This window comes from Eumetopias jubatus, unplaced genomic scaffold, assembly GCF_037043125.1.
Source record: "Eumetopias jubatus isolate StellerSeaLion01/CBP00866 unplaced genomic scaffold, mEumJub1_p1.0 scaffold_7, whole genome shotgun sequence".
NCBI classification, from domain to species: domain Eukaryota; kingdom Metazoa; phylum Chordata; class Mammalia; order Carnivora; family Otariidae; genus Eumetopias; species Eumetopias jubatus.
In genome coordinates, this window is record NW_028274813.1 from 3236087 (window position 1) to 3523239 (window position 287153).

Below are 287153 nucleotides of genomic sequence, written 5' to 3' on the forward strand. Positions count from 1 at the left end.
AGGTCTAGACCACAGGCAACCACCGTGACCAGCTGTGTAGGGAACTTGTTCCTTCGGCCCCCGGTGCCCCTCTTGCAAACCCACCGGAAGTTAGACGGGTACGAGCGCACGTGCCTTAGATGGTTTCCCCGTCCCTTCTCTCTCCCTCCCACCCCGTCTCCCCCTCTCCCTCTCCCTCTCTCTCACCCTCTGTACGGTCTTCTGCCAGACCACGTCCTTACGCACAGCCGACGGTGCATGTGGATGCAGTCCGGTCGTGGTCCATTTCCCCCAGGCCCCCCGCTCTGTGACAGTGGTTCCCGACCCTGTCAGGCAGCTCCTAGAGGCCGGGGTCACAAACAGGCCTGCGCCATATGTCTCCCCGCAACTTAGGATTTGTTCTTGGGGACAGGTCCCAGAGTGGACTTGGTGGGTCTGCAGGTTTTAAGGCTGCTCTCCTGGCTCTGTCGACGTCCCACCTGGGCGCCAGGCGTTTGCTGAGCGACACCCTCTCGTCGGTGTCCGTACGAGGGCCTTGGGTGTTCCTCCGACTGGTGTGTACACGTTTTTAAGGTATATATTCACCATCCGTGATGCCGCAATTCCCACCTTTTAAGTGCGGTTTTAAATTTATAGCATTTTAATATTTTGAGGAAATCAAATCTATATACTTAATTTCCTCTGTGGCTTTTCCCATCACTTTTGAGTCTAGAAAGCCCTTGCCTTGCCATCCAGAAATCAGATACTATTCCCCCTAGTTTTAAGATTTTTTTTTTAAGATTTTTATTTGAGAGAGAGAGAGAGCAGAGGGAGAGAGAGCATGAGAGGGGGGAGGGTCAGAGGGAGAAGCAGGCTCCCCGCTGAGCAGGGGGCCCGATGCGGGGCTCGATCCCAGGACCCCGGGATCATGACCTGAGCCGAAGGCAGTCGCTTCACCGACTGAGCCACCCAGGCGCCCCAAGGTTTTTTTTTTTAAGTAGGCTCCACGCCCAGCATGGAGCCCAACGTGGGGCTTGAACTCATGACCCTGAGATCAAGACCTGAGCTGAGATCAAGAGTCAGACGCTTAACTGACTGAGCCACCCAGGCGCCCCTGGTTTAAAGATTTTAACCCATTTGATATTTGGTCCACATAATGAAGGGGTGGGGGCACATCGCCCTGACCTCAGCCGCCTGTCCCCTCCCCTACGATGTGCCCTCGTGCCAGCTCCCCGCGGGTCCAGTCCGGCCGCCTGCCGTCCCTGGCCCGCCCTCCCACGCCGTACTTAACTCGCCTGCTGCTGTCAGCACTCTTGGTAATTCCCACCTGTTTCTTCCCAGGACAGTGGGGGGGCATCACACGGCGCTGGTCTGGGGTTCCCCAGAGCTGGGCTCCAATCCCAGTGGCCCCCGTGTGACCTCCAGCAAGTTACTGAACCCGAGTGTCACTGAGGCAACGGCGTCACTGAGCCCCCTCAGGGGCTCTAGGGGGACACGGAGCTGTGCAGGAGCCTCAGGCACACGTCTGGGAGTTGGGGGCACTTGTGGGCACAGACGTCATTCTGGGACTTCTTCCCTGCCTCCCCTGACAAGCCATCCCAGTGAGCGTTCTCTTCTTTCAAGATTTATTTGAGAGGGAGAGAGAGAAAGAGGGAATGAGCAAGCGAGAACACAAGAGTAGGGGGAGGGAGAGACTCCCCACTGAGCAGGGAGCCTGACGCGGGGCTCGATCCCAGGACCCCGGGATCATGACCTGAGCCGGAGGCGGACGCTTCACCGACTGAGCCACCCAGGCGCCCACCCAGTGAGGGTTCTGACAAACTGAGTCAAACCCTTTGGAAAGGACAGATGTCTACACAGTGTCCATCTTTCATCAGGGACATTGGACATGTCTTCTCGATTCAAGCTTTCTTCGATGTCTTTGGCAGAGTGTGACATTCCGACAGGAGTCGGACATTCCTCGTTCAGGTCTCCGTGGCACACAATGTGTCCTGCAGCTATGAACAGGATCCTTTCCCGTGTGTTGGCTTCCAGTAGGGTGCTGCTGACCTTCGGTTTTGTGTCTGGGATGGAGCCTCAGACCCAGGGGCTTGAACCTGTCTGAAGCCTGCCCACAGCCGCCCGGCCTCGGTGGGCCTCCACGCGGAGACAGCCCTGCACTCTGCCTGACGGTGTCCTTCCCAGTGGCTACCGGGGGCACGTCCACCTCTGGAGGGACCGTTCCCTCGGGACAACCGCCCTGGGGACGTTGGTGCACATTTAAACATCACGGCCACCACACTGTCCTGGGAATGGGGCTGGGTTGGCCAACGCCAGCGGCAGATTCTTCCAGCACAGGTGGGCACGGCACCCTCGTGAGTGCCTGCCGGGGGCCCCTGCTCACAGCCCAAACACCAGACTCAACCAGTTTGGAAAAAGTCTAGTTTATTGCACTGTCTCAAAGCACAACTAAAAATTAAAACCAGAAAGAAAAACCGTACAAAGCACTGAAGCTAAAAGTAGTTTAAAAGTATCAAACTAGACTTGGGTTTAATTGCACTGAAGTCCCGTGGGTTGAGGCGAGCTGTGCCGTGTGAGGGGGGCCGGGCAAGGCACAACATACAAAGGGGGGGCCGCAGCCGGCCTCGGCCGTCACCCAACTTCTAAAACAAGGATTCTACAGAAGTGGAGTGTGAAGTAGGATCTGGGATTTCAGCTTCTTGTCCTCATTTAGACCTGGAACGCCTCCATCTTCGCGGCTGGCTGGGTCCCGTCAGAGAACACATTTTATCGCTCTTCGCCTGTGGCCCGGGGGCTCCCGGACACATTCACTTAGTGGAAAACAGGCAGCGAGCAATGGGGCCCTGGGCCAAAGGCAGCCTAACGAAAGCAGCGAGGCTGGGGTCCCGCTAGGGAGCTGCCTCTGGGACAGAGGGGCACTGGGCTTGGGGCTGCCGAGCCTACGGCCCAGATGCCCAGTGAGGACCCCCAGGACTGACGTCTGGCGTGGGCACAGTTTGAACCTCCGGGGGTGTCCACCCAAGGCCCACCCACGGGGCCGGCTGCCGCTCGGAGCCAGCCGGCAGGTCCCACGATGGCCCCGCGGGGGGATGCCCACACGTGGCGAGGCTGCAGCTAAGGACAGTGCAGGTTCAGGGCAAACCACGCGAAGGAACGAAAAGCCTTCCACTGGTTTCTGAAAATACATTTCTCCTCTAAATTTTTAAGAGTTGATTTCAAATGAGGTATCTTATGCAGGTTTGTAATACAACAAACAAAAAAGGCAATAATTAGTAGACTCATCCTGTGAGGACGCTTCTGGCCGTTATGAGGTCCACCAGCAGCACTAGACATCACTCCGAAGACCGTGCTCAGTGAGCTCCCGTGGCTGAACACCCCCACATCCGACCACACCTCCCGGGGCCACGGCTGCCTGGGAAACACGTGCACCTTTTCTATTGCATGTCATCCACCAGCCTTTATTGTTTTGGCTAACGTGTGTCGAGCGTGCCGCGCCCTGAGTGGGCCCGGAGGGTGTGGGTGGTGTGCACGCCAGGGGGGGTGTGTGTGTGTGCGCGCGCGTGCGCTGCATCCTGGCACAGACCAGCTCCCCACCTCGCAGACACGGCCTTGGTTTCCCCGCCAGCGTGTCCAGCATGGAATGTGCCAGAACTTGGGTCCCTGTGGTGACTGCGAAGCTGGCGCGAACCCCCCTCATGGGTGGGAGCGCACTGACCTCCGGCTCCCCGGCTCGGCCCCCCTGCGGGCCTGGAGAGGCCGGGGCGGAGGCCGGCGCTGCCGCACTCGGAGGCGGTGCCGGCAAGAGCTCAGAGGCACTGCCGCTCCGGCAACGGCTCCGGACCGCTTGGCTGAGGCTGTGGGTTCTGGAACAAGACGGAAACAAACACGGATGAAAGCAAATGTGGGCTGTCCAAGCCGGCCCGACGTGTCTGGACAAGAGCTGATGAGGCGTGGCCGAGAGCGAGCGACTCCGAAACCACCGTGTCCGCCACCCGTCTCGGCCTCCTCCCTCCTGAGCGGCCCTGCCTGAGGCTCCTTCAGATGACCTCCCACTCGTCCTCCAGGTCCTCGGGGTGGGGGGTGGTGGCGTGGCTGCTCGGGGCACCATGCGAGTGGCTGAACGTCCTCGTCAGCCGCTGGAGGAGGTAGCCGGGGGGGCCCACTGCCCACAGCTCATCTGACGAGGTCACTGCAGGGACGAGAGGCAGCCGCACACTCGTGAGTCACCCAGCCTGGGTGGCGAGCGCAGGGGGAGTCGGGCCGGCTCCACGGCCTGACGTGACACCTTCTAGCTGTGGGCCCTGGACACGCCACCCACAATCTGGGCCTCAGTTTCCTCAGCTCCAAGTGGGTGGCCCCGCGCCCTGTCCTCCCAGGCCACTCTGGCCAGCAGGGTGCTGGGTGCCCTCCCTCAGGTGTGACCCTCGGCTCTTGGGAGGGCGAGCCCTGAAACCGAGGAGAGCGGCGCAGCCCCGAGCCCTGCGGAGCCCAGCACTTGCCTGTGAAACACGTCACATTGCCGGGAATTTTCTTCCAGTAGTCTCCCGCGGGGTTCTTGTCAGTGACGCCGTACCGTCGGGCCAGATCACCATTGGGGCAGCGGGCCCACACGGTCCTGGTGCTCAGTGCGAGCTGGCAGGCCTGCAGGCCTACGCGCCAACACGGCGTCCGTCTGTCCTGAGCCCCCGGCTCGGGTGGGACAGACCACCCTGCCCCACGAGGCTGCTCCCTCCCACCACTGGGTCTTGTCGACCAAGGGCGGCCCCGTGCTGACCGTGCCCTGCACTGCGGGGCTTGGAGCGGTGGCCCAGGGAAAGGGTGCCCCCCCGCCCGAGCTAGCGAAGCCGCGCGAGCCCAAGGCCACGGGACCCCAGGGTCCAGGCAGTCTGGAAGCAGTCCTCCCACGGGAACTCTGAGGGAAGGGGGCTGGCAGCAGTTCGGCAAAGCGGTCCCTCAGACAAGGAGTATTCAGTCAGGCCCTTGCTCTCGCCTGCCTCAGCAGGACAGCAGAAAGGAAACAAGGTCCCGAGAGCAAAGGCCGGGCCTGCCGTGTACACACAGGCTGCTGGACAGAGTGGGTGCCTGTGTCCGGGGGCAGCCACGACGCGCTGACGTCCTACCTGGCACGTGCTCCCAGGCGGTCCCCACCGGCATCTCTTCGGTGATGCCAGCCCGGACGTGCACGTTCCACCTGCTGTCGAGCGCCCACAGCATCTGGTCGTTGGGACTGGAGTGGACGCTGACCAACGTGACCCCTGCGGGCTGCAAGCCAGAAGAGACTTTCCTCAGGGAAGGAGGTGGTGGGGTACATTATTTTTGGAGAGCAAGGACGGAAGGCCTGAGCCTGACACAGGACAGGAGGCGCCGGGGGAGGCAGAGCAGACCTCACAGGGCGGGACGCCATCCCTGCCACGGCAGGCAGACCCCAGACGGGGGTGCTGCCCGGCACACGAGCACGCCCAGCTGGTCCGCAGCAGCATGTCCTGAGGGCCAGAGGGCAGGAGGATGCAGGAGGTGCACACGGGGGTCCCGGGCTGGGACAGGCAGGTGGCGGCAAAGGGCAGCAACAGAAGAGCATGGTGTGGCCACTGTCCACGTCTCTGCCTGACAACAGGTGAGGCCGGGAAAGGGAAGGCTGGCTCTGGGGAGACACGTGCTGCAGGACCCGGGCCTCTGAGGTCCCCACACAACCCCACGCTCACGGCTCATGCTCGGAGAGAGCAAACATGGCACAGCGTTACCAGTGGCTGAGTCTGGATGAAGGGCCTATGGGACTTTACTGAAATATACCTGCAGGGTTTCTGTTGGCCTGAAGTTTTCTCAAGATAAAGTTTAATTTAAAAAATCAGAGAGGGCGCCTGGGTGGCTCAGTCGGTTAAAGTGTCTGCCTTCCGCTCAGGTCATGATCCCGGGGTCCTGGGCTCGAGTCCCGGGCTCGAGTCCCGCATCGGGCTCCCTGCTTGGCAGGGAGTCTGCTTCTCCCTGTGATCCTCTCCCCTCTCATGTGCTCTCTCAGTCTCTCTCTCAAATAGATAAATAAAATCTTAAAAAAAAAAAGATTAAAGATTTAACAGAAATAGCCAGAGTAGGAACACAAGCAGGGGGAGTGGGAGAGGGAGAAGCAGGCCTCCCGCGGAGCAGGGAGCCCGATGCGGGGCTCGATCCCAGGACCCTGGGATCACGAGCTGAGCCGAACGCAGACGCTTAACGACTGAGCCACTCAGGCGCCCCTGATAAATAAAATCTTTAAGAAAAAAATTAAAAATCATAGAAATGGGGCGCCTGGGTGGTGCAGTTGCTTAAGCATCTGACTTGATTCTGGCTCAGGTCTTGATCTCAGTGTCGTGAGATTGAGCCTCGCGTCGAGCTCCGTGCTCGGTGCAGAGTCTGCTTAGGACTGTCTCTCCCTCTGCTCCCCCCACCCCCTGCGCGCTCCCTTTCTCTCTCTCTAAAATAAGTAAATGTTTTAAAAAACTACAGAAATAAAATCCACTGAGATCCACTATTGCTGTTGTGGGACTGTGACAGAGGTGCAGGGGGAGGAGGCGTGTGACGGCCCCCAGGAGTTCCATCAAGGGGGCGGGTGGCCTGGGGAGGGACGAGGTGGGTGTTGGGGTGGTGGGCCTCCCCACACACTTGAGCCTTCGCTTCTACTCCGCTTTTCATTCAGACAGGACAGGACAAGGGCAAGGCTGACCGTGACAGAGCCCTCGGTGTGCACGGCAGGAAGCAGGAACTGGTGGGCCAGAAGGCCAGTGACCCTGCCCACCAGGCACAGGCCTGGCCCTCGGTGACCTCATGACCAATGTCAGCTGAGAACAAGGGCATCATTTAACTCCTGCTGTCTCTTCTGTAAACCCCCGTGCTTGTGAACGGCCCATGTGGAGCCACCCACCTGGCCTGGCCCCAGCCAACCCCCGGGTCCTGACACCCAACAGGAGGACTCCTCTTGGCTCAAGCTGCCCTCCAGTATGTTCCCTTGGGCAGTGACGTCTCCTGCTGGGTTGGCTTCCTGTCCCCAAGTGGGCACAATGCCGGCTGCCCTGCCCTACTCCCCGGTCAGCCTGCGTCCATGTTCCACATCTCCTGGTCCCTTGTCCACTTTTCATAGGACAAGAGTAATCCCCTTCAGTGTCCTGTTTGCCACCCACTGACCTGCTCTGGTTCATCCAGGGCTGCCCACCCCTTAGCCGAACGCTTCTCTGCCCGGGAGGATAGAGCCATCTGTTCGGTCCCAGCCTCTGGTCACCGGCAGTGCTGGTGAGCAACGAACCTGGGGTCTGGCTGTCCTCCCCCTACTGACCGACGCTGCCCGTTTTCCCCGGGCCTCTTGGTGGTCCCTGTTACAGCCCCGGTCTTAGGCCCTGCCTTCCTGGGCTGCCTCAACAGAACCCAAAGCAGTCACCCAGTGGACACTCGGTGCTGACGTGCAGCTCTGAGCTCCCGGCTGTGGTGAGCGCGGTCACTCTACATGCCTCGTGCCCAAGACGCATCCGCACGGGGGGGCTCCCTGCTGTCATGCGGCCATCACACACCTGCCAGGCCAGCCACCAGACCCTCTCAGGGCACATGGGCAGAGGGGCTCACCGTGCTCCCTCCGCCCCGTCAAGGGATTGGGGGCTCAACCTCCACCCCTCTCACCACCCTGCCATCCTTCTCATCACCAGCAGCTCTGGGCAGGGGCTTCCCACCTGCTCGAGTCACGAAGGAATGAGCCAGCCTCGGGGCGGGGATGGGGGCACCGGGTGCCCAGCGGCTCAGCTCCTGGGTCAAACAGTGGCTCTCGGCTGCTGGGAGGCCAGGAGACACGGAGGACGGCAAAGAGGGAGGAGGGCAGCCACCGTCTTGAGTGTGGTTACTAGCGCTGCGTCCTAACCCACCACTGGGAGCATCGCCCTCAAAATAACGTCCAGTGCTTTCGGAGTTGGGCAGACCTGAAGCTGCTGCTGGCTTGCTTCCAGAGACTTGGAGCTTCCCGTCTCCCCTCCCACCCTGGGCCCGACTCTGGCCACTCCAAATTTCTCCCTTACAAGGAGCTCACATGCACACGAGCAGCCACACGCTCCCAGCCTTGCAGCAGGGGCCACCTGTCCATCTGTATCGTTTCGAGAGAAAACAGGCGTCTGTCCTAAGAGTCCTACCAGCAAATGGCTCCCTCCTCGGCCGCACATGAGGGAACCCTGGCTCAGCTCATCAGGCCTGCAGACACCAGGCCCGGGGAGTCTCGGGGGAGCGGGGCAGACTAGGCTGACTGTGCAGGGGACGGGATTGGCCAGGCAAGAATCGTAAGGCTTTCGAAGGCTACTTTCAGATGAGGACAGGTGCTGTCAAGAAATAAAAGGAGCACTGTGATGGGGGAGGCAGCCCTGGGACAGCGGGTGGCCAGAGAGGGGGCAGTCTGAGGGACGCACGGCAGCTGTGGGACTAGGCTCAGTGGGGAGCCAGTGTGCGGGGGGAGGGGCTGTGCAATTTATTCTACAAGCTTTTAGTGACCATGCTCCCAAACCAGTCCCTGCGGAAGACCAGGCTGCTAAGAAGTCGCTGAGGCTTGGCACACCCCCAGACAACAGTCACCAACATAAAATCAGAGTAGCATGTAAAACCCCGGGTCACTTCCCAGCACCAGGCCACAGAGCCCCAGCTGAGTTTCCCCTGTCCGCTGGGCAGCCAGGTGGGGGCCTGCAGGGCTGTGAGCCGGGGGCTGGATCCCCAGGGACCACACACAAAGCCACAGAGTGCCTGCCCCTGCTCTGAGGGGTGCAAGATGTACCAGAATCCGGTGCGTCTGGGCATTTCTGCTTACCGCCTCCCCTCTGGGCAGTACGGACACCTGTTTAGTCAGCCTAGTTTAATCCACCCGTTTGGCCACGGAACATGCTTTTTTACATATTACACCTATTCCACCCCACGACCTGGGGTTCCCTTTGGGATGTAGTGCTCTAGGGCCCCCCTGCCCCCCGCCCCATTCCGTGGAGGATGAAGGGGCTCCAGGGTGGGGAGGGAGAGGCAGGGGCCAAGCAGAGGGAACAGGACTGTGTCCTCATGGCATCTGGAGAGGCAGCCCCACCAACATCCCCCGCATTGTGGCCCCATTGTGCATTGGGACACGAGTCTGTCCCCTCCCCTGGAATCTGGTCTGTTGACTTTTTTGACCAACAAAACATGGCAGAAGCCACTCGATGGCAGGGCCGCACCTGGTCTCCGGGTTCCCATCAGAGCCCAGCAGCGAGAGATGTCGGCCGTGCAAAGGCCACGTGGAGGTGGAGGGAGGCACTCGTGGGCCTGTTCGGACCCAGGCCCCAGGCGCACAGAGGGGCCATCCACGCACACGCTGCCTGCATCCGAGGGGCATCCAAGGGGTAACGATAATAAGCTACTGTTTGAAGCCATTAGCTTTTGGGACAGTGTGCTGTGGACAAGCAGAACAGTGGGAAGACACAGAAGGTGGTGACGGGACAGGCAAGAAAGAAGGGGGGTGACATGACGGGGAGACAGCGAGAGAGGGCGGGTGGAGAAACCCCCGAGAAAGAGGCAGGCAGAGGGAGGCTGAGGATGAAGACAAGCCGCCGAAGGCCAGACTAGGCAACTTCTCTCTGCTCCATCCTCAGGCCCCCTCCCCCACTCCCCCTACTCCCCCGTCCTGGCTGCCAGCAGCTCTTCCTCCTGCAGCCACCCTGTCACAGCCTTCCCAGGGCCCTGGGCCCACAGAACGCAGTGGGACTTCCTCTCACGGCCCAGGCTCAGCCGAGTCCGTACCTCACCTCCTCTGTGTCTTGCCACCATTCCCTTCCCGCACGCTCTCCCCCTGCATGCCCTCCTTCACCTGACAAGCCCGGAGCCTCACACCACCCCACTCAAGTGCCTGCCCACAAAGCTCTGGCCTGGCCCGGTGAGGTACACCTGCCTGAGGGCGGAGGCCATGTCTCTTCCCTTCTGGGGCTGTTGAGGAGCGCCGGCAGGATGCACACGCTGCTCCCTGCTTCTTGCTGAAGCGTTGTGTGAGCTGGGCTCTTTGCTTGCTCTCATCCAATAAAAGGGCAACTTTTTACCGAAGGATCACATGCATCCAAAAAAGCACACAAATCCTAAGCGTATAGCTCGGTGGGTTTGCACAATCTGAGCACAGCCGTGTAACCGCACCCAGCTCCAGAAGCTGAACACGAGCCCGAGTGTGCACCCAGTTACCGCCCTCCCTGCTCTCCACACCCCACACGGGACGTGAACCTCACTCCAACGGAGCAGGCAGCACGGAGGCTGCCTCCGAAACAGGTAAAGGCCCTCCCCAGCAGCTGGAGGCCTGCCCACAGGACAGCCGAGGGGAGGCCATGGGGAGAGGGCAGGACATAGGCCAGGTCTCCAAGGACAGAGCAGCACAGGTAGCCCGAATAAAAGCACCCAGGGATGCCAGTAACTGTGCATTAGAAGAGGAAGAGCAGGACGTCCTTATGAAGTAGAGCATCTCGCAGCATTTCCCAGACTGGGTCCCGCGGAACACCATGCCACGCCCACAGGGGTGCTCATGCTGCCTGAGCTCTTGGACCAGCTGCCTTCTGAACACCTCCATCGGGGGTCACACAATCACTTGCTGGACAATGAGCACCTTCAGTGCACCAGTGCTAGGCACTGGGGAAACCTCAAATGCAAACCAACCACACACCTGCCTCCAGGAGCTTCCATTCTACTGGGAGGGCTGGGAGAGGCAGAACACACCGATGCAGTAATGGAGGAGTGCTAGGAGAGCCTTGGGGCAGGAGGAGAGGGGGCCAGGGGGGTTCCCTGACCTGGCCACCCCGGGAAGGCATGTTGGGCAGGCCCAGTGAGTGCAGAGCCCACAGACAAGTGCAGTTTTGGGAGCAGGAAGGAGGCGGGGTGGCTGGAGCCCAGTGACCTAAGACAGAGTGGGGAGAGGTCAGAGGGCGTGAAGGCTACAGGCTGAGGGAGGAAGTGGACTTCGTGCTGAGTGAGGTGAGAAGACACTAGATGGTTCTGAAAACAGGAGTAACATGACATGAGCCTGGCTGTTGGGAGGACAGGCCTCGGGGAGGCCTATTCCAGAATCCAGGCGAGACGAGAGATGGCCCAGCCCAGGGGTGGTGGTGGACAGCCTCAGGGCAGGCCTGCAAGGTGCCGGCCGTGTCATGCTGGGGCAGGGCTGCTGCTTATCTGGATTCTTCAGAGCAGTCGCCCGGCTGGCGTGAGCCCCTGGCACACTCGGGTTGATAAACATAAACGTGAGCACAGCGGCTGCCGAGTCAGAGCGTGAAGACTGGGAGAGTCCTCTAGTGAAATAAACTGACGTCCTTTCCAAAAGAAGAAAACAAATGGTTGCAAAGTTGGCTGCTGGGAGGCTGGGTAGTGGAGATGGCTGGTCTGCCTACAGGGCTCGGGTATGCCTCACGGTCACAAGCGAGCACCTGAGGGCCGGCCAGACCGGTGGGGCTGGATGCGTCCTAGGGTCAGAAATCACTGCAGCTAAAAGCAAATGACTTCCTCTTTCTCTGAGGCTAACAGGTGTCAGGGTCATTCCCGGTGGGAGACAGTGTGGGGTCCGGGGAGCAGGGACCCCTGGTGCTCGCGTACCATGAGCAGTAGCGTGTGGCTCACCCACGACAATGGTGCTTGTCACCCAATTCATTAGCCACTTCCCTGGACCTTTGCCGGATTTATTTTATAAACTCAGATTTTTTTTTTTTTTTGGTAATTGTCACCTTTGGATCTGTTCTTTTGTTCGTGGACTACTGTTTAATTTTTTTAATTGAAGTAGAATTACCATGCAGTGCTATACTAGTTTCAGGCGAACAACACAGTGACTCAACAATTCCATACATCCCCCAGGGCTCCCGCCGTAAGTGGCGTCACCACCTGTCACTAAACAACATGATGGCAATATTGTCGACCATCTCCGTGACTTATTTATTTCATAAATGGAAGTTTGTGCCTTTTAATCCCCTTCACCTACGTCACCCATCCCTAAGGCTATTTCTTTGAAGAGCACCTGCAGAAGCATAGGAGTGCATCCTCCTTGGGCCGTCCTGTGAGGGGACCCAAGAGCTTCTGACTGAGTGTGGGGCCCTCAGGTTTACGGGCTGTGCGCCCGTGAGAGGGACGCACAGCATCTTCCCGCCAGCACCGCAGAGTCTGGAGCTAAGTGAGCCTGAGCATGTCAAACCGAGCGCACCAGAGGCTTCTGGACAGGGTGGGCACGACTCAGGGTCCCAGCAGCCTGCTAGTGGACAAAACAAACTCCCAACCACTGGGCCCTACCCTTCCACAGGCTCGTTAAAGAAACACGAAAAACAAAATAAGAAATTGTAAAAAGTGATTTTGAGGACACTTACTGTTAATACTTTGATTTATTTTTAGCTTTTTTCCTATGTAAAGCTCTTTATTTAAAAAAAAAAAAATCTGGCTTATGTCATTTTGTGTTCTGCTTTTGGCTCAGTTCACAATATACAACGCCTTCCCCCCAGGCCACCACAGCTGTGATTCCAACGGTGGCTCTCCCCCTGGTCACCCAGGGGGCTCTGTAAGACAGACCTGGGCCTTGCATCAGGTGCTCTCAGGAGGGCCCAAGCCTTGGCATTTTTGATGCATTCATTCTGGGGCACAGGCATGAAAACATCTGTAACCGATGGGATAATAACAAAGAAGTGGCAAGCAGGAAGGGCTGGACACTGGTATCAAGTGTGACTCAGAGGTTGGGAGGAATACAAAATGAGGTCACTAGCAGTTCCTGGAGACCTGGGTGGACAGGGAGTGGCCTGGGGCCTTGGGACCAGATTGCAAAGGGTTAAGAGTGAGACAAGAACAAAGTGGGCTGGGGAGGCAGGGGAAGGGGTGGGGAGGCAGGGGAAAGGGTGGTGAAGCCTCCAGGAGGGGAGGGCTCAGGGCCTGCACCCAATCCTACCCTGGAGGGGAGGGCTTCTTAGAGAGGGGCCTTGTCTCAGGAAGGGAGGAGACAGTGCGGAAGAGCCCTCAAGCACCCTGCCCCACCAGCCCCACACGCTCCTACCAGTCTCTGGGACACTGGGGCCGTGGCCCTGACAACATACTGTGTCTTAGTGACCTTTGTTTCCCGAATAACAACCAAATAGTAGGCCCCAAAGAATGTTCGTTGAAGCGGAGACAAAGGAGGTTCCAGAAACTCACTGATTGGCGCTTGCCAGTCTCTCAGCCGGGCACTCAGCCACCTACCCATCCATCTACGTAACATCTGCCTATCATCACATACCTGCCTACCCCTCGTGCCTCCACCATGCACCTATCAACCACCAGCCCACCAACCCATCCAACAGAGCTTTACCGGAGCATCTGCCATGTGCCAGGCACGGTGCTAGGTGCTAAGGATCAATTCGCTTGACTCCTGATATTAAAGTCTGGTGAGAAATACTTACTAACCAAACAGTCCCACAAAGAAAGAGAAGACTGCAACAGGGAAGGCTAGAGAGTGAGGTGCTCTGAGAACGTACAGTGTGCGTCAGACCGAGGCCAGGAGAGCAGGAAGAGCATGTCAGGTGGAGTGAGGGCACGGGGAAGGAGCGAGCAAGGGACCTGGGGCCAGGTGGCTGGAGTGGGAAGGGCAGGGGCAGCACCGTCCAAGGCCCGCCTCCTCGTAAATTGCAGGAAGGTCTGCTGGGGCCCAGGGCTCTGAGGCTGAAGGTGATCAGAGAGGGAGAGGTTAGAAGAGGTACCCGAGGGCAGCAGGTAAGAAACAAGATGCAACGTACAAAAGGCTTCTTGGCTGACTTGAGGGATCAGTGGATGGCACACCACCCTGGCCTGTGTAAGGAAAGGGTTAAGCTGGAGGCCATATGGAAAAGACAGGTGCCCACCCGGGGTGACAAGGCAGCAAAGAGTCCATAAATGTCACTCGCCCTCTGCCACCACTCTGAGAGCTCCCAAACACGGCCCAAGACACACGGTTTCCCAAATGGTGACTGGAGAAGTCCCGACAAGCTTACTCCCGGTGGAAAAGCAGGGCCAAATGCCGAGATGGGAGATGGGGGTGAACAGGGAGCAGGCTGTGAAGATGACGCATCACACACAGGCCATTTTCAAACTAGGAAGCTTGTTTTGGCTGAACCCAAGTCCCTCCAGAAGGAAGGTGAGTGAGAGCAGGTCCAGTGGTTCTTAAAACTTACAGTCCCAGGATTTGTGTGGGGAACTTATTAAAATGGCACATTCCTCATTATTCAGCCATAAAAAAGAATTAAATCTTGTCATTTGTGGAAGGAGCTACAGGGCATTATGCTAAGTGAAATAAGGCAGTCAGAGAAAGACAAATACCATATGATTTCACTCATGTGTGGAATTTAAGAAACAAAACAAATGAGCACAAGGGAAAAAAAAAAAGAGAGAGAGAGAGACAAACCCAGAAACAGACTCTTAACTACAAAAGAACAAACGGATGGGGGGGAAGGGGGGTAGAAGGGGGGAACCGGAGACGGGGATTAAGGAGCGCACTTGTGATGAGCACCTGGTCATGTAGGGAATTGTTGAATCACTATATTGGACACCTGAAGCTAATATTACACTGTATGTTAACTAAATGGAACTTAAATAAAAACCTTATTAATAAATGAATGAATGAATGAACGAATGAACGAACAAACAAATGGCACATTCCTGGGCTTGGGTCAGCCTTTCTGCATCAGACTTTGGGGTTAGGGCCCAGAAATGACCTTTTAAACAAGCACCTCAGGCAATTCTGTTCAGGTGATCTGTGAGTTACCCCCCTCCTTTTTATAAAGATTTTATTTATTTGAGCGAGCGTGGGCAGAGGAGCAGAGGGAGAGGGATAAGCAGACTGCGCTGAGCGTGGAGCCCAATGTGGGGCTCCATCTCACGACCCTGAGATCATGACCTGAACCGAAATCAAGAGTCAGATGGTCAACCAAATGAGCTACCCAGGAGCCCCTCTGTGGATTACCTTTTGAGAAACAATGCTCTGCACTTCCGCCAAGAAGGAGGCAAGACAATACTACCCGAAGCAGTCTACAGATTTTAATGCAATCTCTATCAAAATTCCAGCTGTTAGGTCAGCAGAAATGGAAAGGCGAATCCTAAAATTCATATGGAATTGCAAGGGACCCCGAGCAGTCAAAACAATCTTGAAAAAGAAAAATTTGGAAGACTCACACTTCCTGATTTCAAAACTATTATGAAGCTACAGTGCTCAAACAGTGTGGTACTGGCCTAAGGACAGACATACAAATCAATGGAACAGGAGTGAGGGTTCAGAGAAGAAATCCACAGAGTCAAGGGAGTGCCAAAATCGATAAGATCGCCAAGATCATTCAGTGAGAAAAGAACAGTCTTTTCAACAAATGGTGTGGGCACAATTGGGTTGCACACATGCGAAAGAATGAGGTTGGATCTTTACCTCACACCATATACAAAATTATTTGGAAATGAATCAAAAATGAATGAGAGCACTAAATCTGGCAATGGTTTCTTAGATATGATACCAAAGGCACGAGCAGCAAAAAGAGGAAAGATAAACTGGACTTCACCAAAATTAAACACTTTTGTGCATCAAAGGACACCATAAAGAAAGTGAAAAGACAGCCCACACAATGGGAGAAAATATTTGCAAGCCAATATCTGATAAGGGTCTAGTGTCCAAAATACATAAAGAACTCCTAAAACCAGTAACAAAACCACAAACAAGCTAATTAAAAAATATGCAAAGGACTCGAACAGTCATTTCTCTAAAGAAGACATACAAATGGCCAACAAGAACATGAAAAGATGATCGACGTCATTAATCATTAGGGAAACGCGAATCAAAACCATGCAATACCATTCCATACCCAGTAGGATGACTAGAAAAAGGAAAAGTCCTTCCTACCTGCTGGAAGGAATGTAAAGTGCTGCAGTCATCATGAAAACAGGCAGTTTAACCTCAAAAGGTTAGACACAGAATGACCATATGACCCAGAAATCTCACTCCTAGATATATCCCAAAGAATTGCATCAGATGTTCAAACAACACCTACACGAATGTTCACAGCAACAGTCTTCACAACAGCCAGAAGGTGGAAGCAGCCCAAACGTCCGTCAGCTGTTGAGTGGATGGACAACACGTGGTCTGTCCACAGGGTGGGATATCATTCAGCGGAAGTACTGATAGGAAAACAACACGAACACACCTTGAAAACACGATGCTCTGTGAAAGAGGCCCATTGCAAAAGGCCACCTATCATATCAGTCCCTTTACACAAAATGTCCAGAAGAGGAAGATCCATACAGAGAAAAAGCAGATTCGTGGCTGCCAGGGGCCAGGGGAAAGGGGGCTGGGGATTGGCCGCTACGCGCACAGTGTTTCCTTGAAACCTAATGAACATGTTCTGGAACCAGACGGTGATGAAGGTTGCACGACATTATGAATGTGCTCAAAGCCACGGATGGTAACTTTTATGTTACATGGACTTTACCACAGTTTTTTTTTTTTTTTTTTAAAGGAAAACCTGACAAGCCTTGGTTTTCATGATGTACTACTATTTTGCAAAATGTTATCACTGGGGAGGCTGAGGAAATGGTACTCAGATCTCTATTATTTCTTACAAATGCATGTGAATCTGTAATTATCTCAATAAAAGTTAAAAAAAGTAAGCAGCCTCAAATTTTGGCTTATTCATATTCAAAACTGCATAAAAATGAAAAAAAAAGGAATGAAGGTTACAAATGTAAAATGGAGCAAATCAGGAATTTAAGATTTAAAAATCATTTGGAAATGCTGAAGAATTAATGTATAGCTTTGGTGTCCTTCCAAAGACTGTGTGTGTGCCCTGCTCCTGCTTATTTTTGTGTCTTTCAGAGATGAGATACAGGGCAGGTATTAGGAGAGAGCACACCCACTTTCTGGAAGTATCTGGTGATTTAATGGCAGCCATCAACAGGCTCTGATATTGACATGTCAAAGAGGCTGCTCATGGCAGAGTTTCCCTTGATCAAGACCTCACAGGGGGAAAACCAGGCTGCTATCCTGCGTTCTCAAACAATAAACACTCGTTACTAGTTATCAGCCATAAGACTGTATTTTATTTATTCCAAGCTGCCAGTATTACAGTATAAACCATTACTCTTTCCCATCAATCAGGAAATTCTACAGGCAGAACTTACTATGAGATCCTCACCAGACATACAGTTCGAGTGAAGGAGTGAAGTTTTCCTGTGATGCAGCACTCTGCCTGCCCAACTAGGGCCCCCGGGGCCTGTCCTCAGGTCAAGGGCTTCATCTTAGCTGTCAAGTGCAAAGACGTGCTTCTCAGCTTAGATAACGTGAGCTAGAAATGGGATGGGTTCTGTGTTTCCTGGAATGAAGTCAAGCTTGTTTTTGAGTTATATACAGGATTTGTTAGCTCTAACTCCCCCAAGAATTGGGGCTCCAGCCACTGGATTCCTTGCGGCAAGACTACGGTCCCAGGAGAAATGTTTCTGGCGACCATATTAAGACTGTAGCCGAGAGTCCCCGCTGCCTGCTGCGCACACCTCTGCCAGTGGAAGCCACCAGCAGGGGAAAGTGGGCAACCCAGAAGGCATCTACCTCTCGCCCAGCGACTCACTCCAGAGGCTGGTGGCTCTATCCGACTGAAAGCTTGAAAACCAGACACTGGTACAAACAGGCCTGTATTTAAAGCACCAGCAGACTCTCCGAGCGAGTGGGGGCCGAGGGTCCGAGGCGTAGACCCTGCTGTCTTTTCTTCCCACTGAGCATGTGACCCGGGGCGGGTCCCCGCCCCCTCGGGCTCTGTGTCCTTGTTCTGAGGGTGTCAGATGGCCTGCCAGGCCCCTGCCTCGGGGTTTTCGTGCTCTCACACCGTGCCGCACCCTCCGTCCTCGCGGCCCGGAGACCGGGAGGTCCTCTGTTGGAGGCCTGTGACGCCCTGGCTTGGCAAGCTGCCTCGGGGCTCCTGCGGACGGCATCCTGGGCAGTCTCATGGGGGCGGCTCTGCTGGGACTTGGTGAACACACCAGGCTGAAGTGTACGATTTTATCTGAAGAATGAGCTCCATTGCTAAAAATGTTTGACAGCTGCTGGCCCAGCCGTGAGGCTACCAGAGGCCGGTCCTGGGGTTCTGCCCCTGCTTCTCTCCTCTGGTCAGCCAACGGCAAAGCCCGACGCCCTCTCCCCCCTCACTCCCACGCTGGCTCTAGCGATTTCCTACACCTCCGCATCTGGTCTGAAGCAGGACCTGGAATCCAGCGAGTTGCAGCATCTGCTGACAGCAGGCAGATGCACTGAACAGAGCACTCAGAGGCCGCTTCCCGGGGCAGCTGTCACGTTCTTTCCCTCCTGAGTGGGGGCTGGCGAAGCCGACGGTGGCCACTCCTTCTGTCCACTGCTGGGGACCTTGTCACTGACACCAGCCCGACACCTAGGCCGTGGTCTGCGTTGGGGCCCCAGTGCTGCAGTGACCCCGGAAGCCCACAGAAACTGTCCAGCTGCACTGGCCCCTAGGTGTCTCGGACAGCTGACGTCATGGCAGCTGCTCAGACGCAGGCCCGCCACCACGGTCCCGGCACCGCGGTCCCGCCCGCTGGCTGCTGCACCGGCAGGCCCCGGGACTGGCCCTGAGGGAGTGATGCCCACAGGACGGGACCCTGTGGCTCTGCCCCTCTGGCTGGCATGCAGGCCCCTCCTGGTGCTCACAGCTGTCTGGGGCACACGCACATCAGGCTGGGACATGGGACAGGTCACACGCCATGCTGGAGATGGACGAGGGCACTGCTGCGGGCCCAGGCAGCCCACAGCACCTGGCGCTCCTTTACAGGGAATCGCAGCCTTCCAGAACGAGGGGAAAGGCGGAGACTCAGCTATCCCGGAGAAGGGTACTATTTCTTAGCAACAGGGTTTGAGGGGAGCGCTCAAACACAACTCTTGCTCAAATGAGCTACAGGAAAACAGGCAGCATGGGGAAAAAAAATAAAGGAAGTGGCAAAAAATTTAGTGTTCCTCAAACTGAGGTTTTTATGTCCAACAGCATCAGACACCATTTTTGGAGGTTTCCCACCTTTACTTGTAGGCTGCCCCGCTGAGTTCACCAAACCCGGGACGTGTAAAGGGAACCCCACCCACCCCTAACTACCACTCAGATTTCTGAGGGCCAAACGAGCATGGATGGGGGACGTGGGCATCCCCCGAGGGCTGGACCATGGAGTGTGGAGTTGAACTGGGTGCCTCCACCCAGATTCTCAGCACGAGGGTGTCAGAATCAGCTGTGGAGCTTTATTTTTTTATTTTTTTTAAAGATTTTATTTATTTATTTGACAGAGAGAGACACAGTGAGAGAGGGAACACAAGCAGGGAGAAGCGAGAAGCAGGCCTCCTGCTGAGCAGGGAGCCCGAGGCGGGGCTCGATCCCAGGGCCCCGGGATCATGACCTAAGGCACAGGTAGATGCTTAACGACTGAGCCAGCGAGGTGCCCCAGCTGTGAAGCTTTAAATCCCACGGCCTCCTGGGCCGGGAAAGCAGAACGAACGCACACAACCCCCATCTCACTCCCTTTGCCACACACAGTGAGAACAAGAGCTCAAACAGGCTCAAACCTCCTCTGCACTGGGAGAACAAGAGGGCCAGGCGGCCACCCGACTGGGGAAGTGGGAAGGCGTGGGGGAGCAGGAAAGGCCCTAGTGGGGCCAGAAGGCCGAGGGAGTCCAGAAAACAGCCCAGCCAGCCACCACACAGGGAGCCCCAGGCAAAGCTCCTCCCAGCAGTGTGCACCACTCTCAGAACCAAGACTGCTAACATCCGAGGCCAGCCTCTGCCACAGAGAAGATGAGACAGACGCAGAGAACAGGCAACTCCAGGGCATGGAGACCACATAGGAGAAGAAACTTCAGAAACATCCTCCGGGGGACAAAAGGAAGTCTGACAGCGGGAAACAGCAACAGGGACTTCCAGGAACTAAAAACAAACCCACAAAATCATCCAACGGGGGGGGGGGGGCGCACTGCAGGACAAAGCTGAGAGTGTCTTTTAGAAAGCAGGACAAAAGCATGAGAGAAGACAGGAGAGGGAAGAACAGCGGAGGCCGGTTTAGGAAGGCCCCAGTACAGAAGCGGGAATCCCCGAGACAGCAAATGGAGAGAACAGGCGGGTAGAGGCAGGAAACAGATCACCAACAGGGTGGGACACAGACTCCAGGCTCTGAGCCCTATCAGCACAGAGGCTAAAATAGGTCCTGCCCGAGGCGCGCCACTGTCTGTTCTGGGAACACTGGGAACAGAGAGATCTTACAAACTTCCAGAGAGAAAAGCAGGCTGGGTATCAAGGATCAAGAATCAGAATGGCTCAGACTTCTCAACAGCAATGCTGGACACCAGGAGATGATAGAGAAAACCCTTCGAAATTCTAAAGGAAAACAATTCCCAACCCAGACTGCTCTACCCAGCCAAGGCCAAGGGCGAATGCAGGCAAAAGACTTTCAAGTTACTTCTCATGAGCCGTTCTCAGGAAACAACAGAGGACAGAGCTCACCAAAACGAAGAGGAAGGCATAGGATCCGGGACAGAGGGGATTCAACAGGGGTGGGGGGGTGGAGGCAAAGGGCAATCCCAGGTAGACTGGATGACCAGGCCAGGCGAGGGCCAGCCAAAGCCTCCAGGAGAGATCCCTCCAAGAGGATGAACTGGATGGAACCAGATGTGCCCAAGTGTACGGAGAGGAAATGGAGACAACTGACATGGGGGTGAATATGTAAAACCACATAGAAAACGAGATGGAAGAACAAGACAATTATCCAATCGAGGAAAAGGAGAGTGGTACAGACAGGAAAATGTAGTGTAGGTTGTTACCCCCTGGCTCAGCTGTGAGGAGCATGTTCCCTGCCCTCGCACTGTGGACAAGAGTAAGGGGCGCTGTGGCAGGCAGGCAGGGCTACAGGATGATGAATTGCTCTGCATCCTTCTCTCCCAGCAGGGCGTCAACAGAAAGCACTTAGAGCTGGAAGGATTGAGAAATCGCTCCGTAAGCCATCATTCAGGGATATGAAGCTAAAGGGAAGTAGCTCCCCAGAGAGGGGAAAACAGATGGGGAGGCTTGTTTCTTGTAGCTTCTTCTAGCTGACGTTAACCTCTGTACTTATGTGTGTGACTTGGATTAAAACCAACCAACTGAGGCGTCGGAGCCCCACTCCAGACCTGTTGAGTTTATCTCCAGGACAGGGACCCACGCCAGGACCTCTGAAAACATGCCTCACGTGGGCCTCACATGGATCCGATTCTTCACTCTACTGGTTAGGAAATGAAGGGCCGGGGAGTTTGGGCAACTTTCTCAAGGTCACTTGGTCTCATGGAAAAATAGGAGTATTAGTTCAGGTTCTTTTGATGTCAAGTAATAGGCTCTTCCTCTGGTGGGGACAGTCCTGGTTGGTGGGGCCACAGCTGCTTCCTAGAGCACCGCACCCTATCCCCAAGAGCGGAGGCCCCTGTGGGCGGCCAAGGAGAAGGCCACATGCCCACTTCCCGCCGGGTCTGTCCACGGCACTTCTGTGCAGACCAGCTGGGAGGGATGCCTCCTGCAGCACTACGGACTCGAGCACTGCTGGCTCAGCAGGACCTGAGTGGGGCCATGCAGAGGGCCGGCAGGCACACGCAGGGGGCACTGGACCAGTCCCCGAGAGAAGTTTCCAGGGCTCACTTCAAAACTTCCTCATTCAGCTCCTGCCCGGATCTGGGCCAGAGGACATCTCGAGTCTTCTCTTCACACAATACGTTCTCTAAACCCTACGGTCCCAGTTCTCATTTGGGTGCTACTAGTATTTAGTGCTGAGAGGCACAAGAAACTAAGGTCTCCCGGTGCTCAGGACCCCAGCCACCAACTGTCCTGTCCAAAGCCCCAAGGGGCAGCACTTTTCCCTACTCAGAAACACCAGGCCAAAGACCACATGGTCGGAGCGCCTGGGTGGCTCAGTTGGTTAAGCGGCTGCCTTCGGCTCAGGTCATGATCCCAGGGTCCTGGGATCAAGCCCCACGTCCGGCTCCCTGCTCGGCAGAGAGCCTGCTTCTCCCTCTCCCTCTGCCTAACACTCTGCCTGCTTGTGCTATCTGTCGAATAAATAAATAAAATCTTTAAAAAACAAACAAACAAACAAACAAACAAAAAAAACAAAGACCACACGGTCCACAGAAGCCAGGGTTGGCCACCCGGGGCGATGGGTGTGTTTCATGGTTGAGATCATAACCCTACCACACCCTCTTCTTTGGGTCAATGATTGGAGACAGCTTCGTGCATTTCTGTTCCCTCTGCAACCCCCAACACAACCTATGTGGCCTATCCTCTGCCCAGACATTTCTTCACTGCTTGATACAGGTTTTCAACAGCTCACAGAGGTATAACTGACATACACAAAATGTACACATTTAATGTGTGCAACTTGATAAGTTCTGACATACATATGCACTCAAGAAACCATCCCCATGTTGCTCGTCTGTAAACCCTCCCAACCCACCCACCGATCCCCAAGCTACCACGGCTCTCTGTAATCACAGATCAGTCAGCATTCTCTACACTTTATATAACTTAATCATATAATACATATGCCTTTCTGTCCGGCTTCTTCACTCAACGTAATTATTTCATCAAATTTGGAAACCTTTTGGCCATATTTCTTCAAGTCACCCCCACTCCTCTTTCTCCTCAGGAAGCAACTGCATTTGAACTAGGCCCTGTGAGGCTGTCCCATGCTCACTGATGCTCTGAGTTTCTTCCAGTCTGTTTTTTTCTCTGTTCTAGTTCGGATGGCTTCACTGCTGCATCTTTGAGTACCCTGATCTTTTCTCCTGCAATGTCTACACACTCACCAATCTCATTCAGAGTATTTTCCATTTCAGACATTGTAATTTTTATCCCTGGCAGTGTGACACAGGTCTTTTTTATAGATCCCCATTTTCTACTTAATGTGTGCAATCTTTCCCCCAGTATCTAGAACGTAAAGGGTAAAGTTATAACAACTATTTTAATGCCCTATGAATTTTATCATCTGGATCATTTCTGGGTCAGCTTCTGTTGACGGATTTACCTCCCTTCATTGTAGGTGATATTTTCCTGTTTCTGTTTGCCTCGTGAGTGCTGATCAGATCTAAGACAATGTGAATTTTACCTTGTTGGTGCTGGATATTTTCATAATTTATAAATATTCTAGAGCTTTGTTCTGGGATGCCACTAAGTTACTTAGAAACAGTCTGATTCTTCCAGATCTTGCTTTTAAGCTCTGGTCACCAGTACTAAAGTTGCGTTCAGTATAGGGCTGACTGTGTCCCATCATGAGGCCAAACGCTCTCATATGACCCAATTACGGATGGACGGGACTTAGGAGGCTTCCTACTCTGGATGGTGAGATCAGGAACTACTCCTGGCTCTGCCTGAGCTCCCGGGCATGCTCTCTCTAATGCTTCCAGGTGGTTCTTTGGCCCTGGTCGGTTCCTCAGCTGAAGCCCTGTGGGGCTCTGTAGCTCTGCAGTCCCTGCCCCAAGGTCCTGCCTCCTGGGCCTCCCACACACCAGAGCCATGCCCTCAACTCAAGGGGCAGGCTGGACTCTGCTAGCCCCTACCTGGAGTGCCCCTCCCTGTGCAACAGGTTGGCAACCATGGGGTTCTCCTCATTGGTTTCCTATTTCTCAGGCGTCACTGTCCTTCGTTGTCTGACGTCCAAAGTCTTGAAAACCACTGTTTCACACAATTTGTCTGGCATTTTAGTTACTTCAGGCAGGAGGGTAAATCTGGCTCCTGTTACTCTGTATTGGCTGGAAGCAGTTTATTTAACTGGTCTAAAGCTTCAGATTTCATGTCCAAGTGATGATCCCTATTGTATATGGATTGTGCCTACTGTGTACATGGATTGTGCAAGGTATCTTTATCTATGTATCATGTATTTTAATTTAAGAGAGAGCTACTTACAAATGTCAGCTATCAGTCTCGCTAGAAGAAGAGCATTTAAAAGACAATATTCTAGAGCTTATCCAGTATTCACAGACGTCAGAGCACGTGGTAGGCAGCCCGTAACTCAGTGTGAGCACGTATGTGGAAGGACACTGAGAGAGGCTGGAACAAAATGGGGATTTCAGAGGGAAGCAACATTACTCATTATTGTGCCCAAATCAATCGGGTTTCCTGAGTCCCCACTCTTGGAGGTAAGTATTTCCTCCACACAGACAAACAGTATTTTTGAAGGAGTATTTTAGTTTTTTTTTTTACTCTCCTGACACTGCTGGAAAGTAAAGGAGGTGAATTAACAGTTACTATGCGTTTTCTTTGTGCTGGTTACTTTATACACATTATCGAATACCCGCCTGCCCCCGCCCAAGCTTTATTATGACAATTTTGAAACATACAAAAAACATGAAAGAATTCTACCGGAAACCCCATACAGTAACACTTTACTGTGCATGCCTATTCATGCATCCACCCGTCTGTCTATCCACCCAGCAGTCCATCTTGCTTCTGGAGGTGTCTCAAAGAGAGCTGCAGACATCATAGAGTCTCTCCTAATTCCTTCAACATGCAAATCATCAATTACAATCAGTATTAGTTCACAGTTCTCTCTTGAGATAAAGTTTACATAAAGTGTATGGACCATAGGCACACCATTCCAAGAGTGTTGACAACTGTCATCCCCGGGGAAGTAGCCTCAAGCCCCTGCCAGTCACCCCCGCCCCACCCCTGCCCCCGTGTCCCCCAGGCAACCATGGGTCTGATTTCTGCCATCAAGATCCGTTCAGTTTGACCTGTTCCAGAATCTCCCGTAACTGGAGCCACAGAGGAGCCATACAACCTGTAGCTGTCATGGGCCTGCTGCCGCCTCTGGTAAGCGGTCAAAGGCCAGCTCCGAAGCCACTAGGGCCATCCCTCCACTGGGAACAGCTGTCCTTATCAACACTCAGCAGGACATGATCTTTTTTTTGGTAAAGATTTATTTATTTACTATTTGAGAGAGAGAGGGAGAGAGAAAGCATGAGCAGGAGGGGCAGACGGAGAGGGAGAGAGAATCCCAAGCAGACTCGCCGCTGAGCAGGGAGCCTGATGCGGGGCTCGATCCCACGACCCTGAGGGCATGACCTGAGCCGAAACCAAGAGTCAGACGCTTAGCCCACTGCACCACCCAGGTGCCCCTCACCAGGACATGATTTTAAATGGCTTTTCAAAGTACATCCTTAATTATTTATAACAACTGCCACTGTCATAATTTGCTAAGTGGACTCTCCACCGCAAGGCAGGTGCCGCACCTGCTTCACTCACCACACACAGCCTCACTGCACCAGCACAAGAGTCAAGTTCACACCGCTACTGTGACAACAAATAGCTTTGGGAACGTATTTGATTATTTCCTAAGATTGAGTCTTATTGAGATTACTCAGAGTCATGAACTACTTATTCCATAAGTAGTATAAGTTCATTGCCATATTTTCAGAAAACAAAGGTAAACAAAAGGAAGAAAAAAATCAGCCACAACAGCACCACCCGGACATAACCATTATCATCCGCTGTGTATCTTTACAGTTTTCAGCGTATACATCATTTTGTTTAAACGAAAATAGTTATCATTGAACATGTTTTGTAACTGACATTTTTACTCCACAATGTGCTGTGAGCATTTCTCCACGGGAATAAAAACTCTTCTGTGGAGTAATGTGGCAGAGTTATGGTGGATTTCCCTGAATAAACACATCACAGTTTAACTCAGCTCCTTCACAGCAAATCCTAGTAACATCCCCCCTACAGAGCAGAGACCTCCTAGACACTAAACATGTAATAACTAGCAATGACTTTTCCTGTCTCTTATTAAAAACAGGGACTCTCAAATGGGATTCTGTCTGCTGCTCTGGCATGTAAAGCTCTGTGCCCCCGCCCCAGAGGACGATACCCCCCACTGCCCCGGGGGATGAGCTGTGTTGGGAAAGTCCAGTGAGGAACGAGGCCGACCTGCTGCACAGTGTTGTGCATTTGCACGAGGGAGGGATCTAGCCCATGGCCTCCCAAGTGAGGCGACAGGGATCTGGTTTCATTATCCCCAAGGCCTATTAGCACTTTTATTTCAGGAGAGAACATTAGTCATCAATCAGAACACCCCAAAATTCTTAGAAGTAGGTGCTCAGCTGTACCCACAGAGCTTGGCTTTGGGTTGTGGGTGCCCCCTCTTTCCACTGTCTGTCCCCTGTTGAGAGCGACCTGTGCTAGGTCGGTGGGTGCCACGAGAGGGTGCAACGAGGGAGAGTGTCATCAGGGCTGCTCAGCCGTGCCTTCAGGGAGGGGTAAGGAGAGTGAAATCTCCTCGGACTGCTCTCTGCTCTGCTGTCCTGAAATGACTTTCATCTTGATGAATCGATAGAAGGCTCAGTTCAGGCGGGGGTCTCTAATGCTAACCCTTCTCTAACGAAAGGTTTCCTGATGTTAAGTGAGAACTTTTCCAAAGATCTCCATGCGTAAAGTTACGGATCCCTACTGGCAGGTCTGGGGCATGGCATTCTTACAAGTATTATCTATTATCATGCTTATATACTTATTTTGTTTTGTTGTTCATATAGCTAAAAATACCTAAAGCAACTGAATTTAAATAATTTTTTAAATATTAGTTTGGCCCTTTGCCAGACACAACTATGAACCAGGCAGAGTAAATGAGTCCTAGAGAAGCCATGAGCAGTCCACACAGGAAGGGTGGGCTGCGGCCTCGCTCCATGTGAGGCACAGCACCAAGGGTCAGGAAAGAGCAGTCTGCTCAGGAGACAGAGAGGGGACAGGAGGTGGAGGGGAGTGAGCGGGCAGGTAAAGAAGGCCCGTCTGAAAGAAGAAGTGGGGCCAAACTGGGGTGGGCACAACGAGATACTTCTCTTCTTTTCCTGGGGCCCTTGGTGCCCACAGTCAGGTGAGAGGTCACATCATCGACTGAGCTCGCTTTCGCACTACCTCTAACATGGACAGAGCATTCTCTCACTAAAGCAAAAATGCCAAAAAAAAAAATCCTAAACACAACTATAAATATTTTCTCCAAACCCTTCCATATGTTAGTTAAGTCTGAAAACTGAGTCATTTGTTTTGAGTACTTTGTGAAAACTTCACCCCAAAACTACTACAAGGGGGAGGTTTTCACCAGGGATGAGAACAGGAAACAAACAGAGTCAGTGTTGCTTAACTGTGAAGGATTTCTGGTGCTTCGCTCCGTTGTGCCCATTAGCATCTATGACCCGCCTCCCTTTGTGTCCACTGCGAACACATCCTACATGCTGGCCAGGAAGCTCAAGTTGAAGAATGAATAAATACAGTGGTAAAAGGTCAGTCATGATCGCAACATGGAAACCCCGTTTAAACTCTAATGCTCGGATCCAACCACACAGTCCTGATTTTCTAAACCCTTCTGGTGAAGCGTCATCTCCCCACTGCCACACTCATCTTGTCAGGCCCTCTGCAACTAAGTGGTGGGTCCCAGCTGCCTAGGAGGGGCAGGCCCCGCCGACTATCAGAGTGCAGTGGGCCTGGGGCCCGGTCTCGGCTTGCTCACTCACTAGGGCTGTGGTTCTGCCTGGTCACTCGCCTGTCCCAAGTCACATGCTTCCCGTGCCAAGTGGGGAGAGCCACTCCTGACTCCTACGTCCCGTAGTAAATTCAGGACTACGGCAGCTCAGGCTGGTATAAAAGCCTGGGCAAATGTAAAGTCTGACCTTTTTCCCCACAGGAACCAATTTGAAAAGCATTTTGTATCTTCAAATTCCACAGAAAGTGAATGTCTTCCCCAGCGCACTAAAAGCTAACTGAGTCAGAAAACGTGGCTCCATTCAGTGGAACTCCTTGGAATAGTTAGTGTTTAACAGCCCATTTGGCAATCATTACTTTATTCAGAGCACAGCTGAGGCCCTTTCATGTGAATTTGCTCTATTTGGCCATTTTCCTGGGCAAAGCTGTTAATCGCTACCGTCAATAGAGCACTCCAAGTAAAGCTCTCTCTCCCCAATTTGAGCTCCACTTCCTAGAAGCTATTCTAGAATCTAAATAGAGAAAGCAAGAGTAATTTGCAGGTTCACAGAGTCTCTGATGTAACCCTACGGCTGAGCCATAACTCAGCCAGGTGCCCGAGTGGCCCATGGCCGCAGACAGGGGCCCAAGTGAGGCAAGGCTAGCTGGAGCCCACACTGGTAGCAGCCTGCTGTCTGGCACCTCCCCCCCGCCGCCCCTCCCGGGTCTCCCACATCCGGGCCTTCAGCTTGATGGGCAAAGGCTGAGGCACGCCCTGCAGACCTCACTCTCACACCCTCAGCAGCCCTCCACTGATGCTGGCATGGCCCTGTGCTGGGACTCTGCACACCTTTCCAGCCACTCTAGGTCTTCTACGGCACGTGATAATGTGACAAATACTGCTGGGAACTCTCAGAGGAATGTTACTAGCAAGCAGAACACTGTGCACAACAAGCTGTGGAAGAACAAGGATTACACTGAAAACGGATGCACTCAGGAACAGAAAAACAAGAGAGAAAAATCAACAAAACCAAAAGACATTTTTTGAAAAGATCAACAAAATTGACAACTTTTAGCTCTACTAAGGAAAAAAGAGGGAAAGCTCAAACTACTGAAATCATAAACAAAAGAGGGAACATAACTATCAACCTCATAGAAATAAAAGGGATTATAAGGGAATACTATGAAAAACTGGATGCCAATAAATTAGGTAATATCGATGAACAAATTGCTAGAAAGACAAACTACTCAAATTGAATCAAGAAGAAACAGAAAATTCTAAGTGGACCTGTAACAAGTGAAGAGACTGAATCAGTAATCAAAACACATCTCACAAAGAAAAGCCCAAGCTTACACTGAGGAATTGTAAAAATGCTTAAAGAATAATTAATACCAATCCTTCAGAAACTCTTCCAAAAAACAGGAGGAAGAAACACTTCTCGACTCATCCTACGAGGCCAGCATTATCCTGATAGCAAAACCAGACAAACACATGACAAGAAAAGAAAACCAAAGACCAATCTCTCTCATGGACACAGAAATCCATGACAAAATACTGGCCAACCAAATCTAGTACCATATAAATAAAAGATTATATAGCACGACCAAGTAGGATTTATCACAGAAACAAAAGGTGGTTCAGCATACAAAAGTCAATCAATACAATACTTCATATTAATAAAGGAAGAAAACGCACAGGATCATCTCAGTAGACGCAGAAAAAGCACTTGACATAATCCAACATTCTTTCATGGAAAAAAAAAACATTCAACAAACTAGGAATAGAAAGGAGCTTCTTCATTCTGAAAAGGGCATCTATAAAAAATGCACAGCTAATATCATTATTTAATGGTGAAAGAATGGATGTTTTCCCCCTAAGATCAGGAACAAAATGAGCATGTCTGCTCTTGCCACTTTTTAACATGGTAGAGGAGGCTCCCGCCAGGGTAATTAAATAAGAAAGAGAAGTAAAAGGCATCCAGATAGGAAAGGAATAAGTAAAATTATCTCTATTTGTAGATAACATGATTTTGTATATAAGAAATCCTAAGGAATCCACAAAAAAGTTATTAGAAGAAATAAATAAGTTTAGCAAGTTCTCCAGATCAATATACAGAAACTTATCCTAGCAATGAACAAACTGAAATGGAATTGAGAAGACAATTCCGTTCACAATAGCATCAAAAAGAATAAATTACTTAGAAGTACATTTAACAAAAGTAGTTAAAAAAAAAAAACAACACATACTCTGAAAACCACACAACTGCCGAAGGAAATTAAAGAAGATCTAAATAAGTGCAAAGATAGCTCATGTTCATGGACTGGAAGATTTACTTCTATGAAGATGGCAAGACTTCCCCCAAGTGATCTACAGATTCACACAATTCCTATAAAAATCCCAGTGGGCCTTTTTTTGCAGAAATTGACAAACTGATCCTAAAATTCATATGGATATGCAAAGGACCCAGAGTAGCCAAAACAATCTTAAAAAAGGAAAATCACTTCCTGATTTTGAAATTTATAACAAAGCTGAATAATCAGGACAATGGGGTACTGGCATAATGATAGACATACAGATCACGGAAATAGAACTAAAGTAAAAAATCCTTAATTTATGATGCATTGATTCTGACAGCCCTCCAAGTCAATGTAATGGGAAAAGAATAGTCTTTTTTTTTTTTTTTTGGACAGAGAGAGTGTGCACAAGCAGGGGGAGCGGCAGCCAGAGGGAGGAGAGGGAGAAGCAGACTCCTGCTTCTCCATTCGAGCAAGGAGCCCGATGCGGGGCTCGATCCCAGGACCCTGGGACCACGACCCGAGCCGAAGGCAGACAATTAACCGACTGAGCCACCCAGGTGCCCCCAAAAGAATAGTCTTTTTAATAAATGGTGCTGGTATAATTGGATATCCATGTGTAAAAGAATGAATTTGGACACCTACCTCACACCATATACAAAAATTAACTGAAAATAAATCAAACATCTAAATATAAGGGCTAGGGGGCACCTGGATGGCTCAGTCGATTAAGCGTCTGCCTTCAGCTCAGGCCATGATCCCAGGGTTCTGGGATTGAGTCCTATATTGGGCTCCCTGCTCAGTGGGGAGTCTGCTTCTCCCTCTACTTCTCTTCCTGCCCCCTGCTCGTGTGCTCTCTCTCTCAAATAAATAAAATCTTAAAAAAAATAAATATAAGGGCTGGAACTATAAGATTTCTAAAAAAAACACAGCTGCAAATCTTCATGACCTTGGATTAGGCAACAGTTGTGCACATGTCATCAAAGGCATATGTAAAGTGTATATCTGATAAGGGTCTAGTATCTAGAATACCTAAAGAACTCTTATAACTCAATAATTAAAAGACAAGAGGCGCTTGGGTGGCTCAGTTGTTAAGTGTCTGCCTTCAGCTCAGGTCATGATCCCAGGGTGCTGGGATCGAGCCCCACGTCAGGCTCCCTGCGCAGCAGGAAGCCTGCTTCTCTCTCTTCCACTCCCCCTGCTTGTGTTCCCTCTCTCGCTGTGTGTCTCTCTGTCAAAGAACTAAATAAAATCTTTAAAAAAAAAATAATTAAAAGACAAACAGCGCAGTTGAAAAATGTATACATAGTTCTCCAAAGAAGATATACAAATGACCAATAAGCACATGAAAAGATCTTCAACATCATTAGTCATTAGGGAAATGCAAGTCAAAACCATGAGATACCATTTTTACACCTATCAGGATGGCTAGAATAAAAACATCGGGCAAGAAAAATTTTTGGTGAGGATGTGGAGAAACTAGAACCCTCATACGTTACTGGTGAGATGTAAAATGATGCAGCCACTGTGGAAAACCATTCATTTGTTCGTTTGGTTTTATTTTTAAGTAATTTCTACACCCAATGTGGGCCTCAAACCCACAACCCTGAGATCCAGAGTCATGTGCCCCATAGCTGAGCCAGCCAGCTGCCTCAGGTCCTTAAACATTTAAAACATACATTCACCATCTGACCCTGCAATTCCCTTTAAAGGTATCTACCCAGTGGGACTGAAAATGTAACTCCACACAAATACTCATCCACAAATGTTCACAGCAGCCCACACATGGGTACAACCCGAATGTCCATCATCTGATGAATGGATAAGCAAAATGTCCATCCACACGACGGAATATTATTCAGTCATAAAAAGGAACGAAGTACTGATACATACTACAACATGCTACAGTGCTTATAACGGTGATGCTAAGGGAAAGACGGCAGACAAAGGCAGCCATGTACTGTACGATTCCATTTATGTAAAACAGGCAAATCCAGGAGCAGGCAAAGGCATAAACAGAGAAAGGAGATGAATGGCTGAGGGAACTGGAGGTTCCAGGAGAAAAGGGAGTAACTACTAATGAGTATGGGTTTTCTTTTTGGGGTGATGAGAAAGTTCTGGAAATGGACAGTAGTGATTGTTGCTCAACTTTGTGACTATACTAAAAACCCCTGAATTATACACTATGAAAAAGGTTAATTAAAACTCTTTTTTTGTTTGTTTGTTGTTGTTTTCCAGGCTTCCCGCTGAGCAAGGAGCTCGATGCGGGACTCGATCCCAGGACCCTGGGATCATGACCTGAGCTGAAGACAGACGCTTCACCCACTGAGCCCCCCAGGCAGCCCACTTTTTTTTTTTTTTAAGTAGGCTCTATGCCTAGGGTGGAGCCCAACACGGGACTTGAACTCACGACGCTGAGCTCAAGAGTCAGACGCTTCACTGACTGAGCTACCCAGGCACCCCTGAATTATAACTCTTAAAGGAATTAATATAAAGCTCTTAGAAAAAAAAAAGGAATGTGTTAGCAATGACGTATCAAAGGGCTCAGGTAATAAGAAGGTGGCTTGCATAAAAAGAATTTCAGAATGATAATGACACAAGCCACCCACTGGCCTGTCTCTCATCACCATGACCCAGCAGTGTGCAGCAATGCCAGTGACCATGGGCTCCCCTCTGCCGGGTGGCCTGCTCCTGCCGTGCTGTTCTTAGTGCAGCACTGTACGCAGAGAAGGGAGCGTGCATCCTAGTTCAGTACGTGTGACCTCGAGTTTGCACCGTGCTTTCTGATCCACGAGATGCCGTCCCTGACATTATTCTACTCACTCTTCCCTCAATCCCATGAGGGAGGAAGACCTACCAGTGAGGACACAGAGTCTCTCTGGGGCCATGACCGCTAACTGGCGGCCTGCAAGAACTCTGACCTGACCCCGGGTTCCACTGTAGGGCCTCCCAGCACACACCCCACGTCTGATGGGAGAACTGGCCCTGCGCCTTGCTCCTCGATTTCTGTTGCCCCATCCCTGGGGGTTCACGATGTCCAAAATGTGGATGATCATGAACACAGGCATTTACTCAAATGCTTGATTTCATGCCTGTCTCCATTCAAGCATTTGTTTGCCCTGCTGCCGCCTCTGCAGATGGCAACTTCGTTTTTTTTTTTTCCAGGATTTATTTATTTATTTTTAAATATTTTATTTATTTATTTCACAGAGAGAGAAACACAGCGAGAGAGGGAACACAAGCAGGGGGGAGTGGGAGAGGGAGAAGCAGGCTTCCCGTGGAGTAGGGAGCCCGATGCGGGGCTCTGTCCCAGGACCCTGGGACCATGACCTGAGCCGAAGGCAGATGCTTAACAACTGAGCCACCCAGGGCCCCGAGGTTTTATTTATTTGAGAGAGAGTGAGCCTGAGCATTAGCAGGGGGAGGGGCAGAGGGAGAGGGAGAAGCAGGCTTCCCGCCGAGCAGGGAGCCCGATGCGGGGCTTGATCCCAGGATCCTGGGATCATGACTTGAGCCAAAGGCAGACGCTTAACAACTGAGCCACCCAGGCACCCCGTGACTTTTAATTTCTTTGCTATACTTTTGGCTATGTTTGATTTTAATTTTATTTATTTATTTTTAAGTAAGCTCTATGCCCAGCATGGGGCTTGAACTCACGACCCTGAGATCAAGAGTTGCATGCTCCACCGACTGAGCCAGCCAGGTGACCGAATTTTTTTTTTTTTTTTTAAAAACAATGTTCGTTTTGTAAAAAGTTAAAAATTTTGAGAGGAAAAAAAAACCTCTCAAAAGTGCTGACTGAGATCATCTTTAACGATGTGTTCAGTTGAAATTCCACGACTGGGATGTCAATGAGTGAGCACACGCTGGGGGCATACCCTGTTCCCCGGACACACACCTCTGCCCCCACTTGCTGGGAGGCCTACACAAGCAGGTGCCGCCCTGTCGCCAGGAACCACACTCTGGCACTTATCCCATGGAGAAGCAGCTTGCTATCAGTTCGGTGTTGCTTACCTGGACAGGTGGCTCAATCATTATCCAGGCCGGAAGCATCAGACTGGGATTGAGAGGCTGGGTCCCCACTCGGAAGTAAACCCCACCCCTGGAATCACAGGCCCAGATGTGCTGATTGCCACAGGCCAAGCTTGTCAGTTTTACAGCTCCTGTAGACAAATAAAGGAAAAGTCCACACACTAATTACTTTTGTAAAATGACGAATCCTTCATTTAATCTATGGACTTTGGTTTTATCCTTCAAAGGAAGAGGGTGAGGCTGCACTTGCAGTCGCCCCTGTTGTCTGAGGGCAGCACAGCTTAGGGGGGTTGGCTAGGCCTCCGGCTGCCCTGCCACCTGCCAGGCGCCACGCGGAGGCTCGCCTGCCCCACAGGCGAAGCAGTCAGGACGCTGTCAGCACGGGGCCCCAAGCCAAGAAACGCAGGGTTAATATCTGTGTGTGCCTCATCGTTAGCTTCAGCACGTAAGCGCATACCACCAGCAAATTCTGCCTCTGGGGAGAGGAACTCCTCTTTATCGGGAATCCTGACCCTGAGAATTCATATGAAGTAGCTAAATCTCCTAGAATCTTCATGTTTCTGTTCACATTTCTCCTGGTTGATTAAACCAATTTTAAGAGAAAAGGAAACGGGAGGAGGCTTTAAGGAGAAATTACACTTGATTAATAGTCCACCTGGCAAAAAGAACAGCCAAGAGTAACCGAGCAGCTGCTGTGGGACAGGGAGCAGCTAAGTCTGACAGCCGCACTTCAAGCCCTGCGCCAGTGACGCAAGGTGACTACTAGCTCCGGTCACACTCGAGGTCGTCAGGACTCAGGCACGAAGACTTGCCCCAGGTCCCAGGGCGAGGATGTGGCTAAGCCAGGAGGCAAAGGTCTGAACCCAGGCCAGCCTGACTCCTCCACACCAGCCATCTGCCCTCTGGGACTCCAGTGAATGCACAGATCGGATGTTCAGTTCAGTCAGTTTTGACAGATGAATGACCCCAGGGAACCAACATCCTGTCAAGTTATAAAACATTTTCATCACCCCGGGAAGTTCCCTTGGGCCCCTTCATGTCAATCCCCTTGGTTCCGAGGCACCACTTTTCTGATTTCTATCACCATGGGTTACTTCAGTCTGGTCTAGAGGTCCATATAAATAATCATAGGCAGGCTCTCTCTGGGCTGTGGCTCTGTCACTCCGTGGAACGTGTGCAGGTTTCGTCCCCAGTGTCACTTCTTTATGTTGTGAGCATTACTCCACTGCATGCCAATACTGCAGTCTACCCAGCCACCTGGCAATGGACATCTGGGCCGTGTCCACTTCCTGCTATTAGGAGTGAAGCTGCTACAGTCACTCCTGTAGAAGACTTTTTGATGAGCATGTATTGTTTTTCTTGAATGGTACCCAGGGATGAAGTGCAGGGCCACAGGGTGGGTGTACACTTGCCATCCTGCACACCCACCAGCTGTGCAAGCCGCTGCCCACACCCTTACCAACACCTGGTCTTGCCACCTTTTTCACATCAGCCATTCTAGGAAGTGTGAAGAGGTATCTCGTCATGGCTTTAACTTGCATTTCCCTGGTAACTAATGATGCTGAGAATCTTTTAATGTGCTTATGGGGCATAACTTGCTTATGGGGTATATCTTCTTTTGTGAATGCCTATTCAAGCCTCTTGCCCATTTTTTAAATTGAATGGTCTGTCTTTTGATGACTGAGTTAGAGGCGTTTTTTTTTGTATATTCTGGATATGAGTCTTTTTGTCAGACATACACTTTATGCCTCTTTTCTCCCAGTCCGTGGCTTGCCTTTTAACTTTCTTGAGTGTTTTTTGTGGAGTTTGTAATTGCAGTGGGTCATTCTGACTTTAAAGCAGGGGGAGAAGGTGGCACAGCTACGTCCCATGGCCGTGCTCACAGTTGTCCCTGGGAGTGGATGGCAGCCCACAGATCTGTGCTGAAGCCCAGGCATGGACCCTGCTACGCGGAAATCCTGTCAGGTGCCTTCAGTTAGGACACCAGCTGGAAAGTATTCACTGACCACTACACAAACAGTTCTCGGTATTCCTTTGTGCATGCACTGAAGTTAACTGTAGTTTTTCCTTCCTTACTCTTTTATACAATATCTTACCAAGGAGTTTGAATGGACTTCCTAGAGCTCTAACATTACATAGTGAAAGACTGGTACCAATCAAAATACACTACCTTCAGCAGTAAAAAACAGAAATAGCTGAGAAACAAATGCTAATTTTAAAATGTTAAATGGAAATTAATTTTATGCTGGAGTCTTCAATCTGCCCTACTAGAAACTCTAGGCAATACTGGATGGTGAGAACAGTTACATGGGGCCAGCATCTCCAATAGCAGTGACTAACACCACTGCCACCAGAAAACACAGTTCATATTACAGGAATATTCTTTCAGGACAAAAGTAAAGGCAACTAGAATACACATGTCAGTATAGATAATAGCTTAATTCGGAACTGAAGAGACAGGTCAAAGAAGAAAACGTTTAACTGAAGGCTGCAGTTTCCCACCTCACAGAGGGCCCCCCAGGTTACCTGAATACAGACAGTTCATGAGACTGCTCTGCAGAGATGGTCAGGACAGGGGGAGAGACTCCTGAGCCCTCCCCAAACACTATACTGCCCTTCGGTCCCTGTGAGTTAGACGGGGCCCGTGGCTAGTCTGGACAATGGGCTGTGACAGGCAGAAGCGATCTGCCCCTTCTGCACTGAAGCATAAAAGAGCTGGCAAAGGGTCTTTCAGCTGTCCCCTGCTATGGTGACCAACACAGTGAAGCCACAGAGCTCAGCAGCAGGACCAGCAAACTGCCACCCAAGGGACACAATCCTAAGAGACTAGGAGCCAAAGGTTGAGAGCCAACTTTGTGGCAGCAGGGAAGCAACATTATATGAAGTCGCTGATATTCTGGGACCATTACTACGTTACCAGCCTGATGAACAGAGACACACTACAATTTTCTTGCCTTTCCCTGTTGTTTTTTCTATTTATTACTTTATTCAACAGAGGAGACACTTTCCCTTTAGGATTATTTTTCAACATATATTTTAGGACAACATAACATTTATTTGGTGTTTTATCATTTATAAAACACTTTTCTGCATAAATTACTGCCTAATATATTCCTCTTTGTTATCTAAGGGCAAAAACTGACACTAGATATTTCCTTATTAAATGCTGCGACCAGACAAATTAAATTACAAATTGCATTAGTTTGCTAAACATTCCAAGGTCTGACAGAATGCATATTTATGTTTTATGTATACTGGGAAATGAAATGTTATCAGCATCTTAAATATCTGCTAAATGATGCAAATTTTCTTCTAAAAACTAGGACTGTAAGAGATCACAAAACTCCATATTCAGTCTCTAAAGCTGGGTTCAGCAGACAGACATTTTATTTATTTTTTTGTTTTTGTTTTATTATTTTTTTAAAGATTTTATTTATTCATTCATGAGAGACAGAGAGTGAGAGAGAGAGAGGGAGACAGAGGGAGAAGCAGGCTCCCCCAAGGAGCAGGGAGCCCAATGCAGGACTCAATCCCAGGACCCTGGGATCATGACCTAAGCTGAAGGCAGACGCTTAACCATCTGAGCCACCCAGGCGCCCGTTTTTTTTTTTGAAAAGATTTTATTTATTTATTTGACAGAGGGAGACACAGTGAGAGAGGAAGCATAAGCAGGGGGAGTGGGAGAGGGAGCCTGATGTGGGGCTCCATCCCAGGACCCTGGGATCATGACCTGAGCTGAAGGCAGACGCCTAATGACTGAGCCACCCAGGAGCCCCGGTAGATAAACATTTTAGAATTCTCTTAATTTAATCTCTAAGCAGCAACTGACATGGTAATTTGAATAGGGGCAGAAAAGAGTGATGTTAGGTCTTAAGAAAGAAACAAAGGTAGAAATCACATTCATGACTTGATACTTTGCAAAAGTCATCCATGAAACTGAAATTTTTTTTTTAAGATTTTATTTATTTATTTGAGAGAGAGAGTGAGAATGAGTGGTGGGGAGGGGCAGAGGGAGAGGGAGAAGCAGGCTCCCCACTGAACAGGCAGCCTGGGAGGTCCTCCCTGCTCTGTCCTTCCCCTGGCTCTGGGATCCAGGACACCGGGATCACTACCTGAGCTGAAGAGAGAGCCACCCAGGTACCCCAAAACCGAAATTTCTGCTTGCAATGTAAAAGCTGGTGACATTCCAGACTTTACAAGAACCTGGCATGGCTGGCATGAGGTGGGCCGCTTTCCACGGTGAGCACCGGGAAGATAGGCTTTCATGTCTCATGTCTGTGATGTCAGGATACTTGTTAAGAAGAGGCCAGGACTGCAGAGAACAGCACAGATAAATCACATCCCTGAGCAAGATGGTGGCAACTTGTAGGTAGATTAACCAATTATCGTTCTCACACCTGCCTGTTAGGCAGTTTTATTACTGATTATCAGTATCAAGGCCAAAGACAGGATCAAAACTCGTAGCCTGGGGTGCCTGGATGGCTCAGTCAGTTGTCTGCCTTCAGCTCAGGTCGTGATCCTAGGGTTCTGGGATCGAGTCCCGCATTGGGCTCCTTGCTCAGCAGGGAGCCTTTGCTTCTTCTCCCTCTGCCTGCCCCTCCCCCTGCTGTGCTCTCTCTCTCTCTCTGACAAATAAATAAAATCCCTAAAACAAACAAAAACTAAAAAAAACCTCGTATCCCAGAATTACTTAGAAATGGGAGTTACCAGTAACAACCAGTTTCCCTGACGGTCTACTTTCCCACTGGGCAAGATGTGGCCAAGCAAGTGGACCGCCTCTGTCTGCAGACACCACACAGGGTCAGCCTGAAAGGGCAGCTGTGACAGAACAGGAGCAGGGCACTCAGGGCACGGGGGTGGGGGGGGGTGGTGGGGAGGGAAGAGGCAAGCCTCCCGAGGGAATGCGGACTGAAGGAAGCCGGGGGTGGGGCGGGGGACAGTCTCGGCGGAGGCCTAAAGGAAGAGCTGGGGGAAGGACAAAGCAGGGAGGACATTCTAGGCCGTGGCAAGACAAGGGCAAGGAAGGCCAGGCCAGGCTGCGATGGCCTTGGGGGCCACCCTGAAGGCGGCGCACTGTGGCGCTCTCTCATGCTGAGGGTTCTTCTCAGGAAGATAGCTCTGGCCACCGTGGGAAAGGTGGGCACACTACTGCGTGGGGGGAGGGGAGCAGGGAGAAGAGCCTCAGAGACCCCATGGGGTAGATGGAAGAGACAGTGCTAAGGCACTGGCCCCAAACAGCCACAGGGGATTCTGCCCTTTCCAGAAGAATTCAATGGGAGAAGAAGAGCGAAATCAGGAAAAGGAGTACATTTGGGAACGAGAAGTTTCATGTTGAACAAAATCCTCACATGCAGAGTCATAGTCCTGAAAGGCTGTGCACCCACCATGGCCAATGAAGCATCCCAGTTAATCCCAGATAAGTAATTCAAGGCAGCATGAACGCTACCTCGATCACCACCCTTTCTATTCACTACTGTTTGATGCCTGCTGCCTTATGACAACGGCCATGGCCGCTCCCACGTGGGGCCCTGGGTGCAAAGCACACAGCTGAACTTAAAATCTTCACCCCCTCATTTAGATACCAATTTATTTATTTATATTTTTAAAAGATTTTATTTATTTATTTGACAGAGAGAGACACAGTGAGAGAGGGAACACTAGCGGGGGCGCGGGAGAGGGAGAAGCAGACTTCCCGCTGAGCAGGGAGCCCGATGTGGGGCTCGATCCCAGGACCCTGGGATCATGACCTGAGCCGAAGGCAGATGCTTAACGACTGAGCCACCCAGGCGCCCCTAGATAATAATTTAAAAAGCCACCTGATTCACCTGTTTGCCCCACAGGCTACAAAGACCACCCTGGAGAGAGCCCAGCAACACAACACCTGGTGGTCCTTGACTGCCTGTTACCCTCCCCCTCCCAGCACAGTGGGAGGCCAGCACCTTTCCTACCTCACCCTGTCCACCTCCTCTGCCCAACACGAACCCTACCAACTCAGGACGTGCTGTGTTCTTCTACATTTAGAAAATGGGGAAAGGATTCTTTCTCCATCATTTCAGTGTCTGCTAGCAACCGAGATAAATAAACAAAATCTAGAGCTCAGACTAAGAAAGGCAGTGCTTCCCACAATCACCCCACCAGGCACATGGTTAGACAGCCCCCACCAGCCTGGGGAGCGATGCAGCTAGCGCTGGCTCGGAAGCGACCCCGCCTAGGACACCTGCCCCAGAAGCTCATGTTGATCCCGGATGCTTCCTTGCATCATCCCTCTGCGGTGGGGACTGCTGTTCCCATTAGGATTGAGGTTTAAATAAGGGAACCCAGCAGCTCACCCAGGATCCTGGAGCCTGCCCAGGATCAGGTCTCTTAAACTGAGCCTTCATCCCACCAAAGCGGAGTTTCTCCCCTGGAAAGAATGGCCACCCCACTGAAGCCCAAATGGGCACCTCAGAGATCTGCAGGAGTCTAGCCAGCTAGCCAGTGCTGGGAGGACTGATCTGGAAGGGAGACGTGAGCTGTGGGCCCAGTGCCTGTAGGCCTGGGCAGAGCTGGTTCCGACTCCATGCAGCCTGGCAGCACGCCATCTACTCGGCACCCACCGCAGCACATGGTGTCCTCTGAGACACACGGAGGGGGTGCTGCAGGGAAACAGCTCTGCCTCTCACCCAGACTGTTCAGAAGAGCAAGGCCTCCCACAGGCCTAGAGATTCAGTCGCGGGAGGGCACAAACCGTGCCCTGGCCTTCTGACCTCCAGAAGGAACTGGCAGCATCTCCCAAACTGGCCTGGTTGAGGCTGCTAGAGAAAGGCTCCAGCCAGATCTCTGGATGGTGGCAAGGCTTCCCAGGGCATGCAGGAGGGTCCCCCATCACCAGCACTCAGGGCCATGAGCAGCCACAGCTTTGTCCGTTTGGTCACTGTCAGTAACGGTGGCTGGTAAATACTCTCAAAAGCTGGAAGGGGATGGCCCCGGTGCTCGGATTAGGTACAAAAGACAGTGTACGAGGCCAAAAGCATAAGTCATCAAAATGACCCTGGAAAATTCCTATTTTTAGTATATGTGCTGCTGAACTAAGCACGACCCTGGACTATTCCCAGCTTTGGAACAGTTTGCTTCTTCAGTTGAGAGCCAACCTCCCCCTTATTTAAGCTGGATTATATCTGGCGGCTTGCTAGCCAAAAGAACAATGATCTTTCTATATAGCACCTTACAGGAGCCACATGAGCTGAAGAGCAGCTGAGGCCTGGCCTGCTTCATGGGATGGTGAGAGGCCCCTGGCAGCCAGAGATGCAGCCAGGGGCTGCTGGGGAGGCATGCATATATATATATAATTTTTTTTAAAATAGGAGCTTGTGCACCTCCTATTTATTTCAAATTTATTTGAAAGAGAGCATATGTGTGAGAGAGAGAGTGCACAAACAGGGGGAGGGGCAGAGGGAGAGGGAAAAGCAGACTCCCACTGAGCAGGGAGCCCAAAGCAGGGCTGATCCCAGGACCTGAGCTGAAGGCAGACACTTAGGGTGCCCCTATACATGTATATACTTAAAGTAAACTCTAAGCCCAATGTGGGGCTCAAATTTATGAGTCAGAGATTAAGAGTCACACGGTCTACTGAGCCAGCCAGGCGCCTCTCCCCTTTTTCTCTGAGTACATGTGGTTGAATTCTGAAATACTAAATGCTCGTACAATTCAACTTTACCACCTACAAACAAAAAACACTGGTTGTCCGTTTACCCAAATGGGAAACTGTATGGCAGGGGAGTGTTCCTAAGGCCTATGTGGACCTTCTGGAGACGCCTGGAGCAGCCTCTGCCTTCAGACAAGTCTCTGCTGTCAGACTAGCCCCCCATAAGCTGCCGGTTGTGCAAGAACTTGCCTGGAGAATAACCTAATGCTGTGGGCTCCCTCTAATATCTTGTTTTTTTTTTAATACAAATGAATTACTGATAATTGGCAGCATGTTCCTTGGCCAGCTCAGTACCCTTTGAGGGGAGACTCTGAGAAGAGCTGCCATCAGGAGACACACATCATCTCAGACTGCTCGAGTAAGAATGGACACTCGCTCGCTGGGCACTGTTCTAGCTGCAGAGGGACAGGCGAATGGGTGCTGAGGCTGACGCAGGACACACCTCTGCTTCCAGACTCAAAGGGCACAAAGCAATGCGCCATACTGAGTCAGACTGGCAGAGGCAGCTGCATCAAGCAGTTCTGGGGCAACTTCCTCTGAGTCTATACTCCTCCTGGGTTCTGCAAGCCCTCCAAGCTGTACACGGTCGGGGGGGAAGTAAAGCTCCTTACAAAATGAAGAGGTCCATTCAATCTACAAGAGTGGCCGCTCAATCCCCTGAAATCCAGCAACCTACACAAGGTCCTGTAAGAATTCACGCAAGGTGAGCACAGGGGCCATACCTAGCTGGGAAAGGTCCAGCCGCGTCCAGTGCATGCCTGTGGGGCAGCTCTTGGAGAGTGTCCTGATGAACACCTGGCCGAGGGTGTCCAGGGCCCACAGAGCGTCCTGGCAGGCGGCGTACGCCCTCATCTCTGCATCGGGAGGCAGCTGCACCGTGGAGGGGCGGGACTGAGCATTCTGGGCGCTGACGCTGCACAGATCCTTGCTGCTCTGGCACAGCCACAAGGAGCTTCCTGCGGAGAAGGTTCGTATTTGTCACTGACAAGATGCACGAGGCAGCCCTGGCCCTTGGGCAGCTGATGTGTGCCGCCACTCCCACCTCCCAGGACCACTGCTGAGCAGGAGTGCTCGACGGACCAGAAGTCAGAAGTCAGAGGCGGACCCCATGGCCAGCCAGTTAAGACATAAGCCTGAGATGTTCTAAAGGGAGGAAAGAAAGCTTCTGAGACCTGGTGAAGGCTACAGTGTTGGCTCAGCGACTCTGACCTTGGACGTTTCATAAGGGCTGGGAAGTCTTTGGCTGGGGAGACTGTGACTGGTGCGCTGGAGAGTGAGGTCAGCAATTCTTCAGAAGGATGGATCCACAGTTCCCCTGTTCTGGTCTGGCGGGGGGTGGTTTGTGTGTGGGTGGGCACATCGGGGGGAGGCTCCTGGGGAGACGTGGAAAGCTAGAACGCCGCCTCTCCCCATTCTCTCCTCAAAATCCACCCTCGCCTCCTCTCCACCATATTTATACAGTCTTTTAGACTTAACAGACTGAGTTTAAAATGCAGATAACCCCTGGGAAAGTTCAAGGTTCCATCATTATATATATTATCTAAAACTTGTGGCCAGATAGGTTTTAGAATTCACAACTTTTTTGGATTTTGAAAACCTGAGGTAATGGGTATGCCACATATTTAAGTAACAGCCTCAGGGAGCCAGGCAGCAATGAAATGCAGTAATGTTCCTGCCACAAAATGTGTGCATACTCATAATCGATGGATAAACAAGTAGCCTCACATCAGTTTGGGCCAGGTTTTGTTGCCAAATGCTTTTGTGCTAATCTCAGGATATAACCTACAGTTTTCAGAGCTTACAGATTTCAGAATTATGGTCAGAATGCTCAGGCGAGTAAACATTTTCCCATAATGACAAGTTAGCCAAGTTCTGGTGGGACTAATCGCTCAAACTAACCAGCTGCTTCCTCTGAACCATAGGCTTCATGGCATCTTCTCATCCGACCCTCAGGACAATCCTAGGAAGAGCCTTCAGCCACTTCCCAGAGGGGTCTCCTGGCTCACTGCTAGTGGCACTGCCTCTCCCGGCTCCAAACCCCATGCTCCAGGAGGGGAGGGGAGCTCTGACCGGAGTCAACGGGAGCTCTGCCCTGTAGGGAAGGCCTGTCCTAACAGAGCACAATCGTGGGACTTAGACTAGCCAGAAGCTGTAAACCAGATTGAAAGAGGTTGCTAGGAGGTGACAGAAGACTTCACAAGGGGAAATGAGAAGGTGCCCCATGAAGGCTGGTGCCTACCAACTGCAGTGCTATGGCCCTGTGACACATCATTGGAAGTCTCAGGCTGCCAGCCCCAGTAGGACACTGGATATTCCTCTCCTTCAGAATGACGCCCTGCCTTTAGACTCATTCAATGTCCCCACACCAGAGCCTTCTCTCCTGCTCAGGCCTATCCAGCTCCGGGGGCCTTGGCTCAGCCAACAAGGGCTGCTTGCCTGGGAAGCCACTGCATCGTCTCTGAGGCCCTGTCTCTGAGGTCCACACAGCTACGCCCCATCCCAACTAGGTCATGGTCAGAGCATGGTTTTCACTTTCAACTGCCAACCCATGCGCTTATATTTCTCAACCAACCTTCCTTTGTGGGAGCAGTGGAAGCCAGCACAAAGGCCCACTTTGTTGCAGAAGCTGTCCCACGGGGAACAACATTATTCCAGTAAGTGCCTAGAAGGAACCAAAAGGAAGTGTGTTAAAGAAAGAACAAGAGAACATACACACTCCAGAGCTTTAGTTCTAGACTACGTCAAAACCTCTTACAGCTAATTCCAGAATGCCCTTAAATTAGGAGGTCCACACCAGCCAGTGCTGTGAGGCCAGTCCCTTGTTTTTCCTTCTACACTGACAAGCAGAGCCACAGTCTTGCCCAGGGTTGGGGGGGGGGGGTAGTTGGAGAAAATTCACAAAGCAGGGCTTCACTCACACAAATGAAGCCCTCATGGGCACATGTGGATTTACACCACCAGTCACAGGTCTCACCAGAGGCTTGCGTTCTCCACAGAGCAGGAACTTTTCCTCTAGGAAATGGACTATTCCCTCTTACTATGCTCTTTACCTTTGGGTGGATCTTTTCATTTAAATGTGAAATTATGAACATAAAAATGAGCTCCATCTGCCCATCCTATATCATCACAGATTCCCACTAGAAACAGATCACACCATCCAAACACTGATACCCAAGTTGTAGGAACGACAGATTAAAAAAAAGGAAACCGATACAAAGCATAAAAATGCCTCTGTTACAAACACTTCACACACTGACACCAAATTATCTCCTGCAGTTGAGATCTTAAAGCTTTTCTTTCAGTGCTGGCTTTAAAGTGAAGCTGCTGATCGAGTCAATGTGAAAATAAAAGTGATTCACCCACCGATGAGATTTCCTTTAGCAACATGGAATTCATTCTTGCCCGAGGAGAGCCAGACGCCACTGTTGTTGACCCCTAGGAGGCTCGGCTGGCACTGTAGCTGCTGAGACCAAAACGCCATGCGTAGTTTATCTGCCACCCTTTCCACGGGCACTTGGGCCGCTGTGGCCACCGAGTGTGTGGCATGGATTATGGTCTGGAATAAGCTGCACTGGTCAAACACCACGTAGTCTGTGATGCTCACCTGGAGGTGGGGACGGAAAGACACCCTTCTCTTAGTGCAGCTTTGAGTGCCTTCTGTATGCGCGGCCCGAGAGCTGAGGTTTGGCCCATAACCGGCAAATACCCAGCATACATGTGGCACATGAGCACTTGCGTAAGCACTAAAGAAAGTCCGGCAGGACGCTGCCAAACCACTAACTGTAATTACTTCCGAGGGCCGGATTTAGACGGAGGGAAGAAAATGTTCATCTTCTGCTTTATACATTTTTATATAACAATGGCAGGATTATTTTTGTGATTACCTATGATCCCCCCCTCAGGCCCCTGAAGCCTTTTATTCTAGTCAGTGAGAAAGGGTCATTTTGCTTTTAAATTTAGGTATTTCCAGTGGACGACAGTGTACAATCCTTAGAATCATAATATGGGTTAAAAAAGGTATTATAAATAGGGTGATGGAAGTACTTTATGATCTAAACCAGGACCGTCGATAATTATACCAGTTCAACAGTGCAAACCGGGACCGTCCTGCATACGAAGGGCACAGCCTGGCTCAGGTGTGCAAGCCTCTTCTCTAACATTCCTGAAAGATACTTCTTCAGGGCAACTCTAGGAGAAGAACCTCTCTCTTCTTGGGCAGCTCTGGTTGTTAGAAAGCTCCTTCTAAGATGGTCAAAATCTGACTCCACGTGACTTCCACATATACTTCTGCCCCGTGGGGTTCGACTACAGAGAATGTTGCTCCCCGACTCCTAGGACAGCCTTGTGCAGGCCGCATTCCCAGGTCATGCACAATGAAATGCTGAGTGAAAGGGACACCATTTATTACAGGGAACTTAATTCTAATAAACAAAAACAAAAAGAAAATTATTGTAAAAATCAGTGCTTGATTAAGTGTACAAATCTGCCCTTATTCATCCATGAAAGGATTTGCACTAACTTGCACTAACTGCCCGAACTGAAGTTGAAGTGAATTATTGCTTTACCACGTCCGGACCCCGTGGCCCCCTTTCCCACTATCCACCAGCCTGGCTGCGTGGTCTCGTCATGGCCCACAGAACGCCGGGCCCAGAGCTCTGGGCCTCCCCAGGAGATTGCACACGCCAAGGCCACACAGAAAGTCTGTGACAGACTGTCTCGGCACCCAACACTTGCAGAGAAGCAGGATGCAAATTAAAAAAAAGAAAGGTTTAGCAGCCAGACATAAAGCTGGCTCTGGCCCTACAGAGAAATCAGTCTTAGAGTAATTAAAATAATTCTGCTTCCAAATACCTCAAAGATGATTCTGTCAAATTAAATTTCTCTCAAGATAATGTTCTGAATATGATGATAAAATGGTATCTAATTTTCTTTAGGCTACTTAAAAATGAAATGTGGTACATATATACATGTGTATTCATGTGTGTAAAACCACATAACATGCTTACCAGCATGGAGAAAGTATTTTAAAATCCCTTGTACAACTTTTCAAAGAGTATCAGACATATCAGAGACCTATGTACACATATACTTACTCATCAAAGAGCAAACACAACTTCTTTTTCCACATTCTCATCCGACAGACCCAAGGGCAGCTAATGAATGACCTGCCCTCAGCGCGGCAAGTCTGAGGCAACAATATGACCTGAGCCACTGGAGACAAACACTGAAGAGATGCTGCCAAGTTTCCAGCTGCTGAGGGTCAGAACCACCTCGCTGGCCACTGTGGGAGGCTGGGAGAGTGATAGCTACACTGAACGGTACCAAAAAGGGGCAGAAACAACTCCTTGAAAAACACATTCTAGGCCACCCTGGCTGGGACCAAGTCACGAAAAGTGAGCTTGCTTACATCCTCCTATTACGCAGAGTGTTTCCTTTTCTGGGAGCGTGTGGGAACATTCTCCTTTCTTTGTTGAAATGCCACTTGCTTAGAGGCCTTTGGAACAAGCGGGGAGAGATGAATTTTAATTGTAGGCTGGGTTTCCAAACCTGCTGTCTAGCTCTTCTTACCCCATGTGTTCAGAATTAAACATCATTATTACCTAGGTCTTCAAAAGGACATCACTGGGCTTAGTTAGCACGTAAGGATAAATTTCTAAGCAACACCGAAACAAAAAAAGAAATAATAAACAGAGCCTGTACATTTAAGCAAAGAGAGTTATACAAGTTACTTCCTACGATGAAAAGCCCTGGATGTTTCTAATGTGCTCAAATGCAGTGAAAAGTTTAACTCCTCGAAGAGTACAAGTGAATGTTCTTAATTTAATCCAACCTCTCCAATCTCTTTAAGGAGAAGGGCTCTGAACGGGGGAGACGCCCGGGGCCAGCAGCCCTGAGCTGAGCACCTACTTGCCACCAATGGTCGTCATCGCCCTGGGGCTTCTTGGAAGCGACGCCAGTTCTGAACCACAGGTTCCCTCGGATGTCCAGGGCCCACAGAGTCTGCTGGTCCCCGAGAGCTATACAGACGGCTTCCAAAGCTTGCCTTTCACTGGAAAGAGGGACGAGAACAGGGGAGTCAGCGCCCAGCCTGACTAGGGACGTGGGCTCCTGGGTGGGTTTAGACCGCACCCACAAGTTCCAAGGAAGGAAGCTCGAGGGTCAAGTTACGTCACTGTGCAGTAGATGTTGCTTCAACATGTGGCAGCTTCTGAAAGACACACTGAAAACCCAGCATGGTGGGGAAGGCCCCTGGGAGAAAAACACCCTATGTACGAGGGCACGTAGGGCGCCTCCACCTCACTGCTCCCTCCTGCACAATCGAGCCAGTGGAGGTGCCCTCCGTGTGCCCGGCTGTGTTGGGCAGCAGCTGGGCAGACGCTGCCTCTCCGCGGGCAGTGCCCGGCCCCGTCCTGTCCCTCTGGTAAAGCGCTCGCCAGCTTCGGGGCTCAGCTGGGCTGCGCTCTCCAATGTAGGACCATCTACGCTAACTGGCTCCGGGCAGTTACGTGGCTCCCGCTCTGGGGGAGGGCAGGGCTGGGGGCAGCCACCTTCGCACACCCAGCCCAGCCCCGCTGTGGCTCACAGGAGCTACTCGCTCACATTGACTGGGTTGCTAGATTCAAACTAAGAAGATCCTAGTTTAATTTTTCTAATCGGCAAAATGATTTGATGGTAATTCTATAATTAAAATTTTGAGTGGTATAAGTAACCAAATAAATTACCGTTCAGAGATCAATCACCATTGACTAGGATGACAATAAAGGAAAAATATTTGGCCCTAAACCACTGAGATGCTACACAGAAACCACCCGACAGCACTGGGCAGCACTAAACAGAAACTGTCGTGAGAGACTCGTGATCATGTGATGCTTGAGGTCACACAAGAGGGCGGCAGCATTTCAAAAAGCTAAGCTCTGACCCAGTGCCCAGTCTGCCGGTCAGAGCAGGCACAGGGCGTCTCCACGGTCAGGCTCCTGCCATCAGCTCTGACGATTCCAGAGAGCGCTATTACCACGGCGAGCCTCAGAGAAGCGGCTCTGCCCAGGAAAGGCTCCCACGGGTGCGTTGAGGGGACTCAGGCTGACAAAGAACCGAGGGTAGGACGAGCAAGACGCTGCAGACGTCCCCGCTCCTCCTCCCGGTACCTGGCGATGTCACACTTCCACTGCTCCCCTTCAGGGCAGAAGCTGCTCACGCCCTCCCGGTACAGGAGGGCTCTCTGCTCTGTCAGCGCCCACACCACGCTGTTTCGGGCTGCGACCTGGGACAGTGGGTATGGACAGTCGACCTTTACGGCTCTGGCACAGGGGCGATCCACACTGAGACCTGCCAGGGAGACAGACAGGAAGCCCCAAAGACACACAATCAGGACTTCACACCTCATTCACATTCTGCTGTTTGCGTCTTTTTTTTTTTTTTTGGTATTTTGCCATATTCTTTTGTAATGAGTATTTTGTCTTTTTAAGGTCTAGTCAACAAAAAAATGGTTAAGTTGTGCTTAAATATGGCATATATCTGAAGTGTTTTCAAATGCTCTCTGAAAACTGAAGGAATAACGATTCAGAATCTGCTGGTGTCCCAGAGTAGCTTAAGATGTTCTGGAAGAACAAGAAAGCCCAGGGCAGCAGAGCAGCCAGACCCTGAGCCAAGAGGACCCCCGCCAAGAGCAGCACATGCTTTACGGCTGTGCCCCTCAGAGCCTCAGAGCCCCCTCAGATCTGAGGCCTGCAGCCATCCTCTGCAGAGGAGCTCTGACAAAGCAGCTGCCCTCTCCAGCTCCTACCTGGTTGAGGAGGGGAGGTTCCCTAGATGAAAGGCGAGGTCCATCACACGGCCAGGCTATGGCAGGGCCAGAGCTCAGAGTCCCTGATGCCCCATCCAGGGCTCTTTCCCCCACCTCCTTGCAGCTTGTCTGCAGCCTGATAGCGTCCTGGGCAAGCTGGCAGAACAGCTGTTAACTCAAACCCCATACGCTGTGGTGTCAGCCCACAATCAGCCCTCAGTGCTCAAATGTGCTCCCTGACTGCTCACAGGAGCCCTATGGTACCACATCCTCGGTTGTTTCCCTCACGCTCAACCAGGGGGAGTCACCTGAGGGGCTTCTTACACCACACATCATCAGGCCAGCCCTGGAGACTAACATGGTAGGGCTGGTACTACTGGTTAACAGGGCACCCGTTCCTCAACCCCAGGCCAGAAGCACTTCATTTCCTCACCAGGAACAAAACTCAAGTGCTCGTGGAAACCGGATATGCATCTGCCTTTCAAGAGCTATTCCCACTTGAAAGGAGAGACCAGGGCCGGCACGTGGCCCAGGAGCTGGCGAGGCTGACCACCAGGGTGCAAGCAGCGGCTTCTAGGAGACGCTGGCCCTCCCACATGTGAGGAAGAGCCAGATGTGCAAAGACTTTCAATCTCAGAGAATCATCCCTGGCTGACAGTTCATAACAGAGATTAAAACAGTCTCCCCAAATCAGCAATATTAAATGGTTAGAAGATGGATCTTTACGTAAATCCAACATGGCCTCCTGACAACCAAAAAAGAGCGCCCGCCCCATATCCTTTCCAGATGCTGATAAATCACATTGCCTTTGGAAACTCATATCCCATTTTGCTGACGGTACAGAAACACTCCCTCTCGTTACAGTTTATGTTTAATAAACAAGTCCCACTGAGTCTCCTCCAGCAGCTGACGGTTCCCCTCAGGGCAGTTTATTAGGACAAGTTGAACTGCTACTTAGATCAAATGATTCCTCCTTGTTTCTTCCTGACCCACATCTAAGTAAGTATACAGAAGCAGGGCTTTGACCTGGCTGAAAAAAATCCAGCCATAACTTCAAGGAAAAAACGATTCTAATGTCATTTCCCTATTATTCTTTCCCCTTAAGATCTGACATGGCAGCATAAGTGACAGGCAACGGTGAACCTTAGGTTAACCTAAGGAGAATGAGAATCTGTTTCTGTATCTCACTAAATAACCCTATTAAGTCTTGCCCTAAATTTGTCTGGGGTTGAATGTGAGTCAGTAGCAGGAAACTGCTAATATATTCCAATGGCAAATACTCTTTTTCCAGGAGTATTTTGATTTAAATTGATTTGTAGCCCCTAAGGCATTGCGATGGCTCTAAGCGTGTCCCTAACAAGGCGAGGGGCAGTAAGAAGCAATCACCTCCCCACTGATGGGTGCTGGAGCACTGCCTCCAGTTACCTGTCTGCAGGTACAGATCTCCATTTGTCCTGATGATCCAGGCTGTGTCATCGCTCAGGGCCACAAACACTGCCTGGGGCAGGGCTTCATACCAGTGCCGCTTCCCCTTGATGGTCACTTTTCCACAAGCGAAAGCTCGGTTAGATTTCTGTTCAATCTTCCAAAGAAGGGCTCCTGTGGAAATAAACATTCTAATCACCATCCGATAAGTATGGAGAATCACTTACACCAAAAAGCTTCATTCTGGTCGCTGTGGGGGAGAGAGATTTCTAGAACCTCTCTCCCTCTTTTGCTTCTACCCGCAGCACCAAGGTTTGGGTCCTTGGCCACCACCCACCAGCTGTGTGGCTTCGGGTGTCAAGTCACCTACGGTCTCCATGCCTGACTTCCTTCTCTGTACCTTACAGGGCTGCTAGGGAAACTGGAGGTGAGAAGAGACCAGTGACACAGCACACTGAGCCGGACAGACCTCAGGCATCCTGATGCGGACAGTGGCAGTGCTGACGCGGTTAAGTCAGGAGGCACAACTCGTGCCCCACCACAGGTTGAAAAGTCCTAGAGGGATTCGGATGGGGTCACCTCTGGACCAACTGAGGGAGAAGATGCACGGAAAGGAGGCGTTTGAGCTGGGCTGTCCTTTTTTTACTCAGAAAGGGATTCTGACAAACAGAGATGAAGAAGGGGAGGGAAGGAGGAAGATGTAGATGGAGGGTGTGACACAGGCCAGGCAGCCACGTGTAAGAAACCACCAGAGAATCACCAAGAGCACAGCCAGGCTGGACTAGAGGGCCTACAGGGAGAACTGAGGTGAGAGGAGAAAAGCGAGACAGACGGCTAAGCCCGAAGCACACTGTGAACACCGTGGGCTCTGCACCCCTCTCAAGACGTGGGCACTGCAGGACAACTCAGTCAGCTACACTCCTCTGGTGGGGACAGAATTCTTACTAGATCAACGAGGGCCGGAACGTTTTGGAAGCACAAAGTAATCAATAGAATCAGGACAGAACCAAAGTTTCTAAATGGCTGGGGAGACAAAACCAGAAGTAAATGACAGAAACAATTAAAACGCACAATTATATAACGCCAGCTAATGAAGTAGACTATGATCTCAGCCATTCTCTAAGGAAAAATATCTTTCAAACAAGTGAAGAGATAAAACAACCTTGAGCAAACTGGTATTTTAAATAGTGACAAAGACCAGGAAGAGTTCAAGGAAATCCATCCGAAACACAGTAAAATTATGGGGGACGAGTCTAAGGTCAAAGAGTACGTTTTGTCTGACTTCTCCTCCAATGTCCTAACAATAAGAAGTTACTATGAAGCAAACACACATAAATACTTCTATTCTACCTATCTACCCCCTAAGAGGTGAAGTGGCCAACATTACGACAAAGCAGATGAGCAAATGATTCTGGACAGGGAAGGGAGGTACAGGCTGAAAGCCTAGTAGAACCTCATTCAGGAAATGTCTGCTCCAGTTCACTAAAAATGGTTAGCCTGACCATGGCTTGCAAGAATGAACGCATTTTTCTTTATACTCAGGGAGTAGATGATTCAGCCAAAGCATACACATCGCTCATTAAAGAATAATTTCTAGAAAGGAACCCAAATAATCTGAACATATCCCACATATTCAGTTGCTTTAAAGCAACACTAAGAAACAGGAACACAAGAGCGCCTGGGTGGCTCAGTCAGTTAAGCGTCCAACTCGATTTTGACTCAGGTCAAGGCCTCAGGGTCGTGAGATTGAGCCCCGTGTTGGGCTCCGTGCTGGGTGTGGAGCCTGCTTAAGCTTCCCTCTCTCCTTCTCCCTCTGCTCCTCCCCTCCCATAAAAAAAAGAAATAGGAACACGTTTTTATAAGGGGCTAATACGTTAATCTCTCTCAAAAAAATCCTTCAGCATTCAAGCAAATGGTTTGTGTAGCTTATAAAAACATGTTCATGTATTCCCATTACAATTAATTTAAAAAATTTTCAAACTAAACATCCATGTATTGGATATTTATTAATTGAAGTCAAATGAAGCAACCCCTGTTCTTTGGAGAAAACCCCCCAAACGTGAGGGCACTGGCCAGCGTGCTGCATGGGCCAGTTACACCGGCCGGACAGGGAGCCGGGGAGGCCAACCTGAGGGTGAGACCGCCACCTGCTGGACGGCGTCCTCAAACTTCTGCCAGCGGAGCCCAGCGCCCGGCAGTGCACTGCAGAACAGGCTGCCTTTGTAGTCCAGGCACCAGAGGTACTTCTCGGAGACCGCCAAGCTGAGTATGCCATAGCCGGGACCAGAGTATCCCATCCAGCTTTCTGCAAACTAACAAGGACAGAGCCTGGTGAGTTCTGTAGCAGAGCACGCAGCTGCACCGTCGTGCTGTCGTCAACAAGACAAGCGTGCAGGGTTATCACTCAAGTCACAGAGCTGAGGATTTCTGAGAAGCCATGCAGGGACTGCTATCTTTCGACCATACTCTGAGAGAAGCGTTCTGAAATGGGAGCTGTCGTCCCTCGCTAGGACCCCAGAGCATGCCTGGGTAAGGCTCTGTCATGTCAGAACACCCTTCCTAATGCAGTGTTTACATTAAAATGACCTAGCTTGGGGCGCCTGGGTGGCTCAGTCGTTAAGCATCTGCCTTCAGCTCAGGTCATGGTCCCAGGGTCCTGGGATCGAGCCCCGCATCGGGCTCCCTGCTCCGCGGGAAGCCTGCTTCTCCCTCTCCCACTCCCCCTGCTTGTGTTCCTGTTCTCGCTGTGTCTCTCTCTGTCAAATAAATAAATAAAATCTTTAAAAAAAAATGACCTAGCTTTATGCATAGGTGTACTGCACTTCACACAACGTGCAGATCCGTGTTTTGTGCATCGGATCCTCGCAGATGCACGAGGATGAGCAGCACTACCAACATCTCTGTGTCTTTACCCTCGAGTTTTAAGCGTGGTCCCAATCACTGGACACAGGACACATCATGTGGCTGATGGAAATCTGGCCAAGATACTCTGGCTGAATTTTATAGACTGATGTTTTCTTGCTACAATTCTTTAAAAAAAAAAATCAAAGCTAAATGAAGTCTTTGCAGTTTTAACAGTTTTCTGAAACTACAGGAGAAAATCAATGTGCTTGCATGGTCACCCAAATACGGAAGTTCACTTCAGAGAGAATGGTACCCGCCTCTTCTCAATTCAGCCCTACACCCCATGACGAGCCCCCACCCCAATGCCACAAAATCTCTTGGCTTTCTAGCTACCGAAGGGGAGGAGCGGGGGAACCACGAAGGGAGGGAGAAGTCCTCCAAGTGCCAGGTTCCCTCTCACTTAGGGGAGCGTTTTTCTAAAGTTCTGGCCTAGAATCCCAGTAGCCCGCCCCCATGACACATGGTCTGCCTGTCCAGTGCATCCCTGGGTGGGCGCCCTCTCACACTCCCCACAGCCCTGCACTTTGCTCGCCACCATCGGCCGAGAGTCTTGCTCAACTGAGATGATCGACATGCATGTCTGGCTCCTCCCTGAGAATCTGAGATCTGGATAGGCTATCCACACCCTGCACCAGCCAACACCGAACACGGGGCCTGGCAGCCAAAGGCACTCAAGAAAGGATGGGCACAGGCAAAACTGAGTGTAAGGTCTAACCTTTTGGCATTTGTCGCCAAACAAGTAAGCAGTGCATTTCACTGCCAAGGCAGGACAGCACAGAGGCTGAGGGGGGGGTCCTGGAGCCAGCCTTGCCCCTCACTTGCTATGTGACCTGTGCAAGCCATATAACTAAGTCTCGATTGCCTCCACTGTAAAAAGGGGACCACACAGTACCTACTTCATGGTTTATTTAGTTCTTAGAGAAGTAAATGAGTTGAACTTACAAACTGCTTTGCATGGTGCCTGGCACGTGACAAGAGCTACCCAAACAATACGTGTGATTAGCACTGAGAGAATCCAGCAGTACATTTGGGGAAAGTACCCATAAGTTCACACTCATAATCTACACTTCACAACGACTTAGTAGGAAAAGTGATAATACCTGGTTAGTTTTGAAGTCAAATACACTGAATTATAATTACTTGCTAAGAAAACTAAGTACTCTGAAAAAAATCTCTTTTTTTATGTAAAATGACCAAGAATAACCATCCTTAACTACATGGGTTGGGTGGACCCTCAGGAAACCGGCCCACCCCAAACCCACATACCTGATCCGACTTTAGCAGCCCAGCGTCATCTGCGCCAGGCTGGCTCAGGTCCTGCAGCGAACGACTACCACCGAGCTCTGTCATACTGGTCTCCGAGGAAGAGGAAGGCAACCCGTGGGCATAGATGTCCTCCTCGTCACTGGACGTCAACGCCTGGTCCCGTGAAGGCTGCTCAAGCCGAGGCTCACGAGTGCGAGCCGCTGAGGCGGAGACCGGGGCTGTCAGCTGTCCTCCGACACTCCCCGCGTCACATTCCGAGGCAACCATTTCCTTCAGGCCTATGTCACTGTCAGTGACAGTGTGCCAGGGATGTGAGCCAAGGTGGCCGGGGCCCCCCATGTGTGTGAGGGAGCCCTGCTCCTCGCTGGGCTCCTCAGCAAAGCCTTCGTCAGCTCTGGTCCCCGGCAGCCGCTGCTCGGCGTGGGGGGCCCAGCTGAGGCTGGAAGGCACCGGGAGGGAGTCCAGGAAGGGAACTTCACAAAAAGTGCTTTGGGGGTCATCAGGCATGTCCTCCGCTTCCCGGGCCTCTGCAGAGCTGTCCTGTTCTCGACAGGGTGACTGTCTGCTATTCAGTCCATCGTCTGCGGGACAAGGTTCCTCTCTGAGCTCTGTAACGTCACTACCTTCCACAGCTTCCCTCAGCTCCAAGAGTGAAGTCCACACTCCACTGTGTGGCTCTGTGTCGTCTGCACGGTTATATCGAGGGAGTCCAGGTCTGTCGCCATTCCCTTCATTCAGGACGTCAGGGGCAGGCTCCGGCACCTCCAGGACACTGAATGCCTCAGGGTCATTATTTTCCTGCAGGACACCATTCACCTCACCACTAAGGTTACTCTCCTGGTCAGGAGACTCTGTGCTCGACCGATCCACGATGCTGCCCAAACTTGAGGTCATGGACAGCAGGTCTATGCTCAAGGACTGGGGACTGTCACCCGGAAATTCATAGCAGGGAGTCGATTCAAGGGAGCTGTGGCACGTGTTCCTGCTTCCACCTTCTAATTTAAAATAAGAATGTTTAAAATGGGGTATGACTCCACATAAAGAATAAGAGACTAAAAAACACAATTTTGGCTCAAGAAAAAAATACATTTTAAATGAAGGATATGTAAGTGGTGAAGAATACATCTCTCAAGTATGAATTATCCCCATGCAGAGATGTTTTAAATGGATGCAAACATCAGACACACTGATGGGCTCTATGCCCCACTCAAGAAATGTTAACGGAGGAAAACAAAGGGAAGGATGGACCGCAGACCAGTTGTTTAAAATTATTAAAATGCTTAGCAATCTGGTAAGTATGTATAACTCGAGAGGCCTAAAAGGAACCAAGGAGTAAAAAGTTAAACCATTTCTATGTTAAATCCCATGCCCGGTAACCTATCTAACACTAAACGTAAAATGACCCATTTAGACACTGGCATAAATCTTCTGTTTCCATGACTTTCCATCCAGGCTCATAGCGTCTCTGGTCTAATACATGCTATACATAGGTATATCAAAATTTTTATTTAAATATTGAGAAGTATAACCCAGACCCATCAAGCAGGGTGGTAAGTGCACAGGTGTCTGTTATATTATTTACACCTCATGAAGGTATAACACACTTGTTTTCTGAAGGCCTTCTCTGCTTCTCATTGAGTGGGCAAGTGCTCATTCAGTGAAAGCAGCACTACCAAAAAGTGTGTAAGAATGCCCCCGAGGAAGCAGGAGTCAGTGTGTGCTTTGCCACGGACGGTACCTGTCTTCTTCTTCCTCTTCTTTTTTACTTTCAGAGGCTTCACGACAAGCTCCTGGTCAAAGTCTTCTGAGCTAATCACGCTGAATCTCTGTGAGGCGGGCTGGCTGCCCCTCCCCACCTCTGGAGGTGCCTGGAGCCCGGAGCCACTGTCGGCGGAGTTGAGTGAGCTGCTCCTGCTCCTTGGCTCACTGGCCACGGAGCTGGCCACGGAAGAGCCCCTGAGCCTCGACTCAGAAACCGGGGTCCCCGATGGCTTCTCCACATGCTGCCCGGGGGCCTGCTCTGCACATCCTGGCGTCTCCAGACCATCTCGCCCTGAGAAACAAGGGTGGTGTGTTACTGCTGGTTATCCAAGAAAGTCGACGCACTCCTACACAGGTCTGCTAACCCTAAATACCCACCTGCTAAACTCAGAAGACTGGCGAAACTATAAGAATCGCACAAAACAGTCCAACAAATGGTTCTGTGCTCCAGGAAGCTCACACACCAAAATCAGGAAAATGGTTTGTCATGGCTATATTTTCTGTAAATAGCTCAACAGGAAGCGGACACTACTAAGCATACAGCATTTCTCACATCAGTTCACAAATAATTCCTAAAGAAGTCAAATGACCTAAGAAAAGGGCTTAGTGATATCCCCTACTTAGACCATGCCTTAAATGTAAAAGAACTCAAAAGGCACTTGAAAAATATATGTGTACCTATATTTCTTGAAATTTAAGGGGAGAAAGGGTATTTTCCATGAGAACAAACCCACCACAGAGAAGCACATCAATGAAGTCAGCGTCCAGTTCGAGCCGAGAGTGGCATGAGGATCTGGCTGTGGAAGGTCAAGTCACCTTGCTCTGTGCCCATGAACAAGAGCCAGCAAGTTTCTCACTTTCATGGACTTGTCCTTCTCAACACAACACCACAAGGTCACCATGGCCATAACAGTTCCATCCATAGCGCTCTCTACGTAGAACAGGACTATGGACCACTTCGATCCACTCAGCCATCCCTTGGATACCGAGTATCCACTCTGTGCCCGACACTGTTCCGGGACCATCAAGTAGATGGATGGGAACTGCTGTCCTCTTGTGAGGATGGTCAGGGGCAGACTAGGGGCCGTGGTGTGCACAACTGGGGACGGACAGGCAGGACTGTGCTCGGAGTGAAGCCTGGCCAGGGAAGCAACTCGTCCAAGATCACACAGTTGGTAGCAGGTCTTGGTCAAGAGCTGTCCTGTCCAATACAGCGCCACTGTCACATGTAGCTAAATTCAAAATCAAACACAATTTAATACTGTTGCATCCCCCACATTCCAAGCACTCAGCCACTGGTGGACAGTGCAGAAACTGAGCGTTTTCATCACCGCAGAGAGGCCCCACTGAACAGCTAGGTCTGGAGCTTACTTCCCTCCTATAAGCCGCCCTGCCCCTGACCACACCATGTAGGTGCCAGCTCATAAACTCAAGACTCAGAGCTTATTCACTTTCCACAGAAATTATAATTTGGAATGGCCGCTATCCTGACTTACCCTCTGACTTAAGAAGTAATTCACCCACACCCCGCCATCTCTTAAGAGACGGTAAAATTGGGGCCAAGATAGCCCTTACGACATTTTCATCTTTTCAAGTCCTAAATATCTGGCTCATGAGAGACTGTTTGGGATACTTTCCTTCTAACTACACTTTGTATTCTAACATTACAGAAAGACAAAACGCAGAGTTACGCTTGGGGGCCCAGGAGCCTGCCGCCAGGAGCTCCTCTTCCTCACCTTGCCCCCCACTCTAGAAGGCCTCGGGTTTGCAACCGGCCCACCCGCTTGGGTCCAGGACCTCTACTCCCTCCCCTGCAGTGACTCAGACACCAGCTGGTGCTGGTGAGAGCAGAAGTCACAGCAAAGATGCCCCCAGGGCCAAGATACCTCCAAGCCCATGGCTACAGCAGAAGGTCCACACTTCTGACCAATGTAGCCAAGCAGAAGAAGCAGGGGAAACGTCGACTGAAGCAGAAATCAGAAGACAGGGCTGGTGGATTTGGGGCTTGTCATTTACCCCCCAGTCCTTGGTTTTCTAATCTGTGGAACGGGGACACCATGGATTAACACTCACTCACTCAGGGCTTCTATGTGCCACGTGCTATGTCGGGGCACAAAGTTGAACCACAAGACCCTTGCAACAAAAAGTTTATTTTGTGAGGTAAGGACATGGTAAGTAAGTAAATGGCTCTCCAGTCACAAGAGTGGTAGGAGGGGCCCCTGGGAACTCAAGTGAAGACAGGGAGAGGCTGACTTAACTAAAGCACTCAGGAAAAGTATCAAAAGATATAGTAAGACCTGAAGTGGGTCTTAAAAAATGAGTGGGGAGAGAACAGAGGGCAGCATACCGACAAAAGCAGGCCATGTCGGGGAGCACCACACACCTAGCACACAGACGTGCCTGGGGCGCTGGGAGTGGCAGGAGCCCGGAGAGAGCTGGCAGTCGTGGCAGGGGGTGCCCTGCACACCAACCTAGATGTGGTGGCCTGCAAGCAAGGAAGGGACAGGGCTGCCTCCAGCTCCGGGAGGAGGGTGGTCTGGCTGGGGAAAGGCAGTGGCAGGGCTACCTGCCTCACGTTTCCCACAGGCTTGTCATGAGCATCAACCGAGATGCCTGTGAAACTGCTCCGTGAACTCCAGAGGCTACACACGTGCAGGGGCTCTGGGCCACACGGATGTCCCCGGTGTGCCGCTCACATCCCCCCCAGAGGTGGTGTCTTTGGTACCTCACTGCACTTCCAAAGCCCCAGTCTCCTCATCTACAGAACCAGTACCTTCCATTTAGGGTTGTGTTCAGGATTTTATGAGGTCATGACTGTTAAGTGCTTAGCAGTCTCTGGAACATAGTGAGAACAAAGTGAGTGACAGAGAGGTCTCTCCTCCTCCACCCCACATGGCTGTTGTCAGCATCAGGAACAAGTTCACTGATGAGACCCAAGTATACAAAGTACCATGGATGTGTGCATGAGAACACGTATTAAGATTCTTTGCTCATTAGAATCTGGGCTTGTATGAATTACAAAGAAAAGTCAAAAGCACAGAGAATTATCAGTGCTGTAAGGAGTAACTGTGTGGAGGGTAAAAGATATATTCCAGATAACAGATTTCAATGTTCTAAAGTCTTGGCAAGTCTCTATCTTTGGAAGTATTAATCCCACACGCAGAGTCAGAGTACCAGCGACCAGTCATGTGGGTGCTGAGTTTTCCTCATGACTCGTCTGGCCTCCCCAGCTTCCAGACCTATGGAACCACTTTACCAAATGTGAGGTTGTCTGATGTGAGACTTAAAATAGGTAAGCTTCAAAAAAAGCATTGTAAACCATCTTTTATGACTCATACGGGGGGCGCCTGGGCAGCTCAGTGGGTCAAGCGTCCGACTCTTGGTTTCAGCTCAGGTCACGATCTCAGGGTTGTGAGACTGAGCCCTGAGTTGGGCTCGGCACTCAGCGCGGAGTCGGCTTGAGATTCTCACCCTTTGCCCCTCCCCCTGTTTGCACACATTCTCTCTCTGAAACTAAACAAAATATCTTAAAAAAAAAAATCATAGGAAACCCTCCAAATACTTCCCTTGTTTAAATAAAGCTACAGTCATTTAACTAACAAAGTAATGGTAAGGTTTATAAATTATGAACTACAATTACATATACACGGGTACATTTTATAACAAATACAAACCTATTGATGCTAGTCCTTCAGGTCTGCTTGAAATTCTTATAATGTTCCTATCTCCCTTTAAGAAAAATATTTCATTTTCTGTGCAGGAAACAGACACGATATCACCTGATCCTTCCAAACCAGCAATTGTGGCCTGTCCAAAAAAGAAAAGAAAAAAAAAAAAAATCACACAACCAGGCAATAGTAATAGTTGAAAGCATACAGACATGTGCAGGAATCCAAATGAGTCAAATGACAGCTGTGCTTTGTTGGCCCACTTTCTGAAACTTAAAGAGTAAACGAACGCAAAGGTAGGGAGTATCCGACAGGTACACGACCTGGAGTCATAAACCTTGCTAGTGAATTCATGAGCCTGAGAGAACAGCTCACCGAACCTCTGAGCGCTGGGAGCCGTGTCCTGCCTGGCTCCCCTCCCCGCAGCACATGGAGCACATGCTCCTCGGCAGGACCTGCCCGTCAGCCTCACACAGCTGCCCTGGTCTGCACTTCAGGTGCCCTGAGCGGAGCAGGCCTTGTTCCCCCAAGATGCCACTGCTCTGCCCAAACTCCTTTCCTGACTCTTGTCTACTGGGAGAGTTCCAACTCGATTCAGACATCACCTCCTCGGGAAACAGTCCCTGGGGAGCTCAGCCTTGGTGGTACTGCCTGGGACTCATCACAGCTCACAGCACTTTGTACAAATGCCCACAGGGAATGCTGCTCCTGGTCTAGAGTGATGTGCTGACCGGTCTTGACCCCTACTGTGTGCACTCCCGCAAGAGAGACGAGTGGACACTGCAATTCATGGCTCCGAATGAATGGAGAGAGAGGACGCCTCTAACACCATCTGAAAACAGGACATCCAGAGTCTGAATGATTTTAAAACATTCTCTTGTCGGCTAATAATACAAACAAGAGGTAGTTCACTGTAGAGAGAAAAAGGGCCTGAATTCTTCAATTTTAATTTTTTTTAAAAGATTTTATTTATTTGACAGCGAGACAGAGAAAGAGCACAAGTAGAGCAGCAGGCACAGGGAGAGGGAGAAGCAGGCTCCCCGCTGAGCAGGGAGCCCGATGTGAGACTCCATCCCAGGACCCTGGGATCATGACCTGAGCTGAAGGCAGATGCTTAACTGACTGAGCCACCCAGGCGCCCCTCTGTTAATTTTTAAATAATCCTGATGAACATCCAGAAACATGCCACTAATCTGAAAGCTGCCCATCATGTTGCCACACAGACTCTGATGGCAGCCACGTCTGCACATGGACAGCCCCTTGTCTCGTGAAGTTAATTACACCTGTTGCAGAAAGCATTGGGGGTAAGGGCTCAGAAGCAAGGAACCGATACACAGTCACCAAACCTCTCAACCCCACTGACTACTGAGAGCACACCCAGTTCAAAGAGTACCCAGAGAAAGAAGAAAACTTAAGTTGTCTGTGAGTGGAAAAGAATACAAAAATGCCTTTTCAAAGTGTTCCTGAAGAAGAGAAACCAGCTCAGGGCTAAAAGGCAGCTTGGTGGCCCTAGCCCAGCTCACCCTGCCCTCCAGTTCCAGGTGAGGGAGCCATGCCAGGCAGACGAGACTCCTGCTTAGAGGCAGAACAGCTAGAAGGTTCTACCAAAACCAAATCTATAAAATAATCAGACCCTTACTTGATTTCCCTGACTGGCCCAAAGGAAAAAGTGAAGCATTAGAATCAACGCTGTTCCTTCTATCGTTCTGAGACAGTCTGTAGATAAACATTGTAAATACACCCGAGATGTGGTACGATCATGTCACTTACCTGGTTGATGGTGTCTAGAAGGTAAATACTGTATTCATTCCAACTCAACACCCAGCCTTCTTGAAAGAAACACGAAACAAGCCCCAGGTGTTTCTCAGGTAAGCTGCAACCTCCCCTGTTGGAGGATTCCAGACGTGGGTACAGTTCAAAAGGCTTGACTCCTCCAGCAAAGACATCTTTTAAGATAAACGTGGCTTGAACAGTCCCATGGATGTCCGCCTTCCACAGTCGGAGCCCAGGCCGTGATGCGTACAAGGTCAGATCACTCTGCTTACAAAGTCCTGGTATAAAACAAGCTCCAAATTTCCCAGTGCTGAAATTACAAGAAAGAAAAGGAAAAGAAAAGGAAAGAAAAGGAAAGGAAAGGAAGAAAGGAAGAAAAAAGAAAGAAAGAAAGGGAGAGAGAGAGAGAAAGAAAGAAAGAAAGAAAGAAGCGATATGAACTGATTTAAAGTGACAGTTGTCAACCCTTGATATCAACTCTAACAAGAATTTTTTGGATAAGCCCAAACAAGATTGATGTTTTTTTCAAACCCTCTGCTATGGTTTGTTCTGTTGTTACTAGAACGACACTGTCATCTCTGTGTCTTCTGCTCCCCTAGCCCCCTCGCAAGTGTGCACCCGCTGAGCGTGCAGCCTGTCTCATGGCAACCGTTTTGGTGCTGTGCCCAGGGCTTTGTCCCCACCCTCTGGCTCAATCCTCACAGCAGCCCCATGAGGTATAGAGTACAGCTCCTGTCTCAGAGAAGAGGAAATGAGGCAGAAGCTGACAAATCCAGGTCTGACCATCCTCTCCCTGCTTGGAACTTCTGTTCCTTCTAACGCCTGACTGTACTCACTCCAGCATCCCAGTGAATGAGCGTCATGCCTACCATTGAGTCTGAACCCATCACAGGGACCAGCTTCCCTCTGGTCCCCAGGCATGGCAGTTTTCTATTTTTAAAATTATGAAATACCTAACACAAAAGAATGTATGTTTTATATAAATAATACATACTATTTTATACTATACACACACACACACACACATTTATAGGCATATAAAAGTTATGAAGTCTAGTAAATGAAATGCACACCCAGGAACCCATCCCTCAACTTCGGAAATAAATCATCAGGGACATGGGTGATGCTCTCCCGTGCTCCTAATGTTCCTGCCCTTCCATTCCCCAGGTGTGACCACAGACTGAATTTTGTGTTTGTTATTCCCTTGCTTCTACTATTATTGATAATTTAACCACATACCTAAGTATTCCTAAACACTACATATTTTTTAGTATTGTTTATCTTTCATTTGTATAAAAAAAGTATGATGCAATTATTTGTATACTTTTGCAACTTGCTTTTAACATTGTATTTCTAAGATTTATCTTTACTGATAAAAAAGCTATAGCTCATTCATTTTCACTGCCAGTTTGTCACAATATTTTTACTCACTCCCTGTTGATGGGTATTTGAATTATTTCTACTTTGTTATTTTAAACAACGGTGCTACGAGCATTTTCAAGCAGACCTCCTAGCACGCAAGTGTAAGAGTCTGCCCAGGATCGCCCGGACAGAGATGGAATTGTTGCTCTGTTGGGTAACTTTTGGATTGCTGAGTTGACCACATTCAGGTTTAAAAGACAATTTCAAACTTTTTTCAATGTGATTATACCAACCTATGCTCCCACCAGCAATCTGAATTCTTTTTCCCCCCCAAAGGCTTTATTTTTAAGCAATCTCCACACCCAATGTGGTGCTCAAACCCCTGACCCCGAGATCAAGAGTCGCATGCTCCCTCCCACTGAGCCGGCTGCGCGACCCTCTGAGTTCTCATGGTCTCACACCTCTGCCCAATCTCAGGCTCCTACCAGAGCTCAAAGTTCAAGAGTTTCAGTCCACCCTCTCCCCAAAATACCTCTCTGATTTGAAGCAGTGGAAAGAGTACTGACTCTCGACCGATAGCAGGGCTCAATTTCCAGCCCCGACATTTGCTTTGTCCTGTGCAACCTTTCTGGAGCCCAGTATCCTAATCTGTGTATCAGGAGTAATCATTCCCATCTCAAAGGTTAAAGTGAAGATTAAGTGAGCCAGCCTATGAAGGCACAAGAGCACTGCTGGTGATGTTGTAAGGCCACACACAGGGCTCCAGGTGCTCGCAGCTGGGATCAGCCTCTGGTTCCATTCACGCCAGCGCTGCGTGCTCCCCACGAGCCCCGTGCCTCTCCCTGCACACAGCCGCGCAGCAGCCCTCCTGAGGGGCTGTCTCCAGGGCCCATCCCACACGGTCACATAGAAAGAGTTATCTGGACGTTTCTCTGCAGGTCAGTATCTCTCTAAGTCCCTCTGGCTGCACAGTAATTAAATCCCCCTGGATAGGGCCCCAGGAGGTTATCGAATATCAAATTCAGCTTCGAAACGAAGATCGTTAGATTAACCAAGACGGTTCTAACGCTGTAGATCACTCACGGACAACTCTATAATCAGCATCATGTTCGACTGCTGCCTTTGGTGGATTTGTTCTGGAAAGATTCTCTAAATAGACCCAAAGCAATTCTAGTGGGCTGTCCCTAACTTCTTCCTCCTGCCCTTCCCGTCAAATCCATGTCTGTTTGGTGACCAAACTGTTAAATGTTTTCCATCTATTTATAGGTCCTCTTAAAAATCTCTTGTCACTTCCACTTCGATTTGTTCACCTTGGGGAACTAAAGCATTCACCGGAACAAGCACTGTGTGCGACCCGGGGCCGTGGGCAACGTGAGGGATGAACGAGACGAGATCCTGGCCCGCACTGAGGACAGACGGGGGCGGACACATGCATGTATATGAACCACCGCGAGAGCATCTGAGGCTCAAAGGGCCGCCCGAGGAGTCCAGACAGGGTGTGTCCTGACTGGGGGGGAGAGGGCTAGGCCCAGGACTATTACCCGGCTGAGGAGGGGACGGCCACGGTGGGGGAAGGAACACGCCGAGAGGGTCCTGGTGGGCGGCGGGCTCTACGGAACTGCAGGAACATGTGGTATGTGGTCAGCGGGGGGAAGGCGGCTAAGCTGGGGATAACTAGCTGGAGCAAGGTGTAAACTGTCCTACACCCGGGGCGTGGCGCCACCCACCTGCCGTATGACTGTGCAGCACCTGCTGCTGTCCGTTCTCAAGTGGACCCTCAGACTCCAACTTTTAAGGTCTAGGCACCGCAGGGTTCTAAAATCATAACTAAATTAACCTACTTTTTTTTTCTTAAGATTTTATTTATTTATCTGAGAGAGAGGGAAGAGCGGGAAGGGTAGAGGGAGAAGCAGACTCCCAACTGAGCAGGGAGCCCGACGCGGGACTCGATCCCAGGGCCCCGGGATCATGACCCGAGCCGAAGGCAGGCGCCCAACGACTGAACCACCCAGGCGCCCCAAATTAACCTACTTTCTTAATTTTGGTGGAGGTGACTTCCAGAAAAATCACTGATGACTTTAAAACATACTTTAATTCCCTTTATGAGCCACATTAATATGAAAGGAGTGTTTGTTTGTTTGGGTTTCGTTTTTTTTCTTTTTTTAAGATTTTATTTATTTATTTGACAGAGAGAGACACAGCGAGAGAGGGAACACAAGCAGGGGGAGCGGGAGAGGGAGAAGCAGGCCCCCTGTCAAGCAGGGAGCCCGATGCGGGGCTTGATCCCAGGACCCTGGGATCATGACCTGAGCCGAAGGCAGACACTTAACGACTAAGCCACCCAGGTGCCCCTGTTTGGGGTTTTTAAAAAGATTTTATTTTTAGGTAATTTCTACCCCCAGCGTGGGGCTCAAACTCACAACCCCAAGATCAAGAGTCTCATGCTCTACTGACTGAGCCAGCCGGATGCTCTGAAAGGAATGTTTTCTAATGTGCTGTATAATCTCTGGTGCCAAAGACATGAAATGCTGAGCATGGACAGAGAGCCCGAGGCAAGAGAATGAAAGTCTAAGATGGGTGACAAAAGGCTCAGCAGCCAACTGCTCACAGGCCACCACAGAGGCATGATGGCAGTGACCCTGTTCCAGAACCTGATGCTGGCTCTGCTGGGGGGCAGACCCCACAGGTCCACACCCAACACAGGCGGCCAGGCTCAGGGACCCTGACGACAGGGCCACAGGGGACACCTAACAGGTAGGGAGAGGGTTCCCACCTGAAATAGTGCATCACAGACCCTGAGGAGAGCAAAGATCCAACACTTCTGGGGACAGCCCGGGGCTCTGAGGTCTTCTGGGAGTAACAATGTATTTTATCTGGTCCTGTCTAAGGATCAGGTTCACAAACTCCATCAGAAAAGGACGACCCCAGCCCCCACCACTGAGGTTCCCCTGCCTGCAAGTGCACCCACACCTGTGCTCTGCTCCCCGCTGAGAACACCCCAGCCCTATTCAGGCCACGCTGTCACCCACCAGCGGGCTCCAGAGAGGCCACGACGGGCACCGCCATCTTGTGCTCTGTGCCAGCCAGCGCCAGCGACCCAGCCACACTCCCCGCCAAGGCGCCCCCTCCTCTGTGTTCCCTTCCACAAAAACCAGCCCCCTAAAAAGCTGTCTCTGAGCACTGTGACCCTGTTCCCTCCAGCCCTTTCACCCTCGGCCACTCTCCTTGAGCAAGGCTGTGTGTAGCCACCAGGTCACCAAATCCAAACATCTGTCTCACGCCATCTCTTGGGGCCGTCAGCAGCTCTGACGTAGCCTTGACACTTCCCCCATGTGGCCTCCAACTTCTCACTCCTCTGAACCTTCCTCACATCCCAGTCTCTGCCAGTGCCCAGAACAGAGACCCCCCCACTTCTCCAGCTATGCTCACGCCCGCGGCAAGCTTGTCCGTCCCGGAGCTTTGAAGACTGTCCACATGCTACAGGCTCCCACATGCACGCCCCGGCCCCACCCGCTTCCCAAGACGCACAGCTGCTGCACCTGCCCCTTTGGCTCTCCCCTGGGAGGAAGACCATGCGACCTGTCCACAACAGACTCTTCTATCTTCTCCCCCAGGCTTCTCTAGGCCAGTGCGCCGCCACTCCCCCGAGTGTTCAGCTGACTAATCTCCCTCTCTCACCCCCCAGAGCCAACGTGTCAGCACACTTGTCAGCTCTGCCCTCCGAGCATTCCTACTATCCTGCCCTGGCCTAAGCCCCTGGCTGGCCCCCCTCAGCTGCCACTCCTGCCCCCTCCAAAGAGCAGCAAGGGTGACTTGCCCCTGGTCAAAGCCTCTCATGATGCTGGCGTGCTAGAATAAAGCAGCCTCCGAGTAAGGCCCACAAAGCCTACAGGATGGGGTCCTACCTGGCCCCTCTTCTGTTCCACACACACATGGCCTTGCTGCTCCCCAAACCCTCAAATGCTTGGCACACGCACTGCTTCTGCCTCAAGAGCTTCTCTCCAAGGTCCTCGGGTGGCTCCTTCTGCCCTGCCTTCAGGAATCTGCTCCAGTCCCTCCTGCGGAAGAGCCATCCCTGCTTGCCCATCTAGAGCACACGCCTGTGTCCCCTGCTCCCTCCTCTCTAGTCCATATCCTGGTTTATTACTACCGAACATTCTAGAATATATATAATGTTGGTCTCCCCCTTCAGGAATGTGAGCCCCCCCAAGATTAGAGATTTTCCCCATTCACAGCTGTCTCCTCAGATGGAGAAGGCTGCCTGGCACACAGCAGAGACTCGGTGAGGATTTTTGAATGTTAGGTGAATAAACACTGTTCCTAGGTGAACGCACCCAATGTCAGGGTCTCAATGTCACTTGCATCTAATGATTTGCAGGCCTGTAGATGTCACTCCTCACTATGACTCCCACTTGACTACTACCTAACAGGCACCTCCAGCTCAATATGCCCCCAACAGAATGGCTGCCCGTCTAGACCTCAAACCCAGGCTTGCCCCAGTGTGCCCACTGCAGCTACCTAGCTGCTACAGCCACCAGCACAAAATCATCTTTTTTTTTACCCTTGCCCCATATCTAATCCATTATCCAGCCCCGTGCTTTCCATCTCCAAATCACAGCTCCCTCCATCTCCCCGTCTCCTGATGGCCACCACCAGGAGCCAGCCTCCATGCCCGGTCCCAGGACTCCTGCAGTACCCTCCTCACTGCCCCCTCCTGCCCATCTCCAGTTGAGTCTCCACACAGAACCAGGGGTGAGCTCTAAAACGTCGCTCATGTTGCCATTCTCCTGCCTAAAGCACTTCAATAGCTTTTTGTTAAGCCTAGAATAACTCGGCCAATAGCACGTGGTGCCCCCAGCCACCAACCTCTAAGCTGGCTCAGGCCCTCCTTTCCAATCTCATTTTCTACCAGTGCACCCAACCCACTGCTCCCTGGTCACCCTGGCCCCCTCTGGCTCCCTGAACATTGCAAGCCCTGCCCAATCTGTGGCTTTGGCATCTGCTGTTTCCTGAGACCAGAATGCTCCTCCATCAGCTCTTCCCATGCTTGAGGCTTCTGCTCAAATATCACTTCTCCCCAGATGTCTTTCCAGACCATTCTAAGAGAGCGTGCCACCCCCACCCGAAGGCTTTACCCTGACTGCCTGCTCCACAGCACGCACTGCAGGCTACACAGGGATCCTGCGTGAGGGCAGATACCTGTCCCATGCTCACCGCTGTCCACCGCGCACTGCTGCCCCTCAAGAACACCAAACACCTGTGGAATGACACACTGCTTGCAGGGGGCAGACTCGCCAGACACCCTCTCTGAGCCACAGACTCACAGCACACCACAGAAAAACATAAGACCCAGGGGTGAACAACTTTTCCATTTATTCTGTGTTATCCCCACTCCTCTAGGGCTCAGTGAAATAGACTTCCCGGGGAGAAAGGGGACACATTTGTGTGCGTCCGCACCCTGGAACAGTGCCCGGCACAGGCCAAAGGACCGACTACACATGTGCACCCGGAGGGGCTCGTGGAAACTCGCTGAGGTTCCCACACCGGAGGCTGGAGGACCGGGTTTTAAGAGGACTACTGGCTGATCCGTGTGAAAAGTAACTGGTTTTCGCATCTCTCTCTCTCTATCCTCCACTATCCTTCCTAAAAGAGTGCCGTAAGACACTGATGACAAGTCAGGACAAAACATCAGGCAGAAGAGGGGACACTGGCAGAGGGAAAAGCAAGATGAAGATGTGCGAAACCCCGAAGCCGGGGCTACAAATTCTACTGCGTTTTCTGGGGGCCAATAGGGAGACCACTGCTATACAAAGGCTAAATTGTTGATGGAATTGAGGGGGTATTCAGAACAGAAAACAGAAGCCAAAGGGAGGCATGACCAGGTCTTTTAGTAGCTAAGGGCTGCCACCCTCCGCCCATCTGAGCTCCCCTTCTCCGCGCCATCCATCACCCGCCCAGCTGTCACCACCAGCCTCCGTGGGCCCTCCCCTCCTGGGAGCAGCCAGTCCATGTGTCACTGTCAGCCCGCTCCCCACACTCCCCACCCACCTGCCACCCAGCCCCCCTGATTCTCTGTAGGCAACGGTGCCCTTTTACCAGGAACTTCTCCAAACCCTGCTGCCCAGCCCACAAGCTGCTGGCCCCATCGTCTTCTTGCCCCCACCTGGCTCTCTGCCCCTCTCTTCTCAGGGTGGGGGGGCCCCACCACTCTACCTAGCCCCTCCTCACTGACCCCACACCCACGTAAACCAGGCCCCAGGGCTCCACAAGTGTGTTTCTGGCAGGGAGGTCACCATGTGTTCCCGCTGCCTCTTCCCACATGGCTGGCAGGCAACTGGACTTGACCCCTTCTCTCGCTGTCCTTCCAGGTGGTAGGTAAATGGCGGGGAGAGACGGGAGGGAGACAATCTCTCAGCCTAGAAGCCACCTTCCCCAGTCCTCTTGGCCAGTTCCACTCCTCCCTCGCCCACTCCTTCAGGGAGTCTGCCTTCTCCTCTAGGCTGGGTAGAAGCTTCACAGGACCCCGCACATTGCTCCATAGCAGGTAACATAACTATTATAGCAACTTTTCTGCTGAGTTTATTAAGTTTCCATGATGGTGGGCTCACAGCTACTTTGTCTGCCAGTTATCCCCAAGCCTGGCACAGCCCACACAGTGCAGAGGGGCTCCGGCCCTTCACCAGGGCTGCAGTGGAGGGGCGCCCGCACAGGGGTGGACCCAAGGCAGACTACATCGGAGATTCCCCCAGGTCCTGGCACTCAAGGCAGGGAGGCCACACCTGTAGGTTCTTGCAGCAGATCAAGAGGGACACACTCTTTCTGTCTGATGCTGGGATGAGGTGTCCCGGGCAGGTTAGGGACCCACTGGGAACCCCAGGGGGCACTTGTGACGCTGTGACGCTTACCTTTTCCTTGGTTGTGTTCCAATCTGCTTGACAGACTTTTCTTCTGTGTAAAAAAGCAGGCTTCTTTGTAGTGTAGACACGAGCAGTACTTTCTGGCTATAATCCAGCTGCACGATTGAAGATGGCTCTTCCAACACCAAATGGGAGTTACACACACCCTGTGAGAGAGTCCAGTTAAACCGAACTCAGTGTGGAGTTAAAGTAACCCAACTTCCTCTATGACTGGGAAGCATCCTTTTGTTACTTGTATTTGGGTCAAAATTAAAAATGTATGTTGTTAATTCTCATCAGATTCAATGTCAACCCACTGTGATGAAATTATTTGGAAAAGTTCTTACTAATGAGAAAACAACATTAATACCTATCTCGGGCTATATCAAGTTTGGTAAGAAACATTTAAAAATTCTGTATAATTTCTTATAAAATGTTCTCAGCAGATAGTTCAAAGAAGAGTCCATAAAGATCTAAGTGGGAATATGTTACACTAGGAGTATAATTTATTCTAGTAGAACACAACGGGACTTCCTATAAAATTATTGTGGCAACTATCACCTAAGGTCACATTACACACTTCCCCGACAAAGAATTCAAAGCAATTTTGGGGACATTATATCCTTGCCAACTGAAAAGGTCAGAAAAAACAGAACTGAAATAATATTAAATATATTGAAGACCAAAGGTAAACTCTAGGAGGCATTTTACTGCTAGCACAAACCCTATTTCTTGGTGTCAAAAATCTGCTTCTACAAGTTACTCTTCTCCCAAACCAGTTTCTTCAATTGTTTAAGAAATCCTGATGCACTATCACAGACCTTTTGGGGGTAGGGGGAGAGCAGCAATCAGACTTACTGGTAAAATTTACACACAGTAAAATTTACCCTTTTTAGATACATGATTCTATGGATTTTGACAATGCATACAGTTATACAACCACCAACACAGTGAAGATAGAGAAATTCTCATTACCCCCAAACATCAAGCACTTCTAAAGCAGATTTTCCTCCCACATTTGTAGTTACGTAAACTGTAGCTTTTCAGTTTTTGACTTCGCTTATAACGAACTAAATTTATTGCATGAATTTTGCAAAAACACTCAGCCTCCCGTATCTTTTTTTTGCAAATCTCTTTGTACTTGCATTTAAAAAAAAAAAAACAACCCTATCAGAACCTCAGTAAAGCTGGGAAATAAGTTTCCGAGGCGCCAAGGACACTGTTTTCTGCATGTGGCTTTCTCTCTGCTTCCTCAGATGCAGGCTCGGGAGCAGTGCTGTCCTGGTTAGGGTTAGTGGGCCTGAGCGGAAGGAACACCACAGGGATTCCTAATAACCTCAACACTTTCCTACACAACAGCGGTTCTCAAAGTGTGCTCCGCAGTCCTCTCCACAGGGCCTGCAAGGCCCAAGCTACTGTCATCACAATTCTCAGTTGTGTCTGCCTTTTTCACTGAGCTGACATTTGCCCTGACACAAAAGCCCTGGTGGGCAGAGCAGGGCCCTGAATGCCATTAATCAGCACCGTGCCCTCCGCCACGACTCATGGAAAAAATGTGCGTTCCACTGACTGTCCTTGATGCAAAACAATTATAATTTTATTAAATCCTGGCTCTTGGGTAGACACAGTTTTGAATTTTGTGTGATAAAATGGGGCATGCACACCCAGTTCTGCTGCTGCCCACCGAGGTACTCTGGTTCTCTCAAGGAAAAGCAATGGTTTGTGAGAGCTGGGAGCTCAACCAGCTGCTTTTTTTTTTTTCACAGAATACTATTTTTACTTGACATACTATAATTATTCAAACATGGGTAACTGGCAGACATTTTCTCAGATGGAACAAAGTGACCCTGTCACTTCGATGAAAACAAGGAATCGTGTTTGTTGCTGATATTAAATTTCCAGGTTTCAAATGAGGATTAGAATTGAAAATTTGTATCAACCCTTGTGAACTTGAGCAATTCCCAGTAGCTAAAGACTTTTCTGATCGGAATGATGGTGATATTAAGAAAGATGTGTTCTTTGATATTATATAATTAAATGTGTCAACATTGAAAAGATCTGCATCACTCAGTAGATCAGTATTTTCCAAGTGACCAACACATGATATTACAAAGAGCCATTCAAAGTGCAAGAGAGACCACTGGATTTTACTGTAAGAGTACAAAAATCCATCCGTATGGTTTTAGCTTCCCAGTTACAACTGACCTTTAAAGAAACCACCACCCGTCAGTTGGGGGAGAAGATGAATGAAGAATATCCACAATTCTCTAAAGAGGCTATTACAATGCTTGTCCGGTTTCCAACTACAGGTCCGTGGAGGCCAGATTTTTCTTTATACCCTCCAACCAAAACAGTGTATCTGCGCCAGTTTACGCAGAATGTAGCTGTCCTCCCGTCAAGCCAGCCGTTAAAGAGATTTGCAAAAATGTAAAGCAGTGTCTTTCTTTTCGCTTGTTTTGAAAATATTTTCATAAAAATGTTATTTCTAGTAATAATAGGCTTACTTCAAAATAAAATTAATATTTTTAAATTTCTCAGTTTTAATTTCTAACATGGTACACTTAGTAGCTATAACCCATACAAACAGAAGCTCTTGGGGATCCTCCTTTTAAGAGTGTAGAGGGGTCCTGAGACCAAAAACTTTGAGAAGTACCGCTGGAGAGAACTTGTAATAGGTCAGTCGTGGATCGGAGGGACTAAAAGCCACTCGGCTAGTAATTGCTGAATTCCTACTATGCACGAGGAATGAAGGCTATACATAAGAAAATGAAAGGCTCGTGCCACCAAGGTGTTCAGTCTAGCTGGGCAGACATGTGACCCAGCAAAGCATAGGCCTGCACAGAGCCACACGTGCGATGGAAAAGGTGCGGGCTTTGGAGCAGAGCCTGTTTGAAGCTGGGTTCTGCCAGGTGTTCGCTGTGACCCCGGGCTAGTGACGGGGTCACTGAGCCTTGGGTTTTTTATCTACTGATGGGGGAAGAGCACACGTAGCTCAGGGCGCTGTTGTGAGGATTAAACAAAGCAACAAACACGAAGGTGGCGGCTGGGCACCGGGCCGCCACCAAACCTCCTCTTCCTTGGCCCACTCCCTCCCACGCGAGAGGCAAGGTTTAGCTGGGGCGAGCTCTGTGCCCCCTGAAAGCACTGACCTCTGTCAACAGTTATGATTATGAAAGGCTTCGCATGGTTCCTACAAACCCTTCAAGGAGGGAGGAGTGACAATGGCTTCTGTTCGAAGGAGCAGTGGGAGACAACAGGAGAATGAACACTGTGAAGGAAGGGGCCAGTGCAAACAAAGGCCAACCCTTTAGTCACGGAAGTAGAAGCTTAGAAAATGTCAGAGAAGTCCTTGAGGGAAAAAGTTACCGACAATAATGAGATTATAAAGGGACAATGATTGAGAACACAAACTGACTGACTAAAATGTAATTATGGATATAATTTCTCCAAATATAAGGCGGCCAAAAATATTTCTGGAAATAACCTTACCTGGTCTAGATCCAGAGAAGAATAGACAATTTTCCCTTTGTCATCTCCAGAGAACAATTTCATTCCATTGGGGCTCCAAGCCAGAGCTGTTATGCTATTTTTGTGAATACCGGTGACATCAAATCTCCGAAGCTGGGAATAACCGGTAAACATGAGCGCAAGGAGAGAAAGGAACAGACACTGTGAGACGGGGCTCTGTGGGCACGGGGGTACACAGGCCTTCCTAATCGTGGAGGAGCTGGTTTTCCCAACCTTGTTTTCCAGGCAAAACCCTGTTCAAGGTTCCCTCTGGCTATTTCTCTTTAAAACTGACAGAGGGCAGCCAGAGAATGTTAGGCACAATCTAAATTACCCAAACGTGCTTTCTGCCAAGTGTCCTACCAAGAACCAAAATGTTATCCGATTATTAAGAGCATAGGATGAAGTTTTTCTAAGCATATATTTTCCGGGCAGATGAGGATTTCTCATTTGAAGATCCACGAGGAATTTGCCAAGAAGGTAAGAAATGCCAAAGTGACTAGTACTTACTTGTTTATTTCTCCCTGGCAGCGAGGATACAAGCTGAAAGACAGCAACCCTCCCGGAGGCGGTGCCCACAGCCACAAGGTCATCGAAGCAGCTCAGCAGCTTTACCACCGTGATGGGTTCAGTTTTCCCCTAAAAGCAAATGTTCAAGACAACGCTAGCTTCTGGAATGTAAACATTACCCCTGGAGGCAGAAGCCACATTAGGCTGCAGCCTCTACAAAGCCCTGGTTGAAAATGTATGCAACTCAGAAAAATAATTACATCTGTTAGAACCCTCCTGTTTTCTTCTAGGTCCTTCATCTTGAAATGACAAAATAAAAAACACATTTCTAATGAAGGAAATGCTCATCAATCAAGTGTCAATATTCTGAGCTCTTAACGAGAGCGTGCTAAGAAGCTTGGAGACGTATTTCCTGCCCAGACAGGAGTCTGGAGTAAGAAGAGCTATCCCAGACCCAAGCTCTGCTTCCTTCTCTTTTAACTCGGACAAGCCACTCAACCACTGTAGTCCATGGTCTGTCTGCCATGCAGGCTTGCCATGAGGATCAAGGAGACGATGCATCTGAAAGTGCTTTGTAAACAGATTTGTTCTTAGATCAGTAATCAAATTAAATAACACTAACTCAAGCTTCATACACTGGTTTATTAAAAAGCACATGTACAGGGGCACCTGGGTGGCTTAGTCGGTTGGGCATCTGCCTTTGGCTCAGGTCATGATCTCAGGGTCCTGGGATCAGCCCCTTGTCGGGCTCCCTGCTTGGTGAGGAGCCTGCTTCTCCCCCTCCCTGCCCCCTGCTCATGCTCTCTAACTCTCTCTCAAATAAAAATCTTTAAAAAAAAAAAAAAAAGCACACATACAAGCATTGCACACAGATATTCAGGCTTCCAGCGCATTGAGTGAAACCATTCATTCAGAAAAATTAACACAACCATTTGACCTTGCTAAGACATATGGCAAGATCCCCAATAAACTACTTTGATCCCTACATTTTGATGCAGTAATTTAGATGGTAATCAATCTGTCAAGTGTGGAAGCATACCCTCCACATTCAGGATACTGAGTCAGCTGCTATGGTAATATACTAACCTAAAGTAGGTCGCAGTCCCTCCCTCCTAAAGCTGAGCTGTGGCAGTGAGCCACGCACATGAAAAGCCGCCTACAGCCAGTGGGGGTGGTGATGACTGCACTCACTTTCATCTGGTACTTCACAGCTTCCAGGGTATTCTCATGGGCTATAAATATATCTGGTGAGAGATTGTGATGGAGGTAAGGGATTTGGATCTTAAGCTACAGGAAGGCAAAGGGGAGCCCTGGAAGATTCCTGACTTTGCCAGTGTATCCATCAGAGGTGTTTCTGATAACCCCAATCAGGCACAGCACAGAAGGAGGAGGAAGTGTGACCAGGGGGAGCCTTCCGCGGTAGTTCAGTCCAGAGGTACTATGTGCCTAGTCTGGAGAAGCTGGAGAAGTGGCAAAATGAATGAGCACAAAGCCAATGAAGAAAGAAGACTCTGTCAAGACCTGGTTGGCATGATGACAGCAACGAGGAAAAGGGCACAGCAACCCCCCTTTACTGAGCGTGCGTTCCCCCGCGCCAGACAATTTGTTAAGCACTTTACATGCATTACCTCCTTGATTCCTCAAACAACCGTGAGGGGATGTGCTGGGATTTCCTCATTTTCCAAAGGTGAGTGGTTTGTCTAAGGACACACAGCTAGAGGATTCACACCCAAGTATGACTCTCTCCAGGGGCCCTGCCCTGCCTTGCTGCTCTACGCACTCTGAGGGTGAATCCACAGCCCCGCAGATGGAAGGTCTGGAGCCTTGTGGAGAGGAAGGAGAATAAAAGGACTTTATCATCTGCAGTGTGGGAAACATGAGTGATGGTTCCTTGAGCAGAGTCCACTGGGGCCACTCTGAGGGAAGACGGCGACAGAACATGTTTTAGACACAGGTTGTCTTGTTATGGCAGCAGGATGTTGAAGAGAACAGCATCCTGGGAATCTGTAATTATAAAAACTGCTACCACATCAGGCATCAAAATCCCTTACTGGAGATCTTGCCATGTCGTAAGACAAATTCAAAATGGCTGTGTGATTTTTCTGAATGAGTGGCTTCAAACTAAAAATTGTGACTCAGACGGGCTGAGAGCCTGAATATGTGTGCTGCTTGTACACATGCTTTTTAATAAACCAACATTTTGAATTAATATTATTTAGTGTAATCATTAATAAATGTTATGGTTCTTAAGAACCAAAACATCCCAAGAATCAGATTATCAATACTTAGCTTCTGATAGAAGCAAAACATGAGGCTTCAACTGCCTACAGTATAAGTCTAGCTATTCTGGAAAACACAGCCCTCCAAACACCTAGAAATGCTGAGTAAGATGTATAAAATAACTTAAAAAAAGATTTTAGTTATTTGAGAGAGAGAGAGAACGTGTGTGTGCGCACATGCCCACGAGTGGGAGGAAGGGGGAGAGGGAGAGAGAGAATCCCAAGCAGACTCCGTGCTGAGCGCGGAGCCCATGGGTCTCGATCCCGCAGCCCCAAGATCATGACCTGAGCCAAAACCAAGAGTCAGATGCTTAACCACTTAACCAAGTGAGCCACCCAGGAGCCCCCATAAAACATCCTTTATGGCGCCTGGGTGGCTCAGGTGGTTAAGCGACCACCTTCGGCTCAGATCATGAGCCTGGAGTCCCAGGATCGAGTCCTGCACTGGGCTCCCTGCTCAGTGGGGGGTCTGCTTCTCCCTCTGACCCTCCCCCCTCTCATGCTCTTTCTCTCTCAAATAAATAAATAAAACCTTTAAAAAAATGCATAGCTGATCTCTAGAAAGTAAAAATCTACAGGGGCCAAACACAAAAAGAATATTGTCAAAGTGCTGTCAAACCCTGAAGCTATGGGCCACCCTAGGACTATCTGGCCAACACCAAGAGCCTCGGTCTCCTGAGCTGAGCAGGGCTAATGAGGATGAGGCTTCAGGCCAGATGAGTGGGGGGCTGGAACTGATATTCCCTGCAAAAGCCCCTGAAGAACCCCTGAAAATCTAACCCTCAGTGAAAGTCTAAACTAGGGAAAAATCAATTTGCTGGCCACTCCGTCTTCTCTGACACTGACTGGAGTGAATAAAAAAGAAGAATGTTCCTCAAGAATCTGCCATCCCAAGCCTGTCCTGTTTAGCATCAGAGTTTGAATTTATTTTCCCTTTCCACTCCAAAGGGGCTCCATGCCAGCAGTCAATGTGAAGTGCTTCGATGTTAGCAGCAGTCCAAGGGGCCTGGCAGAGTGAGTATAAACCCCATCTGTGGGACACAGTCTTGACCCAGGTCCCTCAGCATTCACACATATTGGGACCAGCGCAGAGCTCCCAATTAGAAACTACCATAGGGAAAAAGGCCCCATGAAGAAAAATCAACTAAAAAAAAGCAATAATAGAATTGGACAACCCTTTGCTCCCACCCAAGTATTACATTTAGACTGAAGAGACCCAGAACATAAAAGAAATATGCTTAAAATTTTAAAGAAATATAAAAGGAAATTAAAACATAATAGTAAGCTACTATCAGAAATGAAAAAGAATCAAAAGAATTTAAAACCTTAGTGGTGATTAAATAGCAGATTAGTCACAGCTGAAAGAAAATTATTGAACTAGATAATAGATCTGTGCAAGAAAGAGGAAAAGATAAAAAATATGAAAGAGCAGAGTCCTGGAGGACAGATATGAAGGTCCAGACTACATCTAATTGGGATGCCTGCAGAAAAGAGAATAAATAGGAGGCAACACCTTTAGAGATAAGGGCTAGAAGTTGCCTAGAATTGAGGTAAGACCTGTGTCCTCAGGAGCACAAGCCTTAGAAAAGATTAATGGAAAGAAATATACTAAACACACTGTGTAGTGAAATAGTAAAACCTCAAAGACCATGAGATGGTATTAATATCAGACAAAAAGGCAAATGACCACATATGAGTAATTATTAAAAAATAAACTTCTCGGGCACCTGGGTGGCTCAGTTGGTTAAGCGACTGCCTTCGGGTTGTGATCCTGGAGTACAGGGACTGAGTCCCACATCGGGCTCCCTGCTCGGCGGGGGGTCTGCTTCTCCCTCTGACCCTCTTCCCTCTCGTGCTCTCTATCTCTCATTCTCTCTTTCTCAAATAAATAAAATCTTTAAAAAAAAATAAAAAAAATTAAAAATAAAAAATAAACTTCTCAGGGCGCCTGGCCGGCTCAGTCAGTAGAGCATGCAACTCTGGATCTCCGGGTTGTGAGTTCGAGCCCTACACTGGGTGTAGAGATTGCTTAAAGATAAAATCTTTAACAAAACAAAACAGAACAAAACTCCTCAACGAAACAATGGAGTCCAGGAGACAATGGAAGATCATCTTCAAAATGCTAAGACAGAAAAACTATTAGCTTTGAATATATGCCTGTCTAAACAACTTAGAGACATAGAGACATTTAGACAAACAAAAAAAATCAAGAGTACAAGACACATATGTACGATGAGAAAGCGCAGACATCATGAGAAAACTATAGACCAATATCCCTCATGAATATAGATACCAAATGACCCTAATAAAATATTACTGAGTTGAATACAGCAAGATTTTTAAAAAGGATACTACATCACAACAGAGTGGAGTTTACAGAAATAATGCACAGGTGAATTAATAATCAAACTCAATACATATGCCATATTAACAGAATAAAGAAGAAAATCATGTTATCTCAACAGATTCAGAAAAAGTATTTGACAAGCGGGGTGCCTGGGTGGCTCAGTCATTAAGCATCTGCCTTCAGCTCAGGTCATGGTCCCAGCGTCCTGGGATTGAGCCCCGCATCTGGCTCCCCCCTCAGCGGGGAGCCTGCTTCTCCCTCTCCCTCTCCCCCTGCTTGTGTTCCCTCTCTCGCTATGTCTCTCTCTGTCAAATAAAATCTTTAAAAAAAAAAAAAAAGTACTTGACAAGCTTCAATGCTCATTCATGATAAAAACTCTCAGAAAACTATGAACAGAAATACGTAGAGGGACGCCTGGGTGGCTCAGTTGGTTGGGCAACTGCCTCTGGCTCGGGTCACGATCCCAGGGTCCTGGGATCGAGCTCCACATCGGGCTCCCTGCTCCTTGGGAATCTTGCTTCTCCCTCTCCCGCTCCCCCTGCTTGTGTTCTCTCTCTCACTGTGTCTCTCTCTGTCAAATAAATGAATATTATTTATTTTTTTGACAGAGAGAGAGAGAGAACACAAGCAGGGGGAACAGCAGAGGGAGAGGGAGAAGCAGACTCCCCACTGAGCAAGGAGCCCGATGCGGGGCTCGATCCCAGGACCCTGGGATCGTGACCCGAGCCGAAAGCAGACGCTTAATGACTGAACCACCCAGGTGCCCCAGTAAATAAAAAATCTTAAAAAAAAAGAAAGGAGTAGGAATAAAAAGCATCTCTGAGGAATCTATACCTAATGAGTGTACACACTGAGGCCAAGACATCTGTTCTCACTGTGGACATTATTCTGGAGGTCCTAGAGCCAGGACAGTAAATCAAGTAAAAAACTGAAAGGCATGCACATCAGAAACAATGAGTAAAACACTTTCTTCACAGGCAGAAGTGATTACCTATGTAGAAAACCCCAAGAAATCTATAAAACAGGATACAAGTGAAATGTACATAAATCAGTTGTATTTCTATATGCCAGCAACAAAAAATCTGAAAGGAAAATAAACTGCTGTATAGTTCTTATATCATCGGTAAAGTGATATAATATTATTTGAGTGTAGATGGACAAATGTTGTAAATCCTACAAAAACTACTGAAAAATAAAACAGATGGGCAGGCGCTTGGGTGGCTCAGTCGTTAAGCGTCTGCCTTCGGCTCAGGTCATGATCCCGGGGTCCTGGGATCGAGCCCCACATCGGGCTCCCTGCTCCGTGGGAAGCCTGCTTCTCCCTCTCCCACTCCCCCTGCTTGTGTTCCCTCTCTCGCTGTCTCTCTCTCTGTCAAATAAATAAATAAATAAATAATCTTAAAAAGTAAAATAAAAAAAATAAAACAGATAGGGCCTAATAAGCCATAGGGGACATAAAATAGAACTACAAAAAAATAATTAGTCCGAAAGATGGTAGGAAAAGAAAAAAACAAGATATAAAGAATAGGTGGCATAAGCAGAAAACAATTACCAAGATGGTAGACTTAACTAATGGTTCTTAAATGAGGACAATTTTGTCCCCCACCCTGCCATGGGACATTTGATAACATCTGGAGGTTGTTGAAACTTAGCTGGTACTATTGCCATGTAGTAGGGAGAAAGCAGGGGTGCTGCTCAACATCCTACAATACACAGGACAGCACCACCTGACCAAAATGTCAATAGTATCAGGTTGAGGAACTGTGACTTAAACCCAACCATATTAATAATTACATTCAATATAAATGTCCTAAATTTGGTATAACAGAAGGTAGAGATTGTCAGGGTGCCTGGCTGGCTCAGTTGGTGGAGCATGCAACCCTTGATCTTGGGGTCATGAGTTCAAGCCCCACATTGGATGTAGAGCTGACTTAAAAAAAAAAGGTAGATTGTCATACTGAATAAAAAAGTAAGACCTGACCTTATGCTATTTTCAAGAAATGCACTTTGGATATAAAGGCGCCGATAAACTAAAGGTAAAATGGAAAAACATATATCATGCAAACTCTGATTGTGAGAAAATAGGAGAGGCTATATTAACACCAGACAAAGTAGAGGAGGAATATTACCAAAGATAAAAAGAGTATTTTATAGTGATAAAAGGATCTATTTAATAAGACAGAACAATCCTAAATGTATAGATACCTAAAAATAGAGCTTTAAAAATGCACGAAACACACTCTCTCTCTCTCCCCCTCTCTAAAAAAAGGTGGGGGGGCACCTGGTGGCTCAGTCAGTTAAGCACCTGACTCTTGATTTTGGCTCAGGTCATGATCTCAGAATTGTGAGACTGAGCCCCATGTCAGGCTCCGTGCTGGGTGTGGAGCCTGCCTGGGATTCTCTCACTCCCTCTTCTTCTAAAAATAATAATAACAACAATAAAAATTCATGAAATAACACAATAACCTGAATGTATTTAATACCACTGAACTATATATTTAAAAATGGAAAAATGGAAATTTTACATTCTGTATAATTTACCACAATTAAAAAAAAAATCTGTGAAGCAGAAATGGCCAGAACTGATGAGAAAGACAAATGCATAATTTCTGTCAGAGAATTCAACTCTCCTCTCACAGTAACCAACAGAAGTAGGCTACAGGAGTCCCAAGACTGGACTACACTGTTGCACTAGTTTGTGTCCACCAAAGAGCAGGATGCGATGGTAGAAGGAGGCATGTGAGGCCTTTGTTTGGGGAAACACCTGTGAGGGAAAGGGGGAGACAGCTGGAAGAGGCAGAAGAACTGTCAGCTCACAAGGCAGGTCTGCAACCCGAGATGGAGAGAGGGAAGGAAGGGCGGTTGCAAAGGCTAATCTCCAGCTGCAGTGCAGTTTAAGCAAGCCGCGGCCAAGCCAACAGGAACACCCCAAGCCAAAGTCACTTGTCAGAGGACCACCAGTTTCCTCTTTAGACTCCTTGGCAGTCAGTTTTCCCTTCATACACGAGACAAAACTACATGGAGGGGATATGTTCTTTGTAAGCTCACGGGAACTGCGAAGTCTGACAAGGCTCTCTTTATGAGCTTCTTTTGATATGTCACAGCTTAATCTTTAGTCGAAACTGCTAGCGTATCAAATAGCTAATGGATACGAAATACTTAGAAATATTTAAAAAGACTCAAGTAAGATATGAATTCATTACATTCCTAAGACTTGTTTCACTTTTATCCCTCTTTTACTAACAAAGAACCACAATTTAAAGTTTAAATAATTATGTAACTGTTTAATGATCCAAAAGTTAAACAAAATCACTGCTTTTCTGGAATAAATTCCTTTACTCCATAGGACAAACTGGAGTAGGGAACATCCACTGGACTTGAAGGAAGTCCCTAGGACCTGGGACTCTACTACTAGAGAAGATCTTAGAGAGAGACAGGGGCGGACTACCGCTAAAGGAAACAATTAGCCAGTAGAAGTCTCAGCCGTCGAGACGAAGGTACAACACAGTTAAAGCGCTAAGACAAAAGCAGTGTATGAAGTGAGGTAAGGGTCAAGTTGCGCTCTTCCCCAAATACGCGTATCTAAATGTCCCACACCATTTATTAAAAAACTGTAATATCACCTGTGCAGAAACTCAAGTGTTTATGAGTTATGTATATGTGGATTTTCTGGCTTCTCTATTCTGTTCCACTGACTTCCACATCTATCCTTGTGCTAATAACCACATTCGGCTTAATTACTGAAGGTTTTAAGTCTTGCTAACATGGTAGAGCAACTTCTCCCATCTTGTTCTTTTTCCACTAGTACCTTCACTCTTCTTGACTCATTAAATTGCAAATACAGTTTTAAATTGCCATTACCCAATCAACTGAAGCAATCCTTGCTGAGACATACACCAGTGAAACCCTATACTGTAATGCCATGGACATGCCAGAATTTAGATCATGGAATCCTAAGCGTTACTTCCATAGGGAATGACAAGGGAAGCCATGAGGCAAATGCACTTTTGGCTGATGCGGTGAGACAAAAACTCTCATTTCTGCATCACTTTAAAAAGTATACCAGGTAAAAGTCAATGAAACTTTCAAACCATTCTGAAGCATGAGTTTTCCAACTAGAAAACACTGCAGACATGTTCCCGTGCTCCAGCCGCTCCCTCTTTCCACCTGGAGTACTCTACCCCAGATGTTATCAGCATGGTGTGCTGCTCACTGTCTTAGAGTCTTCATTCAGCTGTCACCTGCTCAGTGAGCCCTTCCCTGAACTTCCTATTTAAAACTGCAACCACTCCTGCTGGCACTCCTCACCCCCCCACCTCTGGTTTGTTTTCCCCTCAGGCTTCTCCCTTCTTGTTTGTCTGTGTGTTGATGTCTCCTCCTCATCGTTCTGGCTCCCCACCAGACTCTAAGCTCCCTGAAGGCAGGGACCTTGCCTGCCATTTTCTGCATTGCCTCTCCAGGACCTAAAATGCGCCTAGTACATAGTAAGCACTGGAGAAAAATTGAATGAATTCACAGAGACAGCAAGTGTGGATAAGTTGCAGAAATGAGAACTAGCATTGCTGTAGTTAGTGCAAAGGTTCTGAGGGCAAATCCATGAAATTTCCACAACTCGCTGAATGCTAAGAAGAAAGATCATGTAATTACTTTCAAAGCAGAAAATGAGAGGCTCAGGTCAAGTTATCTTTCTGGTCTATTCTTATGTGTGTCACATCATATATTTAACAAGTTTATAACATTTTTATACTTGCTACTAGCTCCTCACATTTCCTCAGTGCTTTTGGCACAAGCTAGAACTTTTGATGTCTCCATCTGCCCTCTCCCACTAACTTGTATAGAAAAAAAAAGTTTCCAAAAGCATTATTCTTGAAAACACATGACAGGCTGTATTTAGCATATATAAGGTCTGCTTTCTTCTTTAGAAACATAACTTCATTTAAAAACATGATCTTTCATCCATGCCACACCTGGGTTTATTATAGGGTAAGCTAACTTTTATCTTTATTTACCTTCCCGTAAAATCTTAGATATTCCCCTAAATGAATCTAGTTGATGCATCTCTCAGTTTTCACTTGGAAATTCCAGAGATCCTGATTCTGGTTTCTATTGTCTTCTAAATCCAGACTTCTGTGGAAGCCCTGCCTTCTCTCACAGGAAGTGAGCCTAATGGTTAGGCAAGCAGCTATGTGGCCTGGAGCAGGAATCTTACCACTTCTTTATCTGAAAAACATGGCAACTGTACCAAATTACTTTAAGACCCAGCCAGCTCTAAAGACAAAAATGACAAGAACAACTTAGTTAATCCATGTCTAGGATCATGTAGCTATTGACTGACGGCCAAAGCTCAGAACAGATCTTTGTGTTGTGGTGTTTACACAAGTAATATATGAAAACATTCCTGTTAACAAAAAAATTCTACAGTATTTAAAGAAAACAAAAAGATACTTCTACATACTCCCTCCCTTAGCTTACCCCATTCTCAGTCCCCCCACAGAGTGAGAGTGTCGTATCAATGGATGCTCAGGGGTACTCCTCCAGATCTTTCCCCGTATGTTTTATATGCAGACATGTAGCTTTCTTTTCACACCCTAATAATCTAACTCCAAATTTTGTGTTCTTTCCAAAACAGAATTTTTATTTTGTACGTCCTTTGTGATTTTCCACAATTATAGGTTTGTATTCTATACTAAATGGAGGCTTGAAAAACACTTTTGATACTCAGGGCTGCTCAAATATGGATTTTGGTCCCAGTAAAGTACATTTTTTTCTGATCCCTCAGTAAGAGAAAACCAGCTAAAATATATATACGGGATTTTTCCTGGAGTCCCCTCTTCGTGTGCTGGTTTCAAGAATTTGTACTAGATTCTCTCAAATTCTGGTCATCCCTGCAAAGGTTGTCTTAGCATATCACTAAAGCTCATAGGGCTCATCATATGATAAAGAGAAAGCTAATTCCAGGTAAAACTATAAAATAGGCAATTAGGTATAATTGTAGTTTCATTCTGGGGAACACTAAACTCTTGTTTCCTTGAGTTTTTTTGAGTGTGGAGGCTGAAATTTAAAAAAAGAGTTATATTTAAAAAAAGGACAATAAACTGGTGATTAATGAGACGAGACACATGTATTTTATAAAAGAGAACTGGGTTGTAACGCAACCTAGCACCTTCCCCACACAGCCCACGAGGGTCCAGGAGCTGACCCTGCCCAGGAGCAGGTTCCAGCCTACAGCATCATGTAGGAGCCCCTGTCCACCTTTCTGGCCTTAACTCACACTGCTCCATGCCCTGTTCTATATTCCAGTTCCATCCAAATATACTTTCTGGAACACACACACACACACACACACACACACACACACACACACACACACTAAACCTTAATGCCAAAGATTACCTAATAGTGAATTAAAACCTAAGGGGCTGGGTGCCTGGGTGGCTCCTTTGGTTAAACGTCTATCTTCAGCTCAGGTCATGATTTGGGGTCTTGGGATCAAGCCCCACCTTGGGCTCCACACTCAGGGGGGAGTCTGCTTCTCCCTCTCCCTCTGCCCCTGCCCCTGCTTGTGCTCTCTCTCTCTCTAATAAATAAATAAAATCTTGGGGGGGTAGGGGCATCTGGGTGGCTCAGATGGTTAAGCGTCTGCCTTCGGCTCAGGTCATGATCCCAGGGTCCTGGGATCGAGTTCCGCTTCAGGCTCCCTGCTCCTTGGGAGCCTGCTTCTCCCTCTGCCTCTCTCTCTCTCTCTCTCTCTCTGTCTTTCATGAATAAATAAATAAAATCTTTAAAAAAAAAATCTTGGGGGGGGAAAAACCCTAAGGGGCTAGTAAAACTACTCTATAGTGTTAGAGGTCAAAAGAGTAGCTACCTGGGAGAGTACTGATTGGGAGCCAATACAATGGAGTCTACTGGACTGTTGAAAACGTTCTATATCTCGATCTAGGTGATTACACAGGTATATCCATACACTAATTCATCAAGTTGTATATTTGAGACTTGTATACTTTATGTAAATTGTACTTCAATTAAAAAGTGAGAAAACAAAGTAAAACAGAGAAAACCCGAAAAGTCTGCTCTAATTTGATTTTGTTGAGATGTGTTTTATGACCCAGAATATGGTCTCAGTGAATGTTCCATCTTCACTTATAAAGAACGCATCCTCAGCTGCTGTTGAGTGGAACATTCTGTAAATGTCAATTAGACAGTGTTGGTTGATGACACCACTCAGCTCTTCTAAATCCTTGTTGATTTTCTGTCAACTCCTTCTACCACTGAAAGAGGAGTGGAAGTCTCCAACTAGAATCATGGATTTCTCTATTTCTCCTTTCAGTTATGACAGTTTTTGTATGGTATATTGTGGAGCTCTGTTGTTAAGGTGCATACACATTTAAAAACTGCTGTGTCTTCTTGGCAAACTGGCTCTTTTACCATTACGTAATGGCTCTCTTTATCCCTGGTTATTTCTTTGCTCAAAATACTATGACATTAATATAACCACCCCGACTTTCTTTTAATTAGTATTTACACGATATCTCTTTTTCCATCCTTTTAATTTTTACCTACCTATATTGTTAAGTTTGAATTGAGTTTCTTATGGAAAACATATAGTTTGTTCATGATTTTTTTTCTCCATTCCAGTAATTTCTTTTAACTGATATTTACAGATCATTTCCATTTAATATAATTATTGCTGTGTTTTAATTAGGTCTATCATTTTCCATTTGTTCCTTTTGCTTTTCCTTCTTCTGTTTCCCCTTTCTTTTCCTGTGAGTTGTTTGAACATTTTTTTTAAAAATTCCATCTTGTTTATAGTATTTTTACTATACCATGTTGCACAGGGTTTTTTAGTGGTTGCTCTAGGTATTACAATTTTATGTATTTAACTTTTCAAAATCTATTTAGACTCAACATTTTACCTCTTCAGGTAGAAAACTTATCACTATATAGTCCCCTTACTCCCCCTCTTATGTTACAGACAATGTTATAATTTTTGCTGTCAAATTATTTTAAAGAACTCAAGAGGAAACAGCCTATTCTATTTATCCAGATATTTACTATTACTCTTCCTTCATTACTAATGTTCCAAGTCCCCTTCTGGTATCATTTCCCTTTTGTCTATAGAACTTCTTGACACAATTATTTTGGAGCAGAACTCCTGGTAACAAATCCCCTTAGCTGAGAATATTTTTATTTCACCTTCTTTCCTGATAGATATTTTCACTAGGTAAAGAATTCTAAATTGACAAGTCTTTTCTTTCAGTAGTTTAAAAATGTTATACCACTGTCTTCTAGCCTCCGTGCTTTCTGAGGAGAAATCTGCAGTCATTCAAATCATTGTTCCCTACAAGTAATGTGTCATTTTTCTGTGGCTACTTTTAATATTTTCCTTTGTTTTTAACAATTTAATTATGATGTATCTGGGTAGGGCTTTCTTTGGTTTACCCTGTTATGGGTTTGCTGACAGATTCATAAGTCTTCCTTGTTAACTGTTTGAAGTATTTGAGAAATTTCAGATACATTAATTCATAACTATATTTTCAAAGATTAATTATGAAATGGTCTTAAATGTTCGGAGAATTTAATCAGTCAAAGCCATGAGCTATTAACCAAAGAAAAGAAATGGCCATAGTTTTTATACAAGAATATTAACATAAACTCTAGAGCCAAACTGCCCAAGTTCAGACAATGGTGCTACCACTTACTGAATGCCTAACTTGGGTAAGTTACTTAATTCTCTATGCTTCAGTTGTCTCCCTGGTAAAATGAGGATGATAAAATAGTATCTGGCTCATAGAGTTTTTGCAAGGATGAACTGAGTTAATATAGAATACATATTTAGAATAATCCCTGGCATACAGTAAGTGCTATATGCACACTAGCCATTTTTGTTATTTTAAATTGAGTATAAAGGCTTAAGAAAAACTTTTTAAGAGAGAGAGTGCGCACATGCATCCGCGTGAGTGGGACGGAGGGGCAGAGGAGGGAGAGAGAGAATCTTAAGCAGTCTCCACGCCCAGCATGGAGCCCTATGTGGGGGCTCGATCTCACGACCCTGGAATCATGACCCAAGCCGAAGTCAGGAGTCAGACACTTAACTGACTGAGCCACCCAGGTACCCCAAGAAAAACTAACTTTTTTAAATTAAAACTTTAATAAGTTGAATATTTATTAAAATACAGACATTTCACTTAAACACAAAGGCCTTGTCTTAGTCTGTAAAAGCCTACTAACCGCAGACAGAGTAGAGCCCCACAAGGCCATGAGGGAGGAACCACAGTTCTGCCACCTTTGAGTTTCTCACAAAAGCCACATACTCAATAAACCACAGATATTGACTAAGTGGGTGAACTCGATGATGGTCCGTCAATATTTGGTGCCTACCAGTTTCTACAATACACAGACATGCCATGCCTGAAGTCAACCAACAGAGAACAGAGGTTAGTTGGGATCCCAATGGCAGTGTTCTACAGAAGTGATCCAATTTAAGATGCACCTGTTCTAGTAGCTAACCAATATTGATACTAATCCTTTTTTTATAATAATTTCAGCAGAAAAACTGGAGATTATTTAACTGAGTCAGTCAAGGTACTTTGAGAAACAAAATATATAGAAGAAAATACCTACTTCCAAAGTTTTCTTTTACATGTTAAACACTAAAATGTTCTCTAAAGTGATGGTAGGGGCGCCTGGGTGGCTCAGTCGTTAAGCGTCTGCCTTCGGCTCAGGTCATGATCCCAGGGTCCTGGGATCGAGTCCCACATCGAGCTCCCTGCTCAGCGGGAAGCCTGTTTCTCCCTCTCCCACTCCCCCTTCTTGTGTTCCCTCTCTCACTGTGTCTCTCTGTGTCAAATAAATAAATAAAATCTTAAAAATGTTTTTAGTTACATTCCACTTCAATTAAAGATGGTTTTAAGTATTGTTTGGGTGAGATGCTAAGGCCAAATCAGAAGTAAATTATCCCATGCTAGAACACACGAGCATGTTAAATGATAGCCATGATGCCTGCATGCTAAGGAGTAAAGAAAAGCAAGACTCACCTCAAAGTTGTACTTTTTCATCTGGTTGAAGTGTCTGCAGTACAGATAGAGCATGCCGATGCTGCTGCCCACTGCAATGTAGTCCCCATTGGTATCGAGAGCTGTGAGGTAGACCACAATAGAGCGGAAACCCTTCTGGACCTTTGTGGGAATGGCATTGAGGAGATAGTACAAGGGGCAGAACTCTCTGAACGTAATAGGTTCTGATACTGATGCCATGGCCAAGGTTTTCACAGATGATCTTCAGGCAGGAAAAGGAATGTTTACTTGGCATCTGGGGAAACCTGGGGGCTAAAGAACAAGGCATTATAATTCTTTCGACGTCTAGTCATGCCAAAGAGAAGTCATGTTTAACAGCGGGATCAAGGAACTTGCAAGTGGGTAAAAATTATAGGTGGACCTTAACTGAATGGAGAAAGTAAACCGGTTTCATCAAGATCACTTTGGAGCATTTTAATTCAACAGGCACCTCAATACTGGCTCCTGTAATTTACATTGTGCTAAGTACTATGGAGGAATGGAAAGAAAATTAAAAACAGTTCTTATTCTCAAGTAGTTTATGATCTAGCCAGGCAGGCAAAAGAAACAGTGAAGTTACACAAAACCACATGTGATTAGTGCTAATCTGTGGGTCTTGACGAGAAGAGGGAGAGAGCAATGTGGAAAAGGCTTCACTGGAAACATCCTGAACTATGAAGCCCACCAGGAAGGATGGAACATAGAGAAGAGAAACAGGAAAGACACTGTACCAGGAGAACAATGAACCAATCCTGATGGAGAAATACATTCACTGTGTTGAGAGAGCAGAGAAACATGTCCCCCAGCTGGATGTGTACAGCCTCCTTGATGCCCAGGGCCTCAGTTACACAACTGTTCCACAGTGAGACCAATACCTCTTGGCACTCTGATATCAAAGTTTCCCTCAACAAAGATACTCAGTCCTCACACAGCACGTTGTAATTTATGATGCGCTCAGTCACTCGTTTAATCCTTACCCTACCTGTAAGATCAGTGGTGTCATCCCCAACTTTGAGAGGAAGGTACTGAGGACCCAAGGGTCACAAGACTTGAATCTAGGTTTTCTCCCTTCAAGTCCTGGGCCTTTCCAATCCCACAGTCACTGTTCCGACAGACAAGCAGCAGCTACAGGTGGGTGCCCTGTTCCTGATTAGAGCTGGCAGGGTATTTCACTCCTTCAGTTCCATGGAGACTTTTAAGCCCCTCTGGTAAAAACTTGTTGAGATGCCGGATTTATGGTCTGTTGGAACTGTGGGTTTTCTATTTCTATAGAGTTGACCAACCAACTTCTAAGTTCTCTTATAATGAAACTCCCACCCAATTCATTCTCACCCAGGGGCCCTTGCATTGGCTGTTCCTTCTACCTGGAATGCTCTTTCTCTAGATGTCACTCAGATTTTGCTCCTTCTCGGCATGTAGGTCTCTGCTAAAATGCCCCCTTCTCCACAAGGTCCCACCTGCCCACCCCCTAAAGTGGGCTTCCTACCACCACCACTGAGTACTCTCTATTCCCCTCTCCCTGCTTTACTTTCTCACATATCCTTTTTCTTTGCTGTTGACTGGCTATCTCTGCCTGACTCCCTCTACCATCACTGGTCTGTAAGGCCCACAGGAACAGGACCCGCATCTGCTTCACTCACCCCTGTAGCCCCCAGCACCTGGAAAAAGATCAGGCATAACAGAGGCACTCAGTAAGTATTTATTGAATAGCTGAATGAGTTATATGAAAGGAAAATTTTCAAGGAAGGAACAAGTGACAAGAATGGAAGACTAGCAAAATACCATCTTTTCTCCAATATGGCCCCAATTCAACGCTGGAATAATAATCCCCTGCATCTATATGGCATATCCAGTGTTCTAAGCATTTTTAGACTCCTGTTTTGTTTGATAATCACAATAGTCAATACAGCAAAGCAAGCAAGGTAATTTATCCTAAAGGTAATAATAAGAATCCTATCCCTCTGTGATGGTTCAGCCTCTTGTAGCAGAGGCTGAAGCTCTGGGAGGTTCAGAAATTTGCCCAAGCTCCCATAGCTTTAAAGGCCTAGTGCAGGGATGCCTGGGTGGCTCAGTCATTAAGCGTCTGCCTTCGGCTCAGGTCCTGATCCCAGGGTCCTGGGATTGAGCCCCGCATCGGGCTCCCTGCTCCGCGGGAAGCCTGCTTCTCCCTCTCCCACTCCCCCTGTTTGTGTTCCCTCTCTCAGTGTCTCTCTCTGTCAAATAAATAAATAAATAAAATCTTTAAAATCAATCAATCAATCAATCAATGCTTAGTGCAACAGGTATCTGGTTGGTGAATGCTGGTTCTGTGCGTACGGCAGCACAGCTCATAAACTTACACCTTTTTAAGAGCAACACCAATCTTTGGTTTATGCAAGTACTCCAGAAAGGTGGGCAAGGCTTGCATGATGCAGAAATCAAATGAAAATGAAATGGCTCTTAGGCAAACTCAAGGGAGAACAGTTGCTGACAGACACGGTGGGAAAGGAGGTAGGTCACTTAAGGACACAGGACACTAACCCTGGAACAGGGACAGCAGCAGCAGTAATGGTAACAGCTAATGATGTCACATCACAGAAACTATCCTTAGCACACTAACTTGTGAAATCCTCACAAAAAATCCTAGGAGGTCAGGACCACTGTTATCTCCATTTTATAGATGAGGAAAACTACTCCCATTTCAACAATCTTCTCTCCAGCTTCAAGTACAAGGGCAGCATAGGAACAAGAAAGGCTTTGTTTCCTCAATGAGTCTGTGCATGCAAACACATTGATACGTCATAATTTACATAATGTTTTTAAAATGAAATCTTTTATAACAGTCATAAACGTTTACTGTCAAAAAATGTTTACTGTCAAAAAACTGGAATACGGAAAATTACAAAGAACTAAATAACTACTACTCATAATCCCCTTGTACAGAGATATGCTATAGGTACAGAGAGCCATAGACCCGTGTGCAGACACACACTTGATAAATCACAAGCATTTGCCATGTTATTAAATATTCCCCTAGAACATGATTTTTAAGACTCTATAAATAAACTACAGAGGACACACTGTATACATAAACCAAAATTTTCCCAACCAAAATGTTTTACTTTCTGCTTCAGCGGACAAAATCTCCTAGGAAGCAAGTGGAAATACTAAGCACCTCACAAATGTCAGCTGGTACTATTTTCCTCCTTTAAAAGGCATTTTCCGCAAAGTAGCTTTGTCAAATTATGACACTTATATTTTAAAAATTAATTCACTTGATTTGATATTATTCACTGACAGCCCCACAATCTCCATACAAGAGGGGATTTTTAGATTGCAGTCTGGTTAGAAGAAGGCCAGAGGATTTACCTTGAAACTCATTTGCAGAGCAGGCACACTATTCTAACTTGGATTACATGTTTATTTGTGGTGGCTTACTGGGTATTAATGGATAATAGAGAAGATCAGAATCCCTGCAATCATCTCTTTGGCACAATCAATAATACTATCAACTTCAATTTTTTTTAAAGATTTATTTATTTATTTGAGAGAGTGAGAATGAGAGAGAGAGAGTACATGGGGGGGGAGGGTCACAGGGAGAAGCAGGCTCCTCGCTGAGCAGGGAGCCCAATGCGGGACTCGATCCTGGGACTCCGGGATCATGACCCGAGCTGAAGGCAGTCGCCTAACCAACTGAGCCACCCAGGCGCCCCTCAGTTTTTTTTTTTAAGATTTTATTTGCGAGAGAATGAGAGACAGAGAGCATAAGAGGGAGGAGGGTCAGACGGAGAAGCAGACTCCCCGCTGAGCAGGGAGCCCGATGTGGGACTCGATCCCAGGACTCCAGGATCATGACCTGAGCCGAAGGCAGTCGCTCAACCAACTGAGCCACCCAGGTGCCCAGTACTACCAACTTCAAAAATGTATAAGGATCCCTCCCTCACTTACCAGGTCCCAGCAGGGATTAAAAATTATCATAATTCTGTGGCAGGTAATGGGCAGTATAATCAAATTTAGAATCAAATTTTCAAGCTAAAATCCTAGCATTCATCCCTGACTTCTCCTTCTCCCTCTCCTTCACCCCTACAACAACCCCTCACCTCATTCCATTTGCTCTATCTCCTAACCTACCTCACACCTGGCCCCTTCTCATCATCTCTGTGGCCATGCCCAAGATGAAGCCATCACACATCTCACATCATCTAATGACTGCTCTCCTTGCTTCCACACCTCACCTCTAGAACCTGTGCTCATACATAGCAGTCAGAATGAACTCTGTGACTTCATCAAAATTAATTCTGTGCTCCAAAAAACACCACCAGGACACTGAAAAGACAACTCACAGAACTGGGAAAAGTATTTGTTAATCACATATCTGATAAAACATTTGTACCCAGAATATATAAAGAACTCTTAAATAAATAAACATAATAAATATAATTTAATACATAATAAAAATACAATATTGTATTATTATATAATATAAAAATTAAAATAACAACTTTGTTATAAATAAAACTTATAATAAAACATAACACATTAGCATATATAATAAATATAACTAATAATAAATTTATTATTTATTATATAATAAAAAACAATTCTTAAATGGGCAAAGGATCTGAATAGACATTTCTCCAGAGAAGACATAAAAATGGCCAATAAGCACAATAAAGATGGTCACGTCATTAATCATCAGGGAAATGCAAAACAAAACCACAATGAGTTATCACTTTAAATACTAAGATGGCTATAATAATAATAATAATAATAATAAAAGACATATAGGTATTAGCAAGAATGTAAAGAAACTGAAATCCTCATACACTGCTGGTAGAAAATAAAATGATGATACAGCCACTATGAAAAAGTCTAGCAGTTAAACACAGAGTTACCACATAACCCAGCAATACATACATAATAACATAGGTAGACATATGTCTACACAAAAATATTATGAAGGTAATAATATTAAAGGTAAAAATTAAAAACAACACCAACTGTCCATCAAAACAAAATGACAATATATCCATACAATGGAATATTAATCAATAAAAAGGAATGAAGTTCTGACACATGCTACAACATGATGAACCTTGAAAACATGATGCTAAGTGAAATAAGACAGACACACAAAATCACATATTGATTCCATTTATATGAAATGCCCAGAATAAGCAAACCCATACAAACAGAAAGTAAATCAGTGACTGCCTAGGGGTAGAAGACAGGAGTGGGGGTGGGGATGACTGCTAAATGGTATGGGGTTTCTTTTGAGATTGACAAAGTTCTAAAATTGATTGTAGTGATAACCATCACTACATATCTCTGTGATATACTAAAAACCACTGAACTGTACACTTTAAATGAGTAAATTATACGGTATGTAAACTACATCTCAAACTACTATAAAAAGAAGAAGAAACAGCTGTTCAACATCCTAAAAACTTCCATAAACTAGGAATAAAGGGTAATTTCCTAAAAACTTCCATTCATTCATCCATTCATCCTAAAATTTCCATAAACTAGGAATAAAGGGTAATTTCCTCAAGCTGACAAGGAATATCTACAAAAAGCAACAGCTAACATCATACTTAATGGTGAGACATTCAAATCTTCTCCACGAAGATCAGCTACAAGAGAAGGACTTCCTCATGTCACCACTCCTTCTCAACATCATCCTGGAAGTTCTAGCTAATGCAATAAGACAAGAAAAAGAAATAAAAAGTATAGAATTTAGGGAGGAAGAAATAAAACTGTCTTTGTTTGCAGATGACATGATCATCTATGTAGAAAGTCTTAATCAACAAAAAACTCCTGACACTAATAAGCAATTATAGCAAGGTTACAATACAACTTAACATACAAAAGCCAACTGCTTTCCTATATATCAGCTACGAACAAGTGGAATTTGAAATTAAAAACACGATTCCATTTACATTAGCACTCCCCAAATTGAAATACTTACATATAAATCTAACATAATATGTACAAGATCAATATGAGGAAAACTACAAAACTCCCATGAACAAAATCAGGGAACTAAATAAATGGAAAGATATCCCATGTTCATGGACAGGAAGATTCAATATTGTCCAGATGTCAGTTCTTCCCAACTTGCCCTACAGATTCGATGCAATCCCAATCAAAATCCCAGGCAAACTATTTTGTGGATATCAATAAAACTATTTTCAAGTGTATATAGAGAGGCAAAGAACCAGAATAGCCAACACAATGTTGAGGGAGAAGAACAAAGTTAGAGGACTGATACTACCCGACTGCCAAACATACTATAAAGCTACAGTAATCAAGACAGTGTGGTGTTGGCAAAAGAACAAATACACCAACAGAACAAAAGAGAGAGCCCAGAAATAGCCTTGCACAAATATAGTTAACTGATCCTTGACAAAGGAGCAAAGGCAATAAATGGAGCAGAGACAGTCTTTTCAACAAATGGTGCTGGAACAACTGAACATCTACATGCAAAAAAAAAAAAAAAATGAATCTGGACACAGACCTTACACTCCTTCACAAAAATTAACTCAAAATGGATCACAGGCTTAAATGTAAAACACAAAACTATGAAACTCCTACAAGAAAATACAGGAGAGGGGTGCTGGGTGGCTCAGTCGGTTAAGTGTCTGCCTTTGGTCGTGATCCTGGGGTCCTGGAATTGAGCCCTGTGTCAGGCTCCCTGCTCAGCCTTTCCCTCTGCTGCTCCCCCTGCTTGTGATCTCTTGCTCCCTTGCTCTCTCTCTTGCTCTCTCTCAAATAAATAAATAAAATCTTTTAAAAAGTACACAAGAGAAAACCTGGATGACTTTGAGTATGGTGATGACATTTTCTATACAACACCAAAGGCATGAACCATGAAAGAAATAACTGATAAGCTAGACTTCATTAAAACTAAAAAGCTCTGCAAAAGACAATCTCAGGGGGAATGAGAAGACAAGCCAGATTGAGAGAAAATATTTGCAAAAGACACATCTGACCAAGGGCTGTTACCCAAAATATACAAAGAACTCTTAAAACTCAACAATAAGAAACAACCCAATTAAAAAATGGGCCAAAGACCTACTAAACACCTCACCAGAGAAGATATACAGATGGCAAATAAACATATGAAAAGGTGTTCTACATCATATGTCATCAGGGAAACGAAAATTAAAATGAGATACATGCCTATTAGAATAGCCAAAATCCCGAACACTGACCACACCAAATGCTAGTGAGGATGTGGTACAACAGGGACTCTCATTCATTGCTGGTGGGAATGTGAAATGGTACAGTCACTATGGAAGACAATTTGGGTTTTTTTGTTTTGTTTTGTTTTGTTTTACAAAACTAAACAATCTGGGGCACCTAGCTGACAAAGTCTGTAGAGCATGCAACTCTTGATCTTGGGGTCATGAGTTCAAGTCCCATACTGGGCATAGAACCTACTTTAAAAAAAAAAAAAACTAAACTAAACATAATCTTATTATATCATCCAGCAATTACATTCCTTGGTATTTATCCAAAGGAGATGCAAACTTATGTTCGCATACAAACCTTCACCCAGATATTTATACCAGTTTTATTCACAACTGTCAAAACGTGTAAGCAACTAAGATGTCCTTTAGTAGGTGAATGTATAAATAAACTGCGGTACATTCAGCCAATGGAATATTATTCAGCATTAAAAAGACATGGGCTATTAAGCCATGAAAAGAGAGAGAAACCTTAAATGCATATTACTAAGTGAAAGAAGCCAATCTGAAAAGGCTACAACCTGTATTATTCCAACTATGTAACATTCTGGAAAAGGCAAAACTATGGAGACAGTAGAAGATCAATGGCTGTCAGGAGTTGTGGGGGGAGGGAAAGGGATGAACAAACCGAATAAAACAAAAGCACAGACTTTCAGGGCAGTTAAAACACTGATACCATAATGACAGACTCATGTCGTTATACATTTGTCCAAACCCACAGGATGTGCACGACCAAAAGTGAGCCCTAACGTAAATGATGGGCTCTGGTTGATTATGATGTGTCAGTGTAGGTTCATCAGTTTAACAAATGTTTTAATGTTGATATCGGGGGAGGCCCTGCATGCGTAGGGGCAGGGGTATATGAGAAATCTGTACTTTCTCTTCAACTTTGCTGTGAACCTCAAACTGCTCTGAAAAAAAGTCTTTTTTTTTTTTTCAATAAGAGTTCTTTGAAAGAGAAATGGGTGGGTCTCATACTACCCGTCCTATTCAAAATTCCTCAGGGGCTCCCCGATGGTCCCAGAAAAACCCAGTTCCTTTCAGTGGCCTACATAAGGCTCTGTGTGGCCAGCCTTCCTGGCTCCCCCTCACATCCCTGTCCCTCCCCACCTGTCCAAGCTCCTGCTGCACCGACCCACTCTTTCCCTACTCAGGCCTCTAGTCCCTCTACTCCAGGGATCTTTCATCTCACTCACAAGCCTGGCCTCACAAAGGGCCTCCCTGAGCCAACAGCTTGCAGTCCCTCGGCCCCTCCTGTCATGTCACCTCATGTACATCCTTCATATTCTCATCACAAACTTTAGTCCCTTTATTTGCTAAGCAGTTTAATGATCATCACTCACAAAGATATAAGCAACAAATGTAAACCCTAGTACCCTAACAATATCTTTGGCACAGAGTAGATATTCAATAAAGATTTGCTGAATGAATAATGAAATGTTAACTTCAGGTCCTACTGCAGAGAATAGTCGCAATCCAATCTTTAAAATCAGTAATGCTTCCTTGGTCACAAATATTTCCATTAAAAAGACAAAACACCACTCTGCAATATTCTTCTTCTAGTCAGGATGCTTCTCCCCCCGTGGAATCTACCAATCAACCCCCTATACCTGCAAGGGGGTCAGATGATCTTCATGCGGACTGACAGCACCCTAATGCCACCTTGGTGGGCAGTTTCTCAGAACTGGAACAAGGACATCAATACATAGTCTAAATCATTCACTTAGTACTACAGGAACCATGAGTTGCCAGAGCTCTCTTCAACTCAAATGGTTTAAGGATTGTCTCCAAAATCTCTAGGAAGACAATTAGTATCCCGGTTATACAATCTATTTTTAAAGTCTGGCTACAACAACTATCATTCTTTTTTTTTTTTTTAAGATGTTATTTATTTGACACAGAGAGAGAAAGAGAGAGAACACGAGCAGGGGGAGCAGCAGGCAGAGGGAGAAGCAGGCCTCCCGCCGAGCAAGGAGCCAGATGCGGGGCTCGATCCCAGGACCCTGGGATCATGACCCGAGCCGAAGGCAGACGCTTAACTTACTGAGCTACCCAGGTGTCCCACATCTATCATTCTTTTAAATGTTAAAATCTCGCGGCTGAGCAAAATGAGACTGAAGCAGTCATTTATCTTCCCGATGAAATTCTGTCAATTCCCTGCTGCCATACCTGTTGGCTGGCTAGCCAGATGAAAACATGGAAGGAGAACATTTTTTAAAAAATGGTCTGGGGGCACCTGGGTGGCAGTCAGTTAATCATCCGACTCTTGATTGCGGCTCAGGTCATGATCTTGAGGCGGTGAGACTGAGCCCTGTGTTGGGCTCTGGGCTCAGCGTGGAGTCTACTTGAGACTCTCTCTCCTTTGCCCCTCCCCTGCACTCTCCCTCTCCCTCTCTCTCGAATAAATAAATAAATCCTTAGAAAAACAAATGGTCTGTATCTAACTTGATGCCAGGCCACTCTTCCTTCCACACACTCCACACTGCAGCTGCAATGGGCTTCCTGCCACAGTCCCTGAACATGCCATAACCTGTATGTCTTTGCAAAGACCCCCTCCTCCCTTCCCACCCCCCCACCCCCCCACACACACTGTAAGAACTAGTTCTCCCCTAGGAAACCTTGGCAGACTCCCTCTGACACTTAGTCGGTCTTTCTCTGCTTTCAGAGAACATTCAGCACCTCATTATCACACAGCAGCCTATCATTTGCTTTCTAGCTTCTCTAACGGACTCTTTGTAGTCTTCACCCATCTCCTTCTAGTCTATATTTCTCGTGGTGCTTCCAAAGACCAACAGTGTATGGTACAATCAGCACTCAACAACTCTTTGTTAAATTAAGCTCTCAAAACACTATGCCAGGATTCCCCAAGGATGACAACCCAAAATAGAAGACCACTCTACCTCAGTGACATCCACCATTATGCAAAAATTCACTGGTCTCTTAAGCCCAGGCCCAAATAATATATTCATTTAAACTGAACACACACTTGGAACAATTGCTCACTTCTACCTCAGCAGTTTGCAGACTACTCCCTCCTTATTCTACCAAGCTCCTTGTGCTTTGCTATATCTAGAAATCTCTCCATGCTGGACACCAAAGCTTGTATTCATTACATGTATAACTGTTACCTGATCTTTCCAAGTTCAATCAGCTGCTCTTCCTGATGCTGTTTCCTTCCTTTTTTTCCCCAAGTTCCAGTAGCCGTTTTGTCCAAACTATACAAAAGCTATATATATAAAAAATAGCCTTCCTCAAACTTCTAAGTGTTACCTTTATAGGAGAAAACTGGAAAACAAATCCAGTAGAAGTCAATCTTCTATTGAAAAAGACAATGTGGCTACAAAATAACTTAAACCCAAGAAAGCTACTTACTAGTCACCCCTTCAGAAGGACTACGCTTATCCCATCTTCCCCACTACAGTTTCAAAGCCGGTCCTGAAAACTCAGGTAGAACATCCCCTATACCTGCACAGGCTGGTTCTCCGATTAGAAAGCTCCCTGAGGGCAGGGACTGGGACCACAGCACCCCTAGAACCCGGTGTGCGGCTGACATACAAGGGACCCCAAATAATACCCGGTGAATGAACGAACATGGGATGCATCAAAAAAACCCCGCAAAGTCAGAGGCTTATCAAGGTGCACTCTGCTAGTGTGAGAGAGTACAAAAAGCCTTGAAGCTTAGAAGACCAGGAGACAATGGCGACTACAAGATACACGGCTTTACTCCCAGATTCTGCCCATGCTGGGTTTACAACCCCAAGTGCAACCCCTCACTCCAGCAGATAAAGCAAGGGACCCCACACTCTGCCAAGAGATGGAAAAGAAGGAACAGAACAGAGTAAGTAAGGTTCCGGAGTCTCAGTGAGAAAGTGAGGAAGAACCAAGAGCGGGGAAGAGAAGTGGAAGTAGGGCATGTGGGTAACTGCAGTAGGGGCTACTCCTTATTGAAACGTGTCAGGTGCCAGGCGCTGTGCTCAGCACTTTACAGGCACTGACCCCTTTGATCCTCCCACCAACACAGAGGTAGAAACCGTTGTCACCTCCTTTTGCCGATGATGAAACCGCAGCGTAGCGAGGTGGTATCACTTGCCCCGAGCACACAGCTAGGAAGGGGCAAGTGCTGTGACCCGAATCTGGGTCTGACTCCAGGGTCCTCCGCTAGTACCTATTCTGCCTCCCAGGTCCTAACGCAGCACTGAGGAAGAAGTCCTTCATTTATCCATTTAACGAACACCTCCTGAGCACCTACTGGGTACGCGCCAAGGTCTGTGCCAGCAGCGCCGGTGCGCGGAGGAAGGGACCGGACTGGCAGGGTCGGGGGACGGAACGCAAAGTCAATCACGAGACGCCGGCGCTTGGAGCCGCGGGCCGGCAGGCAGGGGGCCGAGGGATGAGGGATGACGGCCGAGGGATGAGAGACGAGGGTGCGGCAGAGGGGAGGGAACGCGCCGCGTGGGAGGAGCGAGGGCCGGGGGAGGGTGTCGGCGGGCCAGCGGGGCCGAGGACGCGTGGGCGACCCCCGCCGCCGTCGGCGGACCGCTGGCTTCTGCCAGGCGCCTCAAGGGCTGTGGCATTCGGGCTCGGCCACCCGGCGCGGGCGACGCGGGGGGCTGGGAACGGGGGCGAGACGGACTGTGCGACCCTGAGGCGCCGAGGTCAGGGCAGGGCGGCCTGGGGGAGATGTGAGCGGCGGCGGGAAGGCCGAGAAGGGGGCGCGGGCCGGACGGCGGGGGCAGCGGGGCCGACAGCGGCATCGCCGGACTCACCTCCCGCGGCGGCCCCTCCGCACTCGTCGGCCCGGCCCGGCCGGAGGAGGTGGGGACGGACTCCGGGCCGCGGGGGCTGCCGGGAGCCCGTTCCCTGGGCAACCGGGCCGACACCGCTGAGCGACGGCCAGGGGCTAGAGCGGCAGAGCCGCAAGTGGCGGCTGGCCAGCTGAGCGGCGCGGAAGAGACGCCAGCACGCTTCCGGCGGGCGTGGGCGGGGCTTCGGGCTCCTTCCCGGGATATCTGCGGACGCATGGCAGGTGCGTGCGACGGGTCGGATCCCCGGGGCGGGGAGGGGGCGAGAGGCCCGGCTTGGCCTGCGCGTTGGGCCGGAGGCCGGGAGCGTCCCGGCGTGAATGGGGGTCCCTGCCTTGGCCCAGCCCAGCCCGCGGGCCTCGCGCATGCTCGGCGGTCGGCCCGGGATCCCGTCAGTCTGGCCGAGCCTCGGTTTTTTTCACGCGTAGAACTACTTGTAGGGAGAGGAGTGTCAGCAGATCCGGACCCCCAAGTTGTAATGGTCACTGTAAACTAGGATTAGCGGAGTATATGGGGTGCCAAGCCTTGCATGCCCAGCTCCTCCCAAAACCTTTCCCTGAATTTCCCTCAGGATTACCCGCACAGAGCTTTTTGCTGGTAATAAAAGCTGTCACTCAGCCAGTGCTCACTGTGTGCCAAGTAGTGTCCCAAGTGCTTTAGGTGGGTCAGCTCGTTTGAGCCTCACAGGGATCCCATGTAGTAACGTGCACAGATTGGGAGCCGCGGCTCCGAAGGCGTAAGGGGGGTAGCCACTATGCCTAACCTCACTCAGCTCTGTGCTGTGACCCTGGCTACTGGTCTCTTTCCCCACTGGCCTGAGTTTCTTGAAGTTAGAGAGCCCCTGTGTTTTTGGTTCCTAAATATGTGCTGGGTATGGAACAGACAGAGAATGAATCAGATGGGGTCTTCACCCTCAAGGAGCCCCTACTGGAGGAGAGAAAGCCTTAGAAGATGATAGTGCAGGTAATAAGGACGATTTCTCCATTTAACACGTTTTATTCAACACCTACTGTGTGCTGAGGTTAGGAGAGGGAACAAGACATAGTCACTGCTCCGGTGGACTTACAGTCCAGCAGGGAATATAGACATTACACAAGCAAATATACCGTGCTGGTGAGTGTCAGCGATAGCTGAAGAAGAGGTTGTTTCAGATATCCAGTGCAATGAGTTCTAACCCAACCTGGGAGATCCAGGAAGATTTCCTTGTGGAAGGAGTGACTTTCTGAAAACCTAAATCAGATCATGTCACTTTCTTGCTCAGAGCTTCTTGCTTCCTTTCCACTGACTTGGAATAAATCTAAACTATCTTGGTCTGTAAGGTTCTAGTTGCTTGACTGCCCCCTCACCTAGCCCCCCTCCCCACCATTCTCTTCTAGGTGATGTGGGGTCATCGATCGCAAAGGTTAAGAAAGAATTTTTGGAATGTTGCATGGTGCAACTTAGTAAGTTTATTTGAGTAGCATGGGGACAGGACCTGTGGGCAGAAAGGGCTGCATTTTTGCTGTATGAAGCTGGTGGTTATATGCTTACTGGTCAAGAGGGAGGAGACATGCAGGGAGTATTATCATAAATGTTTCTCTGAATTTCTACTCATAAAACTATTTTCGCAAGATTCCTCTGGTGCTTATCATTCAGTTCAGTATTAACTATCGGTGAGATTTACAGGCAGTCATGAGACCCTTTAAGAATGTAGCAGCCAGCACATACTTGATCCTTGTTGGAACTATGTAGGCTAAAGGTCAGTCTTCCGGGCTAAAGGTGAACATTTTACTCATTCTGTCCGTCATCATAGACGTACTGGTCTTGCTTAGTTTTTCAGACTCACCAAGCTCATTCTCACATTAGGACCCATACTGCTGACCTCTCATCATTCAGGTTCTGGCCTAAATGACATCTCTTCAGGGGTTCACTCTAACCCAAGACCCCATTTTCTTTTCTACATGGCACTTAACCATGATCTAAATTGATCATGGTCATCTGGTTGTCTATTATCCACTTCCTCTTTGGAAAGTAAATTCCATGAAAATGGTCCTGGTATGTCTCATTCAGTCACTTGATCCCCCATGCCTGGCATATTGTTGGTGAGTTGTATAAGTAAAGAATAAAGGGATATTTAAATAAGCAGAGCCTTAAAGGATACTAGGAGTTAGCCCAGTGAGTGGGGACATACATGGACAGGAGAAATATTCTAGATCAAATAGCCCTAAGGCATAGAGAGCAAGCTGGGAGAAGCTGGAGAAGTGGTAAACAGGACTTACATAACAGGCTGTGATTGTGGTTTATAATAAGAAGTAAATATTAGGTCTTTGTCCTGTTCTTGGCAGAGAGGTAAAACCCTTGGTGTTTCTGAAGTGTGAGAGTGAGCAAGGTGTCTTTTGTTAGGTCGATGAAGTAACTTTTGGGAAGCCCCTAGGTAACCTTTGGATGGGGCCTGGTTCCCACATGCACACACACCAATCGTGTGACTGAAGGCTTGGAACTTTCAGTCCCACCCACCTTCCCCGTGTCCCCAGGGCAGAGGGGCTGGAGGTTGAATCAATGGGCAGTGCCCAGTGAATTAATCAACCAAGCTGTGTAATGAAGTCTCCATAAAAGCCCACAATGATGGGATTTGGGGAGCTCCAGGTTGGTGAACACATGGAGATTTGAGGAGAGTGGTGTGCTCCGAGAGCACGGAGACTCCATACCCCTTTCCACATACCTTGCTCTATGCGTCTCTTCCATCTGGCTGTTTCTGATAGAAGAAATATATATATATATATATATGATTTTATATATATATTTGCTCTCCAACTAAGGCCATAAATTTGTTAAATTTAAACAGCAAATTTGGGACAGGCAAGCTATGGTGAACTCTGGCAAGTTGGAAGGGACAAAGGGAAGGTCAGCTTTCCTTAGGTTTTAGGAGGAAACTGGGGAGAGTTGTAAACAAAAGTGTACTGGAGAAGAACAAGAGTTCAAGGTTGTAGTGGTTTTTGCACAGTGGTTTCTCCATTGGGTATAGGAGGTGGTTAGCGCATTATTGCTGGGGCTCTTCCTTCCTTTTCTTAAAAGCAGGAGATAAAATTCCTATGTGAAGTATGTCCTCCCTTGTTGAGACCATTCTTACCTTCTTTACTGCTGCTGGTTGTGCAGGCTACAACAAGTGGTGCGCGTGTGAGCAGCCCCCTCTCCAGGGCTTCCTGACTCTATTTTTAAATGAGGTTTCTTTTATTTTCACATTTCCTCCTTGTGATCAAGGTCTTTGCTCAAAAACATCACTTTATCAAGAGTCAGGTTTTCTGCATTTAGTGGCTTTGTCCACTTTCCCGGTTGTCCCGTCCTGTGTCACAGGGAAAGTGCGTAACGACTGGAAACCATTGAGGCCACGTGTGAATGACAAGAAAGGGTAGGAAGGAGACCTCAGCACTTAGCATCTAAAATCTCTGTCTTGGGGCGCCTGGGTGGCTCAGTCAGTAAAGCGTCTGCCTTTGGCTTAGGTCATGATCTCAGGGTCCTGGGGTCGAGTTGCGCATCGGGCTCCTTGCTCAGCGGGGAGCCTGCTTCCTCTCCCTCTGCTGCTCCCCCTGCTTGTGCTCTCTCCTCTCTCTCTCTCTCTCTCTCTCAAATAAATAAATAAATAAAATCTTTTTTTAAAAAAAAGGCAGAATTAAAAATAGTATGACAAATCCAGTATGACGGTTCTAAAGCAGGAGCTCAAACCTGAAGGTAACCAGCGAAATAGATCAAAAGACTAGGGGTCATTAGGTGAAATTCGTTGTCATCTGTGCTCTTGTTCCCTGATCTTGTGTAAGTGGGTTTCTGTTTTCTCCAGAGGTATTTATCCAGGTGCAACAGGTGGTATTTGCTACCGCACAAATGCCTCCTTGTCCAGCAAGTAGATTGTCCAAAATTCTTTTATTTATTTATTTATTTTTTAGATTGTATTTATTTATTTGAGAGAGAGAGCAGAGCAGGAGGGAGGGGCAGAGAGAGAAGCAGGATCCCTGCTGAGCAGGGAGGCTGACAGGACGTGGCGCTTGATCCCAGGACCCTGAGATCATGAGCTGAGCAGAAGGCAGACACTTAACCGACTGAGGCACCCAGGTTCCCCTGTCCAAAACTCCTTTAGCCAACAAGTCACGTGGTCATTGTTGGGCTGTCTTGCTTTGGCTGTGGAGTCAGCTACCTCTCCTAATGTTAGGGAGAGATTTCTGATCATGTGATCATTGGCACTTACTCCGACCCGAGGGGAAAAGCCTCCCTACAGAGGTAAACCAGGAGTCATATATGCCCCCTGAAGTTCCTGGTTAAGAGAGCCATGGAGGCCTAATGGGGCAGGTTGGCGGAGGCCTCTGGTTTGTGATGAAAGTTAACAATAAACAATAAAATTGACTTCCAAGCTGCCAACTGTCTAAGCATTCCTATGCCCATGGGAAATGCTGTCCCCTTTAAACAAAAATGAAACCAGGTGGTGCACAGGGGACTCCAGCTAAGGTCTGGTTATTGATAGATTTATTAGCTGGAATTTCCTGACTGGCCTTTTCAAGCCAGGGATTGGAGGAGTTGGGATGACATTCTGTGAGAGGCCATTCCTTCATTAAAGGGTCTTTTCTAGAAACTGCAAAGAGGCATAAACTTGTTTGTATTTGCCTTGGGTGCAGGGAGACAGATCGCACTTACATAAGGAAAAGAATGTGGGACTGTACAATGGCAAAGATGGAGGGATTTAACTGAGCTAGCATGGTTACAACTGGGGAAAGGCTGAAACAAGTATGGGAACGCCCAGTCGTAATAGCCCAACTGGATAGGTAACATCTATAGTCTTGCAGGTGTAATCTACAGCGGCATTTGGGACTACAAAGAAATTGGTTATAGGCAAGACCAAGGGGTCTCTGACATTGTGAACAGATCAGAGCTTCTGGTGACAGGTCCAATAGTCAGAAAGCTTTCCTCCTTTTGTGGGGGATTGGGAATTGCAATTGGGGCACTGTCTTTCCAAGAGGGGGTGAGGGTCATCTGGGTGGCTCAGTCAGTTGGGCATCCAACTCTTGGTTTCAGCTCAGGTCATGCTCTCCAGGTCATGAGATTGAACCCTGCAGGAGTCCAGTCCTGCCAGAGACTCTTACTTCGCCCTCTCTTTCTTCTTCTTCTTCTTTTTCTTTTTCTTCTTCTTCTTCTTCTTCTTCTTCTTCTTCTTCTTCTTCTTCTTCTTCTTCTTCTTCTTCTTCTTCTTCTTCTTCTTCTCCTTCTTCTTCTTCTCCTTCTTCTTCTGCTTCTTCTTCTTCTTTTTAGAGAGAGAGAATGCGTGCACGTGTGCATACAAGCTGTGGGGGAGGGAGGAGAGAATCTCAAGCAGGCTCCACACCCAACATGGAGCCCAACTCAGGCCCCTTCATGCTCTCTCTCTCTAATAATAATAATAATAATCATAATAGCCAGAGCAGCTGATAGGAGTACAGCACCTAATAAATTTTGGACATAAGACCCATTTAAAATTTTCTCCCTGCTAAAAGTAGGAAGCCACATTGTTTCCATCACTACAAAATTGTGAGCCACTCCTAAGGCATATCTGCTGTCAGCGTAAATGTTGACAGTTATCCCCTTGGCGAACATGCCGCCACATGAGGGTGTACAGCTCAGTTTGTTGGGGTGAAGTAGCCAAAGGTATAGGTCTCACTCAGTTACTTCAGAGGGAGTTGCAAGTGCATATCCAGCACAACATTTGCCATTTCTCCCTCTCAAATAAAAACCATCAGGGAACCATGAGAAGTCAGCATCATCCAAAGGATGTAAGTCATCATGGGAGGGAGTCAGGAGGTGATCTGTCAGTTAGGCATGAACAGGGAGGTGACTGCAGCGAGAAGGAGCTCTGGGAGGGCTGGTTAGAAAGAGGACTTCGTAGGAGAGACGACTGGCCGGAGGGTGGTGGGTGTTCAGGAGGGCTTCTACCGCATGGGGCCGGAGATGGCTACAGGGACCCCGGGACCATCTCCTCTGCTGCCCTTAGCCAAAAGGGCGGTGGGTGTTCAGGAGGGCTTCTACCGCGTGGGGCCGGAGATGGCTACAGGGACCCCGGGACCATCTCCTCTGCTGCCCTTAGCCAAAAGGGCGGTGGCAAGAATGGCTCTGAGGCAAGGTGCCTGGTGCCACACGGCCTGTTGTTGGCTGTAATGCCCTGTAGGGTCGATGGTGATCCCTGTGTGTGGGGTGAGTAACCCCAGGAAGTTCCCTTCCTTTTCATATATAAAAGGGAAGTTGATCATTGGGATGGCCAAGGGCAGGGGGATTTATTAAGCTTTCTTTTTTTTTAATTTGATTTATTTATTTGAGAGAGAGAGGGTGAGTAAGCACGAGAGAGAGAGAGAGAGAGCGAGAGCGCGCGCACCAGCGGGAGGAGGGTAGAGAAAGAGAGAGAAGCAGGCCCCTTGCTGAGCAGGGAGCCCGATGCGGGGCTCCATCCCAGGACCCTGAGATCATGACCTGAGCGGAAGGCCGACGCTTAACCAACTGAGCCACCCAGGTGTCCCTCATCTGGTCCTTTTAATTAGAAGATCCACCCAATAATGAGCTGGAAGATCTGCCCAGTAATGAACACAGAGTTCAAGGCTATCCAAGTAGATTCAGTGTTTAAAGGAAGACCAGAATTTTCTTTAAAAACAATTTGGAGAGGCACCTGGGTGGCTCAGTTGGTTAAGCATCCAACATGATCTCAGGGTCATGAGATCAAGCCCTGCATCGGGTTCATGCTAAGGTGGAGCCTGCTTAAGATTCTCTCTCTCTAAAAAAATAAAAACAAAAACAAAAAAATCCCCACAGTAACTTGGAGCCAACTATAATAAGCATGCATGGGTTTGTTGGGTTTCTGGGTACAAGCCTGATTCATAGTGTGTTCAGCAGGTTGTGGGAAAGCCCTAGGAATTGTCTGGTAAAGTCATTTAGTGCCTGCAGGAGCTTGGCAGGGGATAGTACCCCATCTGTGGTTCTAGAGATCCCTCCATGTAGCCGGCGCACAAGGGTGCACAAGCACCTGGCTCCGGGGTCCCAAACACACCAGGCTCGGCCACTCGTCACAGAGAAAATCCACAGGCAGAGAGGTGAGTGGTGGGGACACAAGAAAGGAGTTTATTTCAGCGAGGCCGACACTGGGAGGACCACGGACTAGCGTCTCAAAGACCGTCTCCCAAGTGCTGAAGATCCTTCCAGGTTTATGTAAGGAGGATGTTGGGCAAAGGTGGGTGGGTATGTGCAGGGGCAGCGAAGGTCCAGTCTCATTGTCCTGGGCTCGGTCCTGAGGGGTCTTGCTGGCTCGGGGCAGTCCTTGTTGCTTGGGGTTGGGGGGGTGGTTTTGGTTCCCCTCACGGGAGGCTTTGCCAGTTGGCTCTTTTTTTATGTGAAGAGATAAGCTGAAAAGAAGAACTTAGTCATGTAGGAAGTACTGACTGAGGTCAGAATGGAGGCCCTTGACGTCCTCTCTCACCAGGATTATCTGAGCGGCAGAGTTCATCCAGTGCTTGGACTGGCCCTGGACAGCAAGCATATGTAATAGCGGATGTGAATCTGAGAAACCCAGTTGATAAGTTTGAATCACCATCTTAAATTACTCAGCAAATCTATGAGGATCTATGAGGATCCTCAGCAAATCTGAGAGCCCCAAATCTCACTTTGGGAAGGTCTTTGACTATAGCTCCTAATTCACCCTTAGTCCAGGGCACATGACAAATTAGGGGTTTGGTATTTGGATCCTCGGAGGGTCTGACTTTAATGGGGCAGGTTTTAATGGGTTTGGGAGAGGAAGGGAAGGATGTCCAGAGAGAGGATTGAATGAGGAAGTGCAGGGTATAAAGGGGGTGGGGTCCGTGCGGGAGGGAAAGGGGAAGGTGGCTGCCTGCTTTGTGTGCTTTGCGTAAGATGGCTGTTGGGCACATCCTGCGACCAAGAAGACAGGAGGGGAGCAAGAGGCCTCAGAAGATTTGTGTCTTCCTTTGATTGTTGCTCCGTTAATTTGAAATCAGTATTTTATAAAGAGGCTACTTGAGAGTCCTGAATCTGTTTAGAAGCCTCCAGGTACCTATTAAATTGGGCATCCCACGGAGTCTGTTTTAGAGTCAGAGCTTTCTAATTAGGTTCTGAGAAAAGTTTTTTGGGGGGGGGGTCAAGACTTTCCCATAATGGGCATTGAAATTTTAATTCATCTTTGGTTAAGTTGGTCCATTTAGTCAAAATGCATTCCCACTAACAGTTCGTGAGGGTTCGTTTTTCTCCACATCCTTATCAACACCTGTTATTTCTTTTCTCTTTTTTTAATTTTTATTTCTTTATTTGAGAGAGAGAAAGAGAGCAGCACGAGCAGGGGGAGGGGCAGAGGCAGAGGGAGAAGCAGGCTTCCCACTGAGCAGGGAGCCCGATGTGGGGCTCGATCCCAGGACCCTGGGATCACGACCTGAGCCGAAGGCAGCTGCTTCACTGACTGAGCCACCCAGGCGCCCCAGGACCATAGCTTTTAAACATAAAACCGGATGGGGTCCCAGAAGGAGGACCCTCCTGAGAGAGTGTAGAGAGTCAAAATCCCATTACTCAAAATCTGAGGTTTGGAAAATAAGTGAATACTTTAAACAGATCCTGAATAAAGTCGGGTGCTCCACCAAAGGGAGGGTTCGAAATCTGAGAGACTCTCCAAAGGGGTGAGGACGAAGGCTCTACATAGACGCCTTGCTCAGGCCTGAGGGTCGTCATCCCTGGGGTCCCCTCCTTCGGGTCCCACTCTGACCACCAAGTAATGTAAACTTTAAACAGAGCAAAGAGGGGCGCCCGGGTGGCTCAGTCTGCTAAGCGTCTGCCTTCGGCTCAGGTCAGGATCCCGGGGTCCTGGGATCAAGCCCCGCATCGGGCTCCCTGCTCCGCGGGAAGCCTGCTTCTCCCTCTGCCTCTGCTGCTCCCCTTGCTTGTGCTCTCTCTCTCTCTCTGTCAAATAAATAAATAAAACCTTAAAAAAAAAAAAGGAAAAATAAACAGATGGCCTTGAATAATACTATGGACTAATTGGACCTAATAGACATACAGAAAACTCCATCCAGAAACAGCAGTTACACCTTCTTTTCAAGGGGATATGAAACATATTCCATGATAGATCACAAAACAAGGCCACAAAACAAGTCTTAAGAAACTTAAGGGGAGGGGCGCCTGGGTGGCTCAGTCGTTAAGCGTCTGCCTTCGGCTCAGGTCGTGATCCCAGGGTCCTGGGATCGAGCCCCGCGTCGGGCTCCCTGCTCCGCGGGAAGCCTGCTTCCCCCTCTCCCACTCCCCCTGCTTGTGTTCCTTCTCTCGCTGTGTCTCTCTCTGTCAAAATAAATAAATAAAATCTTTAAAAAAAAAAAAGAAACTTAAGGGGGCACCTGGGTGGCTCAGTTGGTTAAACACCTGCCTTTGGCTCAGGTCGTGATCTCAGGGTCCTGGGATCGAGCCCCGCATCAGGCTCCTTGCTTGGCAGGGAGCCCGCTTCCTCTCCCTCTGCCACTCCCCCTGCTTGTGCTCTCTTGCTTGCTTGCTCTCTCTCAAATAAATAAATAAAATCTTAAAAAAAAAATAAACAGAGCAAAGAACATTTCTAAGTCAAAAAATGAGTTTATTCAGGAATCGCAAAGGAATTGCAATTCTGGACAATTCGCTATGACAAATCGTAGGCAAGTCGGAAGAGACAAAGGGAAGGTCAGCTTTAATTAGGTTTTAGGGGGAAGTGGGGAGGTGTTGAACACATATTCTGTGGAGAAGAACAAGAGTTTGAGGTTGTAGTGGTTTCTCATCAGCTGTAAGTGGTGGTTGATGCCTTGTTGCTGGAACAGGGAGGGATCTTCTTTTTCTTAAAAGCAGTAAATGAAATTCCTATGTGAAAAATGTCCTCCCTTGTAATAATTCTTATCTTCGTCCTTCCTGCTGGTTGTGCAGGCTACAAGTCATGTGTGTGTGTGTGAGAGCTGCCCTCGCATGGCTTCCCAACTCCATTTTAAATGAGGTTCTTTTTATTTATTTTCACAAATTTGTAATCATTGTGTTTCTTTTACTGCCCATCAGCAAACCCTCTTGGGAGCACAACGCCCAGAAAACCTGTCTTATCTGTCAGTGCAAGAAAAATTAAGGACAATGCAGCTGATTGGCATAATTTAATCTTGAAATGGGAAGCCCTCAACGACACAGGTTTTGCTACTGCAAATAATATTGCCAACCTGAAAACCAGGTTATGGTAAGTATGTAGAGTTCCTCGTGCTCTGAGCCCCGCACCCGTAGTGATCGGGCACAAGTCTCCCGGGAGTCTTTTAGGGTGGGAATGGTAGTCTTTAGCAACATTGTATTAAGAAGAAGAGCAAGTGGTAAAATGATGTATGCAAGTATAAACTGTATATGTATGTCCATTTTAAATACAAAATTATGCTACCTGTCATTCATTGTTATGGCTGTATATAAAATTCTGAAAATGAGGGCGCCTGGGTGGCTCAGATGGTTAAGTGTCTGCCTTCGGCTCAGGTCATGATCCCAGGGTCCTGGGATCGAGTCCCGCATCGGGCTCCCTGCTCCGCGGGAGCCTGCTTCTCCCTCTGCTTCTCTCTCTCTCTCCCTCTGTCTGTCATGAATAAATAAATAAAATCTTTAAAAAAATAAAATAAAATAAAATTCTGAAAATGAATTGGAAGGACGCGGGCCCAGTCGTGAAGCTCACACCTTTAGGATGGGTGAGTGTTGGGTGGGAGATCAGCAGGATTTTGATTTCACAACATTGTGCTTTGTTTCTGTGATGTTGTGATTGATAGTAAGGACTATCTCTTTGGTCTCCCTCCCTGTTCCTGGCCTACAGCTCCTAAAACCCCTCTGACTTCCCAATGGATAAGAGCAATAGGAGCATCCTCTGTTCTAATATTTGGTCTTTTGTCCCCCAGAATGATCCAGGTGAAAGGAGTGTCCTGTTATTCATAACATGTCCCTTCCAGCCACCCCTGAGTTCATGCTAAGGAGGTGACTTCTGGAAGGCCCCGGTGGGAACCAAGCAGGGCATTAGAGAGCGTGAACTTTCAGCTCTACCCCCTCACCCACCTCTCAGGCAGGGGGAGAGGGGCTGGAGGTTGAATGATACACCAGTGGCCAATGATTTAATCAATCGTGCCTACACAATGAAGCCTCCATAGAAACCCAAAAAGTTGGAGTTTAGAGAGATTCTGGTTTGGTGAACAATAACACCTCTCCATGCTGGAAGGGTGGCCCCCAAACTCCACAGGGACCCAAGCCCCTGTGGTCAAGACCCTTCCAGAGCTTGCTCTATGTACCTCTTTTGGCTGTTCTTTCATATCCTTTAATATCCTTTTTAATAAACCGGCAATCTAGTAAGTAAACCATTTTCCTGAGTTCTGTGAGCTGCTGCAGCAAATCCTTCAAATCCAAGGGGGTGGCTCGTGGGAACCTCTTATGCATAGCCCGTTGGTCAGAAGCACAGCTAACACCCTGGGCTTGCAGTTAGTGCCTGGAGTTGAGCGGGGCCAGTCTTGTGGGGCCAAGCATTGACCTGTGGGATCGGAGTCTGTCTCCAATAGGTAGTGTCTGCCTACCTCCCATAGGTAGTCTCTCCAGTAGGTAGAGTTAACTGTGAGAACGGCCGCAGGCTGTGAGAATTGCTTGGTGTGGAGAAACCCCCTCCCCACCTGTGGTGACCGGGTGACCATCCGGTGGAGGATGGAGAGTAGAGGAGACATAGGAGGGTATTTTTCCTCAGCAGTTTCTTTTTTTTAAGATGTTTTATTTATTTATTTATTTATTTATTTGAGAGAGCGAGAGAGAGCGCACAAGCTGGGGAAGGGGCAGAGGCAGAGGGAGAAGCAGACTCCCCCGATGAGCAGGGAGCCGGATGCGTGTTGGGTGGGAGTCCCGATGCGGGACTCGATCCCGGGACCCTGGGATCATGACCTGAGCAGAAGGCAGACGCTTATTGACTGAGCCACCCAGGTGCTCCCCATCCCCCTTAGCAATTTCTTTAAAAAAGACAAAGGAGTCCTCAGAAAACCTGTTAGCAGTTGCCAATTCTGATTGGAAGGTTTGCTTCATTATTCTTTGCACTTTCCTGCGTGTATAGTTTCTTATTTCTCAGTCATAATTCTATGTTCCTCTGTCATTGTCTGCAAGCCAGAGTCGAGCGTCTCCACTGCTGTCCCCTGGCTCGGGCCCGTTTCCGGCACACGTCTCCCGCCGCTGGCCCTCTGCTGCCTCTTCCTCCCGAGGCCCGCTCAGCAAGAGACAGTTCTTGGCCTGTCTGCAGAAGGAGCTCTCTGATACTGTCTCTTCTGTTTTTATGTTTAATTTTTCTCTGAAGCGTTGTGACCACGCTAGATTAATCTCATGCCCCACAGGCCACAGGCTTCGGTTTACCAGACCATTCCCGATGGTGAACTCTGGGGAAACGGTCCTGTCTCGTTCATCTTTGTACGCCCAGCACAGAGCCCTAGGCTAAGGACGCCACAGGGCTGCCTTCAGCCGACTCCCCCCAGTGCAGAGCTGGTGGGCTGTTCATCGTGCTGGTGAATAATAAGTAAGCATATGTTACAGCTCCATGAAATAACACCTGGGCCAAATGCCTGACACTGTTGTGTGGAGATGGCACTTTCTAGGGAGCGTATGTGGTACGCACTCTTCTCCATTTTGTCCAGGAGCGAAGATGGGACTGAGTTACAGAGCAGCCCGGCTTCCGGGGAAGATGTGCACAAGACGCTTCCGGAATACAGCAAGGAGCTAGAGACGCTGTGTGAGGAGCTGCAGACCACCTTCGATGCTTTGGTGAGATCCAGAGCCCCCGGCCACCTGTGCTCGCAGTCACCGAATCCTGGGGGTGTCCTTGGGACTTTCCCGGCACCTGGCAGGTGTCCACACTGTGGGAGACGCTTTCCCCCAGACACTTGCCTTTCCCTCCTCGGCCTCCTCCATTTGCCCCCTAAATCTCGATGCTCCCCAGGATGCTGTCCTAGACCTTTGTGCTTTCTGCCCCATGTGATGTCTGGGTCCATCTGACCCCCTTTGGAGGGCTCCACATGGTAAATATTTTGGGCTTTGTGGGCCCTACTGTGTCTCGTCACCACTCAGCTCCACCACATAGCGAGCCACAGATGGTACAGAAGCGAATGGTGGTGTAGCCGGCGCGTAGGGGTGCACGAGCACCTGGCTCCGGGGTCCCAAACACACCAGGCTCAACCACTCACTGCTGAGAAAATCCACGGCAGAGAGACGAGTGGTGGGGACACAAGAAAGGAGTTTATTTCAGTGAGGCCGATCAGTGAGGCTGACACCGGGAGGACCACGGACTAGTGTCTCAAAGACCGTCTCCCAAGTGCTGGAAAGACTTGCAGGTTTATGTAAGGAGAATGTGGGACAAAGGTCGGTGGGTACGTGCAGATGGGCGGTAAAAGGTCGATCATGGCCGTCACGGGGGAGTCACACGGGCTCTTGCTGGCTCTGGCCGTGTGGGCTATGTGAGATCTTTCTTCGTTTGTTTCCATGTTCGCGGCCGTGTCTCTGGCAGGTGAGGTCTGCACGCGGAGCTCCTGACCAGCAGGGACTGGGCACAGGCCAAATAAGCGATTGAAATTGGTAAAGTTCTCAGTTATGGAAAACTGCCCACTTGTTTTGTTTTCTTTTTCCCAAATTAACCCATTCTATCATGGCAAATATTTTTGTTTGGTGAGCCTGGGTGGCTCAGTCGGTTAAGCATCCAACTCTTGGTTTCGGCTCAGGTTGTGATCTCAGGGTTGTGGGATCGAGCCCCGTGTCCAGCTCCACACTCAGTACAGAGTCTGCTTGAGATTCTCTCTCTCCCCCTGCCCCTCCCCCCATGCGTACTCTCCCCCCTCCCTCTCTCAAATAAATAAATAAATCTTTTTTTTTAAAGATTTTATTTATTTATTTGACAGAGACACAGCGAGAGAGGGAACACAAGCAGGGGGGAGTGGGAGAGGGAGAAGCAGGCTTCCCGCCGAGCAGGGAGCCCGATGTGGGGCTCGATCCCAGGACCCTGGGATCATGACCTGAGCCGAAGGCAGACGCTTAACGACTGAGCCACCCAGGTGCCCCAATAAATAAATCTTTTAAAAATTTGTTTTTGTTTGAACAAAAAAATCAGGTGCACGTATTGTTCCTAAAAGAAAAGAAAGTGGGTGGCTGAATTCCAGTATTAAAATAATTTAAGCAGCCAAAAAGCTACACGTGGTGCTCAGTCCTCTGCACGCCAGCCCTGACTGCCTCTCTGCGTGTCGTTTTGATGAGCCACCGCCTCCCACCAGAGCCTCTTCATCTCTTGTTCCCTTCCAGGATAAAGCCTGTCACAGAATCTCAAAGCTGTGTTAGAACGAGAAACATTTTCAACACATACTAATGTGGCTTTTATAAAATGTAAAAAAAAAAAAAAAACTCTGAAAGGATTTTGTTTTTAAATGTCACTTGGCTCTTGTTAGATCACACGTTCTCATTTGTAACTGGGGAGGTAGGCCCATCAGGAAAAAGTTTCAGAGGAGTGGCCGATGGGGAAGAGGGTGTGTGCCTTTCGTTTCAGGCACGCCAGGAGTGATTGGCTTTGTTTGTCCTAGGTTCTCCCCATTCTTAAGTGGCAGGCTGGTACCCCGGACCCCTTCGTCAGCCCCACTGACCTGCACTGAGGAGGGGCAGCGTGGGAAGATGTTAGCAGGGAGAGTCAAGATGTTGGAAACCCAGCCGGCAGGCTCGATGAACTGGGCAGCAGCAGAGGAAAGGTGGGGTGCCTGCCCTTGGTCCCTCTGACCCGCAGCACAGGCCCAGGGTGAGGCAGGCCAGGGGAAGGTAGCCACTGGGTTGTAGGTGACCACCCGCTCATGGTCAGCCGAGTTCCCAAGATCTTCAGATAAGGCCTGGGCTGTGTCCATGGCAGCCAACAAAATGATGGGCCCAGCCATCAACACAGACAGAGACAGCGTGGATGCGTGTTTGGATGGGGACAGGCCTTGTCAAAGAGAAGTAATTGGGGGAACTGGAGTTTTAGCCCAGGAAAGGGGGAACCAGCAGACAGAACAGCCACCGTCGTAGCCAGAAGGGTGTCCCAAGAACAGGAAATGGTCCACTGGTTTTTTTGAGGCCTCTGAGGGGACAAGGGAGAGCCCAGGATTGGCAGAAGCTTTGGCTCCCACCAGAGAACAAGGTTGCAAGTCCCGTCCAGAGCTGGAAGGGGCTCCCACGGATCTGGTGTGTCCAGTGGTGGGAAATGTGCCCCCAAAGGGCTGGATGGTTACTCGGTGGGTTCATCACAAAGATCACGGAGGAGTTAACTCCTGGGTAGAACTACATCAGTGTACGTACATTTCATCCATTCTTAGGCCCACCTCACAATTTGTATTAATCCTGTCCTGTTTATTAATGTTTTTCTGTAATACAATTAAAATCACATCACACACGCACGCACGCGCATTAGCTGAATATTGCTTCCCAGCCAAAAGTCTTTGAGCCTGGGGCTGACTCCCTTTTTCCCAAGAAAGGAAGTTTTCTGTCTTTCAAAGGCCGCCACAGTCTCACAGACTTCCCTTGGTTTTTATAACAGTGACAGTTCTGAGGAGGATGGGCCAGGCATTTTGCAGCTGTCCCTCACTTGGGGTCTGTCTGATGACTTTCTCATGATTTGGCCGGGGTTGTGGGTTCTTCGGGGGAGACCTCAGAGACAAGGTCTCATCACATCCCGGCAAGGGCTCTGGGTGTTGACCTTGACCGCCTGGCTGAGGTGTTGTCAGGTTTCTCTGTAAAAGGAGCTCCCTTCCCGCTGTCCACACAGCCCACACTGAAGGAGTGGGAAGTTCTGTCCCACCTCCTGAGGGTGTAGCATGTACATAAATTATGTCTGTCTTCCCCCACCTGTGAATTACTGGACCATGCATTTCTAGCAGTGTGGACTCATGGCTATTTGTTTTCCACTTTGGGTTGTAATACAGTACTGCTTTGTTTTGTTCAAATTGTTCCTGCTTCGGCCATTATGAGTTCCGTTGGCTCCTATGTCCCTTTGACAGGTTTCCATCATTGTGAGTTTTTGGTTTGGGTTTTTTGGAACACTTCCTTACTTTCTAGCATTACAAGATGTTCGAGGCCCATCTTGTGTATTTCCTGCCTCGGTTCTAGGATCAGCCATTTCTCCAAGGAGCCCTGGTTCCTCTTATTGGAGGATGGTTTTAGAAACCAAGATCTGGGTGGCAGCCATCAGGCACTGAAATCCTCTGCTCCAGGGAATTTATTCTATTTTGAAGTGGTTTGGAAACAAGTTCTATGTTCAAAACCAAAAGTTGATGTGATAAGGCTTTTAGTATTATTTGTCCTGTTCTCCAGCTTTTGGAGAGAATGGTTTCCCAGACTTGGCTTTAAGTGTCTTTAATGAATTTGACCTTGGCAGGGGGCTTTGAGGCACCCCCTTCCCTAACGTGGATGAACGTTTTGCAGTTTGGTCTGTGGGAGGGGGTTGAGCTGGGAGTGTGCGCCTCGGTTCATGCCCTGCGGGCTTAGGGCTGCCCACCGTGCATAATCTGTGTCTCTGTTGATGACCAAGCTGCGCTTGGCACTGCAGGCCTGTGTCAGGCCTTCAGGATTTTCCTTGCTCTCCTGATCATTTATAAGCTTTTCTTTGAATTAGGTGGCAGGACGCGGAGGACAGAGGATGGCATGCCAAGGGATGTGGGGTCAGGAAGCATGGTGTGGGGTGCTGGCTTTGACCTTCCCTGGCTCAGCAGCCCTGAGAATTGTCCCAGCTGTAATACAGAAATGCTGAGTCCTACTTGTGTGGGGCCAAGTGAAAGATCGAACCTAAAAAGACTGGGGAAAGGAATGTAGTCCCTTAAAAATCAATGTTAGCCAAACTTAGTGCATACCACATCCGGCACAATTAGAGAGTGGCTGAAGGACCAAATGTAAGGAATTCAGATTTGACAATTTATAGATCTCTGGGTATTCACCCCTGTGCACATGGGGTTAAGTATACGTAGGGGTTAGAAATGTGGTCTTAGTGGGTCTGTGCTGCTCAAATCTGGAATCTTAGTTACTCGGCCCCTTTATGTAACAAACCCTTCTATAGCCCCAACTAGGTACTTCAGAAATACTCAGTCCTTTTGGCTGCCATGTTAGCACTTTTGTCAGAGCAGTCTGTGCTGGCTCATCTGTGCAGCGGCGACAGCGTCCGTGTGTCCCCTGCAGTGGCCGGGCTCCCCCGCAGAGCCCACCCTACCCTGAGGCATCCGTTCTCCCCACTTCCTGTGTGAAGTGTGAGGGACTGCCTTTCATGACTACCGTTTCACAGACCAGGAAACCGAGCCTCAAGGTTTCAGTAAACCCAGAGGCAGTTAGTAAAAGTCAGAAATGAACTCCTTTCATTCCATAAGAGCAGAGCCTGCCTTGTGATTCCTCCAGGTGTTTGGGGCTAAAAAAATTAGTGCCCTTGGAAATCTTAGGGAAGTGGGACTCAGCAAGCTTTGTCTTTCCAGCCCTGGAAATCCGGGGGTTATTTCTAAAGTAATCCAAATAAATGAGATCGTAGCCACTATCTGGCTCCATCTGCCTGGAAATGTGCTGCACGTGGAGTGAACAGTGTTGAGTTATTTGACTTTAGGTCTCAACAGATTTGTACCTCTTAGCTTTGAAAGCTTACAGTTACTGAATCTGAGACTGGAGTCAATTTCTTTCTTTTTTTTTTTTTTTTAAGATTTTTATTTATTTGACAGAGATAGAGACAGCGAGAGAGGGAACACAAGCAGGGGTAATAATGGGAGAGGGAGAAGCAGGCCCCCCGCCAAGCAGGGTGCCCGATGCGGGGCTCGATCCCAGGACCCTGGGACCATGACCTGAGCTGAAGGCAGACGCTTAACGACTGAGCCACCCAGGCGCCCCTGGAATCGATTTCAAATAAGGTTCTCCTATTCCCAATTAATACCTTTTCAGGCCAAAATACAGATGAAAATGGAAAAGCTGTCCTCGACCACCAAGGGGGTTTGTGAGCTGGAGAACTACCATTGTGGGGACGGGAGGCATCGGCCCCCCCTGTTTCACACGTGGCCCACAGCCCATTTCTGTAAGTAGTTCTCTCTGCATGGATTCTCAGGAGTAGAAATTATGAGAGTATTTGGGTACTTGAAGAACCTGACAGAGTTTGAAATTCAATTCAAGAGGATCTGTTGGAAGGGAAGGAGATTGGGGTTATCTTAAAATGGGCCTTTCTTCTTGGCTCTAATAATTAGCAAAGAATTAAATGTAATTAGAGACACATGAAGCAAGGTGCCCTTATTAACTCTTTAAAACCAAGTGGTTGGGGCACCCAGCTGGCTCAGTCCACAGAGCCTGTGACTTTCGATCTTGGGGTTGTGAGTTCAAGCCCCACGTTGGGAACAGAGATTACTTAATAAAAAAAAAAAAACCTTAAAAAAATGGGTAGAATGAATTCCACCTCCTCTGCAGAGGCAGAATTTTTTTTTTCCTTTTTCAGAAAGATAGGTTTTGGGGTACCTGGATGGCTCAGTCAGTTAGGCATCTGACTCTTGATTTCAGCTCAGGTCTCGATCTCAGGGTTGTGAGTTCAAGCCCAGTATTGGGGAAAAAAAGATAAACTGAAGTCAGTTTAGCCACCCCCTAGAAGAAGACTACTGGGAACATGGAATCCATTACTTAAGTTCTACAAGATCAGAATTACCTTTTTTTTTTTCTTTATTTTTTTAGAAAGCAGGCGTGCATGTGAGAGCAGGGGAAGGGGCAGAGGGAGAGAGAGAGGAACAAACTCCCTGCTGAGTCCAGAGCCTGACATGGGGCTCGATCCCACGACCCTGAGATTGTGACCTGAGCTGAAATCAAGAGTTGGATGCTTAACCGACTGAGGCCCCCAGGCGCCCTTCAGAGTTACCTTTAGCTTTGTTAGTTCAAAAGAAGGGCCTAGCTATTTGATGCCGATTTGAGACCTCACTTTAAATAAAGAAGAAAAGGGTAAAGCCATTCGATGTAATGTGTTATTGGAATATTGTCAGTTTGAGGTGAATCTGCTGTTTATAGTCGTCACAGGACTGAAGAGCAGAAAAGGCTGCTTATTAATTTCATGACACTTACCACGCTGACGAATCCTACTGATCTGCATGAGCCAGAGTGATACAGACCCACCTGGTCCTTCTTTATCTCCGTGCTATTGCTGAGTCTAGTTTTTTTTTTTTTTTTTACACATTTTATTTATTTATTTTACAAAAGACAGAGAGCACAAGCAGGGGAAGCGGCAGGCAGAGGGAGAAGCAGGCTCCCACTGAGCAAAGAGCCCGATGTGGGGCTCCATCCCAGGACCCTGGGATCATGACCTAAGCCAAAGGCAGATGCTTAACCGACTGAGCCACCCAGGCGCCCCTGAGTCTAGTTTTCAACGAGGAGCTTTTCAAAGTAGCGCCTCACACCCAGGCAGGAGCAGTTCTGTGAATTTGTGCTATTAAGGGGAGACGTTTGTTTCAGATGAGGTTTCCCGCAAGCTGTCTGACATGTACCAGAAGGAGCTTCTTCTGAAACGCACGGTCATTGAAGAGCTAGCGCACACCACAGACCACGACCTCACCCTGAGCTACTTGTCAATGTGGCTGCACCAACCCTACGTGGAGACCAACAGCAAGCTGCTTCTGGAAAGCATGCTGCTCGAAACAGGGCACCGGGCCCTGTGACCTCCCAGCACAGCCTCAGAGTCTGAGCCTCCAGGCTCCCGACCACTGGCTGCTTCTGTGGCGCCCATGGTGGACAGTCTTTCACGTACGACCCAGTGCTGTGGTGGGGCCACCCTCCGACCTTAGTGTCCGCCAGACTGGATCACTTCAGCGGCAACCTGTGGCCTCTCCAGACACCACGCTGCCACACAGCGTCATCTGCACCTATTGTGAACCTGTCACCCAAGGGGACTTCTACATGAAATAAAGGAGTTCCTCACCAGAATGATCAAGTGATCTCGTTTTTGTAAATCAGCTGTATTTATATGACATTTATGTAGAAAAGCCCTGGTTCAGTATTTTTACTTTATACCTAGTACTTAAATATTTTTTGCACGTTAGTTTTGTAATTACAACTAATGTTTAGGATACCATAGAGCTAACTGAGTAATAGGGAGCGGCTTCATGAAAACTCCATACAAATGTTGCCTGTATTTGCAGACTGAGGATATGACAGGCCTCGTGATTCTTCAGGCACAAGTCCTAGAGTCTGACAACATTTGCAGCCAAATCCTGGGGGCTCGATCCTACCATTTGCTTCCCAGAGACAAATGTAAGGAACTTCGTGCTACACGATGTGATACGTGACATGGGATGTAGGCTCCTCTGACTGAAGCTGCAGCGTCCCAGAAACAGGGAAAGAAGGAAAGTATTCCAATAAGACCGTACATGACAGGGATTTCGTTTGGGAGAAAGTGAGCCTACCTCGCTGTGCAAACTGACACCTCAAAAGCACTGAAAGGCAACATTTCTTTGTATCTCATCCCTCTGTCCCTGTGGACTCACTGATGTCTCACTACCGTAAAAGCTGCCCCTCAGACATCTCGTAGCCAGGAAGCCATGCAGTTAGCATGGGGCAGAAAGGGTGTTCTGCTCCAGGCTGCCCTGCCCAGCAGATTGTGGTCATGAGCCCCAGAGGCAGATAGGCCAGGGCCCCGAGGCCCACTGGCAGTTTTATGTTTCGGACATACTTAAAAAATAAATGCTCTTCAGGGCAGCCAGCTGGCTCAGTCTGTGGAGCATGCGACTCTTGCTCTCAGGGTTGTGAGTTCAGGCCCCACGTTGGGTATATTTAAAAAGGGGGGGGGCAGTGAAGGACTTAATACTGTGAGCAGGCCTTTCTAGGACATTCCATGGGTTCTTGATGCCTCATCCCCAGACACCCAAGTGGCCCAGGGGAACTAATGGAAAGGGCTGATATTGCAAAGGACAAACAGACACAAAAGAGCTAACTGACAAATTATCCGGTGGCATTGGTGCAGAGATCTCTCACGAAATGGAAGAGGCATCAAATCAAAGGATGACCCCTCTGGTGGTTGAATTTGCTGAATTCTGCCCTCACTACACAGCAGTGAAGTCTCCAGAGAGCTGACAGACTTCTAAAGCTAGGAGACTGTTCACACGGTTCAAACTCTGCCTCCAGGTATCTTGCCAAAATAGACAGCCAAGGAGTATGCAAAGGGCAAGTCCACAAAAACAGAACAGGATTGGGAAAGGGCTTCAGGATGAATTAACAATAAGTACATTTCATTAAAACTAAAAAAAGAAAAGAAAAACACTCTCCAGGAAACACAAAAGCTTATACAAAAGCATCAAAGTAGTCACAACATACCACACAGCTCAGCTCTGAATAACACTTGCATGTCATAATAACGTGACCCTATAGTTGGTCAGCCATCCGTGCCATTCACCAAATATTCCTGGACTCCTGCCTCTGCGGCCCATGAAAGTCTGCTCTTCTGGTTCTCTTGCCTTTGGGGGAGACCACGTGGCAACTTCTGGTCACAGAAGGACAGACCTCCCTTCAGTTCCCTCCGAGTTGGCCACTGGCAGGGTTTGAGATGTGGCCACCCCGCTGGGTCCCCGACCTGGTTGTGATGAAGCAGAGCCGTCCCATCAGCCTGTGAGGGACATGTTGCAGGAGGAGACATACACCTCGGTTGTTTGAAGCTGCTGAGGTTCCAAAGCTGTTACTCCTGCCTCTCTAGACCGACCCACAACAGTTTTAACCATTCTGGGAGAAGGGGTTTGGCAGAGACCACTGGTGGTCCTTCAGTATATCTTTACTTCATTTGGGTTTTAGCTGGCACATGGCTACCAGTTCAATAGGTTTCAGAACCTTCTTTGTGGCCAACTGTGGCCACATGGCTGAGATGTGCACGTGAACTTTTGGTTCTCAAAAGTTGTGTGTGCCCCTCCTGCCCCTCACGTTTTGGGGGGGCGGAGCTGACACATGAGGGGATGAGCCCCCCTAAGGCCTCTGGGGAAAGCCCCTCCCCCCCAAGGGGCGAGGAAGGAACCTGGGTCTGGGCCACCTCTGGAGCAAGGCCACTCAAGTTCCCTAGTGCCTTCGGCTCACGTTTTCACTTGGGAGGTGCTGTTGTCTCAATATGTCCCCGCCAGAATCATATGTTGAAATCCTAACCCCTGGAGGAGATGGTAAGTAATAGGGTGAGGCCTTTGGAAGGTGCTCAGGCCATGAGGGTGCAGGCTCCAGAGAGCTCCACAGCCCCGTCCACCATGTGAGGACAGAGCGGGAGGTCTCCAGCTAAGACACAGAAAGAGAGCTCTCACCGCACCATGCTGGCGCCATGATCTCCAACCTCCAGCCTCCAGAGCCGTGAGCAATAAGCTCCTGCTGTCTATGAGATTCCCAGTCTGTGGTACTCCTTTAGAGCAGCCCGCAGGGACTAAGACGAGAGAGAGAGAAAACGCCAGCGTGTTCCGGTCGCTTGTCCCCGCTACCTCTGTTGAAGCAGCCAGCTGACATCCTACCAAGGGGAAGGTTGGCAAGTGCACACGGGTGGTGGCAGTGGGGGACAGCATGGGTGCGTGAGCTGCCGTGAGCCAGCCGGTAATGCCTAAACCTAGAACATCAAGAAGTGACAGCATTAGCCTGTTGTGTAGTGACGTAGACTGAAAACGCCGGAGAGACAGCTACGAGACCCGGAGGTGGTTACCGCAGGAAGAGGATGGAGGAAGACGATGTAATTATGTGGTGTGATGGAGGCCTTAGCTCACACGGCGGTGGCCATCATGGCGCCACAGGGACGAGCATCAAATCAACAGAAGAGGAAGGGGAGGGGCTGCTTTCTCTTTTAAAAAATACGTCTCGGGCACCTGGGTGGCTCAGTTGGTTGAGCGACTGCCTTCGGCTCAGGTCATGATCCTGGAGTCCCCGGATCGAGTCCCACATCGGGCTCCCTGCTCAGCGGGGAGTCTGCTTCTCTCTCTGACCCTCTTCCCTCTCGTGCTCTCTATCTCTCATTCTCTCTCAAATAAATAAATAAAATCTTAAAAAAAAAAATACGTCTCAGAGAACTGACACTTTAAACTATATGCACATACAATCTTGTTAAAAATAAAAAACAAATGGCAGAAAAGGAAGCAAGCCACTAAGCGAATGAAAAAACCCAGGGCAGTTCTCTAGGAAAAAGCAAAGCTTCCGGGAAGTCGTGTCATCACAACACACGAGCAGTATTTACACTTCACCGTGAGCATTAAATCCTGACTGAATACCATCCTGTGATAGAGGGACACCCGCGGGGACAGTGGGGAGGTGTGCGAGCTGTGTCCCGTGTCTCACGATGCCATCAAGCACGAATAAATCAAGAAAGCTGTGAGAGAGACATAACTTGAACACATGGAGGTAAATCACCAAAAAGGAGAAAGTGCTCACCTTGGCCGAGGGGCCGAGGGCTGAGGCTGGGCTGCCCGTGCTTGGCACAGGCCTTCCGGTAGCTTTTGGCATTTCGAAGTTATTATGTGCTTATTATTCCCTAGATGAAAATAGACGTTATTCTTTAAAAAATGTAGGCCTCAGAGGACGTTAAAGACTGGCTCCCTCTCGGCCTCTCTTCCAGTTCAGCTCTCCCCACTCCCGTGACCACTGGGGAGGCCAACGTGGATGCGCCTGACCGGGGGGCGGGGGGGGGAGGGCCGCAGCTGCAGGGCCCTAGTGCTTTCCAGAGAACACAGAAAATAAAGGAATTTCTTTCATTGCATTTAGTAATGACAGTAGTTGAACTTGATGCCAGGTAAGGTAACAAACGCTGAAAACACACGTCCTCACTGGGGTCTGCCCCAGCCACCCCGTGGGAGTCCCTTGGGTGGTATGTGTCCCCAGATCGGTGCTCTGATGCCTCTTCACTCCTGCCCCTAATCTGAGTATCTCAAATTAGAAGGACTATGTATACAAAGGAAAATCCTTCACGAGAAAAGGAAATTTTCCTTTGCTTTCTACGTAGTAAGGTGTCTGCTAGTGCAGCACCACGGGGTAGAAGCCATGCTATAAATCTGGGGATCAGGGGACCCTTGAACGCTGCCCTGGCCGGTACAGCACAGGCGCCCAGAGCAGAGGCCTGTCCGTCAGTCCTGGCGGCTGCCGTCCCTCCACGAGCACAGGTCAAACTCACGGGTGCACCGCCAGAACCTCCTGCTCCGTGGAGCGAGGGGGTCTTTTACTCCACTAAATGCACCATCCGTTTAGAGTAGCACACCCACCATGGTGAAACTAAGGTGTGTTGGGGTGTTCAGGAATGTCCTCTAAATAGAAAATAAATTCGTTATTTCACAGGGCCTGGGTCCAGACCACGGACCAGGGGTCCAGACGTGACTCGGTTTGTTGCGTGAGTTGCCTGACAAGGGTCATGAACGATCCTCAGGCAGGAGACTCCGTCCTCCCTCCACGACCCCAGGACGGGACTCACTCTAGGCTCCTGAGAAGTGTCCCCAAATCCACAGCAGGTACCACTGTCTCGCCTGTGAGCCCGACTCTCGTGGGCAACTGGCTGGCTCACTGCTAGCCGCTGCGTCCTACAACACTGTCCTTCTGTTCTGTGGATCCGGCTTTGAGGTCAAGGGAGAGGACAGGAAAATGGCCCTGAGCCTACAGCCCGCTCCTCCACAGCAGGCCCCGGAAGGAGCATGGCGCGTGGGTGGGGTGCAGCCGCAATCCCCAGCACTGCCTGCTCGGGGGTCTCTCCTCACAGCCTCTGCAAGTGGGGGGAGAGGGGGACCAAGGACCTTCCCTGTCCCTCCCCGTAACAAAGCCGAGGAGAACGCTCAACAGAGAAGAGACACCAACAGGCAGCTCTGCAGGGGAGGCACCGGAGGACCGGGGCTCTGCGCTCAGCGGCACCCTGCCGCAGCCCTCGTGGGTCCCGCTTCCCGCATCCACGACATGACATGCGAGCAGGTACGACTTTCTTTCCTACTTCCCAGTGCTGCCCAGGGCGGTCCACTTGGTTATTTACTTCCTAAACCCAGATATGGTGGAAAAGCAGCAGGTCACCCAGGAGGTAAGGGGACACAGTTTTGGGGGAGCAGGGCCGACAAGGAAGAGTGTGGTGGATTTGACCGTGGCGGTCGTCAGGGGCCTCTAAGGACTAGCTCCTCAGCCAAATCCAGTGCCGGGCGGCGGCTCGGCCATCAGTACGAAAGCAAGCAAGACACGGGAGAAGAAGGGAGACAGTCAAGTAGAAAGACGTTATCCTTTATAAATAAGACGTTCGTTTGTGTCAGTATTCACAATAAAAAAATATACATGACTTCCAATAGACCTTCTCTGGCTAAAATACCCACGTGTCCGGGACCGCAGTCTGACTTCACTGTGCGGCCTCTGCCTCTGTACTTTCCTGGGGAGCCCCTTCCCGGGGTCCTGTGTGCACGGTGGACCCCTCCTCACCAGCCACCAGGACGAGGTCCCCGTCCCCAGGCACTAGGGAACCCGGATGGGGCAAGATCAGCCCATCGGAGGTCTGAATAAATAGCGGTTCTTGTCCCTGAGACGACAACTCGTGGCACCCGTTGGTAATTTCAAAAGCCACGGCTTCACCAACAGCAACAATACTCGCCAGTCCTCGCGGGTCAGCATGGGCCTCGGGCCCGCTGGGGAAGGCGTCCGAGTCCCCCACACAGCTTCCCTGACCCCCATCAGTGGACAGCGACCCCGCCTGGCCCAGCTGAGGCCCCAGCTCCCGCACGGTCCTGTGCGCGCAGTCAGCCGGCACCGTGTCCACGGACAAAACCCTCACCAGCCGAGGGCCTGCATCCTCTGTAAGCGGGATGTGGCTGGGGCTGGTCTGCTGGCCTTTCTGCTGGGAGTCCTGCATCTCGAGGTTTCCAGACCCAGAAGGCGGCAGGGAGTCCTCTCCTCCAGTGGACGTCAAGGTGCTGCAGAGAGCCCGGCTCCTCCGGTTGTCCCCCGAGTTCCAGGCTACAGAGCGTTCCAGAACATTCTCCTCAGGGAATGCTGCCACCTGTCCCTGCGTCCGCGTCCCGGGCTCTCCTGACTGAGGACAAAGGCTCGGCCCACTGACATGCTGATACGAGAAAGCAGGAGCTACAGACCCACTCCTGGCCTCTAAGTCAGCAAGTGCTTTAAGCTGCTGGCCTGCATGCAACACGCTTCTGTCACTCTCAGAAACCGGCATCGTGTGGCTTTCTTCAGAGTGGTGAGCGGTGTTCCCACTTACATGACGGGCACAACCTAAACAGTTCAGAGACACAGGTAAGCATACGTGTACGGTGGTACGGCCTGTTCACTGCACTCTCCATCCCAAACAAGCCAGTCCAAATGAATTTTCTGGCAAAACAAATGGAAACCTAAACTCTCCTTGCTCCTTAGGATTGGCAGCTTCCAAGTATGGAGGAAGCTGCAAGAGGCGGCATGGATTCGTTAGGTGAGGGCAGCTGAGTACCAAACGGGCCAGGGTTCTCCCTGCTCCCACTGGATAAATCTGCCCTCCCCTTCCGCAGAATTCTAAGTTCTAAAATGGAGAATGTCTCTTTCAATTGGAGACCTTAGGATCAAGCGGTTTGGGAAAGTGGTGTAATTACTCTTGGTACGCCATATACTCAGTGTCTAGTTGATAGGCTGGCTAGAGCAGAATAAAAACCAGAGTGGGTCTTGTTTCCAATGTCAAATCCCAACTGCACTTGGAGCCAAGTCTCAGGAAAGCCAAGCCACAGGTGTGGTGTGTCCTCGGGACCCTCCTGAAAGCGATCCACTCACCCAGCATGCGGTGGCTCTTCATTTTGGTAAGGGATTCGAGAAAGCCTCCCTGACCTCAAGACTCACAGGGAACCAGAGGCAACGACAGAACATGGGCAGGTTGGGATAAAACTCTCGAGAAACCAGGTTCTCTTAGATCTGGCCCCAGGGGCAGCCGCCAGTGGAAAGCAGGCCTCTGACCGCGGGGCGCACACCACGAAGCGCGTTTACCCTCACTGGCGGCTGGGGCGCAGGGGGCAGGCTTCTGCGGGCCTCCGCGGTCGGCAGAAGGCTCAGGGGTGTCCCGGGGTGGGGCGTCTCTTCTGGTCCTCTTCACCCAGGCCAGGCCCTCCTCTGCAGTCTGGGAAGAGGAGACCCAATCAGCTAAGACTAGGAGGAAGCAGCAAGCTCGCGCTTCTCCTTTCTGGAGAACAGCGTTGTGGGCTGAAGTCAAAGCACGGGGGCTCAGCGGGTCACCCGGCACCCCCTTCGACGCGTGCCCCACCTCGTTTCCCCGCTTCTGCTGGCTGGCTTCGTCCAGCTCGGCCCGGCCCGGCCGCCCGCTGGTGCGCTCGGCTGGGCCGCACTCTGGGTGTGCCTCTGCTTTCCTCAGGAATTCTGTGATTCCCAAAGACTCGGCCACCTGGGGGGAAGGGCGCACAGGGGGACAGCACATCAACACCGGACTTACAGGACCAAGTGCGCCTGGGAAGCCCCGCCGCGTGGCGAGGGGCCCCCTAAACACTGCCAGACACGAAGATGCACGCGAAGTTCAACGGAACAGCTCAGGAGAAAGTGAGTCCTTACAGACCTGGGCACACTGTGCCCAGCAAAGGTCTTATCCAAGGTTCTGTGTTAGCACGACGTAGAAGCACACACCAAAAAGTTTTTTAAATACGCTCTCTTCAGCATCAGTCAGACACCAGAGTGAGGTCTCGCCCATGATTCCTCCCGTTCTGAATGCTCACTGGTACCTTCCTGCCCATTCCAGAACAAGGTCTTCCCTTCCAAGCAGTGCAGAGGGTGAGGATGTGGGGGCCTGAGAGCCGAGCTGGGCCCCGGCTTCTCTGCTCCTGGCCGAGGGGAACTTCCCGATCCTGTGAGGGGGACTGCAGCTGCCCGGGCGGGGGGGTGGGGGTGGATTTGTGAAGACCAGATAAAGGTGACAAGTGACACCTGTCACCTGTGCGTGGACACAGGAAGGGAACACCGCAGAGCAGGAGGGAAAGGGGCAGGGAAGGAGGGGCAGCAGATCAAGGTCAGGGTAGAAGACAGCCCCTCAGGTTCAGCGCCTCCCAACCTGCCTGTGTCCCCTGCAAGCTGAGCCACTGTCTGTGCTCCTAGGAGGCTGGGGCTCAGCCTCAACTGCCTGCAAAGATGGGTCCCCATGGGTGTGCACAGCGTTGTGTGTCCAGTCCGCCTTGTGACAGGATGATGCCCACACCTGTTGAGCTCACAGTCTAAAAAAACATGTAAGTTGGGGCACCTGGGTGGCTCAGTCAGTTGAGTGTCCGACTCTTGATTTTGGCTCAGGTCATGGTCTCTGGGTCATAGTATCGAGCCCTGAGCTGGGCCGCACAGAGTCCGCTTGGGATTCTCTCTCTCCTCTCCCCCTGCCCCACCCCCCTCCCCATGCACTCTCGCTCTAAAACAAATAAATATTTAAAAACAAAAAACAAAACAAAAAAAAACATGTAAGTGATTCCTGCCCACAAAGCCATCTGTATGCAGCTTAGAAAAAACCCATTATGGGCGCTGGGGTGGCTCAGTAGGTTGAGCGTCTGCGTTCAGCTCAAGTCATGATCTCAGGGTCCTGGCATCGAGCCCCACATCGGGCTCTCTGCTCAGCAGAGAGCCTGCTTCTCCCTTTCCCTCTCTCTTTCTCAAATAAATAAATGAAGTCTTAAAAAAAAAAGAAAAAAACCCATTATATTTCTGTAACATGTAATTCAAGAAGATAAAACACAAAAGTTTATTAGGTAATATTAAATATTGAATTTGTATAAAACTAATGACCAAAACCCCCCCCAAAAGCCAAAACCCCCAAAACCCATGGACTGTTACAGTGTGGTTCAAGACTGCTTGCTACGGAAGTAACGTACCCTCCGTGACGCTAAGGCTAGGAGCAGGCGGGCAGACCCATCACCAGGTTAGTAGACCCTCAAACAGCAGTTAAAGGCAACATGGCCCAAGTATTCCTTATGGTTGTGAACCAGGACAGTGGCTGCCCCACTCTTGACCTCAAACTTGCTACTTGGGTTCTTCTTTCCAGCTCTTGGCTCAGGCAGAAAAAACCCTGAGGGCAAGGCCTCCCGTGAGGGGAACCGAAACCACCCCCCCACCCCAAGCAACAAGGACTGCCCCGAGCCAGCAAGACCCCTCAGGACCGAGCCCAGGACAATGAGACTGGACCTTCGCTGCCCCTGCACATACCCACCCACCTTCGCCCAACATCCTCCTTACATAAACCTGGAAGGATCTTCAGCACTTGGGAGACGGTCTTTGAGACGCTAGTCCGTGGTCCTCCCAGTGTCGGGCTCGCTGAAATAAACTCCTTTCTTGTGTCCCCACCACTCACCTCTCTGCCTGTGGATTTTCTCAGCGGTGAGTGGCCGAGCCTGGTGTGTTTGGGACCCCGGCGTGCCAGCTACAGTTGTACGAGTAAACAGGCACGTTTAAAGCCATGGCATCACTCGGCGCTCCATTTCAAGGTGGGGCTGAGGGCTGGGGGCGAGGGGGCCTGCCCGGCGGGGACCCCTGAATGAGGAGACCACACAGGGCACACTGTGCCCAGCAAAGGTTTCATCCAAAACAAGAAAGACCGCATCAGAACTTACTTTTATCCAAAACCCAATATAGCCAGAGGCAACTGGATGCTGACGATGACAGGGAAATGAGGATTCTGTGAGAACCCCCCCAGTCCGTGTCTGTGACCCCGGTCACCCTCACACACACACCCTACCAACTGTGCTGTTCCCTGACGTCAGCAGTGAGAGAGAAGACAATGGTGCTTTCAGTTGCTGTCAACCTCTGTGCATTCCTGAGTTTCCCCAAACAAGCGCCATTTGCTTTTATAGTTAAAATGTCACGTGACGGGAAAAAGCGAGCTGAAAAGAAGTTTGACTATGAAGATGTCACTACCAAAAACATGTTCCTCTGGGGTGCCTGGCCGGCTCAGTAGGTGGAGCGTGCGACTCCTGATCTTGGGGTCGTGAGTTCAAGCCCCACGGTTCTAGATAGAGATTACTTTAAAAAATAAAAATAAAAACATTCTTCTCTTTAAATGGATATCCCTCTTTTGGCAAATGTAAAAGCAGAACTTTTTCCTATGTGAGACTGTTACCTTATTGTTGCTTATTTCCAGAGGCTCCTGGGAACACAGACCAGAACCACTGAGGTAATCTTGACACATTTTCTTAACCATTTTATGCAACTCTTCAAATTCCTTATACACAGCTGGGAACAAAGGTTTTGCTAGATGACCTGTTTCAACCTTCGTGAAGATAAAGATGACAAGAGAGGTTTAAACCAGAGGCAATGAAATGGCAACTACAGAAAGAAGCTTCGAGGAGGGAAGGATACAAGCTCCTCAAGCTGTCGGCGGCCCGTCAGTTCCTCCACTCCCCGGTCACGCCCCGGTCAGAGCCCGTGGGTGCCCAGCACTGTGCTCAGCAGCAACACCAGGACGGGCCAGAGAGCACACCTCCCGGGGGACGGCACCAGGGGGGCTGTGAGTCAGAGTGCCCAAGGAGGCGTGGTGGGGGGGCAGGAAGGGACCAGAGAGGCCCTGGGGACGGGCCTGCAGGCGGGAGGAGCGCCTCACTCCTCTGGGCAGCTCTGCTGGTGCCTCCTGCATAGTCAGGGCAGGCTCCCCAGGACGGAGAGCCTCGTCACCAGGCCGACGAGGGCAGGGAGAAAGGCAAGGGCCCTGGGCTGGCCATGGTTGGCCGCCACCACTTTCTTGCCTCGCACACCACGTTACAAGAGGCAGAGGAGGCACAGGCCCTGAGGCCAGGTGTCCTGGGGGTTGTGGGGGGGTGGACAGCAGGCTCGCTTCGGCTCTGTCCTGGGGGAGGGAAATGATTCCAGACAACCTGGCTTTTCTAAAATAAATGTGAAGGATGTCTTTCTAAGTAACTTCAAATCAGCCCTCCATCATTTAGAATCGCTAAGACGACTCACCTTCATCAGCAGAAACTCGTACACGGTCACAACCTGAGCCAGCTGAGGCAGCGCCAACTCCACTAGAGCGTCTCGGTCACACTGGTGCAGAAACTACCGGAAGAAAGCATTTGACAGCTTTGAAAGCCCTGAAAGAATCTCCCAGGAGCCAACAAGTTGGTGCAACAAAGAACATAAAAGTTCCCCCAAATCTCAGTGATGAAGCAACTCCCAACTAGAAACATCCTGCGTATTAAATATCTCACTTGTCTATCCACTGACGAAGTCTATGATCAACTCTGGATTCAAAGTCTGACTCCCCTGTGACAGCACTGAGCAGGTAGTGCGTTCCAGGCCCTGGGGCCGGAAATGTGTTCCCTACTTTCCGGGGACACAAAAAAACAAGCAAGTCCCGGGCAGCCTGCAGTCTGGAGACCACCGCCAAAGGACAGGCCGGGGAAGACGAGGACCCAGGTGAATGCAGGGGTGGCTCGGTGGGGGCGTGGGGAGGGAGAGATGCGGGGACGGCAAGGTCCTCGGGTTAAGGGGAGGAGTCAGGGAAGGGGCAGGGGAGTCGGGAATGACTGTGGGTTCCCAGCTCGAGCCCAGGCAGACCCTGGACAAGTTAGGGGTGGGGTGGTTTACAGGATGCCCAGGTGGGGACGTCTGGAATCAGAGCTCGGGGGCTCAGGAGATGTGAGTAGGGCGAACCGGCAGTACGCGGGTGTCCACAGAGGGCAGGTGGCTGGGACACCAGGAGGATGGAGGGGGGGGCACTGGGGGAGGCAATGGCGTGGGAGGGAAGGGAGCAGCCTCAGAGACAGGAAGTGTTAGGGGCTCGGGAGCTCGCGAACCTGTCAGGTTCCTCATCTATTAAGCAGAGATGATGAAGGAAACCTGGAACTCAGCACGGAGGCTGGGTTAGGGTGGCTGAGTTGGCACGCAGAGGGCGCTCAGTAGATGGTGGCATTTTGAATGTTAATGGATGAATCGAGTCAAGGACTACCTTATTCCCCACTCGAAAAAGTTAGTCATCCAGGATTAATTAACCAGCCCAGTGAGAGAAAAGCAAATTCGCCAGGGTTTTAATTTCCCGCTAGAGCATGCAAGCTCACAAAGTTTTCTAGGAAACCCACTTCCTCTCTGAAAACCTCTCGTTTCCCCTTGTGGGTGAGTCTGGAGGCCCCGGTTCCCTGATGGGCACCCTGATGCCCACTGTCTCACTAACTCGCTACCTCTAACTCTCTCTGCTACCCTTCACTTCTTTTCTTTTTTAATTTAATTTACACATTTAAATTCATTTATCAAATTTTTTTAAAACTTGAAGATCAGCTGTGTGTCACTTCTTTTCCTTAAGATACTCACCTGGTCATTACCATCATCCTAGCCAAAGGCAATGTGGATGAATTTAGGGTTCTGCTTTTCTAAATCAACCCCATTAAATTCACTAAGTCTACTCTCAACGGACTGGGATGGAGATTCCAGGGTTCAAAACCTGAAACATGTTTCTCTGCCTTAAAACTTTTCACAGAAAAATAGGAACCATTTCTGTTGTTTTCTAAACTGCTTCTAAGAAAACATGGGTTATAATCATTCCACAACTTAAAAGGCAAGCAGCTCCTGCTATACCTAAAGCTCTCTTGTCGTTTCAGACAAGGAAAGCTCGGAATTACTTCAGATAATACTATCCCTGAATTCATTACACACTTCAACCAATCACATTTCAGGTGAACTGCTTAGTTGATCTGGGTATTTGACTTTTATTTCAGAAACCTAGTAGTGAATTGTCACACATCACGCCAAAGACACAGGTTTCAAGAACAGGGTCTCAGAGCCACGCACCTCCTTGAGCCTGGCTCTAGCCCTCGAAGGGCTCTGCGCGCCTGCCGCACGGGCACCCCCAGGCGGGTGAGCCGCTCCGCTCCGCCCCAGGACGGCTGTGCTGGCCTCCGCCGGGGCTGTGGACGAGTCACTCCTTCTAGGGCCTGGGTGTCCCTCTGATCCCAAAAGGGCTGAATAACTTCCGTTTTCTAGTTCGGATACCAAGGCCTCTTCAACTTCTAGAGACTGGCTATTCTAGATAGCGTCACGCACCCAAAACGAAAATAAAATAAAGTTTTATACGCCACGGTGATGATCTCAGGGCAAAAAAATGTCGAGTCAAGCGCAAGGAACTTGCCAAATTATTTCTTCTTTGCATTATCAAGATGCATTAACTGTAATCAACTTTAACTTTCCCAACGAAGTTCCCCTTTAAGACATCCAGTGAGTATTAGTGAGCCAGTGAGGCCCGGCTGACAAATCATGACCCTGGGTGTTGCCCAAAATGAAACAAGGAACTTCTCTGACATCACTAGCATCTTACAAATTAAACTGAAATTACCCATGGCTTTAAAAAATCATTTCTTATTGGATGTATTTCAAACACTATAAACTTCATACTTTGAAAATATACAGTTCAGTAGATTTTCGTACACCGAGAAGGTCGGGTAACCATCACCACTAATCCCAAAACATATTTGTCCCCACCCCACCCCCGAAGGACCCCTATACCCATTGGCATCATTCATTCTTCCCTGCCCCCAGGCCCCAGGAGCTGTGAATCTACTCTCCGTCTTCATGGATTTGCACAGCTTTTGAAGAGTCCTGGGTCTGACACCGTCCAGCTATTTCCTCATTCCGCACCCACTCCCCCTCTGAAAACAGGAGTAATCCACCTCCATCTCCCAGGACTGATGGAACGTTAAATGAATACAAGGAACACACTTCACATGGCAGCTAGCCCCAAGTGTGTCCTCTGAACTCTTACAGAATTCCCCCTCTAAATCTTCATTACAGTGGAGCTCCAGGAGGAATGCCAGGTCTGTCTGTGGCTTTAGGTGCCATGAGTCTGCTCCTGGGAAAGGACAGGAGCGACACACGCCTTCATGTCCCTCCCCACCCCAGCAGCTGGAGGCACCCCTCACAGGCAATCCGGACAGCCACCACGCCCAAGGCCAAGGGCCCGTATTCAGGAAGTCAAGTATCTACAAATTGCTTCTGCTGTGGTGTAGGATTTCATTACTTTTTTTTTTTTTAATTTGTTCTAGAGATAGAGAGAGCGCACAGCAGGGGGAGGAGCAGAGAGAGAGGGACAGACAGACTCCCCGCTGAGCACAGAGCCTGACGCGGGGCTTGATCCTACGACCCTGAGATCATGACCTGAGCTGAAACCAAGAGTCAGACGCTTAACTGACTGAGCCACCCAGGTGCCCCTAGGATTTCATTATGAAGGAAATCAGAAGTGCCGGCTAGCCTGGTCATCCTGAGACAGTCCTGGGCACAGCTGTTGTCCCTTGGGATTATTAATAGTGCCCCCTTCTCTGAATATCCTGCTTTGGATGATAAACTACATGTCACCCTGGTCCTACCTCAACTGAAGTAGAGAGGTTTCTCAAAAGTTGGGGTTTTACCAGCCACGAGAGGTGCAGAACCTCCCCCAACGAGGCAGCCTCGAGGGTGGGCTTTGAAGTCAAAACACCTAAGTCTAATTCTCACCTGGCAGAGTCCTAGAAGATTGAAAACACTCCTGCCCAAAGGCGGCAGGAATAAACAGTACTGTGATTGAAACTAATGCGACAGGGGGAGGTAGTACTTTTGAATCCTAACACAGGGCTGTCCCCTAGTTCTACCACTAGATCTCAGGAAGGATGTCCTGGGCCCACACTGTACCTGCTCAGGCCCCAAGGAGCTGATCCACAAGCCGGAGCGGCCACCAGCCTCACCCCTCCTTCAGGAACCCCTGCCCCACAACAGGGAATGAGGCGGCCAGAGCAGACAGGCACTCATTTCCAACATCATCCAGGTCACTGAAATCACAAACTCCCACTGACTAGCCACATCGATCCAACGCTGGTTTCTCTAACATTTCAGAAACTGCAAATATAATCGCCTAGCCGCAAGCAGAGAGAAATAACAGCCAACACAAGTCGAAGGAAAAGAAGGAAGGGAGGTTCTAGCGACGCGGGTGAGGGTGACCACAGAGGCCTTGTTAAAGGGATCCGTCTCGTCTGCATTTCTTTTTTTTTCTTTTTTTTTTTTAATGATTTTATTTATTTGACAGAGAGAGACAGTGAGAGAGGGAACACAAGCAGGGGGAGTGAGAGAGGGAGAAGCAGGCTTCCCGCGGAGCAGGGAGCCCGATGCGGGGCTCGATCCCAGGACCCTGGGACCATGACCTGAGCCGAAGGCAGACGCTTAACGACTGAGCCACCCAGGCGCCCCTTGTCTGCATTTCGTGAATAACTGACCTCTTGTACACGGCACACAAATGCACACCACACATTTAGGAATGTGAAATTGCTGTCAGTAAATTCTGATGTGGTGATGCAACTCAGGGTGGCTTCTGTCTGCCTTGTCTGATTGTGAGTTTCTGAAGGGACAAAACGCGAAAGCAGCGTGTTACTGCTCACCCTCCAGGAAGCGCCCTTGTGGGCCGTTGCGCCCAACTCAGACCTTTCCCAAGGCCCGCTGTTATGTCAGCATCAGCCAAGAGTGCTCTGCGATTAGTTTTACCCACCAAATCTAAAGAATTAGCAACCCTCTTCCCATCCAACACGCTCAGAGAACCCTACGACACACACCACACACAGGACCCACCTGTCCTTGCTTGTTGGCAGCAGTGCGGACAACAGCGGGGGAGTGTCAGATGCCCTGTTCTGGTCATCTTGGCTCTACGCGAGCCTTCCCCCGAACCCCCGTCAGATACCACAGAGGTTCGCTTCAGGGTGGGCAGGAAGAAGGCCACAGTCAGCACACAGAAACATTACCTGCAGGCCAGCCCGTGGAGACTGGGCCCCGTGCTCACGTAGAAGGGCTGGTGTGGACGGCCCCGGTGACGTCAGGCTAGCGGTCCTGCCCTCCGCGCAGCCTCGAGTCGCGCTCCCGTTGGCTTTCTCAGACAGCAACTCTTCAGGCTCCAGCTGGCCGTGGCCTGGATTCAGTTTAAGATGCCTGGCCAGGCCCCCCTTCCCAATGTAGGATTTTTCACACGTCTGACACTTAAAACTCTTGGGCCTCAGGGAGCAGCTGGACAAGTCAAAGAGCACCTGCTTTTCCCTCTGTTCTTCATCTTCTTCCACACTCAGTTCTGAGTAATCGTCAGAATCTGACAAGTGACCGTCAGCCAAATCCTCCGTTTTTATGAATTTATAATCTTTAGCTTTATACTTGGGAGGTCGAGATATCCGTCCAGAACGTGTTTTCACTTTTAAGGACTTTTTTAGTTTCTCAGTGTGTTTTGTGTGCAAGCTGGAAATAAATAAATTTGCTGAACTGGATGACACAGATGTTGCTGCTGGTGGGTGAGAAGCGGACAAGGGGACCGGCGGGGCACCCTGTCCATTTGGAGCCAGAGGCTGGAGGGCGGGCAGGGGCCTCTGCACAAACACCTGAATGGGGGATGAGCTGCTCAGGAAGCGCGGCTGGGGCCCGGTGCTCAGCACGGGCTGCACCCGGAACCCCATCACCCTGGAAGGCCTCGCGGGCAGCTGGCTCAGCCTGGCTGGCTTGGGCTGGATGGTGGCCAGTGGGGGCACTGGCCTTTGCTGACCTTTCATTTCTCCAGATGTTACCTTGACACATATGGCTTCCAGTTGCTTAAATACAGAAAGAGAAAAGCATTAGGCTCATCAGCATTTCTACAATTCTGCTCTCATCTTAAATATTATTGAAATTGTTTCTAAGTTATAAAATACATTTTACCTATAAAAGTCTATTTAATGGATCCGTACTGCTTACAAAGGTGTTTCATACCAGACCTTTACATCACATCCATATGAGCACGCAGAAACATCTGCATACATAAATTAAAGTTCCACGAAATTACTTACCATTTCTACATAAATGCCTTCTGCGAGTATCTATTCCATATCATTTTTGAAAAAATACTAATCTTAATCCACTAAATTGACTTCATGACCCAATAAGAAATATCCTTCTTTACAGTTTTACCACATTTGTATTTACTTGAAGTTCCTAGTACTCTAAATTGGATTCAATTCAATAAATAGGCTCATTTTCTTGAAAAAATGAAATTCTAGAAACAAAAAAAAACACCATAAGGAGCAATGCCACACAGGTTCCTACCACCTGCCTCAAGGCACGCAACATTACCCTTCTAAGCTCTCTTCTATCCTCCCAATCTGCGCGCTCTCTTCCTTCTTCGCCCTAGACTGAAAGTTTATTGATCGTTCTCATGCATTTTTTGGAAGATTTATTTATTTGAGAGAGCAAGAGGGAGAGAGCGAGCATACCCAGTGGGGAGGGGCAGGGGGAGACGAGAGGGAGAATCTCGAGCAGATTCCCCGCTGAGCATGGAGCCCGACACGGGGCTCGATCCCACAACCCCGAGATCGTGACCTGCGCTGAAATCAAGAGACAGATTCAACCGAGCCACCCAGGCACCCCTCTCATGCATTTTTTATATTACATATGTAGATATCCCTAAAAATACGCAGTTCAGTTTTGTCATGTTTTTCAACTTCATGTAAGTGAATATCATCTCCTGCAACTTAGTGGGGCTTCTTCAGGTTTTTTACTCCCTATCCGGCTTGTGAAATTCATCCATATCAAGGTGTACAGCTCTCATTTACTCTGCAGTAAGAAAACACTCTCCTGTTGACGGACAAGTGTCTCCAACCCTGTGCTCCTATGGTGTGCTCAGAACCTTCATGGACGTGTGCGCCTATGTGTGAGTTCCTCCAGGACACATACCTAGGAGTGGGGTGCTTACCTTCAACAACTTTTTAACATCTAGCAAAATCTTAGGGGAGCCAGGGTGGCTCAGTCAGTTGAGCATCCGACACTTCATTTCAGCTCCGGTTGTGATCTCAGCGTTATGGCATCGAGCTCACTGGGCCCCACGCTCAGTGGGCGGTCTGCTTCAGAGTCTCTCCCCCTCTCCCTCTGCCCCTCCTCCCACTTGTGTGCTCTCTCTAAAATAAATAAATAAATCTTAAAAAAATTTTTAATGCACACGCTTTTTGACACAGCAACTCCGCTTCTTGGATTCCATAAGAAACATAGGCACAAAAATGTAGGTCTAGGAGGTACACGACAGCACGGTCTGTGACAGCAAAGCGCCCACCAGACGGGAGGGCTGCCGTCAACAATGTTCCACAGGTCGTTACTGAGCAGTGACCGTGTGCCAGAGACAGTGGTAGAGGTGTTAGAGATGTAATGGTCATGGGTTCGGGGGAGAGGCAGCAAAACGGACATGACTCAGGACCTCACAGTGCAGAAGTAATCAGCATCTTTGTCCGACCTCATCACCCGGAACAGGCTTCCCGAACCTTGGCACAACGGACATTTCAGACCACTAATTCTGTGTTGCAGCAGCCGTCCTGTGCACTGGAGGATGCTGACAGCATCCTTGCCTCTACCCACTAGATGCCAGTGGCAGCCCCCAACTTGGGACAAAAATGTCCCCTGCCAAACGCCTCCCTAGGGGAAAGTCGCCCCCTGGTTGAGAACTGCTGATTTGGGGCCATCAACGGCTCTGTTTGGACTCGACCCTATACCGTGTGGAGGATCAATAAAAAAGTCACACAGGGCAGAGCGACACCTCTCGCTGAAATCAGGCTGGAGGGGTGCCTGGGTGGCTCAGTCGGTTAAGCGGCTGCCTTCGGCTCAGGTCACGATCCCAAGATCCTGGGATCGAGCCCCGCATTGGGCTCCCTGCTCGGCGGGAAGCCTGCTTCTCCCTCTCCCACTCCCTCTGCTTGTGTTCCCTCTCTCGCTGTGTCTCTCTCTGTGAAATAAATAAAAATCTTTAAAAAAGAAATCAAGCTGGAGTCCGCCTGTCTGTCTCCGTGTGATATATCTACCACAAACAGCAGAGATGATTCAATGTACTAGTTTATGAGGCCACGTACAGAGCTGGAGCCAGGGGCCCACGAGGGCCAGTCCTGGGGTACTTGTGAATGGAATGACAATGATCTTTTAATAATCACAGCTGTTTCACATTATGACCATTTAGAATGTCTAACCTCTTGGGATATCACCAGATAATGCCAATACACACACCTCCAAATCCTACTGTTTTAAGGGTACCTCGATGGCAAAACTGGTCTAATTTTTATTTTTTTTTAAGATTTTATTTATTCATTTGAGAGAGAGAATGAGAGACAGAGAGCACGAGAGGGAAGAGTCGGTCAGAGGGAGAGGCGGACTCCCCGCTGAGCAGGGAGCCCAGCGCGGGACCCGATCCCAGGACTCCAGGATCATGACCCGAGCCGAAGGCAGCCGCTCAACCAACCGAGCCACCCAGGCGCCCTAAACTGGTCTAATTTTTAAACGAGCTCCAGACCAGTTTACCTTGTGGATGTTATACTTGATACTTTGTTATATATTCATTTTACTCAGCAAACTGTTACTAAGTATCTCTGTGTACCAATACTTACACATAAGCTAATGTGGGTGAGGAGGAGGGTGACACAGGTAAAGGGAATTAAGAGATACACACCTGCAGTTATAAAATAAGTCATGGAGGTGAAAAGGACAACACAGGGAATATGGTCAATAATACTGTAATACGTTGACGTTGTACGGTGACAGTGACTACACTTGGGGTAAGCCCTGAATAACGTACAAACTTGTGGAATCGCTGTTGTACACCTGAAACTAATATGACATTGTATGTCAACTATACCTCAACTGAAACAAACAAACAAACACAGAAAACATAAGCCACATCCTAGCCTCACCCTTGAGGAGGTGGGTGGCTTCCCCCGCCATGCCTCAGTCACCTGCAGACCTGCTGAATCAGGATCTCCTGCCCCGAAATCTGTACTTTCAAAAGCTCCATTGATGATTCGGAAGGCTGACTAGGCTCCCTAAGGACACAATGACACCACAGTGCAGACAGGTGCAGTAAGAGAGGCGGCCTTGTGGGTGGGGTGGGGGAGGGACTGGCTTCCCAGGGGAGGGGACCTAAGAAGGCTGAAGAGAATTTTGGCCAGGTGGAACGGGTAGACTAGGTGTAAGGAAAACATGTGTGAATGCAGAGGTGCATGAAAAAGGGCGAGGCATGTTGGAAGGAACTGGGAATGTTTCTATGGTACGGGAACAGGGAGGATGGGGAGGGACATGAGCCAAAATCTGACCCACGGGAGCGCATTCACTTGCTCTGTGCCTTCTGACCCCCCCCCACACACACACACATACAGAGAACCACAAGGCCTGGGTTCTCTAAATGCACATTCCACCCTACCCCCACCACTACCTGTCCCGTTCCATATTTTCAACTGGGACTCATCCTTCGACAAAGTAATTTCTGATCCCTTCAGCCAGAAATAACTTCCCCTTTATCTCTTTAGATCCAGTTCTCCATCTCTAGTTGTCTGACCTTGCTTAGAAGTTACCTGAGGCATGTTTTACCTCATTGGTTAGATCATAACCTCCTTGGGTGCAAGGTACATATCTGGTTTGCTTTCGTGGCTTCCCTGGCACAGCTGGGGCTCAAAGGGTATCAGCTGACTAGACAGCAAAATTACACTATTGCGAAGCCAGGGAGAATTTATGCCATCCCAATCAGATTAGCTACAGGATACAATCATGCTGCTTCATTCTGATTAAGTGTGCTTGCATTTTAGGGAAAATGTCATTTTTAGACTCTTTAAGTTGCCATACCAAACCCAAAAAGCTGGGGTCCCATTCAACAGGTGCTGGAGTGCAGCCACACCTGGGGAGCCCTGAGCAAAGTCACTCAACCTCCCTGAGCTTGTTCCTCATCTGGAGAATGCTGATACAAACACTTTCATGAGCCTGCTGAGAAGCGGACTGGCACGGTGCCAGGCATGGGGCAGAGGCTCTGCAGACAGTGGCCACCACCACCCTCCTCCTCCAGACTTGCTTGTGCCACATATGCAGGCGACATTTGCTTCTTCGCAGCGTATGAGCTAGAAGGCTCATCCAACGAGCCATCCCTCTTGCGAATAAAGGAACCAAAGCCCAGAGAGGTTGGGTTACTCAGGGTCACACCTCTAGGAAACAGTTTGGGCAGAATCGCAACTGTCTTCTCCAACATTAGCAAGACACCTCTCCAGTCTTGATCACCAACTGGGTACAACTCTAAGCAGCCAAAATCACTCCCTGAAAAAAACAAAAACGAAGACTGCTAATAACAACGACAACAACGAACACTGTTGATTCTATTCTCCATCTATTTATTCTAAGAAGAAGCATCTCTCCGGCAACTCTGGGGGGAGAAGTGTCAGTGTCATTTGCAACCCCAGCTCTGAAAGGGGATGTGGCTTTACAGATGATGTGAAGGACCTCTGGCTTCAGGAGCTATAGGGGACCCTCTGGGCTTGGAAGACCACGCTCTAGTTCCAACTTCCCTAGCAGCCAAGAGCTGTGTGACCCGTGAAATAATGACTCTGAGAAATGGTATTTTGTAGTATACTGAGTGCTTTCATGTATTTCCTTCATTAAGTGTATGTCAGGCTCTGTGCTGGGCACTGGGGTTCCAAATCCAGGCACTACCACCCAGGCTGGTAAGTCCTGCATCCAACTAGGATAGTGTGCCTAACTCTGTCCCAAGTCCCTGCCTTGGCACTCGCTGCACCTTCCACGGGAAAAGCTCTGCAGGCTGGTTCCGTTTAATGCATTCAGGTCTCCGCTCCAGGGTCAGGCCGAAGGACTACTCATTCTAAAGCAGCCCCCTTGTCACTCCCAGAACCTCCCTCAGGTCCCTCACTGCCTGTTCAAGGCTGCACCTGCGGCACCTAGGGCAGTGCTTGGAACACAGCGAGGGCTCCGCAAACGCGGGACGAATGACAAAGGCCTGGGAGAGGAGCCCGGCGGCACCGAGGCGCCCCGAGCCGCGCGGCGAAAGCGGGCGGGGTCCCAGGCAGGGGCGCCCACGAGGTGCGCTGGAGGAGCTGCAAACGCAGGAGCGGTGACAGGCGGGGCGGACGCCGCCTCTCCTGCCCGCCAGCTCCGCGGCCGAAGAGGGGGTGCCGGGACGCGGGCCCCGGTCCGCCCGCCGCAAGGCCTCGGCCCCCTCCGGGCCTGTTTCCCCACGTCCCTCCCGGCGCCTCACCTGGGGCGGCAGCAGGCGCGGCGGGCGCGGGGGCTCGGCGCCGGGGCCCTGCTGCAAGGCGGCCTGCTGCGCCGCGTCCCGCAGCCGCCGCGCCGCGTCCTGCAGCACGAAGGGCGGCGGCGGCGGCTCGGCGGGCGGCTGCGCCTTCGTCACCTGCTCCAGGACCTGCCGCAGCTGCTCGGGGCCCAGCGGGGCCACGCGCGCGGCGGTGCCGCTCTGGCCGGGGGGGGCCCGGGCGCCGCCACCGCCATCCTCGCTGCCGTCCTCAGCCTCCGGCTCCGCGTCCGCCATGGCAGCCGCCACCGGGACTCGAACCCGCGCCACCGAGAGACGGCGGCTCAAATGTGCGTCACCTGGGAAGGGGTGGGGCGGGTGGGGACTACGAGTGCCCCGCAGGCCAAGACACCTCGGAAGGCGACCGCACCTGGGCGAGCAGGTCGTGGGCGAAGTCTGCGTTGGCCCTGCCCCATCGCCTTTTCGCTGAAGTCGGAATGAGCTTTAGTTTCCTCTCACTCGTCACAGATGTATTTAACTTTCCAAACATCACTCTTCCAGGAGCTATCCAGGGTCTCCCAGACGAAGGTCTCCGGAGTTCCAGAGCCCCTTAGCCTAGCATAACACTATCCAAAAGTTCTCAAGGTCATGTGCATTAGAGCCACCGAAAGATCCTGTCTGGTCCTACCTTAAGGCCTTCTGATAAATAGTTCTGGCAGGGGACCCTAAGTGTGCTTTTTTATTAAAAAAAAATTTGTATATATATAATGAGTTTTTTTTATTTTTTTTTAAGTAGGCTCCATGCCCAACGTGGGACTTGAACTCAGGACTCTGAGATCAAGAGTCACGTGCTCCACCAACTGGCCAGGTGCCCCCAAAGTGTGCATTTTTTTAAGGAGCGTAGGGGCCGAGGGAGCGGGAGAGAGAGAATCCCAAGTGGACTCTATCCCACCACCCAGATCACGACCTGAGCAGAAATCAAGTCTGATGCCTGGAGGGACTGAGCCACCCAAGGGCCCCCACAAAGTGTGCATTTTTAACTAGTGCACCCAACCCCAAATTGTTCCCAGGTCTACCCTCTCATCCAGACTGGACGCACCTTAAGGGCCAAGATGATATTTTACTCAGTGCTCAGCACAGGGCCCCGCCCAGAGCACAAGGTTAGGGAATGAATGATGCATGGATAAATACAAAGGATGGAGGGAAGGAAGGAAGGAAGGAGGGAAAGGAAGGTCCCCACCCCTCTCCACATTTCAGTGCCCTCCGCCCCAGCTCTATCACTTCCTCTTCAGCCCAACCTTTCCCAATCTCCCCTCCTCTTTACTCTCCTGGCTCTGTGTATCCTTCCCACAGAGTCTGGCAGCTGCTGATGTGGGCTCCTTTCCCGTCTCCCCTCCCCAGGGAAGGCGGTAGGGCCATGGGTTGACAAACAGTTATTAAGTACCTGCTGGGTGAGTCCCCTTCCCTGCCTTCAGGGCTGTTCTGCCCTCTGTATTCAGTGTAGGCAGGAAGAGGGGGAGGAAACTGGCATTTACGGTAGAATGAGGAGTGTCTTTTTTTTTTTTTAAGATTTATTTATTTATTTATTTGACAGAGAGAGACAGTGAGAGCAGGAACACAAGCAAGGGGAGTGGGAGAGGGAGAAGCAGGCCTCCCACTGAGCAGGGAGCCCGATGCAGGACTCGATTCCAGGACCCCGGGATCATGACCCGAGCCGAAGGCAGACGCCCAACGACTGAACCACCCAGGCGCCCGAGGAGTGTCTTGATGCCCACAAAAGGGGGAGACTGGGGAGCCAGGCTGATGTCCGAGGAGCTTCTGGCAGACCTTCTGATCATTTTTCCCTCCACATGGCCATCGTCATTATCATAGTCAATACTCGTGTTGCATTCACTAAGCTCCCTGCAGTGCTCTAACAATTCATTAGGGGCCTCACTAAGGACTGGCCTGAAGGGAGATTAGATTTATGGAATCTGTTTCAGTTCCTCAATCCCTTCTTTCCTATTTTTTTTTTTTTAAATTCTGACCCCTAAGCCAAGAACCGCCCTCCTCCTCTAGAGCGGAGTACCCCATCGCATCATGTTTTTGAGCCTGTCCAGGGAGGAAGGGGGACTTTTCCTCTATGCTCTTAGTTTCAGTCTTTAGGGGGCCTGTGAATTAAAGTGACAAAAGACAGATTAACAAGAGAAAAGGCAAAATTTAATGATGCATTTTTATTCATGTACCTAGGGAATTCACAGAAAAATGTGACTCAAAGAGGCAAGTAGAACGCAGGGCCTATATACTATCTTAGTAGGGGAAGGGAAGGAGAGAAAGGTACTTATGGGAAAACAGATGCCTTTTAGGAAAGATAAATGGACCCTTACCAGAATAGATGGGAGATATGAGTTTTGTGACATGCCTTGTAGGTGTGATGGCAACGTCTCTCCAGTGACAAGAGTCCATCTTTCCTGATTGCTCCCAGGGAAGGGGATTTATGACAATTGAATTCTTTTGAATTCTTTGGGAAGGCTCTACTTTTAGGCAGATAAGACTTTTCAGGAATTCAAATGGCTTCTGCTCAAAACAATTTTTATTCTGGACCCCTTTAGGCCTTGTTTAGGACAGCGTGCTGCTCTGAGGGCAGCACTAGAAGCTGGCTCCTCCTCTGCGGGACCAAACAAGGTGCCTGGCACATATAGCCACGGCGTGACTTCCAAAGTGTCTGTACTCGTCGTCAGCAGCCCCAGGTTCTCCTTCTGACTAACTCTTGGTAAGAACAAGGGTCCCATCACTGGCATTTAATGAGCACTTTTAATACACACTGAGCACTTGCCAAGGGCTTGCGCCTCTGGTCTGTGGCCTTGAGCTATTACTGAATTCCATCAGAGCTTAACACATATTTGAGAAAAGAATGAATGATTTAGTAGATGTTCTCCCTGGATATTTTTCAAACATGGCTAGAGCTCCTGCTAGACCCTGATATAAAATGACATCAACCCTAAAATAACTGGCTTTTGTGTTAAACTAAACATGCCAGACTATACCCAGAGACTTGAACCGCCAGTGAGAAATTCATCAGCTGCCTTCCGGCGGCAAACTGCAGAACCAAGAGGAAAAAATGTGAAGCCTAAGACCTCTCTGAAAAGCAAGAAAGTAGCAAGAGAAGGTTTCCAGATGCTTCCACAAGCAGAAGACCTCACTAAAAACATGGCAGTCGTTGGTGGGTCATTGTCTCCGCGGGGGTCGGGATTTGTATTTCTCTTTTACCGTTCTGCTTCCCACCCCAAATCAGGAAGGGCATGCCGTAAGAAGGCGCGCCCTAAGCAATTGTGGAATGAATTAATTCCAGGCCTGGATTTCCAAGTCTAAGATCTCCATGAACGCTGGAGATTGCACCGAGGGTCCACAGAAGCCCTGTGTTCGGAAGCAACTGGCGGTTGCATCCGAGAGCATCCTAAAAAAAAAAAAAAAAGACCCCAGTGGCAGCTGCAGGTGTGCACAGCGTGCGCTGAGTTGGAGGGATGAACACGCGCGGGATCCTGCCCTTTCTCCCCACTGGCTGCCCGCGCCAACTTCGGGGCCGAGTCTGAAACGATTCCGCGGCTCTCTCCCGTCTGCGGCTCACAGCCCTCGAAAAGCCTATTTAAAAAAAAAAAAAAAAAAAAAAAGACGTAATATGAATTGAAAAATGAGAGCACGGGGAGAAAAAAAAGTCACATTCATGGCCCGTACGGGGATCGAACCCGCGACCTTGGCGTTATTAGCACCACGCTCTAACCAACTGAGCTAACCGGCCATTTGGTGGCGAGGAAGCGCCGTCAGACCTACAAGGTCTCTGCGCCTACGCGGGGCCGGCAGTGGATCTCCTGGCTCCATTCCTGTTGGGGCCGTCGTCATCCCCGCTGCGATCCGTATTGGCCGGAAGAAAACACCGAGACTCTCTAAGGAAAAGGAGGTGGCTTCTCACAACGAATCGGAGGTTCTCACGGGGGAATGCAAATGATACCTGGGAGGCTTGGCTCGGGAATAGCATTTTCAAACGTTGCAACTCAATTCTATTTTTATTTATCTCCGAGAATCCTTCCAGCGTGGAAACTTTGTGTATCAAGAGCTTTTGGTGTGGCTAAATAAAGCTTAGAAAATGCAGAAAACCAGATAAAGAACAAAAGAACCACCGAATTCCCTCACTGCCCAAAAACAACGGCCGCTGGGGTCTTGGTATCTTTCCTGACAATCTTTTCTCACTGCACAGGTGTATTTAAAAAATGTATATTTGGCATTCAATTCAACCTCGTTAAAAGGAATATAATTTTTTATCTTTCTTTTTGTACTTAATAATACTCCAGCATTATCATATCCCTAAACAATTACAAATGTCATTTTAAATAGTTCCTCCGTGTTTCCTTTAGTGGGTAAGCCATTGCATCCTCACCGCCCCCCCCCTTTTTTTTAATGTCTGGAAAATGTCTTCATTTTGCCCTCTCTTGTTAACTAGGCCTTGAATAAATCATAAAACAGCTGCTGGGTGAGCAGTACCCGCTCCAAAGGGATAGTGTCTGTTTGTAAAAAAAAAAAAAGGAGTAAAATATATGCTGGAAAGACAAAACTCTTTTGCCCCATCTGTATGTCCCGGGGCCTCTTGGCCTCTGAGGCTCTGACGTCCTGTGCTGTGGTGGCAAATGCCCCAGGAGTAAGAGAAGGGAGCCCCAGCTTTCACACTGTCCATCCCTCTGGTCTGACCACTCAAAGCAAAACAGTGAACGTATCATCAGGGTCCCTTGTTGCAAACAGCAGAAGCCCAGTCTAGCTGAATCTTAACAGAACAGATATTATTGGAAGGAGGTTAGGTAGCTCACCCCACCACCAGGCAGGCTGTTGAACCAGATTTAGTCAACACACGCTCATTAAGCCTGGCAGTGCCCTGATCCCGGGGAATCAGCTGTGAGTAAAACAGACCTGGTCCCGTCCTCATGGAGCCTACAGTGTTAAAACACAGGTGTTAGTGTGAGTGGGGACACTTTGGTAAACCGTGCTGGGTTGAAAGGTCAGGCAGGTTTTTGAAGACTGGGACGCTTGACTGTGTTTCGAAGGACAAGAATGGACAAGTGTAGGCCAAAACAGGTGGAGCCCTCTGGGCAAAAGGGCCTGCCTGGGATGGCAGGCATCCCGTCCATTTTTCTTATAGCTGAATGTCCAGAGCCTAGTGCACCATCTGGAATAGTAGGCATTTAAGTAATAGGAATCAGAGGCGTATGGCTGGCTCAGTCAGTACAGCATGTGACTCTTGATCTTGAGGTCATGAGTTTGAGCCCCAGGATGGGGGGTAGATTGTACTTAAAATAAAAAGTAATAATAAATAGGAGTCAGATGGATGAATGAGCTAATTGCAAACACATTTTATTTTTTTTAAGATTTTATTTATTTATTTGACAGAGAGAGAGACAGCGAGAGAGGGAACACAAGCAGGGGAAGTGGGAGAGGGAGAAGCAGGCTTCCCGCTGAGCGGGGAGCCCGACGTGGGGCTCGATCCCAGGACCCTGGGATCATGACCTGAGCAGAAGGCAGATGCTTAACCGACTGAGCCACCCAGGCGCCCCTGCAAACACATTTTAAAACAAGTCAGATCGGGGCACCTGGGTGGCTCAGATGGTTAAGCGTCTGCCTTCGGCTCAGGTCATGATCCCAGAGTCCTGGGATCAAGCCCCGCATCGGGCTCCCTGCTGGGCCGGGAGCCTGCTTCTCCCTCTCTCTCTCTCTCTCTCTCTCTGACTCTCATGAATAAATAAATAAATAAAAAACATTAAAACAAGTCAGATCAAGTCATTTCTCTCTGTTCAAACCCTCCCCTTCTGGCCCAGCCCTGTTAAGGTTGCCAGATTTAGCAAATAATTTAGTATATGTCCCAGGCGACATTTGGAACAAAACCAGTATTAGTCGTTTATCTGAAATTCAGCTTTAACTGGGCATCCTGTACCTATCTGGCAACCCTACACCCAAAGTAATACCCATTTGAAAGTCCCCCCCCACCTGCTGCTCGCCGGCACAGCCCCATCACCCTCGGGCTCACCAGGCCCTGCTCCTCCCTTGGGGCTGCTGCACTTCTGCTCCCCCTTCCTGGATCCTCTTCCCCCGGACACTGCCAAGGCGCCCTCCCTCATGTCCGTGTGTCTCTGCCTAAATGTCACATATTCGGCGAGTGTTCCCTGACCGCCCCGCGCCCGCGCTCAGAATCCTTGCTTTTCCTGCTTTGTATTTCGTCCACAGTTTGCTTATTTCCTAACTGCAGGAGGGCGGCAACCTGTGTTTTGCACCCGCAGCTCCTAGAAGTGACCGGCACATAGTAGATGGTCGATCCGGGTTTGTCGAATGAAGCTCAGATCATCCATTAGAGGTCTAGCCCGGACACAAACCAGGCCGAATTCAAGGCTCGGTTCCTCAGTGGGCGGGCCCGAATCACCCGGCAGGTGGGCAGTGAGTGCGAGCCAGGCCAAGGCCGCCCAGAGGCGGGCCCGCGGTGGGGGAGACGTAGTGACCGAACGTAGACGGTAGGGGGCACCCGAGACCGACGCGTCGGCTGCGCACCTGGCGCCGGGGCTCCTCCCACACTGGGGCGGTACTGACGCCTCTGGACTCCTGCCAGTTCTCGCTCCATCTTACAGTTCTTGCAAGACAGACGAGTCCTAATTTTCGTTCTCTGAGTTAGGAAAACGCAGACTCATACATGATCAGCATTAAATGGTACAAAGTTATTGTTCAGGTTTTTAAATGTCTGAGGGGGGCTTTTTTATACGGTCCATTTGTTTAAACTCGTAAAATTTCTCATTCTGTTTATAAATTGGCAACTTCAGTGTGAAAATCAAGATATATTGTATTCTTTTCCTAGGGCTGCCTTAAACCACAAACGGGGGGAATCTAAGAGAAATTTATTCTCTCACCGTTTTGGTTGTGGCCTCCTTCCCCACGTTCATGGATCCCAAGTTCTTGGAGTAGTGCCTGGCACAGAATAGGTGTCCGATACAAATTTGTTGAATTAATGTTAAATCCATCGTGTGTTAAATTCAGTCTGTTGGACGTTTCGATTCTGAAACATGCCCTTCCATTCTGGTAACACTTCAGAGGAAGAATGTTTGTGAGGGAGATTTGATAATCTCCTCTCATCTTTTTCTGGAACACCATTCTTCCGAGGTCCAAACTCCGGGGTTGAATCTCTCCTTTTCTTCTCTTTTCTTTGGTCCAGGCCTATGTCTATTTCCTGAACAATTTCCTTGAACTATCTTCCAACCTTCTTTTATGTTTTGTGTTTTGACTTGGCGCCCTGGAGTGCAAAGGAGACAAGGAGACAAGGAGAGAGCAAAACACTTTAAATTTTGAAGCTGAATTCTTGCCAATTGATTCTGGGGGAAAAAAAAAAAAGGAAAGAAACGGGAGGGGATGGCACAGAAATAAAATGCTTCATTGTACAATATGTACTATGCCGAAGCTGTTAGACAACACAAAAGAAAAATAGACAAACAGAAAGATTTTTCAGATGTTGCTTCTGATTTGCTACAACAAATTGGTTGGTTCCAGAGACTTTTAAAGTCTTTTAAAAAAGACCGATGGCTTGGTCAGCGGAGCGCGTGACTCTTGATCTCAGGGTTTGTGAGTTCGAACCCCATGCTGGGTGTGGAGGTTACTCAAAAATAAAATCTTAAAAAAATAATTAAAAAAATAAAAAGTGTCCTTCCTTAAAGCACGTACATTAATCGCAAAGCTTTTACAAAGGTCTTGTTTAGATGTAAGAGAGCGTCAGAAGCACAGGGAGTTGGAAGTTGCAGATTTGGGTCCGAGCCCAGGATGGCCACTAGCAAGCGGGAGATCCTCTCTGGGTCTCCCACAACAGGCCACTTGGCCTCTACAACCTGTCAGTCTGCCCGTTTAATTCTTCCCTATCAAGGGTTAAAGTTTGTCCTGAATGCTCAATCATCATTAAAAATCAGGCTCGCCCTTGTCAGAACTCAAGGCTTGTTTCCTGAGTGAGTGGGCCCGAATCATCTGGCAGGAGATTAACAGCAGGTGACAGTTGATGATGCCTCTTGATCAGTCAAGAACGTTTCTTGAGCATCTGGGCAAAAATCAAGCGCTATTGTATAGTGCATCACAGACATTTGATTTAATTTGCACTAACACCCTTTGGAGTGGGTATTCCTAACCCCTTTTTACAGAAGTGAGAAAACAGTGGTCCTGTGATTTGGCTGGGGTCACCCGGTGTGATTCTCTCTTCTCTATCACTTTAACAGCTGAATTTTAATTCTTTGTATTCCCAAAGGGAGTTAGGAAACCTTTTCTTAAAACTTTATATCTGCTCTTCTGAATGCCTTTTTCTCAGAGATGTGCATAGACTCTCTCAGTTTGAAGTTGACTGTTTCTGCAGCCACATTACACATTACACTGTTATCTATCTCATTTATAGTGCTTGGTTACCTACCATGCTTCATGTAAATTTGAATGGCTAACGTTCTTCTTGCTCCTCTTTATCTCATAGCCCTGTTAGCTTAGTTTCCTTTGAGATGTTTATTATTTTCTAAAATGAATCTAATTTCTAATATCTTTAGGTTGATTTGTATGTGCCCACCTTACCAGTGTTAATACATTTGAAATTTCTGTCATCTCTAATTTTTCTAACTTCTGCCTACTTCCTGCTGGAACGCTTATTAAGATGCTCAGCAGCAGGAAACATATCTGCTGAACATGGCCTCATGGCTGAATCTCTTGACATTGGAAAATAGGGAAAAGTTAATGCTAGGATATGGGATGAACTGTCTGAGGACCAGTTTTAGAATGAATCAAAAAGTTTGAGTGGCTGTAGTGAGGTAGTGTTCGAGCGGTTTCAAGAGAGGAGCTCTAAGGTGCAGGTGGTTCCATTTCACAAGCATATTTTTTCTTTTTTTTAAGATTTATTTGAGAGAGAAAGAGAGCAAGTGCAAGCAAGCGGGGAGGAGGGGCAGAGGGAGAGAGAGTCCCTTTTCTTTTTGAAGTAGCATTTCCTAGTCTGTTTAGAATTAAATAAAGAATAAGGAATTCTCTGGGCCAGTGGTTCTCAAAATAGGGTCACTGGTACAGAAGCAGCATCACTTCAGATCCTGTTAGAGGGGCAAATTGTCAAGCCCCACCCCAGAATTACAGATGCAAAAACTTTGGGGGTCAGGCTTGGCAATCTAGGGTCAACAAATCACAGTCACCTGAAGGCAGGTGATTTTGGTGCTGCTAAAGCTTAAGAACCACTGCTCTAGGCAAAATCTTTCACAATTCCCCTTTTGTAAACTTCCTGCTAAGGTCCCCCAACGGTATCCTTTGATCTTCCATTCTGGAGGCCCTTTTCCTCCCTCTCTCCCAGGGCCTTCAGGTAAGAGGTGCATGCTGCACACCTGGGGGACCGGCTGGACCACCTGATGAGGGCTGATGCCCAGCAGTCCCTGCTTGCCTGGATAAGCACGCTGAAGCTGCGTCGACCCACGGTGGGCGCCTTGCTCCTCTGCAGGATGGTGACCAACCTGGTCTTTACAATTTCATTCCCCAGAGCCACAGTGAACTTGTCCACTATGAAAATGAGCAGAAAATTCCTCAGCCCATGGCCGTCAGGAACAGTGGGGCTGGGGCTCACCCGCCAAAGGCATTCACATGATCATCTATTTAACAGGTACTTGGTGACTATCCAGTAACACCCTCTGCCTGCCAGGGAGACAAAAGACAGGTGGGCAGCCCAAGGAACTTAGAACCAAAGTGAGTAGAAGAAACATATGAAAGAGACAGCAAGAGAAAGATAAATGTGACAAAGTCCCAAAATAAGAGAAAAGACCACAAGGAGTTAAGAAGGAAGAGATCAAATCCCAGTGGTCTGCAGGGGTTAGATGTAGCTTTTCAGAGCCAACAAAGATAGCACCATCAACAACAATAATACCAGCAATGTGGGTTTTTTTTTCAATTTATTTTGAGATAAAATTCACAAATTATTCTTAACCATTTAGTATGTACAACTTGGTAATTGTTGATAGACTTACAAAATTGTGTAACCACCACTATAATCTAATTCCAGAACATTGTCATCACCACAAAAAGAAACCCTGTCCTCATGAGCCGTCACGCCTCCTTCTCCACACCCCCAGGCCCTGGCAACCACTAATCCACTTTCTGTCTCTACGGATTTGCCCATTCTGGACATTTCCAATAAATGGAATCATACGATACACATGTGGCTTTTAGTGCCTGGCTTCTTTCATTTAGCATCATGTTTTTGAGACTGCTTAATGGGTACAGGGCTTCCTTCTGGGGTAACAGAGATCTTTTGGAACTAGATAGAGGTCATGGATGCACAACACTGTGAATGTACTAAATGTCACTCTTTAAAACAGTTAATTCTATGTTATATGAGTTTGACTCAGTTTTTTAAAAAGAAGTAAAAATATCAAAGTAGATACCTTTGATTTGGAAACTCCACTTTAGGAATTTCTCCTCTAGGTATACTTGGACATACAGGAAATAATGTATGTACAGGGTTGATCATTGCAGCATTGTTTGAAAGACCAGACTATTAGAGACAACCCAGATGTCCATCAGTAGGGGACCAATTAAATAGGGGATGGTGCAACCATGACACAGAATAGCCACCAAATATATAATATAATATAATATAATCCACCATACTATATTTTATATATCATTATATATTAAACTTAATAGCAAAAACATATTAAAATATCTATTTTATACAATAATTTAAATAAGTAATACGTTTGTAAAAATTATAATTTATAGGGGCGCCTGGGTGGCTCAGTCATTAAATGTCTGCCTTCGGCTCAGGTCATGATCTCAGGGTCCTGGGATCAAAGCCCGCATCAGGCTCCCTGCTCAGCAGGAAGCCTGCTTCTCCCTCTCCCACTCCCCCCTGCTTGTGTTCACTCTCTCACTGTGTCTCTCTGTCAAATAAATAAATAAAATTTTTAAAAAATTATAATTTATAGTAATTAAAATAATTAAATATATGTTAAATATATTAAAACATTATTTGAGGAAGAAAAAATAACTTGAAAACATAACTTTCTAAACCAAAATGATTTTGGGCACAAAGACTTTAAAGGAATATGGGATGGGCAAAGGGTTGGGCCAGAAGATTTCAGGTAGAGGGAGATTGTATATGGGGTGAGAAATGATTTATCCTGTAAATGACAGGCAGCTGTGGAGACTTGGTCACCCTGGGGCTGGAAGGAGGGGGCTGGGACCAGCAAGAGGTGAGGTGGGTAGAAAAAGGTGGAGGGGTGTGCAAGAAACTGAGGTGTCTTGTGGGGACAGGGAGGAAGGAAGTGTTGAGGGTAGAGAGCACCTAAGCAGGTGTTTTTGTCCCCTGCCAAGACGGGATCCAGACGGTAGGGGACAGGTAAGTAAGGCTGAGGCCAGCATTGGAAGTGTTCAGATCTCCCTTGCTTATAGAGGAGAAAGCTTCTAGCTTTCCAGAGGAGAAGCATATGTCCTCAAGGAAGGACAAGAGAGAGGGATTGAGAAGCATAAAGAAATTAAAAATTGCACGTTGTCATGTTTTGATCTTTTCCTGAATCTTAGTAGATATCCTTTGTCCATGTAAGTGTGGGGGGAAGGGAATTCATATATAGATCTCTCTGTGTGCTGGCACAGAGTTTTTAGAGAATGATTTCATGTAAGTCAATATTTAAATTGTAGATGTCTTTTTTTTTAAAAAGATTTTATTTATTTGACAGAGAGAGAGAGTGCGCGCACAAGCAGGTGGAGTGGCAGAGAGAGAGGGAGAAGCAGGCTTCCCACTGAGCAGGGAGCCTGATCCCAGGACTCTGGGATCATGACCTGAGCCAAAGGCAGACACTCAACCAACTGAGCCATCCAGGCGCTCCTAAATTGTAGATGTCTTATAATCTATCAGTTCCAACAGAAACAGTCACATGTGTGCTCAAAGATATGCACAAGGATATTTTCTGAAGTATTGTTTGTGATGGTAAAAATAGGAAACATCAACAGGGAAATGGTTAAAAAAAAAAGAGTATACCCGAACTGCGGAATATTATGCAGCAGTAGAAAACCTAGGGTAACTCACCATGTGCTAATATTAAAAGATGACTATGATTTGTTAAGTGAAAAAAAAAAGCAAATTACAGGGGCACCTGGGTGGTTCGGTCAGTTGAGTGCCTTTGGTTCAGGTCATGATCCCAGGGTCCTGGGATCAAAGCCCTGTGTCAGGTTCCCTGCTCAGAGGGCAGCCTGCTTCTCCCTCTCCCTCTGCCTGCTCCCTGTGCTTGTGCTCTCTTTCTCTGTCAAATAAATAAATAAATAAATAAGATCTTTTAAAAAACCAAATTATAGAAGAATATCTATGATTTTCAATCATGGGGAAAGTCTGCAAACTCATGCACAGAAATTCTGAGAAGATGCCGCTCAACTGTTGCCAGCGGTTAATTCTGGGGAGAAGAGAAGTGAGAAGGATGGAAGTGCTTCGAAAGGATTATTTCAAATTTTATTTGATATATTTCTGTATTTTGATTTTTTTTTACAATGGACGCATTTCTTTAATTTCAAAAATTACTTGGAAAAAATAGGGATAGTTGACCTCACGGAGTAGCTGTGGGGATGAAAAAAGCAAATACAAGACAATGAACTTCATAAAACGCTGCACTGATACAAAGTGGTTACTTTTAGTGCATCGTCAGCTCCTTGAGGGCTGGCCACTGTTCGCTTAGTCACCCTATTTGCACATAGTTTATTCACATATTCATTCCTTCAACTTTACACGGGAAAAGAAGTCTCAGGAAGTAAGGGACCTTGACTGCACTGCTCTCCCTTGTAGTTCCAAAACCCGCAACAGTGCCCTACGCTCAATAAATGTTTGTTGAATTGAGAACAAAAACTTAGAAATCAACCTCTGGGTTACCAACCAGACTAGTTAGAAGACGCTCAACTGCAGGGTGAGACCGCAAAGAACAGGTATCAACCGACAGTTATCTAGTGCGTCCCCAGTCCCGTTAAAGCTCGACTGTCCTTCTGGCTAAATTCTCAGGCAGGATGGGGATAGCGATCCCGGAAGGTTGCCCACACTTTTCTTTTTCTTATTATTATTTATTTTTTAAATTTATTTTTAAAATTATTTTATTATCATTATTATTATTATTTTATGCTCACACTTTTCAAAGGCCGGGAATTGCTCACGAAAAGCTGCTGGAGAGGTTGCTTAGCAACCAGACTGAGGAGGCGGCCGCACTGCGCACGCGTACATGTAGGGCCGACGGAGGCGGACATGGCGTTTTGCGCACGCGCGGGCGGCAGCCTGGAGGCGTCCAGAACCTGACGGTTGCTAAGGTGACAGAGATACAACATGGCGGCCGGGTCATAACGCTTTCTGTCGGGGGGCCAGCGCGGAGGTCCTAGGTCGGGACCCCGCCTCAGAAGAGTGGAAGCCAGGGGGCCATCCTTTCGGCCCCTTTCTTCTCCGTCCAGTGTCGGCAAGGGCTTGTCGTCGGCTTCCGTATCCAGGATGAAGAGTGAGCGGGGCCGGGGGAGACTGGGGGGGCCGGGCCCCGTCGCGCCTATGCGGCCACTCGGCCGGTCGGGGCGGGGGGCACCGCGTGTGGGGACCCTGAGCCTCCCTGGGCGGCCAGAAGCTGGCGCCCCTGGGGCTCGGGGCGGTTCGGGGGCGCTGGGGTCTCACAGCGTCCTCCGGAGTCCCTCTCCTCACCGCCCCCCCGCCCCGGCGTATTTTAGCGCGAGGTTATGTTACAAGTTTTGAGGGGTTTGTTGTTGTTTTAAAATGCTGGATTGAAACTGAGATTCTTGAACATTCGGCAGTAAGGTAGGGAGCGGTTACTGTGTGGCTTCCTGCCTTTTCGTGACATCGGTTTAGGGAACAATTGAGAGGAAAGCTGGGCTATTGTATTTTTTGGATCAGGCAGCTGTGTTTTTATGGGAACTATTTTCATAGGGATTTTGAAACAACTATTTGGTGAAGTGAGTGTTATTGGGAAGTTGGGAAAGGAGGTTGTCGTCCTAGAAAATGTGACGGGTAAAAAATTTACCTGTGCTTGGATTTGTGGATTATGGGCAATTCAAATGCAACCAACTAGAATGGGCTTTTTTTTTTTTCCTGTAAAAAGATTGAATTATATTAGATATAGTTACAATGTAAAATTTGCTTTGTATACCCTAAGTGTCAGTTGGTAATTGATTATGGCATAAATTGTGGAACAAAGATATTTAAAATAATTAATTCATCTCATTCGCCCTTTACAAGACATTCTTATTTTCTTTTGGTAGATATTGTTTACATGTTCATCTTTTTCCTGAATGCACCCAAAGCTGTAGTTAGAAAACAAGGCCTACAAAAGGCTTTACACTTTTATTTATAGGTGGACTTACATACACCTATTTTTTACTGTGTTCCTTTTTTCCTTCCCAACTCTTTATTTTGAAAAAAAAATTTCTTTAAATATTTTATTTATTTATTTGACAGAGAGAGAGAGAGGGAGGGAGGGAACACAAGCAGGGGGAGTGTGAGAGGGAGAAGCAGGCTTCCCGCTGAGCAGGGAGCCCGATGTCAGGGCCCTAGGATCATGACCTGAGCTGAAGGCAGACGCTTAACACTTAACGACTGAGCCACTCAAGCGCCCCTATTTTGAAAATTTTTGAATCTACATGAAAGTTGCAAGAAGAATTCATTGAATATTTATAAACCTTTCACCTAGATGCACCATTTTGCCTTTTGTTCGTGTGCTTGCTCACTTGCACTCTCTAAATTATGTACAGTATTTTTTTTTTGCCAAATCTTTTGAGAGTTAGTAGTGAACATCAGTACCTTTCATCACTTTCAGCAAGTATCTGCTAAGAACAAGGACATTCTCCTACATAATCACAGTACAAATAATGTGTTGGGATAGTACTGTTATCCAAAATGCAGGCTGTATTTCAGATTTTCGCAGTTGTCTCAGTAACATCCATTATAGGTGTTTTTATTTTTTCCAGGATCCAATCAAAAATCACAAATTGCATTTTGTTGTAATATCTCTTTGGTCTCCTTTAATCTGGCACAGTGTCCTGCCTTATGTGTCTTTCTTGACTTTTTTTAAGAATTCAGGTCATGTATTTTGCAAAATATACTTCGATTTGGATTTGTCTGATTGTTTCCTTATGATTAGCTTTAGCATAAATATTTTGGTCAAGAATATGTCAGGGGTGATGTTTTATGCCTGTCAGTGTGTCCCATCTAGAGTCTGATGTCAGCCTGATGTCAGCATGTGTCAGTTTTGTTGAAGTTAGGTTTGACATTTGATCGTTCCATTTATTCACCTTTGCTTCTTAGACCCTTCCTGCTCTAGAGGCAACCACTCTTACAGTTTCTTTTATGTCTATATATGTCTGTATATATAAATGTGTATCTATATATTTATATATAAGCATATATAAATGTGTATTTATTCCTTTTTATTTTTTTTAATATTTTATATATTTATTTGACAGAGACACAGCGAGAGAGTGAACACAAGCTTGGGGAGTGGGGGAGGGAGAAGCAGGCTTCCCGCGGAGCAAGGAGCCCGATGCAGGGGTCCATCCCAGGACCCTGGGATCATGACCTGAGAGCCAAAGGCAGACGTTTAACTGACTGAGCCACCCAGGTGTCCCTATTTTTTTATTTTTAAAATATTTTGTTTTTAAGTAATCACACCCAGCGAGGGGCTCGAACTCACAACCCCAAGATCAAGAGTCACGTGCTCTATCGACTGAGCCAGCCAGGTGCCCCATCCACCCTTTTAAACACTAATGTTAGCATTTTATGTTGTATACTGTAACAAAATATAATAACATATTATAAACAAATATTTTATATAAATATTTTATATAGATACATTTTATTTGTATCCTTTAAGCCTTTGGGTATTGTTTTCTTTTTATATATAGTAGGTATTATTTGATATGTTCTTTTAGATGGCTATTTTGGTAGTTTTCAATTAGTTGGTTTAGTGTTACATCTTTATTATGACTTCTACCTTAAAATCCAGTCTGAGAATTGGGGAAACTTATTGTCACCCAGGTGTAAGTCCTCATCAGTTAAATGTTTAGCAAATTTTTAACAGTGGAGAAAATATTCCAGAACAGGAAGTCAAAGAGACAGAGTTGTGGAAGTAGAATGAACAGAAAAAGTGAGTAATGGGAAAAATGGACTCCTAGCATGGGGGTCGAAGAGTTGGGCCAAGAATTCTAGGTCATCATGTTGGTCTCTATCTTACGGTTTTCTAGGTGTATTTTCTACTTTGTTTTCTAGACGTTGCCCAAGTGTTCAGGGATGTATTGATTTTTGGATCACCTTCTCCTTTTTGTTTTGCATCATAGGCAGTTGTAGGGAGGAAGGAGAAACACCGTGAAGTTGTTAAGAGCATGGGCTGTAGAGCCAGGTGGATGTGGCAGTCTCCCGCCGGTTACGGACCTTTCTGAAACTGGTTTTCTTCATTGTTCTGGTTATTTATTGCTTCCCAACAAATTACCCCATTTTAGTGGCTTAGAATAATAACATCTTAATCTCTCTCATGGTGCTGTGGGTGGCCTGGACTCAACTAAGCAGACCTCACTCAGAGTCCATCATGCACTCACAGTCAGATTCTGGCTGGGCTGGAGTCCTCGCAAAAGTTTCTCGCTCACATATCTGTCAATTGATGCTGGCTGTCCACTGGGACCGTAGCCTGAGCCGTCAGCCAGAACCCTACTGTTTCCACATGGCTTGGCCTTCCTCACAGGGTGGCAGTTGGGTTCTGAGGATCAGCATCCCCAAGGGTGCGAGGCCACCCTTCTCTGATCTATGTCACAGTGTCTCCTCCACATCCTCCAGATTTGAGGATAGAGAATGTAGATCCCACCTCTTGATGGAGGAGTGGCAAAGACGCATACTAAGATGAGTATGTGGGTTGGGATATCTGGAGGCTGCCCTCTTTCAAAAATAAAATCTTCCACACTTTTTTTTTTGAAGATTTTATTTTTATTTATTTGACAGAGAGAGACACAGCGAGAGAGGGAACACAAGCAGGGGGAGTGGGAGAGGGAGAAGCAGGCCTCCCCTGGAGCCCAGAGCCCGATGTGGGGCTCAATCCCAGGACCCTGGTTCCATGACCTGAGTTGAAGGCAGACGCTTAACAACTGAACCACCCAGGTGCTCCCACCCTCAGTTTTAAACAGACATAATAGGGCACCTGGGTGGCTCAGTGGTTTAAGCATCCAACTCCTGATTTTGGCTCAGGTCATGATCTCAGGGTTGTGAGATTGAGCCCCATATCAGACTCCGCGCTGTGTGTAGTGGAGCCTGCTTAAGATTCTCTCTCTCGGGGCGCCTGGGTGGCTCAGTCGTTGGGCGTCTGCCTTTGGCTCGGGTCATGATCCCAGGGTCCTGGGATCGAGCCCCACATCGGGCTCCCTCCTCGGCGGGAAGCCTGCCTTTCCCTCTCCCACTCCCCCTGCTTGTGTTGCCTCTCTAGCTGTCTCCCTCTCTCTGTCAAAAAAAAAAAAAGAAAGAAAGAAAGAAAGATTCTCTCTCCCTCTGCCCCTCCCCCTCCCTCTCAAAAAAAAAAATAAAGGAACAGGCATAATAATAGCATTGTTTCAAAGATTAAATGAGATCAGCTATGTAAAGCTCATAGCCTAGCGTCTGGTTAAGTGGCAAATTATAAATGAATTATTATTTGCTATCCCAGTGGATGGAAGGCAGGGAAAGAATGACAGATCCTTGTTTTGAAAAAATCTACCCTTATCTAACCTAGTGGGAGTGCTAACTTTTTTACTGTCTGAACTTTTTAATGGATTATTCAAAACATACCTATAAAGAGAATAAATCCTACATGTTCTGAAGTCATCACAGTTCCCTATTATATCACAGAGAATTTTTTAGATTATCTGTTGTCGTTACAGAGGTTTCAGGTTTTGTCTCTCATAAATGTACTTTTACAGAATCAAAGTTGCAGGGCACCTCAAATAATCTTGTTTGATTCTCTCTTCCTAGTGTGTATCTCACCTTCTGTTTTTATAAATAGATGCATCAACTAGCAACTTTTTCTCTTTAAATTAAAACAAAATTAAGTAAAAGTAATACTGGCTTTGTGATAAATTGAAACAGTGAAAGGTTTTAAGTTAGTCTCAGAACCCTCCCCTACTTGACAGAGTCAATCCTGGTTACATTTTCTCGGATGTGGGGCCCCCTGGGTGGCTCAGTCAGTTAAGCCTCTGACTCTTGGTTTCAGCTTGGGTCATGATCTCAGGGTTGTGGGATTGAGGCCCAAACTCAGTGGGGAGTCTGCTCTAGATTCTCTCCCTCTCCCTCTGCTTCTCCCCCTACTCCCCACCTGTGCTCTCTCTCTCTCAAATAAATAAAATCTTTAAAAAAGATACATTTTCTTAGATGTACTCCCATAAATTTTCTGTGCACATTCTGTGTGTGTACATATATATATGTAGATGTGTGTGTGTGCATGAATATGTATTTGTCCCTTAAACAGATACCCCAAATTATATGGGATTCTATTAAATATGTTGCACTGTAACTTGCTAGGATGATTCTTCAATGAAGATGTTTGAACGTAATTTTTTTTTTTAAGTAATTCTTCACGTTTATCAGTGGCTTACATTCCTAGCAGTGGATTTACTTCATTAAAGGGTGCAATTTATTTATTTATTTTTTAATATTTTATTTATTTATTTGACAGAGAGAGAATAGCGAGAGAGGGAACACAAACAGGGGGAGTGGGAGAGGGAGAAGCAGGCTTCCCCGTGGAGCAGGGAGCCCGATGCGGGGCTCGATCCCAGGACCCTGGGATCATGACCTGAGCCGAAGTCAGATGCTTAATGACTGAGCCACCCAGGCGCCCCAAAGGGTGCAATTTAAATGAAAAATTTTTATTAGTTATGAATACTTTTATGTCCTTTTGTGTTTTCATGATGTTTGGTAATTCAGGTCACAATTTTCCTCACTACACCAAGTAATTAGCTGGGTACAGGCCATCTTCATTGAAGGTTCCAGACCTTGTTTTATTTATTTTATTTTATTTATTTATTTTTTAAAGAATTTATTTATTTGACAGAGAGAGAGCACAAGCAGGGGAGCGGCAGGCAGAGGGAGAGGGAGAAACAGGCTCCCTGCTGAGCATGGAGCCCAATGCGGGGCTCAATCCGAGGACCCTGGGATCCTGACCTGAGCCCAAAGCAGATGCTTAACCAACTGAGCCACCCAGGTGCCCCCCTGACCTTGTTTTAGTAATTTAGTTTGAATTACTTAATCTCTCGAAAAAGTAGAAATTAGAACCTGAATCCTCTCAACTCTAGTTGAGAGTATACTCTGTAGTTAACCTTCCCCCAGTTCTTTTCATCCCTCCACTGGTGAAGCCCCATAGCTGATGCCTATCACCTGCCTTAATTAAGATTTTTAAAAAATATTTTATTTATTTATTTGAGAGAGAGAAGGGGGAGGGAGAGCAAGAGAAAGCACAAGCAGGGGGAGGGGCAGAAGGAGAAGCAGGCTCCCTGCTGAGCTGGGGCTCAATCCATGACCTGAGCCAAGGGCCGATGCTTCTGATTAAGATCTTTAGAAGCAATGCTTAAATACAAATGTTTGGATTTGGGCATTACAAGTGTACCTTTTCACAAAAAGTGAATTTGACCTCCATTTTCATGCATTAAGTAAGGCTTAAATTTCACTTAAATAAGACTTGGTTTAATAAAAATGAATAGAATCTTAATGCAAAGAGTCTTATTTGCCTTCCTCTTTCTACCCTTTCCTACAGCTATATTATTTAACTCCTGTTTGTCCTTGAATCTGGGTGGGTTTTTTTTTTGTTGTTGTTGTTGTTGTTTTCTATTTTTTTGGGTGACTATGGGGCAGGATTTTTTTTTTTGTTTTTCACCAGCACAGCTCCGTACCCTTCATAGCTTTGTGTTGTGCTTTGTGTACTTCTTAATATTCCTCATCTAACTTTAAAGGCCTGTGAAAATGTGTCATATCCTGTTGTAGAGAATAGGAAGATACTTTTCCTAGGTGTTTTTTCATAAGGGTGTTTCTCTTTTTCTCTCCCCTGACTTTCATTCTTGTTTTATACCCAGCCCTTCTGTCTATTGAAAGAGTCATGGGGGAAATAAGCGATCCTTTATCCACCACGGCCATTTCCAGAACCATGGGTTGTGTTTATCACTTGCTAGTTGTGATGGTCTGGAGCCAGCCAGGGATGTTGGCACACACTGGGAGTTTGTACTTAAACCACTTTAAAGTATACAGTTTACTGGTTTGGTGTTGGTTGTTTTTTTTAAGTAAGTCTGCTTGTCTGTGATGAAACACAGATTGGGATTTGTTGTGTAAAATTTCTCTTCTCTTCTCAAATTGAATTCCTCAGTCCACAAGCCAACTTTCAGTAACTGCCTTTCATCCCTCCCATGAACTTCATGTCTGTGTCCCTTTAAACTGCTGTTATAGTATCAAGACAGTTCATTTTGAGCTCATGTTTCTGTTGACGTTAGCCGAGTTCACTGATTTCTTAAAGCTCTTGAGAATACCCATACCTACATACATTTAAAGTAATGTATATTCATTGTGAACACTGAAAAATATAGAAAAGAATAACGAAGAGAATTAAAGTTGTTGCTGATCCCACCCAGACATAGATACTTTAAGATATTTTATGTATTTTGGAGCTCCTGGGTGGCTCAGTCCATTAAGTGTCTGACTCTTGGTTTCTGCTCTGGTCATGATCTCAGAGTCATGAAATTGAGCCCTGCATCAGGCTCTGTGCTTAGTGGGGAACCGGCTTGAGATTCTCTCTCTCCCTCTGCCCCTCCCCCACCCCCTGTGTGCTCATTATCTCTCTCTCTCAAATAAATAAATAAATATTTTAAAAATATTTTATGGGGGACCTGAGTAGCACATTTAACTGTCTGACTCTTGTTTTCGGCTCAGGTCATGATCTCAGGGTCCTGGGATTGAGCCCCATGTCAGGCTCTGCACTCAACGTGGAGTCTGCTTATTTCTCTCTCCCTCTCCCTCTGCACCTCCTGCTTGTGCTCTCTCTCACTCTCTCCCTCTAAAATAAGTAAATCTTTAAAAAAACAAAAAAATTTTTACATATTTATACCCATTCTCTTTCTTACATATATGTGTATTTGTGTGATTGTTACCATCCTTTTTTCACTTAACGTTAAATTATGGCTGAACGTTTTCCTGTATCATTAAATATTATTTGAAAGAATCATTTTTAATGCCTACATAATATTTCAGCTTGTGGCTGAAATTATCATTAGATCATTCCTTGATATTAGATATTTAAGTTTTTAGCATTCTTGCTGTTATGGTACCGTGATGAACATCACTGTCTATAAATTGTGTTTGTGTCTCTGTTGGTATCGTCGGGATAGAAACCTGGAAGTGTAATTGCTGAGCTAAAGAATATGGGCTCTTTTCTTTCTAATATTTTTTTCCTACTTAAACAAGTAATTCATGTTTACTGGAGAATATTCACACAATACAGAATGATTAATCAGAAAGTGAGAGTCTACCATATCCCCTTGCCCCAGGAAGCCTGTCATCACCAGGGAAGGTAGTGAATGTTCTCAGTGGTCTTGCTTGTGCGCATTTCATTTCCCCATTAGTTGTGCCATGTCACATGGCCAGTGCCACAGCACAGCCTTGTTCCTTGGTGGAATACACTTGTTGCAGACCTTTGCCATTCGATAGATGGATTAAACAAAAAAAGGCAGCTCTTTTTGTATTTCTTTAAGTGCCAGTAGTTTTCCCTGCTGGCTATTTTTATCTCTTAAGTGAATCATCATATGCCCTTTTGTCCATTTTCTTTGAGAGATACTAGTATTTTACTTATTTATTTGTAAGTGGTCTTCGTAATTAAATATATTAGCTATCCTCGTATTTCTTGTAAATATTTTCTCAGATCGTAGTTTGCCTTTACATTTTATTAAGCTTTTTATGTAACCATGTTAAAACGTGTGTCTAGGCTCACCTCTAGATCTTCCTTCTTTGTGACTGCATTGAACTTCTGTGTGAAAAGGCCATCCCTGTCCTATGGGCTGGTAAATATACAAGTACATTTTCTTTTAGTTTACTTTTATGTTCAACCTTTGACCAATATTAACCAATATTTAAGTGTATTGTGGAGTAAGGATCTGACTTGAATTTTAAAATGTGGAATCTCCTGATTTTAACAACTTTGTTGAGGTATAATTTGCACAGAATAAAATTCACCTATTTTAAGGATACAGTTTGATGATTTTTGGCAAATGTAGACAGTAGTGTCTCACCTCCACAATCAAGATGTAGAATGCTTCTATCACCTGCCAGAAGTTTCCTTGTGCCCCTTTGCAGTCAATCTGCCTCCCCCTACTCCTGGCTCCATGGATCATTGGTATGCTTTCTATTGCTAAAATGTTGCCTTTTCTAGAATTTCATATAAATGAAGTGTCATAAGTGTATCTGTAAACGTGCATGGTCTTTTGAGTCTGGCTTCTTTCATCTAGCATGATGTTTTTGAGGTTCATGCATACAGTGGCCTATGTCAGTAGTTTGGTCATTTTTATTGCTGAGTGGTATTCCACTGCATGAATATACCAGTTTGCTTATCCATTCATCAGTTAATGGACATGTGAGTTGTTTCCATTTTTTGGCTGTTGTTTATTAATAAAGCTACTAGGAACGCTCTTATGTACAAGTCTTTGTGTGGATCTATGTTTTCATTTCTCTAGGGTAGATTCCTAGGAGTGGAATTGCTGGATTGTATGGTAAGTGCATACTTACCTTTATAAGAAACCTCCAAACTGTTTTCTAAAGTGGCTATACCATTTTACATCCCCATTATCCACGTACGAGAGATCTGTTGAGTCCACATCTTCACTGACACTTGGCATTTTCAGCGTTTTAATTTTAGCCTTCTAGTGGATGTGCTTTAACAAGTTTTAAGAGCTGGTTGTTCCCACTTGGTTAAACAACTCTCTAATGTTGTAAAAGGCATGAAGTTATAGCTCAGTGTAGGTGACATCAGGGAATAATGAGTGACCAGATTGCCTGATGGACTGACTGTATTAGAAGTTGGAAGTTACCAAATAAGGAGAGACCAAACGGTACTCTGGTGGTTGATTGTGACGGTAAAGCCACTAACAACTGGAGTTTGTGTTTTCACTGTTCCTTACACCAAAGAATGTGTCCCTGTATCGTTGGCAGTGGGGTTCCCAAATTCTGCCTTTCTCATGGACCTTGTTAGCTGAGCCAGTTATTTTGAAAAGGATATGTTGCCAAGGTCAGTGCTCTTATAAGTGCATCCGTGTGACTTCATCTGCATCCTCATGGGGGACAGCAGTGGCAGTGTGGTCAGGAAATGGCTTCTGGAATCAGATTCCCTGCTTTCAAAGCCCTGCCCTACTGTTTATTGATGTGACCTTGAGCAGACTACTTAACCTCATTTGTAAGATATGGCTAATGGGGTACCCTATTGCTTGGGATTGTTGAGATGATTAAGTCTAAAATGGTGCCTGACACCTAGTGCTCAGAGCTTGGTGTTTAATAAATACCATTCTCCTGTAAAAAGCATCAAGGCTTCTTGGAGAAATGGCTGACCCTAGGACTGAGACGGGAAATACACAGGATTTTGTAGTACCAGGAAGTAAGAAAATACTCAAAAACAAACAAACTCTTTATTGATGGGGCATGTCAGAGGGACACAGGAACCAACCGAGTGAGTTCACAGTGGCCAAAGCTCAACAATTTAAGCAACAAAAAAAAATAGTATTGGATAATCCCAAAGTATAAAATAAATATCCATGGGTTCATACTAATATAAATGATTAATTAGAACAAACTTCCCATATAGAAGAATTCCAAATAATTTATATGGATGCTCTACCCTTACAGAGAGGAACATTATTTCCCACTCTAAGTGTAGAATATGCGTAGTGACTTTTCCCAAAGAGTGCAGTATAGAAGCAGGTAGGGAAAAAGAGTCACTTTACAAGGGAGAAACCTGACAAACAAGACCTCAGCCTGATGATTTAGGTCAACGTCAACGGTGACAAGCCATGCTGATAGTGTGGGCCCTAAATATGATGTGCCAGTATGGCACCATAGTGCTGTGGTCTTCTTCCCCAAACCTATAACCTGAGTCTAATGATGAAGATGCAGACAGATCCCAGTCTTAGAAAATACCTGACCAGTACTCTTCAAAACTGTCCATGTCACAAAACAAGGAAAGTCTGAGGAACTGTCACAGCCATGAGGTGCCTAAGGATGTATGATGCCTAGATGTAAAGTGGTGTCCTATTTGGGGTCTGGGACAGAAGAGGATACTGGGTAAAAACTAAGGAAATCTGAATAAAGCATAAACTTTAGTTAATAATGAATCAAGGGCACCTGGCTGGCTCAGTCAGTAAAGCGTGTGACTCTTGATCGTGGGGTTGTAAGTTCGAGTCCCACATTTGGTGTAGAGATTGCTTAAAAAATAAAGTCTTCGGGGCGCCTGGGTGGCTCAGTCGTTAAGCGTCTGCCTTCGGCTCAGGTCGTGATCCCGGGGTCCTGGGGTCAAGCCTGGCATCGGGCTCCCCTGCTCAGCGGGAGGCCTGCTTCTCCCTCTCCCACTCTCCCTGCTTGTGTTCCCTCTCTCTCTGTGTCTCTATCAAATAAATAAATAAATCTTTAAAAAAATAATAAAATCTTTTAAAAAATAATAATGTATCAATATGGGTTCATTAATTATGACGAATGTAAGATGTTAATAGCAGGTGAAACTGGATATGAGGTATATGGGAATTTCTATATTATCTGTTCATTTTTCTGTGAATCTAAAACTATTCTAAAGTTAAAAGTTTATTTTTAAAAATGGTGCTTGACATATGGTAACTGCACAACACCTATAGCTATGATCACCTAACTTGGTTTTGTTTGTTTTTTATGTTTCCGGGGACCTGGTTGTGGGTAAGGCTGAATTCACCTTATGCATCATTTCTCGGCATGTAATTGGGGAAAACATATCCTAAAAGACAGCTTATTGAAGGACTATAAAACTTTTGGAAGGTAATTTAAGGAGCCTTCTGGCCCTTTCTCTGCATCCTCGCCAACACTTCTTGTTTCTTTTGTTGTTAATTTTAGCCCTTCTGACTGGTGAGCATGCTCTACTGACTAAGCCAGCCAGGTACCCCGTCTTCTGTCTTTCTTCAGCCAACTTCTCTTTTTTTTTTAAGATTTTATTTATTTATTTGAGAGAGAGAGAACGAGAGATAGAGAGCATGAGAGGGAAGAGGGTCAGAGGGAGAAGCAGACTCCCTGCTGAGCAGGGAGCCTGATGTGGGCCTCGATCCCGGGACTCCAGGATCATGACCTGAGCCGAAGGCAGTCGCTCAACCAACTGAGCCACCCATCAGCCAACTTCTCTTAGAAAGCAAGTGGGAAGAACTGTAAATCCTGCCTTGCTGGGAGCTAGATAGGTTAATTTTTGTTCAGGGAAGACTTAGACAAGAGGAATTTTAGAAAAACTTCGTTTACAGATCTTCAGTTTGGGGATCTTGAGCAGCCCTGGGAGGTGTTAACTGGTATTCTTTGGAGACAGGTCTGGTTATGCAACCCACAACCCTCCCAACTGCCCTTCCTTACCCTGGAGACTCATCACATAGTCAAGGAAAGGCACTGAGGAATTCTGTAGTCAAACACAGTTCTTCTTATTTAACCCCGCATCTCCTAAATACAGCTCATGGAACCTTCTTTTGTGGAATACCCATTAGAATTTGGGATGTGCTAGTGTTTTGTGGAACTCAATTTGAAAAGTGCTAGTCTGAAGATCAAGACCTGAGATGAGATCAAGAGTCAAATGCTTAACTGACTGAGCCACCCAGGCGCTCCTACTTTTCTTTCTTGTAACGCAGGCCAATCGTGAGACTTGGCTTCTGTCCTGGTGTTTGCGGCAGACTGGCTTATCATATGCAGATTTCCCTATGTACTAATGGAATAGTCTTAATACTGAAATAATAATACCCAATTGCCCAAAGCTTTCTTTGTTTTTGTGGTTGTTGTTTGTTTCTGTGTTGGTGTAATATAGTGCCAGGACCAAGCTGACCTTTGAACAACACAGGCTTGAACTGTGGGTCCATTTATATATAAAGTAAACATGCCCATGTGACCTGCTCCAAGATCAGAAACAGCATTACCAGTACCCTGGGAGTCCCCGTGGGTCCATTCCAACGATGCCACCTCTTAAGGGTAATCGCTGTTCTGACTTCTAATGCCACAGATTTGTCTGTTTTAATATCTTTATTGAGATGTAATTTACATACTATAAAGTTCACCCATTTGAAGTGTACAATTCAATGATTTTAGGTATTTTTTACTGAGTTGTGCAACAACCATCAGGAGAATCTGTTAAAACGTTTTCATCATCCCCAGAAAGCATCTGTACCCATTAGCAGTCACTCCCCATTCCTCCCCATTCTTCCCCACCCTCCCAACCCAGGCAACCACTATAATCTACTCCCTGTGTGTATGGATTTGCCTATTCTGACCATTTCATATAAATGACTTTGTGTTTGGCTTCTCTTATAATGTTTTCAAGGTTCATCCATGATGTAGCTTGTGTCAGGATGTTATTCTTTCTCTGGCTGAATAATACTTCACTGTGTGGATAGACCATATTTTGTTTATCGGTTCGTTTGCTGATGGACATTTGGTTTGCTTCTATCTTTGGCTATTATGAATAATGCTTCTGTGAGCATTTGTGTACAGGTTATTGTTTGGACATAAATGTCCATTTCTTTTGAGTATATACCTGGAAGTAGAATTGCTGGGTCATAGAGTAACTCTGTTTAACATCTTGAAGAATTGCTAAACTTTTCCATGGTGGCTGTACCATTTTCCATTCCCACCAGCAGTGGGCCCAGGTTCTCCCTTCTCCACATCCTCTGCCAACCCTTGTTAGCTTACTTTTTTTTTCTTTTTAGAGAATTTATTTATTTATTTGACAGAGAGAGAGAGATAGTGAGAGAGGGAACACAAGCAGGGGGAGTGGGAGAGGGAGACTCAGGCTTCCCGTGGAGCAGGGAGCCCGATGCGGGGCTCGATCCCAGGATCCTGGGATCATGACCTGAGCTGGAGGCAGACGCTTAACGACTGAGCCATCCAGGTGCCCCGTTAGCTTACTTTTTGACTCTAGCCATTCTAGTGGGTGTGAAGTGGTATCTTATGTTTTGTTACTATAAATTTTCTTGTAAATTATTTTTATTCCACAGATTGCCATTTGCTTTAAGATGATATTAAACAAAAATACTTAGTTTTTAATTTCATAATCCATTTTCCTTGAAGGAACCATGAGAAAAATATCCCATTATTCCTTAAATTGTTTTCAATTAATTATTTTTTTGTAAAAACAATACAATTACCAAGTATAACCTAAAAAAAGCATAGATGGTTATATGGTGAAAAGTAGGTCTCCTTTCTGCTCCTATCCCCAGCCATCTAGATTTCCTCCCCTGAGGTGACCACTGTTGGCACTTTCTTTTTTTTTTTTTTTAAGATTTTATTTATTTATTTGAGACAGAGAGAATGAGAGAGAGAGAGAGAGAGCACATGAGAGGGGAGAGGGTCAGAGGGAGAAGCAGACTCTCTGCCGAGCAGGGAGCCCGATGCAGGACTCGATCCTGGGACTCTAGGATCCTGACCTGAGCGGAAGGCAGTCGCTTAACCAACTGAGCCACCCAGGCGTCCTGTTGGCACTTTCTTACATTCCTTCTAGTTCCTTCTGTGTCTGGATGAGCATAAGTGTGTCTGTTTTAGCTTTTTTTTATTGCTGCTATAATAAATTGTCACAAAATCAGTGGCTTAAAACAACACAGATTTATGATCTTAGAGTTCTGGAGGTCAGAAGTCTGAAATGAGTCTCACTGGGCTAAAATCAAGTTGCTGGCAGGGCTGCATGCCTTCTGGAGGCTCTGGAGGAGAACCTGTTTCCGAGCCTTTTCCAGCTTCTAGAAGCCACATGCATTCCTAAACCTGTAGCCCCTTCCACATCTCCTAGTCTGATGCTGTCCACTCTGCCATCTCCTGCTGCTTGTAAGGACCTTGTCACTACATTGGGCCTGCCCAGTAAGTTTAGGGTCATTTTCTTATTTTAAGGTCAGCTCATTAGGAACCTTAACAATTCCTTCTGCAGTCTTAATTCCCTCTTGCGGTGTGGCCTAACATTCACAGATTCCAGGGACATGGACACTGTCGGGGGGCGATTCTGCCAGATACCATGTGTATACTTTCCTTCCTTCCTTCCTTCCTTCCTTCCTTCCTTCCTTCCTTCCTTCCTTCCTTCCTTTTACAAATGTTAACATAGTTGACATGCTGTTCCTTAATTTGTCTTTTTTGTTTAATAATGTATCTGAAAAGGTTCTTCCCTGTCAGAAGCTACAGAGCTACCATATTCCTTGTATCTGCTATATAACATTCCTTTGTATGGCATTTTCATAGTTTACTTAGCCATTTTTTATAGTGTTTCTTCAGGTGCTAGAGTTTTATGTTTTTATGTAGTCAAATAGATCAGTCTTTGCTTCCATTGTTAGAAAATATTTTTCCTTTAATGAAAAAAATGTTTTCCTTAGATTAAAAAAATACTTGTTACATTCTGTTTGTATCTTGGGGCTGCTGCAACAAATTACCACAAGTTTGGGGGCTTAATCCAATAGAAATTTATTCTCTCCCAGTTGTGGAGGCCAGAAGTCTGAAATCAAGGTGTCAGCAGGACTGTGCTCCCTCAGGTCCTTCCTCTCCCCTTCCAGCTTCCAGCGACTTCCGGAGGCTTCTGGTGCTCTGCCTCTGTCTTCACATGGCCTCCGCTTCTATGTCTGTGTGTGTCTCTCTCTTTTTTTTATTGTGGTGAAAAACAATGATGTAAATTCTACCCTCTTAATTAATGTTTGAGTGTATGGTATTGCTAACTGTGTGCACGTTTTTGTACAACAAACCTCTAGAACTTTTTTACCTGGCGTGACTAAAACTCCGTACCAGCTGAATCACAATTCCCCATTTCTCCCTTCCTCCCTTCCTCCAGCTGCTGGCAACCACCATTCTGCTCTCTCTGTGTGTCTCTTATAAGGACACTTGCCATTGGATTTAGGGCCCACCTGGATAATCCAGGATGTTCTCATTTCAAGATCCTTCACTTAATTATACCTGCAAAGACCTTCCAAATAAGGTAACAGTCACAGGTTCCAGGGGTTAGGATGAGGGCATATCTTTTTGGGGTCCACCATTTTCACAGTGTTTTTTATCCCCCTTCCTAGAAATCATCTTTGGAAAATAAATTTTTGTGAGCAGCTTTAACAATTATTTCTTCAGTCATCCCCTTCAGGAGTTGTTGAACGTCTCCCATATGTGCAGCACTTGTAGGTTCTTATTTCCTCCTGTGGCAATTACTACAGTGTGGTGGTGATATGTGGCCTTTTGAATGGTAATAATATGGTGAAATGCTGTTCTTGGGGAGAAGCATTTTTTTCCAATTTCTACAAATATGTAATTACAAATAGAATTTTCGCATTTTGCATGGCCCGAAGCTAAGATATTTGAAAATGTACACTGAAATTGATTGTTATTTTGAATAAGATCGAAAAGTAGCATTAAAGCCAATATTACACATATATGAATATTTATAGGTAAGAATAATACCGTACCAAATACTCTGTAACAGTAAAACTGGTTGACGTGTATATTAACACTGTAATGAACTGTTGGGAGAAGCAGTTTGCTCTGTGCCCTGAGCTTCCCTGCAAGTTCTCACTGAGTGTGCCAGTTGGCAGAGCTTATCTATCTTCTGTGCTGCTTGTCCAAAAAGTGCTGGGCCATCTGCCCTGGGTTCCTCTCCTGTAAAGCAGTCCATTGCATGTGCACGTGTCATCTGGGCCCATCATGTCACCACCATGAGACTTCGGGGCAGGGGAACGAATGTGAGTATGCTGATGCTTGCTGCACCATGAGTCATAAGGTCCTTTGTCTCTGACCCAAACACTGTGTCTTCTGCCAGTGCTCATTAAACAGTAGTAGGCTAATTTGGAACTTATAAGTAAAATCTCAGACAAATATAAGTTGGTTCTGAAAAATTAGGCATAGATTGAATTTTTGTTACTAAAGTCACTGAATATTGATTTAAAAGATGATTTTTTTTTTAAGTGGACTCCATGCCCAGCATGGAGCCCAACGTGGGGCTTGAACTCACGACCCTGATATCAAGACCTGAGCTGAGATCAAGAGTTGCATGCTCTACCGACTGAGCCAGCCAGGCTCCCCAAAAGATGATTTTTCTGTGACATCTTATAAATACAAATTCTCAAAAGTCTATCATTGTTTCTGTTTTATGACTTATGATATTTATCTATCAGGTATATTAGGGTAATGCTTACTAGGTGCTGTAATGGATACATAAGACCCCCCAAGTCTCAGGTGCTTTACACAAGAGAGGTGTTTTTCAGTTCATGTCAAGTTCTATGTGGGTGTTCCCCACTGGGAGTCATTCCTGGTAGCTTTTCCATCATCTTTATCTGCTAAGGTTTCCTGGGGGCTTGTCTCTCCTGGCTAGTCAGAGGGGCGTGAGCATGGGGAGGGGGTTGTATGAGGGAGGTTTGGTTTTCCTTTTTTCTGCCATCTCTCTTCGTGTGTGCTGTGGCCGCTGCAGTGACTGCCCTTTCCTCTGCTTTTGCTTTGTTATTCTGACTTTTCTGTTGTGGCCAACTCCAAGCATACCAGAAGAAGGAAAACAATACAGTGAGCCCTCATGTGCACCATCACCTAGTTTCAGCAGGGATGACATTTTGCCATTCTCACCCCTGCCACTTTTTTTCCTGGAGTCTATAGATTTTATTGTTGCTTTTTAATAAAATGGTGCTTCGTTATGGAAAATATCTTAACTTAGGTGATGAGACACTTTTAACCTTACCCCTTAGAGAGAGCCACTTAATGTATTGTCTTTAAGGGAATAACATGTGTCGCTCTTTTTTTTTTTTTTTTTTTTGAGAGAGAGAGAGAGAGAGAGGGAGAGGGCGGGGGGAGGGCAGAGAGAAAGAAATTCTCAAGTCGGCTCTATGCCCAGCATGGAGCTTCACGTGGGGCTCAATCCCATGACCCTGAGATCACGACCCAAGCCGAAACTAAGAGTCTGACATTTTAACGGACTGAGCCACCCAGGCACCCCTAATCTGTGTCATTCTTTTAAATATATTCAATATATTCCATTATATGGATAAACCGTACATAATTTATCTAGTTCCACATGGGGGAGCATCAGTTTTTCCCTATTAAATAACGTTGAACTAACATCCTCATATCATACCTACCTGAGTAAGTGTTTTTTACAGGATAAGTTCTCAGAATTGCTGTGTCAGAGGGTATGAATGTCTTACAGATGTAACGGGTATTGTCAGATTGCCCTCCAAATGACTATGCCAGTGTACACGTTCAGCAGTGGCAAATGGGACGGTACAGGAGCATTTTAAAGCAAATCGCACACGTCTTATCATTTCATGGGGCAATACTTCAGTATTTCTTGCTAACAGATAAGGACTTTTTTCATTTTTATACGTATTTCTAAAAAATATTATCACTTCTAGCTTTTCCGCCCGCTCCCCCCTCCCCCGAGTGCCGCTCCGGCTGCACCGCCCTCGCTCAGAGCTCCCGGCTTCTGCTAAGGTAGTGCCGCCGTCGTCTCTCTCCAGCCGTCGTCATGATCATCTACCGGGACCTCATCAGCCATGGGGAGATGTTCTCCGACGTCTACAAGATCCGGGAGATCGCGGACGGGCTGTGCCTGGAGGTGGAGGGGAAGATGGTCAGTAGGACAGAGGCTAACATGGATGACTCGCTCTTTGGTGGAAATGCTTCCGCTGAAGGCTCGGAGGGCGAAGGTACCGAAAGCACAGTAATCACTGGTATTGATATTGTCATGAACCATCACTGGCAGGAAACCAGCTTCACAAAAGAAGCCTACAAGAAGTACATCAAAGATTACATGAAATCAATCAAAGGCAAACTTGAAGAACTGAGGCCAGAAAGAGTAAAGCCTTTTATGACAGGGGCTGCAGAACAAATCAAGCACATCCTTGCTAATTTCAAAAACTACCAGTTCTTTATTGGTGAAAACATGAATCCAGATGGCATGGTTGCTCTGCTGGACTACCGTGAGGATGGTGTGACCCCATATATGATTTTCTTTAAGGATGGTTTAGAAATGGAGAAATGTTAACGAATTCGGCCATGACTTTGGATGTGTCACCTGTTGCCCTAACCGGCTGCTCCTCTTCATCCACACGACACCAGGACTTAGACAGATGGGACTGATGGCATCTTGAGCTCTTCATCTGTTTTGACCCTGATTTATTTGGAGCGGAGGCATTGTTTTTAAGAAAAAAACATGTCATGTAGGTTGTCTAAAAATAAAATGCATTTAAACTCAAAAAAAAAATATTATCACTTCTAAAAAAAAAAAATAGTGTCTTTTATTGTTGGTTTGTTCAAATCAGAACTCACACAGGCATTACAAATGTGTCCTAAGAGAGGCGTTGAAGGGGATGGCCTCCTTTGGAGTTGTGCTGTTTTAAAAGCCTGCTCTGTGCTTATGTAGGTTTGGGACCCCGAGGTGACGGGCTTTTTGTGGTCCAGGTCTGCTTAATAGGTTTCTGATCTGTTTGCTTCTGGGCAGCTCCACACTCAAGATTCTTTCCTAGACATAGTTTGAAATGCTGCCCTATTTGTTTTTGGCCTTGCTTTCTGTGTCTCGTCCCGATTTCTGGGACGTTCCTCGAAGCTCTCTGAAGCCAGTGCCTGGCTGGGGTGGGGCATGGCTGCCTTTCTGTGATCTTGGTGCCAGGCCGAACCATGTGTGCCACTGGGAAGTCTCACAGACTGCTTCTGTCGACATCATTTTGCAGTCTTACTCTCCTATTATTTGGACTGAAGAAACTTTTTCAGCCCAGTAAGACTTTTCCTCATTCCTTTCATTTCTGCTTGAAAAGTAGCATTTCTCTCCTGAGCTTGTTGTTGTCTTGAACTCTTCTGCCGAGGCAGTGAGTAGTCAACACACCCTACCACCCTGCCCCTTCCCACACTTTCCAGAAGCCGGCAGGCCCAGGAGACGCTGCTCGGTGAGAGGCAGCAGTCACCGCAGGTGGGACTTGGGACTTCGCCATGACACGCCAGGCTCTGCAGCACCCCAGCCTGCGGTCTGCTGCCTGACTGCATTTTTTAGGGGTTTTGTTCCCAGCACGTTACCTCGAGATACTCATTCCTGCATCTGTCAGGGTTTGGTCTGGAAAACAGGCACTGCTCTAGGTATTTCAAGCAGGATGGGATTTAACCCAGTGACTCAGAGGCTGTGAGACCATTACAGTGCTGGAGTGACAGTGGCGGCGGCGGCGGCAAAGCCAGGGAAGCTGCTGGCAGCTTCCGGAAAATCAGGAAATGCAGGAATGACAGGAACCTGCCGCAGATCAGCTGGGCCTCCCGCAGGACCCCGAGGCTGATGTTCAGGAGGATGCTCTCTCGGAGGCTGGAGGCTGCTGGTGCAAGATCGCGCCTGCCCAGAGCCAGAGCCCTGCCTCGGGTGCTTCTGCCAGAGTCCCCTCCGGCCTCCACCGCTCGGGTCGTCTGCTTTGCAGCGCTTGCAGGGGAGCTCGGCCTCTCCCCGCTGGCGGGATTCGGCCGGGAGCTTCCCTGCTGGACGAGGGGGAGCACGGCCCGGGAGGAAACGGTGCTTGGTGCTCGGTGCCAACACACAGCCTAGCTGCCTTTTTCTTTTTTTTTAAGATTTTATTTATTCATTTTAACAGAGACAGAGACAGCGAGAGAGAGAACACAAGCAGGGGGAGTGGGAGAGGGAGAAGCAGGCTTCCCGCCGAGCAGGGAGCCCGATGCGGGGCTCGATCCCACATGACCTGAGCTGAAGGCAGATGCTTAATGACTGAGCCACCCAGGCGCCCTTTTTTTTTTTTCAATGTGAGAAAATCCTGTTTACTTGTTTTTCCAGTTGCATTGAGAAATAATCGGCACACATCACTGTGTGGTTTTAAGGCGTACAGCATGATGGTTTGGTTTACATATATTGTGAGACGATGACCACAATACGTTCAGCTAACACCCGTCTTCTCCTGAAGATACGATATAAAGAAAAAAGGAAACAAAATTTTCTCCTTGTGACCAGGACTCTTAGGACTATTCTCTGACCGACTTTCCCGTATGTCATACGGCGGAGTTAGCTGTGGTCAGTCAGCTTGTGGCGTGTTCCATCCCTGGGACTTACTTATCTTGTAACTGGAAGTTTGTCCCTCTTGACTCTCTTCTCTCCTTTCCCTCTGCTGGCGGCTTCCCTTGAGCTGAGGGAGCCCCAAACCTTAGAAACCATGGAGTAACGGTCCCCCACGTGTCGGCGTTGTGTTACCCTATCGTCTAGGTAAAAAAGCTTGCTGTCTGGAAGTGAGTACAGAGTATACGCACACATAAATTTTATCTGTGTAATTATTTTCATTCGTAGACTATAAAGCAATTGTCAAAATAGGAGAGGGAACGTTTTCTGAAGTTATGAAGATGCAGAGCCTGAGGGACGGAAGCTACTACGCGTGCAAGCAGATGAAGCAGCACTTTGAAAGGTAGGCGGGCAGACAGTCTTCGCCACTCGACCAGCTACAGGTTTAGAGCAAGAAGGGCCACTTAGCAATAGTGGGAAAAGTGTATTCATGTAATAACAGGGGAGATACAGTCAGCTTTCTCTGGGCAGGGGATTGGGGCTAACTTTATGTTTATGATACTATTCGTGTTTATGATTTTATATGTTTATGAAAACTATTATGTTTATGATTTTATTCTGGTCCAGGCTTACTGTGATATCAGTGGGTCACAAAACATTTAAATTGTAAAAGTATGCCTCACTTTAAACAGCCTATACGTTCCTGAAAGTTGTATGTTGGACTTTTATAACTGAAACCTTAGTCTCAATGTATTAGAGGTGCTTATGATTTAATTAATTGTGAATCAGTTAATATATTGGAAAACAATTTCCAGTTAGGGTTGGAAAATTTATTCCCTGAAATTTTCAGGATCAGTTGCCGCTTGTGGAGAGGGGAGCTCTCTTGTTCTAGGTTCTGGGAGGACTGCTGTGGCTTTGGCCCTCAGAGCAGTCTCTTAAAATCCCTCAACTTTGCAGCTTCTTAACATAGGGCACTAACGAGTCAGACACCAGACGTGACTAGGAAGCTCTGTCAGAATAATGAAGCAGATGCTGGCCTCACGGCAACTGGGAAGCTTTCAGAAGAGAGACATGAAGCTCAGCCTTTGTTTAACAGCAAAGGAATTGAAGTCTCTAAATAGTAAAAGCTAGTTGTAAAAAAAACACAGTCATTCCCCCACATCGACACAGCCCTCTGAAGTGTTTTGGAGTATAAACTCTTAGTACAAAAAAGCGTTTCTCAGATCAGAAAGGAGTTCTGGGCCGTTAGTCACGTCAGAGAGTATGGAGAACAGTAATGTCATCTTCATGACCTCCCCATGGGGTGTCTGTAACCATCCCTGGTTTGCACATGAGGAGAGGTGCTTAGAGATCTGAAGTAGCCTGACAGTCGTCACTCTAGGTCACTAGGTGGGCAGAGCTGTATTTGAATCATCCAGATTTCACCAGGCCAGAATCCTCCCCCTTTGCTGCGTAACGCATAAGGTTGTTTACCTGCCACTGCCAAGACTCTGAAGTCACTGCGTCTTCGGCTTTTCCTCTGTTGCTCGCTTCTTCCTCTGTGTATTCTGCATTCTCTAGGTTCCTCTACCTTTATACCTTGCGATGGAGAATTTGATGCGCAGTGTACTGATTACCCCATACCTAAAGAGCACACTTCCTGAAACAGCCACCTCTGAGAGATGCACCACAAACCCAGAGTAGCAGAGAAAGGACTTCAAGCCGTGGGGTGGGACGCATTTGCACCCTAGGAGAGGACTGGGTCCCCATCAGGTCCCACCGTCAGGGTCAGGGGTGGATGTACTTATAGACAACAGGGCTCGCTAGCTGTTGTTTTTGTGAAGAGGGAGATATAAACAGTGGGTGGGACAGAGAGCCTGCAGACTTGAGGCATTTCTGGGCTTGTTTGGATGTCAGAGGAACGTGCAGTCGTGCTCACTCTGTTGAGCCGGCCGTCAGGAGAAATCACACTTGGGCGTGAGTGAGACTTCAGGAAGGTAGAGGTATCTGTAATGCATTATAGAAAGGTTTCCATCAAAGAACCCATCCTTTGAGGGGCAGGGAACGCTCAGTTTTATCTGGAGAAGTACCTTCTTGTGACCTCGGTCCGTCAGGAGAATGTGGTCACCTAAGGGACGTGGTTTCCTAGGGGTGAGGTGCATTCCGGATTCACCAGCTGCCGGGTTCCGGACACGCCAACAGCGCCTTGTCTACTGAGCCTTGGTCCCCTGGTGGTGAGGTGCTTGAGGACTAAGCGAGGGAATGAACAGGGAGTTGGGAGGGAGGTGCGGCACATGGCAACCGTTCAGTGAGTGGTAGCCTTCGTTACTGTGGGTGTGGCCGTTTGTTGTGTTTCAGAAACAGTTAGTGCTCTTTGTCCTCACTTGAAAAATGATTGATTAGAACACATATTTTTCTTTTAAAAACCTGTAATAAGTAAAGGTTTTCAATAAAATACCACTGAATCAGAGTTACTTTTTATTTTTGTTTTGTTTGCTTATTTATTTAGTAACCTGTACACCCAACATGGGGCTTGAATTCGTGACCCCAAGATCAAGAGTCCCATGCTCCACGGACAGAGCAGCCAGGCTTCCCAGTGTTACTTTTCTATAAAGTTTGTGTATGTTTAGGGGATTATGAACAGGCTTTAGTTTCTGTTGTATAAATCACAATTTCATGTATTGGCTTTACTTAAAAGGAACTACACTTACTCTGGGCTAGTGGAATTTTGTTGCTGTTTGATGTATGGAGTCAGTGATAGTCTCAAGCTGGTTTTGACAGGTATCTGCCAGCTGTGTAATCCAAACCTCAGAGAAATTGGGTTTTGGGTTTGTTCACGTGAGTTCTAATTTGCTCTTGATACATATGTTCAAAACTGTAGGAGATTATAACCCAATACTACCATTGTTTATTTCATAATTGTTCCAGCTTAGATTATTCCAGCTGTGGCTTTGGGAGCTCTCTCGGGTTGGCTCCCATGTTCTTTTGATAAGCTCCATGCTTTTTCTTTTCTTTTCCTTTCCTTTTTTAACACTTTAATTTTTGGCACTACAAGATTCTCTAGGCCCATGTATTTTTCCTGCCCCTAGAATCATCCATTTCTCTAAGGAGTCCTGGTTCCTTTTATTGGAGAAGGGTATTTAGAAAACAAAATCTTCACACTAGGTGTGCTTATTGCTCCTGGAATGTCAATCTCTCTAGACTCAGCAGACAGAGCTAATATGTATACTGATCTGTATGTACACACATCTCTCTCTTTTTCTCTCTCTACCCTCCCATCTGCCTTTTTTTTTTTTTAAGGATTTTATTTATTTATTCATGAGAGACAGAGAGAGAGGGACAGAAGCAGGTTCCCAAGGAGCAGGGAGCCCGATGCAGGACTCGATCCAAGGACCCTGGGATCATGACCTGAGCCAAACGCAGACACTTAACCATCTGAGCCACCCAGGCGCCCCCCATCTGCCTTTTCAAATAACCATGAGTCCATACTGATAAATAAATGAGTAAATAAATAAATTGGGACGAGGGGACAATTTTTCCTTACAGAAGAATTCCAGTTAATAAATATAGAAGGAATGAGGGAAATAGAAAATCATCAGTAGAATAGCAGTAATAATTTCTGCAGGGAAGATAAGCTGATGGATACTAAAATTAGTAGGTGATGGGACACCTGGGTGACTCAGTCGTTAAGCTTCTGCCTTCAGCTCAGGTCGTGATCCCAGGGTCCTGGGATCGAGCCCCGCATCAGGCTCCTCGCTCAGTGAGGAGCCTGCTTCTCCCTCTGCCTGCCACTCCCCTTGCTTATGCTCATTCTCTCTCTGACAAATAAATAAATCAAATCTTAAATAAAATAAAATTAGTAGGTGAAACTTTAAAGAGAACAGGATTTCTGCATAGCCTCCAGTGATTTCCCCCCTATTTTTTAATTACTGTGGTGGTTTTAACATATGCCCACAAATGATTTGGTATTCCTTCCTTCGGGAGGTGGGGCTTAATTCCCTGGCCTTTGAGTGTGGGCTACACTTGCTTCTAAGGGGGATAGAAAGTAGGAAGGGAAAGATAGTAACTTTACAGTGAAAAACCTGGAATATACCACCTTAACTAAATGATTAACACCATCAGTAATAAGACATGTTGATGTCATGTACTTTATGATATAATGGGTTTGAAAGAGCAAGCAGATCACCTCAATGGTGTTCTTTCCCGAAGATCCATAATCTCAGTTTAATTACAAGAATACATCCGACCAGCCCAAATTAAGGGGCATTCTACAGAATACCTGGGGGTACCCCTTAAAACTGTCAAGGTAGTAAAAAACAAAGACAGGCAGTATCACAGACTGGAGGTGAGTATGGGAACATGACAACTTAATTGTAAAGAGGTATCCTGGGTCCTGGAAGAGAAAAAGACATTCACGGAAAAACTGGGGAAATCCAAAACGTTATAGTTAATAGAACTGTACCAATGTTAATTTTTTAGTTTTGATAAATCTTGCATAAAGTGTTAACATTAGGGGAAGCTGGGTTACGGGAACTTCCTGTACCGTCTTGTTAACTCTTCTGTTAGTCTAAAATGATTTCAAAGTAAAAAACAAATCAAAATAAACAAAATTAACCATTGGTGATCTGGAATGACTCCTATTGCTCCTAAGCTCCCTCCATTGGTAAAGGTATTGCTGTTATTTCTGACTTACAGGAAGAAATGACCTTACAGTTTCTAGAAGAAAGTTCTAGAAGAAAGCTGCTTTGGGGGTCATTTCTAGGAAGGAGATTGCTAATAATTTGTGGGATGCTCCAGTGGCACTGATACTTGATCCACAAATTTAATGTTCTTTTGTTTTTTTAACCATGAAAATAATATCTCTAGCTTTTGGAGTCCTGGAGTATCTATCAGCATTATTAAACAATTTAATCTTATTCACTTGAAGAATAATTTTAGGTTCTTTAAAAATCCGTTTCTGCTGATTTATCTTCATCTAAGTAAATCCTCAGAGTCACCTTGCACAGTTGTGTGGGTGGATAAGAAACGAGAAGCAGTAACAGGAAAATCACACTGAGTCACACGGGCAGAATGAGGTTGGTATTTGGAGCTTCTGACTCCACCTCCTCCAGGTTTTACTTCTATCCCTTTCCTTTCACTCTTACGGAAATAGAAATGGACAGTGTTTGCAATAATAATTGCACCTGGACGTCCAGGTGAGGCCAGAGAAGCCGGTTCGTTAGTACTGGGTCAGCAGGATACTTTCAGCTTCTGAGGCTTGTTCTCCAGAGTGGCTCAGAGCCTCGTTTGGGGATAAGTGAGTTACTTGCAGGAGGCCTGCCACGTGACCCAGTCCTTTGGATACCTGGTTTCCGCCTGGACTCCCACAAGTGCAACAGTTAATTAGAGGCCCCCCCTTATTTTTTTGCTATGATTGTATTCTGTGTTCTTCCTATAGAAATACTGTAAAGAGACGGAATGGGTTTCTTAAAAAAAAAAAAAAATCCATAGTCTTGATATTTGTAGGATCTCTCTAGTGTCCTGAAGCAATAAGACTCATACATATGGGCTACTCCTAGTCGGCACAGGGACGACCTCAGGCTCTGAAGTTTTGTGACCTTGGACGATTCCTCAATCTCTCTGTCTTAGTTGCTTTGTATATACCATGTAGATGTCTACCAAGGATCTACCTCATAGGATCCTTGTGAGGGTTAAGTCAGGTGGGCACTCAGCACCGTGCTTGTGCTGTGATCCACAGGCCTGGATCAACCTGCCATGTAACAGTGCGGGTGAGTGGGGTTTGAAGACTAGAAAAGTGAAGGGGGGGCGAGAGCACGAATCATGACGAAGATGACAGCAGTTGTTCATCAAGTGTCTGGCGCTGTGCCCAGTGCCGGGTGAATTATGTACATAAAGCACTGAATCCTCACTGCAGCCCTAGGAGCAAGATGCTGTCGTTGCCTTAGGGAAGCCTGGTTGGAGAGCCAAGCTCGCTCAACTGTCTGGTGTCACTGAGCTGGGAAGCCTTAGAGCCCAGTGTGGGACCCAAGTCTGTGTAGGTCCGGGGCCTGTGTTCTTTGCAGCAGTCTGGGCCGCTGCAGAAGGTCCGGTCTTGACTTGGCACACAGTTTTTCTCACGTCACATCACTGCATGGTCCTCAAATTACTTTGACAAAAATAAAGTCTGCTTTGTAAGGTTATAAATAAAAACAAAGGCAAGAAATTCATGTCACTTTAAAAGCTCTTTTACTTAAAAAGAATATAATTGTGGAAAATTTCGAACGTATACAAAGTAAACAGAACAGTATAACGAACCCCAGGTGTCTGGCAGCCGGAATCAACACGCCTGTGATGTTTATTTGCTGTGCATCTCCAGCAGGCCTCCTTCCCCACTTGCTTGTTAGGATACAGGTCTTTTTTTTAAGGCAAAATTTGCATATGTTAAAATGCACATTTCTTTATAATTTTGGCAAATGGATATTCTCATGTAATTAAGAGCTAGAACATTTTTGTCACCTATAAAGCTCCTTCATGGCAGTTCACCCCCATCCAGGCAGTCACTATTCTGGGTTTTTCCCTTTATCCTCTTCTAGAAATTCCTACTAAATAGAATCACCAGAAGTGAAAGCCCTGAATGTACTTTCCTGACCAGCTCTGTTAGCTCAGCATGAAGTCTTTGAGATTCATTCACCCTGTTCTGGTAGTTTATACCTTTTTACTACCTAGTAACACACAATCTGTTTATCCATTCTCCTGGTGTTGGACTTTTACTGGTTTTGGTTTGAGGCTGCTATGAATAAATCTGCTGTTAAAACTCATGCACAAGGGGCGCCTGGGTGGCTCAGTCAGTTAAGCGTCTGCCTTTGGCTCGGGTCCTGATCCCAGGGTCCTGGGATGGAGTCCCGCATCAGCTTCCCCGCTCAGGGGGACGTCTGCTTCTCCTCTGCCTGCCTTCCTCCTGCTTGTGCTCATATGCTCTCTCTCTCTCTCTCTCTTTCTCTCTCTCTGACAAGTAAATAAATAAGTAAAATAAATCTTAAAAAAAAATATTGTACAAGCCTTGTTGGGATCTAGGTTTTCATTTTTCTTACACAGTTACCTAGAATAGAATCGCTGGATCAAAGGATAGGTGTTTCAGTGTTTAAGAAACTGCCAGGCCTTTCTCCAAAGTGATTATACCTGTTTCCATCCCCACCAGCAAAGAATGAGAGTTGCAGTAGCTCTGCATCCTCCCAGCACTTGGTGGTGTTAGTCTTAATGTTAGCCACCCTGGTGAGTGGTATCTTACTTTGGTTTAGTTCCCGTGGCCCTGATGGCTAGTGATGTTGGATACTCACTCGTGTGCTTATCCGCCACTCATGGACCTTCTTTTGTGAAACGTGTGAGAGTATTTCTTTCTTAAATGTTGGAAATAATTCACCTGTGAAATCACCTGGGCCTAAGTTTCCTTCGCGGGGAAGCTTCACCCCCACCGCGATGGTACCATGGTGTATCCGACCCATGGAATGTTAAGGAGTCAGGTAGAACCTTATAAGGTTTTCAGAGCTTCATTGAGATATAATTTACATATCCTAAAATCCATCCACTATAAGGAAAGTTATACAGTTGTGCAACTATCACCATAATCCCATTGTAGAACACTTCCATCAGCTGTGAGGAGGCTTTTGATAACAAATTCCGTTTCTTTGGTAAACATAGGGCTACTTTGATATTCAGTTTTGTGTCAGATTTGGCAATTATGTTTTTCAAGGAATTTGTCTATTTAAATTGCCATATTTATTGGCATATAGTTCATAATACTCTTATCTTTTTTCAAAAAGGATTTTATTTATTTATTTGAGAGAGAGAGGGAGTAGGAGGAGAGAGAGGGAGAAGCAGGCTCCCGGCCGAGCAGGGACCCCAAGGCGGGGCTCGATCCCGGAACTCTGGGATCATGACCTGAGCTGAAGGCAGGCACTTAACTGGCTGAGCTACCCCGGCGCCCCTCTCTCTTTATCTTTTTGATATCTAATTCTAGTGATGTCCCTCTGTAATTCCGGATATCGTTTGGTGGTGTTAGTGTTTTATATCATTTTTTTCCTCCATTGGTCTTGGTAAGGGTTTATCCGTTTTTTTTTTTAAAGATTTTTTTATTTATTGAGAAAGAATATGGTAGAGAGAGAGCATGAGAGGGAAGAAGGTCAGAGGGAGAAGCAGACTCCCTGCTGAGCAGAGAGCCCGATGCGGGACTCGATCCTGGGATTCCAGGATCATGACCTGAGCCGAAGGCAGTTGCTTAACCAACTGAGTCACCCAGACACCCCAAAGGTTTATCAGTTTTATTAATCTTTTCAAAGAACCATCTTTGGGTTTGTTCATTTTCTCTATTATTTGTCTATTTTCTTTCTTTTTTTAAAAGATTTATTTATTTATTTTAGAGCAGTGGAGGAGTGGGTAGATGGGGAGAGAGAGTCCAAAGTGGACTTCTCGCTAAGTGAGAGCCCAAAGCAAGGCTTGCTCTCATGATCCCAAGATCACGACCTGAGCCAAAACCAAGAGTCAGTCGCTCAATCGACTGAGCCACCCAGGCGTCCCTGTTTGTCTGTTTTCTGTGCCATCGATTTCTGCTCTTTATTGTTGCTTTTCTTCTACTTTGGTTTAATTTACTCTTCTTAGTCTACTTTCTTAAGGTGAAAACATAGATAATTGATTTTTAACCATTTCTTCCTTCCTAACATAAGCATTTAAAGCCACAAATACACGTCTAAGACCTGTTTTTCTGCATTCTGTACATCTTGATATGTTGTGTTTTCTTATTGCTTGGTTTAAAATGTTTTCTAATTCCTCTCATGATTTCTTCTTTTTTTTTTATAACCTTGACTCTGTCTTTTTTTTTTCAGATTTTATTTATTTATTTATTTAATTGACAGAGAGAGAGAGAGAGAGAGACAGCGAGAGAGGGAACACAAGCAGGGGGAGTGGGAGAGGGAGAAGCACGTTTCTGGCTGAGCAGGGAGCCCGATGCGGGGCTCGATCCCAGGACCCTGGGATCATGACCTGAGCTGAAGGCAGTTGCTTAACCAACTGAGCCACCCAGGCGCCCCTCTCGTGATTTCTTCTTTACCCGTGGTTTATTTACAAGTGTGTTGTTTAATTTGCAGATATCTGGGGCTTTTCTAACTAGCTTACTATTGTTGATTTTGAATTTATGTCCCTTGCAGTCAGAGAATGTGTTCTGTAAGTCTTTGTATTTGGAAATTGTTGAGATTTATCTTTGGGTCCAGCATATTCATCTGGGTGAAGAGCATATTGTACCTCTTGGGTGTTAAATATGGGTGGGATATAAGGTTAGTTAGGTCAAGGTGGTTAACAGTGCTGTTAGGATCTTGTGCATCTTTACCGATTTTCTCAGTGACTGTCCTATCAGTTATGTAGAAGGGTAGTGAAGCTTCTGGCTCTTTCTTCTTTCTGTTGTCAGTCCTCACTTCTTGTATACTGAAGCTCTCTTATTTAGCACATTGTCCTGTCTTTTTGATATACTGCCCCATCATCACGAAGTTGTTATAGCTAGTAGTAATCTTTATTTTGAAATCTACTTTGTCTAATATTAATATAACCGCTTCTTCTTCCCCTTCAGCTTAAGGACTTTCTTCCTACAGATTGAATTGGTTAGGTGAACTTTTCCGTAAAACCTTTCCGGAGCACCTGGGTGGCTCAGTCAGTTAAGCATCCCATTCTTGGTTTGGGTTCAGGTCGTGTTCTGGGTCTGGCTATCAAGCCCCATGGTGTCAGGCTCTGCGCTCAGCGCGGAGTCTGCTCCCCCTCCCCTCTCCCTCTGCTTCTCCACCCCTCATGGATGCTCTCTCTCTTCCTCTCTAAAATAAATCTTAAAAAAAAAACAAACCACTTCCAGTACAATGAAATGTTGAAATTGCATAATTATTTAAAAAATTAAATATTTTTTATTTTTTAGACTTCGACCTGGTAACTATATATTTTTTCCAGTTGTAGAAAAAAATCCATTTATGGTGGTATCATTGATTCTTTTTGGAGCAGAGGCTGCCCGTCCTCCTCTGCCTTCAATTCCATGATTGTTTCTGTCTCCAGTAGGACAGTGAAAACAAACAAAACCCTGAATATCCCCTGACCCAAGATTCAAAGCAACTCCAAGGCAGAGAAAAACAGTTAATTACAGTTTTTTAGAATTTTTTCATGATTTTTTTAAAAAGTTTTTATTTATTTATTTATTAGAGAGGGAGCCCAAGAGGGGGTAGGGCCAGAGGGAGCAGACCCCCCGCTGAGTGGGGAGCCCGATGTGGGACTCGATCCCGGGACTCCAGGATCATGACCTGAGCCGAAGGCAGTCACTTCACCAACTGAGCCACCCAGGCGCCCTATTTTATTTTATTTTATTTTTTAGAGATTTTATTTATTTATTTGAGAGAGAGAGAGAATGAGAGATAGAAAGCACGAGAGGGAAGAGGGTCAGAGGGAGAAGCAGACTCCCCGCTGAGCAGGAAGCCCGATCTGGGACTCGATCCCGGGACTCCAGGATCATGACCTGAGCCGAAGGCAGTCGCTTAACCAACTGAGCCACCCAGGCACCCTTTTTTCATGATTTTTAAAAGAGAGAACAGAGTTGATTTGTATTTTGTTAAAATAAAAATATTGTTACTTGAGCAAAGGTTAGTGATGCTCAGATGAAAGTGCCTTTCTAAATGTATTAGTTCATTATTTCTGAGTGAAATATCTGTGGAGGCATGAAAGAATTATGTCACAATAAGCAGAATATGTTTCAGGGTATGATAACCAGTTTTCATATTAATGATGAGAAGAGTGGATGGTGATTTGTCTCAGTGACTAGGCTGTTTGACTATCCAGTTCTTTTTTTTTTTTTTTAAGATTTTATTTATTTGACAGAGAGATAGAGCCAGAGAGCACAGGAGGGGAATGGCAGAGGCAGAAGGAGAAGCAGACTCCCCACTGAGCAGGGAGCCCGATGGGCAACTCGATCCCAGGACCCCGAGATCATGACCTGAGCTGGAGGCAGATGATTAACTGACTGAGCCACCCAGGTGCCCCTTGACTATCCAGTCCTAAAAACTACTTTTTTTTCATACAGAGTGTTGAAAAATCAGAACTGTTGCTAGCTCCAATGGTTTCTTGCTCTTTCCAACTAAAGCAGGGCTTCTCAGCCTTGGCACGATTGACATTTGGGCCAGATTATTTGTCATGGGGCCTGTCCTGTGCGTTGTAGGCTATTGAGTGTCCTCCCTGTCTGCCACCATTGAATGCCAGGGTGGAAGAGTATGTTACAGAACCTGTGAGAGTAGAAATATTTCCAGACATCATCAGATATCCCCTGAGGGGCAAGGTCCCTCCCAGTAGAGGCATGACAGGCCCCAGGTAGAGGTGGGGTCTTCAGCAACCTAGTCCTGAGTCAGGGGACGCCCCTCGAGGTGTGGGGCCTTGAGGAAGAGCCTTTGCTGGTCTCTTCCAATGTGGACCCCAGGGACAGGGAATGAAAGATGCTCTGTAATCAGTTGCCTAAGTGCCCCCAAAAGAATGTTCCACTTGACCTTTTTTTCTTTCCCCCTTTTGCCTGATTGGTATCTTTATTCAACTCCCCTGTTCTGGTGAAAAAAAGGTATTTCTATCATGCAGCTCAAAGGATGGTCTGGAGTGGTATGTTCTTTGGAACCCTCGTTCTAAGGGATGGTGACTAGATAGTATGTAAGAAGGGATCCTAGGGGAAAAAAAGTTTGGGAAATACTGGTTTAAATAAAGGTAAACTGTTTTCTTTATTTTGTAGGGTTTTTGAAAGCTTTTAATATCAGTGGTAAATTATGGCTCTCCAAAAGAAGCTAGAGTGGGCCTCTGTCAAAATTTTCTGAACATGAAATTCCTTCATAAAGCATTTTCTAGAGAAAGAATGTTCTATGGGATGTATTTGGGAAGCATTGTTCTAAAGGCATTCAGAAGGGGCTGGTTCTGTGGGCCAGGGTTCTGGTGAGGAGCAGGTGGTGGGGTAAGTACTAAGCTGACATAATGAATGGAGAGTGTCATGATCTGGTCTCTGCACACACCAGAATGGCCGTCCATGCCGGTTATTAGAATAGCGAAAGACTCATATTCTGGGTGGTAAATGGCTACCCTGAGCCTCTTGAGTGCTGCCCGCTCCCACCTCCACCCTCCACCTGGCCCTTTGCCCAGCACTCCCCAGACCTCTCCTCTCTCCAGAACTAAAAGGTTCATGCCTGGGTCAACAGGGGCCCCCTCCGTAGTACCTTGCTCCAGTATTATGGGCTGTGTCTTTTCTGGTTGGTTGTTGACCACGGTGCACAAGTGGCTACCATTTTGCACATCATCCTGGGCTTGAGGGAGGCAGTTGGGGAAAGTAAATGGAAAAGGAGTCTAAAACTTTTAGTCAGAAATATCCTCACACACGAGTTGTTCAGCCTTCTCCTATATACCAGGCTCCTGTTTGCTGGCTAGCGTGAGAGACTTAAAATACTCACATTGACTTAAGACAGTGATAATACACTATTGGATATAACTGCTCTTTGAAGAACCAAACAAATGCTGAGCTTTACACTGTGTGTTAAAAGTTGGTAGAACAGACTTTTGCAGTTCAAAGAAAGATTATTCCCACAGTCTCTTTCCTTGTCTAGGAGATGGAAGTCTCCGGGGGATCGAGTCATTTGATTGGGTGTGACCAGGGGCCCATCCATGGGGAGGCGTGTCTCTTGTAAGGGGTCTGTGGAGAGGGGTGACAGCCAGCCTCAGCCCGTCCACTTCTGTTACACTCATATTGGTATGACTTTGGGTGTGAACATGGTGCCGGGCAGATCAGTCTTCATAAAGAAGAGCCAGCAGTAGACACAGCTGCCAAGAGAATACCAGTCATCAGCTGAATGAAATTGAAAACATGTACAGCGTTCATTAAAGACAAGGAGGAAGGCTGGTCTGTTCGTGGAAATCTGAAATGGGTACTTCAGATGGTATTCATGTTGCTCAGCCTGTTAGTTCCCAGAAACTGATTAATAGGAAATTTTAATGTCTGTTTCTATGTTTATTAATTATAAAAGAAACTACCAGGGTATTCTTTCAGGAGCTTAGATGGGGAAAATTTGAATATATGTCCAAAGCTATAAGAAGCTTGGTTTTTATCAGATAATAATGCAGAACGAGACGTGTTGAACTTTAGCTGCTGACGGGAGAAATATAAGCTGATTAACTTGCTTGAAATATTTGTGAGTTTTTCGGTTGTGATCATGGGTAATAAATAATGATTGAATAACCCTAATTGAAAGTTGACTTAAATTATAAACTAGTTATTTATTTTTACTTATACAGTAGTATTGAGCAAGTGAACAGTCTGCGGGAGATACAAGCACTGAGGCGCCTGAATCCACACCCTAACATTCTTATGTTGCATGAAGTGGTTTTGTAAGTATATTTGGGGCTTTACAAATTATCTCAATTTGATAAGAACAATTAAATCTCTTTTTAAGAAAGAAAACTGTGATTAGACGTTTAAAATATTTGCTTTGTGGCTCAGGGAGTAATAATTTTCATTTTATCTTAAGTCACATGTGTATTTACTTGGACAAATGCGTAACTGATTCCTACTGTGGAAATGCTTTCATTTAGGTGACTCCGTATCACAAGAGCATACAGAATTCAAACGGCTCCTCCTGTAGCTCAGGGAGGCTTCCCTGGAGACTGTGGCCTGGGCGGGCGAGGCCTCAAGTGTGGATGGCAGCCTCCTGGGAGAGGACTGGTGTCACCTGGCTAGGGCTGCCCCTGCTGTATCCCCGCCAGCTGGTCTGCCTGCACTGTCTCAGGCAGTGAGACCTGCTGCCTTCCTGTGGTTGATGTAATCCAGGGGACTTTTCATTTCTCTTCTAATTCTAGAAGAGCCTCCCTAAGGCTTAGCTGCCGATCAAGAAGGCAGAGCACAGCTCATCCCCAGGTGCCTGCAGTTCTGATCTCTGAGCCAGGGACTCGGACCCAGCGTCCTGGGACCGGCCTTTCTGTGGCCCCGAGAAGGTGCACGCCGGGTGAAGCCTCTCTCAGGCCCTCCAGGCTGCTTTAAACCCAGCCAGGTCTCTGACAGTTCAAGTGTGGCAGGTTTTAATCAGAGGATGGAGCCGTCTTAAACTCAGGGTGGAATGTCTTGTCACAGCTGCGTGGCCTCCCGGCCTGCAGTGCCCTGAGAGGTCAGTGCGGCTGGGGCCGGAGACTGCAGGCCGAGGCTGTCACTGCCTGCGCAGCCCCTGCTTCACAGGCGCCTCTTCCCCGGGACGGCGCGCGGGGCTCCTGACTCACCGTCCCCGCCGGACGCGCCCTGAGCGGGGGCCGGAGCACCACGTTCTCCCCGCCCGGGTCGTGCCAGCTCGGCCAGCGGCCTCTGTCCCCACCCCGGGCAAGGCCTGGACACCACATGGGTGTGGTGTGACCCGTCTTTCTCCCTTTTCCCCTGACTGCTTTGTGGATTTTGTTCCCCCATTATAATTTATCCCTGTTACATGGAAGGAATTTAGGTAAATTAAAACTAAATTTGCAATCATGGAGCATGAATTAAATTCTTTTTCCTCTGTGTTGCTTAGCCAACTCCTCAACCTCATTTCTCCTTTCTACTGGTAGTTAATTTTATATTTTTAAGACACATCTCGTTAAAAAGAGGGGAAGTGTTTAGAATTTTTGCTTCAAGTTAAGGTTTTACTGTTATTTTAAGTGAATTTTACCTGAAGTACTGATTGAAAATCACAACTTCTGTTTCAGTCAGGACACTTCAGCCTTTGATGCGGGAGTGCTTTATGTCTACCAGAAATGTTTACAAATGAATTAAATATTTGATTATATTTTCTGATTACGACAAGAAAAAACATTTTGACAAACCTGCTTTCTTCTTCAGTGACAGAAAATCTGGTTCTCTTGCACTAATATGTGAACTTATGGACATGAATATTTATGAGCTAATACGAGGTACGTAGAATAATTTGCGAGCTAATCTAAGATCTCCTCTTAAAGCTTGTAGTTCACACATACTTTGTTTTCCTTCTCAAAATCGTTAGCCACCAGAGTGCAGTAGTTACATATAAATATACGGTACTGAGCTACTTCACGCTTGGGAGGTATTTTTCTGGCATTCTCGTCTACTCCAAACGGAGGGCTGCCAATGAGAAAAGTAAAGCCGTATGCCTTCAGGCTGGCTGGTGAGGCGGGTGAGGATGGCTCCCAACCGCAGAGCCAGCTCAGGCCTTCCCCACCTCGGGTCCCTGCAGGGGGCGCTCTGCCCCTCCGGGGTCAGCCTCCGGGTCCGGCTGCTGTTAACATTCTGTTCTGGCCTCAAAAGGAGGCAAGGCTTGCCCCCAAGCATAATCCCTCTGAAGAGAGACGACCTCCTCCTGTTTGGATCCTCACAAAGTCTCTCCCGGGTTACAGGGTGCTCACTCACTTTCTCCTGAACAATAAAGCACTGTTTAGGAAAGCACACGGGCCTGAGCCAGCCTCTGTCGGGGCTGGTTCTGGAGGCTGAGAGGTCACCTGAAGAAACTAGAGAAAAGGAGGCAGATGGTTGGCCCACATTTAGTAAATATCCCTGGGGGTCTGGCTGCACAGTTGTGTTAGATGTCAGGACAAATGAGCCTCATAGATGTCACTGGGAAACGGCACCAGATGTGTGGTATTTTACAGATCACATTGTGCTTATTGGACAGATGAAAACAAATCAGCTGCTCCGTGTTCTGTGAGTGACTGAGTAGTTATGGCCGGAATAGAATTTTAGTGGCAGAAGCATAGATGATTTAAAAACTGCTGTATTATCTGAAACAATTCAGGCCAAACCGAAGATGGTGTGCTATGTAAAATTTTTAAGACCAAGAAGCTATTCTTGTGAGGAAGAAGACACTGATGCTGCAGATGCACGTGAAGAGCTCAAATAAAATTGTTATGATGTGGGAAAGTGGAAAAAAGCTTTGTTATCAAACTAGTATTTTTTACATGTGATTTGAAATGTGTGCTTCAGTAAATTACTAATAAAATAAGTAGCATAGATAGGCAAGTTTTTCTACATCTGTAGACGTTGATGAAAAACTTTTGGATCTAAAAACTTTAGGATCTTTTTGAGAAAATAGGAGACTGCCTTATATCTGGGAATAAATGGTATTTATGTTACAGACCTTGTGCATTTTATTCATAGGTAAGCCCATCACTCAGGGATCTGTTTAATTGTGTTTTAAGTCCAATTCTAACAAAGTTATCGGGTTTCTCGGTTTAAAACCTATTAAGAATAGAGCTATTGGTTAGAAGGAGCTTCTAGAACTTGGCCCATCAGCAGTAACAGAAAGTGACAGGTGACAGTCCCTGGTGGGCGAGGAAACTGAAAATATAAAACATGACAACGCCAGCAGCAACACCACCAGAAGCGAGAGTAGGCTGGGCAGGCAGCCCCCAGGGTGGGCTAGAGAATGCCCAGCCGCGTGGTGGATGGTGGTCAGCATGCCATGGCAGTAACATGACGGAAAAAGTAGGAAACTGAAGAAAGAAAATGTTTTGAAGAGATTCCCACTTATAGTGATGGCAATAGAGAAGAGTTTCACATTCAAGGAGTAAACCTTATTGATCTGGAAATTTCACTTTTAAGCATCTATTCCCAACAGTCTGGATAAATGAGGTGTTGTTCCGCGATTACATTTTCTCATACATTCTGTCTGACACAGATTGTTCCCTTTGATCCTGTCTGTCCGTCTGTCTGTCAGTGTCGGGACAGGATCCCCCAAAATCAAGAGAAACGACCATCAAATCTTATTATTTCATTGATAATTTTTTTTTTTTTTACCAATGAGCCAATATTTTGCTTTTTCATTACCCTACATAATCACTTTTTTTTAATAGTGGGACTCTTGGTGTGAGATGTGTCTTATATTAGAATTATGTTGTTGCTTCCGAGAGTGTGAAATTTCAAAACTTGAGAGGAGGAGATCGTTTCTAGCAAGTTTCTATGTGTTTAGACATTTGAGAAATCTTTGTTTAGAAATACCTTTGGGCGCCTGGGTGGCTCGGTTGAGCGACTGCCTTCGGCTCAGGTCATGATCTCGGAGTCGCGGGATCGAGTCCCGCATCGGGCTCCCTGCTCAGTAGGGAGCCTGCTTCTCCCTCTGACCCTCCCCCTTCTCGTGCTCTCTCTCTCTCTCACTCTCTCTCTCAAATAAATTAAGAAAGAAATATCTTTAATTTCCAGTAGTAGGGGAATTGTATAATTGGAGAAATTGAATCCATTTCTTCCAGAATTTGTCTACAGAGAGAAATTGTAGAAAATGGAATGTTACGGGGTGCCCGGGTGGCTCAGTTGGTTGAGCATCCGACTCTTGATCTCCGCTCAGGGTCGTGACTTTGAGCCCCTTGTTGGGCTCCATGCTGGCCGTGCAGCCTACTTTAAAAAAAAAAAAAAAAGGAATGTTATATTGTAGATCAATGGACATTCGCTCATCACATAAATACTGAGTGTCTTCCATACGCCAGTGCTGTGCTCAGTGCACAGAGTCTAAGATGCTGTCAGGGGTACCCTAGTTTTAGAGATGTTAAAAGATGGGGACAATGGCAGGCATTCACTGGAAGATACTAAATATTGTAATATTGCATCGTGATTTCAGAGATGTTAAAATGTGAGGAAAAAAATCTGCCTGAGAATTGATGAGATACAGTGATCACTCTAACAGCCAACAGTTCATGAACGCCGACCACCTGTCAGGTGCTCTTCTTAGCCCTTTGTAGGAATTAACTCATTTTACCTTCACGACAGCCATTCAGGCAGACGCCGTTACTATCCCCATTTTAAAGATGGAGAAATGGAGGCAGAGAAAGGTAACTTGTCCAGGGTTGTGTACCTAGTAAGTGGTGGACATGGGGTTTGGACTTGGACAGCCTCTTCCAGAGTGTGTGTCCTTAACCATCATACATACAGCCTCTTGATAACCCACGGTGCCTGGCTTCCTCGTCCTCCTCATCATTGTCATCTCCGTTTTACAGATGAGGAAATCGAGGCTTCAAGGTATAAGTGAGAACCCAAGGTTCAGTTATTAGTAAATAGTTGAGCCAGAACTAACACTCCAGTCTGACTGGAACATTAACCATCCCGCTCTACCGTTACCCTGGGTCCCCCTGCTGGCCCCCTTCTCACTGCCTCCAGTGAATAGGCACCTGCTAATTATCTGTTCTTGCTGATGACAACACTGACTTACTGAAAACTGGGTCGATCACTAAAGCTTTTCCTACTAGAAGGACAGTTCATTTCGCTCAAATGACTACTCTCAGATGATTAGAATATTGACTAGCCCTGTCAGATATCGAAGAGCCAATTAATGGCATGAGAGGATTACCACACAGTGTTTATTGAGCTGTCTACTTGATGCACATTGATGTGCAAGATCTGGTGAAGGTAGAAAAAAAGAATAGAAGATTTATTTTTTTAATGATTTTATTTACTTAGAGAGCAAGCATGAACACGGGGGAGGGACAGAGGGAGAGTGAGAGGGAGAAGCAGACTCCCCGCTGAGCAGGGAGCCCGAGGCGGGGCTCGATCCTAGGACCCTGGGATCATGACCTGAGCCGAAGGCAGATGCTTAAACCGACTGAGCCACCCAGGCTCCCCCGAAGATGCGTTTTTTGATAAAGAGTGTAGAGTCTGTTGAAGAGAGAAACTATATGAAAATCACAATCATTAGAGGAAATGAATTGCTTGGGACAATTTTCTCTTTGCCCAGTAGGTGTCAGATGAGGCAGAGATGATTGTGAGCTTCACCTGGAGGAGTGGCAGATGGAGGCAAATGAGGGAGAGGATGTCTCATTCACTGCTACCTGCCAACCTCTGCTCTGGAGGTGGGCACAGTGGGGACAGACATGGTGTCACCCACGTGGGCTCACACTCTGAGGAAGAGAGAGACGCCGAACAAGTAAATCAAGAAAGAGTTCGAGACAGGGATAAGTGTTATGAGTGAATAAAACAGGTCATATGTCAGAGTGTTGGGGACAGAGTATTTCAGACAGAGACAGCTAGTGCAAAGGTCCTGAGGCCACCATGAGGTTAAGAGGCCAGTGTGGCTGGAGCACAAGGAAGAGAGTTATAGGCAAGGAGGTAGGTAGGGGCCAGTGGGGTGGGTAGGGCCAGGTTATTTCAAGAATTCAGGTTATTCTAAGTTCAACAGGAAGCACTAGTGGATTTTAAAGCAGGGGAGAAGCATCTTTCGATTGGTGTAGACCAGCGCTTCTAAAACTATCTATAGTGGAAGACAGTTTTTTGTTCGTTTTTTTCCCTGATCTGTTGTGGACCAGAACTTTTGTAAAATACATAAAAATTAGATACTGGAGAAATGATGATGTGCTTGGATGTCACAGCAATGTTGAATTGCCATAAAAGTTCCCGGTTGCTCTTAGTTTTGTCATCTCTTAAACCAGTAACAAACAGCCCTGGACCAGTATCAGTTCATGGACTATGCTTTTTAGAAGGATGTTTCTGTTTAAAGAATGTTTTAAAGAGTGAATGGGCCATAGGTGGACGTATTGGTCATCTCTTCCAACTGCAAACAACAGCATCTATTCTCACCAGTTTAACCACAATGGATGTATGGATATGGGTGGCTTCACAGAGTCGCTGGGAGACGCTGAAGAGACGCTCTGGATGTGGCATCCAGGAAGCAGCTTCTGAAAATGATTCTGCAGGATTGGGCTGTCAAGGAGGCGACTGCCTCTGCACAGTCAGGAAGCCGCCTTCATCACCATCTGCGCTCACACTGGATGCTCTCCCTTCTCTTGTCTGCCCCCGTAACTCGGGCCTGAATCCTCTCCCCTGAGTGGTCTGATTTAGGCAGAACCCAATCACATCTGCAGCTCCCAGCTACAAGCAACCCGAAGAACATTGCTTTGGACTTTCACACTTAGCCTGCGAGATCGGGGTTGGGATGGCTCTCCATTGTGAGCCGCGAGGGCAAGAATGGTGGTGGGGAGACCAACAAAGAGGTGGCGAGGGTGTTCTGCCCGCCAAACACCCTTTGAAGGGAAGTGCCTTCATGGAAGGGAGCGAGTAGCTGGCATGCCTGGGCACCAGCCACACCACTAGCAATCCTAGTTGGTTTATTTGGGTGCATTGTGCATATGGTGCCTGGCATCTGCCACCTACAGCAGAAGAGGCTGTCTTGAGTTTATAGGAAAAACTGGTTAAGATAATAATCTGATTATAGAGGCATCTATTTTATTTTTTAAAGTTTTATTTATTTACATAATCTCTGTACCCAGTGTGGGACTTAAGCCCACGACCCTAAGATCAAGAGTCGCACACTCTTCCCACTGAGCCAGCCAGGCGTCCCCCCACCCCAAGAGGCATCTGTTGCTTTAACTCATACCTGATTCTGTTTTTGTTTTGTTTTTTAACTGTTTCAAGTTAAATCACTTTGCTTTGTGAGTGGCTAGGTCACTGTGCCCCCACCCTCCGGTGCCTGCTTTAGAGCCTTGGAGGCTTGCTCCCTCACCTCCCCTTCCCTCCCCCGCTGCATCTCCCTCTCCTTTCCGTGTATCTGCTTCCTTGTTTGTCCCACTCTGTCCACCGGGCCGTTTGCTCTCCGGCGGCGAGGCCTTATTGGCTCCGTCCTCGGTGTCCTCTCAGGGCTCAGCACTGTCCCCTGTGCGGCCCAGTGTTAGCTGTCCAGCAGTTGATGGTTACAGATACGGGGTACTGTAGGTTGATTTTACCGCAAGGAGCACGTGCCATTCAGGTAGCTCCCATACGAAAGACGGAGTTTATGGTAAAACCTCACACCTCCTGCAGGAAGCTCAGAACCAGGAAAGGTCTGACTGTCAAGGCCACCACTGACCCCCCGGCAGAGCCACGTGCTCCCCCGCCTCTCCTCCTCTGCTCACCCCTCCCCTCTTCTCTTGGCAGACGGGGCCGCTCAGACCCTGGGAGCCTCCACTGGCAGCAGATGGGCGAGGCCCCGCAGTCCCGGTCATTGGCCCCCTGCTGGAATGCTGGCTGTCACAGGTCCAGTGGGCCGGCCTTGTCCCCTTAGGGTTGTACCTTTCAGAGGCTGTGGGTGGGGTGGGCACCCTGAAGTAAATCCATGAATTGGGGAATGAACCAAGTAGGAAGAAGCAAAACAAGTGTGGTTTGACTGTAAACGTAGCATTACAGTTCCATATCCGTGAGGAGCTTAGGCGGTGTGCCTTCTGCGACATGACTGGTGTGCCTAACGTTACCGTTGTCAGATCAGTTTAGTTGTATTTTTATATTTCATGAATCTGACCTACTGATTGTAATTTTTCTGTACTAACAGAAGAGGAAACACGGCCAATCGCCTCTGACACATAGCTTTCTTATCTACTTAGCAATTTTACTTCTGTTCTTACTAAAAGAGCTCTTTGGATCTCTTTAGACAGTTTCCACCCAGATCACTTTCGTTAGTATATAAAAAAAGGAAAGTGGAAATGAAATAAATCTGTTTTTGGCATTCCTAACACTTCCTTGAAACATTTTGACACAACAATCGATGTCTTTATTTTCCTTACGCGTTAGGTCTCTGCCATTCAGACAGGGTGTGAATGATGCAGCCTTTTTGTTGCTGGAATTTTCTTCCAAACCCGTGCCACCATCCTGTTAGTTTTGATGCTGTTGCTTCTGGAAGTGTGGCTGCAGTTTGGCTGTGTGGCCGCAGCACAGAGCGCCCTTGTCCTGCGTGTCTGAGGATAGCAGTTCTGGGTCAGGCCTGTGAGCCTTGGTCCTAGTCTGTGAAATGGGAATGATCCTAGCGTCTAAGTCTTCAGGTGGTTGTGAGGAGTCAGTAAAGTAATGCGTGCCATGTTTAGACCAGTGGCCCCTTGCACAGTCTTCAGTACACGCAGATTGCTGTCCTCCTTCTCATTAGTATTATGTTAACCTTGCTTAGTGCATGTGCTCTGCAGGACCACCTGGGCTTCCTGTCCCGTGTGCTCGCCTCCGTGGTAGAGGTGAGGAAGTGGAACTTCACAGACGTTCCAGCACTTGTTGAGGATGAACTGGTTTCATAGAGCGGAGCTGGAGGACCTGTCCTTGAGCTTTGCCGTGGTTGAAAGGGAGGGGTGCGGGGGTGGGGGATGGCTCAGGCTCCAGCTCCAGCTGAGGCTGACATCCTGCCTTCTGCCCCCCACAGGGCGGGGTCTCTAACCTCAGATCGGTGTGCCATAATGCGGACTTCTCCTTTGGAAGATGCTGTGGCAAGTGTGTGCATGCCTGGTGCCATGGGCACAGCCTCTGGGCCAAGGTGTGTGTGGTAGACCATTTATTTGATGTGCCATGCTGGACCTCAGCATGGCCCTCCAAGCCTGAACGGGAGAGCCTGGCACAGGCCTGCAGATGGGGTCTCTTGTGGGAAGGGATGTGTGTGAGATACTCCGTTACGGTGCAGACGACCCTGGTGGCCACATTCCTTCAGTTAGTCCCAGCAACAAATGCCGCCGTTTATCATTGTGTTCCTGGAAATATTTTTTACATTTTGGGTATTGTATATGACATTGTGTAGAATCTTCTAAACGAGGATATATTTGGTTAAAAAATTAGCTTGCAAAAACTAACTTGGTCCGGAGGGGCTGTTCACAGTCTGTTGGTGTTTAGGAAGACTCACACAGGAGCTTATGAGTGGATTATTAATTCTCCTATTTGTTTCAAGATGTTTGAGAACAAGAATCTGTTAGGAACCAGATAGAGTCTCGGGCCTGGAAAGTTAGGATCTTGTTTTTGAAAAACCGTTGGAGAGAATGGGTAGGCAACCCCCCCTTGGTCAAGGGTGTGGACTCTGCGATTATTCAGACCAAGGTCCCACACAGTTCACACTGCACCTCGCTCCCTCGGGAGCCCCCACATGTAGGCAGAGATTCTCACGGAGGGGCATGGGGGCGGGGGAGCCATGTCCTTACCTGCAGGGCCATGGGTGGATGTGTGTCAGGGGAACAAAGAGTCAGCACCCAGAGACTCTTTCACTGGGGACTGAGGGCAGCCGAGAAATGCAGATTCCTGGCCCATATATTTGGCTTTGTGATTCATTAGGTCTGGGTTTGGAGCTGGGAATCGCCTTTTTATTTTTATTTATTTTTTATTTTTTATTTTATTTTATTTTATTTTTTAAATATTTTTATTTTTTATTTTTATTTATTTATTAGAGAGAATGAGGGATAGAGAGCACGAGAGGGAAGAGGGTCAGAGGGAGAAGCAGACTCCCCGCTGAGCAGGGAGCCCGATGTGGGACTCGATCCTGAGACTCCAGGATCATGACCTGAGCTGAAGGCAGTCGCCCAACCAACTGAGCCACCCAGGCGCCCTATTTTTTATTTTTTAAAAGGTTTTATTTATTTGAGAGAGAGAGAGAGAGAGGGCGAGAGCACACACACACGAGCAGAGGGAGAGGGACAGGTAGACAATTCTGAGGTCATGACCTGAGCCTAAATCAAGAATCAGAGGCTTAACCAACTGAGCCACCCAGGCGCCCCATGGGAATTGCCATTTTAAAGCATCCCTAGGTGATGATCAGGTGGGTTAGACTTTCCCTAGAAGACTCCACCTTCCTGAGTGCAAGTTCAGATGACTGTCCTGACCAGTTTATGCTGTAAGGTCTGGGTGGCTGGGAAGGGTGCTCCTAGAACAGAACGGCCTGAGCATAGCCATGAAGCAGGAGAGCTTTGGAGGCATGTGCAGATGAGCATCTACAGGTGAATGTGGCGAGAGCATTCAGTAAACAGGGATGTGGTGGGCGTGCTTCTCAGAATGAGGGTCCAGGCCTGGCAGCCACACCTGGAAACTTGTTCCTAAGGCAGAACTGCTGGACCCCAAATGCCTAGGGGCAGGGGGGCAGGGGGGCATCCTGTGTCTTCACGAGCCCCCAGGGGATTCAGCTGCCCCTGGAGCCTGAGAGCCCCTGGTTGGGAGGAAGGGGTTCCCGAGTGCCGGGTTAATTCAGTGGGCAGTGAGACCCCACCACAGGACAAGAACCAGATTTCAGGAAGCTTCATCCAACGGCACATGTGATGAAGAAGAGAAATTTTGCTTTCTTTTCATCTTTGTACAGATAGGAATTCAATATAAAGTTACAGAATTACTCAAGTTAGGGAAAGATGACTAAGTCTTCATTTAATTCTTTTAAATTCTAGAAAGTGGGTGATAAATTATTTGAAACAGAATAAAAAGATTACAGTATTATGAAAAAGCTAATTGTACTTAGACATTTTGTAATTTAAATTACTTTCTATTAACAGAAAACATTCCTGGGGCACCTGGGTGGCTCAGTCGCTTAAGCATCTGCCTTCGGCTCAGGTCATGATCCCAGGGTCCTGGGATCGAGCCCCGCATCGGGCTCCCTGCTCAGCGGAAGCCTGCTTCTTCCTCTCCCACTCCCCCTGCTTGTGTTCCCTTTCTCGCTGTCTCTCTCTCTCTCTGTCAAATAAATAAATAAAATCTTAAAAAAAAAAACACAGAAAACATTCTTGTCTAGTGAGAGAAAAAGAATAAATTTATTTGTCAACAGAAATTGCAAACTTAGGAGCAAAAATGTCAAATAGGATATGTGCTTACAGAGGGGAAAGTGGTTTTCTGGATTGTTAGGAGAGAATGGTTGTTTTTCAGATTTAAAACTTAATAAAAATGCACACCTTTGGAAGTTAAAATCAAGTAAAATGCGACATCTTCTGAAACAAGGATAGCCGTGATGCTGGAGTGTGGTGTTAAGAGTTGTAGGACGTAAAACCCCACAGGCAGCCAGGCCTGGTGAGCGGGTGTGCACGAGCAGACGGAAGCCAAACGATGGCTGCTTCCCCTCTGAGGAGAGTGGGCTGTGAAATGCAAAGCAATCCTGGGTCTTCTTCCATTACAAACACACTCCTGTGGAACTGTGACCCCTCCCCCTCTAAATGGAAATCTCCAGGGGCACCTGGGTGACTCAGTTGGTGAAGCATGGACTCTTGGTTTCAGCTCAGGTCATAATCTCAGGGTCATGTGAGGTGGAGTCCGCTTGAACCTGTCCCTCCTCCCACTTGCACTCAAGCATGCTCGCTCTCTCTGTCTCTCAAATAAATAAAATCTTAAAAAAAAAAAAAATCCAGACTGGAAGCTGAGGAAAACCCTGGATTTTCAAGTGACTCCTGACACTCCATAATCAACAGTTCGAAAGGGCGTGTTCCAGAAGGCCTGCACTGGTGGGGGGGGCGGTGCTCGAGTGGGGTTTATCAGACCAAACTACTCTAGTGCTTATTACTTAGTACGACTGTAGTGATCAGAATGCAAGCATGGGGGATTTTACATGAAATCATGCCAGTATGTAGAATTTTAAATGGTGTATTTAGTATGTACACTCCATATTTCCTGAAATTACTAAAGGTTGTTTTTTATTTTATTTTATTTTTTTAAGATTCTATTTATTTATTTGAGAGAGAGAGACAGTAAGAGAAAGTAGGAGCAGGGAGGAGAGGGAGGAGCAGGCCCCTGGCTGAGCAGGGAGCCCGACGCGGGGCTCGATCCCAGGACCTTGGGATCATGACCTGAGCCGAAGGCAGACGCTTAATGACTGAGCCACCCAGGCGCCCCACTAAAGGTTGTTTTTTAGATTTTTCACACATCATTAAATAAAATTGTTGGATTCTATTTTTGTTTTCAAAAAATGGGATATGTATCATTGGTAACCATATTTGGTAATATCCTTGATTGCACAGGGAGAAGACACCCATTGTCAGAAAAAAAGATTATGCACTATATGTACCAGTTATGTAAATCCCTTGATCATATGCACAGGTATGCTCTTGGAGACTTGGCATCTCTCAAATTGATAAAACGTATTAACATTCATTAAAAATTCAATGTAAAAGAATTTGAATGAGGCACAGATTAATTTTATCCTTCCTTTTATATTGAATGCAGAAGTGGAATATTTCACAGAGATGTAAAGCCAGAAAATATATTAATAAAGGTAAGAACTTCCATAAAAAAAATGATATCAGAAGAAAGGTAGAATGGGAAACCTTTTTACTAGATAGGCTTTCAATCCCAGATAGTTGGGCACCGTGTTTGTTATGCTGTTGTTTTCTCCCAGTTGGAAAAAGTGGTTTATTTAATAAGCGCCATCAACACAACTGTACATCTGAAAGGAAATTATCTTAGGCACTCTTCTCTTACTATAGGCAAAAATAAACCCCAGGGGCGCCGGGCTGCCTCAGTCAGTGGAGCGTGTGACTTTCAGGGTCATGAATTCAAGCCCCATGTTGGGTGTAGACACTACTTAAAAAAATAGGTAAATAAACTCCATTCATATTATCCCTCCAAACACTGTGCATGTGAAAGTAGAAGAGTCAGGATTTGCACTCAGGTCTGTCCCAGTCCGTAGCCAAGTCAACTGTACATACTTGAAGCCTGCAGCCCGGTAAGTTTGGGAATATGTACACACACACGAGGCCATTGTCAAAGCCGAGCAAGCAGACCTCTTGCCCCGGGAAGGTTCCCCGTGCTCCTTGGTCATCCCTCCTGTCCGTTGTCCCCAGACAAAGACTGACTGTCATTATGTATTAGTTTGCACTTTCTAGAATGTTCTCTAAACGGCATCTATAGTATGTGCTCTTTGTCTGGATTTTTCCCTCAGCGTCATCATTCTGACATTTGTCCCTTGTAGTGTGAATACCACACCTTTTGAAGTTGTCCCACAGTTCTTGGCTGTTCTCTGTTTTTGCCATTATTTGTTCTCTCTGCATTTCAGTTTGGAAGTGTCTGTTGGAGCATCTTCCAGCTCACTGATTCTTTCTTTGATTGTTTAGCCTGTGGATGAGCTTATCAAAGTCATTTTTATTTCTGTTGCAGTGGTTTTTATTTCTAGTGCTTCCTTTGGATTCTTTCTTAGCGTTTCTATCTCTCTGCTTGCATTTCCCATCTGAACTTTCCCTGAGCTTTCCCATCATCTACTTTTTCCACTAGAGCCCTTAACAGATCACTCATAGTGATTTTAAATTCCCTGACTGGTAATTCCAAAATCCTTAAATCTGTGCCATATCCAAAACTGGTTCTGATGCTTGCTTTGTCTCTCAGACTGTTTTTCTTGCCTTTTAACACAACGTACAATTTTGTTGGAGGTCTGACATGATGCACTGGGTAATGGGATCAGGTGAAAGGCTGTTGGAATGAAGTTTCTTGATAACCTGGCTAGGAAACGTGCTGTGTTGAAGGTTTGCTGTAGGGGTAGGTACCAGAGGCTCCAAATTTATTGACAGCCTGTATGTTATTACCTGAATGTGAGGGATAAACAAAATTGAAGAGGTATCCTGAAACGTGTCTCCCTGGTCTGTCTGACTTGCTCCAAAGAACCCATGGCTCCAGAGAACCGCCCCCCCCGCCCCCGCAGTGTAGAACAAAGTTGCCCGCAGAGCTGGACTGCTGGGAAGTTAGAGACAAACGAAACACTATGGTGTTTAATTCATTTGTGGACTCATGCTGTGACTTAAAATTTTCCAAAACCTGTAGGCATTTGGAAATATTTGTAAAACATAGCCAGAATATTTGTAAACGTATCCCACTGAATAGAAACACCACTTTGTTATCTGTTAGAGGCAGTTGCGGGTGCTTATGAAGTAATTTGTATTTTATTTTTCATTTGTTTATTTATTTTAAAGATTTTATTTATTTGAGAGAGAGAGAATGAGAGATAGCACGAGAGGGAAGAGGGCCAGAGGGAGAAGCAGACTCCCTGCTGAGCAGGGAGCCCGATGCGGGACTCGATCCCGGGACTCCAGGATCATGACCCAAGCTGAAGGCAGTCGCCCAACCAACTGAGCCACCCAGGCGCCCCGTAATTTGTATTTTATAAGCTAGTTTCGATGCTAGTAATTTTCCTGTTGGTGTGTAACTGTTTGAAGTGGTCTGTATTATAACAGCTGCTTGATGAGATGTCATTTGTCCCTGCAGCAGGATGTCCTGAAGTTAGGGGACTTGGGATCCTGCCGGAGTGTCTATTCCAAGCAGCCCTACACAGAGTACATTTCTACCCGCTGGTACCGTGCCCCAGAGTGTCTCCTCACCGACGGCTTCTGCACCTACAAAATGGACCTGTGGAGCGCTGGCTGCGTGTTCTACGAGATCGCCAGGTAGAGCTGGGGCCCGCCTTGTGTGGGAGAACCCTGCTGGTGCCACCGGGCCTCCGCGCGCATGTCCTGAAGCAGGCCGCATGGCGAGGCTCGGCCTGCCTGCCGCGTGGCTGCATGCCAGGCCCTTCCTTTACCAGACAGACTTTACAGTCGTCTTGCCCATGTGACTGTTTAACTCGACAGAAAACGTACCAGGCTTTCATTTTCCTTTTTGTCAAGTACTTTTCCTTGTTTGCTTGTCACAAAGCACAGAGTAGTATCAGTTACTTCTTTCCTACTGGCATAACTTGGCCGTAGGCCGGCAGGCCTCCCCCTTTGGCTTCATCAGTGAAATGATTGATTCGTGAGTTCAGGGACAGAGTAGAAACGTGCTTATTGCCACCTTGTGGGGCCTGCCATGGGGATATGTGAGCAGCGCCCCTGCTCCTGGGACCTACCCTAAGAGAGACAGTCCATCAAGTGGGATGCTCTGGTCAAAGTGTGAGGATGGATCACCTTGTGGCACAGCTGGATTCTAGAAAACCCCAAGTTCTAACCTCCTCCCCGGCCTCCACACCCCCCAGCCTTTGTAGCTTCACACAGAGGGGGTGGGCCAGCATTCACTTGCTTGGAGTGGACAGTTAAGGACAAGCAGGTGAATTTAACATCTGGGTGATATGCATCATAGGCGGGGACTCGGGTCGTCTGCTCTCACCAGCTCAGCTGCCCACTTCATAAATACGGACATGCGTGTCCTTCAGGACACACCTATTGATAATCGGCTTGTTATTTTTGGAGAGCTGAGTGGCACTTTCATTGAGCTTCAAGTACCGACAGACAGTCCTTTCTGCTGCACTAAAACCCCTACGGGTGGTAAAGGACTTCAGTGTGGAGGACGTGAGGACGTGATGGCTGGTAGCGTCTCACCAGCGTGCAGGGCAGCCTGTGGGGGGCCCGCCACACACACACACACACACACACACACACACACACACACACACACACACACACACACACACACACACACACACACACAGGCGACCCTGCCCCCCCCACCCCCACCCACCGAGCGTCAGAGCTGCTCCCTGCCTGCCCGGGCTTTCCTCCTGTCTCCTGCAGCCATGGATGCTTTCCTGTGCGGAGCTGCTGTTCTCAACTCTTCTTTGTGGCTTGTCATGCGAATTGAATTTATTTACATAAGCCTAAAATCTTTCATCCACGATTCCAAAATCCGTAAAAGTTCCAAAAACCAAAATGTTTCTTGGACTTCATTTGTCACCAAAACCAGACCCAATCCACCCTGAATTTTTGTTGGAAAACCTCCCCTGTGACAGGAGACTTACGGAGGCGACGTGTCTTGCCACGGAGATATCAGGGTGTACAGAGAGGAATGTGGCCATCTCTTAGAATGACACCCTCTGTTGGGAAAGGAGAAACAGTCCCGAGCCGAAGGGGAACGGAAAGCCCGTAGCTGGCAAGGAGGGCCACACCCGGGGGATTGTGTCCTGGGGTTCCGTGTGAGCTAGCCGCCCGGCAGAAGGGGACGTTGGGAGGAAGAGCCGTGGCCTGCCCTAACCACAGCCCCATCCCGTTCTTCCTGTCTGCAGCCCCTCTTCCCCGGAGCCAACGAGCTGGACCAGATCTCAAAAATCCACGACGTCATCGGCACCCCTGCCGAGAAGACCCTCACCAAGTTCAAACAGTAAGTGTGATGTGTGCCCAAGAGTCCCGTTGTGGACTTGCCCCCTGCCAAGGCTGGTGGTGGCAGCCAGCCGAGGGGCCCAGGCTGCGCCTCTCCTGCCCTTGCAGGCCCTCTGTCTGCTTGGGTCCCCGCTGCCGCTGAAGGGAGGCAACGCGGCAGCTGCTCCGGGCTGTGGTCCCCCAGGGGTCCTGCCAGGGGCGCGCTCCCTCTAGCAGCAGAGAAGAGTTCAGATGGTCTTACTGAGGGCCTGGCGGTCAGGTTTTGTCCTCTGAATATTTACCCCAGACTGAGAGACCTTTGGGCGGAGAAGGTTCCCACATACAGGCTGTGCGTGGTGAGGCATTCGTGTGGCTGTTGCCAGCAACACTGACACCCAGACCGCGACTGGTTAGGGTTTGGTTTTGGTCAGAGATGCAGCTGAATTTGGGTAGCTGGGGCTTCTGAGGGAGAGCCCTGTGGGGCAGCGGGTGGGCAGCTCCTGGGCCCTGGGAAGGTAAGGAGAGACAACTGTTATGGATTCTTCCTTTTCCCCCTTTTAAGCTTTATCTCTTTCTTCTCAGGTAAGAACATGTTGTTAGTCCTCTCGGGGAAAAGTCGTTTCCTTACATTGATAGCACAACAGATTTCACACTCCCCGCCCCACTTATTTTTTAGAGCAGTTTCAGGTTCAAAGCAAAACTTAGGGGAAGGTACAGAGATTCCCCATAGGCCACCGGGGGGCCTGCACAGCCTCCCCCACCGTGACCCTCCACGCCAGGGTGGCGCATCGGTTCCCATCCATGAGCCCACCCTGACACATCATTGTCACCCCGAGTCCGCAGTTCACGTGAGGGGTCCCCCTGCTGCTGTACATTCTCTGGGTTTGGACGACTGTGCAGTCACACCCCTTCTTAGAGCAGAAGCTGTCATCGGTGCAGGGCCCTGTAGAATCATGATGATGCCTGGCCAAGTGCTCTAAATAATGGCATGATCGTTTATTATCATTGGGCTTTTAATACAGGTCGAGAGCTATGAGTTTTGATTTTCCTTTTAAAAAGGGATCAGGAATATACCTCAACTGACAGCCGGCCTGTCCTCGCGGTGCCTCTCCCCCTGCACGCAATGGCGGCCCTTGACCCCGACGACAGAACCACTGCCCGCCAGGCCCTGCAGCACCCGTGCTTCCAAGAGCAGAGGTGGGCTCCCGTGCGGCTCGGCGGGGGAGGGGCGGCAGGTGCTGCCGCTGAGGCCTGGGGGGGCACGAGTGGGAGTGGGTGGGTCCGGGGACAGCTCTGTCCTGAACTTGGGTGCCCCCGAGATGTCCCCCTCACTCTTTTCTGGTGTGGCCTCCCAGGAGGAGGTGGTCAGTGGCCCTCGGCAGGGCACGAGGAGGGCTCAGTGGCTGTTTGGAGGCTGATGCCGAGGCTCCAGTGGTTAAGACTCCAGGAGGGGCCTGGCGCACAGCAGTGACAGCAAGGAGAGCTCGCTGTGGGGTTGGGGGCACCTTGGTACCTCGCATGGCAGGAGCTGCCTGAGGGCGTCTCATCCCGCACCTCGAGGCCCTCCCGCCAGGGCGAGCGTGGCGGTGGGCGCGGGGGCTGCAGGCCCGTGGCAGGCCCGTGCCCACAGTTCACGTGGGAAGGAAGAGGCAGTGAGCACACAGGATAGACCAGCCTGGGGATGAGGAGAGGGACGTGCAGTCGTGCTGTGCCCTCTCTCGGGGGGGGGGCACGCCCTCTCTCCTCCTCCCCTTTAGGGCGGCTGAGAAACAGGCTCTGGCCAGCCTCAGGAAAGCCTTCTTTCCAGAGCACCCTGTGGCATCGGAACTTCTCAGTAACAGTTGGCACACTTCAAAGGAGGACAGAAAGCAGGTACTGAGTGAAGGGAGGGAGCTGGGAATGGCCTTTGTGGCTGGGACTGGATGCCCTCAGGTAGCCCGTGTCTCTGAGGAGGACACCCCCCCCACACACCAGGCCAGGCGGCCCCGCCTGTCTTCGAGGCCTGACCCTGTGCCCCCGAGGTCTCTGTGTGCCAGGACGCAGGGAGCCTGGCTCGATGGTTCCTGCCCTTCTGCCCCCCTCGCTGAGGGGGGACAGCAGCGTCCCGTGTGCGCAGGCCAGGCCAGGCGGGATCCTCCCACACGCAGGGGCCCAGTTCCCTCCCACAGTGCTTGGCAGCTGTCACCTCCCTGTGCCCTCCGACTGACCCTAGCAGGGGGCACAGAGAAGCTAAACCGGCCCGGGTGACCCAGCGAGCCGGTGACAGGCCCCCACACGCTCAGCAGGCCCCAGGTGAGCACTTGCCTGGGCACACACTGTTTGCTTTAGGAACAGCCGCTTCCCTCTGCAGCCTTTTCATCCTTGAGCGCCCCAAGTGGTCCCCGCTGCTCAGCCCCCTCCCAGCTCCATGTGGGGGCTGGCACCGCGCCGTGTGGTGACTGTGCCCTTCTGTCACTCATCCCAGCATCTGCTGCATGTCACTTCGTGCTAGGAGCTGAGGTCACCGACATATCTGCAGCCAGGCCGCTCTCCAGCATTCCAGACTGCTGTGTTCAGCCGCCTGCCTGATGGTTCCATTTGGCCAATAGGCGGAGGGGTTCAGACCCACTCTCCCAGTCTCTCCCCCCAAACCTGCTTTTCTCCCCATGCGTTCCCTTTAAGGATGGAGGCAGCTCCCTTTCAGCTGTTTAGGCCCCAAACAGTGACACCCTCCTCCCCAGTCACCTGAGCCTCTCTCATTTTGCCTTCCAACTGCTGTCCCTGCTCAGCCCTTCCCTCCAGTGAGACATTTGGCTGTGTCACTCCTGCCGGCACCCACCACAGTCCCCCCGTGTCTGGAGGGGCCACCTGGGAGGCCTTCCCTGCTTTGGGGCCATAAGGTCCCGTCACAGCTGCCCTCTTCTCTGGTGCCGTGGATGATCTGTAAATGAACAGTGGGGCTCTGTCCCAGTAAAACTTTGGACACTGTGATTCAACTGTTAGAAAATGCAGGGGTGCCTGGGTGGCTCAGTTGAGTTTCTAGCTCTTGGCTTCGGCTCAGATCGTGATCTCGGGGTCATGGGATCGAGCCCCGCATTGGGCTCCGGGCTCGGCAGGGGGCCTGCTGGAGATTCTCTCCCTCCCCTCAAATAAATAAATAAACAGAATCTTTAAAAAAAAAAAAAAAGGTAAAAAAATTCTTAGGTCACCAGCCACACTAGAGCAACACTGCGGGCGGATCTGGCCAACCTCTGGACTTCAAGCAGGGCCACCAGCACCGCCGTGGCCCGTGGAACGCTGCTGTGACCATGTCAGTGGCCTCCTGGGCATCAGGCCAGGTCAGGCTACAGTCGGCTGCCCTGTGGGGGAGAACCAGGCCCCAGACTCCAGTGTGGAGGCTCTCCCTCCCCCAGGGGGGATGCTCCGATGAGCAGCACGTCACCTGGGTGGCAGGGATACCGTCTGGTCACTGTACGATCACACCTCTTGGTCAAGTTCCATTAGGCGAAAGTCATGCAAAAGAGCCTCTTGTGTTTTTCCTAATTTCCATAAAGGGGACATCATTGTACGTTCACCCGACCTGTGTTTTGTTTCAAGAAACAGTCCCTAAAGCCAGAGGAGGACCATCCCAAGAGACCAGGACCGGCCTACCTAATGGAACTGCCCAGACTTAAGCTTTCGGGAGTGACCAAACTGCCCTTGTACTCCAGCCCCGCGCTGCACTCCGTGTTCGGCCCGGGGGCCGACAGGAAAGCGCCGGTGCTGAGGCCCCCCCCAGGTGTGTTGGCGCCAACCAGAAGGTAGCCCGTCGCGCTAGCTCCCCGTAGCCCATAGCTCTTGGCCCGGCCCCACTGAGCGTCTGCTCTTCCCTTTAACAGACGGATGCGCAGAAGGACAGTAAGCCCAGCCTGAAGCAGTGTCACCTGCCCACGATCGAAAGGAAGGGCGGAGGCTACCGAGCCGCGCACGCCGGCTCCCCTGCCGGGAGCACGAGACCAGGCGCGGCCAGGCCAGGCCCCGTGGATCGCCACCGAGCCTCGGATGGAGGGCTCCGGGAGAGGCCTGGCGTGTCCCCCTCGCAGAGCCCCGAGACCACTGCCCCGCAGGCCAGCCAGCGTCCACCTGGCCTGGAGCCCCCAGCCTGCAGCACCTGGCATCCTGAGAGCACAGGTCCTGTATGTTCCAGTCGAATACATTTGTAAAACCACCCCATTCTGGGCTTTTGTTTCATTTTTGTAACCTAGGAATTTGGGGCAGAAAATATTTTGTAATCTTTTTATCTGAGTCAAAACAGAAATCAGAATTTATATACTGTATTATTTAGGCTTGGTTTCAGCACGGGCTCTGCGCGTTGTGCCTTCTTCGGTACGTCACTGATACTGTGTGGCACGTCACAGTTTACAGATTATGCTGTTGGAGTTTTATTAAAGAATAAGCTGTCAGTACAATATTTTAATATTTTCTGAGTTAAACGTGTGTCCTGACATGCATTTCTTTATTTTAGGTCTTGTGAGCATATTTGGGGAATTTATTTTGTTGGGAAGGCTTTGGTACAGCTTAATTTTGTGGCACGTGAAAAGCCAGTAAGAACTAAACAGAGGCTCGGCCAGGGTGCTCCGTGGCCTCGGTACCCTGGGGAGCTGCAGCCGGACGAGGCTGCCAAGTGTGAGGCACGTCGGAGCGCCGGGCTTCCCCGCGGCCGCCGGCCACCTCGCCTTAGCTCCGGAGGCCCAGCTTCGCCTGTGAGTAGAGATGCTGCTTCCTGACGGCGCTTTTGGCCCTCCCGCTGGGCAGATGCCAGACCCTCCTGAGCCCGTTTTTGTCTTGGGATGTAGCGTAATGACCCCTTCTTGTCCTTGCCTTCACAAACTTACAACATTAAGAAAAAGCAAATTTCCCAGGTTAGTATTTGTCTTCTTGTTCCCTCTTTTTTTTTAAGATTTTATTTATTTGACAGAGAGAGAGAGAGACAGTGAGAGAGTGTGAGCACAAGCAGGGGGCGCTGCAGGCAGAGGTAGATGCAGGCTCCCCAACCCACGGAGCAGGGAGCCCCATGTGGGGGCTTGATCCCAGCATCCCGGGATCATGACCTGAGCCAAAGGCAGACGCTTCACAACTGAGCCACCCAGGCGCCCCTTCTTGTTCCCCAACATCACTCGGCATCAGGGAAATCTTGTTCCCTCTTTTAAGACAAATCTGTGACATTCTTCCACACGCTCTCCAGTGGCCACCACCTCTGACCCACCTGCCAGGCGGTGAAGCAGAACCAGGAGTCCCAGCCCGGCCCAGCTGTGGGGTGGATACAGCAGCCTCGGGAGGGGCAGGCGGGAGCCAGCGTTTACAGGGGCGGGGTGTGGCTGAGTGCGAGGCAGCGTGGGCGTGGGCCACATGGGGGCCGAGGAGCCCAAGAGGGGCAGATTCAAGACAAGAAACAAGGCTTCGGGGATGTTCAGAGCTGGGTGCACATGAGGAGGGGCTGGAAAGAGCTTCCTTTGAACCCATTTAACACCCTGTTGTGGCAGGGGGGGCACTGGGGGGACAAGCAGGGCGCCACTCTGCCTCCGAGGAGGATCTGGGAGTTCCGGGTCCCCTGGGAGCTGAGGCAGGGAGGAGGCCAGAGCCAGGTGGTGCTGGGGCTCAGCAGCGGGAAGGCCAGGGAGACCGGCGGCCAGAGGCGACGGGAGCGGGCTCCTGGGATTGAAGAGGGCCCTGCACGGCCAGTGCGCCCGCACTCTGACCCCAGGCAGGGGAGGCTGCCGGAGAACCAGGCCCCTGAGGGGCAGCGGCTCAGGGGGGCATGCTCCTGTCTTCGAGGACGGGCCCTAAGGACACATTTAAGGACTGACAAGAATTTGTGTATTTAGGAAAACTGTTACCCCTTTAAGTGTATAACATTTGAAGGGAAAATCTTTTAAAGTTCTCCTGCATACCTTCTGAGAAAGCCGACTTGTCCCTCCCCATGGAGGGCCTCTCTGGGGCAGGCCAGGCCCTTGAGGGGTGGTGTGACCTGTCCACCAGATGAAGCTCTGTTGGCTTCACGTTGGTCTCTGGAATACAAGTGCTGCGAAGCCGTCAGCCCGGAGCCCGGCCACACCAGGCCCCACGGCGGGCACAGCTGGTCCAGCCCTGCGCACCAGCCTCCATGGAGGAGCAGGGTGGTAGTCTGGCCACGCTTGCCGTCCCTGCAGCCCCCCACCCGCTCTCAGCACGGGAGCCAGTCCCCGGGCAGCTGAATGGCTCCGGCTGTGTCTGGCCTCCAGGCCCTGTGCTGGGAGGCTGCCTCCGCCTGCTGCCAGAGCCCTGGTGGGTGTCCGCTCACTCCAGACTGGAAAGGTGGGGAAGGAGACCTGAAGGCCAGTTGAGCCTCTGCAGGCAAGGCTATTCCCGAGCGACAAAGCTCCAGAAGGGAAGTGGGGTCAAAGTCATGCTCCCCCCGACCCTGTCAAGTCGGCTCATTGCACAGTGTTTACTGAGCACCTGCCGGTGCCCCAGCCTCCGCTCCTCACCCACCGGGCCTCCTGCTCTCAGCCCGAGAGGGCGCGAGGCAAGGAGGCGCGAGCTGCTCCCGGGGCAGAGGGGTGGCCTGGTGCACTGGTCCAAGGGTCCCACTGCTGACTGCACCTTAGTGTGTGAACTTGCTTGTGGAGCAGAAACGGCAGCGGGGACGCCCCCCAAGTGGCCTGGGCACTGCGGCTCCCTGCCCCCTGCCTCCCTGCGCGGAGGCCGCTCCCAGGCCTGCCGTGTTCCTCTGGCCGCCACGTGGCAGCCACCAAGCTCGCTGACTCGCCCTGGAGCATCGGCCTCCTCCCAGCTTCCCTTAGACCTGTCCCCACGGGCGCGCAGCTCGCCTTCACCAGCCCCAAATAAGGACGGAAGCTCAAGGCAGCACGTAAGAGCACTTGCAAGTCGTGCTGCGCCCTCCCTGGCTTCGAAGGTGGCCCGGCTGCCGTCTGCCTGGGGCCTGCCGGGGGCTGCACGCCCGTGGGGGCGCGGGGGGCAGTTACAAGGCAGTCTGATTTTGGAAGCCACCTTGGCCTACTTGCTACAAGAGCCATAGATTTGTTCCTAGTACAGACGCGACGACAGCAAATCGGGGCCCACCTGACAGCTTTGCTCCAGAGCCTGAGCAAAGGGGGCGCAGAGCCAGGACCGCCCACCCTGAGGATGTGGACGTGGGGGGAGCACAGCCGGGGCGTCTGACCAAACCGAGCTTGAATTTTAACCCACGTGACCGCTGTCCTCGTGCCAACCAGATTTCCACCTGTCCCTTCATAGAAAAAGGAGCCCGCCCTGCCCCGGAGGGTCACAAGACGAACGCTGGACTCCGTTTTCAAAGGCGGCCTCTGCTGACCTGCCCCGGTATGTGGGCCACCTTGTGTGTCCCTGGACCTGCATGGGCGGGGTTTTGTGCGTCACCGACACGCCTAGAAGCCGGTGCTTTGGTGCCCATGACAGAGAGGCCATCCAGAATGTGCGGTTTTAATACGCAGGTCATTGTGAATGTATACGATTGATAAATTCTGACTCTGTCGCTAGAACAACAGGCGTCTATGTCGTGGCCTTCACCACCGCGGAGCGCCTGTCCCGGGGACCCAGGGCCTCCGCGCAGCTCTCGGAGGGCGTGCGCTCGGTTTCCTGCCTCGGTCGTGGGGCATGCCCCGACTTAACGTGTTCGCTTGGACGCTTCGTGGTTTGATAAAAGATAAAAATGCTTCCCAAGGGTGCAGCTGCGGACGTCGGTAAAAGTGACGGCCTTCTGCTCGGGTGCGGGCGGCACTGTGCTCGCAGCTGCCCCTGAGCTGGTCTCGACCCGACACCCATCCCCGATGGTCCCCGCGGCCAACAGAACACGCCGGCCTCCCCGGACGCCGCGATGCACATGTGGTCACGGGCTTTCAGCGACGACAGCGACTTAAAGCCGGGAGCCGGGAGCCGGAAGGAGGGGCCGGAGAGCCACAGAACTCTCCAGATGAGCCCCGCTCTCGGGCTTCCAGGAACGGGGTGGAAAAAGGACGCATCCCATTTTATACTAAACTTTAATTGAACAAAAAGTCACATTAAAAATTGAGTCAACTTAACAGAAGCTAAACCAATGGTCAAGATAGTTTTAATATTAATTCTTTCATGAATTAGAAATGTCACTCATAAAAGATGGAAATTACTGGTGAAGTAACCATGTCCCCCAGTAGCACAATCACATCATTTATACATATAATACAGAGCTGACTGCTTTGGAAACAACAGTATTAAAATAAATGTTAAGATTAAAAAGAGCATCGTCAACACCCTGGAGGGCCGCGAGTCTGTGAGACCCATATTTAAAGTAATTCCCTAATAGCATTAAACTATTTTAAGTGCAAACAATTTGTAAAAATCTATGATTGCAGCATCCATCCTCCTGAATGACAGATTTAAGTCAGAAAGCAACAACTTTCTTCACGAGTGCATCCCAGGTTGTCTCTGACCACCTACGTATAAAAACAGTGCAAAAACAGAGTGAAGTACTGTTTGTAACAGTTGAGTTTAAGGGGACTTCTTGTCCAAGAAATATTTTATTTTACACTATATATATATGTATAGGTTATATAGATATATATGAGATTTTAATTACACTGAACTTCTGAGTAAAAAGCAAGAAAATCCCCTTTCTTATTTTTTACTGCAGCCCCAAAAGAAGGATTTAAAAACGGGAACCGCCTCTTTGGGTGAATGGCAGAGCGCGCCCTCTCGAGCGGGCCCCGTGGGTCCTCGCACGCGACTCCGGGTGACAGCTGCCTCTGCGAGGGTCCGAGCTCCTGTCTCCGTCCGTCGCTGCCTCGGGGCCGGGTCGTCGGGGCGAAGGTTCTCGAGCAGGGGCAGGCCACTACACTACAGTTCCACCCGGAGAGCTGGCCTGGTTTTGGGATGACAATAAACCCTGCAAACAAAGCAGTTTACATTAATCCAGCAAAACACGGGGCGGCCAAGAAAGGCACACTCCTCCTTTGCCAGAGGTCACACGACCACGGATTTCTGTCGGGTTGTTAGCCACTGTTGGAACAAATCCTCCATTCTTCATCGACTTAATTCTTACCCACGCCACCGTGTGACATTCCCAGCTGATCAGGAAGCACGGAAGCCGGCCCCGGCCCGGGCGTCCGACAGTGGGCACGGCTGGCCTGGAGAGCAGCGGGCGGCCTCTCGGGGCCTGGGCTCCTTGGGACACCGTGAGCCCGGTCGCCACCTTGCCCAGAGGCCGCCGCCGCTCCGGAGCACGGCGAGGCCCCCAGGGGAGGCCCCCCCTCCCCCCCCCCCGGCTCCCGCAGCGCTGCCCTCTGACCTCACGCCCCGTCCCCTCAGCGGGTCGGCCACGACAGACGGGGGCCAGCGCTTTCTAAGGGTGCCTTCCTCCTGGGGGGACGGGGTGCTCTCGCTTTCTCCGGCTGGGGTGTGATGGCGCCCCTCAGGCTTCGGCATCGAGTATGGGGCTCAGCGGGAAGACAAAGAAGGATCTGGGCCCTGGGCTGTCGGATCTGAGGACAGGGCACCGGAGGGGCCGTGTGTGCCATGGGGGTGGCCCCCACTGAGAGGCGGGAGGCCTGAGCTGGGACCCCCCTGCCAGCTAGCCCCGGGCATAGCGAAGAGCATCTGCATTTCTCCACACTCACTGGGATGCACAGTCTCATCACAGTTTGGCGTTCGTTTATTAAGGATTTTAAGGTAACAAGAGTGTGACACTGAAGCTAGATTTTCAGTTCTGTGAACACAAACTTAAGCTGTCCTAGAAAACGCTTCAGTTGGTTCGTTGTTGCCACGGGACAGGCCTTGAACTCGAAGCGACCGCCGCTGTGTTTGCACAGCCCGGGCCTGTGCGGGTGCAGACGGCGACCGGGCGCCACTGCGCACCCCGGGGGCGGGGGCTGGGAAACGCGACGTCCCACCGCGACGCCTTCTACCTCGTTTTCTCACAACTGACGCCTGTTCACCTGGACCCGATCAGGAAGCCAGGAGCAAAGGGAGCGTCACACGGAGCCCTGCTCGGAATCTACAGGAGCCCTTCCCCTGGGATCCAGGAGCACAACCCGCGCCGGCGTCCTCGGCGGAGCGCCCCCCGTGCTTCCCACGCACACCCCTCGGGGGGCCGCACGGCCGCCAGGCAGCTAGACGGCTGGAGGGGCTGCCGACCGACCCTGCGCCCCCTGCCTCCCTGCAGGGAAGCGGCCGCCCACCAACGGAGGGGACCCGTCCCTCCTCACGGCCTCCACCGAGCTGCAGGGAGGCCAAGGTCGGACCCCGCTTCCGTGGCGACAGTCCGCAGTGAAGAAGCCTTTATCACAAGAATGTTCTGCCTCCGCAATCAAGTGGTTTCCAGGAGCTACGGGATGTCCAGGAACAGTGCCAAGTCTCCAACACCAAGAGGTCCCTTTTCTCCCCCTCCTGCTAAAGGGGCAGCGCGCGGTGATCCAGCCTGGGGACAGAGCCCCAGCCCTGTGTCCAGAGGACGGTGACTGGAGGCACCCAAGGTTATTTAAGGACTCAGGACACACTGAGAAAGGCACCCCCACCCCCACCCCAGACCAGCCTTGTCCAACACGAGGACAAGGCAAGCCACACGTGAAATTTAAAATTCTAGGAGCACATTTAACAATTAAAAGGTGAAATTAGTTCTAATATACTTAACCCAATATACCCCATATTACCATTTTAACAGGTAATGAGTATACAAATTACTAATGATGTATTTTTCGTCATTTTTCCGTACGAAGCCTTGAAGCCTTGGGAATGCCGTGTAGCACATCGGCACTCGGGGCGGCCCCCGTTGCAGCGCTCCGCGGCCGCGCAGCCCGTCCCTGCCCTGGCCCCTCTCCGGCGGCTGGCGGAGGGTGGGTGCTGAGGCTCAGAAGGGTCAGCGGGGGCACCCTGAAATGCCATCCCATCCTCGGGGGCTCGGGGGGGAGGCCGCTCTCCTCCAGCTTCCGTTGGCTGAAGCCTCCGCCGCCCCCTCCCCAAGAACAACCCCCCTGCTGTCCTACCGTCCACGGGAGGCCCGGGTTCAAGGGATCACGAAGGTCACCTAAGCAAGCGGCCACTGCAAACCCACCCTCCCTCCCAGCTTCTGCCGTCCACGCTCCCATAAACCCTCAACTGCCAGATGCCCAGGGAACCGCAGGGTCTGGGTAATGGGGTTAGCCCTTCTGACGTCACCCGTGGCGAACAATTTCTCACGGACGCTGTGCAGCAGCGCTCACCTGGGATCCACACCCGGGTGCCGCCCCTCGGGCACCGAGCTGGGAAGGGGCCTGGGATGCCAGCCTGGCATGGGGGAAAGTCCGAGGGCTCGGTGGAGAGCAAAGGGACAAGGGACAGAGCGGCGGAAGCACACCCAATGGCGGGCACCAAGCAGAGGGGGCCCCGCAGGGGCATGCACCCCAGGGTGTAGGTGCCTCCGGGGCGCAGGTGAGGGTCTGGGACGTTCCTAGGAGGGCGCGAGGGAGCGTCGGACACAAGCCGCCCCGCCCGTGAGGCCTTTGCGGGCCAGCGGTGGGGGAGGAGGGCCCCGTCTGGCCGGGCACGGTCAGGGGGACGTCGACCCCCCGGTTCCCTTCCTGGAGATGGAATTGGCTTTGCTGTGATGGGGACCGTGGAGGCATCGCGGGAAATGTGGCCGTTCAAAGACTCAAAGTCACCTTATTTCTATAAGCTGTGCTTTCGTTTAAAGGTTACCAGGGGACAGAGAAAGACGGGCAGCACACGCAGGCCCCCATCAAAGACTGGAGACCGCGGTCGCGAGGAAGCCCTGCGACGGCCGGGCCTGCCTGCTCCGGAGGCGGGCCTGCGTTTGTGTCCTCCGTGGTGACTCTTCAGGGGCAGGAAGAGCAAAGAACAGGCCCGGGCGGATGGAGTCGGGCCCGCCCGGCCTGCACGCCGCCGACCTCGTGGAGGCCACTTGTCCTCAGCGGTGTGGGGACTGCTGGTGGCCCGCCAGACACCCGACAGCTGGTGATGAAGAACTGCGCAAACACCAACCCGGCCGAGACTCTGGGCATCCGCCTAATAGCCTATTAGGCCCCCGGGTTGGGGCGGGGGAGCTATTACCGGACGAGGGACGATTCCGGAATCTAATATTTAATAAGCTGTTCTGTTCTCACCAGAGTGGCCATTTTCTTCCTGCTAGAGATTTCATTTTGAAAAGTAAGTGCTGAAATACTCCAGGTCTTGGTCACGCAGAGATTAAGAGGCAAATATCACTTGTAAAGTGATGTCCCTTTAGAGATGGCCCGGAGACGGTGAGATGTCACCAGGCTACCTTCCTCCAGGAGCTTCCCGCCGTGGATGTGCTTTCCCGCCCTCCCCCCCCCCCCCACCGCCAGGGCCTCACCGTGGCTCGCGTGACCCAGACTGCTGCCTGCAGCAACACAGAATGCCTGGGGGGTCTGGGGGCCCAGAGCACCCGAGCCAGGCGTGGGAGATGGGCGGAGCAGGGCCTCGGCTCCCCACCTGCCCCAGACCCACTGCTCACTTTGGGTCTGGGGCCTTGGCTCCTGCAGGACAGTGGACCGTGTCCCTGTGGCAGCCTCCACCTGCCTGACAGGTTACACCGAAGGTGACACACTTCCCCAGAGAGGCCCCTCAGCCTGGCCTCTAGCGAGAGAAGTCCCCCGGAGAAAATGATGCTCTTGTTGGGCATCCGCGGAAAAGGCTTTCTCGGTGCCGGCACGGAGGGGCAGCTCTGAGAACGGTGCCTGGAGGCAAAGCACAGCCTCTCACCCCCGGGGGACCCTCTCGTGTCTCCCTAAAGCCTCTCTGGCTGGAGTCGCTTCCAGAAGGTCCCCACCCAACGCGAGAGGCTGGTTTGGAGGCCACCAACACTGGAGGAGGGGACGGGACTGAGCGCCTCCAGAGGCTCCGTCCCTTTCAGGGCCCGCTGGTCCACACGCAAGTGTTTCTTTCAAAGGCAGCCACACACGGAGACGGACCTAGAGTATATTTTCAAGGCACAAACTATTTTTAAAAGATTACAATGTTGTGTCTTTTTAAACTTGCTGTCCACCCAGTAGTGTTGTGGGCTCACAATCTACTCCATGCTCAGGAAAACACCCCTGTTCCTGCGGCGGCAGATGCGGGGAGGCCCCTGTGAGGCCGGAGCCAGAGCCGCTCTCTTCTGCTTCGGCAGCACAGCGTCAGAGGCCAAGTGCACACGCTTCGTCCCGGAGGCTTGGGAGGCTGGCCCGGTCAGGAAGGTGCTGGGGTCCAGCCCCTGGAGGAGCTTCCCGGGGCCCCGCCAGCCCCTCGCTGCAGGCCCGCAGGTCTCCCGTCACGTAGGAGCACCCAGGCCTGACCAGGGCTCGGTCCTGCCTCTCGGCGTCCGGGGACCTTGCAGGTCTAGGCTGTGGTCCTGGCCCTGGGGTACTCAGGGTCGCAGACGTCAGGGTGCTGCAGAGAGTGAGAGGACGCTCAACAGCAGGACGGGATGGCGGCCAGCTCCTCCCACCCTCGGCGGGCCTTCCCTCACCGCCCCTTCTGCAGCGGGCAGGACCGCGGGACCTCCAGGCGGCGACGAAGCTTCCAGCACGGCCCAGCACGCCGCGCAGGGCCAAGAGGAAGGCAAGGAACCCCCCGCAGGAAGAGAGCGCCCACGGAGGCCTGCCGGCTTCCCCGCACCCCCAGCGGCTGGCTGGGTGGCTGAAGAGGACGTAATTTTACAGCATTCAGAAGTTTTCTTTTTTGGCTGAGACGTTTGTGAAGCCCAGCTGGGAAACTGACTACCGCAAACTGTCTACATGCACAGTTCATTCGCTCGTGTTTATTTCACGTCCGCGTACACACGGCCAGTGTGCGAGTCTCGAGCTGTGACAGTGACAAGAGAACAGCCAAAAACCAACAGTAAACCAAAACATGATTTTCTTAAAGTGATAAATTAACAATACTGGTATTAAAGCTTCACTAATTATTGTAACAGTTATAAGAACTTAATTTATCAACATTTCATGTTAGGAAGGCTCTTTATCAAATTTATTCAAGAAATTAGACGAAAATATAAAAAAGGAAATACATATTTTACTTTTGATTTTCGTTAAAGGTAAATGATCATACAATTTTATACAAGGTCACCTAACATAGCAGTCTCTAATAAACTTAGGTATACAGAAATAAAAAGATGCAGGAAATTTTTCCTTTTACACTTTGAAATTGAGAGACAGCAGTGTGAGCACAACACGAAGTCATCTAACAGGTGCAGCAACGAATCAGAGTTAATACCAGGGGGACTGTACTCTCTGTGGGGGAGGGGCATTTTCACACAGCTTTGAACTTGGGCTCTGAGCACAAGTGCTTTGCAGTGTGAGCCCCGGACTCCGCTCTCTGCTCTCGCGGGCCATCCCTGGGGTCACGGAGCTGAGCCCCTCGGTGACCTGAACAGATGACAGTCCCCAGCAGCCCACGGTGACAGGCGAGCTGGACAAGGAGGGCCTGGCCGCTGGGCCCTGCTGGGTTCCCAGGATGGCTGACACCACCTGGTTACTTATCAGGCCCACAACACACGTGCAGGGGTCCCCTCGTGGAAGGAAAGCCCAACAGTGGACACCCCCAGCAGTGCTGGGAAGTCAGTCAGGGGCCACTGGCCGGGTGACATTGGCTGAGCCCTTGGGCACAGAAGGGATGCTGTGCTCCCTGTGTCTCTCCCAGAAAAGCCAGTCGGACTCTGCTTCTAGGTCTTCCTTGGACAGTCCGGTACATGAATGCGGCATCTGGGTTTCCCAAAGGCTTCCTTCTCCAGCCCTCCCTGACCCAGTGACCTTTCCCCTCACACTTGAGCTTCCCCAACAAAAAACCCAAACACCTCCCTGCCGAGGCCGGAGGTGAGGAGAGCCCTGTACACGAGTGAAGATGTCTGATAAAGCAGCTTCACCAACTTCCGTGCCAACTCAACACTTGACAGGGTCTTAGAAATTCCAGATGCACCTCAGGAAGTGGGGTGACTGGGGGAACGGGGGAACTTGCCAGCTAGGACTTGGGTGTTAGGCCAAACACTGAGGCAGGACACCTGAGTCCCACTGGGATGTGTGCACATGCCCATAAAGACTGGTTCAGACAGTTCCAGGACGTTTTGTTCCTTGTGGCTTCTGAGTGACTGGGGCAGTAGTGGGGACAGCTTACTTCTGTTTTCCACTCCTCCCCTGTCCTATCCCAAGTGCTGATCCTCAGTCCCAAGGCAGTGGCTCACAGAACACTTCCAAAATGCTCTAGGAGGTTCGATCAGCACAAAAGACAAAACTAAGATTCTTTACCACGATCTTAAGCGAACTTAGAACCCAAAGTTACCGATTATTTTTAAAGAGTGCGCCTACTCCCTCTTACACATTTGCTTTTAAAAGAAGGCAGGGTTTTCCAAAGGCTTCCTTCTCCAGCCCTCTCAGGGATTTTAATCCCCGTGCCCCTGAGGAAGAGGCGAACCTAAGGGTAGGGCTGGGGTGGCCCGAAGTCACAGCAGGGCAGAGCGGCGGGGAGGACCAGGGCGGCGCGGCCGTGCCCTTGGAGGGCCCGGGCCCCTGCACACAGGCCAGGAGGGAGCTGGGTTCCAGCACCACCTGAGCTTCCGTCCGCGCTTCCGTCCGCGCTTCCGTCCGCTCAGGAGCAGCCTCCTTCCAGAGGTTTTCTTCCAGAGGTTGGTTTAGAAAAGATATTCTTGCTCAGGACAACGCTGAAGCGAGAACACTTGGAACAGTTTCAGTGAGGAAGCTCAAAGCCTGGTGAGGACACTAGAACAGCGCTCCCCAGATGTGCGCTCAGGGCTGCCGCAGAAGCTGTCCGGCCCTGGCCTTCCACACCCGAGACCAGGACCCCGCGGGCCCCCCTCCCAGCGCCCCAGGGCTGCAGGAGCCAGCCCGAGGGAGGGCCCGCCCGCCCCTCCAGCGCCCTCAAGCGGGGGGCAGGGTGGGGGGGCAGCTCTAGTCCCGGTCGCCAAGAACACCTTGCATTCTGTCCCCCGACTGCAGGACAGGTGATCTGCTGACTGGTGAACAAAGGGGCGGGCGTCAGAAGGGCCGCGGCGCAGCCCCTCCCCGGTACCTGCCACCCAGCAACGGGCCCCAAAGCGGGGACGGGCAGATGTTAAGGACACACTCACCAGCAGAAACGGGAAGAACAAGATTGTGACCAAGCCCCAAATCCCGAACTGGGACATGACCATGGTTTTTAAAACTGGGGTGGGGGGGGGGTGTGGAGACACCATGGGCTTCTGTCAGCATATTTCAGAGCTTGATTTTAGGGGAACAATAATCTCCTCCTCTTGCCTCTCCCGCCCCCAGTGCCCCCGAGCCATCCCTCCTTTACCGCAGCGTGTGCAGCGGAGGGCGCCAGAGGGTGACCGGGGTCAGAAAGCGCGCACACCACAGCTTCCCTGCCGGCAATGCAGCAAGCAATGCACTCAGAACCGAAAGGTCACCAGAAGCTTCCCATGAAGGCTACTTACCTGGGATCGGCCACTGCCTGATTCTAAGTTCTGAATTTTGAAACTGCATACTCAATGCCTCAGAAGCATTTGAACTGAAATTTCTAAAACTATGTAGGTACCGAAAATTGCACCTGGAGTGTTGGTTCTGATTCTCTCCATCTGATGTCCCAATTTAGCCTCTAAAGTTGAAACAGTCCACAAGGATGGCTGTCTTTGCTGCCTTAGGTCACTTAACATTTAGGAACAAAGGACCACATCTTAAGAGTAAACAGGACATTAACACATACCATGATGTCATGCATAAACGGGGGGGGGGGGGGGGAATGCACCTGGAAGGCCAGCACGCCCCTCACGTGGTGGAACACTGTTACCAGTAACAGAAAGCCCTCCCAGGGAAGGAGCAGGGTGGGTAGAGTGAGCTGGGGGGAGGGTGGGGGCAGTAGGCCCGGGGAAGCGGGGTCCGGCCTTCCGGGAGGGCTGCAGGCCGCGTTCGAGCACACAGAGCTGCACGCTGCAGAGAAATGAGTCTCGTGTCCACTTTGCTGATTCGCATCCACTACTCAAACGAGTGTAAACGATCAGCATCTCTACATTTAATGACAAAGGTGTGCAAAACAGAAAACAAACCAAAATGACCAAAATAAGTTAACAAATAAGATAACCATCATCTTGACATAAAATATGTAGGTCAGAGAACCATCTCCTCCCACGTGAAACTGGAATTTGAAACTCCTCACGCAGCCGATGAGGACCACAGGCATGAGAACCGCACCAGCCCCCGCGGAAGCAGCTGGGCGTCCAGCCAGAGGGGCTCACTCGGCCGCTCACCAGGGCCAGGGGTGAGGCAGTCCAGCTGGAGGCCAGGGAGGGCGGAGCCCGAGCGGGCGGGGTCATGACGGCCACCCAGTAGTAAGAGGGGGCAACCTGCACCTGTGCCTCCCCTCTAGGCGGGAAAACAAAACCCAAACCAAGGCAACCTCGGGGAGCATTCTGAACCTGGGGCAGGGGGGGTGTCTGCCAGTCTTTACAAAACAGGGCTGAAAAGACTGTCCTGGGCCTAGAGTCGTGCTTATTTGACCAAAAACATCAACAACAAAAAACCCACAGAAAACCGCAAAAGAAACCAAAACCTTTCCCTTGTTGGAAAAAAACATAAGCAAAGCACATCCAACATAAAAGGTCTTGGCTTATGTGGCAAGAGGCACTTCTGACACCTGGGGCTGGCGTCCTCGGCCCGCGGCTCCCGGGAGCTGGCCGGGCTCGGAGGAAGGTGGGTATTTTATTCAGTGCACCAAATCTCAATCAAAGTGCTACAAACTGCTTCTTTGAAAAAAGATGTTTATTAAACAATTTTAATTGTCATAAAATGACTAAAATGGGTTTTAAAAATTAAGGCTCTTCTCTTTCTGTGGATTGCCAGAACAATGTAAAAATAATATCAATCAACCCTGCTGAATGCTTTGTTCCTAAAGTTAAATTTCATAGATTCCTAAACATTTTATGATTAAGATAAAAACTGGACTAGAAATGACAATTAATGGCCGTCCATACTGAACACACACTCTGATCAGGTGTACAACATTCTAATTGAGTAGTTAAGCAAAAATATTCCAGTTAAAGCAGAAATTTTAATTTTAGCATTTTAAAGTCATTGTTTCCCCACACTGTCATGATTTTCCTAAAGTCGAAATAGTCTAATACAGGAGCGCTAACCTTGGGACTCTATATACTCCCAGGAGGGTGACTGACTTGGCTGGCAATTAGTTTGATTATATTTTTTTTTAAACGTTCTAAGTTGAATTATCAAATGATTCAGAATTACATGGCATGCAGTATCCAAAATTATGGCTCTGATGCATTTAGATTTACATTAAGAGTAAGAAGTGCCATTCACATTCATTGTACACCCCACCCTCCCGCAAGAAAAAAAAATCACTACCTATTCAAGTTCTAGATCTGGTGCAGCATTAAGGATTAAAACTTACCACTTTACCAGGCCTTCCCCATGTGCAAATAAATCCCTCCTGACAAGCAGTGACTATACAGTCTTCAAGAAAAATTAACACAGTCAGTCTCTCATGTGCTATCTTTTTACAGATGAGTGGCTCTAACAAGGGAACGTCTTCCATCCGAGGACACAGGGGCGTCCCCAGGGTTTTAGCTGGGTCCGTTTTGGCTTTAGTAACCAGGTTCAGTTTGTCGCTGCTCTTGCTAGAAATGTGTCCCATGCTGTGGTTTCGCTTGTGGTCTTTCTCATGGTGCCTGTCCTTCCGGTCGTGCAGGGAGAGCGTCGCGAATTTGCTGACCCCAGAAGCGAGGGCGCCGTCGGCCACGCTGCTCTTGCTGCCGGCGCTGGAGACGGTGGAATGGGGGAGGCTGTTGGAGCGGGGCAGGGGCGGGGGCGCGGAGTTGCCGGGCGTCGCGACACTGTTCCCTGTGCTGCCGGCAGGAGGGCTCGTGGCGTTCATGACATTGGTGTGTGTCCTTGCTCTCGAGAGGGGCTGGTGAGGGAAAAGGATGTCTTCCGTGAGGTCCCAGAGGCAGAGCTGCGTGTCCTGGCCCACCGAGCCGAACCGGTACGTCACACTGACGGGGCGGCTCTCGGCAGAGTTCCGTTTGGACAGCCGGGACTGGGTACTGTTGGCCCGGTCTCGGCCAAAATGGAGGAGGTCCTGGAAGTCCTCGTCACTGCCACTGAACTCCATGGGGTCGCTCTCCTCCACGCTAGTGGTGTAGGGGTCAAACGCCACGACGCTGACCCAGGATCTGTGCCCGTGGCCTCGAGCGATCACTCGGCAGTCCCCGAAAGCCCAGACGGTCACCAGGTCGTCCTCGCCGCCCGTCACAATGTACCTGCCGTCCGGGCTCCAGCACGCGCACAGCAAGCCTCCGAAGTAGCTCTTCATTGTGCCGTGCAGCTCCACCGAGTCAAAGTCGAACACCCGCAAAAAGCCGTCCTGGCTCACGCAGGCCAGGAACTTGCCATCTGGGGAGAAAGCAAACTCGTTGAGGGCCCCCTCGCCCACTGTCCACTTAAGGAGAGGGTTCCTCGTGGATTTGCTCTTGCAAGTGTGTACGGCAAAGCTCTCGCCCTGCTTCAGAAGCTGGTAGTGGGGGGCTGTGGTGCCACAAGTGTGCTCCACGTTATACAAGTACATGCTCCCACTCGCATGGGCCACTAGGAAAAGGCTTTCCGAACCAGGAACCCATCTGACACAGGTTACGCGTGACTTGTCTATTAGTCTCTGTGAAAACAAAGGAGAACAAGTTATCACAATGGCGAAGCTTTAAAGGTCTACTTTTCCAGCAAGAAACTTGTCTGCTTCTCGGTGAGAATGGAAGAGTCCATCCAGGCACCGCATGCTCTACCCCGCGGTTGGCCAAGCCAGTGAAGAGCATTTGGGCCCCTTGGAGAACTACTTTCTAGAACTGCACTGGCTGTTAGGCCAATGGCTTTCGCTGAGAGAGTCAGGCATTCAACACACACCGCTGAGAGCCTACTACGTGCCAGACACCATACCAGGCGCTGGGACACACCGGTGAGAGGGCCAGCCCCTCGGGCAACTTTCATCTCTTATGCAAGGAGCACCTGAGTCTGTGATTCCTGGGCCCCTACACACAGCATCCTCCCTACGAAGACCCCCAGGAAAGGCTCGCGGTCCTCACAGCCAGGAGAGCTATGCCCCCCGGCTTCTCTGCATTTTATCGTCACGTACGTCATGTGCCGTCTACACCTGCCCCTCTGCCCGGGCTCCTCCAGGGTTCGGGGGAGTCAACGTGTAGCCCCTGGCAAAAGCACACTTGCTGGGCTCTACCTCAGCCCTGGCTTCACTGCAACTTCCTCACTCAGATTCGCTGTCCCGTGTGCATCTTTAAAAGCAATTCCTCCAAATCTTCTTTGGAACAAGGCAGTATTTAAAAAAATAAACAGACGATTAATTCGGGAGGATGTGCCTAACCACTGCCACTCCATGCCATGCTAATTTCTGGTCCACTGGCCAGCTGTTCCCTTCACAGGCACAGATCAGGAGTCTTGCCTTTAAGACCAAAAGACCAAGAGGCCGAAGTGAAAACTACCCAAAGGCACAACACGTGCACGTCCCTGTGCGCAGAGCTTGCCGTGGGCTCAGCAGCGTGGCGGCTCCCCCCTGGGTGCCCTGCTCCAGGGTGCCTGGTCCCAAAGCATATCACTGGAAGCCAACCAGAAGTTCCCCAGACTCCCAAGTTTTTAGAGGCTGCTCCTGCCAAACCCTCTCCACCGCCGTCTGCCCAGGAACCGGGTGCCTCAGGGTGAGTTCCACACCACCACTTCCCCTCCCTGGTTGGGACTCCTGGACTGAGCCTTGGGGGGCCCCAGGGCACCGACACGAACCCCCCCGGCCTGCCGTCAGCTTTGCACACCTGTGCTGAGTGTGCTGCGTCTTCACAGAAAAGCACAGAACATGAAATCACTCGTTTTTTTCCAGAGAAGAGATGGAGAGACTGAACAAGCTGCAGAATAGCAGGACCTGGGCGGGTAGAGGCTGCTCAGCAGGTGACACAGCCTACTGCCCCACGGTGTTGGAACCACAGGGCGGCACCGCCGGCCTTGAAGTCAACAGCGACACGCGAGCTGGCCTTGGGGACACAGACAACGTTCTCATCCCCTGCCTCCTTCCCTCCTACCTACGCCAATGCCAACAACCCAAAAGCCCAGCGCCCACTCTGGCAGGGTTTCCGTGAGGCCTTCACTGCTTCTTCCTTAAGAGGCTACAGAGGTAACTCACAAGGCCGGACCGGGGCTTTCATCCTGGGGGGCCTGCCTCCATGCTGTCCCTGCCGGGCCCCCAGGCTGCCCAGCCGGCCTTGGGCCCCCATGGCTCACCTGCACCGGGGGCGGCCCCCATGGCTCACCTACACCGGCAGCCAGCACCGTGGCTCTCGGTTCCTGCCCCTCACATGTCACTGCAACCAGACAGACCGCAGTCTTGCCAACAGAACACCACTGCCACGCTATCCTATGTGGAAATTTTTAAGGACGAACATCAAAACTTCCAGCACTATGCTTAGGAGAAAATTTTATTTTTGGCTTAAAGAGATACACAAAAATAATTCCATTAGACTCTGAAATTGTAATACTGTCAAGTAAACGGTATTGTTCCGCAACTGTGAGGCGTGGAGACAGAGAATGACAACACTGTTGTGACCATAAATGTCACCGGGACAACAAAACACACTTAGAGACTTCATTCCTTATTAAACAGGTGCATGGAGACGACTAGAAGCAGATACGTGGATGTAACTTATGGACAAACACCCGAGCCTCCCCTTCTGAGCCCCCGGCCAGGTACCTGGGAATCAGGGACAGCAGAGTGGGCAGCCGCAAACCCCAGCCAGCAAGGCGCCGGGACCGGCTTGGACGCAGAGGAGGCTCTCCCTGGCAGGTCGTGCGCCCCAGCGTGGCCAGCATCCGCCTCGAGTGGCACTACCCGGGGCTCCTCCAGGGCTGGGGCATGCGGCACACACAATGGGACAGCAGTGCCGACCTCCCATCGGAGGCTCCGCTCCGCGTGCCGGGTGCTGGGCAAGGGGCTCTGCACACGTGCTCTTTAACCTCAAAAGGACCCCGCAAGGCCACCTCTGGTTTGTCTGAGTAGGCAACCTATTCGTCATTCACATAAAGCGCGCATCCCTTTCCTCTGTTCCAGATCACCTGTCCCAGAGTCACCGGCACGGAGCTTCCTATTTCTCTCTCCAGAGCATCTCTGTTCACGGACAGGGCAAACGTGGAGACCAATCCATCTACCCCCGTCCTTCACACCACAGAGCACACGAGGCACCGTGCGCCCCGCCCGGCTGTCTGCGTCGGGACCAAGACCTCTCCCCTGTTCTCTCCTAGAGCTGCAGAGCGTTCACTCACACGGATGGAAACACAGTCATTTGTCTTCAAAGTCCCCACCGCTGGACATTTCCGTGGCGCACACGGCCGTTTCCCCGTGTATGAGTCCACCGCAGGATGAAGTCCCAGTAACACAGCTGGGGCAAAAGGTATCTACATTTTAATTTTTATAGATGTTGCCAAATTACCTCCCACGGAGGACAGACCACTGTAAGACAGCCGCTTCCCCCTAGGAAGGTCGATATAATCACCGTATTACCACCAGGAAACAGAGGCTCGGAGAGGCCAGGAAACTCACCTACAGCCCCACTCACTCACCCGCTCACCCACCCGCTCGCTCATTCATCATTCCTCATTCTTTCTCGAATGCATTAATGCCAGGCGCTGATAAAGCACTGATTAAAACAGGCATTCCCATCCAAGCGGGAGGAGAAGACAGTGAGATCTGCAAGATCTGAGGGTGACGAGAGCTGTGGAAAAAAATAAACCAGGGGAGAAGGCACAGTGCTGATGGGGACGAGGCTGGAGCATCTTCCGATCTCAGGCGGGAGAGCCTAGCAAGACTGTGCGGGCGGCAAGGGCTAGGTGAGCGGGCTGACAGCCTCAGTGGGTAGGCCAAGAGCACGTGGGGAAGAACATCCTCCCAGAAGGAACCGCGGCGGTGAGCTGCTGAGGTGGGAGCAGAGCCAGCACTGGGCATCCCAGGGAAAGAAGGGAGCCAGAGCAGGCGAACGGCCTGGGCAAGGCGGGGCTGCTACCTCCTGCACCGACAGACACCATCCAAGGCCAGGGCCACCCAGATGGGTTCTCAGAAACAGGACACAAGCCTGCCTCTGACGCCACGCCTGGGCAGGAGGCACAACTCTAGGGCTAGCTAGTAGAGATTCACTGAATTTAAACAGCTCTGGTTATCATTTGGTTTGGATTTAACAAAATAGGAAGAGAAAAGAAAGCATTTCACTCCCATCTTTCTGATTAAGAAACAAATACCTGTAAACACTGTATTCGATAAAGAATGAAGCCTAGTTTCTCACCATAAAGGTGTATTTCTGTTGCTGAAAGTATCTAGTAAAAAAGGTAAAGAATCTTAGTGCCCCATGTTAAGTAACAGGATGACCCTGTTAAACTTGAATTCTCTAGTATCAGTGGGTCCGTGATCTAGACGCACGGTGACAAAACAGCATCAGCAGAAGCCTGGCCTCTGAGGAGCTCCCGAGCAGACCCGGGGTGGGGGGTGCTGAGAGAAGCGGAGGGTGGGAAGGACTGTGCTGGCAGTGGCTCAGGACAGAGCAGTCCCGGTGGGTGTGGGGACCCACGCAGCACTGTTTTGGCCGGAGCACCTAAGCAGCGACAGGGAATTAGGTCTGGAATTGTGAGCTGGGGCTCAGGACAGCCAAGTCTCCGGCTAAGGGGCTTTGGGTCATTACCTTGAAGCCCTGGGCCACCAATCCCACAGCCCTGAGCGCTTGAAATGTGCCTAAAGTGAGATGTGCTGTGTGTGTAATACACCAAATTCTGAAGACGTGAAAAATTATGGAAACAATCTCATTCATAATTTCATATTACATATATGTTGAGATAATATTTGGAGTATATAGAGAAAACAAAATCTTAATCTCACCCATTTTTTGCTTATTTAATGTCCTGTTAGAAAATGTAAGATTGCGTATGTGGCTCACGCTGCATTTCTACCGGCGGTAGGGCGGCAGAGGCGGCAGACCGGGAGGGAGGGGAGGCTTCGGAAAGGGGAAGTGACAGACGGTAGAGGAATCGCCCCTGGCAGAAGGTACAGAATGGAAGATGGGAGGTGGGAGGCAGGTGGGGAGGAACCAGTTAGGAGGCTGTGACAGTTGTGTGTGGACAAAAAGGTCTGGACAGTGCCCGGCAGCAGCATGGCAAGGTGGGCTGTTAAGGGTGGCTCAGGCTGAGGGGGGCAGGGGGCGGGGGTGGGGAAGGGGCCTGGAGCTCAAGCGGCTGCCACACACAGAGAAGGCTGGGGTGGGATTATGCTGGGGAGCAACCCAAGCGCCCTCACCTGGTAGGCAGGGGGGGCGGGGACGAGGTCACCAGCTGAGAACAGCTGACAGCCAGAGCTGTGACCTAAGAACCCCAAGGAAGGTGCAGTGTGGAACAGGACAGGGTGGCCTCCACTCACAGGGAGCAGGAGAAAACTCAGGCGGGCAGAAGGAACATCCGAGGAAACGACCCCGAAGTCCCATGAGGAGAGGAAGGAGCTGACGCTGAGTGACCACCGTGGACCAGGAGCTCTGCGGCGTCACAACTGCCCTCCATGTCCTATGACGGAGTCTCTGAGGTTGAGGGTCAGAGGGGGGCAGTGACCCCAGCAGGGCCGAGGCAGGCAGAGCAGGAGCAGGGAGGCCTCCGTAGAAGAGCGCAGGAAGCAAGTCTGAGGGACCAAGGAGAGGGGCAGGTGGGGAGCCAGGGAAGGAGAGCCCCCTGCTCCCGGGCTGCAGGGGACACATCCAGGGGGCACTGACCGGTGGAGGGGGGAAAGGAGTGGAGGAGAGCGGTGAACCCCACTTCCAGGAAACCAGCAGAGGTGGGATGGAGCGGGGCAGGTGCTCAGGGAGGGGGAAGAGGGCAGGGAGGCAGCTGGGGAGGTTCAGCAGTTAAGAGAGTCTCTATGAGGTCACATGGCTCGCCACTGGGCTTCCATTAAAGGGTCAAATTCCAAAATGCTCGGAGCCAATTTCTATCATCACTTTTGTAAAAACCAAACACAAAAGCTGGAGATGGATATGCCATCTCTGCATGTCACGGAAGTGGGTTCCCACACCCACGCCTCTCACTAATATTCACCAGCAGCCCCGCACAATCCCCACCCCAATTCCGAAGAAAATGTCCCTTTGCTGATACAGATCCAGTAAAATTCAAACACTAAGACTACCATCCCTAATGGCCTTAAGAGACAAGATTTTCTAACTATAATAAACTAAAAGGAAGCAAAAATAAAAATAAATCTATAACCATGTTAAAGTGTCACTCCTAAGACGAAGCTTTCTAAATCACTTAGTTGTCTTATTTTTTGTATTTTTGGGGGAGAAAGGCAGAGTGACAGGGAAAGAGAAACTCAAGCAGACTCTGCACTGAGCGCAGAGCCCGACGAGGGGTTCGATCTCACGACCTTGAGATCACGACCTGAGCCGAAACGAAGAAATCGGACGCTTAACCAACTGAGCCACCCAGGTGCCCTTAGCTGTCTATTTTTTTTCTACTACTATCAACACGACAAGCAGGAGAAAATTATTTAGGGGGCAGAGGGTATGCATTTTATAATGCAGATATTAATTTGTAACAAAAATACTGAAGCAAACAATTCAAAAACCACAGCAGCTGGGGGTGGGGGTGGGGGGTGGGGGTGGGGGTGGGGGGTGGGAGGGGAGCTATAATGTAGCCAGAAGCAAAACTGGCGACTAAGGGCTTTGCTTATGTAAACACATTTAAGGAGAGCTGCTTCCCTCAGGAAGTGTGAGGAAAGGGTATTTCAAAGCCACAGAAAGGAGGATCAAATGTCATTTTATCAATGCTAAAACTTTAAGGTGTAGAGCATTATGTGCTCCTTTCCTTCGATTAAAAAAAGGAACAACAAAACAAACAAAATGCCCATAACCACTGTTTTGTCACAGAACTGGACAGAAGACTGCAAAGCTTGGCCTGGCTCTCCCCGCTCCTGGGGGCACTGGGTGCCAGGAAGGAGAGAGAAGATGCAGCCTCGGGCAGGCAAAGGGCAGCCTTGCCTCCTGTGGGCCCTTCAGGTGGATAAAAGGAGACGCGGACCCACGCAGTGTGATGGCCCTGGCCTTGTAGCCCATGACGGGGAACAAAGTCAAGGACAGAGGGTCTCATTACATGTCAGTAATGAAAGAAGCCGCGATGACAAGTACTTCTTGGATTTTACATCTTACCCAACAATCAAAACATACTTGAAAATCCTCTGAAGTTACTATTCTATGGATACAACCCTGAAATAATGACAATTTCTACAAAGACAAACAAGTCTGAGTTCATCATCATCTGGAAATTGTCCCTTTATAATTGCCCCTCCCCAGTCACCATAACCACTAGTAGTAAAGAGTGAGCTCCTCAGCCCTTCAGGGTCCTTTACACGAGGCTCAATGCTGACCGGGTGGGGGCCTCTCCTTTCCAGGGAGCTTGCAGAATGAAGGTACGCTCCATGAGCACTACGTACAGAATGCTACAGAGACACCGGGGGCCCAGTGAGAGAGACTGGAGAGAGCAGAGACTTGGGGGACCTGCAGGCATCACTCCCCCAGGGAGGCTGGAAAGGACCAGCCACTTCCTTCCTTCTGGACTGAGTGGGTACAACAGCCAGGCTCTGCAGTGTGACAGGGACACCCGGGCAGGGGGGTGTGATGGGAGCGGGGCTCGCCTCTCACTCCAGCGGCCAGACTGGGAGGAGGAGGTCAGGGGATCTCTGATGGAAGGTGTGAATCTACTAGTCTCACCTCATTAAAAAAGTAAAAACTACAAAAACAATAAAGTTAACAGCACTGGGACGTAGAGGCGATGTTTTCCCATCTTCTTTGTACTTCTATAAACAATCATTAAGAAAAATTTTTTAGTTAATGGAGAGAAAAAAAACCACCTTTTAAGATATACTTGACTCCCAGATAGAAATTTTCACCTATCTTTAAGGTCAGGTGGATTTCTAGACTCTACAATTCCACTCCATCCATCCGCCCATGCAAACATCTGTTGTATTTTCATGGGCCAGGAACCTGGAGAAGGGAGGCAAAGGTGGGAGAAGGAGCACGGGGCTTGCGCACGCGCACACACGTGCGCGAGGGGCAGCTGAGAGGGGCGCCCGGAGAGTGCGACACACGCGGGACCTGTGTGACAAGCTGTTCTCCGTCCTCTGCTCTACACACGCTCATTCTCTGCCTGGGTTGTCCTGGAAACTTACTAGCTTCTCCTTCAAAACTGCTGGGCTCTCCCCTTCCAAGAAGCCCTTCCTTGCACCCCCAGGTGGGAGGTGCTCCGGGGGCTTCCCCTGTACCCGCAGACTCCGCTGAGCATTCCCCAAGGGCTCACTCTGCCAGCCCTGTGCGCCACAACTCTCCTCACCTCCTTCCGGTGCGCGCTGCTCTCACCCGCTCTGGGGGGGGCGGGGGAGGGGAAGGGCAGGGAGGCGGTCAGGCTCATGGCTCAAGGCTCTGCGTTCTGAGCCACGGGGCTGAGTCTCTAAGTTGCAGGGAATAAATGAACTGTCGTGAGTGCCCCTTTGGAGGCCACATGACAGGCTGGCCAGAGCCTCGGAGGACACTCAGGACCGCAGACCTCTCTCGTCTCATCTCAGGGATGGGATGAGTATTTACACGCCAAACTCCCAGATTTTTACCCCCGGTTTTGGACTCCAGGCCCACGTATCTAACATCTCCTGGCCCCTAGCGCTTGTCAAGTGCACAGGGGAACTCGGACCTGCCCCCCTGGCCTCTAGCGCTTGTCAAGTGCACAGGGGAACTCGGACCTGCCCCTCCACTCCAAGCCTGCTCCTTCCCGTCCCCCCCAGCGCGGGAGGGGCAGCCAGAAACCAAACTGCCAGCGGCAGCCATGGGGATTTTCAGACACCAACCCGACGGCCGCGCTCGGGCTCCACCACCCCCCCCCCCAGGGGCACAGCGCTCCGGTCTCACAGCCTCCTTTCACACCACCCTCCCTGGGGACACAGCCGCCTCTCTGCTCTCCTGGCCCCGGCTGCTCTCCCACTCCAGGCCTTCGCCTGCTCTCCCTTCTGGGAGACGCTCCACCTTGGGCTGGACCTGGCCGGCGGCCTCCTCACGGGAGGCCCTGCCTAGAACCTCCTTCAAGAGATGTCCGCCGCCACCCCTGTTCCTCTCCCTGCTTCCCCAGGCCTCTGCCTCCTCATACGCCACACGTCAGCATCTGCCCTAAGCGTGCGTGAGGGGTGCTACCGTTGACACGTCTCTCCCTCTCTCTCGGGGTGACTACAGAGCAGGCCCGAGTGGGCACACAGTAGGTAAACCAAGGCCTGTCACCTGGATGAGACATGGCCACTGCTCTTGTCCCAGCCGTCAGCTCTCATGTGAACAGGTACCAGCCTCCTCACTGGTCTTGCTACCCTTGCCACTCTCTCTTCATTCCAATCCACCTTCCACAAGTGCTGACAAGCGTTCTAAAGGACACGCTTGACACACTCACTCCCTTGATTAAAAGCCCAAAACTACCCTTACAGCCTCCAGCATCAGATACAAATTTCTCAGTATGTCAGGGCATCTACAGTCTGGTTCCAATGTATCCGCTGGCTCCAACCCCTGCATCTCTGAGGCCTGCACGCTGACTTGGTCACGCATGGCCACCCAACGCTCCTCTGCACACCAAGCAGTTTTCTCCAGGTCTGAGAGCCTCTCTCACACTTCCCCAACCTCCTGTGCATCTTTCAAGACCCAGATTAAGTGTCACCTTCTGGAAATCTCAGACTTCCTCCACCGAACTTAACTTCTGCTTTATGATATTTGATACATGCTGAAGAATACAGTGAACACATATCCCCTGGCACTTTGTTCCTAACACTCTGATAACATGCCCCAGGGCCCCATCCGTCCACCTTACTGAACTGTGAGCTCCTGGGGGGGTACACAAGGGCCCAGCCATCTGGCGACCACACATGGTGGGGCTTACAGTCTGTGACCAGGGAGCCCTTGTGGAAGTAATTTCCAGCTCTGTCGTCAGCTTACTACCTGCCTGGACGACTCACTTGCCTTCTCTTTGACTATTTCCTCTCTGTAAGATGAAAAAAGCAGCCTGCCCAACTATGCAGGGGACAAATATAGAACAGTCTGAAACCTCTAACTCTCATTCCAAGGCAAAGCATGGCGTGATGACAGCTTCAACCACCATTCCTGGCATGCTCACAGAAACAGACCTCTGATGACCCTTGCTCTTAGACAACCTGACCAAAAACTGATGAACATGGTAGCCACACAGCCATGGCAATCGATTTCAGCCTCAGCTGGCATTTAACCCTGCACAGTCCTACAGGGTGAAAAGCCATTTTTCGGATAAACTACAAGACGAGCAGGAGACAAGCCGTGCTGAAATCACTGAGTGACGAGCTGCCTCCTAGCCTGCAATACCCATTGCTGTCCAGAGCAAGGCATGGATCTAGCTGACGCGTCCAAGTGCTCTCGGGGCCCCGAGACGCCTGCCTCCCCCGTGATGACACACAAGCCCCTCTTGTTCTCTGAGCGGCATTCTGTGCCATCCTCAGCCGGAGCAGCCTCCCGAACTCGTTTATCAGCAGCCCTTCCCCCTCAATAACACGCTCCCTACCTGCATACAAACAAAATCCCACAAGGACTCCAAATTGTTTCCGGTGACAGTGCAGAGAGGAACGGTTACTCCCCCACAACCTACTCCCCCACAACCGCCACCAGGAGAAAAAAAAATTCATTCAGCTACTGGGTAATCCCTTCCCCAGATGTTATTAGTAAAAGACTTAGGTAAATAAAACAGTTTTCTGCTTCAGACTTATTTTTAACAGAAACTGAGATAAATACTTTTCTTCTAGAGTTTTGCCAATCCACATGGCAAGTTCTGTTTCCGGTCAACCCAGATGCAACTAGAAGAGGAGATGGCGTGGTTCAAGAGATCTCACCAAATCCACGGGCAATGCCAGACTGAAGCACCGTGGATGGGGACCGGTTGCGTAGACAGCACGGGCCACGACACTGCTAAAGAATCCGAATTTTAACTGCAATTTGTCAGCTTGAATATTCTTGCCCAAACAAAATTATTTCTTATGAACCAGAACCTATAATGCACTTCTGTTCCAAGTTCATAACATCAAAACCAGACAACAGCACACCAGCACCTGCCTTTCCTGAGAGAGGGATCCCACATGACCTGACCCTTGTCACGCTGGGGCCAGGGTCACCAGCTGACACTGGGATCCAGGGCTTCTAAGTCAGCAAGCCCACCGCATCTTTTCCGTTTGCTGGGAAAGCCGCCCTGAAACAGAGGAGGGAGTACAGCGAATCTGCCATGGCAACTCCGAGAGCCGAAAAGGCCCCGTGACAGCTTTACCACACTACCTCTGTGGCGACTTCTATGGGTCACATTTAACAGTTCTGACATGTTCCTGAACACACAGCTCACATACTCAGGCTCCTTTCAGAACAAAACTGGAGATGCCAGAAACGCAGCACATGCTATATCACTAGCAAAAACTATGTCATGTGATCCAACTTTAAGTGCCAGCATTTCAAATATGTCAGAGGTGATTTTATAGCAAATATTTCCAAGAGAAAGAAAACTACCCCTTAGCCAAATACCTGTCAAATACAGACACAAAAGCCTGAGCTACCATTTAAGTGGCCTAAGGAATTATTATCAAGTTCTTTAATCTGCATGAAATTTTCTGGTGATGTGAACTAAAATTCCGTATCTTCTTATTTAAATTACAAATATCAAGTGACAGTTTCATCCCTGTCTCCATTATAGAAGAGTTTTAAAGCACCTGCTATAGACACCTGAGCATGCGCCATAAAAAAAATGCACAGAACAGTTACCCCAAGGAAGAACAGGTATAAGTCAACAAGTTAATTCACCACATTTAACCAGGTAATACTAGGTAGGACAGTTGAGAGAATGAAAAATGGGCTTAGCTCGACGTGTAAAATAAGGCCCACTGCCCTTGGTAAGAACGTATAAATTCTTAAAGGGATTCTTAACAGCTAAGACAGGGTGCTACTTACTTCCTCATTAAATAGTTTGCTAGTTTCTTTTTTGATTGGATCTATAAGCTGGACTTGGCCTGCGGAAAAGCCCACTAGGAGAGAGACACTTTCTGCTGTGGCTGTTAGGTGGTTGAAGTCATGACAAGTAGGCTGTGTTCCTTTGTATATCCTTTTATCTATTGGTTTACTCAAGTCAGCAGCCTGGAGGAGAAAGAGAAAAATACATACGGTAAACAGCACATTGAGATGAGAAATCTAATAGTTACACTATTTTATACTCCATTATGATGTTCAATCTTAAAAACAAAGGTATTTAAAAAATTTTTTTTCAGTTTTCAGCATCTTGTAAAAGCACTTTCATATACATTAGCCAATTTGATATTGTTAGACTATTCATAATATGTTCATAACTGTTACTTCCATGACTTATTCTTCAAATATCTTTAACAAAACTCCTGGACTTCAGGAGGAAAAATCATTGAAGTACTAAATTCAGTATTTGCAAAATGCATTCATTCCAAGCAATTTCTAACAGAGTACCTCTAACCACATAAAAACTCAGCTTGCAAACAGATCTATAGCATCTAAATGCTCATTGGTGAGTTACCTGTAGCCCAGGGGTTCTCAAAGTGTGGTCTGCAGACCAGCGGTGGCGGCAGCAGCATCACCTGGAAACTCAGAAATGCAAATTCTCAAGCCCCACCCCATGCCAAAAGAATCTGAAACTACAGGGGTGGGCCTAGCAAGCCTTCCAGGTGATTCCGATGCTCACTCAGATTTGAGAACCACTGCTGCAGCCAATTATAAGCAGGTGCCTTCTTACTGGGCCCCAGTCCCTCTTCTGCACCAGCATTCAGGTACCTACACTTACTGAGCCCACACTCAGAGTGTGCGACATGCATCATCTTTAAACCTTACAATGATCCTTCAAAGTAGAGAACATTCCCCCATTTTACAGATGAGAAAACAAGTTTAGGGAAGTTAAATAACTCAGGCAAGGTCACCATACCTACCTAAGTAAGTGGCTGGATGTAGAACCCAGGATGGGGAGAACACACACCCACATACCCCAAAGTCAGAAGCAAATGACTTCCGACTTGGGCCAAAAAGTGATTTTTCAGTATGCCTCCTTGTATATCCCTAAAGCGGAACTTTTTTCTTCATGAGAAATGTTCTATGAAATCTAATGCGCTGGGCTGATGTGGAAATTAAGGACGCCACCCTCCAGCCTTAGTGGAAAGTCACAGGTGCAGACCACCAGGTTGCTCAGCGCGTCCTCGGACATGACCATTGGGGCCACCGCTCTTGTTCTCTGCTGACCAACCCGAGTTAGGTTCTAAAGATTTCTTTCTTTCAAAGAGGCCTGTGACATTGTGCTGAGGATTCTAATGTTTCGCTTTCCAAATAACAAAGTAGAAAAAGAGGACCTCAAAATTACAGGCATCTTTGTTTGAGCAAACTCCAAACCCGAACATTTGGAAGTCTGGACCCGAGTGGAACATGCACTCTGAGAGCCCAGGGCAGAGGAATGAGGATACATGCCATGCGGACACTCTCCCAGCCTCACCTCAGTTAAAACGGAGATGAGAATCTCTGTCCTACCAACCTCATGGGATTGTCTGGAGGATGAAATAAGAGAATATGTACATGAAAGAAGCTTGAAAAGTGTAATATATAAAGTACGATACAAAACACAGGGAAGTCCTGACTTTGCAGCAGGTGAAAAGGGGCCAGTGGAGGGGGGAATAAGTGCTGAGGCAGGTTGAAGGCTATGCCCAGCAGGTGTGAGGGAGCTACAGGAGCCAGAGAAAGCCACCTCTGCCCGCCCACAGTGACAGGACAGGGACAGGCCGACTGACAGAAGCTGCTCCCAGGCTGGGCTCTAGAGGCAGGGAAAAAGAAGCCGGGCTAAGGGACCTTAGCAAATCATTTCAGAGCAAAGACAGTATCAGCAAATGTCAAAAGAGCTCAAAAAAGAAAGTAAAAGACACTGGCAGCTAGACACAAAAACCAAATCCGAAATACGAACAATTAAACTATTACATGATCTCTGTATCAGCATTTTTTTAAGTTTGTTTAGTGTACTTCCTCCTTAAGAAACATATGTAAAATTATGCATAAAACTATAAAAATCAATTCAAAGGCAAGCCAAAAATTAGAGAAAACATACTAATATAAATTAAATGAGCATCCAGTGGTTCTCAGAAACAACAGAGGAAATAAAAGCACCCGTTTTTCCGAATATTGCTACTAGTATAGAGTTAAACTTACAGATTGCTTACGGTAACTATATTAGCTCAGTTCTTGGTATATTTATTGTACATCCTGGCCTCCTAATAAGGAACTTTACTGAAAAGATGTCATCTGTAAATAGATCACATGTATTTTAAATGCCAACTGAAAGACTACTTTTACTCTTAAATCATGTAAATACTCCTAAAATATCCTGTTTACTAATCTGCTTAATAACTTTCCTCCCAGACCAGGGCTCTCAAACTGTACCAGGCCGTGCCAGCCTGCTGGTTGGCAGCAAGATTAAGTACAAAGATGGAGAATAAGCATTCAGAAACTTCTTTGGCAATTGGAAAGCATAACTTTGTATCTGTTGACTCTAATAATAAAAATCAGAATTTGTATTCTGCATGTCTTTTTCAGTTTCATGTCCCCGTAATTCTTTTTTTTTTTTTCAATTTCAGAAAAGTATCAGTCCAGATAGACTGGAAATTTTTTTTTTTTAAGATTTTATTTATTTGAGAGAGAATGAGAGATAGAGAGCATGAGAGGGAAGAGAGTCAGAGGGAGAAGCAGACTCCCTGCTGAGCAGGGAGCCCGATGTGGGACTCGATCCTGGGACTCCAGGATCATGACCTGAGCCGAAGGCAGTCGCTTAACCAGCTGAGCCACCCAGGCGCCCCCAGATAGACTGGAAATTTTAACTGGTCCTTCAACACTGGTGAGAAGCACTGTCCTAGGAGGCACCAAAGTAAACCGAGGCCCAAGAAACACTCAGAGTATCTCTTATCTAAGGTCACTTCCCGTCCCCAACCCCCAAGGGCACCAATCCTCCTAGAGCAGCACAAGTCCCGCCAAGCAACATGGCCCCTACATGTACCAAGCAGCAATTATTGTGAAGCCCTAAGTGACTGCTAGGTGTGTGCCCATAAGAGAGTCGACTTCTGAGAAGCCCATGGACTCTACCGCTGGCGCCTGAGCTCTGGAGCCCAAGACCAGGGCCAGAAAGTCAGGTCCCAGTGGCCGCCTTCAATTCGAACAGTGCCGTCATCTCTGTCCCATCTTGTCCTCTTTCCTCTGCACCCAATCACCAAGTTTGATCTCTTTTCCAGTTGATGTGTTGCTGCCCTATTTCTTCTTCCTCCTCTTCCTCTCTTCTTTGGGGGGTGGCGGGGTGCCAACATGGACACCGAACTCACAGACCTTTTAGTAGCAGTAATAACCACCTGAGCCAGCCACACCTCTTCTGCATGGGGTCATCAGAGGGCTTCCCAGGGAGAGGCAGTCTGGCAGAAGGAGAAAGAACCCAGACTCTGGAGCAAGGCAAGCCTAGATTCAAACCCTGCCTTCCCTCTGGGTAGACTGGGGGCCCGGGCAAGGTGCTCCTTTCCTCTCCGAGAACAAAGCGCCCAGCCCCACTGCCAGGCAGTGGTGAGGCCCACTAAGAACGGATCTACAAAGCCCAGCGTGTGCAGGCGCACTCGAAAGGCAGCTACCGTTGTGAATCTGTCCCGGTCACACCCTACCTCTCTGGTCAAATGCTTCAGGAGCTTCCTGACTTCCACCACACGGGAGCGTGAAGTCCACCTGCGGAACACTTGCTGGGCACCAGGAGCTCCACATTCACAACTCTCACCTCACAGCTCCCCACAGGGGGCACTGATCCCACCCACCCGCCACCCTCCGAGGAGGAACCGGGAAGGGACTCAGGCCCCCAGGGCCTGGCTCCAGCCCTCTACAGCCCCTGCCCCCCAGCCTCTGCTTGCCCTCCACCGCAGTCCTGAGTGTGCTGCAGGCACACAGCCCGTCTGCTGGCTCCAGGAGGTCGCGCTCCCGGTTGGGGTGGGGGAATTTTACCCAGTGGTTCAAGCCCCACCTCCAACAAGCTTTTTCCCAACCAACTTTGGGTTGGCTCCTTTACCTTAATTCTAGAAGTCTTTAGATCGGTCCACAAAATGAAGTACTTAATCACTTATATGATTACAGTATTGTTTTATGTCTGTTATCAATTACAATAAAATCAAAATTACAATAAAAACTCCTTTAAGGAGCAGAACTTCTTTATTAAATAGTTACCCCTGTATTATTCCACAAAATCAGCTTTTATGTTTCAGCTTTCTGGTAAATTCCACATAGACAGGTTACTGACACTTGAGATTTTTTTTAATGCGTCTGCATCCTAATGATTGCCAGTTACCTGATTTCTTAAGCATGAATTTATAGAACACATTTTTTAAAAAATCTTACCAATATTAAGAATTAGATCACATTTGGTTACTCAGCCCCAGTAGAGTGCCCAGTCTGTCACAGTGCTGTCTGTTGAACAAATGAAACTGCAACTATTCCAATTTTTTCAGGTAAGATTAAACTGTATCTTATGCTCATTTGTTTCTGCATAAGGAGTTACTGATTACAAATAATTTGTCAGTGTCTCGTTCTCAATAGAAAACTTTTAAATGATGGTTTAAAGTTCCTACTACAAACACAAGCTGGTTATCAAAATCCTTGATCAATAAGTACAAACAATAATGTGACATTTCCCTTTCCAGCACTACAAAGGTCTGCAAAAGCAGCCCTCTTATTCCAGCTCACATCTTCACCCCAGACCCGCGCCTGGCCTGCTGGGGAATGCCCAGCGAAAGGAAAGCCCCCACAGGTTCAATGGGCCTGCTCACACTCCCCTTAGCGGAACTCAGAGGAGACATGTGGGCCTGTGCCATGCCCCCTTCGTAGAACCTGCTACCTGATACTCCTGAGTGCCCAGAAGCATTTGGTGTGGTGTGGAAAATATCTCAGAAAGACCTCTTTTGAAAAAAGGATGTCAGATGATGATATGGGGGGGAGGCAGTGTTGGTAATAAAGGTGCACTTTATTTTCCCTACATGTTGTATTCTCCCTCCCCATGCAAAAATCACTTCAAAAACCAGTCCCACAGAACTTGCCAGAAAAGAGTCCTTCCACCCATTTCTACCCACGTCCAACTAATCCCACAGATGATGCCACATTCATCTTCATGAAGCTTTAGGTCACTCTCCCACTTAAAACCTCCATGGCTCTGCCCTAACACCGGCTGAATTCCTCGGCTTGCACTCACAGGCCTTTCCAACATGGACCTCATCACCCCCTCCCCTTCATACACGTTTCCTCCAAAGACACTTGTTCACATGCTGCCTGTACTCTTTATACCTTCTTACTTTTCCTTACACTCCTTCTTTCACTTAGAATACCTTCCCTATGCGCAGTCTCCATACACATTCTGCTCAGCAGCACAAATGTCACGACTTCCTGCTCTCATCTCTGGGAAGCAGGCTTTCACCTGACTGTCACCGAGTGCCTATCACTAATGTTAACTGTATTCCATATATTGTGAAAGTCTAGCTCTTTTTAAAAACAACAAAAAAGTCAGGAGGCTGCTGAGTCACTGAAGGCCTGAATGAATTAATGAAAAATAGCTGGAGCAGCCCCAGCGACATCAAAGGTCTCCGTTATGTGATCTGAAAATCAGAAGAGAATGGATTATCATGCTTTCCATTAGCATTCCTCTTGACCACATCTCAGACAACCAAAACGGGAGCCAAAAATGAGCAAGCAATTACTTCCAGGGCCGCAAAGAATCACCCACTTGGAAAGAAGGGGAACATCTGGAGTCCGACTTTTAAGACTTGGGATGCAAAATAAACCACATTACAAAGACCGTTCCAGTTTTTCTGGGAGGAGACTTCCCACCTAGTCAGGGTTTGGGTCTCCAGTGCGTGCAAGGAATGAGTCTGGGGCTGGACCACAACTAGCCGGTCATCTTGGGGAAAAGCTGAAGCCTTCCGAGTCCCAGGCACGAATGAAAATGAGACTGGCCATTCAGAGCTGAGATACGTTCACTTTGTGAACAAAGTTCAATGTACTTACTATTCAACCAAAATGTTCTTCACCATAGTGGAAAATACCCGGCTCTAGTGACAAAAATACCAAACAGCGATTTCCAAACGTCTTCATGCTCACACCACACGTGCAGGTGAGTTTAATTCAGGTACAATCAGCTGTAAGACATGACACAGATGCCAACCTACAGTCCAACCTACCTGCCCTGAAGCAGAAACAAAACAGGCTGATCGTGCGAAACACCCATACAATCCACCTTTCTCATAGTTTCTTCAGCTACACCCAAAATATCTGCATAATTGGCACGAATGGTATTTCAACAGTCTAACACTGATTTAAAAATATGTATCAGGGGTAATAAGGAATCCATCAGATTTGGAATCTCTTATCCCAGTAGAGGGAAAAAAGTGTCAATCAACTGTACAATTGTACAATCAACAGTTTCAGTGTTTCAAAAAGGACAGAAACTCTTTTGCCTTATTCACCACTCTATCTCCAACGCCTAATAGAGGGCCTGGCATATAAATGGTATCATTAATATTTATTGCAGAAATGAAACAACTTTGAAAATGGAAGGAAAAAGTCCCACAGCCCACAAACATGAAAGCAAATATGTGATCCTTGTGCTGACTAACACCCTGATTAACAACTAATGCCTTCTTGGGTGCCCATCTGTGAAAGAAAACAGTCTGTTAGCCAATACTGGTAAGTCACTTTACAGTTTGCAAAGCACCTTGGCACATTGGTTCTTCTGGCCCTTGTTGTAAACCTGTGCCCTGAGGACGACTGCCACTCGCATTTTATAAATAGGAAAACGGAATCAGCTGTCGAAAGGAAGCAAGTGGTGAGCCCAGTGGTCTCGATGCCAGCCCCTGAGCTCCTGCCCATGTGCCATGCTACCGACAGGGTGACCTGAAAGGTAAGCGCCTAGCGCTGAAATCCCATCACTGTGTGACTCCAGGCGCCTGCGCTTGCTGAGGTGGGAATCAAATACGCCAGCCCTGATCCGTGTGGCCCAGATTCCAGACCTACCTTCTCAATCCATTTACCTCGCAGGCCTGTTTGATTAAAATGGAGTAACAGGTTAGAGTCCCAAGATTAATGCCTGGCACTTCAAAGGCACTTGAGAAAAGTCAGTTCTCTTTGAAACTCTATTTCTCCTTCTGCAGACATAAGGATTTGCTGCTTATCACAGACAGGCTTTGACAATTCTCATCACTCATTAGTACCTTCAAAGAAATATAAATAAGGAAAACAGAGATCATTCTTTCTGCCCTAAATTTCCTGGAGAAGGACAACAGCAGAAGCGAAGTTTTGAGCATGTTTTCCTTTCAATGTAATTTTCCAGAACAAGATTCCTCCTTCCTCCTCAGACACACAGCACACGCCCATCAGACCTCCTCCCGTGACTAAACACAAATCATGGGTATGTCATTCGCTAGCACGCGTCTGCGAGGCTCTGGCCCTGGAATGAGTATGCACCACCCCCAGCTCAGAGCTCCTGTCGTGTGCGTGTGCTAGGCAGCAGCCAGGCCATGAAGCCAGACATCAGAAGAGAGGCAAATGAGGTGTAAAAGGCGAGGGGCCCACGTGTATGTCGCTCCAGAACGGGAAGAGGTGGCCAGTCACAGAAGGCACAGATGTTCAGTGAGGGGCGCCTGGGTGGCTCAGTTGTTAAGCGTCTGCCTTCGGCTCAGGTCATGGTCCTAGGGTCCTGGGATCGAGCCCCGCATTGGGCTCCCTGCTCCACGGGAAGCCTGTTTCTCCCTCTCCCACTCCCCCTGCTTGTGTTCCCTCTCTCTCTGTGTCTCTGTCAAATAAATAAATAAATAAAATCTTTAAAAAAAAAAGATGTTCAGTGAACTTTTGCAGCAACAATCTGTGGACCTGCTTACTATTCTCCACAGGAGCCAGGCCAGACGCCCTCTCTGGAGCCCTGCTGGGCGGGCAGGGGCGGGGTGGGGAGCAGGACTGAGCCCACCGGCCCAGCACTCAGTCAAGGACCTGCTCAAACAACAAGCTCCTGCCGCCCTCAGAGTCATTTTTTGCCCAAGGCAGCCTGTCACTTAGAAACTGTTCGCTATGGAAAAGTGACTGCTCTTCCCTCCGATAGTTTTTAAAAACCAAACTTAATTAGCCCTAACTGCCAACTCTTCACCAGCTCTTCATGTTGAGGGGAAGCCCCAGTGCAGGTGAGGCCTCTCCCTACCCCGTGAAATACTGCAGAGGGCTGTGGTGGTGCGTTGTGCAGGCTAACGGAGCACTGATTTGCTCATTAAGGAGAAACTATGAATAAACATTAGATAAATTCAGTTTGCACACATTCTAACACCAGATCTCATCACATTAAAATGCTGACATATTCAAATGACCTATTTTTATTAAACCCTCTGTTAAATATGCATAAATATGCACTCCTATTCCTAAGGGAATAGCAACATCTCACATGGAAGAAAAGGCAAGATGTTTTATTTCTGCAGAAGATACTCGTGAATTCTTAGAAAATAATTTTTTTTAAGTTCCCCCTTAAAGGGGCTTGGGGAGGAATTCTACGACCTAACGTGTTGTGACACTGGTGAACTACGGACCATTCCAAGGCAGTGAGTAGTTCCTCCAGGCTGTGTAACTACTGTACTACTGTCTTCCTGACGCTGAGACGATCCATGAGCTCATGATGTTGGCACAGCACAGAGATGATTTTTAAAAAATTTTCCAGTTCAGGTTGCTTTGTAACCTAAGCAATATGCAGAGTAGCTACCGTTCTCAGTGAGAAATACCCTAAATCCCCTATTGTCTAGAGTCCCTGCCACTTCCCAGCAATCATTTCCCCATGTCCCTGAGGCCCAGGGAGCAGTGGCAACCTGCCCAAGGTTTCACTGAGCTTAGAACTGTGCTATAAACCACATCGAGCTGCTATCTTTCCAATCACCCCACCTTGGCTGGAACAGTGAACTACTGAATCTGTAACATACGAAATTTTTTTATTATTTTTAAACATTTTCTTTATTTGAGAGAGTGTGCGTGCGTGCGCGTGGAAGCAGGGAGGGGCAGAGGGAGAAAGAATCTGGAGCAGACTCCGCAGAGTGGGGAGCCCAATGCAGGGCTTGATCTCACGACTGCGAGGTCATGAGCAGAAACCAAAAGTTGGATGCTTAACCGACTGAGCCACCCAGGCATCCCTGTAACATAAGTTTTTTTAAATGGCACTGGTGTGTAGCAGTAATTATATATCAAATGACAGCACTCTGGAGCCAGCACATTGCTGTTTTCAAACAGGAAGCAAGAAAGAATGAGAGAACATTAAACTTATCTTACACAATGAAGGGAGATGAGCCACTAAAACATATGGCCAAAATATCCTATTTGGCCTCTGTAATTCAAAGAGTTCATCTCTAACCCAGCCAGAGCTCAGCTACAGAAAGGAGCTTCAGCTCGATGAGAGCAACAGAGAGCTGACCTGCTCTAAATGCCACGCGAGGAACGGCTCTCACCTCTTCTTCATCTGCACTGTCACAGCATCGCTCAAACTACTCACTTGGCACTTGTGCTGTTAGTCACTTGTCCCTGTATGTCTAATCTCCCCCAACTACTCCAAAATTTTAAGGGAATAACTCTTTAATAGGCCACCTCAGTAACAGCCACTCAGACGTTTCTGATTTTTTTCCCCTACCAGATTAAAAAATAAGCCTTTCTAGGCACCTGAAATGCACCATGAGCTGCTATAGGCCTAGCAATGCCTAGCAATGCAGTAGCAGCCAGTTTGACAATGTGGACCAGTAAACCTGGTGCACAGGAGTGTGGGGAGGCTGACCTCAGCTCACCCGTGCAGGAGTATAAGCCCGATCGGCCTTTATGCAGGGCAATCTGACAACATGTAGCAAAAACCTTCCTTACTTTAAACACAAATTCAGCTCCTAGGAATGCATCCTTAGAATTTATTTTTCAAGTGTGTAATCTGTAATAGCCCCAAACTGGCCCAACACAAACGTCCAGGAACAGGAGGCTAGCTAATTTAGTGGGCTCTACGTGGAACACCGCTCATGGAATATTTGCACCAAGACAAATACGGACAAACCTCGAAAAATAATTTTGAAAGAAGCCAAATGTAAAAAAAGCATATGCTAAATAATTCTATTTATATCAAGTTCAAAAATAAAGAAATCTAATCTGTGATGTTAGAAGTGAGGACTGTGGTTACCCTTGAAGAGGGTGGGGAAAGAGCCACAGGGGAAGTTCTGAGTGCCTGGAATGTTTTCCTTAATTTGGGGTTGATTCTACTTTGTGAACAATTAAAAGAGCTTTACACTTAAACACATTTCTGTCTGTATGCTATTCTTAAAAAGAAATTTTAATAAGCACATGTACAAAGGCAGCCAACTGAACTTTGTTTATAATGAAACATTAACATCTTGTATGCTCCAAAAAGGAAATAGGTAAATATATCATGTAGCCATTTAAAATGAAGATACTTACTTACTAGCAAAGTAGGATGTTACATGCTATATTTAGTGGAAAAATGAAACAATAAAAAACAGGATTCTGAAGACAGAAAGAATTGCAAAGAAATCTTAAAATCATATTCATACCGTAATCATATTGTTAGTAATATTAGTGTATTGTTTTGAATATATCTTGTAGAAGAAAGCAAAAAAGCTAATTAGGAATGTCATTAGCAGCTGAGACTCTGCACATAAGAAGAATAAATGTAAAATCGTTCATCTTCAATTTGATTAGGAAAGACCAATAATGAACTCAGGTGTTTTCTTTTTTTTTTTTTTTTAAAAGGGCATTTTCTAGCTGTGTCCAGCAAAAAGGTATAGAAGCAATGACCAAATAGCAATAGGAACTCCTAATGCCTACACTATCCTCAAATGATATTTGCCCTTAAAAGTCACCAAGGTTCCTGGAACCTGATACCAGGTATGGGGCATAAAATGAACAAGATACATTTGGAACATCTTTTTTTTTTTTTTAATTTATTTATTTGACAGAGAGATAGAGAGCACAAGTAAGCAGAGCGGCAGGCAGAGGGAAAGGGAGAAGCAGGCTCTCTGCTGAGCAGGGAGCCCAAGGCGGGGCTCGATCCCAGGACCCTGGGATCATGACCTGAGCCAAAGGCAGCCGCTTCACCGACTGAGCCACCCAGACGCCCCTTGGAACATCTTTTTGTACCTCTGAGCAAGAAAGCAATCAAAGACTCAAGGGGCAAAGCAGAGGGGCTACCATTAGGCAAAGATGGGACAGTATAAACATTAAAATGAGGTGCGCCTGGCTGGCTGAGTCGGTAGAGCACGGGACTCTTGACCTCGAGGTTGTAAGTTCGAGCCCCACGCTGTGAGATTACTTGGGGAAAAAAAAAAAAAAAGAATAAACATCAAAATGATACTACAGAATTTTCATGGAATAAAGAATCTGAGCTCATACTGATATCAAGAAATGGAAAAAAGAAAGCTTTTCCTTACAGTACAGTAAGACCTAGTAAGTGTAGGAAGAGTGAGTAATGGAGTTTAAAAATCACCATTTACAACCATCATATTAATACAATAATAACTGATTTAGCCAAAGTCATCAATGAATGCTAAATCTAGTGGATGAAGGTTTCTTAAGCAACAGGATACTTACATAGGCTCAAAGTGTTCCCTCACAAATTACATCTCAATTATGAAGAGAAAAATGGAACGTTAAAACAGATTAATGTAGTAAATACAACTTTAATCAAGGTTAACATAAATTTGCCCACTAATACTGGGGCAAATCAGCATCATGTGCCTCTTGACATGTTGCCCTGGGATGGACACATCAGTTCTGTGGTAGTCCCCCACAATGCAGACCATGATTCTAGTCATGGAGAAAAAAAAATCAGACAAATCCAAGTTGAGAGGTATTCTACAAAATAACTGGTCTGAAGTCTTAAATATGTCTAGATCATGAAAACAAAGAAAAGGCTAAGGAATAGGTCCACACCGAACAAGACTGAAGAGCCTGCCATGTGTGAACTTGGACAGGACCTACCTCAACCAGTGGAAAATGGCTTTTAAAGGACAGCCAGCACTAGGGTAACTGGTGAAATTTTAATGTGAACTGTTGATTAGATAAGAGGAATGCATCAATGTTATATTTCTGATTCTGATAAATGTATTGTGGTTGTGTAAGTAAAAATTCTTGTTCTCAGGAAAGAGCAACTGAAGCTTATATGGATAAATGGGCATGATATCTACAAACCAGTCTCAAATGATATATATATTATACATGGGGGAGAGGGAAAGGAGCACACAAATGATAAAACAAATAGGCAAATGTGAAGCAATTAGTCTGGGTGACAGGTATAAAGGAGTTCTTTGTACTATACTTGTCACTTTTCTGTAAATGTGAAATTACAGCAAAATAATTTTTACAAAAGAGAGACTTAAGAGGCATGTACACTAGGGCGCCTGGGTGGCTCAGTTGGTTAAGCGACTGCCTTTGGCTCGGGTCATGATCCCGGAGTCCCGGGATCGAGTCCTGCGTCGGACTCCCTGCTGAGCAGGGAGTCTGCTTCTCCCTCTGACCCTACCCCCTCTTGGGCTCTCCCTCTCTCACTCTCTCTGTCTCTCAAATAAATAAATAAAATCTTTAAAAAAAAAAAAAAGAGGCATGTACACTAAAAGCAACGTGTGGTCCTTGTTTGGAAATGTATGTGAGTAAGCCAACTATAAAACATTTATTTGTGGTCGTGATTACATGAATCTACACATAGTAAATCGTACAGACAAAACTGTACAGAACCCCCCCCCACACACACACACTAGTACATCTGAAACTGGTAAATCCGAATGAGCTCTGTGGATTGCACCAATGTCAATATCCTGGCTTTGACACTGCACTGTAGTTACACAAAACATTACCATTGGGGAAAACTGGGTAAAGGGTACATGAGACCTCCATGCATATTTATTTTGAAACTTCCTGTAAATCTATAATGATTTCAAATTAAAAAGTTAAAGATAAGTAATAAAAAGATCCTATGAATCAAGAAACTAACTCTAAAGAACAGTTATGAATCTGTCAAAGAACAGACTACATTTAAATGTTAAGCTTTTTACGTGTGAAAATATGGTTTTATTTCTCAGAAGAGTCCATGTATCATAGAAAAAATACAAATGATACGATGTTTGGGATTTGCCTTAAAATAATGCAGTAAGGGTGACAGAATTGATTAAGTGAGACTGGTAACATGCCGACAGGTGGTGAGGCTGGGGGACAGGTGTATGGAATTCCACAACACCATTCTCTCAACTGTTCTATAAGCTGGAAATTTTCCATAAGTAAAAAGTATGATTCCTTTTGGAATATATATTTATTTATATGTATATATTTGCAAATGAAACAATTTGAAAAGACAGTCATCAAACTACTAAATGTGGTTATTAAAAAGCTGGGGGTAGTGTTTAGGTGATAATTTTTTTGACTATTTTAATTTCTAATTTTCATCAATAATATATTATTTGTGTGATTTTTTAAAAAGAAAAAAAACCACAGGCCAAAAAACCACTAAAACTCTTTTGAAATTATTCTAAATAGCTTAAAAGCATGTAATAGCACAAGGTCACAGAAAAATGTGCCTTGTAAACAGTAAAATGCACCATAAGAGGAATCTTACTGTTACATCAAGTAAATGCATGAACAGGATGATGATATATCACCAGCAGGTGATGATATATTTTGAACTAGCCAAATCGTAAGTTTCACACCAATTAGGACTGCTGGAGTCTGTTATTAATGTTTCTGTGGCACCACTGATGTCACTCAATGAGATGAGAAAGGACAGGAAAATTCTTTAAAGGAGCCAACCACTCAGAGGACAAATAAGCAGGCCATGACTGGTTCTATTGTTCCACTCTTCAAATAGCACTACAGTGTTAGAAGGGCTCACTGTGTGTTCCTAATTTGCTACAGTGGCAAATAAAGATAATTTGTCCCAGAGTCCTCCTTGGGAAATCCAATCTGTTCCAAGTTTATCTCCTAATTTTTCCTCTAATGTAGATTCCAAATTGAATCCCCATCTTTTTCTCACAAGAATTGAACTTGAGAATTCATCATCAATCCCATGCTTTTCTAGAGATTCCAGGAAAACTCAATCCTAAATTATCCTTAATCCAGAAGAAACAGCTAAAAGAGTAACACAGTGGAATTCATTTTTCTGAATTCAGAATATTTAGCATTTTAAAATATTTTTAGCATTTAAAAGGAAAGTATTTAATATTTAGCATTGTAAAATATTTTAGCACTTAAAAGTTAAAATCTCTAAGGCTTGAAATAAAACTGTTAGGCTCAATAGGGACAGTATTGTATTCATAGTCTCAATGGAGACAGTGCTGTATTTTAAATGTAGGTTAGCAGGCCAACAAACTTGGAACTGATCAAGAAGCTCCACACCCAGGGCTGAAACCAACCATAACTCAAAAGTTAACACTTGGCAACAACTATACTTTTGCTTCACTCCACTTATCATTCATTATCTCATGTAATCAAGTAATTAAAAATGTGCAACTAGTAGCTTGAAAAGTTAAATATAACGCTATTCACAAAGAAATGGATCGAAGAAGCAACATTTCCCAATGTGAGTAATTTTGTAACAGATCCCTACCTACAACCCTCTCATACAGGTAGGTAACCTAAGTCTCACTTTCATGGAATTGGAAGACAAACAGAACTAAAATTGGAGTTTTTTAAAAAGCTACATTTGCTCTCAAGATGCTGCAACTTAAGACCAAAGATATAAACTGCCTAATATCATATGATCAATTCACATAGCGGCTAAACTTGGAACTCTGGTCCTATTCCCGGTACGTGGGCTAGACCCAGGAAACTTGGGGCAAGCAGAGAGTAACCTAACCCAAAGCCCTCACTTCTGTCCCCCCTCCTTTTACCTGTGGCATTCTTGCTTCTACATCAAAGAGTAAGTAGCTGTCAGAACTTGAAATTCTAGTATTTATAACATAGAGAAATGCAAGGACTCTGCAAATACTAAATACCAGCTGGCCCCATAACCTGTGGCTACAAACTAAAACACAGTCTCTAGGGTGGTATGGAAAGATCTCTGACTCTCCTCCATGCAGAGTACTTTGACTAAACTTGTCTTTAAATTTGAAGAGACACACAACAACATAACACCTCCAAATGTCTTACTCTCTACAGCAAGCCCAAGTACTCGTACTGTTCTCACAAAGTCCGTGGACCTCAAGCCACCTACATGAAGGTCGGGCAGCAAGAAACCATGGTACACTCAAGGACCCAAAGGAGGAAGAGCATGGCAAAGCACAGAAAGCCAGCCAGCACAAGGCGTCCGGAGGCTCACATTCAAGCCCAGCAGCGTCCCGGGCCAGAAGGCCACCTGCCCACACTGCAGGACACACTTCTCCCTGAGACCCTGGCAAGCGACTCAATTATTTAACATTTTTAAAGGACCTGAATTATTTCTCTGTGTGAACTCACATACCCATCCCATCCTCCACACAGGTCCTAACCCGGAAAAACAAAAAAACCTGAAAAATATAGTACGTCAAAAGTGTAAAGTAAAACACCTCAGAGAAAGTCTGGCTGAAAACCTACTTTACACTTTGAGGAGCGTTCAGAACACAGACTATGGAGCCAGGATCCCTGAGTCTGACTCAGGTTCTGCCATTCCCTGCCCTGTGAGCTTAGACAAGTTATTTGCCTTTCCACACTACTGTTTCCACAAAATGGGCAAATAAGAATAATATAGTAGCTCTACCACGTAACAGTGTCTGAGGACTAGGAGTGACAGCATGTAAGTGGTTAGGGCAGCGCCACCACAACATGCTCAGGTAAGTACACTCTACTAGCAGCTGTTATCATTATTGAGTAACCGACATCAATTTACACTTGCTAAATGCATTCAAACTAGGGTACAGTGAGTTAGCATAGAAACGAGCATGGGATTCCTCAGAGGCATTTTAAAGATAAAGGTATTTTTCTATGGAGTTTCCGGTCCAGAAATGTGGGTGTTTTAGTGTGGTGGGGGGAAGGTCAAAGAGATAAGAAAGAACACATAGAACCTAAATGAGAAGCTCTCTCCCATCACCAGAGATGACAACTGTCCCGTGGGTCACAGCAGTGCTGATACTTCACTTCACCGTCATAACAAACCTGGACTAAAGCAATGCCAGCAAAGTTACTTTTTCCAACCAGTTAAGATTTTACCGAATTCAACGTAGCATAATTTTTTTTAAGTTGTAAAAATAAGGTCAGAGGTGAGAACTGTGTAGGATACCCACTTACACCTCAATGAAAGTACAAGTTAATTTGAGACAAAATGACCTAGTGGCACATATAATGTGAGGGCTAGGAGGGGGCCTGGGTGGCTCAGTCGTTAAGCGTCTGCCTTCGGCTCAGGTCTTGATCCCAGGGTCCTGGGATTGAGTCCCACACCGGGCTCCCTGCTCAGTGGGGAGCCTGCTTCTCCCTCTCCCTCTGCCTGCCACTCCCCCTGCTTGTGCTGTCAAATAAATAAATCTTAAAAAAAACAAAAAATGTGGGCACCTGGGCGGCTCAGTCGTTAAGCGTCTGCCTTCAGCTCAGGTCATGATCCCAGAGTCCTGGGATCGAGCCCCACATCGGGCTCCCTGCTCAGCAGGAAGCCTGCTTCTCCCTCTCCCACTCCCCCTGCTTGTGTTCCCTCTCTTGCTATGTCTCTGTCAAATAAATAGATAAAATCTTTAAAAAAAAATTTTTTTTTAAATGTGAGGGCTAGCTATATGAACATGTGGAGGATGGACCACGATGTCAAAGCCTCTCTTACCTCTTGCTTCTCTGACAGACCATAGGTAAATAAATATTGGAAATAGGAAATAAAAGTCTATTTCTATTTCTTTAAAAAGGTGCTACGCTGTTGTTCACCATTAAGAATACAATGGGGAGGGCGGCACCTGGCTGGCTCAGTCAAGGGAGCATGAGACTCTTGATCTTGGGGTCGGGGTCGTGAGTTTGAGCCCCAGGTTGGGGACAGATACTGCTTAAAAATAAAATCTTAAAAAAAAAAAGAATACAATGAGGGAAATCCAGAAATATGGGTATTACACTCATCTGTTCTGTGACCAGATAACCACCACACAGTCACATGCACTCTTTGGGAAAAAGGATTTCCATGAAAGGCGGTGTGTGTGTGCTTCGGAGCCCGACAGCTCCCCCGTGCCGCTTACCAGCTGTGCAGCCTTGTCAAGTTCCCTCAACTCCTCAGGACCTCCCCTCTCATCTAAAGAGGGAAACACCACCACCTATTTTACAAAGTGTCTAGGGGTGAAACAACATACGTGAAAGCACCACGTTAAGTGCCAGCACAGAGTAGGTGTTCGATAAATGGTAGCTGTAACAATACACAAAGTAATCAATGGCTATTAATGTAATCTCCATATTAAATAGCCAGTAAGCTTTTACTGAGTGTTTACTGTACAGACAGCCTTGAATCAGATCCCATAAAGCAGTGGCTCTCAAACTTCAGCACATCAGTTACTGGCTAAAGAGATTCCGGGGCTCCGCCCCCAGCGTTTCTGAGTCAGCTGGTCAAGCGCCGCCCCGCCCACCCCCGCCGGCAATCTGCATCCCCACACGCTCAGAAGAGGTACTGATGCTGCTTAAAGTGCAGAGAGAAGGAAGAGGAGCCTGACAGTTTCTGTAAATGTAAGAAGTCAAATACCTAGGCAATGGTATAGTATAGTCAAGCAAAAAGGTAGGAAATGGTGCTTGAAAGAAAACCAAGACAGAGAAATAGACACAAGAAGTGTGCAGGGACAACAAGGTGTCAGCATGGCCAATGAATATCTGTGTGGGAGAAACTCATCACAAGAACTGACAGATTTTTTTTTAAAGATTTATTTATTTGAGAGAGAGAGAGCATGCACAAGAGGGAGGGGGATAGGGAGAGAGAATCTCAAGTAGACTCTGCACTGAGTGCAACACAGCTCTCGATCTCACGACCCTGAGGTCATGACCTGAGCCAAAACCAAGAGTTGGACACTTAACAGACGGTGCCACCCAGGCACTCCAAGACCGGACAGATTTTGAAGAAGTCATTCATAGGCTAACTTTCTTACTAGGCTAAGCTTGGATTCAATGGTTTGAGTAAAGTGAGCCATTACAAATCTTGGAAAAGCTAACCACATGTGAAAATGGCACCTGCAAGCAGGGACAGGACAGCAGGTAAGGCCAGGCTAAGCGGTAGCAAAAGCAGTGAAGAAAAGAGCAAAAGCAGTGAAGGCCCATCATCGATTATGGTGCAGGTGATCCCAAAGCACCCTTTCTCACAATAGCCAAGACCTTCAGAACTCTCATTCCACAAGCAGGTGGCCCATAAAAGGGGGCCATACCTCTACTAGGTATGAGAAATAGATGTGAGAATCAAGCCCCATTGGAGCCGACTATTTATTAATTTGGTGTTACCAGGCATTAATCAAGGGAGCTAAGAGATCCAAACATGATTCACTCAAATGAGAGAGGAAAATCTCGTATTTCATAAGTTCCTAAACGAGCTCCCTAAGTATAGTGCATGTTAATTAGCTATCACTGCATCTATTATTACTACCTAGTCAATTTTTATTTATGAGCTGAAACTTCTACAAAATTTGTTTCAAAACAATGCTCACTGAATAGACTATATCTCAGTCACTATTTTTAGGTCAACAGTGGTAAGATACAGATAACCATGACTTATAATGAAAAAATAAACAAAAAAATACACAGGACATCATGGCCCACTAGTCTATATCACAGATTATTTTCCATAAAGAACAGAAGAGATCAGGAAATCCTAAGATTGTTCCAGGAAAGAAAAACAACCAAAAAAAGGTGGTTGAAACCCCATCCCACATCTTATACCAGAATAAATTTCAGCAATATCAAAGAGACATCAAATGTCAACAATGAAACCTCAGAAGTACAAAAGGAAACCATGAGGATCTTTAAAAATAAAATTAGGAGGGTTAACTGTGACCCAAGCCCACAGCCATAAGAGAAGAGACTAATACGTTTGTCTATGGAAACAAAAATAATTCTACCTAAGAAACACGACCATGAGCAAAATAAGAACACAACCAACAAACAGAACCAAATGCTGCCACTCCAATCACAGATTAAGGGCTAATTTACATAAAAGGACCAAAATCATAGTTGAAAAATGGATACAGGTCATGGATAACTCACAGAAAAGAAAATGCATAAACCTGAAACTATTGTAGCATTATATGTAAACTATACTTCAATTAAAAAAGATACAAGTTAGATATGCAGAAAAAAATACAAATGTCTCAAATATATGAAATGATGCTTAATTCACAGTACAAGAAACACAAAACCATAGTGTTATACTTTCTCATTTGTCCAACTGGCAAAAATCAAACAATAGCATGTTGTGCCGTAAGTATTAATTGGTACAACGTGTGGAAAGCAATGTGACTATGTCTATCAAAATTACAAATGCACATGTCCTTTGACCCAGCAATTCCACTCAGGAATTCACTCTTCAGATATACTAGCAACATGGCAAAATGATATATGTATAAGGTCATTTATTGCAGTATAGGTTGTAATAGCTAAAGACTAGAAACAACTTCAGTGTCCATCAAAGGAGGAAGTATTGTACATTCTTACAATGGGACACTGTGCAGCTATTAACAAAATAAAGAAGCTCTTTATACAATGACAAAGAATAATCTTCAAAACAAAACAAAACAAGGTGCAAAAACTGTGCAGATGCTAAAATTTGCATTTTTTTTAACAGAGAGAGGAATATATCTCTGATTCTTTATATAGAACCATAGGTCAGCTCTGGAAATATACACAAGAACTTCACACTGGTTACTTCTGAGGAGGGGAAGAGGGTGGCTAGGGGAGAGGCTATGAGAGACTTTTCACTGCAGGCCCTTTGAACTTTGACCCATGTGAATATATTACCTATTTTAAAAATAAAATATGCCTGGGGCCACCTGGCTGGCTCAGTAGATAGAACATGTGACTCTTGATCTTGATCATGAGTTCAAGCCCCACAATGGGCACCGAGGCTATTTTTAAAAAATAATAATAAATAATAATAATAAATAAATATACCTATGAGAAGTCATAACACCTACATCCTAAATAAAGATTTTCAAACTGAGTTACTTGAGATAACAAATTTCTTTCACTATCCACTCAAAATGTACTGAGTTCTACTACATGCACCAAGCACTGTTTTAGGCACTGGGGTTTCAGCAATGACGACAGTAATCCCTCCTCTTTTGGTTTTAGAAGGTATACAGTCAGTAAACAAGTAATCAAATGAGTATCAGAGAGTGATAAGGACAGGGAAGAACGATCAGTCAGGAAAGGGAGTCAGAGACAGAACAGAAGGGTGACACTAGTGCATTTCTGGGTAGGGTAACAGAAAGCTTCTTTGACAGGATCGTATTTGGGCAGAGATGTGAAGAAGTGAGGGAGTCAGCCCCGTGGCTGGCCAGGGAAAGGATTCTAGTCAAAGGAAAGTATGAGTGAGGGTCGTGAGGGTCACTGCGCTCCTCTTCAAGGAACAGAATGGAGGGAGTAAGGGAGAGTGTTGGTAGCAAATCACACTGGGGGGTTGGGAGAGGGAAGGACCATACTTAATAATGAATTTAGATCTTGTTCTAAGTGACATGAAAAAGCATTAGAAACTTTTCAGCACTGGAAAAATATGATCTGACTTATATTGTTTTAAACGTCATTCTGGCTGCCATCAGGAGAGACTGACTATAAGAGGCAAGGGTAGAAGCAGGGAGCCCATTTAGAAACCACCCTAGTAATAATCCAAGTGAGGAGTGATGCTTCCTTACACTGGGGAGGTAATGGTGGAGGTGGGAAGTGATCAGATTCTGGATATATTTTAAGGCAGAGCCAAAAGCCTTTACTGAAGGTTTGGAAGTACACTGAGAGAAAAAAAAAAAAAGTCACTGGTGACTCCAATTTAGCCCAAGCAACTTTCTACAATGATCTCATAGGTTCATTTAAAAGAAAAGGTCACACTTTCATACAAAGCTCAAATACTGTAAAATAGCTTATAAACACCATCAACAAAAAGCAATGTTTATCTGCATTCCAAATTTGGAAGCTGCAGATTTTAAAGTTGAAAAAGAACGCATACCTGGGTTCATTCTCTAAATACTTAATGAGCATCTACACTGCAGGGACCTAAATTAAGTTTAAAATATGTAACAGCACCAAAAAAAGACTGGCAGAAAACAAAACATTAACAGCTGCCAGATATGAGATTTTATTTTTCTTCTCTGAATTTTCCAAATATTCTACATAAACATACCCTACTTTGAACTGTAGACGGAAAAAACTTTCCTCTTCAATGCCACCAATGAGACAAATTCCTACATGGCAAACTTATTAGTAATGAAGAAAAGTTTTATTCTTTTTTAATGTATTTTTAAAAATTTTATTTATTTTAAGTAATCTCTACAGCCAACATGGGGTTCGAACTCATGACCCCAAGATCAAGAATCACATGCTCTACTGACCAAGCCAGCCTGGGTGCCCTTCTAAGAAAACCTTTTTTTTTTTTTTAAGATTTATCCATTTCAGAGATAGCGTGTGCGCGCACACACGAGCCAGGGAAAGGCAGAGAGAGAATTCTGGAGCAGACCCCCACTGAGCACGGAGCCCGACTAATGATGATGATGATGATGATGATGAAGATGACGACGACGACGACAACGACTTGGGGCTTGACTCAGGGCTCAATCTCACAACTTGAGCCAAAATCAAGAGCCGGCCACTTAATCGACTGCGCCACCCACGTGCCCCTAAGAAAACTTTTAAAACTGAACAGATGTCTATTTTCTTCCATGCCTCCACTGGCTGCCAGTGCTAAGGTAAGGTACATGTGGGAGACAGTGTGGGAGAAGAGGGATAGAGGAGTAAGTCAAGGAGAGATGGGGTACACACAACGGCTTGTTATCCTTTAAATGGATTCTCTCACAAAACATAGATGAGAAAGATCAGTAATTGATTCATTTAAAAACATTTAACCAAATACCAACCACGGACAAGATGACATGCTTACCATACTAATCTTCCCACTGTCAATAAACAAACGACAAGCCATTTACACGTTATCCATTCATTCACATATTCACAGAGTGCCTGTAAATGCACCAAAAACCAGGAGCCAGACACAGGGAGCTCAGGAATGAACTGGATAAAATCAGCCCTCCTGACCTGGCAATCTAGTTTAGGTGGTGGGGCGAGGAGGGACAGTAAATTTCAAATTCAACTTACTTTATTTTTACTGTGACATGTACTAGAGAGATGAGCTGGTAGAGGATAAGAGGAAACCTGACCTAGTCCAGGGGTCAGGGCAAGAGGCTTAGACAAAAACCGACAGAGAAGCGAAGATATGCGGAAGTAGGGATTAAATGGGCAAAGGGCAGGGAGTAGAAGGACTTTCCAGGCAAGTGGAGCAGCACGTGAGACCGCGGCAGGAAGGGTTCGAAAGTCTTACCAGAGGAGCGCAAAGGAAGGCAGTGAGGCAGGAAGATACAGTGAAGGAAGGGGGCACGGAAGGTAAGCAGCGACCAGCTCCTGCAGGGCCTGGTGGCAGTCCATGTCAGACACTTTGTTCTCCATGTTGAAAGCAACTCAAACCACTGAAAGACCTGAGGCTCCGAGTGGCCATCAGATTCACTTTTTAAAGATGAGGCTGGCTACTGTATAGAGAACAAGTGAGGGAGGAGCGCAGGCACGGCAGAGGGCCAGAGACCTGCCTGCCGCCAGGGGAGACGGTGAGGGCAGGGAAGGTCTACTTCGGAGATAAAATCAACTGGGATTCCCGGGGCACCCCCGCTGGCTCAGCCGGAAGAGAATGGGACTCTTGACCTCTGGGGTCATGAGTTCGAGCCCCAAGTTGGATGTAGAGATTACTAAAAAAAATAAACTTTAAAAAAAATCAACCGAGTCTCCTGACAGAGGGAAAGTAGGTAGGGGAGAGAGGGAGGCAGAGAAGAAAGTGTCATGGACAACAATGAAACAGAAATCATTTAAAAGGACCAAAAAGACACACTGAAAACAAAAACTACATAAATTAGTTGAAAATAAGGAATAGGAAGACATTCCATACAAATACTAAAAAAAATAAACTCATTTCCAACCCTCAAAACAGAATTTTGAGGAAATTAGACATGATCAAGAGTTCATATACCAACATAAGGAACGATCTACAAAGAATCACAATTCTGAATTTAATGTAAGGCAAAAAATGATAGAGAAATTGCCAAGTTCAGAATGACAGTGAGATACCATACCTATCAGAAATTGATAAATAAGGCAGTCAAAAATACTGTAAAGAGATGGACAATGTGAACAGCATTAAAAACTTGAACACTCACGCACACAGATATATCATCTTGAGCCTCATATACATTTTTAAAAAAACCCACATTTTTAAAAAAGATTTTTTCTAGAGAGAGAGAAAAAGAGCACATGCGCACACATGTGCAGGATTCGGAGGGGGGCAGAGGGAGAGAATCTTCTAGCAGACTCCCCATTGAGCATGGAGCCAGATGTAGCTCGATCCCACGACCGAGACCACGACCTGAACTGAAACCAAGAGTCGGATGCTTAACCAACTGAGCTGCCCAGGAGCCCCAAGGATATATTCTTTTAAAAACACATGGAACATGTTAACTGGATCACAAAGAAAGGTCTCATCACATTTCAAATAGCTAATATCAAAAAACATATTCTCTGACCATACAATGAAAATAAGCTGCAAAATTAAACACCATGAACAGAAACTAAAAAAACACCTGCTTAGAAATTCAAGTGTAAAGAGGGAATAAAAATGGAAATAACGAAATATATTTAGATCTTAATATTACCACATATCTAACACATAGAAGACTGCTAAAGTAATCCTTAGAAGAAATTCTACACCTTTGAACACATCATTTTAAAACAAAAGAAGGGCTGAAAACCTATGTTGTAAATTCAGAAAGCTAGGAAAAGAGTAAATCTGAAAAAAAAAGAAAAAGAAAAGAAAGGAAATAAAGATTACAACAGATATTAAACAAAAAACCAATAGTAGCTGATTCTTTGAAACATTTTAACTGAGGAACTCTTGCAAGTCTGTTCAAGAAACATTTAAAGTAAGCATGAGAAGGTGAAGCCCAGCAGGTGACTGAGCCCAGCAGCTGCCCAGGGGCCCCGAGCAGGCCACAGCTCTGCAGGGGAGGGGAGCCAGTTCCAGCCTGGTGATGCCCATATCCACCACCACAGACAGATGGTCCGGACAGCAAAAGGTGCTGGTGAAAGTCACCATCAAGAGGAAGATCTGGGGCTGACAGTGACAGAGACGGAGCTTTCTGGAGCACATGCACTGTATGTTTCAACAGCCCTCACAACTGGATTCATGCTTTCAAGGGAATACCCACTGGATTAATTTACTGCAATAAATACTTTTTCCTTTGTGGGGGAGAGAGGCATAAACAATTTTAGAAAACAGAGAGACTTACAATAGGAGTGAGAAAGGAAAAGGGAACAGTCCAGTTCCAGATGAGGTGGGGTAGAGGGAACTGGCAAAGACGAGAAAATACTGAATGGCTGGAGAGGGGTGGGCCAGAAAGGCAGAAAAAGTGTCACGGCCAGGGCGCCTGGGTGGCTCAGTTGGTTAAGCGACTGCCTTCGGCTCAGGTCATGATCCCGGAGTCCTGGGATCGAGTCCCACATCCCGCCTCTCCCTCTGACCCTCTTCCCTCTCATGCTATCTCTCATTCTCTCTCTCAAATAAATAAACAAAATCTTTAAAAAAAAAGTGTCACGGCCAAGAGTGTTACAAAGAAGAGACAATGATCAGCTATTTCAATGCTGCTGAAGAGAGGGCAAGGAAGCTACAGGCCGCATGGTATCTGTAGATTTTGGCAGCAGGATGTTGAGTAACCAGTATGCTGGAGAAATTAGAAGGGTGGGAGCCAAGGTCACATTGGAGCAGAAGGACAAACATTTCTATCTGAATTAGTCATTTTGGAGCTGAAGCAGATTCAGCTGCTGCTAAGACCCAGAGCATCACTATGGGAGTCAGTGCCAGGGGTGGACTAGAGGAGGTCGCTGGGAGTGGACATGGAAGCCAAGATACTAAGGAACCCAGGTGCCTCCAGGGTCCTGTGGTGGACGTAAAACCACCCAAGATGACGGCAGAACTGGAGTGGAAAGGAAAGCTGTGAAGCGGGTACCGAAGTCTTCAAAGAGCAGAGGTGACCATAAGTCAGTATAAGGCCATAAGGAAGAGTGAAAAACAGATGAGTCTAAAAGGGCGGAAGCTCCAAAGGAACCCCAGGATGAGTGGCCAATGGACCTACACTTAATCAGTGCTCCACTTGGAGTACAGCAATTGGGACTCTGCTTTTCCAGCTCTACCTGCACCCCACTTTCTGAGCAATAGGGGAAATGCAAACTGCTGCCCTGTCAAAGAAAGCCCTGAGCATAATACCCACCATTTTTTAATTAGCTGAGTTAATATTGCCCTCAGTCTTGCTAGCTACATGCACTCCTATTCCAAAATCCAGAGGAAAGAAAAGTGCAAGGTCGGGCATTGTGCAGTGCCTATAATTAAGCAGGAAGAAGTTAAAGGAACTGGAAGGGACAGTATGAGCAATTTTGTCCAGGACACAGGACAAGGAAGATGTAGCTTCCAAGCCAAGATGATCAAGACACTAGCCACAGCCTCCTCCTGGGTTAGCCCAGAAGAACAGCATAAGATTCGAGGCTGTGACTAATTTCTAAGTGTCTCTCAACAAAAGCAAAAGGGGTTGGCAACCCTGCTTCCGTGAGCTTCGGTAGCTAACAGCGACCATATTTGCCTTGTGACAGGGATTTTGAAAGATCATCCAATTTACTCAAGTAAATCCTTAGAGGACTATAATCTCAACCAACTCATTCATTTAAAATCGACACAGTGGGGGCGCCTGGGTGGCTCAGTCGGTTAAGCGTCTGCTTTTGGCTCGGGTCATGGTCCCAGGGTCCTGGGATCGAGCCCCGCATCAGGCTCCCTGCTCAGCGGGAAGCCTGCTTCTCCCTCTGCCTGCCAATTCCCCTGCTTGTGTTCCTGCTCTTGCGATCTCTCTCTCTCTCAAATAAATAAAATCTTTAAAGAAATAAAATCTTTAAATAAATAAATAAATAAATAAAATCTTTAAAAAAAATAAAATCGACACAATGTGCCTATTATGTACAGGCACTGTGATGGATATGGATGAGTAAGATGGTTTCTGACCTCAAGATTTCAGTCTAGCAGGGGAGACAGAGAGATCCAAACAAAAAATTCCAAATTGTGTGAAAAAGTGGGAGGACATTCATAGTAGTCAAACAGCAAGATCAAAGGAAAGAGAGGTCTCTAAACCATGCAGGAGCACAGCCCAGCCCAAGTGGTCCTCCAACTACAGTGTATCTTCCCTGTTTTATTGATGTATCTTACCATGAGCTCAAGGAAAAAACTGTTACATCTGGGTTTCTAATACCTCAGCCAGCATAAGACCCTCAGTGTAGTTTGCATCTCTAGATCTATTTTCCTGTCTGCTATCTACTCACACTGCAGCTCCAGAGTGGGCTCCAGGGAAATCAGGGTATTAGATAATCCAATGTCCTTGCGAAAGGTAAGTACCTATTTCTCCTTGCTAAAGGCCACAGGAATGGGCTGGTAATCCAATCTGGGGCAACAGGCCAAAGAAAGAGGTTTGCTGGGGGCTTCAATGAAACAATCTTCCTTATTCTTCTGAGAAAATGTCTAGAAGTGCTGTTCACTCTCACCCTGGATACTGGCTCTTACTCTGGACCATGTGTTACAGAAATGTGAAACCTAGACCTCCTCCACCATTTTGCCACTTAGGCCAGGCTGACATTCAATGGAAAGCAGGACCAAGCAAATCTAAGCAAAACTGAGCACTGAGCTGGCACCCCAATCAAACCATGCCTGAAGTCCACTTTACCTCTGGAATATTCAATGACATAAGCCAATGCATCCCCTTTAAAGTTTTAACTAGTTTGAGTTGGGTTTCCTGTTACTTACAAACCAAAACATCCCTAACATTATAATATATTTGGAAGTACACTAAATCGTAAAATCTACTAATGAATCACCATTCACCAGCTCCTTTGACAGCACACTTCAATGTTCACCTCTTGCTTCTAGAAAAGTCTTTGTTAAGCCTAACTCTCAAATATTAAAATGTAAATCTTTTCCCTCTTCTTTAAATCTTGGAGAATGACAACTAGTTAACACCTAAATAATAAAATCATGGCTCTAATTTATCCATAAAAATTTACAAATTTACATATTTAACTACAAAAAATATGAAAATTATCCAAGGCAAAAAGAAATACACACACACACACACACACCCCTACGCAAAGTTACAAGACAGATGAAAAACGAAAGAAAAAAAATCTCTTATTCATATCACAAAGGGCTAATCTCTCCAATATACAGAGAACTCCTTTTTAAACAAATGAGATATCCAATAAACCAACACAAAAAATGGGCAAGGGATATGAAACAGTTCATAGAAAAATGGAAATACATTCCATTCTTATATATAGAAAGATGCTCAACCGTTCTCATCACAAGGGAAAAACAAACAAAAATAACACTAATTTCTCACCTACCAGATCAAATGCAAGTTTGACAACATGCCCTGTCAGTGAGGCTGTGGTGAAACAGGTACTCTCATGTGTGAGTACAGAATAGTACAACGCCTCCCTATGGAGGGCGATTTGATGATATCTATCAAAAATATATATGCAGGGACACCTGGGTGGCTCACTCCGTTAAGCGTCTGCCTTAGGCTCAGGTCGTGATCTCAGGGTCCTGGAATCAAGTCCTGCCTTGGGCACCTTGCTCAGCGGGGAGCCTGCTTTTCCCTCTGTCTGCTGTACCCCCTGCTTGCGAGTGTGAGCGCACTCACTCTCAAATAAATAAATAAAGTCTTTAAAAAAAAAAATATATATATATATATACATATTTGACCCAGCAGTAACCTCTTCTGGAAATACATCCTGTAAATATACCTGCCTCCATGCAAAATAACATACATGTGAAGTTATTTACTGCAGCATTATTTGTAATAAAAAGAGATCAACAATCAAGAATCATCTAGTTAAATAAATGTGATATATAGCCACAGCATGGAATATAAAGCAATTATAAGAAAGAGTGAAGAAGTTCTCTATTTACTAATATGGCAAGATCTCCAATATGTATCATTAAACAGAAAAAAACAAGATACAAAATATCATACATAGTATGCTTACTCAACTTCTTCTCTGCTCAAATGTCATCTTATTCTTATGGCAACAGAGAACGAGTCAAAAACAAATAAAATGATTATGAGGAGAGGAAGGGAACTTTGCAGGGAGGACAGAAATGGAAGCTAAACCTCTTTGAACAGAACCTTGTTTTATGATTCTGATATAGGAACCACATGTTTTATATAATCAAAACACAACATTAAATGTATCTCCTAATAGATTTACTGAGGAATAATTGATCTACAAGGAATTGCACATATTAAATGTATCCATTTGCTGAGTCTGGACGTAGGCAAACACCCGTGATACCATCACCATAACCAAGGTAACAGACACACCCAACACCTCCCAAAGTTTCCTTATGTCTCTTCATTTTTGTTTTTGTTTTTGTGGTGAGAACACTTAAGATGAGGTCTATCCTCTTAACATTATGAAGTGCAGAGGACCATGTTGTTAACTACAGTCACTATGGTGTACAGCAGATCTCTAGAATTATTCATCTAGCGTAAATGAAACTTACACAAAATTAAATTTAAAAACAATCCCTCATGATCTAAAACTGGATTATGGTAACAGTTGTGCAACTTGGTAAGTTTGCTAAAAGTCACTGAATTAACGCTTAAAATAGATGGCAGGAAGGTACGATAATTTTGCTGGAATAAGTCTGAAGAGGCAGTGAAGGAACTAAAGAAAGCCAGTAAGGACCAATGCTTCTCCAACTTCAGTGAGCACCCGAACTACCTGGAGACCCTCACAGAAAGCAGATTTTGATTCACTAAGCCTGGAATGAGGCCTAATTCTGTACTTCCCACAAGTTCCCAGGGGCTGACACTGATGGCACTAGTCTGTGCGCCACACTTTGAGGGTCCATACAACTTGGAAGAGCTTTGCTCTAAGAAGCAGCTGAGAGATTGGGGCAGTAGCTGCCAGAGGCAAAGGCCGGGTACCAAGTGGGTGAGGGCCCCAAAGGGCTTTTTTTTCCCTTTTGCCGTAGGAGTTGATTGAGCCAGGGTTAGGACTGAGAGTGAGTGCAAAGGGGTTATAGGGACTAATCACAGCATTTAAAACAGGAGTATCCTGGACAGAGTGGCAATGTAGCAGGAGCCAAATCATTGAGAACTGAAGGGAAGCGATGAGGGTCCAAAAGGGATGGTGCTGATAGGATCTGATGACCTGAAAAGGACAGTATGCTAGGAGGGGTCCTGCAGGATGGCAAGATACTAACGTAATACATTACCGCAGAAGTAGTACCAAAATAAAGAAAATACATTAAAACCATTTTAAAAACCACACGAAGAGTCCTGGAAGCTAGGACATAGCCAACTTTTTTTTTTTTTAAGATTTTATTTATTTATTTGGGAAAGAGAGAGAGCACAAGCAGGGGGAGGGGCAGAAGAAGAGGGAGAAGCAGACTCCCCACCAAGCAGGGAGCCTGACACGGGGCTCAATCCCAGGACCCTGGGATCATGACCTAAGCCAAAGGCAGACACCTAACTGACTGAGCCACCCAGGAGGCCCTAGAGCCAACATTTAAAGGCTCACTATGAAAGAACATAATCTTGCCCTCTAATCAAGCCTTGCTAAAGCTTCAACCTTCACAGTGACTCTTAGAGGAGCCATGCCACACCTTCAGGCCTTGGGCCTCTAGTTGTCTTGGTTTAGAATCCCTTCCCCCTTCAGACCAACCACCCATCAGAATTCAAATGTCATCTTGTTAAAACCTCTCTAAATTCCCACTGCAACTGAGACAAACATCACACTGTAACACTGTATTATAATCATCTATGATCTGAACGAGTGAAACACTCTTACAAGAGTCAATCTTGTAAGTACTTCTTGTATTCCTCCCTCTAGTTAGGGCAGCAATAGCAAAGGAATGATGAGAAGAAAAAGAAAAGTACACATGTCCAACTTAGAATTCTAGATAATCAGCTGCTGAGTAAAAAGCAGCCACAAGAGGTCTTCTTCATGGAGCTAGAAGTGTCACTTAACAGGACCGGAGAGACCTATCACTCTCATATTCAATCACACACAACACAGGAGGAAAGGTAAGCTGAGACTTATCAAAATCATGGTGCTTAAACTTCCTGTGCCATGGCTTTCTTCTCACAATGATGTTTTTAAATACAAAAGATTACAAAGGAGATCAATTATTAAAATAGTTATTAAACAAATTTAGGATCTTCAAAATTTCATTTCCCACTGAATAACGAGCTCTAGTGCAGATCCACTAACTACTGTAATTTCGAAGTAGTGATGAGTGTGACATCTGATATATCTGCAACAACCATAATGTGATATGCAAACACCTGTGATTTTCACTGGTGATAGTCACAAGTCTGTTACTACTGTGATTTGTTGCCTAGATCCATAATTGGAAGGACATGTTGAAATTCAGTTAAGAGTTTTTCCCCATCTAGGCTAATACATCCACTAAACTCTATTCAGATTAAGAAGCACTAACAAGTGAATATTGTCTAGAATAATAGACACCATCTGCACATCTACCACTACTTACTTGTCCATCTCACCATTAAATTATAGGCACTTTAGGCTAGGGACTATGTCTTACTTTGTCTTTGGGTCTACACGTCCAATAAATGTTAGCTGAATGAATACCTCATTTATTACTCCACTGGACTGTGAACTCCTTGATGGCAGAGATTCTGTCTCAACAACACAAACCAACCACTCAATAAATCTTGATAGAATGAGTACGTGTATGAATAACTTATTTTCCTTTGTTGAATGATAATCCTCTCAAGGTCAGGGATCCTGTCTCATACTTCTTTGATTTCCCATAGTCTAGTATCCTGGTTTTTACACAAAACCACTCAAATATCTATTAAATGAGACATTAAAACAAGACAGAGTCTCTGAAATGAACATCAAAGTAAGTAAAGAGAATGAGCCCATGTACCAGTTCTGCTGTGCCAGGAGAAAACAGCACAGTACAGCAGTGAGGTGGATGTAACCAACCAAAGGAAAGATAGATCCAAGCCACAGAGATCATCTATAATGTGGTTACTTGAGAATATGCTAAAGTATTCCCATTCTTGCTTTTAAAATATAAAAACCTTATGGGGGCACCTGGGTGGCTCAGTCGTTAAGCGTCTGCCTTCGGCTCAGGTCATGATCTCAGGGTCCTGGGATCGAGCCCCACATCGGGCTCCCTGCTCCGCGGGAAGCCTGCTTCTCCCTCTCCCTCTGCCCCTCCTTGTGTTCCCTCTCTCGCTGTGTCTCTCTCTGTCAAATAAATAAATAAAATCTTTAAAAAAATAAAAAATAAATAAAATAAAATATAAAAACCTTATAAATTCCTTCCTCATGAAGGAGTCTTGCTTCTTTCTTATAAAGTCTACATTTTCCTACTGCTACAAAATAAGATAAAAGTTAGCAAAGATTGATTTGGCATGTTTTTAGTACAATATACCCTACTTAAAAGAAAATCCATATTACAAAATAGAATTGAGAATGCAAAACATGACTCAATTTACAAATTGCCAACTGGCAGAGAAGTTGTGAAGTTGAGAAAAATGTTACAAGGTAAGAGCAATTGCCAACTCAACCTCAATCAGAAACGAAGATAAAGCATTTCTGAAATTAGAAATATAAAGATATAAGTTTTAAAATTTAAAAAAATGTGATCTGTACACACTTCAGGGCAAATCATCTATGTGAAATAATCCAATATTCTTCTTCTAGGCAGAGAAATACTCCTCCACTTCACCTTTACTCCTTAACTCCACTTGATACTTGCATTGCTTACACCATGTGCACAGCACACGCCTTCTACTTTATATTACAATTGTCAGTACAAAAATACAAGCCCCTTACAGGCAGAAGAATCTTACTTCACCCTCACATCATCCACAATAGACAGCAGTACCTTGTAAATAATAGCTCTGCAATAAACACTTGATGAATGAGGATTATTTTTTTAAATTTTATTTTCTTGAGAGAGCGTGCAAGCGAGCACAAGCTGGGCGTGGGGCAGAAGGAGAAGCAGACTCCCCATTGACCAAGGAGCCTGATTTGGGGCTCGATCCCAGGACCCTGAGATCAGGGCCTGAGCCAAAGGCAGATGCTTAACTGACTGAAGCACCCAGGTGCCCAGAGGATCATTATTCTTTTAAAATATTTTATTTATTTATTTGACAGAGAGATAGAGAGAGAGAGTACAGGTAGGCAGAAAGGCAGGCAGAGGGAGAGGGAGAAGCAGGCTCTCTGCTGAGCAGGGAGCCCGATGTGGGGCTCAATCCCAGAACCCTGGGATCGTGATCTGAGCCGAAGGCAGACGCTTAACCGACTGAGCCACACAGGCGCCCCGGATTATTTTTTTTTAAAAAAGACATACCTTGTACTGTTATAAATAATAGATGCCAAATGTTCAGAGAAAAAGGTAACTTATCACTGATATTCCCAGGTAATTTAAAATATCCTGAAAATGAAGATTAAGAATGTCTACCAATTAAAGTTATTTCTGTTTTTGATGTTTACTCCTAAATAACCAAACAGGACATTTCATATTTCTGCACAAACTAACCACACTGAAATATAAATAAAATTGTTCTCTAAGACATGAAACATCAGACTACAAAAATCTTCACATTTATTTTTAAAACAAGGTTCTTTAGGCATATAGCCAAACCAGTCAGTGATAAAATCCACAATGTTTTGATTCTTGCTCAAGTTTTCTACCAAAGCACAATAAGTACTTAAATAAATGAAGTCACTAAGTTAACTCAACGATAATAAACATAGGTGACAAGTTTCTTGAGGGCAGAGACTTTGTCTCTACCCAGCATCTAGAACAGTACCTCCTATCTGATAAGCATGCCCTGCAAATATTTGCTAAAACAATGACATTCCTGACTATCTCATGGATTTCACGGACATATTCCGAGAGCTTCTTACCATTGCTCATATCCACCCACTCTGCCCTTCAAAATCTCATCACAGTCCTCCTCTTCAAGGTCAAGAGAACCAAGGTATCATATGAAAGTTTCTCTAGCCTGCTCTAAGTGATAAATGAAAATGCTTTCCCCTTAGTATATAAAATGTAATAGCCAAATAACTAAGCAATTATCAATATTTTAGAAGACATTAAGTAGCCCTTAATGGGAAAAAAACTACAGGTTTCCATTCAACTCCACGTATGCCCTACTAAATTAAGTATAAAACTTCTCAAGGTAAATTTGATATAAAAAGTTCTAATCTTCCATGCCTCTTTCTTTTTTTTTTTAAGATTTTATTTATTTATTTGACAGAGAGAGACACAGCGAGAGAGAGAACACAAGCAGGGGGAGTGGGAGAGGGAGAAGCAGGCTTCCTGCCGAGCAGGGAAGCCTGATGCGGGGCTCGATCCCAGGACCCTGGGATCATGATCTGAGCCAAAGGCAGACGCTTAAGGACTGAGCCACCCTCTTTCTAAACTAGAAATGGGTAGCAGAGAGATGTGATAATTACAAATGTAGTGAAGGATGTGAACATGACCTTCTCTGGAGCAGGCCAGAATCTAAAACCAGCCTGTGGGAAAAACCTCTGAAAGGCTTCTAGGTCACCCTCCCACACAAAGCATGAATTCCTCAGTCACTGACAGGTGGTCCTGCAGTCTTTGAGAGAGACAGATTATCTCCCACACAGAATGCTCATTCTCTCTCAAGTCAACCCATTGCACTCCTGGTTAACTCCGGCTCTGAAAATATTTGAGCTGTTATTATATGACTCTTTTTCTGGCCCCAGCTTCATGTCAACACAATGAGTACAAAGCCTTTTCTAGCATAAAGACCTAGAATCACATGTTCCACTTGCTTTCACAACACACCCCACTCCTCAATTCCCATTCAATGAGTAGGCAATGAATCCAAGATATTAAGACATCTTCCCAATAGAAAGATGGACTTATTTTCATTAAAAAACTATTGAGCACAGACTCCTGCAACCTTAAGAGCTGTGAAAAGGCCTTGGAAGCCATCTAATTCTACTCCTCTCCCCTCTATGGTAGGAATTGCTTCAATAACATCTCTGCAACACATTTGTGTCCCAGAATCTTAAGATGGGAGGGAAAAAAAAGTCTCTTTAATGTGAAGTACTTCTAAGTACAGTTTTTAAAAGTTATCTGTTAGTACACAGATTTGGTAGGTAACATGGTTTGATAGAAACAGATCAAAAGTAATGTGTCATTTGGTTACTTTCTATTACTTCATGGTCTCTTGCTATATAATTTCCCAGTTGTAAGAAAGCTAAATTTGTTACCTACTGACAATAATTTTAAAATGTCTTTACAAAGATGTGAGCCACTAAAAATACCCATTATTTGGAAGCCCAAAATTAAATAGGTTCTTTAGCTCGTGAAGATCTTTTTAGAAGTATGACATACGAGGCACCTGAGTAGCTCAGTCAAGCGTCCACTCTTGATCCCAGCACAGGTCTTGATCTCAGGGTCGTGCATTCAAGCCCTGTGTTGGGCTCCACGCCAGCATGCAGTCTACTTTAATGAATGAATGAATTAATTAAAAGTATGGCATAGATGGACACTGATGCTTTACCCAGTCATTCACTCAACAAATAAGTACTAAGGGCCTACCTTATGTTGGACACTGTACTGGGCACTAGGAAAACAGTGAAAGCAGAAAACACATGGTCTCTCTTCTAAAGGAGCTTTGTTTATAGAAAAGACAGATTATCACCCAGAGAATTACAAATTGAGAAAAGTGCCAGAAAGGCAAAGTTCAGGATGCTATGAGAACATGTAGTAAGGAAAACTGATCTAGCCTGGGAATTCAAAGCAGGATATACAACGGAAGTGATGTTTAAGCCGGGATCTGAACGGTGGCCATTCACATTATGTAGAAACAGATCTCATAAAATGAAAGGGTTGGTCCAATAAACCCAGCTACCTTTCACATCTTTACCCTAAAACCACCTCTTTTTTTAAAAAAAGGAAAGCCGGGATGCCTGGGTGGCTCAGTTGTTAAGTGTCTGCCTTCGGCTCAAATCATGATCCCAGCCAGGGTCCTGGGATCAAGCCCCACATCGGGCTCCCTGCTTGGCGGGAAGCCTGCTTCTCCCTTTCCCACTCCCCCTGCTTGTGTTCCCTCTCTCACTGTCTCTCTCTCTCTCTCTCTGTCAAATAAATAAATAAATAAAATCTTTAAAAAAATAAAGTAAAAGAAAAAAGAAAAAAAGAAAAGCCAAGTACTCTATAAAAAGGTTTAAAGGCTAGGGGTGCCTGGGTGGCTCAGTCGGTTAAGCGTTTACCTTTGGCTCAGGCCATGATCTTGGGGTCCTGGGATGGAGCCCCACGTCTGGCTCCCTGCTCAGTGGGGAGTCTGCTTCTCCCTCTCCCTCTGCCGCACCCCCCTGCTTGTGCTCTCTTGCTCTTCCTCTCTCAAATAAATAAATAAAATCTTCAAAAAAAAAAAAAGGCTTAAAGCCTAGGAATTGATAGTTCCTTGGAGAGAAGGATAGGGTCATACTCTACGGTAGACACCCCACCTGGTATAATTATCATCATTGTAGTCACTAAAATCTTTGCGGAAATGATTAGTGTCAGTATTAAATCAATGCTCATATTATCTTCAGTTAAGCAAAATAAATTCATAAAACTACATTTCCTTACACAAGAAACTCCATTCCGAACTTCAACTGTGAAAAGAAGATGCTTTCTTGTACCTCACAGGATTGCTATCAAGATTCGATGAGAAAATATATGGCAAAATGCTGGGGCAGATCTTGAAATGGTTGGAGGATATGGCATCCGTGCGATCAAAAAGCTTGATCGGTCCCTTCTCACTATGACAGTTCTTTAGATTCAGCTTGCTTCATTTTCCTGACCATGAGAAGAAAAAAAAAAAAAAACTGTAACACAGGTTGCACTCCTTCTCTAGCCTTGGTTTTCTCCATGAGGGTGAGACTGCAAAACTCAAACGTCCCCTTCTAGCTCTAGAAACTGACCTGCACATCTTTTTAAAGGGCCAAGAATACACTCCTTGCCTCACATTTGAGACTACCTCCTCAACCACTCCATTCCCCCATGACTCCATACTTCCTCTCAGGAATGGCAGCACATAGTTCATGACTTAAGTTTCTCAAAGACCTATTTTCTACTTATTTTACAGGCAGATTTAAGTTGAATGTATGCATCCAAATTAGATCTTCTGAATGATCCAAATGATTGTTGTAAAACTTTGTATGCCCCAATGAAAAAAATGAATAACAACAGTCAAAATGACCAACTGTCAAGAACAGAGTTATAACTCCTAATCCCAAAAAGTAAATTTTGGTTTTCTGAGTAAGGAAAATGATCTGCTCCATTTTAAAATCAGAAAAGACAGTCTCAAAAACAATCACTTATACTCAGAAATAACAATAAATACATGCAAACTCATTCACGGAAAACAATTTCTAAAAAAAATTACAACGGCTAGAAGAGAACTAAAATGTCCACCATACAATGCTATAAGATGTTACGACATGCAAATGAAATTTTACAAAAGTTACAGTGCTCAAATTACGTAGCTAAACACAAATCTACATGTTTAAGATTTTTCTTGTTTAAAATAATTTTGGAGTGTGGTCTTGAAAAGCTCTCCTACTTTTCACCTTCATCAAATAGCATCCCAACTAAGAGAACACAACTATGATACACTTCCAGGCAAGAGACCTGTTTTGATGATGCAAACCAAGGCCACGAGATCCAGATAAGGGTTGCCACTAGAGAATGCTTCAGAAATAATACATTTTCAAAGAAAACTTTTTTTTTAAAGGTAACGTTGGCACTAGTAATTGCTGATAAATTCAGCTGTTAGGCACGTTTAAAATTTTATATAAATTTTAGTAACTTAAAATTCTAAACTTATTTCCAGAGAAAAAGTTGATCCTTTCAGTCCTAGGAACAGTGGCAAGATAGCTTCCTGTTTGACACTCTTAACGCTTATTTTAACCATATTTTACACCTACCGAGTGTTTCAAGCTTTAAAGTTCATCAGAGTTAGTATATTATACATTACAACATGAGTACTGCAATGTTCTCTTTTTAAAGAGAAGCAAACAGGAGTTAAAGAACTCATCCAAGGTCACCCAACAAGTCAGCAAAGAAGTTGGGAGCAGGACTAAAACTTCAGTTCCTAGACTACGAACTACCTCACACTTTCCCAATTACAAAAGAGAAAAAAAGAAATCAAGTGATTTACTTTCAGTAATAACAGCATACCTCAAACACAATAGAGTGCTTATCACAAACAGTAACCAAAAAGATGCACCTTGAACAAATGAGACAGCGTGCTACTTCTGGATACTACTGTCATGTCCCTTGTTCTTGAAACCAACGAAAAACTTACTGCTTCTGGATATATTACGTCCCAGAGAATGTTCACTCTTCAGTATGTACAATTTGCTTTCACACTAACCAAATATTTATAAATTAATGTTACCACCTTTTTCCATGCCTAGGTGCTGTGGGACACATCAATTTCCTCACTCTTCCAAAAGTCAAGTCAAAGACCACATTTCTCAAAAATAAGCAGTTCTCAATGAGAACATCGTTACACAGCCAATAAAGGAAAAGCTCTAATAAGTTGCTTCTTTTGAAGAGATATTTTTAAAGGATGATTATATGCTTCACAGAATTAATGTTAAGTCGCCCGCCAACAAGAAAATGATTCTTGTAAAGTAGCTTTTAAGGCTTATGCCTCCCTGTTTGGGACATAGTCTGACTTGTTGGACAAGAATGATCTGGGCACGCTCACACAGAACCCCTAGGAACCAGCCAGCTTAGGTCACTGAAAACATCATTTCGACCTCCCAACTGTAGTACTCAGTCTTTCCCATACTATAAGGGCCAAGATGACCCTCTTTAACAATCTCTCAGGAGAAGGTTCCCTGGCGGAGAAAGTGACAGCCGTCCTCCCGATGTTTCTGGGAAAAGTGTTAACACCAGAAAGAGAGGTTCCTAGGAAGTGTCAGTGCGGTGGAGTAGCCCTTGGTTCCGAGCAGGTCCTTTCTGACCTAGTCTCAAGTCCTCCACCTCCAGCCCAGATTCCGCCTTACAGACCTTCCCAAGCCGCCCGCGCCCCTGTTCTCTAACCCGGAGCGAGACTCCCAACTCTCCCGGGAGGCGAGGCAGTCTAAGCAGACAAGACGGCCACCCCACCTCTTCCGGGGACTCGCAGGCCCGCTCCCTGGCCGTGTCAAAGCCTGACGGACCCTGCCAGAGAGAAGGCAGCCGGCCCGTTGTGGGGCCTCCCAGACGGAACCCCGCACCCCACGGTCCCTTTCCACAGCCTCCACCCCTTCGGAACACCACCCTCCTTACTCGTGAATCCCCCTTCCTCAGGAGCACCCCGGTGGAGTTACCGGCCCACTCAAAAGTAAGAGCGACCGCCACTCCTATCGGTCACCCTGGCCCCCACTGTCACCGCCCTGCTACCGGCCTCTGCCCACGCCGTTGGCGGGCCCCAGTGACGCCCGGGTAGGTACCTTGCGGACCCCCTTGTAGATATAGAAGTAGAGCTCCCGGCCCACATTGAAGCAGAGGCGGTCGCCGTTGCCAGACTGGTCGTTGAGGTTTACGAAGGAGACGCGGACGGGGTTGGATCCCTGCGAGTTGAAGGGCACCCGGTTGGGCCGGCTGTACTCCGAGTGCGGCAGCAGCTTGTACAGACCTTCCCGAGTGGTGAATTGGGTCTTAATCTCGTTCATCTCCTTCCCTCCTCCCTCCGTCGCCATCTTGGAAAGCAGCGTTCATCCTGCCCTAAGTGCCCGGATCACGCCCACCGCGCAGGCGCCGTCCCGGGCTCTCGCTCTCTCCCCTCCCCTCCCCCGCCTCTTCCTCCTGGCCCCTCCCACTCGCGAGTCGTCCCCGCGGAGGCCGGCCGAGGGGCAGGGGCGGGCTTGTTTACGGCCCGACTGCGCAGGCGTGCTCACCTGGCGCTCTCCGCGCGGCTGGGCGTCCGCAGGCCCCTCCCCCGGGCGCGGCCTCGGGGCGGTCCCGTGGCCGTACAGGTGAGGAAGGCTCCGGCCGGGGGTCGGGCTAGCTGTGTCGCCTCCGCCTCCGTCTCCGCCTCCGTCTCCGCCTCCCCGCCACCCCCGGGACAGAGCCGGTAAGCTGAAGCCACCGCAGGTCTGTGGTCGGGAGCGCAGAGGTGAATTCGAGCGGCCTCCTCAACTGCCTCGGCCCCGCCCTGAGGGGCCCCGGGACCCCGAGAGCGGAGGGAGAGGGCCGCCCCCCCATGCAGGGTCTGTACGTGGGGTGCCGAGAGCCGAGCACCGGAGCTTCGGCGTTCTGCCTTCGGGAGGATGCGGGGGCGCCCCGAGGCTGGGGGGGAGACCCTCCCGCAGGCCTGCCCTGGGCCACCTGCACGACCATCGGGGAGCCCCTCAGCGCCTCCCGGAGCCAGTTTCCGAGAGGGTACCGAGGGGCCTCAGTTTCCCGCTTCGCGGCGTTTCTTTAGGCGGGGCCGGGGGAGAGCACGCTGTACGTGTGGACACAGCGTGTGTCTTTGGAAGTCGGCTCTCTGGATGCCTGTCGGTGGCGAACATCGGCTAATGTGGAGCAAAGTAGGTTGTGTTGGCACTTGTTTCTTAAGTTTGTCTTCACTGAGTGTTTAGAGAAGAGGGGGAGCGTCGGGTCGGGCAGTGGCTTTCGGAACCAGAGACTCAATCGAAGCAGGAGTCACTGGTCTTGCTCAAGAGCTTGACGAGTAGAGGCCATTGATTAAAAAGAAAAAGGCTGAAGTCGGATCTGCGAGATTACGAGATTACTAGGCAGAGTTGTGTGCGGACACTGCTAGATCTAGATATGGGAGGACAGGCACTATTTTATACCTGGGTTTCTTGGCTAGAATAAGAACGTTTCTAAAGCGACAGAAACTTTCTGGGAGAATTCCGGGGGGAGGTGGGCAGCCAGCATTTGTTACACCAAGAATTAACTATTTCCTTAAAATCATAGCTGGAGGGTCGCAAAATTAGCAGATGGAGTTAAGTTCTACAGTACAGCGTGAATCACAAAAGTCTTATTATTACAAAGCAAATAGGTACTGCCAATGATGTAATAAAGCATCTGACACCAACATCCTGTATCCTTTGTTCATGTTGGCCAAAAAAAAAAAGCAAGATCCTACTTATTAGACTCCTAAATAGCTGAAATTTTTTGTTGTAATTGTTTTGATGTTATCTCCTTTCTCTAAAAGTCAAATAGATATCAAAGTCTTTTAAAATGCCAGGATGTGTACTGTGGTCGCCACTGGTATCCCAATTTCCTGTGTTATTTTACAATGAAAATGTGTATTTATAATGATCACCTTGAGGGATAGTGACATCCTGAATCATCTAAAAATAATCCAGCTGTGTTCCCTGGTTATCAAGGGGGAATAAAGCATAATACTTTCCGGAGGAAAAAAAAAAAAAGCTCAGCAAGCGAAAATGAAGACAAGAAATTTTATTAGCCTTCAATTAACCACAATTAACCTCAATTAACAATAATACCTGTATGCCTCAGGCTTTCTATTAAGGTTTTATTCTATATAAATTCAACATATTTTATTATCACAATAATAAATCTGTCCCCTTCATCCCATTCAGAGCCTTTGAATAATCTCTATTCTTAGTATGTTTTTCTCTTGTAGTTCCCCCCACACACACTCAAGGATTCAATAAATAATACCCCAAATTTATATAACAGGGACTGACCTAAATGCAGTTCATTTCTTTTTTCTTATTAAAAGATTTTATTTATTTATTTGGCAGAGAGAGAGAGAGACAGCAAGAGAGGGAACACAAGCAGGGGGCGTGGGAGAGGGAGAAGCAGGCTTCCCGCCGAGCAGGGAGCCCAATGCGGGGCTCGATCCCAGGACCCCGGGATCATGACCTGAGCCGAAGACAGACGCTCAACCGACTGAGCCACCCAGGCGCCCCCAGTTCATTTCTAATTGTCACTGTCACGCCAGGCATTTCTGAGTGGATTGGTGCCCCACAGCCATCCATCCCCAAACCTGCTTAGTTCCCTTTTCCATTTTCTCAGACTTGAATCATTTTTTTTAAAGATTTTATTTATTTTTATTTGAGAGAGAGAGAATGAGAGAGATAGAGAGCACGAGAGGGAAGAGGGCCAGAGAGAGAAGCAGGCTCCCCGCTGAGCAGGGAGCCCGATGCGGGACTCGATCCCGGGACTCCAGGATCATGACCTGAGCCGAAGGCAGTCGCCCAACCAACTGAGCCACCCAGGCGCCCTCGGACTTGAATCATTATATAATGGTGGCTTTGTGGATGATTTCCTTGATTTTAGTTTTTCTCTCGACTTTCCTCCTGTAAACAACTACCAAATTTTATTTTCTTAAAACAATGCCTTAGAGGGGCGCCTGGGTGGCTCAGTCGGTTAAGCGTCTGCCTTCAGCTCAGGTCATGATCCCAGGGTCCTGGGATCCAGCCCTGTCTTGGGGAGCCTGCTTCCCCCTCTCCCTCTGCCGGCTGCTCCCCCTGCTTGTGCTCTCGCTGGCTCTCTCTCTCTTTCTCTGTCAAATAAATAAATAAAAATCTTAAAAACAACAACAGTGCCTTAGACATTACATTCTCTTATCCAAAGACTTGCAATAACCATACTGTTTAAGTCACACCAAGCAATTCACAGGCTATTCTTACTTATTACATAAATACCCCATTACAGTCAAACTGTTCTGCCGGCACCCTTATCTCCTTCTCTTGCTTAGAAAGCCCTTCATTTCCTTTCCTCTTCATACCCTGTTCTTCAAGAACTAGTCTCATCTTCACCAAGCCTTTCCAAGCCTAAAAACCATACTTGAAACCAAGGATTCTCTATTCAACATTCATGGCTGGCTACAGGAAGTGTTTGAACTCCTAGTAGTATTAAACTTCTGTGTACATGTTCATTGTATCACTGGAGTGTGTAGCTTTCATCAGATTTTCAAGAGTCAGACACCCAACCAGCTGAGCCATCCAGGCACCCCCACACACACAAAAATTTTTTTTTAGATTAGCTCTCTAAGCTTCTGTGGCACTTCTCTGAGCTTTCATTTGTCATGTGTAATATCCTAAAACAGTATCTTCTTTTTGTATTTGTTAGCACATGCTAATTACCTTATATTGATATTTATCGTTTAGTGTATATATGCTGACTTTCAACCAGATTGTGAGCACCTTCTAGGATACGAGGGACCTTGTTAAAATTGTTTGTATCCTCAAATATTTATTTGATGCCCACATGTGCCACTCTGTCCTAGCCTTTGGGATGCATCAGTAAACAAAAATCCCTCACTCAGAGTTTACATTCTTGCAAGGAGAAGACCAGATAAACAATAAAAATTGTCTAGTGATTGTGCTAGGAAAAAGTAGTAGCATGAGTAAGGGGGATTGGGAGTGCTATGGGTAGTTTGCAGTTTATGATAAGGTGGACAAGATAATTCAGCAAAGACTTAAAAAAGGTGAGGGAGCGGGCCATGGGAAGATCTGGGGAAAGCCATGCAGAACTCCCAAAGCAGGAGTGTACCTAGCATGTTGAAGAAATAGCAAGACCGGGGCACCTGGGGGGCTCAGTCTGTTGAGCGTCTGACTTCGGCTTAGGTCATGATCTCGGAGTTCTGGGATCCAGCCCTGAGTCAGGCTCCCTGCTGAGCAGGGGAGTCTGCTTCTCCCTGTGCCCCCCACTCCCTGTTTTTCCCTCTCTCTCTTTCTCAAATAAAATCTTTGGGGGAAAAAAAAGTTTGGTTTGTTTATTTGAGAGAGAAGATGCACATGTGCACGCAGACATGCCCCCACAGTGACTTTATTAAAAGAAGCAGCTGGGGCCCCCTGGGTGGCTCAGTCGGTTAAGCGTCTGACTCTTGATTTTGGCTCAGGTCATGATCTCAGGGTTGTGAAGTTGAGCCCTGTCTGGCTCTACAGTGGGCTTGGAGCCTGCTTAAGATTCTCTTTCTCTCCTGCCCTCCCCCACCTTAAAAAATAAAATAAAAAAACAGAAAGAAATAGGTATACACAGGGACACCTGGGTAGCTTAGTCGGTTAAGCATCTGCCTTTGGCTCAGGTCTTGATCCCAGGGTCCTAGAAACAAGTCCTGCAATGGGCTCCTTGCTCGGCAGGGAGGCTGCTTCTCCCTCTGCCTGCCACTCTCCCTGCTTGGGCGCTTTCTTTCTTTCTCTCTGACAAATAAATAAAATCTTAAAAAAAAATAGGCATACACAGGTGTCTTTAGGAACCACATTTAAAAACCTTTACTGACCGGGCGCCTGGGTGGCTCAGTTGGTTGGGTGACTGCCTTCGGGCTCAGGTCATGATCCTGGAGTCCCGGGATCGAGTCGTGCATCGGGCTCCCTGCTCAGCGGGGAGTCGGCTTCTCCCTCTGACCCTCTTCCCTCTCGTGCTCTCTATCTCTCATTCTCTCTCTCTCAAATAAATAAATAAAATCTTTAAAAAAAAACTGGAAAGCCAAGTATATTAAAAAAAAACCTTTACTGACGAATCTCTCCAATATTTCTTGTTGGTTGAGCGTATTCTATTATTACATTATGACTCGGTACTTCCTTATAAGACTATTATGGGACTTGAAAACAAATTTGGAAAGCATCACATAATATGGTGTCCTTAATATAGCACGCCTACTTTCTGTCTCAGATTTGCAGGATGGTAAAACTGACACACAATCAGGATTACTAAATTACGACATGTTTTTATTTATTTATTTATTTATTTATTTATTAGAGCACAAGCAGGGGGTACAGCAGGCAGAGGGAGAAGCAGGCAGAGGGAGAAGCAGGCTCCCCACATTGATCTTGCACAAAGTATCTTATTTCTTTAATAACTATTATAAAGTGAATACAATACTTAATATTTCACACATACCTAGAAATGTAACTTCTTTTTTTTAAGTATAAGTGCTTTTTAAAGATCTTTTTAAAGTCTGTCAATCAGCACATTTTGTGGGAGCCTACTATGTGGGCATTATGCTCAGTACTTATACAGGCTCTCATTTTCATGCATAACCTTATAAAGTAGGTGCCATTATTCCCTTCTTATAAGCATGAAAACTAAGAGAGTCATGAAATGACTTGTCCAAGTTACTACCTTAGAGCTAGGTATTAGCAGAAATAAAATTTAAATTCAGGTCTCCAAAGAGAAACCTCTTGTGGAGTAAAATAATCACTCGTTTTAAAACTACACATTACTAAAAGGGGAAGAATAGCAATTCAAGTGAAGCAAACACGTATTTTTTTTTACTTCGAAGTTTTTTGATTAACTCAAAACTAGAAAAAACCCACGGAATGGGAGAAAATATTTGCAAATCATATCTGATAAGGTATATAGCTGATAAGTATGTAGAATATATAGAACCCCTACAATTCAAAAAGCAAGTAACCTAATTTTAAAATGGATGAAGGATCTGAATAGACATGTCTCCAAAGTTCTACAAATGGCCAATAAACACAGGAAAAGATGCTCAACATCACTGTCATCAGAGAATTACAAATAAAAACCACAGTCAGATCCCACTTTGCACTCACTAGGATGGTTATGATCAAAAAGACATAATGGGGCGCCTGGGTGGCTCAGTTGGTTAAGCGACTGCCTTCGGCTCAGGTCATGATCCTGGAGTCCCAGGATCGAGTCCCCCATTGGGCTCCCTGCTCAGCGGGGAGCCTGCTTCTCCCTCTAACCCTCCCCCCTCTCATGTACTCTCTCTCTCATTCTCGCTTTCTCAAATAAATAAATAAATCTTTAAAAAAAAAAGACAATAGTAAGTGGTGAGTATGTGGAGAAATTCAAACCCTCCTATACTTCTGGTAGGAATGTAAAAACAGTGTAGGCACCTTGGAATTTAATCTGACATTCCTCAAAAGTTTGAAGTTACCATTTGACCCAGCAATTCCACTCTTTAGGCATATACCCAAGAGAAATGAAAACACATCCACACAAAAACTTGCACGTGAGTATTCATTGAAGCATTAGTCATCATAGCCAAAAAATAGAAACAAACCCAATGTCCGTTAACTGATGACTGGATAAACAAAATGTGGTCTATCCACACAATTGATTATTATTCAGCCATAAGAAGGAATAAAATACCAATGTGTGCTGTAACATGGATAAACCTTGAAAACCTATGCCAAGTGAAAGAAGGCAGACATGCATCATGTGATTCCATTTATACGAAATGTCAAGAGCAGGCAGATCTATTGAGACAAAATGGGTTAATGGTTGCCTAGAGGAGGGAAGGTGAGGGAGCAAAAGTGACTTAATGGGTATGGGGTTTCTTTTTGGGATGACGAAAATATTCTAATATTGATTGAGGTGATAGTTGCACAATTCTGAATATACTAAAACCCACTGATTTATACACTTTAAATGGGTGAATTGTATGTGCTGTTAAATGAAATCCAGAGCAAACTGCACAGTGTCCAATTTATTTTTCAAATAGCTACTAAATTATTAGGAATAAGTACTTATTAGATTGGACATCTAATAAACAGAACTGTTATGGGTCTGAGAATCTACAAAGTTTGGAGTCTCTGCCATAGGGCATGAACCTCCCTCGATTTCTAAGTTATACCTGCATTTTTAAAGATTTTATTTATTTGAAAGGGAGAGTGAGCAAGAGAGAGCACGAACGGCAGAGGGAGAGGGAGAAGCAGACTCCCCTGCTGAGTAGGGAGCCAGACTCGGGGCTCAATCCCAGGACCCTGGGATCATGACCTGAGCTGAAGGCAGAGGCTTAATCAACAGCCACCCAGGCGCCCCTATAACTGTATTTTTATCTCTATCTGAATCTTCTTATTCTTCTAGGATCAAAGGAAGAGGTGTCTCTTCATTTCAAAACTAATTTCTCCACCATGTTCTTGTAATAAGTTCCTCTTACCTCGTCTAGGATAACATACTCCAGCAGTGCCTTACCCTGTCTCCTGAGCAAGCTCTCAAGCTACCACCGCCTCCTTCCGTGCAGCATCAACTATTACCTTAGCGAGAGCAGCCACAGCAAAGACGGACTGGGGGTGGGGGGGTCAGTTCTGCCTGAATGTTTGGCAGTGGTGCTGGCAGTTGTCAACAGAATGGCTCTCTTTCTCTCATTAAAAACAAAACACCTCTACCTGTGTCCCATCTCCAGTCCCAGACTTAAAAGATCCACAGCTGTCTCCCATCCCTTCCTATAAATACAGCTGCATGTGTGCTGTTTTGTCTCCGACTCTAGGGATAGGACAGAAATGTGCGTTCCATACCGCAGTAACGAAAGAAGAAATATAGGAAGAGAATGAAGGACTCATTTGTCACAAGGCTGTAAAATTCTGTCACAGGCACAGAACCATTTGAATTATTACTTAGCATATTCTTAGAACTGAACCCAAATTAGGACATTACTTCTTGTAGCTAGAACTTCTAGAGCTTCGTTTTTCACTGTTAAGCTCCTCCAGTTAGAGGCTCAATAACAGCCTTTCCAGGCAGCCCAATAAACATTGTGGATTTTATCTCTTTAGAGATTAGAGCAAGGGCATTCAAGCTTAATAATCTCAATTATAGTTTCTGGTTTTTTCTATCTGAGAACCTTAAACAGGAAAGAGAGTAAAGGGGATTGAACAGAAAGAGCTGGTATGCTCCATGTAAAGGAAAAATTAACATGCTGCAGCTTATACATGATCAGACACACTTCTCAGTCACTCCCTGGAGAGCTTTCGTGGACATTTGGGACTGTTGGGAAGTGACCAGTAAAATAGTGATTTCTAGCCACAGACTTCAGTGAATTAGCAGTTGGGAACCTGTGACAGGAAGGAACATGTGTTTGTTAACTTCAAATTCCATTTTAAGAGTTACTGTTTGAAAAAGTAAAAACACAATTTATGATATTATAAAGATCTAGCCTAGGATGGGGTAGGGAGTATTCTCTGAAAGATTATCTTAAAAGGAGAATGTTTCTGTTAGGAACCCAGCTAGACCAAGTTTACTGAGAGGAGGAGCCAGTCTAAAACTCTTTGGAATTGAAAGAATCCCCTAGTAGATCATGCAGCACGTAGTAAATGTTCAACACATACTGAATTGAATTTCTGGTTTTCTCCTTTTCCTTCTTGCTGGTATCTTTGTGGGTTTTTTTTCTTTCTCTTCCCGGTGTTTCTATTTCTGCATGTTCCCTTACTGAGCTATACCACCTGTAGCCCCTCAGACCTGTCCCACCTGGGCTTTTGAGCCTTTGCACAAGCTAGATTCCCTCTCACCTGTGTTCATCGGAGGGGCTGCACTGCTGCCTCATCCCTCACACCTTACCTTCCACATTGCCTCTGTCTAGTCTTCCCTCAGATCCCAGCTGAAAGGCTGCTTTCTCACAGAGGCTCTGCCTGACACCCCACATCTAGGTTATGTCACCTTATTACCCTCTCAGCATCTCTATTTCCTCTGTGGGCCTTGTCATGACTTCTAATAACATACACATAGTATCTTCACACATATTTATGTATTTACTTGAGTTACATCCACCTTTACCAGTGGACTACAAGCTCGCTGAGGACAGGGAGCCTCTCTTCTTGTTCATCCTTTGCTTCTAGGTTGGGGGCTGGCAATCAGTAGGTACTCCCTATATCTGCCAAATGAATGTCCCACCTCCTTTAAGAAACATTCTCTAACTTTTACTACTTCATGTTAATACTTAACTTTATTATGACGTTTATTACATTGCTGTCTTCTCTCACTAGATTGCTAGCTACATGTGATTGCAGTTCACATACTTGAAAACATGCTTGTCCATGCTTGCTTTTCTCCTACCTTAACCTGAGGTTAAGCTTTGCTTTAGGGTCATATCACTGTGTTTTCAAATAGTTCTGCTTCTAGCCTTTTTTTGATGGGTGTGGTAGAGGGTGGTTCAGCCCCTTGTTTATTTTATGCATTTGACTTTCAAGTAAATACCTATTTGGCATGCCCATTTTTCAGTCACTGCCTTAGCCCCAGCTCTGTCCACTTTCCTCTCCCACTCACCCCCCCCCAGAAAAAAACCCATAACTTATCCTTGGAGAATACTCTTTCTTTAAGGTCACATTTCAATTTTTAGTAAGATAGAATATTGAATTTGCTGGAGAATTTCGCGTAAGAATTATCAACTGGATATTTATTGCAGTTCTCGATCTGCCTATTGGGATAAGAATAGATTATAAAAGGTGACTGTTGCTCAGGACTGTTTTGTGGATTGAATATGTACCCAAAAAAGAGCGTTGGACTTAAGGTCAAAAGACGTGTCATGAATTCTACTCAAGATTCCATTATTTAATATTGTGCTGGAAGCGCTAGCCAGTACAGTAGGAAAAAGTTCAAAATGAAGTTATCATAATTTATATAGGACTATATGTTTGGAAACCTAAGGGGATCAACTGAAAAAGTCTTAAGACAGTGTAATAGGGCAGCAGGTTATAAAATCAGTATTCAAACTTTCTCGTGAAAATAGTAATTTAAATAAAACAAAAGGAAATATCACTCCTATCACTCACAATAGCAAAATTAAAAAGAGGAATAAACTCATAGTTGTTCGTACCTATCACACAGGGAAGCGGGGCCTTTTAATCTCACTGACCACAGTGTGGGTAGTGCCCCCTGGGGTTGAGCTGTACAATGTCTCTGAATATACTTAGAAAGTTTCAAAAACTACTTGAAGAATACTATAAAACTCTGTAAAGAAACTAAAATAAATGAAATACCTTGTTTTGGGGTAAGAAGACACAACACTGAAAATGCCAGTCTTTGTTTCAGGTTTTTATATAAATTCTAGTTAGTTAACATATAGTGTAATGTTGGTTTCAGGAATAGAATTCAG

The 287153-nt window shown here is 47.7% G+C and overlaps 6 protein-coding genes and 1 non-coding gene across 15 annotated transcripts; 3 read left to right on the forward strand and 4 right to left on the reverse strand.

Moving 5' to 3' along the window:
* Positions 1-2220: 2220 nt before the first annotated feature.
* Positions 2221-101117, reverse strand: TECPR2 (tectonin beta-propeller repeat containing 2). 3 transcript variants are annotated; one of them, XM_028099891.2, is made up of 21 exons: positions 100947-101117; positions 88934-89224; positions 74274-74402; positions 73746-73877; positions 70266-70423; positions 61996-62308; positions 60232-60364; positions 56535-56849; positions 54797-55791; positions 52755-52938; positions 50627-50800; positions 48564-48744; positions 47326-47467; positions 44782-45022; positions 43991-44080; positions 42141-42374; positions 33717-33865; positions 5079-5220; positions 4458-4607; positions 3985-4147; positions 2221-3821 (listed from the first exon to the last, which is right to left on the reverse strand). In XM_028099891.2, exons 2-20 carry the CDS (start codon positions 89150-89152, stop codon positions 3996-3998), a joined length of 4233 nt encoding a protein of 1410 aa, XP_027955692.1. In that variant the 5' UTR covers positions 89153-89224; positions 100947-101117; the 3' UTR covers positions 2221-3821; positions 3985-3995. The 3 variants fall into 3 exon arrangements, with proteins under 3 accessions (XP_027955692.1, XP_087880566.1, XP_027955681.1); XM_088024440.1 differs by having other exon boundaries at positions 2221-4147; positions 100947-101116; XM_028099880.2 differs by lacking the exon at positions 100947-101117 and adding an exon at positions 94525-94603 and having other exon boundaries at positions 2221-4147.
* On the forward strand, positions 101101-120932 carry CINP (cyclin dependent kinase 2 interacting protein). The gene is made up of 5 exons (XM_028099895.2): positions 101101-101206; positions 111033-111201; positions 113648-113774; positions 118926-119055; positions 120465-120932. The coding sequence occupies exons 1-5, from the start codon at positions 101200-101202 to the stop codon at positions 120665-120667; spliced, it is 636 nt and encodes a 211-aa protein (XP_027955696.1). The 5' UTR covers positions 101101-101199; the 3' UTR covers positions 120668-120932.
* Positions 120933-126184: 5252 nt separating this feature from the next.
* On the reverse strand, positions 126185-143256 carry ZNF839 (zinc finger protein 839). Its single transcript, XM_028099864.2, has 8 exons — positions 142945-143256; positions 136670-137497; positions 133704-133937; positions 131883-131975; positions 131044-131193; positions 128206-128343; positions 127932-128061; positions 126185-127196 (listed from the first exon to the last, which is right to left on the reverse strand). The coding sequence occupies exons 1-8, from the start codon at positions 143233-143235 to the stop codon at positions 126313-126315; spliced, it is 2748 nt and encodes a 915-aa protein (XP_027955665.2). The 5' UTR covers positions 143236-143256; the 3' UTR covers positions 126185-126312.
* A 3386-nt stretch (positions 143257-146642) lies between these two features.
* TRNAI-AAU (transfer RNA isoleucine (anticodon AAU)) lies at positions 146643-146716 on the reverse strand. Its single transcript has one exon. It is a non-coding gene; the product is annotated as a tRNA-Ile (tRNA).
* Positions 146717-174583: 27867 nt separating this feature from the next.
* Positions 174584-175397, forward strand: LOC114206176 (translationally-controlled tumor protein-like). 2 transcript variants are annotated; one of them, XM_028099851.2, is made up of 2 exons: positions 174587-174770; positions 174903-175397. In XM_028099851.2, exons 1-2 carry the CDS (start codon positions 174666-174668, stop codon positions 175182-175184), a joined length of 387 nt encoding a protein of 128 aa, XP_027955652.1. In that variant the 5' UTR covers positions 174587-174665; the 3' UTR covers positions 175185-175397. The 2 variants fall into 2 exon arrangements, with proteins under 2 accessions (XP_027955642.1, XP_027955652.1); XM_028099841.2 differs by having other exon boundaries at positions 174584-175397.
* Positions 175398-177472: 2075 nt separating this feature from the next.
* MOK (MOK protein kinase) lies at positions 177473-211101 on the forward strand. Its single transcript, XM_088024445.1, is given in 14 exon segments — positions 177473-177582; positions 190473-190565; positions 192037-192107; positions 202845-202923; positions 203050-203098; positions 205078-205255; positions 206835-206937; positions 207938-207983; positions 207986-208025; positions 208028-208112; positions 208673-208787; positions 210492-210662; positions 210665-210694; positions 210773-211101. Coding segments are annotated over 14 exon segments (1452 nt in total). The 5' UTR covers positions 177473-177514; the 3' UTR covers positions 211097-211101.
* Positions 211102-215007: 3906 nt separating this feature from the next.
* Positions 215008-277123, reverse strand: WDR20 (WD repeat domain 20). 6 transcript variants are annotated; one of them, XM_028099805.2, is made up of 4 exons: positions 276841-277123; positions 237961-238143; positions 225312-226571; positions 215008-215811 (listed from the first exon to the last, which is right to left on the reverse strand). In XM_028099805.2, exons 1-4 carry the CDS (start codon positions 277087-277089, stop codon positions 215758-215760), a joined length of 1746 nt encoding a protein of 581 aa, XP_027955606.1. In that variant the 5' UTR covers positions 277090-277123; the 3' UTR covers positions 215008-215757. The 6 variants fall into 6 exon arrangements, with proteins under 6 accessions (XP_027955606.1, XP_027955622.1, XP_027955613.1 ...); XM_028099812.2 differs by lacking the exon at positions 215008-215811 and adding an exon at positions 219252-220721; XM_028099821.2 differs by lacking the exon at positions 237961-238143.
* Between the last annotated feature and the right edge of the window lie 10030 nt (positions 277124-287153).

Coding starts and splice junctions, on each gene's coding strand:
- TECPR2 (XM_028099891.2), bottom strand. CDS start 89,152: ATGGCATCAGTATCAGAACCTATTACGTTCAGAGAGTTCTGCCCCTTG. Junction 62,309..70,265: donor GGAACACAACCAAGGAAAAG/GTAAGCGTCACA, acceptor TTGTAATTTCAG/CACTGGGAAATTTGGAGCTT. Junction 4,148..4,457: donor CAATGTGACGTGTTTCACAG/GCAAGTGCTGGG, acceptor TCGTCCCTGCAG/TGACCTCGTCAGATGAGCTG.
- CINP (XM_028099895.2), top strand. Junction 111,202..113,647: donor AACCTGAAAACCAGGTTATG/GTAAGTATGTAG, acceptor CATTTTGTCCAG/GAGCGAAGATGGGACTGAGT. Junction 119,056..120,464: donor GTGGCCCACAGCCCATTTCT/GTAAGTAGTTCT, acceptor CGTTTGTTTCAG/ATGAGGTTTCCCGCAAGCTG.
- ZNF839 (XM_028099864.2), bottom strand. CDS start 143,235: ATGGCGGACGCGGAGCCGGAGGCTGAGGACGGCAGCGAGGATGGCGGT. Junction 137,498..142,944: donor CGCGCCTGCTGCCGCCCCAG/GTGAGGCGCCGG, acceptor TCTGTATTTAAG/CAACTGGAAGCCATATGTGT. Junction 131,194..131,882: donor ACGAGTTTCTGCTGATGAAG/GTGAGTCGTCTT, acceptor ATCTTCACGAAG/GTTGAAACAGGTCATCTAGC.
- LOC114206176 (XM_028099841.2), top strand. CDS start 174,666: ATGATCATCTACCGGGACCTCATCAGCCATGGGGAGATGTTCTCCGAC.
- WDR20 (XM_028099805.2), bottom strand. CDS start 277,089: ATGGCGACGGAGGGAGGAGGGAAGGAGATGAACGAGATTAAGACCCAA. Junction 238,144..276,840: donor TCTACAAGGGGGTCCGCAAG/GTACCTACCCGG, acceptor TTTCTCCTCCAG/GCTGCTGACTTGAGTAAACC. Junction 226,572..237,960: donor GCAAACTATTTAATGAGGAA/GTAAGTAGCACC, acceptor TTGTTTTCACAG/AGACTAATAGACAAGTCACG.